Source organism: Galleria mellonella, unplaced genomic scaffold (genome assembly GCF_026898425.1).
Source record: "Galleria mellonella isolate WM207_F2 unplaced genomic scaffold, CSIRO_AGI_GalMel_v1 utg424, whole genome shotgun sequence".
In the NCBI taxonomy this organism is placed as follows: domain Eukaryota; kingdom Metazoa; phylum Arthropoda; class Insecta; order Lepidoptera; family Pyralidae; genus Galleria; species Galleria mellonella.
Window position 1 is genome coordinate 2,023,250 of NW_026442097.1, and position 216,566 is coordinate 2,239,815.

Consider the following 216,566-nt stretch of genomic DNA (forward strand, 5'->3'; position numbering starts at 1 on the left):
CGTGGAGGTCGACCTTATAGTGTATATTGCTAGCAATGAGACTGTTACGCCCATTTACTAACAATTCCTTTTCCCCCATGGAATGGTAGTTTTTTCAATGGTAGTCACCTGATGGAAAGTGGTAACCGTCGTCTATAGACATGAGCAGTACCATGGACATAACAGAGTACACTGTTTCGCCCATGATACCCCCTATGCGTTGCCATTTCTGAGGACTCAGATGTTATTCCTCTGTACCCAGTAAATTCACGCCATATCTCACCCTTCAAACCGAAACACAGCCATGTAAACACAACTGCTTCATGGAATGGGACAGAGGTATCCAAGCAATCGACTTTTGTACAAAGTCTCCCTCTGGTTAATAATAGAATGGTGACCTACCTGCGCCATTGGTATATGCTGACGGGGCACCAGTGAGGGATGATAGGTGAGGATGAAAGCAGGTCAGTTGGCCCAACGTGATAAATTCCAAAAGAGTTAACTACAATGATTTGCAGAGGAATCCGCATAGAGGTCGACCTGACAGGGTATTTTGCTAGCAATGAACTTCGTCTCCATTACTAATAATCCCTTCTCTCTCGCCCCATGAAAAAGCATATGAAGTAACAAATTATATTATACATTATTATTTTACTTTCTACTTGAAAGAAAGAAAGAAAAAAGAAAGAAATATTTTTATTCAAGTAAACTACAATTTGCTGTGTGCACCTGCAATGCCGTTAGTGTTGCGAGTGATCATGGGCGGCGGTAGTCACTTACCACCAGGTGAGCCGCATGCTCGTTTGCCCCCTGTGTTGTAAAAAAAAAAAACTTTTCATTATTCTACCGTCTATTCGGAATATAATTTCAGCCAGGAAAAACAAGCACGGAACTCAGTCGTTGATTTAATTAAAAAGTTGGATTATTTACGTTATGAACTTTGTTGTGCGTGGAATTTGGAAGTGGGTAAAACCGTATGAAATAAATATACCCTCATCAAAATAATATACATAAAATTTGAATGGGCGACCAGATGGGATCAGATCAGAAACAGGGATGGGAGATGGGAGATCAGAAAGTAAGCAAAATGTATACGGGAAATGTAAGCCTGTTTCATTTAAACTTACCTATATTGTATACAGGAAATGGGCTGGTCACATAGCTCGAAGAACCGACAACCGATAGGGAAGAAAGGTTCTTGAATGGTGACCATATTCGGGCGAACGTAGTGTAGAACGACTCCCCACTAGATGGAGTGACGACCTGAAATGCATTGCAGGGAGTTACTGGATGCAGGTGGCTCAGAACAGTTCTTCATGGCAGTCTATGTGGGAGGCTTATGCCCAGCAATGGACGGATAATGGCTGGAATGATGACGACGATGATATTTGGAAAATCTCATACGTTTTGTTTACAATAGCTTTTTACATGATTTCAAAAGAAAAACACATAATTTTAAAATTATGTATTTTTTTAGCTAGTTTTACTCATAAGAGCGACAGAACATTTGATACGTGGGGTCTTATAATAATATTAAAATATAATAGAAAATATCTCGATCTGGCTCACGAGGTGACCGAAATGTGGGGGGGGGGGGGTGACGTCCACCGAAATCATTCCAATCGTTTTGTCGGTGAACGGTCTTATCCCAACCAGTCTGGAACAACATCTCAGACGGTTGGGATTCCGAGGCGGCTCACTCCCGGGAAAGATGCAGAAAGCTGTGCTTTTAGATTCTGCCCGCATTGTACGCCGGTTTCTCTCCCTGGGGCCCTGAACCCAGGCCGACTGTGCTTCTGCCGGGGGTTAGTTGCCATCTCCTCTCCTTAAGAGGGGAGATGAGAATTTTGTAAAAATTTAATAAATAATAATAAATTTATTGCCATTTTTTACAAATATGGTACACAAATTAAAATGTACATATATAATAAATGAATAAATACATTGTGCAGTATTCTTATTTTTTTTTTATACCACTGAGGTGGCAAATAAGCATACGGCCCATCTGATGGTAAGTGGTTACCGTAGCCTATGAATACCTGCAATACCAGAGGTATTATGCGCGCGTTGCCGACCCTGAAGAAACCTCTCTAGTTAATTATCATTGTTAATTTTTCTCCCATCATTATTATTTTGACTGTTACCTGTCCACTGTAACATAACATAAGCCTTACCTAAGGGGAGTTTTGCAAGTAGTTGTGACCCTTGGCGGGCGGGTTGGTAACCTCTTTTTTTTAAGGAATAGTTTTTTTTTTGTAACGAGTGATTATGATATGGTAACCCCGTCAGCGCTATCTGTATACACTGGCGGGGCACCAGTGATAGATGACTGATGAAGATGAAAGTAGGTCATTTAGCCCATCCTGACGAATTAAACTAGAATTAGTCACGATGGTTTCCAGGGGGAACCACGTGGAGGTCGACCTGACAGGGTATACTGCTATTAATATGGCTATTTAGGGGGGGGGGAAGGGATTGTTAGTAATGGAGATTGAGAATCCTATTGCTAGCAATATACGCAACCAGGTCGACCTTCTCGCGGTTCCCTCTGGAAACTATCATGATTAATTCCTGATGAGTTCATCATGATGGGCTAACTGGCCTGTTTTCATTCTCATCTATCACCCTTCACATGTGCTCCGCCAGCGTATCCCGTTAGCGCAGGCGGGGTTACCATTCCATTTTCATCCAATAAAAAAAAAATAGGGCTATTTGACCCCGTTACTAACAATCCCTTTCCCCCCTTAAGGAATAGTATTTAGATTATTATTATACAGATTTTCATACATATTTTTATTATAATTTGACTATATTCATCAAATAATATGAAGAGTTGCTTAACCTAATTAAAGGAAGCCTACATATCGCCGCAATAGATTGCTTACTAATTACATACATTAATTGTTTAATCTGTGACATAATATTTTAACAGATTAAAAATAGATAATAATATTTACCCAGTAACAAATGTAATATAAATGATGTAAAAATATCATTACATTGTGTACAAAATATTGATAAAATATGTATAAATAATGTATGTTTTCACACATTCTGTCATTAACCTATTTGGATTTAGGTTTAGTTAAAAGTTTGAATTTGTTTAATTTAGTTAAAAAAAAAAAACAAGAAAAAATGCGCTCGCATATCGTGCTTGTTGCTTTGTCTATTGTTTTATTGGTTAGTACAAATTTATATTATTATTTACTAGCTGTAATTCGCGGTTTCGTTTACTTGAGTACCTATGTGCTATTTCACAGTTATTATATTAATAAGATAGGATTTAATCATCTATTTTTGGCCTTCTGAATATTTTTGTGATCAATTTTCCTTGTGTCTACTCTGGGATTAAAAAAAAAATAGAACGGAATAATCTGTGACATTTGACAAGACTCGAATTTTTGGCGGGAAATAAAAAATGTTATTTGAATTTATTCCTAATCAATCTTGTTTAGATTCTTTGATTATTTATCATTCAGATAGAGCAATGATTAATAAAAAACGTTCTAGAAAAACGATGAACTATTGACTGACGCGTCATTTTTAAATTGTACTAGATGTTCCCAATTCATTTGTATTTTTTGTGGTTACCTTGCGTAATTATGTTGGTGATTTTGAACCTACTTTTATTATTACTTTTGCAATCGATTCATTTCTTGATGCGGGATAAAAACTATGTTACGAAGTATAATCTATTTAACTAGATAACATTTGTCTAAAATGTTTTCGCGTTCTAAATCAAAACTATTGTCAATCTAATGTGTCTACAAAACTTCTCGTAGGTTATTGTGTGTTTTATCACGATTAAAGTTGCGATTATTTTTAAGAAGCGAAACGCACTTGTTTTTACTGGTTATGCTAGCTCAATCTTTTGACAGAATTAAAGTATCATAAAGTTTATATAAATAAATAAAATGACCGTTTTTGTGATTAAAGTTACAGTTTTAAAGATACTAAATTGCGAACGTAGCATTTTTTTATTTGGGCTATTTCAGTCGAAGCAGTTTTAAGATAGACACTCCATCTAGATACAATTTGCTCCATGATTATCGACAGTATCCATTATAATTATCAAGGGTATTAGGATTGAAAAACAAGATGGCTGCCCATCTAAATAAAAACGGTAGTTCTTTCGAAAAGTATTTAAACGTTATATATTTTTTTATTTAAACAAATAGATTTAAAAGCTTAATCATAATTATTCTCTTACGTTACTATTTTCCTGTGGCTTCAGCATATAGTGAAACTCTAAGTATACTACTAAATATATAAAGATAAAAAAACCCTGCTTTTTTAACCGACTTCAAAAAAAGGAGGCTTTAAATTCGGTTGTATTTTTTTATGTTTGTCACGTCATAAGTCCGTCGGTTGTAAACCGATTTGGATTTTTTTATCTGAAAGGATGTACTTACAGATTAGTTCTAAAGAAATTTTTATCAAAATCGGTTCAGTAATATAATTTTAAGACCAAAATAACTGGATTTGTCACGATTTAAATCGGTTTTTTTTTGTGGAACACAATCGCGTCGCGATTCGCGTCAATTTTCCGTGATTATATCATACGATGACGTCACCAATTATGAACCGATTATAGTGTTTCATTCTGAAATTATTTCCAAAATTTTACTCCTGTATCGGTCTCATATTAATTTTGTAACAATTGAAACTGCACGTTTTTCTATAAGGAGCAAAAACTGCTTTTTGCAATAGCTCATTGTCATTGTAAAAAAAATCTGGCTTTGCACGGGTAGATAGTTATTGTCATTAGTAGATAGTTATTATTTATTTATGTATGTGTATATTTATGTATGTGTATATGACTATGCTGTCACAGATATTATTTTTTACAAATCTATCTTTTTTAACGCGCCACCTACCTACTTATGCTTTAATACCTTCTACCCAAAGGTTGTCTGGAAGAGATTGCTTAGCAACAAGACCGCCTTTTGTACTACACTATACGTATTGTAAATTGTTTTAACAAATCATGTTATGTTGGTGCAATAAAGTGTTAAATAAATAAACAAATAGATAGATATTTCGAAAATAATATAAAATATATGTTAATTATTGATAATGTAGCTTTCTATAGGTGAAAGAATTTTTAAAATCCGTTTGAGCTCTTTTTAATTTTTTTTATTAATTTTTTTTTTTTATTATTATTATGAATTCTTTATTGCACTACAAACATAAAAATGTACAATGTAAAATAGATATTTCAAGTAAGAAACAGTTGCATTTTACCAAAGGGAGACTTTGTACAAAAGTCGATTGCTTGGGTATGTCTGTCGCATTCGTGTTTCAACCGTGAAGCAGTTGTGTTTGCATGGCTGTGTTTCGGTTTGAAGGATGGGATATGGCGTGAATTTACTGGGTACAGAGGAATAACATCTAAGTCCTCAGGAATGGCAACGCATGGGGGGTATCACGGGCGAAACAGTATACTCTGTTATGTTCATGTCTCATGTCTATAGGCGACGGTTACAATTTTTCATCAGGTGGGCCGTCAGCTTGTCTGCCATTCTAAGTTGTATAAAAAAAAGTACAATTTACAATTTTTACAATTCATATTGAAAGAGGAAAAGTCTGCATTACCGTCAGTTCCCAAACTAGGCCAGACCTGTATCTTGGGGATTGCGAGTGCGGTCACCTAATGCTTAGTACACTGGGGGGAAAGGGATTGTTAGCAATGGAGTTTGACAGCCCCATTGTTAGCAATGTGCCCTATTAAGTCGACCTCCACGTGGTTTCCCCTGGAAACCATCGTGAACAATTCGTGTTGAATTCGTCACGATGGGTTAACTAACCTGCTTCATCGTCACTTATCATCCTTCACTGGTGTCTCGCCGGTGTATTCGGTATACATCCTCACCTATCATCTCTCACTGGTGCCCCGCCAGTGTATACCGATAGCGCGGGTGGAGTTACCATTCCATTACCACCCATTAAAAAAATACTTAGTACACTTTATGTAAAAAAAAAAAAAATTATCCATTGCAAACAATTTTGCTTCATATAAGGCATAAACTGTCCACTGCTTAATACAGGCCGTTTCCATAAGAAAGATTTTACCAGTAGTTGCTACGCTTGGTAGCATTTTATTGCCACTGTCCAAAAGAAATAAAATTACAGGGTACAGGATGATGATACATAAAAAGTATCATGGGCGGCACAGTGTATTCTGTGCGGGGTAAAGGATTGTTTGTAATGGGTTCTAACAGCCCCATTGCTAACAGGTCGAGGTTAGAAACCGCAGTTAGACGTTGACGATGTTTTAAGACGGACGCTGCTGCCCATTCATCGACTAAGTGTGGAAATTACTGACTAAATTTTCCTTATGGAGAAGGCCTAAGTTACTATTAAGTTAACTATAATAAATAAAATATTTCGTTTCAGGCAAAAAACAGTGAAGCAATGATCCCGGCGTACTCTGTATCGGCACTTCGATTGGCCTTTGACGAAATCTCCACGGTGTTGCCAATTGCGAACCAGCTAGCTTGCCTCCTGTTGCCATTCCTAATCAATCTGATCAACAATCTGAACAATTTGTCCAACATTGTTCAGAACCTGACTCCGGCCCTGTTGCCTTACTTCGGTTGCACTTTACCCCTTCTATACGCTACCCTGACGGATTTGGCGTCAGTTTTGTTCTTATACATTAGTGTACTGATTTCTTTATTCAGATCTAACGTGCTAGCGGCTCCAGGGCTGCTAATGGGTTTGGTCTCGCAGGTTCTAAACCTTGTACTTGGATTGCTAACAGGGTTATCAGATGGTACTGGCCTGCTCAGCGGTCTGATCAAGCTGATCACTAGTGTATTGGTAGAATTAGAGAAATTATTGCTTTAAGTGTTATTTTTTTTTTTATTGTAAATAAAGTATTTTAATAGGTTTATCTGTTTGGTTTTATTGGATATTGTAATGCGCGTTAGGAGCCCATTCAACGCCTTATATGGTCAAATTGGAATCGGTCTATCATAGTGAAACGCAAACGTACAACGGATTGTGCTCAGAGGAATCATTCAATATGATGCCCACTTTCTATTATCGTACGGCTCGCCATCGACAGGGAGTTCACCCTCATACCTTACAGCCTAAATGGTCGCGTACAATGCGGTTTCAGAGATGTTTTCTCCCACGAACACTCAGGTTATAGAATGAGTTCCCTGTCGAGCTTTCCCAAAAGACTACAGCATGGGGTTCTTCAAAAGGGGGGTAAAGAGTTTTCTTCAGGGTCGGCAACGCGCGCGTAATACCTCTGGTATTGCAGGCGTTCATATGCTACGGGAACCGCTTACCATCAGGTGGGCCGTATGCTTGTTTGCCACCTCAGTGGTATAAAAAAAAGAGACTCTCGTGCCCTAAACCGCAGCGGAGGTGTTTTTTTTAAGGAATTTGGGATTGACAATTGGTTAACGACACGCATAAACCAACTAAAAGCCGGATCAGGGGGATGTTAGAAGTTAAATAGAACACATCCAAGTTTTTATCAATTTTTTTGTTTCTCTGTGTGTTTGTACGGGCTAATCTCCGAAACTGTTGGACCGATTTAAATGAAATTACGCATGGTGGTACCTTATATCCCTGGGGAATATTTTAAAAACTTTTAATCATAATAATTAAACGGCAAATTAAATAGTTCCCGTGGGATAGTTGAAAAACTATAGGAACTTATGCAGCTTAGTACACAACCTGCACTTTGACCTAAGGCAAGGACTGAGAACGACACGTCGTTTGTTAATTTTGGTCCAGGATTCCCGGACATAATAAATAGCTAGGTACATACATTGATACTTACTAAACAGGAATAACAAATACCACACGGATAAAGTCGCGGGCAACAGCTAGTTTATATTAAATATATATGTACAATAGGCGAGCTTAAATCTGTAAGAGATTTCGCAAACCTTTTAACCAGCAAGTCGTTTGGTTGGGCACCTCTGTTCCATTCATGTTTCTACCGTGAAGCAGTTGTCTTTGCACGGCTGTCTTTCTGTTTGAAGGGTGGGATATGGCGTGTATTTACGAGGTTTGTCCGGAAAGTACGTATAAAAGTTTTTTAAAAAATTTATTTACAATTATTCAGGTAAATCAATTTTATCCCCTTCAAAGTACAGAGGAATAACAAATGCCGCCCCCGAGTGCTCGGGAATGGCAAATTTTTTTCAACGCATGGTGGTATCATGGGCATAACAGTATACTCTGTTACGTCCATGGTACTGCTCATGTCTATAGGCGACGGTTACCACAGTCCATCAGGTGGGTCGTCAGCTTGTTTGCCATTCTAACTCCTCTTTCTCGTTGCATACAGGGTACAGAGGAATAACACCCGAGTGCTCAGGAATGGCAACGCATGGTGGTATCATGGGCAAAAAATCCGTTGAATAGAAATTACGTACTGTTTACTTATAAAAGTAGGTAATAACGTGGCCGTGAACTTTGCGAGTTCTTTGTAATACAAAAACTGCATCTTGATGCATTATTTTTAATTACGTACCTGAGTCACGTCATTTCATTTAGTTGCAGTTATATGCACGTATATATATTATGCATTTCTTACACTATCTTCTCGCCTTTTACTTCGTTCACTTAAATTTTAAAAGTAGAGAAACTAATGAATAGGTCACTTCTAGAGGGCGTGTCGAGAGGAAACATTCGCCAGATTTGAAGTTAGCCCTTCAGGAATACAATTGCGAAAAATGTTGCATGATGTGAGATTAGACATATAGATGGAAAGATAAAAATTCTAAAAAATATTGTTTTGGTCTCATTAAGATACAAGATGATGATGATGACTATGATCATCATCATCATCTCATCAGCTGTTAACTGTCCACTGCTGAACATAAGCCTCTCCCTTGGGGGTTTTGCCAGTAGTTGCCACGCTTAGCAGGTGAGTTAGCAACCGCAGTCAGGCTTTAGAGATGTTTTAAGAGGGACGCTGCTGTCTATCCCTCGCCCTCCTTTACGCCTCTTACGACACCCACGGGAAAGGAAGGGCTGGTCTATTCTATGCCGGGATCACACGCCCATTTGCACTTTATACCCCTTCTATTTCACTTGAATTTTTATTTGTCATTGTATATTTTTATGTTTCTAGTGCAATAAAGTGTTAAATAAATAAATCTTTGTAAAATTCCGTGTTGATATTGTAGTAAGATTTACTTTATGCATAATCAAGTAAAATGTATGCCTTACAGTAACATACTAAGGTCAGCAAATACCGCTGTGAAATAAACAAACCTTGAACTTGTTTCCTATAGTCCTATAGTTATACCAGAGGGAGACTTTGTACAAAAGTCGATTGCTTGGGTACCTCTGTCGCATTCGTGTTTCAACCGTGAAGCAGATGTGTTTGCATGGCTGTGTTTCGGTTTGGAGGGTGGGATATGGCGTTAATTTACTGGATACAGAGGAATAACACCTGAGTCCTCAGAAATGGCAACGCATGAGGGGTATCATGGGCGAAACAGTATACTCTGTTATGTCCATGGTACTGCTCATGTCTATAGGCGACGGTTACCACTTTCCATCAGGTGGGCCGTCAGCTTGTTTGCCATTCTAATTTGTATAAAAAAATGTTTTATTTATAACTAGCAATCCGGCCCGGCATCGCACGGATAGATAGAATTTTCGAAAATGCAATTACTAGCCTATGTTCTAATCTTTATTACTTCAATCAATGTTATATCAAAATAATAAAAAATAGAAGAGGCAAATTGCTGGGCCACCTTATACGACATGACGATTTTTTTAAGAGCACAATAGAAGGAAAGATAGAGGGCAAAAGAGGAAGAGGAAGACCGAGGATTAACTACATGGGTCAGATAAAGGAAACACTAGGTGTCATGTCGTATAGGGAGATAAAGGATATGGCCTGGGATAGAGCTGGCTGGAGGAAGATGCATGAATTGGTTGCACCGACAAGAGGGAACTCTTAAATGAAAAGAAAAGAAGCCTATGTTACTGACTGATCTGGATCTGGCTTTCTAAAAGGGAAAAAGGGTGTATACAGGCGTCCATAGTCAACTGGAAGTCTGGCCGTGTGAACTGTATCTTTCTTTTTAAGTGAACAAACGTCCATATATTAGCCGTGTGGTTCCGGCGAAGGCTACTTCTTCTTTTCCCTTTTAAAACATCTCTAAAGCCTAGCTGCGGTTGCCAATCCGCCTGCCAAGCGTGGCACCTACTGGCAACCCCCCCCCCCGTCCTCCCCCCAAGAAGAAGCTTATGTTCAGCAGTGGACAGTTAAAGGCGGATATTTTTCAATTTAATTAGGTCAAGGTCAACAGTAAGACAATTTATTTTGATAGGACACAACCTACCGGAGTTCATATCCTAACTTAGTATATAGGGGGGAAGGGATTGTTAGCAATGGCAGTTTGACAGCCCCATTGCTAGCAATAGACCCTATCAGGTCAACCTCCGCGTGGTTCCCCCTGGAAACTATCGTGAACAATTCTCGTTGAATTCGTCACGATGGGCTAACTGACCTACTTCATCCTCACCTATCATCCTTCACTGGTGCCCCGCCAGTGTATACCGATAGCGCGGGTGGGGTTACTATTTCATTATCACTTATAAATAAAAACTTAGTACATAGGACACTATATGTACTGATATAAACAGAGTCACGGGATATATCAAGTAATTTTTTTGATTCCCTTTTCACTATACAAGAGGAAAGCAAAGGGAGTATATCTTATATATAAAATTCTCGTGTCGCGGTGTTTGTTACCAAACTCTGAAACGGCTTTACCAATTTTCATGAAATTTTGTGTGCGTATCGGGCAGGTCTAAAAATCGGCCAATATCTATTTTTCATATCCCTTAATAATAAGGGTGACCCACACCTAAATATTTTTTTTTACTTTTTGACAAATTTTTACAATTTTTTTTTTTTTTTTTTTTTTTTTTTTTTACAACACAGGGGGCAAACGAGCATGCGGCTCACCTGATGGTAAGTGACTACCGCCGCCCATGGTCACCCACAACACCTACGGCATTGCAGGTGTGCTGCCGGCCTTTTAAAAAGGAATATGCTCTTTTCTTGAAGGTTATGTTGTCGTATCGGTTCGGAAATACTGCTGCTGGAAGTTGATTCCTTTTGTATTTTTGATTACATTTGTATTTTATTATGATTTAGCATTGAAAAATACATACAAATTCAAATTTTCACGTTTTTATGGTCAACCCCTGTTTTTTAATCGCGATTTTTATAAGGTAAGGTTTATAGGTTGCAAGATGGCAATCCAATATAATAATTGTAGTACGATATATTTTCATGTATAGTTCGCGAAATAATGTATATGTTAAAACAACGTTTGCCGAGTCAGCTAGTACTATACGAGTATATAATATTGCCATACTACCATAGCTATACAGCCATTATCTTCAGTTAAAATCGGGCAATGTTTTTTTTTTTTAATTCCGTTTAGTTATTTCAAAGTTCTTCAAATATTGAGATAACATATTTATAATATGGAATTCTTAGATTAAATAGATAAAGTGTCTTCATACAAAAGCTTCGAGAGAAGCGAGTCAACTTTTTCATACAATTTTGCGTGATAAATAATTATGAGTGATTCCTTTGTAACTTCTATATTTATTTTGTTTTATAGTCTTTGATTCTTTTTAAAATATAAGAACTCATTTTATTTATTAAATAATATAAATATAGACACGACAAGATACATTGTCTGCGTAAGTATATAGAACACTGTATAGTAAGAGAATTGTGAAAAAAAAAGTTACTCGCCATTTTGTGGCGGCGGTCATCTTGGACCAATTTCCATCAAGCACAGCTAAAGACATTCCTGATTAATTCACTCCTTTTCTAATTTCATCAAAATCGGTACATCCCTTCAGGAACTACGTTGCCAAAGACAGACACACACACATACATACACACACACACACACACACATACATACATACACACACAAACACATAAAGAGAGAGAGAGAGACGTCAAACTCAAAACAACCCTTCGTTTTTGTGTCGGGGTTTTTCATGCATGATAATGGAATGGTAACCCCGCCTGCGCTATCAGGCACACTGGCAGGGCACCAGCAAAGGATGATAGGTGAAGATGAAAGCAGCCAGGTAGCCCATCGTGGCAAATCTCACAAGAATTAACCATGATGGTTTCCAGGGGGAACCGCGTGGAGGTCGATCTGATAGGGGTATATTGCTAGCAATAGGCTGTTAGATCTCATTACTAACAATCCCTTTCCCCCCTGTGTCAACGACAGTGAAACTCATATCAAAATCTGTTGCGTGTTTTAAATATCAAATACACAATTTGCACCATCATTAACACGTAATGCCAACTGATAATTCTTTCCCAAGATCGTGTTTAATCTCGAAGTTTTTGAGATAAAAATGAGATAATATTAAAAAATATATATGCAATTAACTGATTTATCTGTAAAATGATTAATATATAACAATCACGTGTATGTAAAGAGAGGTTTGTTTGAATTTGTGTACAAAAGTGGATAATGGACGAAAGATGATAGCTTTATTTATTGTTTTATTCTCATGCGTTGTGTTGGTAAGCAGTTTTATTTATACGTTTTTATTTTATTTTATTTTATTTATTTATTTACACTATCTACATCTACATTTACACTAATATTTTAAAGAGGAAAGATTTGTATTTTTGTGTGTATGTATGTTTGTAAGGAATAAACACAAAAAACTACATTGCCGATTTCAAAAATTCTTTCACCATTAGAAAGCTACATTCACCCTGAGTAATATAGGCTATATATATTGCTAGAGAAGATTAGGGATCCTTACTAAAACTTTAGTAACGTAACTCAAGGTATAAAAAAGAAATGCTATAAAATATCTTTGGTCGCGTGCGCTTCGGAAACTGTTGATGATAGAACAAAAGTATGTTCTACAATATTGAAGAAAATATCAATAACTACAAAAAACTTCGCAATACTATATGTCTGAATATTATCGTTATGTCACAATAACCAATTTTTTAAATGTTGTAAAAATGTCCACCCGTGCGAAGCCGGCACGGGAAGCTAGTTACACACATAAAACGGATCATAACCATAAAAAAAACATAAGTAGTAATTACATTTGTGATTCAGTTAGGTTACAATCCAATTACATTATGTGCACAGCTTGAGTAATTCATGTAAAGCAAACACATATGAAAAAGAAAATACATATAATGCTTTATTTTTTTTCTCTATTCAAAAATGCACCGCCTACGTAATTCTCTGTTCGCCCAATGGTTGATTGGTAGAGACCATCGTCCGGTGTTAAGTCCGCCAAATGTACATAGAATTTTACTGTGCATTAAAGTTTAAATAAATAAATAAATAAAAATGCTATATAAATATATAAAAGATGAAACTAACATATATAAAAAAAATATATGTTCAATCATATTTTTTTTTATGTCCAATGTGTAGTGGCACACAGGTATACAGCCCGACTGATGCTAAATAGTTACTGTAATTTATGAACGCCTGGAACACTAGTTTATAAAGAAGCAGCTATTGTGTTGTTTGTTAATAAAAATACATTTTTATTCTCTAATCGTTAATATCATCATCATCATCATTACCATATCAGCCTGTCCACTGCTGAACATAAGCCTCCCCTTAGGGGATGCCAGTAGTTGCCACGATTGGCAGGCAGATTGGCAATCGCAGTCAGGCTTTAGAGATATTTTAATGACCAGTAAATTCAATTAGTCGCCTCTCACGATACCCACGGGAAAGGAAAGGTTGGTTTATTTTATGTCAGTACTACACGACTAAATACAATATATTAATGATTTGTTATCGTTAATTTGACAATCGATTGAATGGATTTTATTGATTAATTAAAAAAAAAATCATTGTAAATATCTTTTCAGGTAATCGGGAATCCTCTAACACAACTGCTGCCACTTTTGTCATCTCAGAATTACAATCAAAATAACTTCAGACAACCTCCAAGCGTGCCCTACCCACCACAGATATCAAGCTACAACACTCCTTATTCACAACAGCCAGCAAGCAATAACAATCTTTATCTTCAACAACTTTTAAATCAAAATCAAATACCAGCTAATAAATGCCCTTGCAACCAATTGCAACAAAATACGGTAACAGCAAGTCCAAAAGAAAATGTAATAAATCAACTATATCTTAATAAATTAACAACAAATCCAGTAATGCAAAGAATTTTAGGCGCAAATGGAAAATATATACCAAATGGCATAGAAATTCCTACACAGCCAACTAATGTGCCTAATACTGGTGTAGCACCAAATATTGTGAATAATTATTATATCTTATCGCCAGAATATTTGGATGCAATTGAACAAGACATAAATGAACACTTTAAACCATCAAGACATTTTCAAAGGGAAGAACATGTAAATTATAATGGTAAAATGCATAGACCTCCACACAGTAGCAGTAGACAGTCTGAAAGCGTTAGACCGAGGAAAAAATCTAATACACGTATACATGAAAATTCAGAAAAAAATCATGACCATAATTCTAGATCTAGAAACAGAGATATAAATCATAGAGGAGAAACCGGTAAACGTAAAGCTGGAAAAAATGACAAAACTAAACATGTTGGTAGTAAAAAAAATGCAACAGAAAGAAATAGGCCATCCAAAACACGTAATATGGACAATAACGAAAATATTCGCAACAGTAGTAAAGATAACGAACAACAAGATTTCTTAGGAAATGAACCATCAGCAAGTCCTGATGTCAATGAATCTCCTGATATTATTTCAAAGCCTGATAATTTGCCTTCAAATATGAATGATGAGAAAGATCAATTGTCTGTTGAAAAAACTACAGTTTCATCATATGAAGGTGACAAACCGAAAAATAATAAAAAAAATAACAAGATTGACAATAACTCGAGAAAAAGTAGAGATGATATTGTAATTAGAGATATACACAGAAAATTTCCCGGTATTCCAGAAGAAGTAATTAGAAAGTTACTAACATACTTACGGCGTCAGTGCACAAATCAACAGTTGGGTAAATCTCGTTCTTCAAAGAATGCTCAGTCACTTAAAACTGAAAGTAGAAAAAGTCATGGAGGCGAAATTAGAAACAAGTCAGGTAATTCTAATAGAAGAAAACGTAAGAAACAAAAAGAAAATACAAAAACTACTTTTTCATACAACGATGAAATATTTGATACAAGTTACACTACTACAGACATAAACTTATCACCATCATCAACAACTGACAAAATCATAGATTACGATGAAACTACTGATCAAAAATTGACAAAAAATGTTACAGAAGTATCATCAACTATAGAATCTGTGGATTTATTAACAACTACACAAGATCCAAATATTTATGACATTATGAAAACAGTTCCAATAGAAACTACTACTGAAACTTATAATTTAGATACTAAAATACCTAAATTGGGCGAAGAAGATGCCATTGATGAAGTAGAAAACTTTGTGGTTGATTATTATCCTAATTTTACCATGGACAATACAAATACAGAGAGTGACGACGATTATATAAGAAATCACAGAGATAACAGACATTTTTATGGATCTGATAGAAATGATCGAAAACGAATAAATAGAGAAAAGTTACAAGGTGCTAATGAACTGTTTAATGATGTTAAAGTAACAAACAATAATAATTATTACCATAAACATTATGATCAAAAATATAATTCTGAATCAACTACGAACACAATTGAGAATGAAGAAAAAACTTCAACTGAAATGAACAACGACTTAAATGATGCAACTGTGACGGAATATATAGTTTTTCAAACACCACCTGTTTTAGAGAATCCCAACTTTCAAACCAGGCAAGTGGATATAAAATCAATTAATAATGACTATAAAAATTATTACCACCATGAATTTCCACGGGATAGCCATGAAATTATTAATATTTATTTAGGTAATTCAAATGATAAGCTATCTTCTTATTCTGATACAAAAGCCATGCAATTTATTGATTCTAAGCACAATAAAGTTACACCTAAAGAGGACATAAACGTTGATATAGAAACGGTATTTGCCAAATCTAAAGTTGTCAAATATGGCCATAATCAGGATCCGTTGAAAGAAGTTACAACGACAGAGAAAATTAATATTATACAAAATAACAAACCAGTCTTAGTGTTTGCAAAATCGATGACATCTGAAGATCCTTGGTAATACAAGGAATGAGAAATAATAATATGAATTAATTATTTGTAGAATAAATAGAAAATTGTGCTTAAAATTTGACTTTTTATTTATTTATTTAATACTCTATTGTATACATTCATTATATATAAAAATATGACAGAGGTAATTAAATGTACAAAGGCGAGTCTGAAAGAGTTCTCTTCCAGCAACACCCAAAGTGGAAAGAAGCATCAATGTCAAGGGGTAGAGCGGTGTACAACATTGTGACAATTTTCAAACAAGAATTAGACAAATTTAAGTTTATACATAACTAATTATATAATGTTTTATTTATTACTTTATTAGAATGTACTTGTTAGGTATTCTTATTTAAATAATCTTTCCCATAGTATTTTATTGTTAAGTTAATGTACAATAAATCTTTATTTATCTAAAAATTTTGTGTTTTCATTTTGGAGAGGGGAAATGCTGTTAATACGAATGACGGCGGTAGGCTCGCCTCCTGTAGCAGTGGATTCAAAATATGCTCGGTGGAATGTGGGCCTGTCTAGTGTTAAGTTCACCACAAAGGTTGTAAAATGCTTCTTACCAGAGATATTATACAAAAGTCGTTTGTTTGGGTACCTCTTTCCCATTCGTATTTCTACCATAAAGCAATTGTTTTTGCATGGCTGTGTTTCAGTTTGAAGGAGGGGATATGGTAGTGAATTTACAGGGTACAGAGCAATAACACTTGAGTCCTTATAAATACACATATATTATTTTTTTTTTTTTTTTTACAACACAGGGGGCAAACGAGCATGCGGCTCACCTGATGGTAAGTGACTACCGCCGCCCATGATCACCTACAACACCAGCGGCATTGCAGGTGTGCTGCCGGCCTTTTAAAAAGGAATATACTCTTTTCTTGAAGGTTATGTTGTCGTATCGGTTCGGAAATACTGCTGCTGGAAGTTGATTCCAAAGAATGGTTGTATGGAAATACACATAATATTACAATCGGCACCGCCGGTTCGCACCTGTACTGCTCAGTTTGCTCCCACTTATCAGGCTATTTCTCTGCTCAATTCTCTGATTGCTCAGCAGCCAGATATTGATATATTTAATGACAAAATAGATAAATATTTAAAATGTTGTTTAAAATTTCTACGTTTGTAAAATAAACCTATGGCTCACTACATGTTTTGGGATATTGTAAGTGTGGTGAGTAATTTATAAATAAATAAATAATGTTAACAGACATTTAAAAGAGTAACTGTTGAGTTTCTTGCTGACTCTTCTCAACAGATAACTTTCCGAACATTGCATTCATAAATAAAATGGCGGTTTAAAAGGGCTTGTAAATAAGTCTATTTAAGTAAAAAAAATATTTGAACTTGATGTCTATTTGTGTAGATTCCTGTTAAAAAAGAATCTACACAGAGAGCTAATTTTTTTACCGTCTGTATGTGTAACATGTTACCTTTGAGAGTAAATAATTCGACGTACGTGTACAACTCGTGTATTTATTGTGTTTACAAGGATCCTTTGTAAATAGTGAAAATAAAATGTACCCACGTATTGTAAACAGGATTGATTTATTACTTTTTTTTTTATACAACATAGAATGGCAAACAAGCTGACGGCCCATCTGATGGAAAGTGGTAACCGTCGCCTATAGACATGAGCAGTACCATGGACATAACAGAGTATACTGTTTCGCCCATGATACCCCCCATGCGTTGCCATTCCTGAAGACTCAGGTGTTATTCCTCTGTACCCTGTAAATTCACGCCATATCCCACCCTTCCGGTATTGTGGAATGAGCTCCCTGCCGAGGTTTTCCCAAGAGACTACAGCATGGGGTTTTTCAAAAGGGGGGTAAAGAGGTTTCTTCAGGCGCGCGTAATGCCTCTGGTATTGCAGGCGTTCATAGGCTACGGTAACCACTTACCATCAGGTGGGCTGTATGCTTGTTTGCCACCTCAGTGGTATAAAATTATATATATATATATATATATATATATATATATATATATATATATATATATATATATGGCCTATTAAATTATAACTTCTTTAGTAACAAAATTTTAAGTCTATTAATAACTAAATTAATCTTGTTATCTCATATTAAGTACATTTGAATTTGAATTGTAAAAAAAAACTAATTAAATAAAATAAAATAAAAGTAATTCGATTTAATAAAACTAACAAATATATATAAAATTAGATTATTTATTATTAACATAAATATATAAATTATTATATTTATTAACAATAGTTACTTATACTGTACTTAGTGTTACTTAAAAATATATATTGTTGTTGTCTCTCAAAATATTTATTTTATTGACAATTTCTTTTTAAATCTATGCACCGCCATTGACTCTCTCTGTTTATCGTAACGGTTGACTGGTAGAGAATGTCATCAGGCATTAAGTCCGCCCTGTAGACATATTCTATTGTGTGCAAATGTATAAATAGATAAATAAATATCACGTGTCACGATGTTTGTTTATGCTTAATACTTTTTTGTACAATTTTGTTATTTGAATGTAGTAGGTAGTAAAACAAAGGATGGGTTTTTTGTTGGGTGAAAATGGTAATGGTAACCCCGCCTGCGCTAACGGGATACGCTGGCGGAGCACCAGTGAAGGGTGATAGATGAGAATGAAAACAGGCCAGTTATCCCATCGTGATGAATTCTGAGGAATTAACCATGATAGTTTCCAGGGAGAATCGCGAGGAGGTCGACCTGGTTGAGTATATTGCTAGCAATGGGATTCTCAGTCTCTATTACTAACAATCCCTTTCCCCCCTACAAAGGGTGGGTTGAGACAAGGATGGAATAATATTAGAAGAAGTTGTTGATTTTTTTCTTGTTCACTTTGTGGTATATGGCAAAACCTTATAGATTATATAGATAAAGCCTCAAGCCTTAAAAACTGGCCAACTTTTTGTTTGTTTTTTTTTATCTATATACTTTCGCATACAATGTACAAGTATCTTAACGTATTATTTAATAAATTAAATTAGTATTTACGCATTGAAAAGATGCAGAAATTATAAGACAAAATAAATATAGACATTATAAGGGAATCAGACATAACTATTTATCAAGCAAAATTGCAAAGCAAAATAAAAAAAGTTGATCCCCTTTTTTCCAAACATTTGTATGGAGATACTATCTATCTATATAATCTAAAAGCAAAATGAAGTAAAAAGTTTGTGATTAGGTAAATGTCCTGGAAATCGCATCAGTTTAGGGAATAAATATTATATCTACCAACGTAAGGCCGTGTGGGATTGATTTATAGGTACGTTATGTTTTCATTAAGTCCTATTTAAACAGGCTTTGAGCCTGTTTCAATTTCCCTCTATTTACAAGTAAAAGGCATAAAGAAACTACTACAATTGGTGATTTAAGCCTAAGAACTGTATTCTTGCTATGTGGCCCCGGCCTAGAAAAGTTCACCCCTTCCTTTCACGTGGGTGTCGTAAGAGCCGACTAAGGGAGCGCGAGAGATGGGCAGCAGCGTCTCTCTTAAAACATCTTACTACTAGCAAAACTCCCAAAGAAAAGGCTTGCAGTAGTGAACAGGTAAAGGCTGAGATGATGATGATGATGATGTTGATGATAATACTTTTCAATTCAAAAAAATGGAAAAAGACAAATATAAATTAGCGTACATTTCTCCATAAACTCAATCTGCTTATCATGCAGTGCACATTAAAGCTAAAATTGCATCCCGTGCCTTCAATGCATTACATTTATTATCACGTAATATTCCATTTAAAACTATTAGTTCGAATACTTTTTTTAGATTTAACGAATCTTTATTGTCTATTTTAAAAACTGGAGTCTCTATCACTGGCGGCACTGGGGGATAAAATGGCGCATTAATGTTAGGGATTGGAAGATATGACGGTGAGTACATAACAGAAGGGCAGTATGTCGGTACAGCAAATTCTGGAGACGAATTCTCAGGTACAAGATTAACAGTTAATGATGCTAAATAAGGTATGTACGAGTAATTTGCGACCTTAGTGCTTTCTAATAAAGTAGAAGTAGGATTGGTAGATTCTGGTGTTATATTAATTGAAGATACTGACTGTGGAGATACTGTGGGAAGTGACGTTACTGTATTACATTTGGTATAATGCACAGGATCGCTTATTCCTAATATAGTGGGAGGAGCTGTTTTTTCTTTAAAACTTTTTTCTGTTAGAGACGATAGTAATATTTGCTTTGTAATATCATTGGCTAATTCAGTCAGTGAAGGAGGAATGAGTGAATTCATTGGAGATACATTTTGGTACGATAAAATGGAATACGGATACGATATGTGAATCGGAGCATTAACTTTAGGTAAATAAGAAACTTCTGTAAATTTGTTTGCTTCTTGTTTATAGTTTTCGACTCCATGATCTGATAACATAGTATTGGTTAATCCAATTAAATTATTTGCTTCATTATTTAGATTTAAATTAGTACTAACTATTCCTGCTTTATTTATAGGTTCATACCTATGATCTGAATTTGTTACTGTTAGTGAAGAAGAAATTATATCTTGAGCATTATTTGCCTCCTTATTTATCATAGAAGTTCCTAAATAAATGTCTTCGTTAAAAATTTTATTTTTATCTGTTGATATTTGTGGAAAATTTATAGGTTGTGGTTGTAAGTTATGTAAAGAATTTAGGACTGTAAAATCTGTTACACAAGGCTGCTTTTGTAGTGGTGGCATTTGACTAGAAATAATATGAGGATTTATTGATGGTTTAAGTTTATTCTTGAGAGTCTTAGGAGAAGTATTTGCATATAATTCTAAATTATTAGGTTCAAAATTGTTGGATAGTGGCATATCCTGTCTTAGAATTTGTAAAGATGGCACACCTGCACTTGAATATTGTATATCAGGTTTTACTATATTTGAATCTTCTAGAGAAATTACTGAGTTTCTATTTATTATATTATTATTTAAATTGAGTTTATTGCAACGAGGAGGCAGTGATGATAAAGAAGTGAATTTATTTCTATCGAAAATATTTTGTGTGGAACATAGATTATTGATATTATTTTGTAATGATAAATCTACTGAGTTTTGAGCAGCATTAAGTGATTGTAAATTATCATCTTGTATTGTTATATGATTTCTAGCTATATTACTATTGTTAGGTATTTGCTGTCTTGGATTAGTATAAATGGTATTATCAATATTACCATTAGTATTTACGAAAAGATTATTATTATTATTCTTATTACAAAAACTAACATCAGATTTTCCAAAATTTAATACAGGATTTATAGAAGGATAGTTGACATTAGATAAATCGTTAACAACGTCTGTATCACTTGATATATCATTAAAGGGACTTCTTTTAAGTGGCACAACATTGTTACCAAAAACACTCAAGTTGTCAAGGAATATTTCATTTTTTGGAACATCTGCCTTTGTTGGAGTTGCAGATATAAAATTTGTTTGCGATAATAATTCATAAGAGGGCACTGAAGTTAATTTGTTACTATAACTATTTGGAGATAATGAAGTATCTAATTTAAATGGATTTACTGCATTTGGTGTTTGAGCGGGAGAAGTTGCAATTGATGAAGGTGTTGATATAGCGCTTTTTGGTGTTTGCAATGCGTTCAAAAATACAGAGGTATGTGGAATGGATGTGGATTCTGGCATATTGGATGCAAAATTACTGATTGGCGAACCAATCATTGGAATATGTGGTGGTGATTCCAATGTATTTCTAGAAATTTCTGAAGGAATACTTGATGAAAGCCCCAGAACTGTTGTTACTGGAGAATTTGATAGCGGCGGTAAAGGTTTGTCATTCAAAAGAAGTCTCTGAGCAATATTATTATATGACATCAATGGTTTAACTTCTCCGGTGAGGTTTGAAATACGAAGTTGGAGTCCACTAGTGGGAATGGTGATCTGAAAAAGACAATAGCAATATGATGTTTTTACTTTTCACAAGTTAAAGATAAAAATAATGTAATTTCATGAAATAAAAAGAAAATAGTAAAGAACTTATTTATTAGTTATATTTTTTTTTAGTTCTGTAAAACAAAAAGAAAATATATATCAATCAATTTTATTTAAAATAATTGTATTGTATTGTAAAATCTTTATTGTACATAATTTATATTGGACACATTAAAAGATTTATTTATTATTTATTTATAATTATTTATATTTTATAAATACCGACTTCAATTGTAACAAAAGTAGCAATTTTGGTCTAAAAATTTAGCTACAAAACCGATTTTGATAAAATTTCTGATACTAACCTGTAAGTATATTATTTCAGGTAAAAAATAATTTTCCAAATCAATTTAGAACCGACGGAGTTATGAGGTAACAAACATAAATAAAGAAAAAAATACAATCGAATTTTGAGAACCTATTCTTTTTGAAGTCGGATAAAAATCATTTGTCCTGACTGATTGTCAACACATAGCCAAACTACTAAATATAGAAAACTGAAATTTGATTAAATGATTGAATAAAATGATTCTTATAGATAAATACATAGATAACATTGGCATTCGCTAAGAAAGTGCTTTTTAAAATTTCAACCTATAAGAGAAACACGACACCGTACCGTGCAAAGTCGCAGGTAACAGCTAGTGTAATATAATTTTTGTAATATAAATTTCCCACATACGCACACAAAAACTGTTATAAATTATTATATATTTATTTATTTATAGCAAGCCAACAGATCGCAAATTAATAAATTAATAAAATAAATATTATTTAAAACAGCATTAAATTTGCACTCCAACGACTGCTCTGCATTACATTCGATATTATATACGAATACATTAAAAGAATGACGGCTATAAATTTAAAGTAACAAATTTGGTAGCCTATATTATATATATATATATATATATATATATATATATATATATATATAAATAATAACTATCCAGTCACTGTAACGGGAATATCAAATTTATAAAAGTGTATTGAATTTAATAGATTCCAAAGATACAGGTTCGATAGGCATAGTAAAGCAATTCTGTAACTTACTATTTTGAATAGAGATTATTATTATTGTAATAAACAATAATACTATAGTCTGCTTTATCTACTTTAGAGGTTTGCAGTAAATACATTTAATTTTTTAAACTATTTCCCATGGTAAATCTTTCTGCTCCTATTAAACGAGCCACCAATTTTTTGCTATTTCTTTTTTAAGTATAAACTAGGTCTAATTATAAAATTAAGAGAAAAAAGAATACTATACCTGCAAGAACAGATAAATTGTAAAAATGAAATTATAGGGCACCGGCATTTTAATACATATATTCACAATTTCCAGCCAGTATTGTCACAGATACTTCATAGATTAATAAAAAAAAGTCAAATTTAATTTCAGCCAGTTACAATTTTTATTTTTTTTCTATAAATTTAAATACTGGCCAGTCACAATAGTTACTAAAACTTCACATGTATTTTTTTATTACAAAAAAAGAAAAAAAAAACAAAAAGATTCTTTCATTGCCCGTTTCAATAATTGAATGATCAAATTCGAATCAAATCGATACATTTAATTTTATCTTATCACGAGAACTTATTGCGGGTTAAATTACTAAATTAATTATCGAATTAGTGAAACTATTGATATTTTAATTGTGATACTGAATACATATCATAACAATATTCGATTGGACAGCCATAACGTTGGGCAAATGAAAAATCATCGATATCAAAACATTGTGTATTTCATTAGCGTTTCTTAAACTTTTTATAGTTACATATCACTTTCGCAATTTAAACAAATCCCTGTCAACAAACAGGGATTTGTTTAATTAATCCCTCCAACCAAATATACATTAAAATATCATTTTTTAACATAAAAGAAAAAAATATGAAAAATGGTTAGTTATGAGCAAAGTTTTATATGTTGGGCCTCGAACGTACTGTATTTTTTATAAATTAAATTAACAGAAAATTTCATGCTCGACTAGTAGAGAACATCATTAGGTGTTAAGTCCGCCATATGTACACTTACTTATAGAATTGTGTATTGAAGTTTAAATAAATAAAATTCTAAAAATCCTGTACACAAATAATAAAAAAAAAAAACTACAGATAGATAGATAGATACTCTTTATTGTTTCCTCTAAAATTACAATCAACATCATCATCATCATTTCAGCTACATTTTGGTTAGGTCCTAAAAATTAGGCGGGGCGGCGGTGCTTTTTTTTTTTAATGGATGTTAATGAAATGGCAACCCCGCCCGCGCTAACAGGACAACACATGACTGGTGAGAATGAAAAGGCATATCATTTAGCTCTTCGTGATGAATAAATACACTTGGGATTCAGCAAGATGATTTCCAGGAGTGATCACGTGGAAGTTGACTATCTAGTCAACTTCCACGTGGTCTATCTAGAGTTTATAGCTAGTGCTGGGTCTGGTAGCCCGCATTACTAACAATATATAGGAGACCTACGTTGCAGCAGTAGTTGTCGGCTGATATGCTGATGAATGCTGAACTCTAAATACTCATTAGAGTACTTAATTAATTTTTTACTACTATACTAAAACATAAACTAAACTTGGAGCCTTTGAAATGTGGTGCTGGAGAAGGATGGAGAAAATTAGCTGGAGGGATCGAATTAGCAATGAGGTCCTGCTTAGGGTTAAGGAAAAAAGACAAATTATTAGAACTATTGAGGATAGAAGGGGAAAAATGTTGGGACACTTGATACGACACGACGAACTTATGAACATTATAATAGAAGGTAAGATAGAAGGAAGGAGGGGGAGAGGGAGACCGAGACATAGTTACATCAGACAGATCAAGGAAGGAGTTGGTGTCGTGTCGTGTCAAGAGGTGAAGAGACTCGCTGAAAATCATAGTGAGTGGCAAGAGCTCCACCGACAAGAGCGCAGCTCTTAAATAGGATAGATAGATAGATACTAAAGCATATATAGTGTATAGAGAATGCATATGTTCAACAGTGGACAGATAATGCCTGAAATGATGATACTATCATCACCGTCATATCATATCAGCGTTTATCTGTCCACTATTAAACATAGGCAGTTGTGTTTGCATGGTTGTGTTTCGGTTTGAAAGGTGGGATATGGCGTGAATTTACAGGGTACAGAGGAATAACACCTGAGTCCTCAGGAATGGCAACGCATGGGGGTATCATGGGCGAAACAGTATACTCTGTTATGTCCATGGTACTGCTCATGTCTATAGGCGACGGTTACCACTTTCCATCGGGTAGGCCGTCAGCTTGTTTGCCATTCTAAGTTGTATAGATTATTAGAGGAGTTTTGTCAGTAGATACCACACTTGGCTGGCGGGTTGACAACCGCAGTTAGGCTTTGGTTATGTTTTAAGAGAGACTCTGCTATCGATCCCTCGACCATTGAGTTCCTTTAGTCGCTTCATACGACACCTAGGGGAAAGAGTGGTGGCCCATTCTGTTCCAGGACTACACGACATATATAATTTTTTTTATATTTCTCTAATTTATCAAATGTCATGCAATTCAAATACCGGTTTGATATTAAACCGGTTTGATAAAACATATTACCTACTGCATAACAATATTTGTAATTATGTAGCTTATCATTTTTCGTAATTAACTTTCTATTAATTTACTTCGCAATTGCAATGCAGTTTTTGTAATATTTCCATGTAAATTGTCGGTATATATAGGACATTCGACTCTTCAATACCATCAGTCAATTCAGCGAAGTGACATTCAAAATGGCGTCCCGCATTGTAGCTGCTTTTCTCGTGCAAGCGGTTGTTTTCCAGGTGGGTAAATCGATATTGAGCCATAAAAATGCAAATTGTTGAAATGCAATTAAAAAACAATTAATGTAGTTGTTATTTTTCAATAATAACGGGACGGATATAATTATAACGCACTTATACAAAAGTAAAAAAAAGAAAGGAAATAATTCATAATTTAATGGCTTTTTTCAACTTTAAATTAGGATTCCATATTTAAACATATCGTTTTCTAAGTTCGAAATGTTTTGTTTTGGATGTTTTTCGAATTCCATATTTAAAAATTTTACTTTATTAAAAATATATGTACTCAGTCTACGACTGTAATCCCTAATAGTTATTTTTATAATTTTACAAAAAAAAAAATTAAATATATTTTTTACATTTAACTATTTCTTTTCAGGCAATATTCGCTCAAAGCTTGAATATCGTGCCACTGGACGCTTTGCTTTCGAACCAACTTCTGCTTAACCAGATCGCTCCTAACATCGTTCCAATCGCCCCTAGCGTGGTCCCCATCGCCCCTAGCGTCGTTAACTGCGATGTGCCGCTAGTAGAAACGATTGTTTCAACGCCTGTGACCGTTCCTACGACTACCATCATCCAGGACAGCACCGTAGCTAACAATTTGGCTAACGCATTGCAATTGTTGATCGTTAGTAACCTACTGAGCAATACTTTGCCAAATAAACCTGATATATTGGTCCCGGCTTGCGGTGGCGCGGTCGATTTGATATCGCCCGTTGCGGTTGGTGGTGTCAATTACGTGTACTAAGAGGAATGATTCAATAAATTTTCTTTTTTTTTTTCGTTTAAGCTGGATTTTTTATTTTCGAATTAATTTATCTTTAATACTAGATGTCGCCGTGAACTTCGTGTCACTAACAACGCCATCTATTAAAAGTAAACCGAAGTAGCGATTCCCATACAAAATTATCTATTTTAATTTTTCAATTTTCAAATATACTTTAGGGTTTCTTACACATTTTTTAACTTTTAAACCACCCCTATGTTATAACGAATAAAATAAAAAAGAAATGTTCAAATCGGTCAAGCCGTTTTTGAGTTTTAGCGAGACTAACGAACAGAAATTTGTTTATTATTTAAATAGATTAGCTGGCCGCCACAGTTTGACGTCAATTTTCCCTTTAAAAAACTGTAAAACCGAACGTCTATCTGTCAATTCTGTCAATATCCTACTGTCATTTGACTCTGTTACTTTTTTATACGGAGATTCATATCAGCTGGTAACTGTCCACTGCTGAACATAAGCCTTCCTAATAAGGCCTAATAAAACAATGAAAACAAGACAAAACACGACAATGTAAGGCGTGTTGATTTCCAGACATCATCATCTTCATCTTCCTACCCTTATCCCAATTATTATTTGGGGTCGGCGTAATATGTTTTTATCCATATTACAAATGTTGATATGTTGATTTCCAGACATATTAGATTGAAATATTAGAGTGCATGGCAATGCTTTCGCCAAGACGAGTACAGCCGTACCATACTTTTTCGTAGCGACTTACGGAACTTTGTTTTTATACAACTTAGAATGACAAATAAGCTGACGGCCCACCTGATGGAAGGTGGTAACCGTCGCACATCGTCGACATGAGCAGTACCATGGACATAACAGAGTACACTGTACACATGATATCCCCCATGCGTTGCCATTCCTAAGGACTCAGGTGTTATTCCTCTGCACCCTGTAAATTCACCCAACCTTCAAACCCAAACACAGCCATGCAAACACAACTGCTTCACGGTAGAAACACAGAATGGGACAGAGGTACCCTGCTTGGGCACCTCTGTCCAGCACCTCTTCGACTTTTGTACAAAGTCTCCCTCTGGCTTCCTTTTGACCCCTTGTGACTTTATCGTGGTCTATCTATCCTATTTAAGAGATGCGCTCTTTTCGATAAAGCTCTTGCCACTCACTACAATTTTCAGCGAGTCTCTTCACCTCTTGATACGACACGACACCAACTCCTTCCTTGATCTGCCTGATGTAACTATGTCTCGGTCTCCCTCTACCCCTCCTTCCTTCTATCTTACCTTCTATTATAATGTTCGTAAGTTCGTCGTGTCGTATCAAGTGTCCCAATATTTCTTCCCTTATTTATTATATTTATTGTGGTAAAAGAAATTTAAACTTTTGGTAACCAAAAGGACATACTATAATTAGTTATTTTCCAATATCTATACTTATAATAAATCTGTAGCGAGGTCAATTCTGTACATGAAATATATTTCCAAAATAACTATCAGCGGGTGATAAGTGATCGATACTGATGCCAAAAATGCGATCAGTAAAATTTTTGTCTGTCTGTCTGTATGTTCGTTATAGAAACAAAAACTACTCGACGTACTTTAATGAAACTTGGTACAATTATTCTTCATACTCCTGGGCAGGTTATAGTATACTTTTCATCGCGTTACGATCAATAGGAGCAGAGCAGTGAAGGGAAATGTTGGGAAAACGGGAGAAGTTACTTAATTTTTAAGCTTCCGTCGCGTGTGCAGCCTTAATGGCCACTTTTTAAAATATAAAAATGTCCACCCGTGCGACGCCGGGACGGGCCGCTAGTAAATAATAATTATACTTTATAGTTTACGAAATATCGCTACTTAGTTAGTTTACTTAGCTAAGTTCTATATTTTTATTTTATTTTTTTATTTATTTATTTAAGGAACACCAACAGCATATTGCATTATAACATATAGGTATAACAACATTAAATACAATACAATATTAATGCACATGCCTATTATAGGTATTCACAGCATTCACTTTAACGTAATTATACAGTGTAAGAAATTTAAGTAAATAACAGAAATAAACATGTAATCTAAGTTGTGAGCAAAATCAGAAAATAAGATTATGAGTAAATTAAATTAAAAAAAATATTAAAAAAATATATATATTATGACAATTAGAGTTAATGTTCATAAGATTGTTGTACAAAGTGCTTCAGCAATTTATTCCTGTAGGAATTCGAATTATCGTACACTATATCAATTTCTGGTAATTTGGCATTAATTTCATTGTATGACGCACTAATATATTTTTACCACTAACACATTTACCGTTAACTAAAATTTTAAGGTACTTCTACCTTAAACTTAAACTTTAAATTTGGAATTGTAGTTAACGTTTAGTCTATAAAGGAAGAAAAAATGTAAACCCCCGAAATTCCATTATTAATTGTTATTAAATGAAAAATAATGATTATTAAAAATTGCGTTCATTCATTCAAATTTTTTTTCTTATACAACTTAGAATGACAAATAAGCTGACGGCCCACCTGATGGAAAGTGGTAACCGTCGCCTATAGACATGAGCAGTACCGTGGACATAACAGAGTACACTGTTTCGTCCACGATACCCCCCATGCGTTGCCATTCCTGAGGACTCAGGTGTTATTCTATAGACGCATCGTGCTTGTAGTAGATATACAAAATATATTTATCATCATTATCATAGCAGCCTTTAACTGTCCATTACTGGACATAAACCTCCCCCTTGAGGGGTTTTGCTAGTAATTGTCACGCTTAGCAAGGGGTTTGGCAACCGCAGTCAAGCTTTAGAGATCTTTTAAGAGGGACGCTGCTGTCCATCCCTTACCCTCCCTTAGTTGGCTCTTACGACATCCACGGGAAAGGAAGGGGTGGCCTATTCTATGCCGGGACCACACGGCCAACAATATATATATATATACATATGAGATAAAAAAAAATGAGAATGGGACATACAAAAAGAAATAAGATCCCATTAAAAACATCGAATGTAAAAAAAACGCCAAGTCTAGCAATGCTGTTCTTCCGCTATAAAAAGTTGTAAGGTCTCATGTAAAAGCAAGTCAGTTATCGTATAGTTTATATATATATATATAGTTAGGTTTTTGATTTTTAATAAGGAACTTGGCCACAGCAGAATATCAGTGTTTTGCTCTTTTAAGGGCAAAGCAATTAACTTGTGACCATTTTGTGTTCATGTTATAAGAGGGACGTTGCTGTCCATTCCTCGACCATTAAATTTCCTTGGTTGCCTCTTTCGACACACGCGGGAATGAAAGAAAAATGAAATAAAAAAATATAATCTACCCACTTACATATGTGTATTTTTTATACAACTTAGAATGGCAAACAAGCTGACGGTCCACCTGATGGAAAGTGGTAACCGTCGCCTATAGACATGAGCAGTACTGTGGACATAACAGAGTATACTGTTTTGCCCATAATACCCCTCATGCGTTGCCATTCCTGAGGACTCAGGTGTTATTCCTCTGTACACTGTAAATTCACTGTGTTATGAACCTCTTCAAACCGAAACACAGCCATGCAAATACAACTGCTTCACGGTAGAAACACGCATGAAACTTTTGGTTATCAAGCAATCGACTTTTGTACAAAGTCTCCCTCAGGTAAATGTATAAAATATTCCAAGTTTTAAAATGAAGTAAATATTATAAAAGTAAAAAAAAATTGTGTCCTGAGCTAAAGGGAAACAAAAACGTATTTATAAACATTATTTTTTATTGTTAAAATAAATAAGAAAACAAAATATTATATAAATAGTAAACGAAATAATTTAAAACACGTAATTGTAACCGGGTAACCCGTTAACGGCAACCGGTGATACCATTTCAACCGGCGCCGCGTAATTCGGGACAACCACATCGCCCATAGTCGGTAGCGTGTTACTCAACAGGTTGCTTACGACCAGTAATTGTAAAGCGTTGGCCAAATTGTTTGCAACCGTGCTATCTTGGATTATAGTGGTCGTTGGCACGGTCACAGGGCTGGATAGAATCGTGTCGACGCAACCGGGTACTTCATAATTGACCAGGTTGGGGGCAACCGCCGGTATTACGTTCGGAGCTAGATGATTTAGTAGAATTTGATTGGGAACCACCGCTTCGCCTAGAGGTAGGAGGTTGCCATAATTTGGTATCACCCGGTTCAGTACTTGGGTAAGAGCAATCTGTAAATAAAAAAAAATAGTAAAATACTAGCTAAATGTCTGTGTGTTTGTTTATCAAGATATATTTTTTGTAGCTATTTAAAAACTACACTAAATTTCTAACGTAACAATAAACACGAAAAATTGGTACTTTATTAAGCTATATCTACGCCAATTTTGAATCGATTTTCATGATTCTTTTTTTAAACAAAAGAATTGACTTCCATATTAATTCCACAATACAATTAAGTTTGAAGTAGTTTTTATTGCAAAATAGGATATTAAAAATTTACGTATTCATACAATATCGTTATTAGAGCATCAGAACGATTTAAGTGATTCCTTTTTTCAATTAAAAGGCTAAGGCTGGTTTGTGAAAAAATATATTTGTATAAAAACAAAAATCAATTATTACTTACATTAAAAATTGCGAACTGTAGAAAGAAGAATGCAAAAGTTTTAGAAGTCATCATAGAGGTGTTGAACTAAATATCAGATGGGTAACTAATGAACGTACATACGAGGCTTTTATACTATATTTTTATCTAGTTCTCTAATGATAATCTGTTGTAGATATTAAAAATTTCAATAATAGATAAGAACATTTCCCGTGAAGAGAAGAAACACGTGATTATTACAAAATTTTTATATATTATTTTTATATTTTGAAAGAATTATACTTAACCGATTGCGTGTTCAATACAAGGCAAAAGAGGAAAGGGTTTTTTTTAATGAATGATAATGGAATGGTAATCCTGTCTGCGTTAACGTTATACGCTGGCGGGGCACCAGTGAGGGATGATAGGTGAGCATGAAAAGGCAAGTCAGTTAGTCCATCGTGATGAATATACCAGGAGTTTAGCATGGTGGTGTCTAGGGGGCACCACGTGGAGGTCGACCCGACAGGGTATATTGCTAACAATGGGACTGGTAGTCTGAATTACTAATAATCCCTTATCCCCCAAGAGGAAGGTGAAAACCGAGGAATAACTACAATACTACAAATGGCCAGACCTAATTGCCGTTGCCAATCTGCTTGCCAAGCGTGGCAACTACTGGCAAACCTCCCTTATGGGGAGGCTATATTCAGCAGTAGACAGTTCAAGGCTGGTAGAACAATCACGCTGCCTTCGGTCTAGATCTTGTAGTGAGCATGACTAGCTTCAAGTTATTTGAAAGTACTTAAGGATACTTTATTTATTTGTATTGAAGGAAGCTTACAGCTATAATAATTTAATAATTACATATATTTTCTCAAACATGCTTGGAAATGTGAGCATTATTTTAACAATCTTCTTCGAGATAAATCAAAGTTGCCGTACTGGCCTGATACATGCGGGCAGCGGCCGGCAAAAGTTGTATGAAAATCCATATCTGTCGTGTTTTGCGGCCAGATAAATTACTATATAAACTCATATCTGTCCTGTAATTTAAAAATGGAATGACCTTTTACTTCGAAACATGGCTACCAAGGAGGTAACTAATAAAAGGTTTTATTTAAATTTCGAACTGGCTTGCAAATAAAAAGCTGTTTATTGAAAAAAAAAAACAAAGGAACATTATGGCGCGTGATAAATTATTATTTTTCGTTATTCGTCATTGAACTTAAAAAGTAAAATTGTGTTTTTGATTTCCGCGCATTGTTTGAGAAATGTACTATTTCTCAAACATGCTTGGAAATGTGAGCATTATTTTGACAATCTTCTTTAAGATAAATCAAAATTGCCGTACTGGCTAGATACATGCGGACAGCGGTCGGCAAAAGTTGTATGAAAATCTATATCTGTCGTGTTTTGCGGCCAGATAAATTACTATGTAAACTCATATCTGTCCTGTAATTTAAAATGGAATGACCTTTTACCTTGAAATATGGCTACTTAGGAGATAACTAATAAAAGGTTTTATTTAAATTTCGAACTCGCTTGCAAATAGAAAAGCTGTTTATTGAAAAAAAAACAAAGGAACATTATGGCGCGTGAAAAATTATTATTGTTCGTTATTCGTCATTGAACTTAAAAAGTAAAATTATGTTTTTGATTTCCGCGCATTGTTTGAGAAAAGTACTATACAAGCCTTGGCCACAACTAGGCATTCATGGACTCACGTATGTGTGGCTTGTACAGTACATTACTGCAGCGGCCAGCAACTGAGGCATTGATGGACGAACGTGCAAATGTGGGCCGAGGCGTAGCCGAGGCACACATACGTGAGTAGAGGCCAGTACTGTACAAGCCTTGGCCACAACTAGGCATTGATGGACTCACGTATGTGTGCATCGGCTACGCCTCGGCCTACATTTGCACGTTCGTCCTTCAATGCCTCAGTTGCTGGCCGCTGCAGCAATGTATTAATAACAAAGGTAAGCCGATTGAAACTAAAAGAAATCCTACTACCTCTCCCTTTAGTACTATTTTCCTGTGTTCTCTTTTCATTTTCCTTCGTTATTCTCTCCTGTTGTATGTGTGTTATTAAATATGTGTATGTTAATGTATACATGTTTTGTATACATTAGTATCTATATAATAGTTTGCCAACTATCCTTTGTCTTTTCCTCAATGTCTTCTACCCATTTGTCTGGTTGTCTGGAAGAGACTGCTTAGCGATAAGGCCGCCTTTTGTATCACTTCTCATTAATATTTACTGTATTTGTTATTTTTTTTTTACTTAGTGCAAAAAAGTGTACTCGTACAATAAATAAATAAATTGCTGTATGGTGTCAACATAGAATGGTTGGCCTCTTCCTTTCCCCCGTGGATGTCGTAAGTGGAGACTTAGAGAATTTAACAGTCGAGGGATGGGCAGCAGCGTCCTTTTTAAAACATCACTAAAAGCATAACTGCAGTTGCTGACTCGCCTGCCAAGCGTGACAAATACCTGGGGAGGCCTGTGATCAACAATGGATAATTAACAGCTGACTGAATGATGAATAAAAGGTACTGGCAAACGCAGTGTAGGACGAACCCCCACTAGAGGGGGGAGAAGGGATTGTTAGTAATGGGGATTAGCAGCCCCATTGCTAGCAATACACCCGGTCAGGTCGACCTCCTCGTGGTTCCCCCTGGAAACCATCTTGATTAATTTATTGTTAGATTCGTCACGGTGGGCTAACGGACCTGCTTCATCTTCACCTATCACCTCTCACTGGTTCCCCGCCAGTGTATACCGATAGCGCAGGCGGGGTTACTATTCCATTATCATTTATTTAAAAAAAAAGACCCCCCACTAGATGAAGTAACGACCTGAAATGCATTGTAGGGAGTCAGTGGATGCAGGTGGCTCAGAACCGTTCTTTATGGCAGTCTATGGGGGAGGCTTATGCCCAGCAGTGGACGGATAAAGGCGGTAATGATGACGATGGTGAATGTTGAATAAATTAAAAACATTATTAGTAAGGAGGTATAAAGTGGATGAAGCAAGAAATGTATGCAATTCTTGCAACGTCATCACTTCGCATTTCTTTCTCTGTCTACCTCGTAAAGAACATGGCGTAATAAATAGATAATATGTATGTTTAAATGTTGCAACAACAGATATGAAACTGTCTTTTAATTAAACGGTGAATTAAGCAATGTAAAGGCACGTTTTTAAGATATCGTTACATGGAAATTATTTGATCACCATAACGGTGTAGTGGTTTTTTTTTATTGACGGGTGAAAATGGTATGGTAACCCCGCCTGCGCTAACGGGATACGTTGGCGGAGCACCAGTGAAGGGTGATAGATGAGAATGAAAACAGGCCAGTTGGCCCATCATGATGAATTCATCAGGAATTAACCATGATAGTTTTCAGGAAGAACCGCGAGGAGGTCGACGTGGTTGGGTATATTGCTAGCAATGGGATTCTCAGTCTCCATTACTAACAATCCCTTTCCCCCCCGGTGTAGTGGTTATACATACTGTCTTATATTCCAATGGCCATGGATTGAATTCTTGCACAATATAGATATTGCGCAGGAAGAGTATACATGGGTATTTAGTCAGCGGCGGCCTTACCCATTGCGAGGCTTTGGGCGGTAGGTGTTTGTGAGGCCCTGTGTCCTTCGTGAAAAGTAATGATGCAAAAGTAATGATGTCATGTAATATAATAATGACAAATTATATATATATATATTATAATTTATATATTTTTCCGCTGACTCAAAAAAACGATGTCTTGTTTTAACTTTTTTTTACATTTGTTTTTTTTATTTGTACATTTTAGTTGTGGTAATTTTGTTCATTGGCGATTAAAATGCCTAATTCAGCAAGTTTTTGCGACTTGCCACTAGACAAAATGCCACTCACTGGTTGTGTAAAATTTGGTTGGGTTGTTACGCGAGCCCCCTATAAGAGCGAGGCCTTGGGCGATTGCCATGTTCGCCATCCCTTAAATCCGCCGCTGATTTTAGTAATAGTTTATGTATATTATGCATTATTATTATTTATTTGACAAAAAAACACAAAGTTACAAACACAAGATACAATGGGCCCCACACTAGACGAACCTGTATCGTGGGCACCCGACAAAGATTAACAAATCACAATGTGTTATAATAAAAAGTACATAGGAGTACATGTGTTATAATAAAAAGTACATAGAAGTACATGTGTTATAATAAAAAGTACATAGGAGTACATGTGTTATAATAAAAAGTACATAGAAGTACATGTGTTATAATAAAAAGTACATAGTAACACATGTGTTATAATAAAAAGTACATGTAATTTCTGTGTGTTATCATCCTCATTATATTAGCCTTTAACTGCCCACTGCTGAACATAAGTGTCTTCCTTGGGGAGTTTTGCTAGTAGTTGCCAAGCTTCAGATATATTTAAAGAGGGACTTTGCTGCTGATCCCTCGTCCTTCCTTAGTTGTCTCTTACGACACTCACGGGATAGAAAGGGGTGGCCTATTCTATGCCAAGGCCATACGGCTAATGTTACGATGTGTTATATTTATGTATTTTTACACCGTTCGCCATTAACAGGGAATCCATCCTTACACGCTTGAACCTACATTACAATTTTACCAGAGGGAGACTTTGTACAAAAGTCGATTGCTTGGATAACTCTGCCCCATTCATGTTTCTACCGTGAAGCAGTTGTGTTTACATGGCTGTGTTTCGGTTTGAAGGGTGAGATATGACGTGAATTTACAGGGTACAGAGGAATCCTCAGGAATGGCAATGCATGGGGGGTATCATGGGCGAAACAGTATACTCTGTTATGTCCATGGTACTGCTCATGTCTATAGGCGACGGTTACCACTTTCCATCAGGTGGGCCGTCAGCTTGTTTGCCATTCTAAGTTGTATAAAAAAAAGTCTACGGACGCCTGTAACACGGTTTATAAAAGACATAATTCTAAACTAACAAACATAAAAGAAAATCCAACGATTTAGATGTCAGTCAAAAATGTGAAAAAGGAATTAAAGAAAAATGAATTAATTAAATACATAATTTTATTCATTGGGTTTATTATAAATTAGTATATAATAAATAATTTATATAGAGAACAAATCCATGCCATTATCCGATTGTAAAATAGACGTGTATGGGGATTGAAAATCTTTCTTGGATGATATCGAAGAATATGTTGGCGAGAAAGGGTCCGAGAATGGATTTGGTGATAACGCTTCATATGGGGACATTAGTGTTAAACCTGTTCTACCATTCAATGAACCCAATCCACCACCAGGCTTTATAGAAGTCATTATAGGATTAACATCTGCAAATCCTGATGAACCTACAAAGTTCGAGTTTGGCATTGAAAACGTTTGATGATTTTCGAACGTGTTTTGTTGGTGGTAAGGTTGATTCTGGACTGGTGGTGCTGGCGTTGTAGTGGGAGGGGGAGGGACGTATGTGTTTTTAATTGGAGCGTAAGAGATGGATATAGGTGTCACCGGTTCTCTTGTCTCGTACATCGGAATTCCCGGTACAACGACAGGTTCTGGACCTGCAGGTTCTTCGGGTGGGGAATTCAATATGTTATTTAATATCATTAATTGCAGCGCAATTGCCATATTGTTTAGTAGTTCCATATCGACGCTATTAGATGCTTTTGGTTCGGGCTGTGTATCTTTCAACGTTCCCAATATTGGATACGAATATTCTAATGTTGGTGTCCCTGTTGAGAGAAGATTAGCCAGAGCTGAAAGCGATATCATGTTGGGAGTAGTAGATATTGCATTTTGAGGTTTTGTCAACGTCGGAGATGTGGTTTCTAATGTTGATGAGCCTGTAAGAAGGTTGAGTAAGGCAGACAGCGATGCAACGTTGGGTGCTGTGACAGCATTTTGATTTCCCAAGTTAATAGCTGGAGATTTTGTTATCCCTTGTATACTGGGGGATACGCCTGTTATTATGTACTGTTTCACAGGCTGCGTTTGATCAGATAGCTGGAAAAAATAGAATTTATTATTAATAAATCTTTAAAAACAATGAAAGATTGTGTCTCACAGATCAAACCAATGGTGACGAAACAAAACCAGTTGTTTTGATCTAAAAACTAAATGACTGAACCGATTTCGATAAACACTCTATAAGACCAATCTGTAAGTATATCTTTTCAGATAAAAAAAAAATCCAAATCAAGCTGGGTTACCATTCTATTGTCATCAATTAAAAACACTACCCACGTAGCTAATTTTATTAAAATTCGTTCAGTTGTTTTAGCATCATTAAGTAACAATCGTTGAATCATCTTAGAAGATTTTACATATATGATATTAATAATATTAACGATACATATATATCAAATATATTTACCTGAAATAATATACTGTTTATTATTAATATATATAATATACGCTTTATGATCACAGCCATATTCTTTTAAACTTCACCAAAATCAATATGAGCATATTTATTTATGTACATACTGATATAGTTTTAATATTATCGAGATTTCAATAGAATAATTGTTAAATACAATTAATTACCTATTGGTTAATCCATTCTGTTGTAATACAATTGTTAATTATATATTTTTCTTTTATCATTTATATTTATCGATAAATGACAGTAACGTTGTATGGAAATGATTGCTTTAACGATAAGACCGTCTCTTGCGTATAATTGATAAACGTAATATTAATATGTGAAGCAAAAACTTTGTACCCCTTTTTAAGAAAATTGCGTGGATGAAGAGTATGAAATTTGGCACACTTATAGTTTATATAGAGAAGGAGTGCAGAATGATTAATTATTTTTAAAGTTACGCTGAAAAAATACATTAAGACTTTCATGTATTTTTTTTTATACACCTTAGAATGGCAAACAAGCTGACCGCCCACCTGATGGAAAGTGGTAACCGTCGCGTATTGACATGAGCGGTACAGTATTTGACACATACTATATAATTATATTATTTAAGTGGTGCAACAAATAATAAATAAAGAGTGGTGCAATAAAGAGTTAAATAAATAAATAAATAAATAAATAAATAATGTATATCTACCCATTACTGTAATTATTGTGATTAATTTAAAATTAACTATTACAGAATAATATTTGATAAACATTTATTTACACTAGTCACTCGCCCCGGATTTGTATGAGTGTACTAATGGAAAAAAATTACATTCACAGTATGGCCGTGTAACGGGTTTCATACTTTTTACACGGAGATTTTTAATTAATTTTTTTTTTATGTCTTGCGTGAATTTTCTTTTCTATACAAATCTTGTTCTGACAATTATTTCAGCCGTTAACTGTCCACTGTTGGACGTAAGCCTTCCCCGTAAGGGGAGTTTTGTCAGTAGTTGCCACGCTTGACAATAGGATTGGCAACCGTAGCTAGGTTTTTAGAAATGTTTTAGGAGGGACGCTGCTGTCTAAATAAAATAAAAATACGTAGATAGTGCTTAGCCTTACCTTACCATACACTTATAGTAGTTTTTTTTTAATGGGTGAAGATGGAATAGTAACCCCGTCTGCGCTATCGGTATACACTGGCTGGGCACCAGTGAAGGGTAACAGGTGAGTATGAAAGCAGGCCAGTTAGCCTATAGTGATCAATTGAACATGAATTAACTACTATGGTTTCCAGGGGGAACCGCGTGGAGGTCGACCTGATGGGGTATATTGCTAGCAATAAGCAATAAGGCTGTTCAATCTCATTACTAACAATCCCTTTCCCCTCTATACTTAGTAGTAAGTAATACTTGGATAAAGTATAAAAATAGTTTTTTTTTTAATGTTTTTGTAATAAACTATAAATAATAATAAAGTATTTATTAGAACCATAAAAAAAAATTACAAATTACAATTGTAGGGTAGTGCACGATAACAGCCACATTGGTTAAAAATAACTGGTGGTCGTGGCTGTCAACGCGCACCTCCTCAAGGCAGAGGCGCTAGCGTCCCAGTAGAATAAATAAACCTGTTAATTAAACAAAGAAAAAGCATGTACATGTAGCACATATATATGTGCCCAACATACATAAAAACATTCAGAAATTTAGTTTTACATTATATTATTTTATTATTTTATAATTGTTCAATGTATCAAACGTTAGAGCTTTTATCGAAAACGTTGTCTAATCCGTTTGAGATAAAACAAAATAATGTATGGTGTGACTTATCATCATCATCATCATCATCAGCTGTTAACTGTCCACTGCTGAACATAGGCCTCTCCCATAAGGGGAGTTTTGCCAGTAGTTGCCACGCTTGGTAGGCGGGTTGGTACCCGCAGTTAGGCTTTAGTGATGTTTTAAAAGGGACGCTGCTTGTCATTCTTCGAACATTAAATTCACTTAGTTACCTCTTACGACATCCACGGGAAAGGAAGGGCTGGCACATTCTATGCCGGGACCACACGGCAAAAGAACATGCAAAATTATACTCAAATAAGTTAAGTCTTTTTTTGCATATTTGCTTCTCTTCTATTCGTTACTCAGCTGTAAAACTATGATTGCATGACTGTATTTCAGTTTGTAGCGTGAGATGCCATTGAAATTACTGGGTATGGTGTAATAATACCTCTTTCTTGAGAAATGGTAAAATATAAGTGACACAGTATAAGACATCGGTCTCATACTGTGACGTCCCTAATATTGATCATGACTATCACAGGGCTGAGTAATATATAGCAGTATTTATATTGTTCACCGTGTAGGTCCCGGCATAGAATGGACCACCCCTGCCTTTCCCGTGGGTGTCGTAAAAGACGACTAAGGGAACTTATGGTGGAGGGATGGGCAGCAGCGTCCCTTTTAAAACATCTGTAAAAGCCTAACTGCGGTTGCCAACCCGCCTGCCAAGCGTGGCAACTACTGGCAAAACTCCCCTTATGGGGAAGGCTTATGTCCAACAGTGGAGAGTTAACGGCTTAAATAATCAAAATAATAATATATTGTAGTTTAACGTATCTGGATGTAGTCGCTGATCCATCTTCATGATGCGATGTCAGAAAGGGGAAGATGGAATAAGGGAGTGAAGTTCTTCTGAGAACTGTTCATGGAATAGGCGATAGAAGACACTGAGGGAGGTTATATTTCTGCGTAATTGTAGAGGTTCCAGAGTTTTGTTCACCTCAGCATCTCCCACGTTACGGAAAGCTCGTCTCTGCAGAACATCGAGAGCGAGTTGAAGGTACTGAGCGAGGTCATCCCCCTGATGTTAGCAAACCATCACACAGGGAAGAGGAAGGGATTGTTAATAATGCCGAGTACCAGTCCCATTGCTGGCAATGTACCCTTTCAGGTTAACCTCCACGTGGCCCCCCTGGAAACCATCGTGCTGAATTCTAAGTGTATTCATCACGATGGGCTAACTGACCTGCCCTTTCATTTTCATTTATCATCCCTTACTGGTGCTCCGCCAGTATATACCGATAACACAGGCGGAGTTACCATTCCATTATCATCCATTAAAAAATCCTTTATACATGACCTTACTTGTGCTTTATATAGCAGAAGAATTTTGCTCCAGTGTAAAGTACCGTAGTGTTGGCCGTGTGGTCCCGGCATAGAGCAGGCTACCCCTTCCTATACCATGGGTGTCGTAAGAGCCGACTAAGGGACTAAACCCTGACTGCATTGGGAGGAAAGGGATTGTTAGTAATGAAGACTGAGAATCCCATTGCTAGCAATATACTCAACCAGGTCGACCTCCTCGCGGTTCTCCTTGGAAACTATCATGGTTAATTCCTGATGAATTCATCATGATGGGTTAACTGGCCTGTTTTCATTTTCATCTATCACCCTTTACTGGTGCTCCGCCAGCGTATCCCGTTAGCGCAGACGGGGTTACTATACCATTTTCACCCATCAAAAAAAACCCTGACTGCGGTTGGCAATCCACCTTCCAAGCGTGGCAACTACTAGCAAAATCTCCCAATTGGGGAGACTTTTGTTCAGAAGTGGACAGTTAAGGACTGGCATGATGATGATGATGAAAGTACCGTAGTACTCTGCACATTTACCATCACATTTCTAGCTTTTTACTTTAAAAATTTCTAATCATAGAAAAAAAAAACTATATAATCACAGTGTTAAATTATTTTTATTTCAATAAATAACTTATGTTTAATTATAAATAAACTATAATACAAAACAAATTATATAACGACCTGGTTATTGCAACCGCATTGTCCATTCATTCTAGTTAATCCAGACAATAGTGATATTAAATCACCATAATTAATAGAATTAGCATTCACAACGTTGGGTTTAGCAGCTAAGGATCTCGTTATAACAGTGTTAGAAACGGTGTTAGCTAAACCGTTTGCGTTATTGATAATCCCAGAAACTGCGTTTGGTGATATGTAGTTTTTGGAATAAGAATTTGGGGTTATATTAACGGCAGAGCAGACTGGACATGTGCATATGGTAGTAGCTATGTCATTAACTAGCGGCTGTGCTATTTTGTTGAAAACCGGTTTTTTGTAACAGTTTTGCGCGAAGTTGTCCAAGATAACGCTTTGGATAGCGGATGCGAAGTTTTTACACAGTACATCACTTTCGGCTGCGGATAATATTGGAATTTGCTGTGATCTTATAACATCTGTGATGGGTACTGAAGGTTGATAATTGTTTGCCACGATTCGCTGTGCCGTTATTGCCTGCAAAAAATATATAATTATAAAAAAAAAATTAAACTACAGGATAAGCAAAACATGAAAAATATCATGGGTGACACATTATACTTTGTGATGCCAATGGCACTATTTAAATCGAACGGTGACAGTTACCATCACCCATTTTCACTAGGTGAAACGCTCCACCTGGTAACACTACCACATACTAGTAACACTGGCAATTTACAATTTTTTTTTATTGGTATTTATCCACTTTCCAATTTTATTTGTATAAATTTTCTAGATCAAACAGCTTTATTTTTTTAATACGATCTATATTTAAAACGGATAAGCGAATTTTTTTAACACAGTTTATAATTTTTTATTTACCTTCAAAATTAACGCTGCTAAGAACAAAACTTTGAATGCCATATTCGATTACAATATCACCAAACCAAATACGTGATCTGTGGTAACAACGGAGATGTTCAGTTCTTATATATAAAAATCTTATTATTAATTAGGTAACGGTTATCGATTAGCGTGTGATATCGATAATATCATCTAATTATTGTGAAATTATATTATCTTGTTTTATCCAATAACGTTAGAAGAGATGCCGTAATATTATTCACTTGGTTAACACGTCCGGCTCGGAGACTATGAAGAATTAGGGACCGTGAGGCAAAAATCTGCTACCGACTTTTTTTTTATACAACTTAGAATGGCAAACAAGCTGACGCCCCACCTGCCGGAAAGTGGTAACCGTCGCCTATAGACATGAGCAGTACCATGGACATAACAGAGTATACTGTTTCGCCCATGATACCCCCCATGCGTTGCCATACTTGAAGACTCAGGTGTTAGTCCTCTGTACCCTGTAAATTCACGCCATATCCCACCCTTCAAACCGAAACACAGCCATGCAAACACAACTGCTTCACGGTTGTAACACGAATGGGACAGAGGTACCCAAGCAATCGACTTTTGTACAAAGTCTCCCTCTGGTGAATGGACGCAGTGGGAACCGATGGTGTTGAATGAAACAACGACACTTCAGTAGGAACGATAGGAAACTTTAACAAATTCTCTCTAAGGGCAGGTCATCGAACCACAAGAAAACCTTAACAGTGAATTGTGCATTGTTAACAACGCCATCTAGTATCTGTCTTCAAATTAAATCTTCGATATAAAAATATATTTCTTAAAGAGTTAAATAATATTAAAGTCATGGTGGTTCTGAGTAGCGGTGGAGAGAAAATCAGAGGGAGATTCTGTAGAAAAGTCGTTGGTCTGGGCATTTATGTTCCTATAATAAATTCTGTATTGACATTTTACAATGCGAATAAAAAAAAACACAACTGTCCTATTAGAACTATTAAATTCTCTTTTACATAACTTAGAATGGCAAATAAGCTGATGGCCCACCTGGTGGAAAGTGGTAACCGTCGCCTATAGACTAAATTAAAGCTAGTGTCTTTTGCTAGGATAATGTTAGGATTCCAACGGTACTCCATATATCTAAATAGTTCATGTGTCTTGAAGGACCGCGTCGCAATGGGTACTAACAACCCCACAACTAATAGTCCTTCCTTTCCCGGATTACAAGTTGAGCAACATATTTATGTTTATTTAGGAGAAATCTCGACAAGGAGCTCATTCTATAACCCACGAACGCTCAGGTTATGGAATGAGCTCCCTTCTCGAATTGTCGAGGTTTTTCCAAGAGATTACAGCATGGAATTCTTCAAAAAAGGGATAAAGAGGTACCTATGTATCACTATAATTGTTAGTAATGTGGGCTACCAATCCTATTGCTAGCAAGATACGCTATCAGGTCGAACTCCACGTGGTTCCCTCTAGAAGCTATCGTGCTAAATTCCTGATGTATTCATTGATCAGTCTTTTCATCGTCACCTATCATCCCTCACTGGTGCCCTACCAGCGTATACCGTTAGCGCAGGCGGGGTTACCGTTTCATTATCATCCATTAAAATAACCTCTCGCTTACTCTTGTTTCTGTCATCAAGCAGTTCGTTCGCATAGCTGTGTGTTCGGTTTGAAAGATGGGACATGACAGAGAAATTACAACGTATAGAGGCATAACATTTTTTAGTACTCAAGAATGCATAAGAATAATACATTAACAAAGTCACTATAAATTTTATAATACCCTCCAATCGCGTAATATTCTACCGATTCCCCTGACTTAAGACGAACAGACAAATGGTCGGCCCCAGTTCAACGTCTACCGCGTAACACTCTGCCACGGGTTGCTGTTGTGTGCCTACTTACTGTGTGGAGAACTCGTGAACCCCCTGGACATTAATATCGTTCCCAAGTGTCGAGAGTGATTGGACTGATGAGACCAAAATAGATCAGCGCCATTGTGGCATTCACGTGGCGTGGCTTCCTGAATTCTGGTGCATCCTGAGCGTGTACCGCTTACGCTAAATCTGCAGTCAAGGTGAGTCCGTACCATTTGGACATACAAATCTTCTTTTATGGGATCTAGAACCCGGGCCCAGATTAGGTCTCATATTATTACTTTCGCTTCCACTTGTGCTAAGATATATTACAATTTTCATCGGCCACTTTCCTTAACAACAGGTATTACAGAGTACTCACATTCTGTGACGTCCTGTTATGCTCTTTCTCATTGGCGACGGTTCTTTAATGGATGATAATGGAATGGTAACTCCGACTGTGCTATTAGTATTCCAGGTATGGTATGGCAGGGTATCAGCGAGGCATGATAGGTGAGGACGTAAGCTAGTCAGTTGCTAAGCTATCCATCGTGACGAATTCATTAATTACGATAGTTTCTGGAGGGAACCGCGTCTCAGTGGACTTGATAGAGTACATTGCTAGCAATGGGACGTTATCATCATGGCGTGAATTTACAGGGTACAGAGGAATAATATCTGAGTACTCAGGAATAGCAACGCATGGGGGGTATCATGGGCGAAACAGTATACTCTGTTATGTCCATGGTACTGCTCATGTCTATAGGCGATGGTTACCACTTTCCGTCAGCTTGTTTGCCATTCTAAGTTGTATAAAAAAAATCATGATGATTTTTTTTCAGCTATTCACTATTCATTGCTAAACAGAAGCATTCCCCATACGGGAAGTTTTGCCTAGCAGTTGCCACGCTTGGCAGGCGGGTTGACAACCGCAGTTAGGTTTTTAAAGATGTTTTAAAAGGGACGTTGCTGCTTATACCTCGACCGTTAAGTTCCCTTAGTCGCCTCCTACGACACCCACGGGAAAGGAAGGGATGGCCTATTCTATGCCAAGACAACACGGTAGACACACGAAGCAAACTTCGTATCCCATCATTCGCCAAACAGATCAATATGTCCAGAGTGAAACTCAATCATGTGAAAGTCTTACGAAAACCATGTTACCTATTTCAATTAATCGTAATTATGTGAAATTATAATTGTGTCATAATTGCATATATAGGTAATTATTGGTATATAAAGTAAGGCGGTGTATCAAACAGTATGTCGAAGGATTAATAGGTCACCATGACGATCACATATGTGTTATTGGCTGTAACTGCTCTTTTAAATCAGGTAAATTTCTTTTTTTTTTTTGTTTATTATTTTTAATTAATTACCTTTGTGTATGATGAAAATTCCCAACAGCAACCTTCATAGAAAGCCATGTGGTCCCGGTATAGAACAGGCCACTTCTTCCTTTCCCGTGGGTGTTTCTTTTAATGAGCGATAATGGTATGATAACCCCGCCTGCGCTATCGGTATGACGGGGCACCAGTGAGAAATAACAGATGAGAATGAAAGCAGGCCAGTTAATCCATTCTGATAAATTCAATTAGAATCCACTACGATAGTTTCCAGGGGCGACCACGTGGAGGTCAATATGACAGAGTATACTGCTAGTAGTATTTGACCCCATTACTAACTTTCCCCCTTCCGTGGGTGTTGTAAGGGGCGACTAGTCACTTAGTTGCTTTAGTTTAAGGAACTTAATCACGGGGAAAGAGAAGGCAATTTAATGGTCGAGGGATGGGCAACAGCATCTCAAACATCACTAAAGTCTAATTGTGGTTGCCAATTCGTCTACTGAGCATAGGAACTACTGGCAAAACCCTACTTTTTGGAAAGGCCTATTTTCAGCAGCCAATTAGTGTATTTTATTGTGCTATGAACATTACAAAATAGAGTTTTATGTGTTGGTATTCCTGAGGACATATCCTTATCCAATCCTCTGCCAGTGATCACACTAACGCCTCATTCTCCAGATCAGAACATAATACAGATTGTTCCCTCTTGCCAGAAATTGCTAAGGTGGTGTTATTCATCCAAGTGTATTTTTTTAATGCACGAAAATGGAATGATAATCGCGCTATCGGTATATGCTGGTAGGGTACTAGTAAGAGATGATAATGTAAGGAAGAAATGTAGGTCAATTAGCCCATCGTAAAGAATTCCACAAAAATGAACCGCGATGGTTTCTTGGGGAAATCTGGAGAAGATCGACTCAATAAAGTATGTGACTAGCATGGAGCTAACCAGATATATTAGGAGACATCAGGATAAACATATAGTATAGTAGATAATATAGAGAAAGACTGTAACAAATATCATACTTTTTTATTTCAGGCTCAGTCCCAAATTTGCAATGGACCGAATTTGGCGATACAACCTGTGCATCGTACCATCGCATCGCCATCTATAAATCCAGTGCCGTTAATATCCACCACACTCGTAGACAACAGCGTGGCTAACTCTCTGGCGAACACTCTCCAACTTCTTATTGTTAGTGAACTAATAGAGAGTTCCTTGTATCCTTCATCAGTCGTTGTACCGCCTATAGTCAATAACATCAGACCTATTTATGATGCTATTGGCACTATTGGAAAGACTGTAATTGATGTTGCCCCAATTGTGGAAGTAATCGATATTGAACCAATTTACCCAGCTATTGATGTAATATATCCAACAGTTGAAATAACACCGGCTCCGGTAGTGGAGATTACAAGTAATGTAGTCAGCACTATTACTGAGGTAACGCCTGTTATTGGAGGCGTCACTGAAATCATAAAACCATTCCCTAATCATTATGGTTATACTGAAATAGTTGCACCTGTTAATGAGATAGATATATACACTACTGTCACAGAAGTCGTAAATCCGTTGCCTCTGACTCCTAAAATCTATGGTGGTTTCAATGAAATAACTACTTTCACTCCAGGTTACCTGACTGAGGTAACTGAGGTGATCGCTCCTGTGGTTGAAGTAATTACTCCATTAGTGCATGAAGTTATCGCCCCAGCTGTACCGTTGCCTTTAATTCCCGAACCCTGCGGTGTAATCCCAGATCATGTTCCTCCACCAGGTCCTGTAACATATCCAGCTGAAATTATGTTTCCTACCTCGGCTCCAGCCCATCTAAGATATAAATTCCCATGCCATTGTCCAATGCCGCATCCATTTTATTGAGGTTCATAAGTAATCATTTTCAAGTTACAAATGAATGTTTTAATTCTTTATAAAAATTATATATATATATATATAAAAAAAATTAAGGCAGTATACGAATGTACACAATGTGCATTGTGTAAGTATGAAAAAGAATATAAAATATTGGCTGTACACATGAGATTTGGAGATATTAAAGTTTTTGATGTTTTATTATATATATGTATTATTATGTATTAACTTTTCCATATTGTATGTTGTTTTGTTTCAAACATAATAAAAAATATTATTAACAATGAAATGTTTTATTATTTATTCAAAATGAAATATGATTATATTCATTTAGCGTGAGCATATATGTACCTAAACCCAGGTTCTTCTATTTCTTTCATTTCAGATAATTAAAAAAATAAAACTCTTATATTATTATTATTAAAACAATTATTTTAATTTCTTATTAAATAATTATAATTAAATATGTTCAATAAATTAATAAGACATAGTACAATTTCATTTAATTTCAATTAGACCCTGTAACAAACCGCTTGAAAGTAATAAAGGTGATATGGATGAAATGGCGTTAGTAAGGCCAGAAATAACGTTAGAAGAATCAATAACATTAGGAGAAATAACTGTAGAAGGGACGGCGGTAGGAGAAGCGACTGTAGGAGAAACGACGCCAGTTGCAAACGGATTTGCACAACCACAAGATAAAATAGGCGATGTAAATAATTCATTTATAATGGGAGAAGCTAACTGCAGCGCCAAATCGGAGCCGTCTTTGGTGTTTTGCAGCAAATTGCATACAATCATTAACTGCAAGGTGTTCGCTAAGTTTTTACATGCTGTCGGCGAACAGTCCGTAATTATGGTGGTGGAAGATGGTGGCAGTGGTAATGGTAACTGGACATTGCACGGTGATTCAGTTAAAACTGGTACAGGTTGACAAACGCAATTATTAGCTGCTTCAATCATTTCTGGCAATGGTAGAGCCAAAAGACCGTATTGGACGGGCGACTGTGCTAGAATAATCTGGAAGACAAAAAGGTTTAATTATTAAAACAATACATTATAAAATTCAAGCAACTTCAACAAAAGCTAGCGGATTTAATTGTGAGTTAATAGAATTCCCTACATTACTCTAAACGACGTAAACTAGAACACTAATAAACGAAGATTTATTCGACCGAAGCGAAAATGGCCGAAATATTTAAACACCGAAAGCTTATAAACCCAAACGTCATTTGGTCTTTTGTCATTCAAAATTTTTATGGGACCAATTTATAAGTATATATTTTCAAATAAAAAAAAATCCATTTATATATGACGGAGTGAAATACAACTGAATTCAACCTTTTTCTAAGTCGGTTGAAAACAAAAATCTGATGACTTTTCTAGAAATTATTACTGTGGTAATTGTTTCTTAAAAAAAAAAATATCATAGTAGTAATATCGATTTATCTACAAAGAGAAAGGCAAAGGAACTAAGCCATACATACTGATCTTCAGAATACTATACTATTCTAGTAAATAGATACCGCTACTCTCTTGACATTCATAAATTTTATATAATAAAAAAATAATATTAGATTTTATTTATATTGAATCGTATATAAAAATTCAATCTATAAAAACCTTCTCGAAAATATGTAATTAAGAATAGAATCCTAGTATCATCGGCGTTAAGTTCAATTTATTTTTAGCTCAAATACAACTAAAGGAAATAAAAAAAAAACGTAGTCCCTAGACAATTGATGGATTGATTGATTGAATGATTGTGATTGATAGTAACACATGTAACTAACCTGAAAGTGTAAAACCAGTAAGCAGGATATAACTAGAGGAGTTCGCGCCATTTTCAATTCAATTTAAAACTATACTTTAAATATAGAACTCAGCACAGATTATAAATAGAGATTCAACAAATAAATAAGTAAATTCCCGCCTACCAAAAACTGAACGTGATTTTTTTTTCTTTTATATTTTTCACCAGCACTTCTGGTTTTATAAATGGTGTAAATGATATTTATAGTTAATAAGCATTTTAAGTTGATATATATCCTGAAATTATCAGCTTATCAATTTGTTATTATTTGTTAAATTGATAAATTTGTTATAATTTGCTAACGAAACAATATTATACAATGCACATAACGATAATTCGATGTTAAGAAACGATCGTCTTATCCATTATTTATTTATATTTGTAATTTCTAACTTTGCTGTGCTAAAATATTTTACGTATTCGTCCAAGATACGATACGTTTACAGATAAAGGAAACAATAGGTGTCATGTCATATAGGCAAGTCAAAGATATGGCCTGGAATAGAGCTGGCTGGAAGAGATAGGATAGGAAAAAATTAAAGATCCATAGATATTTTTATGTAATCTGTGATCCTAAAATCTGACAGATTTATAGATAAAAAATTAAATTAAATTGTAAGTTGCATACTACAGTCACGTATTAATTAGAAAATTATTGAAAATATAAACAAACGACTAATTGGCCTCATCACGTATTCCTCATGTGTGTCACAGTGACAAAATTAGGTCACAGCGCGAGCAGTGCGAAACAATTAACAGTGATTTTCAGCTACAGCCTAAAATTACACGGACGGCATACCAACATCGAAACCATACTACAGGATCTACCATGAAATGCAATTCTGCATTTGCCGACTCAATATCTTAGTTTTCGTTCATACCAAAACTGGCCCAGTAAATGGAGCTTAAAATTTTGTTCGTCATAAATCCTACCATAAAATCCAATGATTTATAAACGGTATGTATTATGTAATTTTTAACATCAATTTCTGTTTCGTTCGGCCCCGAAATTTCGGAAAATTCATGGTAGACCCAGAAATTTTAAGATATAACTTAAAATCTGATTTTATTTGATCAAAAATACAACTGTGAACAGCTCATTCAAAAATCGTGCAGTAATTTTTGCGTAACCATTTTTTCGTAAACCATTATTTTAGCTTCCATTGCGTACATGTTTATGATAATTTGTAATATCTTGGGTTGACTGGAAGAGATCTCTGTCAGAAATAAGTCCACCCTTGCTCACAACATTTATAAATACATTATTTTATATGTAACTTACAAGTGCAATAAAGAATATATATCTATGGTGCTATTAATGTAATTCATGGTGTTTTGTCATTGGTGAAAATGGAACAGTAAAATTGATCATCCCGTCTGCATTATTAGTATACAATGTGGGGCACCAGAGACGGGTGATAAGTGAGAATGAAAGCAGGACAATTGGCACGTAGTGACAAGTTGAAGATGGTTTCCAGGGGGAATCCCATGGAGGACCTGTTAGAGTATACTGATAGCAATGGAGTTATTTAAATCTGTTGAAGTAGGTTTTATGTGTTATGTTAGTCTGTGGAGCTCACGCGTTGCTAGGTTACCTTTTACTGTTACTCTCAATCTAAAGTTAAATAAAATATAATATACTATATAGATTTCCCCCTTTATTTTAATTTCATCAGGTTATGGGCCAGCAAACCTAAAATAGTAAAATAATGCAGGCTCCAACTATAAGTAAGTTAATCGGCCAATCCAATTATGGATCGTGGGCATTCGCAATGCAAATGTTTTTGATTGACTTAGATTTGTGGGAGTGCGTTAATAATGAAGATTTTATACCGGATAACGCAGAGAAAAGCAAGATGGATGGTAAAGCAAGGTCAAAAAATTTGTTTAATGATAGCTGAATATCTATATCCACTTGTGAAAAATGCTAAAACGGCAAGGGAGACCTGGCTTACTTTGAAGAAGGCATACGCTGATAGTGGTTTATTACGACGTCTCACGCTATTAAAGAAACTTTTCAATATGAAGTTGAATGACTTTTCGGGAATAGAGGCATACGTCAACGAAGTGCAAGCAACCCAACAGGCGCTACAATCTATAAACCAGAAACTTGATGATGAATTCGTCGCTATAATTATGCTAGCAGGGTTACCAGAATCATACAATGGACTGGTGATGGCACTAGAACATTCTGCTAGTTCTATAACTACGGAAGCGGTTATTTCTGCTCTTTTTAAAGAAGGACAGCGGCAGCAGTCGAAGTCATCGGGCGACAATTTGGAGAACTCAGTGCTAGTGTCTAATAATAGTGCAAGTTCTAATAATCATAGTAGTAATCAACCTCGTAAAAAACAAATTATCTGTCATTTTTGTAAGAAAAAAGGTCATTTTAAATGGCAATGTAAAAAATTTATCAACAAATGTAACGTAGATAGTAACAAAGTAGGTTTAGTTACTGATATTGTTATGGGTAATAATGAGATATCCTTATTTTCAGCTAACAAATCTAGTAATATGTGGGTTGTCGATTCTGGTGCTACATCTCACATGACCTCAATTAAATCTCTCCTTGACCAACCGAAACATATTTCGAAGGTTATAACAACTGCTGATGATCATAAAATAATTTCCGAAAGTCAAGGAAAGATCAAGGTAAAATTGAATCATGAAAATCGTAACACTAAGGTAGATTTTGAAAACGTTTTATGTGTACCCAATCTCGTTACTAATATATTGTCGGTAAGCAAAATGACAGAGAATAATTATACGGTAGTATTTGACAAAAATTACTGCACGTTTTATGATAATAATAATGTTTCCATATCAGGAGTTCCTTTAATTCAAGCGAGTTTAAAGAAGGGGTTATATATTCTAGGACCTGAGCAAATAAAGACACGTAAGGATTGTGATGTTTCAACATCATTTACGGCTGCAGCTAGCAATTTTGTTAGTTTTGGTGAAGCTGATATAAATGATAATAATTTAGTATTGTGGCATAGGAGGTTAGGCCACCTGTCATATCCTCAAATGAAGATGCAACAAAAGATGGTAACAGGCTTATCTCTAAAGGGAAAACCATCAAAGCATTTTTGTGTAGCTTGTTGTCAAGGAAAGGGACAGAGAAAGAAGTTTAATAAAAGGAAACATAAGCGTGCACGTGATATTTTAGAATTAGTACATACTGATTTAATCGGTCCTCTTGATCCATCCTGGGGAGGAGCGAAATATTGTCTAGTTCTAGTAGATGATTTTAGTAGAAAGGTATTCGGGTATCTGTTATCGTCTAAGACTGAAGTATTTTCTAAATTTTGTTCATTTGTTGCTTTTGTCGAGAATCAGACTGGTAAGAAAATAAAGCGACTTCGTAGCGACAATGGTACAGAATATACAAATAAAGAATTTCAAAATTATTTAGAACGTCGCGGTATTAAACACGAGAGAACTGTACCTCACACACCAGAACAAAACGGTGTAGCGGAACGAACCAATAGGACGATAGTTGAAAAGGCTAGGTGCATGTTACATGATAATAATCTTGATCAGAGATTTTGGGGTGAAGCTTTGAATTGTGCTATATATTTAAAGAACAGATCACCCACTATGGCTCTTTCAAATAAAGTTCCTGAAGAAGTTTGGACAGGTAAGAAAGTAGATCTCTCTCATCTAAGAGTATTTGGATCATCTGCACAAGTCCTTATAAAAGATGGTAGTAGAAAGAAGATGGATTCAAAGACAGTAGAGATGACAATGATTGGATATAGTGATATGGGTTATAAATTCGTAAACTTGGCCAACCCAAAGCGATTTATAGTTGCTCGTGATGCGATTTTTAATGAAAAGATAACAGAGAGATATATAGGTCGAGAAAATAATAATCCTTTTAAATTTGGTCCAATAACATCAGATGTAGTGGCGGTTCCATGTGAAAGTAAAAGACTTCGAAATCTTGAGAATATAAATGTGCCTATTGATATTACGAAGATCACACAACAACTACACACAGAACCTGTTCGCCAAGATGTTTCAAGCACGACAGACGTGGATGAGGTATTCCATGATTCTATTTGTACTGAACCAGGTGAAATTATGGTTGACTCTACAGAATCAGCTGAAAGAGGTATAAATGATCGAAATGGTATACAAGAGCTAGTGACTCAAGAAAGAAGGTATCCATTAAGAGATAGACGTTTGATTAGAGATCCAGATATGGTCTATAACTTTTATATGTCTGATGGTGCTGACCCTGTGTCTGTACAAGATGCTGAACAACGTTCAGATAGAGAGCTGTGGCAAAAAGCCATGGAAGACGAATACAGTTCTTTGATAGCAAATCATACATGGGAACTAGTTGATCGACCTAGAGATGCAAATGTTGTTAAATGTAAATGGGTTTTTAAACTTAAGACAAATACTGATGCTTCGATTCAACGTTACAAAGCGAGGCTAGTCGCAAAAGGTTTTTCGCAAAAGTGGGGTAAAGATTATTTCGAGACTTTTGCTCCAGTAGTGAAATTATCTTCTATGAGACTATTGATAGCCTTGGCAGCTGAAATGGATCTAAAAATTCATCATATAGACGTAACAACGGCTTTTCTTCATGGAGATCTTAGTGAAGATATATATATGGAACAGCCAGAATCATTCGTTCAAAACCCTATTAAAGTATGTAAGTTAAAAAAGGCTATTTATGGATTAAAACAGGCTGCGCGATGTTGGAATGAGAAGATTCATTCTTGCATTGTTGATATCGGTTTTGAAAGGTCTAAATATGATCCTTGCGTATATTTGAAGCGATCAAGCAAATATTTTATAGCGATAGGTCTTTATGTAGATGATTTCTATATTTTTGGAACTGATTTAAAACAAATACAATCAGTTAAAGACAAAATTGGAAAAGCTTTTAAGATTAAAGATTTAGGAGAGGCCAAAGACTGTCTTGGAATGCGAATTACGCGAAATCTGGATAAAGGTGAAATTAGTTTAGATCAAAGCCATTACACACAAAAGATTTTGAGTAAATTTGGAATGCAGGATTGCAAGTCTCTGAAGACTCCTATGGAGTGCGGCTTGAAGTTGGAAAAAGGGGAAACCAACGAGATTGCCAACTATCAAGAAATCATAGGTTCCTTAATGTATCTGTCATGTGCTTCAAGACCAGATATTAGTTTTGCGGTGAGCTACTTAAGTCAATTTTGTTCTTGTGCTGGATCATCACACATGTCTGCCGTAAAAAGACTATTAAGGTATCTTAAGGGTACCATAGATGCGAGGCTCACTTTCAAGAAAAGCAAAAGCGAGTTAGTTGCCTATGCAGATGCTGACTGGGGTGCTAATGCTGATGGACATTCGTTTACTGGCTACACGTTAATTTATGCAGGTGGGACAATTTCATGGCAGGCTTGTAAACAACGGTGTGTAGCACTAAGTACTGCAGAGGCTGAATACATTGCGATCTGTGAAGCAGCTAAAGACGTTATGTTTATTAAAGGTCTATATGGAGAGTTAACTGGTCATGTAGGATGTGTAACTATTTTTAGTGACAGTCAAAGTGCCAGATCATTGACATATTCCCCGGTAATTGGTAAACGGTCTAAACACATAAATATTAAGTTTCATTATGTTAGAGAGTTAGCCAAAGGTAAGGACATTAAAGTTGAATATTGCGATACAGGCTCTATGCCTGCTGATGTTCTGACTAAATCCCTTGGTGCTATTAAACACAGTTTTTGTGTGCAACGCATGGGACTCCAGTGGGGGTGTTGAAGTAGGTTTTATGTGTTATGTTAGTCTGTGGAGCTCACGCGTTGCTAGGTTACCTTTTACTGTTACTCTCAATCTAAAGTTAAATAAAATATAATATACTATATAGATTTCCCCCTTTATTTTAATTTCATCAAAATCCATTACTAAGAATCTTCCTTCCTTCCTATGGTTACAACTATTACTAACCATCAGGTGGGCCGTAAGTGTTTTTTTTTTTTTGATGGGTGAAAATGGTATGGTAACCCCGCCTGCGCTAACGGGATACGCTGGCGGAGCACCAGTGAAGGGTGATAGATGAGAATGAAAACAGGCCGGTTAGCCCATTATGATGAATTCACCAGGAATTAACCATGATAGTTTCCAGGGGGAACCGCGAGGAGGTCGACCCGGTTAGGTATATTGCTAGCAATGGGATTCTTAGTCTCCATTACTAACAATCCCTTTCCCCCCGGTGGACCGTAAGTTCTTTTCAAACGACTTTAAAGACTTTAAAGGAGGTTATCAATTCGTTTGAATTTTTTTTTATGTTTGTTATCTCAGTCAGTGAAAGGATATACTTACAGATTTGTCTTATACAAGTTTTATCAAAATCGGTTCGGCAATTCAATTTTATGTGTGCTACCTCATAATTCCGTCAGTTGTAAACCGATTTCGAAATTTTATCTAAAAGGATATATTAGCTTATAGCTTAGTTTTATAGAAATTTTATCACAATAGGTTTAGCAATTTAATTTTAAAATCAAAATTTGGTTTACAACTGCCGGAGTTATGGGGTGATAAAAGAAAAAAACAATACAACCAAATTGAGAACGTCCTTGTTTCTGAAGTTGGTTGATAACTGAATTTGCCACGTAAGTTGTTTTTTTTTTTTGTGAAACAATCTTATTTATTGAGTAATTTATTTAGCGACCTTGAGGGCTAATGTAGACTAAGTCACGACCAAAAGTAGTAAATGAAAACTTATTTCCTAATTTTTCATTTTTAGATAGGCTAGAATAATCATGTCAGCGTATACTAATCCATTACGCAAAGTAGGCCAAACATTACTCGAATTGCCCCGTTTGTCACGAACTAATTACGCAAACATATTTGTCGAAAACCATATATTTATGCGTAAAACGGAAAATAGGTCAGTGTTGACATTAATTTGAATAATTAAACATGCAGTCCAAAATATTGCTTCCTTTGCTCGCTTTATTGCAGGTAAGTTTTTTTTTTCTTTTTAAATAAACAATCCTAAGTATTATTCTTAATCTATGAGTCCTAATGGAAAAAGTTTGAATACATTTTAAATTTGAAATAAGAATCACGTCTTTGCATTGCAAGATTGTCTATTTCAAAATAGCGGTTTGATAAAATAAATATTTCACACAATTCAAGTAAATTCTTTGAATTTGATTATCTATTTGTTCTTTTGTAACAGATAATATATAATCATTAATTTTAATATTAAGACTAAGTAATAAGCTTATTGTAACCTTATATTACACGAATTATGTAATAAAAATATGTAAGTACGTTGCAATAGTATTATTGTTATCTATTATTATTATTAATATATTAGATATTTATAAAAGATTTTTAATACATTTTTATTAATTGTTTATTACAAAAAAATGTTTGGAACTAAAGGCGAACTTAATGTTACATTAGTGGTATTATCTCCCAGTCAACCTTTGGAAAAACAAATGTAATTATGTGGCGAAAAATATTGAAAATTGAAATATACCTAAATTAATAAGATCTATACCATAATTTTCCGTATCGAATATTATGTTTATTAAATGTCCCACAAGGGGATTTTCAAATTTATTTGAAATTGATTCTGAAGATTATTTTACAACCGATGGGGGGTTTTCATGTAACTGTGTAAATGGAATGATAACCCCGCTTACGTTATCGGTAAACGCTACCGGGGTACAAGTAAGGGATGATAGATGAGTTTGAAAGCAGGTCAGTTGATCCATCGTGAGGAATTCCACAAGAATTGGTAATTACGGTTTCTAGGGGGAACTGCGTGGAGGTTTTTTTTTATGGGTGAAAATGGATTGGTTACCCCGCCCGCGTTATTGGTATACACCGACGAGGCACCAGTGGAAGATGATAGGTGAGAATGAATGCAGGTTAGTTGGCCCACTATGATGAATTCGACAAGAATTGATGATTTCCATGATGAGAACATGATGGTTTCCAGGGGCCATATTGCCAGTAATGGGGCTATTAGACCCCATTACTAACAATCCCTTTCCCCCCACTGCGTGCAGGCTGATCTGCTAAGGGTACATTGATAGCAGTGTGGATGTTAACAATCGATTTCAAAAGAGTTTAATCCTGTGTTAGCCCCATATATGACACGTAACACTTTAGAAGCTAGCACTTTGAGTCAACGATGGTCTTTTAAATGGGACTAAAATAGAATGGAAATCCCGTTTAAGCTATTGTTATGAGAAAGGGATTGTTAGTAATGGGTACTAGTAGCCTCATTGCTATATCCTGACAGGTCAATCTCCTCACGGTTCTCTTTGGAAACCGTTATATTTTTACCCGGTTTTGTTAATTTCAAATTAGGAATTTAGCACAAAAAAAAGGAACAAAGAGTTCAATAGCTAAAACGGATTTATAAGAGGTTTGATGCTTTATAATAAGACGGTAAAGATATACACATACACAGTAAGGGATGATTTTTGAGGACGGACGCAGTCTAGTCCGTTGTCCCATTGTGAGTACTTCACTAATAAATAATCATGATCATGGTTTCTAATGACGGCTGCGTGGAGATCTACGAGATAGGCTACCTATATTGCCTAGCAATAGGACTATTAATCTACATTTAAGAAATTTTCTCACTTTACGTCAATCGTTAAGAAAACTCAAAGTAGAATCATAGAAAGAGAATGTCAGATATATATACTATTCTTAATCTATGCAACGTACTAATACAATTTTTTTTCAGCTATCATCCTCTCTATACATTTCGAAGCCAGCACTTCCGGCTTACCTACCTTGCGATGTGATATTGCCACCCGTGGTACCAGAATTACCATGGGGTTTAGGCTATGAGGTAGCAGCAGCGCCGTTGGTCGCATCAACTTACAACTGCGGCTGTGGGGGCGCCTATGTACCACTTACCTCGCCGTGCAGCTGTACGAAACTGGCAGCACCGTTGTGCCCAGAAATTCTTCCTTTTTCTCGACCAGTTCTTTTGTAAATGATCTGTGTATGTATCCAATAAATAATATTTCTGCTCATCGGTAAATCTGTTGTTTGTATTACTTTTGTACCTAACCTATATTAATCTAATATAACAGACACATATTTTTTGCGTCATTAATAGTTGCTAGCAATCTTTTTAGAATTATTTGATATAAACATAATTTTTTTTTTATTTTTTTTATAAAAAAATACTAGAATATTATTATATTCATGAAATATCTACATAGATATGAATAATTCTATTTATGAATAGAATAACTCTAAATATTATTATAAAAAATATATTTGAAACATGTTCATGGTTTACTTATCCATCATTATTAGATTAATGCAGAAAAATAAACTCATCTGAACCTTGTCCTTTGCATTTACCCTCTAAGCACAAAGCAAGAAATCACATTAAGGAAAAGAAAATTTAAAATAATAGTTAATCAAGCCCCGTATAGTTTAATTCCTTTGCCTTTCCCAAATTTATAATACTACTACTATACCCGTTATCAAAAATGTCAATGTCGAAAAAAAAGCGCGGGAAACGTTTAAAAAAGCGGGAGTGTTTTTTGATCTTCTTTAAATTAATTTTATTTTTAATTATATAAGGATTAGTCTTATTTATATATTGTGTATTAGATTGTATATATAATTGTATATTTTGTAGTAATAGTGTTTGTTGCTGTAAATATTGGTAAGTAAATTACCTATATTAATTAGACATTATGGATCCACCTATAGACCCTGGGGGGACAACCCCCCAGGTGTCTGCAAATATAACTATCCCATTTAATAATAGTTTTGATATATTGGGTGAATCTAGTATGGACACAAATGGTTCTAGCGTTGCAAGTTCTAAACGTAAGCGAGTACGTGGCGAACGTCGCATTTGCAAACATTGCAATAAAAAACGAAGGAGGCACACCAAAGGTCTCGAATCTAAAATTAAAGATAGTGATTGTCAATGTATTGAGGATGAGAATCAAACTCAAGTATCAATACCAGTTGTAAATAATACCGAGTCTGTTAAACCTGCTTCTCCACCCAGTACTTTAAGCAGAACTTTGTACAATGCCGAGGATGTAGCTCCTTATGTCGTTCATGTACAAAAAAATGAAACACATCCTAATGATAACACTACATTACATCCTATTGCATTTGGTCGCTTTTTACACACTAATAAGATAAATAATATAGTGAATGGTAGCCTCAAAAGAATAGGAAGAAACCGTTTATCGCTTTCTTTCTCAAATTTTGAAAATGCAAATGCATTTTTAAATAATAGTCACTTAGAAACACATAATTTTAAGGCATTTATACCTTCTTTCCATGTAACCCGTATGGGAATTGTGAGGGGTATTCCTAAAGATTGGACAGAAGAGGAAGTAATCCAAAATATATCAGTACCTATAGGTTGTGGGAGAATTCTAAAAACCAGAAGAATTAAGAAAAAGACCATTAATGAAGGACAACCAAGTTTTATTAATACTGAAACCATTGTTATTACTTTTGATGGACAAATATTACCAAAAAGAGTATTTATGTTTTACACATCATTAACTGTAGATTTGTACATTTACCCCACTATCCAATGCTATAACTGCTGTAGGTTCGGACATGTCAAGATGCAGTGTCGTTCAAATCCTCGGTGTTATAAATGCAGGCTAAATCATACAGGTGATAAATGTGAAGTAGATGAGGAAAATGTTTCTTGTATCTTGTGTAATGGTTCTCATTCAGCAATTAGTAAGAAATGTCCTGAATATGCACGTCAGAAAGCCATTAAAGAAACAATGGCCCACAGTTGTGTTTCTTATGCTGAAGCATCAAAATTTCATCCTCCCACTTCTAAACTATATTCAGATGTATTAACATCATCATCTCCGTCCAATAAATCTCATTTTCAATCTTCTTTCCTCAAAGAGAAATCATCATTACCACATATTCAATCATCATATAAAAAAACAGTTACACTTAAACCACGCTCTCCTCAAAAAGCACAACAAGGATATGATCGTTCTGCCCATGAAGCCATAGTTAAGGAATATAATATTCCTGCTCCCTCTAATGGTTGTGCATTATCATCAAATAATATTGACAATAATCGATCCATCTTTGATATTATTCTCATGCTTATTAAAGTGTTATCGCAATCGAAAATGATACAAACAACTTTACCACCGTCCAACGATGCCATTTACAATGTATTTTCTCAATTATTAACTTCTCACAATGGATTACAAAGTCCTAATAATTCAGTGGAACTGTCGTAGCATAACAAACAAGAAATCAGACTTATTTTATTTGATTAATAAATATAATCCTTTTATAATAGCTCTCCAAGAGACTTGGTTAAAGCCAGGATATCCTTTTAGGATTTCAGGCTTTACAAGTCTCCGTGATGATAGAGCTGACGGATATGGCGGTGTTGCCATATTGGTCAAAAACTCCCTTCCTTTTTCTTCTTTTTCGCTTCCTGTATATAGCGGCATTAATGCAGCTGCTATAATTATAAATGGTATCTGTTTTGTTACTTTATATATTCCTGATCCTACATGCCAAATATATTCACAACTAGAACAATTATTTTCAATTTTACCTAAACCTTTTCTCGTAATGGGCGATTTTAATGCTCAACACCAATCGTGGGGCAGTTCTACTTCTAATTTTTATGGTGGAAAACTCCTGACGATAATTGACACTTACAACTTATGTATTATTAACTCAGATGTACCAACACGTAGAACTGCACCGAATGAAGGGTTTAGTGCTCCTGACATTTCAATATGTTCTTCTGATTTAGCTTCTTCACTGTCGTGGTATCCTCATTCCTCTACTTTCGGAAGCGATCACTTTCCCCTCATTCTTTCTTTTCCAATTTCCATTCCCTCAAGTCGAAAGAGTGGTCCTCGGCTTAAATATAATTTATCAAATGTAGACTGGAATATTTACAAACAATATTTAGATAATAAAATATCGGAGTTACCTATTGTTTACCATGGAAATGAACATCAATGTTGTAATGACTTGATGATAAATATGAAGGAGGTTGCTGATTTATTATTTCCTGTTAAAAATAGTGCTTCAGGGAAAATTCCCTCGCCACCTTGGTGGGACAAAGATTGTACGGAAGCAATTAAAAATCGTAAAGAGGCTGAAAAAAATTATGATAATTACATGACACCAGAAAATTTTGAAATTTACACCGCAGTTTCACGTTCTACTCGAAAACTACTGAAAAAAAAGAAATTAGAAGGCTGGAGAAGATTTTGTTCTTCTATCTGTCCAGAAGTTAATTCATCAGTCGTTTGGAATAATATTAAAAGATTCAGATCTGCCTTTAGTGATCATACATCACGTTCTGCACTCGATTTAACTTTAGCGAATAGATTTTTAGATCGCCTTGCTCCTAGTTATGTGCCGGAATGCCTTTACAATATTTTTCTATCCGTCTCTGACGAATTATTCGAACTTGACTCTCCTTTTACTCTAGTAGAACTTAAAGGTGTTCTAGCTTCTATTAAAGACTCTGCACCGGGAGAAGACGGTATACCGTATTCCTTTTTTAAAAATGCTAGCGATGCGACATTAATTTACTTTTTAAATATAATTAATTCCATAATTATTTCGGGAAATATACCTACTTCATGGAAGTCTCAGATTATTATACCATTTCTAAAGCCTCATAAACCACCTTCTGAACCATCATCATACCGTCCTGTTGCACTTTCCTCTGTCTTACTAAAGCTAGCTGAACATTTAGTGAAAAACCGTCTAGAATGGTTTTTAGAAAGTAATAACTTACTATCCCCGAACCAGTTTGGTTTTAGGAAAGGTAAGAGCACCTTAGATAATGTGAGCATTCTTATTTCAGATATTCATATAGCTTTCTCACAAAATTTGTCAATCCTCTCAGCCTTTTTAGATATAAATTCTGCCTATGATAATGTAATAATTTCTATTTTAAAAACTAAATTACAAGCTCTAAATGTACCGGTAATGCTTTCTAATTTCATTATTAATATTTTATCAGAAAGAACAATATATATAAATTTAGATGAAGATACCAAATTATCTAGAACAGTATGGAAAGGCCTTCCACAAGGATCTGTTCTCAGTCCAATCTTATTTAACATATACACATACGATCTAGAATTATTCCTTGATAAATCCGTCAAAATTTTACAATATGCTGATGATCTTTTATTATATTTTATTGCGAAGTCCATAGAATCTGCTTCTGCCAAATTATCTGATTCATTAGATTTGTTAAAAACGTGGTTAGATGCAAATGGTCTTAATCTTTCTGTAACCAAGAGTAGTGTAGTTTTGTTTTCAAGAATGAGATCACCGCAACAAATTAAGGTGCTTTATGATAACTCATACATTCCTATAAAGACTGAAATTAAATTTTTAGGTATCGTGCTAGATAATAAATTAACAGGTCTGTCCCACTGTAATTATATTTCTACGAAATGTGAGCGTAACCTCAACATTCTTAGGTGCCTTGCTGGAGTTTGGTGGGGAGCACATCCCGTTTCATTAAAACTTGCTTATAATGGTCTTATAAGGAGTGTCATTGATTATGGAACTTTTTTGTTAGCTCCAGGAAGTTCATTTGCTTTTAAGAAATTGAATTTAATTCAATCAAAGGCCTTGAGGATTATCTCTGGAGCAATGAAATCAAGTCCAATCAATGTTTCATGTTTACCCACACGAAACAGTACAAAAGTAAATAAATGCAGCACTGTACATGAAACCATCAGGAGAACAATTGTTTATTCAGATGAATTTGGCAAGGATTTAGGTAGTTTATTATCGAACTGCCTCTCGCAACAAGTAATAAATAATTGTTTTCCGGGATCAGGTATATATAAGATTATAAAAAATATAGTAAATGAAAAATATGATATTCACACGACCCTAGTAATAGCGTTAGGGAATTGTTTGCATATGCGTAAATCTGATATAGTTAATTTAATAAAATCATTATATAATATAGTGGAGCTTGGTATAGGTAAAATATTATTATGCGCATTTCCCTACTCTCAATCCCTGACTAATGAACAGAATAAGTTCATTTATAGTATAAATAATTTAATTTATTCGATGACATATCATTGTAATGATATATTTTATTTTGAAAGTAACAAATTTGTTACAAATTATTATATGACGGGAGGTAATTTTTATCTTCCTAAAAAACAAAAAAAGACTATTGCTAGTTTACTAGCGTATAACATTTATGATCCCATTATAAGTAGTATAACGGGTTTAATTAGTAATATTAGTAATTATACTAATAATGTGACATGTGTTAATTTAAACTAACATCTACGACATTGGTTAAGCCACAGGATATGGTCATTATTCATCAAAATATTCGTGGCTTCTCCAGCAAAGAATTAGAATTAAGTCTTTTCTTAGAATCTAACAATGTACGGGTGTTATGTCTGACAGAACATTGGCTTAAACAATATGAAATAATTTGTCCTTTTGAACATTATAATATAGCTAGTTTTTTTGCTAGGAACAATGCCATTCATGGCGGGTCAATTATTATTTTAAAAAATGATGTAGAATATAAAAACCGTCAAGACATTGTAAATATTTCTATTGAGCAAACAATTGAACTGTCTTGCGTAGAATTAGTTACTTGTATAATAATTTGCGTTTATCGTCCGCCATCGGCTTGTTTTGATTCTTTTGAACTGGCTATGGAGGAAGCATTGAGACGAGTCGCACGGAGGAATAAAACATTATTTGTATGTGGCGATTTTAATGTTGATTTATTATCGGAATGCTCAATAAGCTTAAGATTGATTAACTTATTTAAATCATTTAATTTGCACAATCTTTTTTTAGAACCCACTAGGGTCGCAGGAAATTCTGCCACTTGTATAGATAATGTTTTTTGTAATTGTGAAGTAAAGGTGAAAATGAATTTCGACTGTATTGGATCTGATCATTACGGACAAAAAGCTATAATTGAAACTAAGGGATCCAAAGGGACTCAAACAATTACATGCAGACAAATAACACAAAAGAATTTGGCACGTTTTAAAAATAAAATTGAACATAAAATATCTAGTGTCATAGTACCTCAATATAACCCGGACATTGTATGTGAACATATTTTTAATTTAATTGAACATGAAGCTAGCAGTGAATTTAAAACAAAAACATTTTCAACTAGTGTAAAATCAAAGTTTTGTGACTGGGCCACGTTTGGTATTTATAAGTCTAGGGCTAATCTTTACGAACTTTACGAAAAACGAAGCTATATATCCGATCCCTTATTTCATGAACATGTAAAATCTTATTCGAAAATATTTAAAAAGGTTTGTCATACAGCTAAGTCTCTCTATTTAGGTAAAATAATAACTAAATCTAAAGATAAAATAAAAGCCACTTGGAAAGTAATAAATAGCGAAACTGGAAAAGTTAATTTTCAAAATAGCAAAATAGCTTTAAATATTAATAACAAATTGGTAAATTCCGACACAGAGGTCGCGCATACATTCGAATCTTATTTTACTAATATTCCATTAATTACGACACAGGCTCTAAAATCTTCCCCGTCTGCTGCTGAAACTTTACTAACAGACAATGTTAGCAAGTCATCAGCTGTATTTAACTTTAGACATACATCATCAGTAGAAATAATGAAAATATTCAAACAGCTTAATAATAAAAAAACAGAGGATCTATGGGGTATATCTGTTAAAATACTGGATAGTATAATGGAAATTATTGCGCCCTCTCTTGCTTTTATTTTCAATAAATGTATAGATGAAGGTAAATTTCCTAATATAATGAAAATTAGTAAAATCATACCGCTTTTTAAATCTGGAGATAGGAGTGACCCAATAAATTATAGACCTATATCCATACTCCCAGCACTCAGTAAAATTTTTGAAAAAATAATCCTTATGCAACTTGTCAGTTATTTCAATTTAAATAATTTAATCCACTATAGTCAATTCGGTTTTTCCAAAGGTCGTTCAACTACAGACGCAGGTGCAGAGTTGCTTAGACACGTATTTGCTGCATGGGAAACTAAAATGGATGTGATAGGTGTTTTTTGTGACCTTTCTAAGGCTTTTGATTGCGTTGATCATAATACATTGCTAAAAAAACTTGCTTTTTATGGCGTCAAAGACAATGCTTTAAATTTAATAAAATCTTATCTATCTGATAGAATACAGAAAGTGAAGATTAGCAACGCTACGTCTGACGGGTCACTTGTGCAAATGGGTGTACCTCAAGGATCTATTCTCGGTCCATTTTTATTTCTAGTTTACATTAATGATCTCCCATATGCCATGCAGGATAGATGCGGCATAGTATTATTTGCAGACGATACTTCATTGATTTTTAAAGTTAATAGAATGACTAATAATTATGACGATGTAAATAGTGCTTTGCGGCGTCTCCTGCACTGGTTTACAACTAACAATCTTATGTTAAACGCTAAAAAAACAAAATGTGTTAATTTCTCTCTGTCTAAAAGTTTTAATACTAATTGCAATATTAAATTAAATGACGAATCTCTCGAATTTATAGAATCTACTGTCTTTCTAGGAATCACACTAGATAATAAAACACAATGGGGTGCACAAATTCAAAGCCTTGCAGCGAAACTAAATTCAGCAGCTTTTGCCGTGCGTAAAGTTAGACAGTACACTGATACTGATACTGCTAGATTAGTCTATTTTAGTTATTTTCATAGTTTACTCTCTTATGGAATATTACTATGGGGAAAAGCGGCAGATATTAAGAATATATTCATATTACAAAAACGTGCCGTTCGAGCGATCTACTGTATGAAGAGTCGTGACTCATTAAGAGAGAAATTCAAAGAGGCAAATATTCTCACCGTTGCTTCTCAATTTATATATTCAAATATCCTATATGTTCATAAAAATCTTGACTTATTTCCAAAAAACAGCAATATTCATAATATTAATACTAGATTTAAAGACAAACTTGCTGTCCCCAAGTATCGTTTAGAAAAAGTTAATAGGTCTTTTATGGGAATAGGTATAAAAATTTACAATAAGATATCAAAGGATATGTTGGAATTACCCTTAAATAAATTCAAAACATCTGTTAAATCATATTTACTGAGCAAAGCCTATTACTCACTAAACGATTACTTGAATGACGTGTGTGCATGGCAATAGTTGTTCATGCACTGAATTTTCATTTAATGTTAGACATAGACACCTATATAAATATACATTGTAAATAAACTGGCTTTTAAAAAAAAAAGTAATTCAATTGAGTTTCTTGCCAGTTCTTCTCAGTTGGATCTATATACCGAACTGGACGGTAGGGAAAAAAATAAAATTATAATGTAAAAATTTGACGTTCATAAGCGGCTAAAATGTCCTACATGAATAAATGATTTTTGAATTTGAATTTGAATTTGAATGCTTTACAGCTCGAAGTCGGTGATCCACCTTTGGTTTTAAGAAGGCAATATCTATCTGATCGCTTCTTTTTTCGTTGTTTACAATTATCTGATCATCCGCTTATTCAAAAGTTATCTCAACTACATATCTTTATTTCGTCTTCATCTTATTGGAAACATAAAAAACCTCCATGTTTAATACAAAGTTATGAAAAATATAAATCCATAGAATCTCCCACTTTTACATCGTCCTGTTTTTCCATTTATAAATGCTCATATCAATCTTTAGTTTTATCTCCTAATATTAAATATGATTTTGGGTTATCAAAAAATGATTCAGAATTGAATGCCAAATTTATGTTTATAACTGACATTGAATGGAATGAATGGCACTACATCTTTACTGATGCATCAAAACCAGACAATAGCGGTTGTGTAGGTGTGGGTGTGTTTCATTCACAATTTAATATCGTTCAAAAAATTAAACTTCCACCGGAATCTTCAGTTTTTACCGGGGAATGCTATGGTATTTTAAAAGCTGTAGAATATATACTTTTAATGAAATTACATAAGGCAATAGTTTTCACTGACTCTATGAGCTCTTTGCAAGCTCTAGCCAAATATCCGTTTAAATCAAAACCAGTTTATCCCATTATTTGTGACATAAGACAAAGTCTTTATCTTTGCATGTTGAGAGGGTATTCCGTTTCTTTTGCCTGGTTACCAGGACACAGTGGTATTAGCGGCAATGACAAAGCTGACCTTATTGCAAGAGAGGCTGTAACTTGTGGTGATATGTATCCGTATCATAATTACTGTAGTGACCTAGCTTGTCTCCCAAAAATATATTTAAGGTATGCCTGGAAGGAATATTGGGAAAAAACAAGTACAATAAAAGGAAGATTTTATCGCCTTATACAACCCGATATTCCTTTCAAACCATGGTTTTGTAAATTAAAGCTTGGAAAGACCGCAACAACTATTATAACTCGTATGCGTCTAGGTCATGTATGCACACCTTCTCATTTATACAAGCTTGGTATTGTACAAAGTTCGTCGTGTAATTGCGGTGCTGAAGTGGCGGACTTGAATCATATATTCTTCTCATGTTCTAAATTTGACCACACCTCCCTTTTTAATCATCTCCGATCCATCCGTGTTCCATTCCCAACTTCTATTCTTATTCTACTTTCTTCCAATGATCCTATTATCTATAAAATACTATCTTCATATATATATGATAACAATATTAAGATTTAGTTATATTACATGAATACATTTATAGTTGCATCAATTGCTTTTCCTATATATTTATAAGTATATTCTCATATGTACAAGTATATCCTTCATATCCTATAAATATCCTAGACCTAATCCTTATCCTTTCTAAATTCGTTTGTGTTAGGTATTTTTATTACTATTATCGTTTCCCCGTTTTGTTCTTGGCAAAATACCCTAATATCGGGGTGAACGCCAAAAAAAAAAAAAAAAAAAAAAAAAAAATGTCAATGTCACATTAATCAAATTTTTTTGTCAAAATTGCCGATTGTCTAAAATACTGGTGGCACGGTATTTTGTGAATCGTTTTCTCATTCTTGTTTATGTTTTTATTAATATTCTAAATTACACCCACCAAAATGGTTGAAGCACAAAAATATAGGATAGAACAGGAGATGACCAATCTGGTCAATGAGTTAGACAGAAGTTATCTCAGGAAAATGCAAGTAAGTGAGGTTATGTTGATCACACTTTAATTGTGTTATGCAATAATTGGAAATATATCACGAATAAAAAAAACAATAATAAAAAAAAATTGTCTCTGTAATGTACGCGCAATTTGTTTAATATTTATATGTATTTGTTATAAATATTTTTTTGATTATTATTTGATCAGTGACTAACTTAGTGGCGGTTGTAATAATTACTTGGTGATTTTGTCCTAATTACCCTTAACATTAAAACAATCTATTTTTTAATAAATAAAAATTGTATAGAAACCTCGCCTGCGCTGTCAGTATACCCTGGCGGGGCACTAGAGACAGATAGGCAAGCTATAACTCAGTTATGGCATAAACCACCACAAACTTATCACATTGTGAAGAGAAGGGATTGTTAGTAATGGGGATTAGCAACCCCATTGCTAGCAATAAACCTTATCAAATCAACCTCCTCGTGGTTCCCCCTGGAAACTATTATCATTGATTTATTTATGAATTTGTCACAATGGGCTAACTGACCTGCTTCATCCTCACCTATCATCTTTCACTGGTGTCCCACCTGTGTATACCGATAGCGCAGGCGGGGTTACCATTCCATTATCATCCAATAAAAAAAAAATACTAATCACATTAGTTTTCAGACCTGATTTACTTGTGACCTGTATGTTTTTGGCAGTATTTAATGGATAATAATGGAATGATAACCTTGCCTGCACTAACAGTATATACTGGCAGGACATCAGTGAGGGATGATAGGTGAGAATGATAAGGTAGGACAGTTAGCCAATTGTGATGAATACACCTGAAATTTAACATAATGGTTTCCAGAGGGCCACATGGAGGTTGATCTGATGGGGTATATTGCTAGCGTTGGGACTGGTACACATTACTAACAATCCCTCACTTCCCCCTGTTGTTGGTAGTGGAGCCACTAGTTCCTGTAACAAACTGTTTCCCAAAAGACAATGAAGTGAAACCAATATTTCATTCTGGGTGGAAAGGGATTGTTAGTAATGGAGACTGAGAATCTCATTGCTAGCAATATACCCAACCAGGTTAACCTTGCGGTTTCTCCTGGAAACTATCATAGTTAATTCCTGATGAATTCATCATGATGGGCTAACTGTCCTGTTTTCATTCTCATCTATCACCCTTCACTGGTGCTCCGTCAGAGTATCCCGTTAGTGCAGGTGGGGTTACCTTTTTTTATATTTTCACCCATTAAAAAAGAATTTCATTCTATTTTTTAGGGTGATATGCATCGCTGTGCAGCCAAATGCTGCGATGACCAGCAGTCTTCACTAGAGAGAGTGCATAGTTGCATAGAAAATTGCACTACACCTTTGAACCATGCCAATAACTATGTTCAGGTAATTTATTAAAATAATATTTTTTTATACAACTTAGAGTGGCAAACAAGCTGACGGCCCACCTGATGGAAAGAGGTAACCGTCGTCTATAGACATGAGCAGTACTATGGACATAACAGAGTATACTGTTTTGCCTATGATACCCCCCATGCGTTGCCATTCCTGAGGACTCAGGTGTTATTCCTCTGTACCCAGTAAATTTACACCATATCCCACCCTTCAAACTGAAACACAGCCGTGCAAACACAAGTGCTTTATGGTTAAAACACGAATGAGACAGAGGTACCCAAGCAATCGACTTTTGTACAAAGTCTCCCTCTGGTACATATACATACATTAGGCTCTAGATAGTCATGTACAGTGTGGTTTTATAATGTAATTTAGAAATATTGATTCAGTAATTTGATTTTTAAATTGAAACAACTGGATTTGTCATAATTGAAATATGGTTTGTTGGACACAATTTAATTTTTTTTTGGATTAAAAGTCTAAAAAAAATGTTTATTATCTGCTATATATTATAATAGTATACAGCAATAGAGCACCAGTATTGTTAGTAATGGGGACTAGTGTTCCCATTATAAATAATCCCTTCCCCTCTATAATAATAATAATATTTATTTAATTAGACTGCATAAGGCCCATTTTGTTAGTTATAAATTAACCTATGTTAGTAAATGAGCGGTCATAACGCTCTTACATTGATAACCTGTCCCACCCAATATTTTAGGATAGGACAGTGCATTTTATCAGCAATTGTCTTCAGGGCACTGTTTGAGCTAACACGCACCCTACCCAACAGCGAAACAATTTGTTTGCGACCGTATTGTGTAAAAAAAAAAAAAAAAAACTATAACTTTATATTTTTTACAGGGAGAAATCAACAATCTTCAAAACAGACTGCAAAGGTGCGTCATGGATTGTAATGATGCAGCAAGAGACAGGCTAGGGCCGGACCCGAGCCAAGAGACTGTGAGTATTTATAGCTATAAAAATATCGCAAATACGGTTTTATACGGTTTTTTTTTTATTATAAAATAATAAAAAATTATAAATATCTACAAACTTTGGAAATAATATCTTAAAGTTTAAAAAATTCGTCAAATATTTACGAACACATACAGAGTTAGATTTTTTTTTATACAGCTCAGAATGGCAAACAAGCTGATGGCCCACCTGATGGAAAGTGGTAACCATTGCCTATAGACATGAGCAGTACCATGCACATAACAGAGTATACTGTTTCGCCCATGATACCTTTCATTTATTGCCATTCCTGAGGACTCAGGTGTTACTCCTTTGTACCCAGTAAATTCACGTCATATCCCACCCTTCAAACCGAAACACAGCCATGCAAACACAACTGCTTCACGGTTGAAACACGAATGGGACAGAGGTCCCAAGCAATCGACTTTTGTACAAAGTCTCCCTCTGGTGATAGAGTTTTGGGAGGAATATTAGGCGTTTTGGGATCAGACCAGCTTTCCGATACACTGGCTTACTGTGTAAAAATGGATCACCCGATCAATTTAGATACATTAATATCAGCGTTAACTCTCCAATGTTGAACATAAGCCATCCTCATTAAGGATAGTTTTGCCAGTAGTTGCCAAGCGTTGCAACAGCTGGCTTGGGTTGGGGAAAGGGATTTTTAGTAATGGAGACTAAGAATCCCATTGCTAGCAATATACCTAACCAGGTCGACCTCCTCGCGGTTCTCCCTGGAAACTATCATGGTTAATTCCTGATGAATTCATCATGATGGGCTAACTGGCCTGTTTTCATTCTCACTTATCACCCTTCACTGGTGCTCCGCCAGCGTATCCTGTTAGTAAAAAAATGGTTTTAATTGATAGTGTATTTTAAATACTATAATATTCGTAAACAATGTGAAAATTTGAAATTAACTGGTTGTTTTTATTCATGAATCTTTGACGTTGACCAGAGGGAGACTTTGTACAAAAGTCGTTTGCTTTCTTACCTCTGTTTCATTTGTGTTTCAACCGTAAAGCAGTTGTGTTTGCATGGCTGTGTTTCGGTTTGAAGGGTGGAATATGGTGTGAATTTACAGGTTACAGAGGAATGGTAACGCATGGGGGGTATCATGGGCGTAACAGTATACTCTGTTATGTCCATGGTACTGCTCATGTCTATAGGCGACGGTTACTACTTTCCATCAGGTGGGCCGTCAGATTGTTTGCCATTCTAAGTTGTATAAAAAAAATAGTGACATAATATTCTGTAAGTAACGAAACCTTTGGTTTATTTCAGATTGATAAATGTACGATAGACTTCGAGAAATGCGCAGTGAAGTGTGTGGACAAGCATATAGGACTGATCCCCACCATGATGAAGACAATGAAGAAGGTCCTCGCCAGCGGGAAGCCACCACCACCGAGGAATGAATAATGTATTTTTTCACATGTGCAATTTTACGGATGTTCCTGTGTAATGTACCTCGAATTCTTCATAACATGAATGGTTGCAATACATGAGTGGTGCCTCTAGTGTTCGGTTGCGGTGGTCATGGATGTTCATAAGAGTCAGCAAACTTATTGGATAAATAACAATCAATGTCTCTCAAAAATAGTCTTGTTGTATCAGCCATTAATTGCCCACTGCTGAACATAGTTTCCCTCATAAAGGGTTTTGCCAGTTGCAGGCGGGTTGGCAACCACAATTTGGCTTTTAGTGATGTTTTAAGAAGAACGTTGCTGCCCATCCCTTCACCATAAGCTCCCTTAGTCACCTCTTACGACTCCCAGGAGAAAGGAAGGGGTGGCCTATGCGGGATCTACACGGATTAGAATAGGCCATACACAAAAACAGTGTTATTACACCAAAATTGTTATTAGCTAGATTGCTTATACCACGTTTCTTTAACGAACAACGCCACTAGCGATCATATGGCAATAAGTGGAAATATTTTATAATGGTAATTTTAGTTCCTGAATATCTCTGTAGAGGCAGCACCATCGTTTATTGCTGTTTGCTCGCTAATCGTTTTCAGTTAATACAAAACATGTTAAATTATTTTGTATTATAGGATTCTTCAAAAAGGGTATATTAAGGTATAAATAACTATTTATATTAAAAAAAAAAAAAACTATCTTAACATATTAGTGTATGCTGGGTTAGTACCAGACCCAACAAACAGATTTGCCCTCTGCTCATTTCTCCTATTGGCATAAAAACTAAGCTAAGTCTCAAATTGGACAATACACATTCGTGAAAGTTTCATTAAAGTCAGTCGAGCAGTTTCGGAGATTAGCCTGGAGGAAGCACCGTGACATGTTTTTATATATTAAAATATGTAATATAATATTAAAGGTCATTACCATATCTATGTTATTATTATGTAAATAGAGTAGAATAAAGAGTTGTTAATTATTTATTTGTTTTTTTATTTTTAAATAAAATACATATGTATTTCACCTACCTATTTTGCTTTTGTATTCGACAAGAATGAATGAAAACTATTGTTCCCTTCAAAGAACGATACAGATTATAAAGATTAAAAATATACATAAACAAAATAATTATATAAAAGCAAGGTAAAGAGGCAACAATGGGCGGCCTTGTCGCTAAATAGCGATCTCTTTCAGCCAACCTGAGAATAGAGAGGATTAAGAAGATAAAATTGTTTTTCTTATTGCTTTAATATAACATGAAAATTAAATATAATATTAAAATCTTATAAATATATTAAAATTGCAACTAGACAATGTCCGTACATAGGAGATATTTAAGGAAAAGGAACTAGCTGATCAGGCAAACGTTCTGGCCATCTACACAAGTGGCAAGCGAATGCGTCGACGGAATCGATATAGCTAGCGAGTCCGTGCGATAGAATGAGATAGCAACGCCGGATGTCTCTTTCTAACTCTTGGACTCGCTAGCGATGTCGATTCCATCGACGAATTCGCTTGCTATTTGTCTAGAGATCCTGTATATAAATAGAAACAGGTCGACCTCCTCGTGGTCCCACCTGGAAACCATCGTGATTGATTTATTGTTAATTTCGTTACGGTGGGCTAACGATGGGAGAAAGGGATTGTTAGTAATGGAGACTGAGAATCCCGTTTCTAACAATATACCCAATCAGGTCGACCTCCTCGCGGTTCTCCCTGGTAACTATCATGGTTAATTCCTGATGAATTCATCATGATGGGCTAACTGGCCTGTTTTCATTCTCACCTATCACCCTTTACTGGTGCTCCGCCAGCGTATCCTGTTACCGCAGACGGGGTTACCATACCATTTTCACCCATCAAAAAAAAAACTGACTTGCGTCATTCTCACCTATCATACCTTACTGGTGCCCTGCGAGTGTATACCGATAGTGCAGGCGGGGTAACCATTCCATTATCATCCATAAAAAAAATACTTTAAGACAACGGCTCAACAACTCAGGTACAAGTATATGTTGGAGCAGCGCATGAAAGGCTGTAGAATAGAGCCTTCCCAATGGGAGCTGCAAGTTACAATCGGCTAAAATGGATAGCTCTATGTAAATGCTATACAGTATTAAGTCCGCCTTTTGTACCAGACATTTTTTTATAATATGCTCAATTAAGAAAAAAAAATCAAAAATTATTCATTTTGAAATGTCACGTCTTTCCCAACTGAACACAAAGGGAGACGAAATAGAAGCTCGACTAGTATCAGCGATATATTACTATTACATCAGCGACAGTGTGCTTGTATGCCTGTTACATGCAAGAACCAGAGATTACCAGAGGGAGAGTTTGTACAAAAGTTGATTGCTTGGGTACCTCTGTCCCATTCGTGTTTCAACCGTGAAGCAGTTGTGTTTGCATAGCTGTGTTTCGGTTTGAAGGGTAGGATATGGCGTGAATTTACTGGGTACAGAGGAATAACACCTGAGTCCTCAGGAATGGCAACGCATGGGGAGTCTCATGGGCGAAACAGTATACTCTGTTGTGTCCATGGTATTGCTCATGTCTATAGGCGACGGTTACCACTTTTTTTATCAGGTGAGCCGTCAGCTTGTTTGTCAATCTAAGTTTCATAAAAATGTTATTTGTATATTTTATCACAGCTATGACTGGTTTTTAGAAAATTGAGAGGAAATACAATTTTTTTGTAAATAATTAAAGACACATAAAAACACCTACTTCAATTGTGAGTAATTTTTTATTTTAATTAAAGAACTAAACTTTTTTTTTATGCAACGGCCCACCTGATGGAAAGTGGTAACCGTCGCCTAAAACTGTTAAAATGATTTTGATATTTCTACAGGATTAATCTGTAAGTCGCCGTGTGGTCCCGGCATAGAACGGGCCACCCCTTCCTTTGCCGTGGGTGTCGTAAGAGGCAGCGTCCCTTTTAAAACATCACTAAAAGCCTAACTGCGGTTGCCATCCCGCCTGCCAAGGATGGCAACTACTGGCAAAACTCTTATGGGAAAGGCTTATGTTCAGCAGTGGACAGTTAACGGCTGAAATGACAAAAATCTGTAAGTATACTTTTAGATAATAAATATAACATAAGTATCCTGTTATGTCCATGTTACTGCTCATGTCTATAGGCGATAGTTACTGAGTTGTGACCATTTTGTGTTACTATGGCACACGCATGAAGGAAAGGAAAGAAAGGAAATTGTTAGTTTATATATTTTGTTTTTTTTTTTTGTTTTGTTGTTTTTTTATTTTCATTCTTTTATCTCTTTTACTGTGTATTATGTGTATGTTTTTTTTTATTGTAATTTGTGTACTGTAAGTAATGTAAACAAATTATCTATCTATCTATCTACTTTCCATCAGGTGGGCCGTCAGCTTGTTCGCCATTCAATGTTGCATAAAATAAATTGCATTCCATAGTGGATTTCTGGGTAATAATTCTAATCTTATATTGACAATACATTACTTAAGCCCTAGATATTTTTTAAGCAATATTTTTTTGTAATCTATCAGATAGTCACCTATATAAAGCTACTGAATTGACAATTAGGTCTATAGTTGATAAAAAATATACATAATGGAGTCACATTTTTATATATTCTTCTTCGCTTGTTTATATGTAAGTAAATCATTGTTATTTTTTTATACAACTTTGAATGGCAAACAAGCTGACGGCCCACCTGATGGAAAGTGGTAACCGTCGCCTATAGACATGAGCAGTACCATGGACATAACAGAGTATACTGTTTCGCCCATGATACTCCCCATGCGTTGCCATTCCTGAGGACTTAGGTGTTATTCCTCTGTACCGTGTAAATTCATACCATATCCCACCCTTCAAACCGAAACACAGCCACGCAAACACAACTGCTTTACGGTTAAAACACGAATAGGACAGAGGTGTCCAAGCAAACGAGTTTTATACAAAGTCTCCCTCTGGTGAGATATTGTAACTAAAATATATGTATATATATATTACTATAAACTATATATTACACATCCCTACTAGATAGTGTTTCGTGCTGATCCGTGAACTAGTTTATCTTTCTATCTTAAAAAAAAAAGTTTTTTTTATGTAACTTTAAATGGCAAACAAGCTGACGGCCCACCTGATGGAAAGTGGTAACCGTCGCCTATAGACATGAGCAGTACCATGGACATAACAGAGTTTTATTATTTTACTTTTTAGCTCCAAACAAACGCCGCCATCTTGACTACACCTCATACCATCAGACCCATACCCTTCCTAGATGGAGTTGCTGCACCTAGCTGCGGTTATATTCCAGATATACCTTTATTACCACTAGAACCTGCGTGCGGATGTAAGATACCTAACTGCGGATGTTCCCCGCCTATTGTCGAAGTACCCACCTACTTCTCATCAGCTGTCGAGGTACCTTCCTGCGGATGCGGCAACGGATATTTCCCGGCCGGAGTTGAGCTAGCTTCTTGCGGATGTGGTATACCTAGTTGCGGATTTAGCGTACCTAAATGTGGGTGCAGTTTACCTAACTGCGGCTGTGCTGCGGATCCTACGTTTTACTATGCCCCACCATCATGCGGTTGTGGGGTGTCGAATTGCGACTGTGGCGTGTACTTCTCTCCGCTAACACCAGCGCCACCTTGCGGATGTGGGGTGTCAACTTGCGGGTGCACTTTGCCGCCGCTCCCTCCAGTTTTGGGTTGCGCCAAATATTTAAGACAGGTGGTGGTACAGCCGCCATTTTTGTAATATATATTTTGTAATATTTTAACTCATTGTCATTAATTATATTGTTTATTAATTATTTATATATCTATGTATCTATATAATACAATTCTATTTTTATTTATTAATTTAGACATACAGGGACACCTGGGTTCGTTGCACGCGTCCGTGTAGCCTAACTTCAGGCTGTAGCTGAAAATCAGCGCTTTGCTTTTAAGCAAAACTATCACTGAGCTGTAGCCTATTTGGGGCACTGCGACTCACATGGCGGAAACATATTTTCATATTTTATTTTTTGTTTTATATTAAAAAGGTGTAATTAATTTGATTGTATGAACTCATTTGCCAATTAACGTGTGTCATAAATGGCTCAAAAAAAGTGTTTATCTATCTATCTATCTAACTCAATATTGTTAAAATAATTTTATATATTTATATAATATAAAAAAATATTTATATACGTGTCAGTCATTTGAATATATAAGATACAGGGTGTTTTAATGTAATAAGTACCGGTTTAATTTACGTAAGTAATTAATTAATTCGTCACAGCCGCTTATGATTAAGGGTCACGATTTGGTCCCGAAACTAGTCGAGCTTTTTCCATCTTTTCAAAGTTAAACTGGTAGTTATTACATTTCAATTAATGTGTGCTCACGAAACATTTAACAATACAAGGTATTACATATAAACAGGACAAGTACATATTTAGCTATACATTTTTTTTCTTTTTCTAGTCTGCTAATTGGCAATCTGTTCCTTATAGAACAATAATCCAATCTGCTGTTTGGATGTCAGGTTCAAATCTTGTTAATATATATTATGAGGCCAATCCATTAACCAGCTCTCAGTCTTTGACTGTAAATATTTCTACCAGTCCTTGGATACTGTGTCTTTTTTATCGAGAGAAACTAATGCTTCCCGATCCTTGTAATTGAGCGGCCATTACATATATATATACATAAGTATGTAAATTTTTAGTCCTTAATACTAAGTTTATTTACATTATTTTATTATGTTATTTCAGTATGTCAGTGTTAATTTAATAATTTATTCGCTCCATTATATTTATTTTTATTCATCATACATTTCATATATATGTATTGTATATTACCTTAAATTGGTTACATTTATATTAGGTATGTTAATTATTGAATAAATTGTTATATATAAAGGAAAAATAAAGTTTTTTTTTTTTAATAAATCGCTTATATTGATAAAGAACTTGATCTAATGGAAAATGTACAAAAAATACACTGACTATTTCGTGAGTTCGTCATGATCATCACATTAGCCGTTAACTATCCACTGCTGAACATAGGCCTCACCCATAAGGGGAGTTTTGCCAGTAGTTGTCACGCTTGGCAGGCGAATTGGCAACCGCAGTTAGACTTTGGTGATGTTTTAAGAGGGACGCTGCTGCCCATCCCTTGCCTTCTCCAATAGTTACAACATACTTTTTTTTTATGCAACTTAGAATGGCGAACAAGCTGACGGCCCACCTGATGGAAAGTGGTAACCGTCGCCTATAGACATGAGCAGTACCATGGACATAACAGGGTATACTGTTTCGTCCATGATACCCCCCATGCGTTACCATTCCTGAAAACTCAGGTAACTTTCTATACGTGAAAAAGTTTTTTCAATCGGTTGAGTATATTCTGAGATTATCCATTACAAACAGAAAGTAAAATCTTTCCTCTTTATAATATTAGTTTAGACTAGACACACAGGTCACCACGTGGAGGTCGACCTGACAAAGCAGGGGGGGAGAGGGATTGTTAGAATTGCGGATTATCCGGTCTCTCCTGGAAATTATGGTGCCGAATTCCAAAAATAAAACCTGATAAAGTATATTGCTAACAATGGGGCTGTTAGATCCCATTACTAACAATCCCTGTCCTCTTTTTCGCTGGTGTCAGCTTCATTATCTTCATCATACCAAATCGGGCAAAACCTCCCCCATAGGCCTCCTACTATGGGGGGGTTTTGCCCACCTGATAAGCATGGCAACCACGCTTGGCAATTAGGCTTTGGTGGTGTTTTAAGAGGGACGCTACTGCCTATCTTTCGATCATTAAGTTCCCTTAATCTCCTCTTACGACATTAATATCTGTCTAATAAGTGTTAAATTAGTAAGAGATTGGGGTATTAGATCAAGAGCTGACAAATGTACTAATGGCATGAAGCTCATGTGCCTACAATACGAAGGATTTTGTTTGCTGACTGAAGAAAGCTTTTATAAGAAGAGGTAAGGATTTCAGATCATCCCGATTGGGAATTGTTACCTCGCCTGCTTTACTAGAATATGCTGGCAGGGTACCAGTGAGAAATGTGTGTGAGGATGTGGTCAGGTCAGGTAAGGATTCACCACGAATTAAACACCATGGTTTTCAGGAGGGATGAGCGGGTGCATGTAGAAAGGCCTTACGAGCTATATTGCTGCCATCGGAGCCGTTTAACTAAAACTTTTCTTTTTAATGCTGACGGCACGTTGGATGAAATGTGGCAACTTTCGCCTATAGACATGAATAGTGTAATAGACATCACACTGCAATGCCTTTTGTATTCTTCTTGCGTTGCCATTTCTGAGGACTACGATGTTATGCGTTCGTACCGTACCAGAGGGAGACTTTGTACAAAAGTCGTTTGCTTGGGCGTCTGAGTCCTCAGGAATGGCAACGCATGGAAGGTATCAATGAAAAAATACTGCCAAATTTCAACTTTCAAATCGAAACATCCATGCAAATACAGATGCTTCATAACAGAAACACTGATGAGTTAGAGATATCCATGCAGACGACATTTATACAAAATTGCTTTCTGGTATTAAAGACATCCCTCTGATAGTTTCTTTTCTAAGCTGTAGTCTCGAAGAACCTAAACAAAGAGTTGTTTCTATATTTTAAACGTCCGAAGACGCAAGTTCCTTTAAAACTGCGTACACGATTATTCAGGTTGAGATAGCAAAGGATTCCTGTCGATAGCAGATTACGAGTGTATTACATAATTGAGAAGTCGAGAATGAACGCGGAAATGATACAAAATCTTAAACTTTAACTACCGATTTTACCATAAGCTCCCTTAGTCGGCTCTTAATACCCACGGGAAAGGAAGGTGTGGCCAATAAGCCTATTCCTAGTTCAGTAAGTCCCAGCCTAGAATACTAGGGTGGGACTTATACGGCTAAAAGGTTCTTAGAATTACTTTGTGTAATTGTAATGTCGCGAACACTCAGGTTGTAGATTGACCTTCCTGCCGAGGCTTTCCCTAGAGACTACAGCATGGGGTTCTTCAAAAAGTTTCTTAAGGATTGGTAAATCGCGCATGACATCTCTGGTATTATAGGCATCCATAGGCTACGGTAACTCCATTTACCAACGGGCTGTATGCTTGTTTGCCATCATAGTAGTATAAAACAATCTTTAGGGATATTATTACGGGCTGCTCGGAGCCCAGTGTTAACCATTTGACACCCAAACTTATAACATAGTATAATATGCTTTTTTGAGCAACAGAATTGTTACTAATAGGGCTTAGTACGTTTATCCTAGCACCTCCACGCTGTAGGAGGAGAGGAGATTGTCAGGTAGACTTGCACGCAGTCCTTTTGACAGTCATGTGGTTAATTCACAGAGAATTCACCATAATTTCTCTACTTTAATCCTCACCTATTGACGCTTCGTCAGCGTATATCAATAGCGCAGTTGGGGTTACCATTCCATTTTAATATATCGTTTAGAATCCCAGGAATAACATGAAACAGTATACTCTGTTATGTCCACGGTACTGCTCATGTCTATAGGCGACGGTTACCACTTTCCATCAGGTGGACCGTCAGCTTGTTCGCCGCTCTAAGTTGCATAAAACAAAAAGAGCATTCTTAATCAGTCGACCCAAGAAATTTCTAATCTTTTATCATTTCTTTAGCGAACTGCAGATACGCAGAACTTAAAATTATGCAATTTTCAGATAAAATGGTGAAATAACTGATGTTATCGATTAATTAGTTATATTATTTAGATATTGCGATATGTTCTTTTATAAAAAGAGCTATTTATCTGTGACCGTATCTAATACTTCGTAGAGTGTATATGTGTAATATGTGAGTATTTATTTATCAATTTATTTATTATTAATAATAGCAACACCGTTTATATAGAACTCCGTTGTTATACTATGAAAAATCATTACCAGAGGGAGACTTTGTACAAAAGTCGTTTGCTTGCGCACCTCTGTCCCATTCGTGTTTCTACCGTGAAGCAGTTGTGTTTGCATGGCTATGTTTCGGTTTGAAGGGTGGGATATGGCAGTAAACTTACAGGGTACAGAGGAATAACACCTGAGTCCTCAGGAATGGCAACTCATGGGGGGTATCATGGGAGAAACAGTATACTCTGTTATGTCCATGGCGCTGCTCATGTCTATAGGCGACGGTTACCACTTTCCATCAGGTGGACCGTCAGTTTGTTTGCTATTCTAAGTTGCATAAAAAAAATTAGTAATATTTCTTTTATTTAATTTATTTTCTTTTATTTATTTATTATTCAATAAACATAATGTATGTTTATTGTAACTCAAAAAACATACATATCATGAGTGTAGTTCTAATAGTACATAAGTTATTCTACAGTTTTCATTTTTTTATTTAATTCAACAATAGTTCAGTTCGCCTGAACTAATAAAAAATCTCGTTTTTAAACAATTATTTTATATATATCATCATCATCATCATGTCAGCCCCCAACTGTCCACTGCTGAACATAATCCTGCCCCTAAGAGAGTTTTGCAAGTAGTTGCCATGCTTGGCAGGCGGATTGGCAACTGCAGTTAGGCTTTGGATACGTTTTAAGAGGGACACTGCTGTCCATCCCTCGCTCTTCCCTAGTCGCCTCTTACGACACCTACGGGAAAGGAAGGGGTGGCCTATTCTATACCGGGTATATGCGGGAATATTTTATATTGAAACTTATTATTTAAAAAAAAAAACCATTACAAAAAAAAACGTAAGATTTTTTCAGTTTTTCTTTGTTCTACCCTAATGTGTTAAATACAGACTTACATATTGTTACAATTTCATTGATGACGTGTTAAGCTGTATGCTTAAACATGGCTGTGTTACATAAATATAACTTGGCTAAATTATATTAATATATTAATTATGTTGAGTCATAAATACTTGTAGTTGTAAATAAGTAACATTATTTAGCTATTAAGTAAATTTGGTTCTACAAAAAAAATCATCAAATTTAAACGTGGTAAAACCGGTTATATTGATTTTAAACCAAACCACTAAATCGATTTTGATAACATTCCTATGGGACTAATCTGAAAGTACCCTTTCAGTTTAAAAAAAAACAAATCTGTTTATAAATGACATAGATCTGTGGTAGCAAACATAAATATAATCGAATCGACGACCTCATCCTTTTTCAGAAGTCGGTTAATGAATAGATAGATAGATACTCTTTATTGTTTCCTCCAAAAGATTACAAAAGTAAACTTATTATAAATATAAATAATTACAAGAAATAATCACAATGAGAAAACAATGGATTTTATATTTAAACGTATTTTTCTTCCAGTTTAATATGGCAAAGAATAGAATGATATATTTACTATTAACAATTGCATCAATAACGCAATTGGGACTGACAGCTGTGAGAAAAGGGAAACCGAATCAGATAGCATCCCTACTCCGAAGTATATTGTCCCCGACAAGCAGCAGCAATGCGATGGATATATTACAAATGGCGGCAATTGGAACGCCAGAAGTGGTCATGCCAAAAGCAGCCCGCCAGTTGCCAGTTAGGTCGTTGACCGAAGCAAAGAGAGTACACGTCCCCCAACAAGTTATTGGCCAACCGATTATACAAGAAGTAGCCATGCCAATGCCAGTCGCGCCATGTTTGTCGCCAATGCAAGAAGTTTATTCCATGCCAGCTGTACCTTATCCGGTGCAAATGGTACAAAATAAGGTATACCCTTACGCATTCCCGTCGCCGTGTTCGTGCCCCTCCCCTGCGCCGCTGGTGAATCCTTTCTTGCCGGCAGCAAGTCCTGTGTCGGCGTTAGCGCCGCCAACGTCAAACATGTTACCACCAATTAATCCAACCCAAGTGCGAAGTCACTTCTTAAGAAAAATACCTATTCCACCTCCCTCCTTGTAGTTTATTATTATTTGTATAACAAATATTGTAATAAAGTAATATTTATATTTAATTACTTTTTTTTTATTTAAGAATTTTATAGAACTTTTTAGAAAAAAAACATTTATGTTTATTTTTATGCTTTATTCGAGCAGTAAATGCTATATATTATTCTCATTTTCGTATATAATATAGTATATATCTTATTTATGTATGTTTATATATGTAAATTTACAGGTAAGTAACGGGTGACCCCTTACTTTCCCGTGGGTGTCGTAAAGGCGAGTAAGGGAGAGCGTGGGATAGGCAGCAGCGCCCCTCTTAAAACATCTCCAAAACCTAACTGCGGTTGCCAAACCGCCTTCTAAGCGGGGCAATTACTGGCAAAATCCCCTCAAGGGGAAGGCTTATGTTCAGCAGTGTACAGATAAAGACCGATATGTGCATATGAATTATTACTAGTACCGCATTCGAGTATTCTGACACTTCCCTATGGTTAACTGGGAGGGAATGCTTTTAGCATTAAGTCTGCCTTGTACACATAAATTTATCATGGGGAGTGTTCCGAGGATTAGTTGCTGATGCTGATACCTGCTGCTGATTTTCACCACCGTACAACCCGCCATAAACTAAAGTTTCATCCCAACTATCTGGACGAGTGGCGGTCCTCCACCGTGTGTTTTTCAAGGCACTTTCTTCCATGCACAACCACTCTTTGGAACCAACTTGCCAGCAACAGTATTTCTGAACCGATACGACATCATAACGTTCAAGAAAAGAGCTTATTTCTTTCTAAAAGGCCAGCAGCACACTTGCAATGCCGTTGGTGTTGTGGGTGATTTTGGGCGGCGGTACTCACTAACCATCAGGTGAGCCGCATGCTTGTTTGCCCTCTGTGTTGTAAATAATGAATAAATAACTAAAATAATCTTATCTCAGTAATATAAATCCTTAAAATAAAAGATTAAATTTACCAGAGGGAGACTTTGTTCGAAAGTCGATTGCTTGGGCACCTCTGTCCTATTCGTGTTTCAACCGTGAAGCAGTTGTTTGCATGACTGTGTTTCGGTTTGAAGGGTGGGATATGGCGTGAATTTACTAGGTACAGAGGAATAACACCTGAGTCCTCAGGAATGGCAACGCATGGGGGGTATCATGGGCGAAACAGTATACTCTGTTATGTCCATGGTACTGCTCATGTCTATAGGCGACGGTTACCACTTTTCATCAGGTGGGCTGTCAACTTGTTTGCCATTTTAAGTTGTATAAAAAAAAGATCATCAAAGGTTGAGTAGTCTTATTTTTAATAGGTGAACGGAATGGCACCCTCGCCTGCGCTAACGGTATACGCTAAATGAAATATAAATAAATAACAACGGTATATGCTGCTGAAGTACTGTCAAGGGCGTTCTTCTCTAGATTTTCTGTACGATTCTAGAATAAGGGCATACGGGTATGCAACCCCGGCCTCCCGAGCAGCTGCAATCCCTTGCATTTGCCCTTTCTTTTTCCGCATAAGTCCCTTATTCCTTTCATTTACCAACTTCCTTTATGCATTTCCAACGTTCCCTCCCTTTTTTCCTCAATCCTTTCCTTCATACCGTAGGTGGCGGGTACCACCAATAAATGCATTCCCAAAGAGGGTTGATATCAGGCAGACAGCCGGTTATAAAACTATGAGTCCAATCTTTTTGTAATATGGATAAAAACAGATTACACCGACCCCAAATAATAAGTGGGACAAGGGTAGGAAGATGATGATGATATGCTGCTGAAGTACCAGTTAGGGGTGATAGATGAGAATGAAAGCAGGTTAACTACTAATCATGACGAATCCGACAAGAATTAAATATTTCGGTTTCCGGAGGGATCTGCATAGTGGTAGCTAACTGCCAAGGGGATACATATATCTGCCACGCCTGTATCCCATTAGGGTAGGCAGAAACAATGGAACGCCAAGTACTTCGATTCAAACAGATCCTCGCTTCCTCTACATTCATCAATCTTTTCATACACTCTCACCAGTATATTTCTAGCAATGGAACTGTTAAACGGACTATTCTGTTTCCCCCATGTTGACTAGGAAGAATTTGGTTGATAACATAGACACCAAATTCTTTAAAAGCGTAATTTTTGGATTAAGCTATCAGATTTCGGATCATTAATGATTGAAATTGGATGAAGCAATGGATGTATGCAAGAATGCTTATTGCCCATATGCCTTGGGTACTTGATTATCTTTGCTATATTTGGTAATGGAGCTGAACTGAAGATGAGAATATTGGGGCTTATGTTTTAAAGATGTTTTAAGAGGGATGCTAAGAGGGATCGGTATACACCGGAGGGGCACCAGTGAAGGATGATAGATGAGGATGAAACAGGTCAGTTAGCCAATCGTGACGAATTCAACGAGAATTGTTCACTATGGTTTCCAGAGGGAACCACGTGGAAGTCGACCTGATAGGGTATATTGCTAATAATGGGGCTATTTGACCACATTACTAACAATCCCCCTGTTATGAGGCTTTTTTTTAATGGGTAAAAATGGCATGGTAACCCCGCCTGCGCTAACGGTATACAGTGACGGGGCACCAGTGAGAGGTGATAGGTAAGGATGAAAAAGCAAGTCAATTAGCCCATCGTGACGAATTCAACGATAAATCAGTCACGATAGTTTCCAGGAGGAAACCTGATAGGGCATATTACTAGCAATGGGACTGTCAAACTCCATTGCTAACAATCCCTTTCCCCATTGTTATAAGCCTTATGTTAGGAGTGGTTAATGTATAAATTATTAGCTTTTACTTGCGACTTTGTCCGCGTGACCGGGATATGTTCACTCACCGGGATAAAACATATGTCCTTCTCCATCCCATATAGAACGTGCATATCAAATTTTTTTAGTGGTAGGTCAAGCTGTTAAGGCTCTAAGAAGTAATAAACAAATACAATTTCGTATTTGTAATATTAATAAGGACTCATCATCATCATCATATTAGCTGGTAACTGTCCACTGCTGAACATAGGCCTTCCCCATAAGGGGGGTTTGCCAGTAGTTGCCACGCTTAACAGGCGGGTTGGCAACCGTAGTCAGGCTTACCGCAGTTAGTCTTTTGGTGATGTTTGAAGCAAGGGAAGCTGTTGCCCATACCTTGATCATTAAGTTCTTTAGTCGTCTTTTACGACACCCATGGGAAAGGAAGAAATTAATAAGAATGAATAAAAATAGCTGTACGTTCCCACCATAGAATAGTCCACCACTTCTTTTCCCCTTGGTGTTTGTGACACGCGACTAAGGGAACTTAATAGTGGAGGCATTGGCAGCACGTCCCTGATAAATCATCACCAAAATCTCACTTCGATTGATTGCCAATCGTGGCAACTACTGGCAAAACTCCCCTTATGGAAGGCCTATGTTCTACAGTGGACTTTTGATATCATCATCATCATCATCATCAATTACAAATAATATAAACTAGTTATAAAGTTGACGTACAAAACAGTTCCCTGTTTGTAATACATAATCGACATAGCGCATGCAATTTCCTAAAAAATTACAAAATATATTTACGGTTGCAATTTCATATTGCAACTGTAAATATATATTTTTTACTTGTAGCAATAAGTTATTCAACATAATGATAATACAAAGAAATAAAGTACATAAAGTCAATGGCATATAATGACCGTGCCAATCTATTGGAATCCAATTGCAGACATGTTGGCGCGACTGATTCTCGTATTTACTCTGTATAACAGTGTAAGTTTCTTTTTTAACATTAATCTAGAACTTTTTTTATGCAATTTAGAATGGCAAACAAGCTGACGGCCCACCTGATGGAAAATAGTAACCGTCGCCTATAGACATGAGCAGTACCTTGGACATAACAGAGTATACTGTTTCACCCATGATACTCCCCATGTGTTGCCTTTCCCGGGGATTCAGATGTTATTCCTCTGTACCCTGTAAATTCACTATCATATCTCACTCTTCAAAACTAAACACAACCATGCAATCACAACTGCTTCACGGTAGAAACATGAATGAGACAGAAGTACCCAAGCAAACGACTTTTGTACAAAGTCTTCCTCTGGTGTTTATTTTGTTTTGGTTTAAAGAGTGGGATACAGCAGTTAAAATACAGGGTACAGAGGTATAACGATATAGTCCTCAGGAATGGCAATATTTAAGCGATATCATGGTGCTTTTCATGTCTTTAGGCGACTGTTAATACTTTCCGTCGGGTTTAGTAGATTAACTTCTTTACCATTGTAAGTTATATAGAAAAACTACTGCTACTATGTATGTGTGTGTATAAAAAGATTGATGAATGTGGAAGAAGCGAAGGAGGTTTGTTTGAATTTGCATTTGGCGTTCCATTGTTTCTGCCTACCCATTAGGGAGACAGGCGTCACAGATATGTATGTATGTATGTATGTACTATTGCTACTACTAGAAGTTTCAGAGGATAAATAAATAAAATATCCTACAATTAGATTAGTTTATATACATCTATATTTATGGTTATTTAATTAGAATTATTTTGTTTAATTCCGCTACCATCAGTATGTGTGCGACTGCCAACACTCGAAGATTGACCACCACTATTACTAGCAGAAGTTCCACAACCTTCCATATTAGCCATCAATCTCCGACTCTCATGAGAGGGATTTTGCCAGCAATTGTCATGCTTGGCAAGCGGGTGGTCAACCGTAATTAGGTTCTAATAATGTTTTAAGAGAGACTCTACTGCCCATCCCTGGACTATTAAGCTCCCTTAGTCGTCTCTTACTACATCCACGAGAAAGAAAAGGGTGGAATATTCTATGTCGGTACCTCATGGCCAAACAAATAATATTAGTATATAATTAAATATATATATAATTGATTTCAGGTTATATGCCAATTTGGTATACCAATGTCATCGTGTGACCAACTCTTTCTCCCACCACTGCCAGTCATGCAGCCACCGTTATGCGATTTGGCATATACAGAATTAGCCATGCCAGTCGGTCTGGCGAGCCCGTTTTTGCCAGCGGCGTCGCCTGTTTCCGCTTTGGCACCGACGTTATCTCCGTTATTGCCAGCAGCGTGCCCTTGTAACTGCAGAAGTCACTATTTGAAGAAAATTCCAATACTACCTCCTTGTATTTAAGTGAATAAAATAGTTGTTTTTTTTTTGTATATTTTGTTTTTTATTGTTTTTGTTTTCTGATATGTTGATTGATTGATTATTAATCAATCAATCTTTTTGTGATTTCAACGTTTTATTTTGCATGGATACATATAATGTTTGTTTATTTATTTATTTAAATTGTGATACAATATATAATAGGTAACAATAGATGGTAAAACAAGATAAGTCCTCTGTGATCAACCCCTAAATCGAGGTATACAAATTCGCAATTATATAAGAAAAAACAAATTATATAAAAAAATCAACAAGGTCACATTTATACATAGTAAAAAAATTATAATATTATGGAAATTTATTACATTTATCTTCAAGGAAATCGTCAATTGAATAGTATGTTCTGTTTATTAGGTATTCATATAGTTTAGTTTTAAATTTTTTTATGTCATCTATATCTGTGAGGGATTTAGGTAAGTTATTATATATTCTAGGTGCCATCCCTGAGACACTTTTAGTGAATAATGTCGTTCTATGTGGTTTTGAAATGATTTTGTGGTGCTATTATTTTTTAAATTGTTATATTTATTTAAATTATTTTTAAAAAATAAAACCAGCTCAAAAATATATAATTGTACTGCTATTGTGGGCGATATTATGGACTGTATATTGATGTATATGATGTAATTAAACAATGGGTTTAAAAGGAAAATAACTATAATACAGAAAACTATGAAAAATAGACTACGACAGTAAAGAGCAAAAGTGACAATTGTAAAAATAAAAGTATAAAAATACAATAAAAATAAAAACCTTTAAAAATAACTAAGGAGTTCGCAACAACTATATTGTTGTTACTCTAAGTTTAATTTAGTTGATTGCAATTATTAGCGATGTCGTATGCATTTAGTTAAATCTTGTATTTATTTTTGAAAACATGTAATTGTCTTTTTATGTTTGCTGTTTTTTTATTATGAACTTTTTTGAGCTGTTGGTTTTTCTTTAAAAAAGTAATAAAATAAAACAATGTAATAAATTTCTCAATCCTAGTTGTAATTGTATTCCGTATTGGTTAGTACAAACATTTATAAATATTTATACGCTCGCATCACAGTCGCTCATGACTAAGGGTCCCGGATGGTCTCGAACCTAGTTGTATTTCGACTAAAATACACGTAAGTAAAACCGGTTGTTCTTATGAAACTTTTAACAATAAAAATTATAATTAAGTCTAATTGAATAAAAACTCTGTTTTGAAATAACATTTTGTTTAAGTAAACATAATTTTTAATGTAATTTCAATTGAGAAAAATGGACAAGAAAACTCAGCTGTAATTCTTTTAGCAAACAAGTTCAATTAAAAAGTAATGAAATTGTTTGAATACCTACAAATAATCAAACAATATCGGTTATAACTCGCGGCTTGGCTTCGTTTAATAATATAAAACATCGTTATGTTAATATTGATATCTTTATTTATTATATTTATTTATAATTAAATTTTAATGCACAATAAAATTTTATCTACAATTTGGCGGACTTAACACCGGACGGTGTTCTCTACCAGTCAACCATTGGACAAACCGAGAAATACGTAGGCGGTGCATTATTGAATAGAGGAAATATAAAGCAACACTTGATATATTTATATATTATAAACATATAACGGGACTAATATAAACATATACATAATAAAAAAAAAATATTCACTATTGCACTTTCAAAAAAAATACAGCGATTAGTTTAACAACTTGTGAGCAAGGGTGGGCTTATCTCTGAAAGAGATCTCTTACAGCCAAATCAGTGTAATAAGAAAATGATTAGCGGGTAATTTAGTGTAAGAAAGGTACAGGAAAAAAGATACACAAGGTAAATAGAATACAAATAAAATAAATATATCCAAATTATATATATATATATATATATATATATATATATATATATATGTGTGTGTGTGTGTGTGTGTGTGTGTGTGTGTGTGTGTGTGTGTGTGTGTGTGTGTGTATTAACCTATTTTATTTTTTTACTAAATAGACACCTAATATTTGTTATATGTACTACTAGAATTTATATTGTAAAACGAATCCTGCTTCCTACAGGACAGACTCAGCCTAGTCTAGGAAACAATGATAAACTTTATACTTATACACATACTTTAAGAATAAATACATTTTCATTTTTTATTATTGATATAATATTTTATTTTGGGCCATAATTGTGGTAAAAATTTCACTGTACCTTTGTTTTTGGAGAATTCTGAGAGCTTTTTCAACTGCGGTTGCCAAATCACCGCGCCTCCCAGGTGTGGTAAATACTGGCAAAACACTCTAACGTCTATGGGCGAGGCCTATGTTCAATAGTGGACAGTTAATGGCTAAAATATTTATGTTGTACCTGACTTTGTACAAAAGTCGTTTGCTTGGGTACTTCTGTACCATTCGTGTTTTAACCGTGAAGCAGTTGTGTTTGCATGGCTGTGTTTCGATTTGAAGGGTGGGATATGGCAGTGAATTTACTGGGTACAGAGGAATAACACTTTAGTCCTCAGGAAAGACAACGCATGAAGGGTATCATGGGCGAAGCAGCATACTTTTATATGTCCATGGTACTATTCATGTCTATAGGCGACAGTTACTATTTGTCATCAGGTGAGCCGTCAGCTTCTTTATCATTTATAGTTGCATAAAGTGTGTGTGTATGTATGTATATATATATATGTATGTGTGTGTGTGTGTATATATGTATTTTGCATATATAAAAACCGTTCAATTGTGTCATCACGCAAATGTTAATACGATTCATGGCTTAACATAGATATAAATTTGATTATGTATTGACTGTAATTCAGCTGTACATTTTCCAAAAAAATAAATAGATAAATAAATAAAAAACTATGATATTATTATAATTCCTAGTTCGATTACTTAATAACAATTTCGCTCCGATTTCGCACGGTTTTTTGAAAATAAAATACCGCTAATATTACTTGGTGACAATGTTGCTTTCTCTAAATGAATGAAATTCATAAACACAAATAACGTTTAACCGATTTTAAAAGTTCTTTCACGTATAGAAAGCTACTTTATCAGCGAGTAACATGGGCTATATTGTATTAAAAAGAAGACTGCGCGAAGCCGGGATAAGTTTGGTAGTTATATTACAATGTATTATGTTACAATATATACTGTGTGGGACCGGCATGGAATGGGCCACTCCTTGCTATCTCGTGGGTGTCGTAAGAGGCAGCTAAGTAAACTTAATAGTCGAGGGATAGGCAGCAGCGTCCCTCTTCAAACATCACCAAAGCCTAACTACGGTTGTCAACTAGTCTGCCAGCGTGGAAACTTCTTGAAAATCTCCCCTTATGGGCCTGGCCTATATTTAGGCAGGGCACCAGTGAAGGATGATAGGTGAGGATGAAGCAGGTCAGTTAGCCCATCGTGATGAAATCAACAATAGTTCACAATGGTTTCCAGGGGGAACCACGCGGAGGTCGACCTGATAGGGCATATTGCTAGCAATGGGACTGTCAAACTCCATTGCTAACAATTCCTTCCCTCCCCCCTTCCCCGTGGCCTATATTCAGCAGTGGACAGTCCGTGGACAGACAGTGGATATGAATTTTTTATACTACCTTAATGGCAAACCAGTATACGATCCGTCTGATGGTAAAGGGGGTTACCATAGCATATGGACGCCTGTAATACCAGGAATGTCATGCGCGCATTGTCGACCCTAAAGACACTTTAATACGCTCTGTTTGAAGAACCCTATACTGTAGACTGTAGGGGAAGCCTCTGTAGGAAGATCATTCCACAATCTGATTGTTCGTGGGAGGAAGTTCCTCTGAAACTACTTCTGTGCGTGGGCATTTTGGTTCTAAGATGTGAGAACAGATTCCCTGCTGATAGTGAGCGGTGCAATGGTGAATCATAATGATGATGATGATATTTAGTTATAAATATCGACAAGGAGTTCACCCTCATACCCTAGAGCCAAGATGATTACGTACAACACTATTTCAGAGATGTTTCCTCTCACAAACGTTCAGGTTATGCAAAAAACTCGCTGCCGAGGTTTTTCCAAGAGACTACAGCATGGAGTTCTTCAAAAGGGGAGTAAAGAGGTTTCTTCAGGGTCGGTAACGCGCGCGTAATACCCCTGGTATTGTTGGCGTTTATGAGTTCTGGTAACCGCTTACTATACTGGGTACAGCGGAATAACACCTGAGTCCTCAGGAATGGCAACGCATGGGGGGTATCATGGGCGAAACAGTATACTCTGTTATGTCCATGTCTGCTCATGTCTATAGGCGACGGTTACCACTTTCCATCAGGTGGGCCGTCAACTTGTTTGCCATTCTAAGTTGTATAAAAAAAGGTTGGCTGTATGCTTGATTGCCACTTCAGTGGTATATAAAAAAAAAAATATAACCTTAATTCGACAAAATAAAACTACCATTTTCTCAGTACACTTTATTATAATTGTACGTTCGTTTAGCACGTTCGTTTCTAGGAATAGCAAAAAATTTAAATCACCACTCTGTTAAGTTAAAGCGAAAGATGTTAAGAGAGAATGATATTTGTAGAATGTATAATGTAAACGTTTATTAATACAGTAATAATAGTAATATAATAGTAAAGAAGGAGAACAATAGAAAATATAAAAAAGGTATAATATTAAGACGATATGTGTGCCGTGGCGCCAACAACAACATTCCTTTTGATATACGCATGCGCGGCCTGCGCGCGCAACCCGTAGTCGCCGAGCGCCTGCGCGTCCTGCGCGCGCATAGTAACATAAAAAAAGTTGCGTGCGCGACCGACCGTATTACATATATATATAAAATATTTACGCTTGTCTGCGTGTTTTTACAAAATAAATAAAATATATAATTTTATAAGTATGCTACATCACCCCCCTCTAGAGACCGTCTCACGGGCGATAATATTTAGGGAAGTGAACAGTACGACCTGATCTCGTCTTGCGGATATCATTTCTTCCAGTTTTGTTTGTCGTAGTGTGTTGTGGCGAATTTGTGGAAGAAGTGTTTGTATTGTGTGTTGTGTTATGATTGTTTTGTGTGTGATTGCTTGATGATTGATTACTAGATGTGTGTGTATCTGGTGTGGTTGTACTCTTGTATGTGTTAATGTTCAGTAGCAGCTGTAGTTCTGGATCGGATTGTTGTGCTTTCGCTAACAGCTCTAAGTCCACTGGTTGAACTATTTCTTCTACGCGTGAAAGGGTATCAGCTACTACGTTATTCTTACCTGAGATGTGCCTGATATCTGTTGAAAACTGCGAAATGAAGTCTAAGTGTCTGAACTGTCTTGGAGAGCAATTTTCCTTTCTTGAGTGAAAAGCGAAACATAAGGGTTTATGGTCTGTATAAATAATAAAGTTTCGTGCTTCTACCATGTGCCTGAAATATTTGATTGTTTCGTATATCGCCAACAACTCCCGATCATATGGAGAATATTTTCGTTGGGTTGAATTTAATTTTTTAGAAAAGAATGCCAGAGGTTGCCATCCTTCATTTTCTTTGTACTGCTGTAGCACTGCACCTATTGCTGTGTCAGATGCGTCTGTAACGATTTCTAGTCTGGGTGTGCTAACAGAGCTGCTTCACAGAGTCCCTTCTTACAGGCCGTGAATGCTTCGAGTTCCTTTGGAGAGAATGTGACAGGATGAGAGCCTTTTACCGAGCCTACTAATAAAGAATTTAAGGGGTCTTGGTGTTGGGCAGCATCAGGAATGAATCTCCTATAAAAATTAAGCATACCCAAGAATCTCCTTAGTTCCCGTATTGTTTTTGGCACCGGAAAGTTCTGTATAGCTTCGACCTTGGAGGAAAGCGGCTTAGTACCATCAGCAGATATGAGGTATCCTAAAAACTTTACCTCGGTAGCACCAAATACACATTTCGAGGTGTTAATTACCATACCGTATTCGCGTAGTCTAGTAAACAGCTGTCTTAGATGGTGCTTGTGCTCCTCTTCATCTTTCGAGAAGACTAGGAAGTCATCCAAATAAAGGAATGTAAAATCAAGTCCTCTCAGCATCTCGTCCACAAAACGTTGAAACGTCTGTCCGGCATTACGAAGTCCGAACGTCATGAACGGAAATTCATAAAGACCGAACGGCGTCGTGATCGCGGTTTTCTTGATATCCCCGGCGTTTACAGGGATTTGATGGTAAGCTTTCACCAAATCAATGGTAGAGAACACTTTGCAGCCTGAGAGATTATGGGCAAAGTCCTGGATATGACGTATAGGATATTTGTCAGGTATTGTTCGTGCGTTTAACATTCTATAGTCGCCACATGGACGCCAGCCATTATCTTTTTTAGGTACAAGATGGAGTGGTGAGGACCAGGACGACTCGGAAGGTGTACATATACCATTCATAAGCATTTCAGCAAATTCCTGTTTAGCTATTTTTAATTTGTCAGGAGCTAACCTGCGTGGTGTTGATGTAACTGGCGGGCCAGGAGTTGTACGTATGTGGTGTACAGTGTTGTGACTGGGGATGCGGTGTGTACCATGTGGACGAGTAATATCAGTATATTCCCTAAGTATACTGTGATATATAGACTCACCCATGATACTTTTTACCGAAGAAATGATATCACAAGACTGAGCAGGCGAAGCCGGGGTCGCGAGGGTTGTATTGTTATCGATCAAGCGTTGGTTCCTGCAATCAACAACAATATTAAAATATGACAAAAAATCGACACCGATTATCGCCCTTGTTACGTCCGCAACAACAAATCCCCAAGCGAAGTCACGACGCAAGCCTAGGTTTAATACTAAATGTACATAACCATATGTTGCAATTGTAGTGCCGTTTGCTGCACATAATTGATAATCCGATTTTGGTCGACGTTCTTTTAGATAAGTACGAGGGAAAACACAGAGGTCACTACCCGTGTCTACTAGAAATTGCGTCTTCGTTTTCTTATCTGTTACAAATAGGCGACCATTTGTAGTGCAATCGTTGGCCGCCATTACCGAATGTTGCGTTTCGCCAAAAAATCGCAGGGTTGAATGCATTTTCTAGCTTGATCACCGAATTTGGCATGGTACCAGCAATTGGGGTACTTCTTATTGTTTGAAGCTGATCTTGATCGAGATTGTGATCTTTTTCGCAATCGGTTAAATGGTTGACGTTCGCTATTACGAGATATTTTGTCTAACCTTGTAGTGAGAGCGGAGACTTGTTTTGTGAGCTCTTCTATTTGCTGGTTTAGGTGATTAATACACATACCAGAAGATGTTGCTACCGATGTGGATGCTACTTGCAGAATTGGAGGTACAACGTCATGTATTCTGTCTGCCAACTCGGCTAGTTCTTCTAGTGAGGCTTTCGGTTGTGATGCAATAATTGTCTGTGTACTTGCTGGTAGACGACTGGTCCATATAGTACGTAAAACCCTTCCGGCACCCCAGGCCCAGCAAGATTCTGGAGATGTCTGACGAACTGAGAAGGTTTGCGATCACCAGCTCTTCATGAATGAGGAGTTGTTTAACCTTCTTCTCTCTCGATGCTGACAATCGTTTAATAAGTTCAGTTTTAAGTCTGTCGTATTTGTTAGCCATCGGTGGGTTTGTGATGACATCTTCTACTTCCGCTGCATATTGTGGTTCCAATTGGCTTATAGCGTAGTAAAACTTCGTGGAGTCTGCAGTAATGGTGGCTAGTTGAAATTGCCCCTCTAATTGTGCGAACCACAAAGCAGGTTTTTCAGGGTAGAATGGAGGTACCCTGACTCCCACACGGCAGGATTCCATGTTCTGTGCGCCTGGCTCCACGGTCATCTTGATAATCGTGAACAGTTTGAGGTCACCAGTAAAGCGAAATGATATTAAGAGAGAATGATATTTGTAGAATGTATAATGTAAACGTTTATTAATACAGTAATAATAGTAATATAATAGTAAAGAAGGAGAACAATAGAAAATATAAAAAAGGTATAATATTAAGACGATATGTGTGCCGTGGCGCCAACAACAACATTCCTTTTGATATACGCATGCGCGGTGCGCGCGCAACCCGTAGTCGCCGAGCGCCTGCGCGTCCTGCGCGCGCATAGGTACATCAAACCAGCTGCGTGCGCGACCGACCGTATTACATATATATATAAAATATTTACGCTTGTCTGCGTGTTTTTACAAAATAAATAAAATATATAATTTTATAAGTATGCTACAAAGTATTACAATAATTTTGACCTTACAAAACTTATTGTTATGTAAAACGCTTTACTTTTGTGATAAAAAAATTACATTATTTTTTCCATAACAGTACACAACCGGCCCAATGTGTAACTTAAACGAGTCGACAACACAATAAATTATGCAAACGCGATATCGAAAATCTTCAAATAGACCACGCCACGTACTTCGACACACTGTGGTCTAGTTTCTACAAAATGAAGTCCAAAATTTATGTATTAATAATAATACATTTTATTTCCGCTCAGGTGAGTTTTTATTTTCATTCACGAATAGCTGTTACTCGCGGGATGTTGTTTTTTTATGCAACTTAGAATGGCGAACAATCTGACGGCCCACTTGATGGAAAGTGGTAACCGTCGCCTATAGACATGAGCAGTACCATGGACATAACAGAGTATACTGTTACGCCCATGATACCCCTATACGTTTCCATTCCTGAGGACACGGGTGTTATTCCTCTGTACTCTGTAAATTCGCTGCCATATCCCACCCTTTAAACCGAAACACAGCCGTCCAAACACAACTGCTTCACGGTAGAAACACATGAGATAGAAGTGCCCAAGCAAAAATATTATTGTTTGCCAGCAAACAAGCATACAGCCGGTCTGATGGTAAACGATCACTGTAGTCTATGGAAGCCTGCAATATCAGGAGTGTCACGTGCGCGTTGCCCACCATGAAACTCATAGAAAAACTCAATTTTTAATTTATAATGTTAGCAAAAGATTATCTTCTCCCTAATTTCTTTGTAGTATAGGCAGTGCGTATGAGTATAGGCGGCCCACTTGATGGAAAGTGGTAACTGTCGCCTATAGACATGAGCAGTACCATGGACATAACAGAGTGTACTGTTTCGCCCATGATACCTTCCATGCGTTGCCATTCCTGAAGACTCAGATATTATTCCTCTGTACCCTGTAAATTCACGCCATATCCCACCCTACAAACCGAAACACAGCCAGCAGCCACACACATAACTTAGTTATAACTTGTTCTACCTAAAACAAAATATAATATAAAATTGTTTATTTAAGCAAAAATACTCTGTCAAGTTCAAGATCAAATGAAACGTGACGATTGCATTAAAAATTATGCATTAGAAGCAAAGTAATTACTTAATTATATTGATTTTTAACTTATTACGATGTAATGTTATGAAATATTGAAATTTCCAATTGAATATGTTATTATATTCTATGTTAGGCATGGACATGGCATCTAGCGTGGCAACTACTGGCAAAATTCCTCTTATGGGGAAAGCTTATGTCCAGCAGTGGACAGTTAACGGCTGAAATAATAATAATAGGCATGGGCAATATTGAATATCGATCCGATATCTATATATTGGGTTCCTGTGGATAAACCCCATATCGATAACATCTAGATCGGTCGGGTATCTATTTTCGAATATATTAAAAGTATCCCATATAATTTATTTGTTATTGAACCAGTATATAGTTGCAATATCTATTGCAACTAAAATATATAGATATTGCTATATATTGCCCAGCTCTAGTATATACACCTTTTTATTTCCTTTACAGACAGTAACGTCCCAGGTACCCCCGTACGAGTGCAACATACCAGGCGTCAAATGTTATTACTCCACTCCGTTTGAAACTGCGGCTCTTAAAGCTACACCGATAATGTCTCCACTACCGCCATTGGCAAGCCCGTTACCGCCGCCGGCGACCCCATTACCAGTATTACCAAGTCCGGCACCGATAGTGGCAACTCCATTGCCACTCCCGGTAACTCCGTTACCAGCGTTTCCAAGTCCGGTACCAGTAATGCCAAGCCCTTTACCGCCACCATTGGCCCCATTACCAGTATTACCAAGTCCGGCACCGATAGTGGCAACTCCATTGCCACTCCCGGTAACTCCGTTACCAGCGTTACCAAGTCCGGTACCAGTAATGCCAAGCCCTTTACCACCACCAATGGCCCCTTTACCAGTATTTTTAAGTCCGGCACCGATAGTGACATCTCCAATGCCACTCTCGGTAACTCCATTACCAGCATTGCCAAGTCCGGTAGCTGTTATGCCAAGCCCTTTACCGCCACCAATGGCCCCATTACCAGTATTACCAAGTCCGGCACCGATAATGGCAACACCATTGCCGCTTCCGGTAACTCCCTTACCAGCGTTACCAAGTCCAGTACCGGTAATTCCAAGTCCGTTACCGCCACCGATGACCCCATTACCAATATTACCAAGCCCGGCACCGATAGCGGCAACTCCATTGCCACTTCCGGTAACTCCGTTACCAGTATTACCATGTCCGGCACCGATAATGGAAACTCCATTGCCACTCCCGGTAACTCCGTTACCAGTATTACCATGTCCGGCACCGGCAGTGACAGCTCCGTTGCCTCCACTAGAAAATCCGTTACCGCTAGTAGCAGACCTGTTACCGCCATTGGCAAGTCCGTTGCCGCCACTGGAAAATCCGTTATTGCCACTGGCAAGTAAATTACGGGATTTAGAAAATCCGTTGTTGCTATTGGAAAATTCGTTATCGTTGCCTGAGTCACTTCGTCGTAACTTAGGTATTGCTTACAACAAATCAATACCACCACCTTTTATATAATAAAGTTATTACTTATTTAATTGTAGTTTTATTGGAAGTTTTTTTTTTATACAACTTAGAATGGCAAACAAGCTGACGGTCCACCTGATGGAAAGTGGTAACCGTCGCCTATAGACATGAGCAGTACCATGGCCATAACAGAGTATACTGTTTCGCCCATGATACCCCCCATGCGTTGCCAATTCTCAGAACTCAATTGTATTCCTCTGTACCCAATAAATTCACGCCATATCCCACCCTTCAAACCGAAACACAGCCATGCAAACACAGCTGCTTCACGGTTGAAACACGAATGGGACAGAGATACCTAAGCAAGCAACTTTTGTACAAAGTCTCCCTCTGGTAAAGTGTTTAATTTATTTATTTTAATTTAATTTATTTAGTTGTAATGTAGTGTAATATAAATTGGACTCTCTTTTCCGCGTTTAGCCTCTCATTTGGGCCGCTGTGCGTATGAGTTGTGGCTAGTACAGCCAACCCAGTTCCGCTCAGAAGCACAGAACCTTCCTGGGATCTTCACAGACCTTACGGAGCGATCTTACGGCTCTGAGGCTAAACGTTGAGGGGCCACAGCTTCATTTTCCAGCATTACATGAGCAGCCGTTTCTTCAGCATCAAAACAGCCTCGAAATAGAGGGCTGTCTGTGGCTCCTATGTGAATTAGAAGAAAACTTGTGTAGCAATGTGTGTTTGTGTATGTATGTGCGTGTGGGTGTGGATGCGTGAGTGCGTGCGTGCGTGCGTGCGTTCGTGGGTGCGTGAATGCGTGCATGCGTGCTTACGTATTGAAGATTTTTTGCGTTTTGTAAATATCTCAAGAATGCAATCGAATTTCTACTACGTATTTTTACCGTGAAGCAGTTGTGTTTGTATGGCTGTGTTTCGGTTTGAAGGGTGGGATATGGCAGTGAATTTACTGGGTACAGAGGAATAACATTTGAGTCCTCAGGAATGGCAACGCATGGGGGGTATCATGGGTGAAACAGTATACTCTGTTATGTCCATGGTACTACTCATATCTATAGGCGACGGTTACCATTTTACATCAGGTGGGCCATCAGCTTGTTTGCCATTGTAAGTATCATAAAAAAATGCACATATGAAAAGTGCAATAAACATAACGGAACACGCTGTGACGTCCATTACCACTCCACTAATGCGTTTTATTTTTTGAGGACTAAGATATCTTATTAGGCTGTATACTTTTATGTCGTGGTTAAAAAAAAACAATTTGATTGCACCATTTATAAAATAATAAATACAGTTAATTTTAATGAGAAGTGATACAAAATGCGGCCTTATCACTTCTAATATTAATAATTACTTATCTAAGATAATAAGAAATATAGTTTCAAAAGATTTGATTATGTAATTACTGATATGACATCTTGATAGTGAATTACAGATAAGAAATTGATATTTAAATAAGTGAATTGTCGAAGAAAATATTATTTGAACATATTAATTAAACCAACAAAATGTTTCGACCATTGTCTTTTACAATACAACTCTTGTTAATTCATGTAAGTATATCTTTAAATATATTTTTTATTTAAAGTATTATAAACTATTAATTCTAAATTTAAACCCTAAATTAAAAAAAATAATATATTTTTTTACGACAGTGTTACTGCCATAGTTCAACCATAGATTAAAAATACATTCTTTATCTGTGGTTGAATTAAAACATTTCGAATTTAAAGAATTGACTGTATGGCTTAATTACCTTTACCTGCCTATATGGTAAACTGAAAAAAAAAACAACAAATAACATCTTTCTAATTTCATAAATAACTTCCAAAAATGAAACTTTGAGTGTAAATACTATTTAGATAAATATGTATTTCCTTCTTTCATATGGCTGTCATAAAAGGCGACTAAGGGAATTTAATGGTCAAGTGATTAGTAGCAGCGTCCCTCTTAAAACATCACTAAAATCTAACTGCAATTGTTAACTTGCTTGCCAAGCGTGGCAACTACTAGCAAAACCCTCCTTATGTCACCTATGTTCAGCAGTGGACAGTCAAGAGTTGATATAATATGTATAATAATAAAAAATATTTCTTTTTTTAAATTTTTAATTTGTTTTTTTTTAGGCAATCCTAGCACAGGTATTACTGCCAAGATCTGAATATGCGCCGAGAAACACAGAAATTAGTATATCTTCGTTCAAACATACGCCATTATCGTCAGAAAAAATTAACTCCATTGTCTCTGCGCTCCGCAAAACGCCTACCAACACGGCAGTGATGAACGATAAAAAAATGTACCTGGCAGAAATATTGAAACAGTCGGCCATACAGAGATTAATGCTGGCAGCTGACGCCAATAATAATATGCTAAAAAGAATACCCAATTCTGGCAACGATAAAAAAATAAAGGAAAACAATAAATATGTTATAAATACTGCAAATTTAGCGGCCATTATAAACAGTAATTTACGCAAGAGACTGGCTGAATCTAAACAATGATCTTCGCTTCATAATTTTCTAAAAAAAAAAAGATTGTTCTATTTTTAAAGTTGTTGCATACTGCGAATTTTATCACGTATTACGTATGTAAAAATTGAATTGAAGTTATAAACAATCCAGAAAAAAAAAACAGAATTGAAATTAAGTATTGATTCATTAATAAGTAAAAAAAAGGCGCGAAAAAAATGATAGTATGGGGAAAAATTCGCAGTGCACAATAACTCTTAGTAATTTATTTAATTTATTTTATCCCGCCTGCCAAACGTGGCAACTACTGGCAAAAACCATCAATAGAGGAATGTGTTCAGCAGTGGATATATTATTTGTACAGAAATATTGTAATTATTTAAAGAAGAGATGTCTAAAATATTATTTTACATTTTATTTTATATGAAATATTATTTACAACTGTACCCATCCCACCTATCATAGCATTATGGATCCTCTATAATGCTTACCATAATAATATTAAGTCAGCCTTAGATTATATAGTTAAAGCATCGAGTCTCAAAAACGGATCAAATTTTCGTCAGCTAATTGTCAAATTAGCTGACTTGTTTTTTTGTGTTCTTTATATTGTACTCACGCACACAATGTATCTTGACGTATATATATTTAATTATTTAATAAATAAATTGAGTTTTTACGTATTAAAAAGATAACAAAAATATTAAATAAATATAGAAGTTAAAAGGTAACACTCTGAACTATTTATCATGCAAAATTGTTATGAAAAAGTTGACCCGATTTTTTGGAAACATTTGTATGGAGACGCTCTATCTATATAATTTAACATGTCAGTAAACATCCATTGTAACATTATGGAAATATGAAAAATTAAATAAATATGAAATATGATATCTAAATAGCAACCAGCCACGCTTTCGCACGGTTTAAAATAATAAAATGTTATCTATGTTAGTTACTGATAATGTAGCTTTCTATAGGTGAAACAATTTTGAAAATCTATTGTTTTTTTTTATAATTTATCCTTAATATATATATATATATATATATATATATATATACACTGACACTTCCCTATGGTTGACTGGGAGTGAATGCTTTTAGCATTAAGTCCGCCATGTACACATATTTGTACTAATAAATAAATAAATACACAATACATAAATAAGGCATATAGTTCTTCTTCGTTCAATTTAAATGGCTGCCACCAATTTTGATTGATGACTCCGCCAACGTCATTGTTAGAGGCATATAGTTGAAACGAAATAAAATGAATTTATTTTGCTAGAATGCAAGTAGTTTTAGACGAAAGAGATTTACATTTCCCGTACACATTCTGCCTCTATATCGAATAAACCAACAGCATATTGCATTATAACACATAAAACAAACATTAAAAATAATACAATATTAATGCAAACGCCTTTTACAGGTTTATATCTATAATAAGTTTACTATTGTAATCTTTTGGAGGAAACAATAAAGTGTATCTATTAATTTATCTATCTATTTATCTTATTTTGAATTCCCATTTTTATTTATTTTAGAATAAACTGTATTAATTTATTTAAAAATAAACTTAGGTATATGATTGAAACATGGTTTAATTTTTAATGCAGTTAACTGCAAAATTAATGTTGTATTTATTTTATTGTTGAACATACTGTCCTGCGTGGTCCCGGTATAGAATAGGCCATCCCATCCCTTCCCGTGGGTGTCGTAAGAGGCGACTAAGAGACGCCGAGGAATTCTAAGAAACTTAATTTAATGATCTTCAAATATATATACACATGCTTGCTGTATGTAGACATATCTACATGCGTACCTCGCTTTACCTTAAGAATGAATGAATGAATGAATGAACGGTTTATTTTCTCTTCACAAAAGGTGGAATAAAGTAACAACATGAGGTACAATTTGAAATGAAGACCAGTTTTGTGAGAGACTGGTGCTTGCGGTAGGTTTAGAAGAACCTGTGTTACAAGTCACCAGTGCCCCATCTCCATGGACTACACAAATACAAGGCAACCAATTAGTGTTATAATACACAGATAACAATAATGAAAGGAATGGGCAGCAGCGTCCCTCTTAAAACATCTCTAAAGCATTTTTTTTTTATACTACTTAGAATGGCAAACAAGCTGACGGCCCACCTGATGGAAAGTGGTAACCGTCGCCTATAGACGTGAGCAGTAGCATGGACATAACAGAGTATACTGTTTCGCCCATGATACCCCCCATGCGTTGCCATTCCTGAGGACTCGGGTGTTATTCCTCTGTACCCAGTAAATATATATCCCACTCTTCAAACCGAAACACAGCCATGCAAACACAACTGCTTCACGGTTGAAACACGAATGGGACAGAGCAAACGACTTTTGTACAAAGTCTCCCTCTGGTAAGCCTAACTGCGGTTGCCAATAAGACCGCCTTTTGTACTTCATAAGTATAATATATTATTTTTATATTAGTTTTTAAACGGTACAGTAAATAATTAAAAAAATAAATATTTTCTGGTAAATTATACTTACCAACTTATTGTATTATTATTACTCAAGTAAACTTAATAAATATTTTTTAATAGTGTTTTTTATGCATCTACCACTAAGTTCGGAATGCAATTTTAGCTGAGAAGAACGGCCAAGAAACACAGCTGCTTGCTTCTTGCAGTTGCTTTCTTCAAATAATAATTAAGTGTACAACAAAAAAAAATTAAAAAATATGACTCGATAAAATGACTATCACAAATTTCGTGTTGGTAAAAGAAATAAAAAAGCTACAACGCTACAATCAATCACAGTATTCCTGAACAGACCGGTCCCTACTAGACTCACGCGTTCACGAGTATGACGGATGAGCCAGCCATCGTTGCGTTCAACTATATTATAGGGAGCCAAACAACCCGGCTTACCACGCTGCCACCTATGTGGAGATTAAAGTGACAATGAATTTTTTTTTTAATGGGTGACAATAGGATGGTAACCCCACCCGCGCTATCGATATACGCCGGCGGGGCACCAGTGAAGGATGATAGGTGAGAATGAAGCAGATCAGTTAGTCCATCGTGACTAATAAAATAAGAATTGTTCATGATAGTTTCCAGGGGGAACCACGTGGAGGTCGATCTAATAGGGTATATTGCTAGCAATGGGGCTGTCAAACTCCATTGCTAACAATCCCTTTCCCCCCGAGCATGACGTTTCGAGATACGTAATTACGTCAAAAATATCGATACTAAAATATATAATAAATCAATATACTAGAGGGACAATCAGTATACTAGAGGAAGACTTTGTACAAAAGTCGATTGCTTGGGTACCTCTGTCCTATTCGTGTTTCTACCGTGAAGCAGTTGTGTTTGCATGGCTGTGTTTCGGTTTGAAGGGTGAGATATGGCATTGAATTTACAGGGTACAGAGGGATAACACCTGAGTCCTCAGAATGGCAACGCATGGGGAGTATCATGGGTGAAACAGTATACTCTGTTATGTCCATGCTACTGCTTATGTGTATAGGCGACGGTTACCACTTTCCATCAGGTGGGCCGTCAGCTTGTTTGCCATTCTGAATTGCATAAAAAAAAATATTACAAAATCCTTCTTTATTGAAATCACTTGAAAATGATTTCAGTGCGAAATATTTCGAGGTGAGTGACCTCATAAATGCAATTTATAAAACTGCAAGTGCATGCTAATCAAAACATTGAATTTTCTTGTTAATGCATTCTTAATCAAGGTCTTGGCCAATTACGTGAGTATAATAATTTATGATAATACTATCTCTTACCCGCGGATTTGTCGTTTTTTTTTTCTTTATTTTTTTTTACACCGCTTAGAATGACAAACAAGCTGACGGCCCACCTGATAGAAAGTGGTAACCATCGCCTATAGACATGAGCAGTACCGTGGACATAACAGAGTATACTGTTTCGCCCATGATACCCCTCATGCATTGCCATTCCTGAGGACTCAGATGTTATTCCTCTAGGTACCCTAGGTTTCCTCGAGGTACCCAAGCAATCGACTTTTGTACAAAGTCGTGACCTGGATAAGTTCACTGACCGGGATAAAAATAACCTGTGACCTTTTCAATTAATATAGAAAATTTCATGTCCATTGGTCAAACCGTTGAGGCACCTACTTTTACATTTATAAAACGGAGATCCGGCCTGGCTTCTCACAGATACATAGGTGACTATTAAAAAATGCTCAAATCTAAGATTACTTGAAAAAAAAATATATCTTTATCCTTCAAAGGTGATTAAAAAAAAAAAGTTTGGTCAACTCTAAAGTTCCTCTGAAAAAACCGATAAATTCAAAAATAGGCAATACAGAATTAGCTACTTTTGTATTTCCGGGAACCAATACTTCGGATTAATTTCAATAAATTGCTTCGTAGATGACACCAAGTTTACTGGGTTATTCTAGTAAATAATTAAAAAAAAAACCACGTTAGTAGGTTTTTTTTTATACAACTTAGAATGGCAAACAGGCTGACGGCCCACCTGATGGAAAGTGGTAACCGTCGCCTATAGATATGAGCAGTACCATGAACAATAACAGAGTATACTGTTTCGCCCAGGACTCGGGTGTTATTCCTCTGTACCCAGTAAATTCACGCCACATGATTACTTAATTCTACTTAATTCTAGTAAATATGTTTTTTTTTTTTTAATTACGATACTTTTTTTTAAGAGAACCTCTCCCTCCTTGATACTGGTTGATAAAATATATTTTTACATTTGAATTATTTCCAAATACCTTATCGAGATGAGCGTGACTTTTAATAAAAACTTTCACATAAAGATAATTTATTTAATTTTCGTTCACAGAACAATAATTATATTTTTTTTTTTCTCAATCTGAGATAGTGAGCGTATTCGTAGATAATACATCTATAAAACTACATCGATGTTGCCATATTACGCATTACTGCAATAAAATTATTTCTAAATGGTAACTGTTACGAGATAAAAAAAAAAGATATGAAGTGGCCGCTGATTTTTTTAATTAAATTATTATATATACAGGTAAGTCTTTGGTCATATTATAAGTATGTTTTATTCATAAATAATTTTAAATTTTTTTCGTGCAACGTATAGGAGCAAGCAAGCTGACGGCCCAACTAATGGAAAGTGGTAACCGTCGTTTTTAGACATGAGCAGTACCATGGACATAACACCTTGGTCACAGGACTGTTGCCATTGCTGAGGACTAAGGTGTTATACCTCTGTACCTTGTAAATTTTCTGCCAGAGAGAGAAAGAGAGATATCCTTTCAAAAAAAAAATTCAAATCGGTTTATAAATAACGGAATTATATGTTAACAATTATAAAAAAAAAAACACAATAGAACTGATAAACCCCTCTTTTTTAAATTCGGTTGAAAAGCGTCTAAAAACAAAGGACTTAGTCATCTACTGATAAGCAGCAAAGTAAAAAAAAAAAAAACAAAGTTTTGTCTTTGAACATGTATTTTTCAGCACGTACATATAAATAGATATAGCTAAATGTCATGGCCATTAATAGACTGATATTTAATAATTTCGCAACCAATATTAATTTTAATACCTTACTAATATTATAAATTTGAAAGTGAGTTTGTATGTTTGCTACTTTATAGCGTTTTAACGCTGCCAAGTGTAGCAACTAGTGGCAAGAACCTCTAATAGGGGTACGCTTATGTTTAGCAGTAAACAGTTAATGGTTAATATAATAAATATAATAAAACCAAAGATTTTGTTTGTATGCCCTATCCCCGGAATTACCAGTCAGTCGAATTTGGAAAACCTTATTGTATTTGATACCTCATTTTTTGAGGACAGCTATAGGCTATAATAACATCTAGATATGATCGAGGACGATACCGCGGTATATAGATAGTAATTATCCCGCATGTTAACGGGGTATCATCTATTTGTGAACAAAATTTCATTCAAATCTGTCCTAGCATTATTGAACAAACATCTAATATATATTTTTCATTTTTTTTCAGATTGTACTCGGCCAGTACAATGCACCGTTGGCAAATATAGGATATGGAGCACGCCAGAACGATTTGTCTGCCAACAATTTGCCAATCACATATCCGTTCAAGAGTGTTCCAATTTCAAATAATATGCCAATCAATATGTTGCCAAATTCCAAAACATTACCATTAAATAATCTGCCAGTCACACAAAATATACCATTAAGTCCATTAACAAATAATGGACTGCCAACATATCGTTTACCAAATAACATGCCAATATCGAATCTACCTATTGCTAAAGAATTGCATAATGGTGCAATGAATAGATTCCCATATTCCACCAATTATCCGATTCCAAATGGTTATCGAGTTAACAATATACCCCAGATAAATAACTTAGGTGTGGCAAATAATTTGCCACCTAATAAAAAATATGGTATGTCTAATCATAATTTACCAAATGCCAATAATTACAAAATGATCAATAATGCACCTGTTGTAAACAATTTTCCGTTTGGAAATGGGTTGCCAATTTCTAATAATGTGCCAAGAACTGTAGGCAATAATCTGCCAATAGTCAGTAATAATTTATTAAACAATAATTTGCCAATGAGTTACAATTATCCAGTACCCTCCAACCTACCGATGGTTAATAATATAGCAATTCCTAGTAACCTACCAATAGTCAATAATTACCCTTCAATACCCAATAATTTTCAAGTCCATAATCTACCAATACCAAATCCAATGGCCAATAGTCTGCCAACAGTTAATCATTTTCCAATGGCCAATAATCTACCAATTGCTAATAACTATCAAATTATTAATGATTTGCCAATACCTAATAACAACAAATTCAACAATATACCGTCTCCTCGTAATGTGTTTATACCAAATGATAATTTACCACGATTCAATAATATGCCAAATTATAATAATGCCATACTTTTACCAACCGGTTTGCCAAATTTCAATTATATGCCAATTAATGCCAATGGTATTCCTCCTGCCAATCAATTGCCAATTAATTTTCCACAAAGTAATCAACATTTAAATGTTTTATCCTTTCCCAATGGCGTGCCAAATAATCCAATCGCCACTACTTTCACAGTTGGTAATCACCAAATCTCCAATTTAACGCCAGTAAACGGTGTTTCCTTTGAGAATTTCATATCCTACGACCAATTGGCAAATTTGCCAAATATATCAAAATATGGCAACAATAATTTACAACTGCCAAACTTATCAATTGGCAATGATTGTGACTGTAACGAACCGGGGGCTGTGTTTTTATTGAAGGATGGATTTGCGAATTCTTTATCGAGCACATCGAGTGATTCGCCTTTCGTTTCCTTAAGTGGACTACAGTTGAGTGGCATTGGCAATCTGCCACTGTTCAATGGCATGCCAGTGATTGGCGTGAAAGAAAAAGTTATAAATTTATCATCATTGTAATTTAATAAGAGTTTAGAATAAATTTTGTTATGTTTGTTACATTATTTATTTTTGATTAAATTAATCAACATGTGTTTGTTTTTATTTATTTATTTATATGCTTTTGTACATTTACGTATGTATGTATGGGTATTATTATCATTATTATTTTATTGACTTATATCAATGTATGAGGGAGGGGACAAACAAACATGCGGTTCACCTGATGGTAAGTGACTACCGCCGCCCATAAGCACTCACAACACCAGAGGAATTGCAGACATATTACGGAGAGTTAACAATGTTACATTCATTTATACGGTACAATAACGTTTTATTCAAGCTAATCCTCCAAAATTATGCGTACACAGCATGATCTTATTATAAAGCGCTACAGTGTCCCTGACACTACAGCAGCATGCTGAGCACGGACCTTGTTTCGACAAATATTGCCACTCACGCACACATACTAATTCTTGCTGAGACTGCTGTAATATGCATTTAGATAGATAGATACTCTTTATTGTATCCTCCGAAAGATTACAATAGCAAATTTATTATAAATACAAACAATTATTAGAAAATATTACTCTAAGAAAACAATGGGCGATTATCGCTAAGAGCGATCTCTTGCAGGCAACCTTTTGGCATGAATTTACTGGGTATAGAGGAATAACACCTGAGTCCTCAGGAATGGCAACGCATGGGGGGTATCATGGGCGAAACAGTATACTCTGTTATGTCCATGGTACTGCTCATGTCATATAGGCGACGGTTACCACTTTCCATCAGGTGGGCCGTCAGCTTGTTTGCCATTCTAAGTTGTATAAAAAAAATAATAAAAAAAAAACCTTTGGATGGAGAAGAGTAATTTAAACAGTTTGACTGGAGGCCTGAAACTCTGTTTGTTTTTTAAATACATATAGTATTTAAAAAGAGTTTCGTATAATATATATATATATATATATATATATATATATATATATATATATATATATATATATATATATATATATATATATATATATATATATATATATATATATATATATATATATATATATATATACAAAATTAAGCAAAAAAAAGAATAAATTAATTAATTTCATTACGTAATATTTTTTTTTTTGTACAAGAATAGAGCATATTTGCAGCATATTTGCAATTGCTTTAATCTTGCGGGTGCTCATGTATGCTGGTAGGTACTTACCATAATCTATCATCACCATTATACTACAGAGGGCAAAATACCACGAACCGCATGTTCGTTTGCTCCCTGTGTTGTAAAAAAAAATAAAAACATGAAATAAAATTGCTGTTCTTTTATCTCACGAGTTAATAATGAATCATAGACCGTGATTCATATAAAACTAGATAAATTCGTAGTATAAAGGGTTGAAAACAAGCTATGGACACGTGTTATTTTAGATAAATACCAAAATGAACAGTCGCTATGTGTTATTAATGTGTTTATTCTCTCTTTATGTAAGTATTTAATTACTATTTTGTACTTAGAACTTAGAATATAAGAGAAAAAGAGGGAGATTTTGCATAAAAGTCATTTGTTTAAATCTCTGTTTTCTGTGGATTATTTTGATTATCATACCCAGGGTTATTCATTTTTTTTATTTTTATTTCTTACGAGAAATTGAGAAATTTAATTTTTCAGGACTCAGGTGTTATTCCTCTGTACCCTGTAAATTCACGCCATATCCTATTCCTTCAAACCGAAACAGCCATGCAAACACAACTGCTTCACGGTTGAAACACGAATGGGACAGAGGCACCCAAGCAATCGACTTTGTACAAAGTCTCCCTCTAGTAATAACTTTGGATTTGTCCTTTTTATTACAACTTGCAAGAAGTTAATTAAATGTTTCAATGAATTCAATTAAATACTTTATTTAATAGATATTGGCAACAGCGGAGTCGGCGAGAAAAAATAAGAAAGTATATAGGAAACAAGCTCATGAGAAAAAAGGAAGATTTTATAAAAAAGTTCCACGTCTTAGGACAGCTAAGAGTTTGGCATTCTCACCCACACACACAGAAGCAGAAATATTGCCAAACGCACACAATTTGAAAGGTCGACATGCAGAGTCATCGCCTATGGTAGATTTGTCTATGGCCAAAACAGCTCCGTTACAAAGCGAAACCAATTTGGCTGTTGAAGATCAGACTCCATACACTCAATCCGTTTTACCAATAGAAAAATACGATTTGCCAGTAATGCAATCATTACCGGTGTTATCTGGCTTGCCAGTCGTAACGACCTTGCCAGAAGTGAATGTAATATGGCCAATTAAAAATCCAGTAGAAGGACAAATGCCATTTCAGCTATTGGCAAACAATATCTCACCGAATGTGGATTTGAATCTAAGTGAGGTGAGGATACAAGCTACTAGTTTCTTTTATTATAAATTTCATTGCCATTTTATCTATGCTTGTACAGAATACTCTAGGTAGATTGCTGGTAAAGAATTGTTGGGAGGAGGTGGCCTTTTTAGCTGATAAAGCTGCGGAAGTGGTTCAGCTGCAGCACCAGAGTTGGATAAGGGAATATTAGAAACGGGGATTTTTTTAATGTGTGATAATGGAATGGTAACCCCACCCGATGGATGATAGGTGAAGATGAAGTAGATCAGTTAGCTTATCGTGACGAATTCAACAAGAATTGTTCACGATAGTTTCCAGGGGGAACCACGTGAAGATCGACCTAATAGGGCATATTGCTAGCAATGGGACTGTCAAACTCCATTGCTGACGATCCCTTTCCCCCTAGAAATGGGGATTAGCAACCTCACTGCTAGCAATATTCCTTATTAGGTTAATCTCATCACAATTTCTCCTGAAACACATAATGGGCACACAAGTGATTGATTTACTGCTGAATTCGTCACGATGGGCTAACTGACTTGCTTCATCCTCACCTATGACCCTTAATTGGTGCCTCGCCGGCGTATACTGATAGCACTGAAGTAATTATCACTCCATTATTATTCAATAACATCATCTTGCTATTGAGAACAGCAGCAAGAAATACATTTGGCCTTATATTATCCAATCTCCAATAGCATTAAAACCTCTTTACTAGAGGGAGACTTTGTACAAAAGTCGTTTGCTTGGGCACTTCAGTGAAACACGAATGTGTTTCTACCGCGAACCAGTTGTGTTTTCATGGCTTTGTTTCGATTGTAGGGTGGAATATGGCAGTGAATTTACAGGGTACAGAGGAATAACACCTGACTTCTCAGGAATGGCAACGTATGGAGGGTATTATGGGCGAAATAGTATACTCTGTTATGTCCATGGTACTGCTCATGTCTATAGGCGACAGTTACCACTTTACATCAGATGGGAATTCAGCTTGTTTTGCCTTTCTAGGTTGCATAAAAAAAAACTCAAAGACGAAAACGAATTATAATTAAATAGAATAGAATATTTTTTTTATTGATTCTTATAATAAATAGTTAAATGTATTTTTTTTTCAGATAAAATACGAAATTATCGATGTAATACCACAGAAGAACAATCCCATATTACACAAATGGTTTAGATTCGAAGAAATGAAGAGGAAACTGTTTCATAGACCTTAAGGAAATAGATAAGCCTAAATATTCTGTCCTTAATATACACAATTAAAATTGTGTAGGTCACTTTCTTCCAACTGGAACGATGATCACAAAGGGAAGAACTTTACGGGGAGTCCACGGACGCTGAAGGCCAAGAGTTACTCTTTAAAGCTGTAGGTTTGGACTTTGACTTTTAGACTTTGCCTCGAAAATAACGAATGGAATAATAATATGTATTAATTATATGAGAAACATAAAAAGAAAAAAAGTAATAAAAAGGTTAAATAAACAAATTTTTTACTATTATTGAGTTTTATCTTTAAGTGCACGGTTTTTACCTTTGAACATTCTATAGTTTTCTTCCAGCTTCTCAAAGGTTGATTGTAAGAGATCCCTCTATGGGATAAGTCCGCCATTATATATTAAATCTTTTCAATGTGTCCAATGTAAATTATGTATAATAAAGGTTTTACAATACAATATAATATATTCTTTCTTTTGCAATTAAGAATTACAAACCAGCTGCAAGAGTCTTTATTTAAAAGTGGACAGTAAAATTTTTCAAATCACAGCAAATACAGAATTATTTTTATAATCATTATAAGGGCAAAAAAGCTGCTGGCCCATCTATGGAAATCTTTAACCTTTGTTTAAGTAAACATAAACATTACGGAGCGGGGGGGGGGGGGGAGTAATGCGAACTACCAATCCCATTGCTAACAATATACCCTGCCATATTGGGGGCCGGTAGACAGCAGAGGTCGCCAGTTCGGGGGCCGACCACATACTCATTTGTTGCAGTATCCGGCCGTAGTACCTTCCTAATGCTCCTCAAATATTGCGTCTAAACTGCGCCCACAATGTACCCTCTTCAATGTACCCTCTTCAACCCGTATCCAATAGCGAAGACGGGATGCCTTAAATAGTATACCGTAAACCATACCCTGTCATATTGACTTCTACGTGGCCCCTTAGAGAACGTGCTGAACTTCAGGTGTATTCATCACGATGGGCTAACTGATCTGCCTTTTCATTCTCACCTATTATCCCTCACTGGTGCCCCCCCAGCGTATAACGTTAGCTCAGACGGGGTTACCATTCCATTATCAATTAAAAACAATATAAACTGTACTATACCAGACTGTATATAACAGAATACATTCTAAAATAATGGTTGACTTTATGCCACTTCATTCCTAAGGATAAATTAGATGCAATCTCAGTTGTGTTCCTAACGATGGGACTTAAAATCATACAATATCAATCGATACATTTTGTCTTGATACATCATCTAGAAGTAGTCTATTTCATTCATCATCATCATCATCATCATCATCATATCAGCTTTTACTCGTAACTGTCCACTGCTGAACATAAGCCTCCCCTTGAGGGGTTTTGCCAGTAGTTGCCACGCTTGACTGGCGAAATGGCATCCGCAGTTAGGCTTTGGAGATGTTTTAAGAGGGACGCTGCTATCCATCCCTCGCCTTCCCTTAGTTGTCTCTTACGACACCCACGAGAAAGAAAGGGATGGCCTATTCTATGCCGAAACAACAACGGAAAGTCTATTTCATTACTTCTGCTCCATTCTAAGATCCGCACATACGAAGTCGCGGGAAAAAAACTAGTTATTAAATATAAATACTTCATAGACAGCGCATAGACAATACAGATTAATGCATATCCCGCCAAAAGTAGCATAGACAAAGGAAAAATATTAAATTTTTGTTTTTATATAATAAGACACGCAAAAATGCTGATTACACGCTTATTGTGAAATTAATATCTAAAAGCTGTTATTTTTTTTATTATTTAAGTTGTTATCATGTCCTTTTTTTAAACTAGTTATTTCCCGCGTCTCCACTTACTTGAATACAAAATTAATTCATATTGTATAGTTATAAATTGAGCATTCAATATTATCATGCTATTTCACCCTAAAGATGTCAGTACGGGGGTTGTTGGTAACAGGGGTACCAGCCTTATTGCTAGCTATTGCTAGCAATCTAACTGACTGACCACTATCATTCCTGACTGGTGCCCTATCACTGTTTTATTTACACCCATTAACAATAAAGATTAGGACCCACAAAAATGGCATGAATTTACTGGGTACGGAGGAATAACACCTGAGTCCTCAGGTATGGCAACGTATGGGGGGTATCATGGGCGAAACAGTATACTCTGTTATGTCCACGGTGTTGCTCATGTCTATAGGCGACGGTTACCACTTTCTATCAGGTGGGCCGTCAGCTTGTTTGCCATTCTAAGTTATATAAAAAAAAAATCTACTTCAATTGTGAGAAACGCAATTATTTGGATTTAAAACTAAAGTACTGATTCAATTTTGATAAAATTTATTCAGTTAAATAATAAATTTTATGAGACCAATACGTAAATATATCTTTTGAGATGAAAAAAAAATCCAAATCGGTTTAGAACTGACGGAGTTATGAGGTAATAAATATAAGGTTAAGTCAATTTATAATTAACAAAATAGGCCTAATGTTGTCTGATTAAATTATAGTTATATTTATAATTTAATCAGACAACAAAAGCACAACAACAAATATTACAAGAAAAATATGGTCAAACTGAGAATCTTTTTGGAGGAACATACAATATTTTTTTTACATTTACACACAGACAAAAATACATCATCTGCTTTTTATTAGTGGCCGCATGTGGAACACCTGTTTTTAATATAGATAAGTGAATATAATAAAAATATAAGTATTAAAACAGGGTCATGTTGTGTTTATTTCGTGTATAAAAGCCAAAATTTATAGTATTGTAATATTACATTTGAAATTGTACTATCATTTACAATGAATTTTTGTAATATTTTCATAATATTGTTCCAGCATTTTGTGATAACTAAAGTAAGTTGTTGTTTTTGTTTAAAGTGATCACCGTCATCATCTTTTCAGCCATTATCCGTCCACTGCTGGATATAAACCTCCCCCATAGACTGCCATAAAGAACTGTCCTGAGCCACCTGCATCCGCTGACTCCCTGCAATGCATTTTAGGTCGTCACTCCATCTAGTGTGGGGTCGTCGTACATTACGTTTACCCGTATGCGATTGCCACTCAAGAACCTTTCTTCCCCATCGGTTGTCGGTTAGTCGGTTTCTTTAATGGGTGATAATGGAATAGTAACCCCGTCAGCGCTATCGGTATACGCTGGTGGGCACCAGTGAAGGATGATAGGTGAGGATGAAAGCAAGCCAGTTAGCCCATCGTGATGAATTCCATAAGAATCAACCCAGATGGTTTCCAGAAGGAATCACATGGAGGACGACCTGATAGAGTATATTGCTAGCAATGGAGCTATTAGCTGCTCATTACTAATAATCCCTTCCAACCTGAAATTATAGGGTTAGGAAACATAACGCCTTAGCTTGTAAGAATGGTAATACATGGGATACCATGGGTGTATTCATTTATTTCAATACTTATTTATTTATTTACTAGCGGCCCGTCCCGGCGTCGCACTGGTGGATATTTTTAACATTTCCCTTCACTGCTCTGCTCCTATTGATCGTAGCGTGATGAAAAGTATACTATAACCTGCCCGGGAGTATGAAGAATAATTGTACTAAGTTTCTTTAAAATCCGTTGAGTAGTTTTTGTTTCTATAACGAACATACAGGCAGACAGACAAAAATTTTACTGGTTGCATTTTTGGCATCAGTATCGATCACTAATCACCCCCTGATAGTTGTTTTGGAAATATATTTCATGTACAGAATTGACCTCTCTACAGATTTATTATAAGTATAGATTAATATGCATTTGTTTCGTATGGTTCCAGCATAGAATAGGTCATTTTTCTGTGGGTGTCGTATGAGGCGACTAAGGGAAGGCGAGGGATGGGCAGCAGCGTCCCTCTTAAAACATCTTCAAAGCTTAACTACAGTTGCCAATCCGACTGCCAAGCGTGGCAGCTACTGGCAAAGGCCCCAAGGAAGCTTATATTCAGCAGTTAATGCCTAAAATTATGACGACGTTGACATATCGTCATAGTCGTAGAATACTGACGGATCTTTATATGTAGTATTCGGCAGATCCGTCAGTATTCTACGACTATGACGATTTCAGATCCAAAAAAAAATAGTTTAATATCATACATAAATCACCACCTTTCTTTCAGTACGCCGCAGGCATCAAAATTGAATGCGAGTCGCCACTGGTTTTCAATATTCAGTATGAATTACCGCCAATAGAAGCTCCGCACGCTACTATTACGTTACCGGTATGTATCCACCAGAGGGAGCTTTGCAATGAAGTAGTCTACACAGGTACTTCAACGCGTGTTGCTGACGTGAAGTTTTTTTTTTATACCACTACAGTAGCAAACAAGCAAACGCCCCGTCTGATGCGGGTTTTTTTAATGGATGATAATGGAATGGTAACCCCACCCGTGCTATCGGTGTACACCGGCGGGACACCAGTGAAGGATGATAGGTGAGGATGAAGCAGGTCAGTTAGTCCATCGTGACGAATTCAACAAGAATTGTCCACGATGGTTTCCAGGGGGAACTACGTGGTGGTCGACGTAATAAGGCATATTGCTAGCAATGGGGCTGTCAAACTCCATTACTAACAATCCCTTTCCCCCCACCTGATGGGTTACCGTAAACGAGGTTACCATAGCTTACGAATGTCACACCAGGTATATCACGCGCGCGTTGGCAACCCTAAAGAAACCTTAATACGCCCTTTTTGAAGAACCTTACAGTCGTTTGCTTGGATACCTCTGTTCTATCCGTGTTTCTACCGTGAAGCAGTTGTGTTTGCATGGCTGTATTTCGGTTTGAAGGATGGGATATGGCAGTGAATTTACAAGGTACAGAGGAATAACACCTGAGTCCTCAGGAATGGCAACGCATGGTGGGTATCATGGACGAAAGAGTATACTCTGTTATGTCCATTGTACTGTTCATGTCTTCATGTCATGTTCATGTCATGTAACTAGTTAGGGGATTAGAATTGTTTAATTCCGCTACTATTAGTATGTGTGTATACCAACACTCTTAGATTGACCACCACTATTACTACCAGACGTTCTAAAATCTGCCATATTAGCCATTAATCTCCGTCTGTCATTTTGCTCACGCACGTTTTGTGACACGTGTTTCATCTCTAAACATCTTCGGGCAAATCATAAATTGCTACTTAGAGCCTAATTTTAACCGTATATTTAAACCTCATAACTCCGTCAGTTGTAAACTGATTCGAATAATTCTTTTTTTTGTCTGACAGGATATACTTAAATATTGGTCCTATAGAAATTTTATAAAAATCGGTTCAGTAATTTAGCTTTTAGACCAAAAAAACCGGTTTTGTCACATTAGAAGTTTTTTTCTTTTGTGTGGGACACAATCTTTTAATTATTTAATATCTGATGTTATTTTACAGGCTCCTACCTCAGGAACCAGTCCAATAATACATAAGCTTTCATACAAGGGTATGAATGGACCGGAATATTATGAGCATCCTACCACTTCGCTCCTGCCTGAATCAGAGACCAGTTCGAACATCTACAAAGCTCTTCTCCAATACAATGAGATTAATAAAAGATATTACAACTTTCTGAAGAGGTAAGTTTTTAAAGAACATCCAAAATAAAGCACGGGTCATATGTTTAAATTTACTAGCGCCTCGCCCCGGCTTTGCACGGATAGATAGAAAATAATATATTATAAAACTTTTGTTATTCGATGTTGTTAACTTAAATACTATGAAAGAATGTAACAATTTTTAAATAGTACTAGCTATAATTTATGAAGAGGGAGACTTTGCATAAAAGTCGTTTGCTTGGGCACCTCTGTCCCATTCGTGTTTCTACTGTGAAGCAGTTGTGTTTGCATGGCTGTGTTTCGGTTTGAAGGATGGCATATGGCAATGAATTTACAGGGTACAGAGTAATAACACTTGAGTCCTCTGGATTGGCAACACATTGGGGGTATCATGGGCGAAACAGTATACTCTGTTATGTCCATGGTACTGTTCATGTCTATAGGCGACGGTTACCACTTTCCATCAGGTGGGTCGTCAACTTGTTTGCCATTCTAAGTTGCATAAAAAAAAAACTGTTCAGACGTTTCGGCGATTGATTAAAATTTCTAATTTAATTCATTTCTTTTTCATTATTCATAATTATAGATTTAAAAAAAGTATTTTATTGTTTTTTTTTTCTAGTAAATCAACGGACTCGAATCCAATCACGTCGTTTCAAACCAGACATTTACCAAGTCAGGACGTGTCTCAGAATCCAAGTGTCTACAATATGATACTTCAGTACAATGAACGAATAAAATCATATTATAATTATTTAAAAAGGCAAGTATTTTACAAGTGTACTATGATACCATTTATTGGCAGTAGTTTTTTTTTGGCACTCCTACTCATCCGTCTTTTCTCACATATACATACACTTATACATAACCTATTCATATGTCATATATACACACGCACACACCCACACACACACACACCCACACACACACACACACATTCACACACGCACACACACACACACACACACACACACGCATACATTTTTATCACAACTTCCCTGAACCCATAAATTATTGTTTCTCTAAAATTATGGGCTCCATTGTAATTTTTGTTTTTTGTATTTGTTACTTCTCTGTTTCATATTGTTTCACTAAAAATGTTAAACAAAAACATATGGAAGAGGGCACTAACTCCTGAAACACAGGTTTTTTCATACCTACCTCGGCAGTTAGGGACTTCAAATTATATTGTAACAAAGAGTGAAATAAAGATTATTTATTATTATTATTATTAGTTGCCACGTTTAGCGGACAGGTATTGCAGGCGTCTATAGTCTGTAGTGACCGTTTACCATCAGACAGGTTACATGCTCGTTTGCCACTTTTGTAATATAAAAAAATGTACTCGTACATATGTATTTGAAAGTATTATCGAATTGCAAAATAATCGACACGATTGTTTAGTTTAGTCGATTTAATTTTCAACAAACCACAAAGAGAAGAAGTTTCGAAATTGCATCGTGCTTTTTTTGTTTGTTACCTCATAACTTCTTCAGTTTTATACAGATTTGAAAAAATTCTATTTTTTTATCTGAAAGAATACACTTAGAGATTGAAGAGATAGTTAATATAGATAAATAATGTAACATTATATAATAAAATATATAATATAATAAAAAAACATTATTTAAAGATAAAAAATATTTCTTCTATTTAGATATTTATAGTTTATGCTTACTAAGATGTATATATATAATTTGATTTATTTATTTATTTATTTAAGGAACACCAACAGCATATTGCATTATAACATATAGGTATAACAACATTAAATACAATACAATATTAATGCACACGCCTATTATAGGTATTCACAGCATTCACTTTAACATAATTATACAGTGTTAGAAAATTAAGTAAATAACAAAAATAAACATGTAATCTAAGTTGTGAACAATATCAGAAAATAAGATTATGAGTGAATTAAATTAAAAAAAAATATTAAAAAAATATATATTATGACAATTAGAGTTAATTTTCATAAGATTGCTGTACAAAGTGTGAATTACACTACTTAGAGATTGGTCTTACAGAGATTTTTCAAAATTGGTGCAGTAATTTATTTTTTAAATCAATATAACTGGTTTTTTCACACAATTGGTTTTTTTTGTAGGACGCAATATTTAATTGTATTTTCTTGTGGCATAATTTTTTTTTAATTTACAGCAGGAACAATAAGGGCGCAGACTTATTCGTACCAAAGATGGGACCTTCGGACAAAATCGATGTTAATATTAAAAATGAGGTATCATACAAAGGAACGGTACCGGCTCTTGGAAAAGTAACAATAGTGGGCAAGTTCGAGTGTCAATAATTATTAATATAATAAGGTAATTAATAATAATTATTAATTATTATAGTCTCGTGATTGCATGTCTGCATTGTACTTTTCCTTTTTTGCGCAAACCAATTTTGTACTTTTATAATAATAAGAAACCTATTATTAGCCTTAATATTTTAAATACTAGTATGTAAATCTTAACTGTAACGCCGTTGGTTTCCAATAAATAAGTAAATATCTAATAATAAGCTGTCATTGTGAGTTGCGATAATTTGTTCAGAGATTGTTCTTTTCAGTTTTGGTTGTAATGTTTTGTGTATTTTTTGTAATGTTTTGTGTATTTGTTGTAATGTTTTGTGTATTTGTTGTAATGTTTTATGTATTTGTTGTAATGTTTTATGTATTTGTTGTAATGTTTTATGTATTTGTTGTTGAGCGTGTTGAGTCTCCCATCCGGGAAATAGGTATTGGCGACCCGCACGCATTTATTGCAAACCTCAAAAGAGCAAAACACTGATATTCTGTTGTGGCCAAGAGTCTGTCAATAGATATCAACTTATAAGGAATCAATAATTAATATTTTCTTCAGTGATTTTTGTTATCTACTTCCTACAAAATTTAATGTATGTATATATGTATGTATACAAAATATGTATGTGTATATATATGTATATGATTATCCATGTGTTTGTATATTTACCTTTATAATTGTCAATGTATAAGACAGAGGGAGACTTTGTACAAAAGTCGATTGCTTGAGTACCTCTGTCCCATTCATGTTTCAACCGTGAAGCAGTTGTGTTTGCATGGCTGTGTTTCGGTTTGAAGGGTGGGATATAGCGTGAATTTACTGGGTACAGAGGAATAACACCTGAGTCCTCAAGAATGGCAACGCATGGGGGGTATCATAAGCGAAACAGTATACTCTGTTATGTCCATGGCACTGCTCATGTCTATAGGCGACGGTTACCACTTTCCATCAGGTGGGCCGTCAGCTTGTTTACCATTCTAAGTTGTATAAAAAAAAAGTTAAATAATTTTTTGTTGTATAAATTATATTATGTTTACAGACTTGTTTAGCTGTGTGTTTATGTTTTGATCATGCTGTGTACGCATATTTTTGGAGGGTTAGCTTGAACAATACATTATTGTACTGTATAAATTAATGTGACCATGTTAATTCTCTGTAGTGTGTACCTATTTGTACCTTCGACCTTTTTGTATTGCTGCAGATCACACATAATAACACAATTTTATAAATCTTACGTTGTATTATGTATTATCTATTCTTATGAACATGTTGTGTGTGATTAGTAGCAAACAAATAAACGATATATCTATCTATCTATCTATCTATTGAAATAAAATAAAATAAAAATAAAAGACTATTTATAATAGTCATATTTATCTTGATAAGTTTCCAATATAGATATTAGGTTTCTAAGAATCAATCTTTCAACAGTTGTCGAACAAATCACGTAGATTTATTACCAAATACCTTATCAGTTTGATAAATCATTATAAAAGACAATCAATTGATCTTAGAGCAATTATTCGTATTAATTATTTGTAATTATGAAGACATTAATTTGTTTGTGTTTGGCTGTAACGATACGGGTGAGTTCAATATATAATATATAGCAATATCTTTATATTTTAGTTGCAATATCTATATTGGTCCATCAACGAATATGTTAAAAGTCTGTTATCTAAAAAATAATATTGCATAACTGACTTTTCACTGATATTTGAAAATAGATATCCGATATGGGCGATATCGAAATGGGCGATGACCTTTTTCTAATCAGTCATAAGTCGATTGCTTGGGTACCTCTGTCCCATTCGTGTTTCAACCGTGAAGCAGTTGTATTTGTATGGCTGTGTTTCGGTTTGAAGGGTGGGATATGGCGTGAATTTACTGGGTACAGAGGAATAACACCTGAGTCCTCAGGAATGGCAACGCATGGGAGTATCATGGGCGAAACAGTATACTCTGTTATGTCCACGGTACTGCTCATGTCTACAGGCGACGATTATCACTTTCCATCAGATGGGCCGTCAGCTTATTTGCCATTGTAAGTTGTATAAAAAATCGTTTCTAGATTATAAATGTGTACATAGAATGAGATTTACTTTTTAATTTCAGTTGACATCTGCCCAAATGCTATCGTACAGTGGCTCACAACCAATCTCTGCATCTGCTCTTCAGAACTTCAACAGGAATTATGAAAATTTCAACAGTCTTTCAAACGCCAACAACATTGGGTTGCCAACACATAACAGATTGCCATTGGCCAGTATGAACGCTGCAAACATACCAATTACCAACCAATTAAGAAACATGCCAATAGCAAACAACATTGCCAGTGCAAATTCAAATATTTTCTTGAACAATTTATCTGGTAACAACAACTTGCCAGCTAGAAATTTAATTAGTAACAACTTGGCAAATTCTAATTTATTAAATGGCAACACTGTACATACTTTTGCCAATAATATGAACGTGGCCAATTCAAATCTAGCTAACCAGTATTTATACAACACTAACTTAGCCAATCTTAATTCGGTCAATCAAAATTTGGCTCATACAAAATTGCAAAACAATTTCTACGACTATAATTCGAATATTTGTAATTCTGTTTCTAATCCGAATTCAATAAATATGAATGTTGCCAGTGTTAATTTGGCGAATGGCTACAACATTAACACTGGCAAATTCGAGCCAATTAATAATCAGTTACTGGCAGAAGCGTTATCGGCTTATAATTCTGGCATTGAAATAATAGCGGACGGTTTGGAAGTAGGAGGATCGCTCTCTATCCGTGGTCAGTATCCCATACAAGGCACTGTCGGTTTAAATGGAAATTTGCCATCCAATGGCATGGCAACTACATTATAACATAGATTATCAATACGATTATTTATTTAACTTAACAATGCTATTAATTTATTATTATTTAAGTAAGTTATTTATTGATTTAAATTTAATTATTATTTTTTTATTAAATCCTTCAAAATGAAGACGGTTTTTTTTTATTCCTTCATAGACTATTTTGCTTCTTACGACATTCGAGGAACAAACAAAGTGTGTAATGTAGAGATGGATGATATACGATTCTTCTGAACTTTGATGATCATCCATTGTGATATCGTTCATACCAATCGGATATCTAACATATATACGTTAAAGCGAATTCTTCTTTTATTATTTTATTTATTTATTTACCTCTTTATTGCATCAAAAACATAAAAATAAACAATGACATATAAACAATTCAACTGAAATACAATAGCATGGAGTACAGATTAAAATATACATATAAAGGTACAAAAGGCGGTCTTATCGCTAGGGCGATCTCTTACAGACAACCTTTGGTTAAAGGAGAGCATATAGAAGTGGATAGATAGCGCAAGAGTGAATTAATATTTTTTTACGTATAATGCACAAAAATATCAAATACATATCGTTAATAATAATCTTTTCGAATTCAAATCATCTTTATTTAAATAGTCTTGTTTAAAAGTACAATTAAATCGTCAATATATGATAAAAAAAAATTTATTCAACTTAGAATGACAAACAAACTGACGACCGTCCACCTGATGGAAAGTGGTAACCGTATACTCGTATAGACATGAGCAGTACCATGGACATAACAGAGTATACTGTTTTGCCCATGATACCCCCCATGCGTTGCCATTCCTGAGGAGTCGGGTGTTATTCCTCCGTACCCAGTAAATTCATGCCATATCCCACCCTTCAAACCGAAACACAGCCATGCAAACACAACTGCTTCACGGTTGAAACACGAATGGGACAGAGGTACCCAAGCAATCGACTTTTGTACAAAGTCTCCCTCTGGTGTAACAAGACAATGTCTGTACATGGGAGATAATTACAAGTAACCAAAAATTGATATAATGGATCTTATATAATGGATAAGGCCAGCAGTTATGCATAAACAATATTTTTTTTATTTTATTTTCGTCTGTCTGTCTGTCTAGCTATCTGTCTGTCTATACATTTCTACCGACATCGCGCAAAAACTACTGCACAAAATTGGATGCGGTTTTCAAAAGACGTGTTAGTAATGAGGATTAATAGTCATGTCAATCCCGCAAATCAATGTCGCATATCCCTCTGGAAACCATCATGTTTAATTTCAAATAAATTCATTACTTAAACGCAGTGTAGGGCGACCCCCCACTAGATGGAGTGACGATCTGGAATGCATTGCAGGGAGTCAGTGGATACAGGTGGCTCGGGACCGTTCCTTATGGCAGTCTATGGGGGAGTCTTATGTCCAGTGGACGGATAATGCCTGAAATGATGATGACGATGATGAAATTCATTATTACTACTGTCCTGCTTTCATCCTCACTTATCATCCCTCACTGATGCCTCACCAGTGTATATCGATAACGCAGGCGGGGTACCATTCCATTTAGATAAAAAAAAAATACCACCATTTTTCAATGCTGGCAAACCCCTATAAATATTAAAAATTAAAATTAATATTTGTTACCAATTGGTACTGTAATATATAAGGCGTAATATATTTTATATATATATTATATATATATATATATATATATATATATATATATATATATATATATATATATATATATATATATTTATTCGTTTATATATGTAATTTTAGTATGTATGTATATCAATAAACTCATCCGATTCGAGTATTCTGACACTTCCCTATGGTTGACTGGGAGAAATTTTGTTTTAGCATTAAGTCCGCCATGTACATATATTTGTAGTAATGAATAAATAAATAAATAAATAAATAAAATCTTATATATAAAATTTCGTGTGTTGTTATTAACTTTTTTGAAATTTACCGATTTTTTGAATTTTTGTGTGATATTAGCATTGAGAATACATCTATTTTTCATATCCCTCAATGATAGGGGTGACACATCCGTAAATTTTTATTTATTAATTTTTTGACAATTTTATTTATTTTTATTATATATATATATATATATATATATATATATATATATATATATATATACTGACGATCCAACCATGCTTCACACGAGTAGACAGAATTTTCAAAAATCAATACATATAATGAAAAATATTTCAGCCACTTCAATTGATCGGTCATTGCTAATGCTATAACGTTTTATATGTGATCTTTAGATTGATATGAGCTTTTTATTTATGAACTGATTGAAATATTTAATTAATATTTTATTGTAATTATTGATTGATATTAATATATATTTATAGAGAGCGATTGTACAAAAGTGTACATTTGTGTTTCTACGATACGGTGGGATATGGCAGTGAATTTACAGGGTACAGAGGAATAACATCTTAGTCCTCAAGAAAGGCAAGGTATTTATTTATTCATTGGTACATATATGTGTACACGGCGGACTTGTAAAAAAAAAAGATACATTGATTAGTTTAACAACTTGTTAGCAAGGGTGAACTTATTATATTTTAAATATTTTAAAAAATCATTTTGACCAAAAATTCTTAAGGATCAAGGCCTGTTGCATTAAATTAAACTCGAAATTAACAATTTTAAAATATTTATTTCAACAATTACTTAATTAAATTAATAAAATAATACATAATATTAAATGCAGAATTTTTTTATTAAGGTTGACCAGGCGTGCTGAGGCAGTCACAGTTATTGGCAACTGTAACAGAACCGCCGACTGGCACATATCCTTCAAACGTCACGTATCCGATAACTGGCATGTTGCCAGTGACGCCAGTCGTCCCGCCAACAGGCATCTCACCGCTCACTATAATTTCTCCAACAGCACTTTGACTTATGCCAGATGTGATTCCGTTTACACCAATCACGTCATTGGCCAAATTGTTTATTCCAACATTATTAATCAAATTATTGGTTGTAGCCAAATTGTTAAAACCAATATTTCCTGCTAGATTGTTTGCTAACAAACTATTTGCAGCCAAATTATTCGTCGCCAAATTGTTTCCTAAGTTATTAAACGCAATGTCAGATGCTAAATTGTTGACACCAAAATTGTTGGTACCAAAGTTATTTGCTAAATTGTTCATGGCGAGATTGTTACCGGCTAAATTGTTAGCAATTATATTATTAGCTGCAAGATTTCCACCGAAGTTGTTAGCTGCGAAATTAGTATTAGCTAAACTATTTGCTGCCAAATTATTATTCAAGAAATTATTCACAGCTAAACTGTTATGTCCTGCAGCATTAGCTGCTAAAACATTTGCATCAATATTATTTCCCAGAAGATTATTTGAAAGAAGACTGTTACTAGCTAAATTATTAGCTAGATTATTACCAAAAATAGAGTTTCCAGCTAGATTGTTCGCAGCTATATTGCTAGCGACTAGATTGTTGTTTGCAGCAAGATTATTTGCAGCTAAGGTATTAGCAGCTAAATTGTTTCCAAGTCCCAAATTGTTTCCGAAAGAATTTCCAAATCCAGATAATTGTCCAAACGCATTCTGTAATAGAAGGCATTATGTATTATTAATAAAATAGTTTTTACCCTCATCTTCGGCTTCATGACCTAAATATTTCCTCTAAACTCGATAAAAAGTAACCTATGTAAAGGCATATCTATGTATCTATCTATGGGATGGAGAAATATCTAACTTACATTGTATGTACGTGTATGTTAAATTTCATAGTGATTAGTTAAACTGTTAAGGAGTTAAGAGGTAACAAACAAATATATACTCATTATATATATATAACTAACTATATATACTCACTATCACATTTATAATATTAATAAGGATAAAGCAATAAAGATACTCATTTGTTTGTTTTTAGTTCATCGTTATAAACCATAGATAAGTAAATTAATGTAACTGAAGATTTTGACCAAAGATCCAAAGATGAACCGACGTGATTTAAAAATGCTAAACTCTGATCATCATCATATCACCTTACTTCTATCCACTGCTAGATATAGAATTTCTCTAATGCCTTTCCACATGTCCGAGTTTTCGCTTTTCGTATTGGGTGTCACACGTTATTGGTGCTTTTTATTGGGGAGTTAATACTTAATTAAACTTCATAATTTAAAGCTAAACTCGCGGTTCGCGTAATTCGGGGTGACATCGAATATCATACTGTACTGTATACTTTCTCAAAATAAAAGAAAATAACTCGACTAGCTTTTACCCGTATCTTCGTCCGCATGACTAGGATATATTTACTCTGAGCCTATATCCTTCTCCATCCGATACAGGACTTGTATACCAAATTTCACAGCTTTTTTTTAAGCCGTTAAAACGCTATAAAGCAACGAACAAACAAACGCACTATTAGTAAGAATTACAAAACATACCTGAGTTAAACAAGCGATAAAGAGGACAGCAAAGGAAATCATGTTTCTTTATGGAATTGTATATACAGTGTGATATAAGAAATTAAAACACCAATATTTATATACTAAAAATATCATTAATTACATAACATATTAATGATAATTATAGTAATCGTATTTAGTAAAATTCATAGAAATAATTGCTTTATAAATTTCTATTCTGATAACGATAAAAAAATATTGCATCAGTGTCACGGCGGATGAATGATTTCTATTAATTAGTTAGATAGGTTTTTTTTTTTAAAACGAACACTATTTAAGTTCACAATGTCGTTTAATATAATTTAACGCAAAGTCTTTATTTAAATATAAATAGCATACAACGTTATAATTTTATTTTCTCATTGCTTTCTTGATTTAATTGATTGATTTTAGAAATATGAAAGCGTAGCGGTTTTTGTATTAATTGCCGCATGCATTCTTATGTAAAATGTGAATACTATAACTATCAGATGGCAATTGTGAGTAGCTTTGACGTGGTCTAGTGTTTTGAGTAGTCATGCTCACTAAAATGTCCAGACTTGTGGCGGCGTGGTGGGCCGGGTCATTGGGCGCCCTAAAATATGGTCGAGCGCAGTGATGGCTGGCTCATCCGTCATACTCGTGAACGGGTGCTGCTTGTAGGGACTGGTCTGCTCTAATCACTATGACTGATTTCCTCTTATTAATTGTTTAACCAGTTGGTTATGTATTCAATATTTTTTCTTTTTGAGTATTTAATTGAATTAGTGCTAATTGGTGGTTTGTATTCACACAATTAAACTTAAAAATGTAAAGTAATAATAAAATTATTTAAAAGAGCAACACGCAAGTTTCTTGCTCGTTCTTCTTGTGATGAGACAGCTTTCCGAACGAGCGGTAGATTAAAAAAAAATGTAATGACTATTCAAAGGTGCTTCAATGTAAGTTTATTTGAATAAATGATTTTCTATTCTAAAATTAGTAATTATATAATAATAGTTACATCTATGAATCGTGATTGATTTCTAAAATGTACACCGTACGTCCTCGACTTAAAACATATATATATTCTTTATTGCACTTGTAAGTTACATATAAAATAATCTATTTATAAATGTTGTGAGCAAGGGTGGACTTATCTCTGATAGAGATCTCTTCCAGTCGACCCAGTACAGTGAGAAAGCATTTCGTTAGCGGGCAGCTGAAGTGCTACAACTATTAATACATAAACAAATATACAGTTAAATAAAATATTACATAAATACATACACTATAAATACATATAATACCTACCTACATACATACTGGCTTCTCACTGCCCTGTGGTATTTCCTTTTATCAAATTTCTTTTCTAAAGTGTATCTTTATTCTTTCTGGGATATTGTGTGTGGGAACAGCTATTGTGCAATATGTATTGGTATTTTGTAGTATGGTTTCGAAGGAGTTTGCACCCGTAACAAATACTTGATTTATAAAAATATTAAAAAGTTTGATCTATCTAAACTATAGAGAGATTTTGTACAAAAGTCGTTTGCTTAGGCACCTTCTCTTTTTTTTCTTAGGCACCTTTTTTTTTAAAACATTACAACACAGGGGGCAATCGAGTATGCGGCTCACCTGATGATAAGTGACGCCCATGATCACCCACAACACCAACGGCATTGCTGATGTGCTGCCGGCCTTTTAAAAAGGAATATGCTCTTTTCTTGAAGGTTATGTTGTCGTATCTGTTCGGAAATACTGCTGTTGGAATTTGATTCCAAAGAGTGGTTGTGCGTGGAAGAAAGTGTCTTGAAAAACGCACGGTGATGTCTTAAGAAGGACGCTGCTGTACATCCCTCAACCATTAAGTTCTTTTAGCCACTTCTTACGACACCCACGGGAAAGGAAAGAGAGTTCAGTAGAATATTTTTCTATACTTTGTACCTCATATATTTGTAGTTACAGTTTTAATGGATGAAATGATGCGCTATCGATATACGCCGGCGGGGCACCAGTGAAGGATGATAGGTGAGTATGAAGCAGGTCAGTTAGCCGATCGTGATGAATTCAACAAGAATTGTTCATGATGGTTTCCAGGGGGAACAACGTGGAGGTCGACCTAATAGGGCATATTGCTAGCAATGGGGCTGTCAAACTCCAATGCTAACAATCCCTTTCCCTCCTGTAGTTACAGTTTACAAGTACTAAAACTATTATCTAAAAGTAAAAAAAAAATTAGCCCCAAGTTTATTTCACTTTTCTAAAAACAATTCTCCAAGAATTTCATTGCTTCAAAATATTGCGAACAGAAAAACGTTTATTCAAAATTACGGAAAAAACACCCAATCTCTCCAACGTTGTCACGCTCTCCAGCGTGCGAACGAGAGAGGCCCGTCCGTATCTAGCAGCGAGATGTTGAAGATATGGCACTCTAACTTGATGATTGACTATGATTTTGTACGGAACCCCTGTTGCGCATCTCCGACTAGCACTTGACTGGTTTTTTCTGTAGTTCCGGGTTGCGTAACTAACAGAATCATCCGTCTTCTCTATTGTATACTGGTGAGGGATCAGCTCGAAATATGGGGGATGGTCTTAAAAATGAATGTACACATTAGGTTTTTTTTCTAATGTATAGAAGTGGAATGGTAACCCCGCCAGCGTATGGCGGAGCACCAGTGAGGGATGATAGGTGAGAATGAAAAGGCAGGTCTATTAGCCCACCGTAATGAACACACCTAGAATTCAGCGCAATGGTTTCCAGGGGAGTCTATGTGAAGGTCCACCTGACAAGGTTTATTGCTAGCAATGAGACTGCTAGTCCGCATTTTTTTTATACAACTTAGAATGGCAAACAAGCTGACGGCCCACCTGATGGAAAGTGGTAACCGTCGCCTATAGACATGAGCAGTACCATGGACATAACAGAGTATACTGTTTCGCCCATGATACCCTCTATGCGTTGTTTATATTCCTAAGGATGATGCTTTAATAATGTCCCACTGCTGGGAACTGCATCGCAATATTATCTTGTGATTGTATAACTAATCTATTACATAATGGACTTCCAATAGTTTTCTAATTAGTATTGTGCTCCGCCTATTATTGGTTTGTGAAACTCACTTCCTCGGGGGAAAGGGATTGTTAGTAATGGAGACTGAGAATCCCATTGCTAGCAATATACCCGACCAGGTAGACCTCCTCGCGGTTCTCCCTGGAAACTATCATGGTTAATTCCTGATGAATTCATCATGATAGGCTAACTGGCCTGTTTTCATTCTCATCTATCACCCTTCACCGGTGTTCCGGCAGCGTATCCCGTTAGCGCAGGCGGCGTTGCCATGCCATTTTCACCCATAAAAAAAAAACTCACTTCCCCGCCAAACTCCTGCGCCCGAAAAACCTACTGATAACGTCGCATGCGTCGCGCCGGCCAATCAGAGACCGCGCCGCGTCTCTCGCGCGACGAAACGCTATCTCCATGGTTAGGTTTACAGAGAGACTTTTTTCAACATGGCTTCCGTTGTTATTGGAATTTTGTAATAAAAAAACAAATCAAAGCAGTGTGTATTTTTTTCCTAGAACCCCACGAACCTAGCCGAGTTAAAGTATGCATTTTTTTTTGTGGCTTTATTACATGATTACGTTACTAATATATATTTTTCACTGTTGAAATATCCCTGGATTAATCACAATCTCACCTGGTAAGGGGTGATTAATATATAGCAATGTATATATTAGGTGCAATATCAATATATTGATCCAATAACGAACATGTTAAAAAGACTGGTATCCAAATAATATTGTGAAAAATATATCACTCTGAAGAAACCTCTTTACACTTCTTTTGAAAGAAAAGAAGATTTAATTAAATTCAATGAAGACAGGCTATTTACTAAATCCATGCTCTGTTTTGCAAAGGAACTACGATTGTAGGAAGTAACGAAAATTAATAAGAAATTTTACGTGGTAAAAAAGTCAAATGTATTTATTAATCTATACTTATAATAAATCTGTAGAGAGGTCAATTCTGTACATGAAATATATCTCCAAAATAACTATCAGCGGGTGATTAGTGATCGATACTGATGCCAAAAATGCAATCAGTAAAATTTTTGTCTGTCTGTCTGTATATTCGATATAGAAACAAAAACTACTCGACGGATTTTAACGAAACTTGGTACATTCATTCTTCATACTCCTGGGCAGGTTATAGTATACTTTGCATCACGCTACGATCAATAGGAGCAGAGCAGTGAAGGGAAATGTTGGGAAAACGGGAGAAGTTACGTCCATTTTTAAGCTTCCGTAGCGTGTGCAGCCTTAATGGCCACTGTTTTAAATGTTAAAAATGTCCACCCGTGCGACGCCGGGACGGGCCGCTAGTTATATAAATAAAAATCTGTATTGTTGTGTGGTCTCAGCATAGATTAGGGCACTCCTTTATTTCCTGTAGGTGTTTATTGCCACCTACTTCCTACGAATCTAATAAAGTAAACCATATCTTTCCCTCCCGTCTTCCTTCTTCCTTTCTTCTTATTCCTTTCCCGTAATTGTCGTAAGAGCCGACTAAGGGAGGGCGAGGGATGGGCAGCAGCGTCCCTCTTGAAACATCTCCAATGAATACTTGCGATTGCCAATTAGCTTGCCAAGCGTGGAAACTACCGACATAACCCCTCATGGGCCTCCCCCTTATGTTCATCAGTAGACAGTTAAAGGCTGATATGATGATGATGATGATGAATTAAATAGACTACTTTTACATGATGTATCAAGACAAAATGTATCGATTGATATTGTATGATTTAAAGTCCCATATTCAGGAACACAACTGAGATTGCATCCAATTTATCCTTAGGAATGAAGTGGCATGAAGTCAACCATTTATTTTATGATGATGATGGTTACTGTCATCTATTTAAGTCAGTTTTAATTTTTTTTAATTATTTGTAATTAGGTGTAATTCATGACATTTTCGGATTACCAATAGTGTAAATAACAACTTCATATTTTAAATAATAAATATTTATTTAATTAATTAATTTATTATTACAACATTTATTATAATAATAATATTTATATAATTAAAACTTAATCATAAATTCTAAGGCTGAAATATATAATTCGATATATATTCAGTAGACTAGACCAATACTACCGTCCCCAAACCGAGGCCACCTAGCCTGGAACCAACTCCACCCAGTCCATTCACACCCACACTGAGTCCATTTAGACCCGCACCGAGTCCATAATTTTCACTTATTATACCAATATTACCAATGCTTCCACAGCCACAAGCGGTTGGACCGTTTACTAGCAAAGCGCCTTCAACTGGATTATCAGATAAAACAGCAAAACCTTTAGGAACCAGTGAGTTGCAACTAGATATAGGTAGAACACCACCGTTAGTTAAAGATGCCAAATTTATATACGAACTCGCGGGGACCACAGCGTTACTGACCGTGCCCAAATTCGCGCCGTTGCTGACTAAGATGCCCACATTACCCAAACCGAGTCCAGCTAAATCGAGTCCACCGTTCACCACGTTAAGTCCAGATCCGATTACACCAAGACCACAATTGGCAACGCTACGGCTAGGTCTCTTCAGGGCAAGATTTTTTCCGGCTGAGGCAATTGCTTTTCCGACTCCACCTGGACCGCCAACTCCGCCAACCCCGCCAACTCCGCCAACTCCGCCAACTCCGCCAAGGCTGGTTAGTGCGCCGAGTGTGCCAACTGTACTTAGTACATTAAGTCCGTCAAGTACGGCAGTTGGTCCACTATTAATAGCAACAGCATTGTCGACAACAGACCCACTACCACCTAAGCCACCCAGAAGGCCGAGTTGTCCAAATGCAACCTGCAAAATTTTTAATATCAAATATCGTACTTAGTACTATAGATATAATATCAACCATGATATATATATATATATATATATATATATATATATATATATATATATATATATATATATATATATATATTATTTCAGCTATTAACTATCCACTGCTGAACACAAGCCTTCCCCATAAGGGGAGTTTTGCCAGTAGCTGCCCAGCTTGGAAGACTGGTTGGCAACCGCAGTTAGGCTTTTAGAGATGTTTTAAGAGAGACGCTGCTTCCCATTCCTCTGCCTCCTCTGCCTCCTTAGTCGATTCTTACAACACCCATGGGAAAGGAAGGAGTGGCCTGTACTATGCCACTATGGGAGTATACGGCAATATATATCACGGTTAATTTTTGTTAACCTTGTTACTATTCAACCTTATTTATTTTTCCACACTGGTACTCCGTCAGCACATGTTAGCATTCTATTATGATCCCATAAAAGAAAGCTAAAGACATGAGTAGCTATGTAATCCGGGCTTAAAATGGAACACTCCTTCTTTTCCCGTAGGTGTCGTCAGAGGCGACTAAAGGAACTTAATGATCGATGGATATACAGTAGCATACCTACCTCTTAAAACATCACCAAATTCTAACTGTATTTGCCAAGCGTGGTAACTACTGGAACTAAATTCCTCCCTATGGGGGAGGCCTATGTTTCGCAGTTGTCAATTAACAACTGATTTAATGATAGACATGAACAGTACCATGTAGACGTACAAATCAGAGTATGGTATCAAAACCAAACCAAAAACCATACATTACCTGAACCAACAGCGACTGAGCACAGAAAACTATTGTAAACTTAGCAACCATTTTGACAGTATTTCTTAGGATGACACTTAGACACAATAGTTGGTTAAGTCAAATACTATTTTTATATAGTAATTGTGAATATATTATCAATACTATTGCTAAAGAAACGATTAAATTTAACACGTATTGTAATTTATTGATAATTACATCAAGATAATATGTAATAATCGATTGCTTAAGTTTATTTTATTGTAATTATTTATAGTATATGTATTTATGTATATATTTTAATGTTTTATTTAACTGTATTTTTTTTAAATATTATTTTAAGGGCTTTTACCTTCTTCAGGTATATCAGTCCTATTGTACCCTGAACTGATTTCTCAAACAAAACTTTATCTACTTTCCCTAGACGCGGAAAGAAAAGAATTAATGAGCATCAATAATTTACAGAGATGTTCAAACATTTCTGGTTTAAGTTCAGCTAACACAGATTGAATAAGGCCAACGTTAAATTTATTTAAGTTAAAGCGGCGCATGAATTCTTCTCTTTCCTTCGTGTTAATACGACACTCTAATAGAATATGATGCACATCATCGATGGTATTACAAGTTTGATAATTGGGTGACAAGGACTTTCCCATCATATGTGCAAATTTTTTTGATGGATAATGACCAGATCGTAGACAACTGTATATTTGTTTATGTATTCTAAATATTAATAGTTTTTTTTTTTTTGGAAACTTACTCACATTTCGTGCTGCGCAACTATGGAACAGGCTACCTGCTGACATACGGGATAGTCCTTCCATTACTTCCTTCAAGAGAAGACTGAGATCACATCTTTTAACCAATAGTACATGATAATAGTATCTATTTACGTATTTATTTATTCACAATTTGTGTTTGTTTGTTGTATTAACGTTATTTTTACTGGTACCTTCCCTGCACTGGATTACCCAAATTATTTTCTCTCTAACTACACTGGGTTGGCTGGAAGAGATCTCTTTCAGACATAAATCCTCCCTTGCTAACAAGTTGTTAAACTAATCGCTATATGTATTGTTTAAGTGCAATAAAGAATATATATATATATATATATATATATATATATATATATATATATATATATATATATATATATATATATATATATATATATATATATATATATATATATAAGTTGTAGTACTTCAGTTGCTTGCTAACGACATGCTTTTTTTACTGTATTGGGTTGACTGGAAGAGATCTCTGTCAGAGACAAGTCCATCCTTATAGTTGCTACGCTTGGCAGGCGGATTGGCAACCGCAGTTAGGCTTTAGAGATGTTTTAACAGGGCCACTGGTTTTCATCCCTCGCCCGCCCTTAGTTGCTTTTTATGACACCCACGGGAAACGGAGAAGAAGAAGGAAGAAAGGAAGAAGGGAGGAAAAGATGTGATCTACGTTATTAGATTCGTAGGAAGTACCTGGCAATAAACTAGTCTCTGATAGTTTTAAACATATAACCAAACTATATATAAGGAAACAATAATATTAAATTGTTCAATGTTCATTTGTATAAAGGGAATACCAATGAATGTCATTCACTCATTAATTGCATTTTATTCATTAACTAGCTGCTCGTCCCGGCTCCGCACGGGTGGAACATTTTTACAACATTTTAAAAAGTGTTTATTGTGACATAACGTTAATAGTTGGACATATAGTATCGCGAAGTTTTTTGTAGTTATTGATATTTTCTTCAATATCGTAGAACATACTTTTGTTCTATCACGAATAGTTTCCGCAGCGCACGCGGCGAAAGATATTTTATAGCATTTTTTACAGCTTGAGTTACGTTACTAAAGTTTAAGTAAGGATCCCTTATCTTTTCTAGCAATAAATATAGCCTAGGTTACTCAGGGTGAATGTAGCTTTCTAATGGTGAAAGAATTTTTGAAATCGTCAAAGTAAACAAACATACCATACATACACACAAAAATACAAATCTTGCCTCTTTATAATATTAGTGTAAATGTAGATTAACTTAATTGAATATAAAATTGTAGTATGTCAACTTCGTTCTCTCATATTCATTGAGAACTCATTGGGACATCAATTACCTTCTGATCTCTATAGATACAGGAGACAACAGTATTAAAAGAATTAATTTATCAAGTAAATAAGTAATCTACATGATTAGAAACACTAAATTAGATGTTTTAGTACTTAAATCTATTTTTTTTATGTATCATAGAATGGCAAGCAAGCTGACGGCCCACCTGATGGAAAGTGGTAACTGTCACCTATAAACATAAGCAGTACCATACTAACATAACAGAGTATACTGTTTCGCCCATGATACGTTGCGTTTCCTAAGGACTAGGGTGTTTTTTTTGGAATATTAACTTTAATGGAATAGTAACCCCACCTGTGCTATCGGTATACACCGGCGGGGCACCAGTGAAGAATGATAGATGAGGATGAAGTAGGTCAGTTGGCCCAATTCTTGTTGAATTCTTCACGATGGTTTCCAGGGGGAATCACGTGGAGGTCGACCTAATAAGGTATATTGCTAGCAATGGGGCTGTCAAACTCCATTGCTAACAATCCTTTTCCCCCCTTGGACTAGGATGTTATACCTCTGTACCCTGTAAATTCACTGCCATATCACACGCATCAAATTGAAACATAGCAAACACAACTGCTTCACGGTAGAAACCCGAGTGAGACAGAGGTACCCCAAACGACTTTTGTACAAAGTCTCCCTCTGGAAAAATATTATAATTTTATATTTTACAATTCGGGAACTTTCACATCTTTTCATCCAAAATACGTGAGAATTTGAAGACGAAGGTCTTTAACCAATGCGATTTGCCAGTGATGACTTATGGAACCGAAACATGGTCCTACACGATTGCCCGTATGCAAAAGCTATTTTTTTTTTATACAACATAGAATGGCAAACAAGCTGACGGCCCACCCGATGGAAAGTGGTAACCGTCGCCTATAGACATGAACAGTACCTTGGACATAACAGAGTATACTGTTTCGCCCATGATACCCCCCATGTGTTGCCATTCCTGAGGACTCAGATGTTATTCATCTGTACCCAATGGGCTATGGCTATGCTCAGAGTCTCTTTGCGTGATAGAATCCGAAACGAGGATATCAGCAAAAGAACCAAAATAACCGTCACAGCCCGAAGGATAAGCAAGCTGAAGTGGCAATGGACTGGTCACGGAGCTCGAAGAACCGACAACCGATGGGGAAGAAAGGTTCTTGAGTGACGACTGAGTACAGGTAAATGCAGTGTAGGACGACCCCGCAGTAGATGGAGTGACGACTTGAAATGTATTGTAGGGAGTTACTGGATGCAGGTGGCTCAAGGCCATTCTTTATAGCAGTCTATGGGAGAGGCTTATGTCCAGCAGTGGACGGATAATGGCTGAAATGATGACGATAATGATTCCACAATTACTAGGCCGTTCGACTCATGGTTCACTCTAAGCCAATGATGATGTCATTGAACGGGAGCAGAGGGCGCTGGCGGTGACGGTGAATATAATAGCATGCAAACATATGTGCGTGTACTGTTATGTCCATGGTACTGCTCATGTCTATAGGCGACAGTTAGCACTTTCCATCAGGTGGGCCGTCAGCTTGTTTGCCATTCTAAATCGTATACAAAAAAAAATTGTTCAGCAATCTTTACCACTACATAGGTGTGTAAAGTTTACAATTAATAAAATAATGCAGTGATAACAACATTAACAAATTTAATTACAATTATGATAGGCGACGTGCTTTTTTTTTTTTTTTTTTTTTTTTTCTGAATGTGTTTGCTGTTGGCCGTGTGTGGACTTTACAGCTTCACCGGACGCGAATGCAGGGGCGAGTGCTGATGGCACTCCAAGCACGCGAGAGGGGAGCGACAGAGGTGTCGACTCTTTCTTATGGACTGCGGTGTGTGTGTGCGCCTAAGGGCGCCGAGTGGCTCGGCCTCGGCTTATGACCCCCGTCGAGGGACGGCGAAACGTCTGGGTGGGTGAGATTGCGACGCGGTTGTTATGCGCTCGGGCGCAAACCTGATCGCGCGCGGACCGTGTGTCGCGAGGGTTCTTCGCCCCCGCCGGCGGGGGCGGTGTGTGCGATGTGTGGGTGTGTTTGTAGGGGCTCTTGTCGAGGGTTCCGCGGTAGGTAGGGAGGGAGACGCGTTTGCCGTCGTAGTTGGATCATCGGGGTCCAAGAGTGCGTGCCTCGGGCGACGACGTTTTGGAGCGACGTTCTCTATGGGGGGTTTGTATTTGACCGCTCTTACTATGAGCGGATTTGAATGGGACTCGGCTGAGGCGAAGTAGCGTCGAGACGCTTGCTTCATGAATTGCCTTATAGTGGGTATTTTGAGGTCGCGGTGTAGATCCACGTTGCGCACGTACCACGGGGCGCCCGTGGCCCGTCGCAGAAATTTATTTTGCACCACCTGAAGGGGGTGAAGTAATGAAGGAAGGGCGTGGGCGAAGACGACACTAGCGTACGTCATCACCGGTCTTATACATGCTTTATAGAGCGTCAGCTTTTTGAGCGACAATTGGCTGCGCTTGTTAATAAAGGGATGGAGGCGTCCCAGTATTCGGACGCGCTTAAGATGAGATGCGAAACTCAACTTGGAATTATTAATTATATCCAGGGGAGTCAAACAGCTGAATAGAGGCGGGAAGGGATGGTTTTCTTTTGGCCGTGAAAAGTACGGCGGCGCTTTTATTGGGTTGACTTCGATGCGCCATTTTCTGAACCAGTAGGCCAGCTCGTCCACCGCCCGTTGAAGCCTGTTGGCTGCACAGGCGGCCGACGTTGTCCACATTTTTCATCAGCAAAGAGGGCGATTTACTCGGGGCTGACGCGGGATGTCGTTGGTGTACAACGAGAAGAGGGTGGGGGAGAGGACAGCGCCTTGAGGGACGCCGGCTCTAATCGGTCGTGCGCTGGAACGCACTCCATTGACGCGATAGCGATATGACCTATTGGACAAGAAGGCTCGTATGATGTGCACGAGCCTGTCTGGCACTCCCATCTTGTGCAGTTTGAAAATCAAGCCGCTGTGCCAGACTTTGTCAAAGGCCTTCGCTACGTCGAGAAACAGGGCACATGTGACCCCGTTTGATTTCAGGTGTCGGGCGTTGAGGACGTGTTCTACTACACGATGTACTTGATGAACAGCTGATCGAACTGCTCATCGATCAGGATGCCTTTGGACTGTAGCCAGTCTTTCAGGCGTGCGTATAGCTTCTCATACAGCTTCCCCAGCGAGCTGAGGAGACTGATGGGGCGAAAACTGGTGGGAAGGGACTTATCTTTCCCAGGTTTGGGAAAGCCTACGACATCTTCATCCAAGCATCTGGAAAGATGGCATTGGTAATTGCCGCATTGAAGATCGCTACTAGGAGTAGCAGAATGGTTTCTGGCAGACTCTTAAGGAGTCTGTTAAACCACAGTCGGCACCGGGTGCCTTTCGGTTGGGAGTTCCTTTGATGAGTGTTCGCACCTCATCCAGTGTAACGGGGGGAGTGACTCTACTGGAGGGATCGACAGGATTCGCTCCACCTCGGATTCTACCTTCTCTAGATGATCATCGGGCTGTTATGCATTGGGCCTCTAGGCTGTCTGCTAGGCATTCAGCCTTTTCTTCATCAAATATGGCCGGACTGTTGTTTGTTCGGACTTCGGAGTAACACTGGTCTGTTTTGAGGGTTTTGGCTACTCGCCAGTTATAAATACTTATATTGTAACTCTTTACTTCGCGCTGTAAGCTCGCAGGCGGGTTCGGTCTCTTCTGAGGGATAGCGGTCATACGCTCGTGTGGCTCACATAGAGCCCTTACATCATCAGGCAGGTTCCATCTAGTCGCCCGTAGAACCTCCCTGGAGCAGTCCTTGTTATTTTTAACAGTGAATTCGACTACGTCCGGGATGTCCAGTACCGGAGAGTTTCGACTCGAGGACTTTCTCGATATCGTTTTAAAGGCGCCCCGTCTGCAGGTTAGCGAGAATTTGACGGGGCGGTGGTTTTTGGACCTCCAATTAAGTTCTTTAAGGGCCATGTCGAGGATGGAGGGCTGATGAGCAATATATATATTCGAAACCCATAGGCGTTATATTATAATGCTTGCAATTTAGCGAATCTGAGAGATAGTAGCTTTTTGGAGGGAGAGAGATAGGCCGATGCTATATAGATTCGATGGTCTGTCATCGCGAGGAGGCATATAGGCTTCCATGTTTATATAATTGACTTCGGTAATTTAACGTACCGCCGCCGCGACTGATGCGGTCATTGCGTACGATATTGTAGTTTGCGATTCTTGGACCGCGTGTTGAAGGCTTGAGGAAGGTCTCCTGTAGTAGGAGAACACCTGAGTGAGAAACTCACGGACTTCGTCTCTTTCTTGTAGTCCGTTAGCGTTCTGAGTTGCATCTTTTCGCCCTTAGATCCATAATTAGTTGTTAAAATTGAGGATGGCGACTAGTACGCCGATGTGCTCGCAGAAGTCTTTCTTGTGGGTCGTTGACTGACCTTAATGGCCAGGGCCGTAATCTCGCCAGCGTCGATGGAGCTGTAATACCAGTGCGAAAAAGTTCGTTCCAGTTTGTAAAAATGCCACAATCTTGGCAAGCGTGGGAGCGGTTGCAGATGGCATGGTGGGTGAGGGGGTCGCCTTGACGACCGGATAAAATTTTTTGCGGGGGAGGTGTTGCGGGATAGTAGGGGGCGCGGGGCGTGCTGCGCGGGGTGCCTGAGCCTTTTGTGGCTTTTCTTGTTTTGGCCGGGACGGGGAGCGCGGGGACATCGGTAGTTTTTGTGTGGCCCTGTGTGCCACAGAGTACACAGCTAGGTGGGGTCGGGGTGCCACTCACGCGAGTGCATTGCTTGGTGCCGTGGTCTCCCAGGCACTTGACGCAACGTTCGCGCGCGTAGCAGTTTGATAATTTTGGCAGCGGTGGCACTGGTAGGTCCGCTTATTTGGCGGTTCTACTGATGGTGAGATCAGGCAGACACTTCGGATGTTGAAGATAGATTTCCCCTCTGGGGAGAGATCTAGTACCACTAGTACCATGTCTAGTGGCGTTTTGGCCCTGCTGCGGTACATCCTGTGTACCTCGTGGACGGGGTAGTTTTGAGAGCGGATGTCTGCGAGGATGTCCTGGCAGTCCAGCTCCTTAGGGATGCCGCGTATTACTACGCGCAGACGTTCTCCTCCTCGAGGGCAAGTGTGGTAGCCCACACTGTTTGTCCTGAGGAAGGAAGTTAACTGGCGATGATCCGCCGATGTGGGAACCACTACTCTGAGTCCTAGTGAGGTTACCCTTGCATGGGTAAAGGATATGCGCTTTTCCTTCAGCGCAGCTGACACCCTGTTCCAGGCTGTCTTGTCCTGGATGATTATAGGCGGAGGAATTCCCCGCGTGATCGCGGTCGGTTTTATCGGCGTTAGCCGGAACGGGTGCGCCATCGTTGGCACGTTGGGTTTTAGGCGGGGGAAGATCGCGCGCCCGCTTCGCGCGTTTGGTGCGCTTGGCACCCACAATTTGAAATTCCTCTTCCGAGGAGGAGGCAGTGTCGGAGGAGTCGCCTGTTTCGGCGACGGCGTTGGGAGCGTCTAGCTCCATTTCCGTTTCAGAGGAGGGGCGGTTGGGAGCAACCTCCTGAGGGGACATCGGCTCCGGGGTACTCACTAGGTGGTCCCCGGGAGAAGGTGGGTTAGAGGACAGCTCGTCGATGGCCGAAAGGCAGGGGCGTCGTCATGTATCAATGTGCGCCCCTGCGCTCATCGAAAAATTTGAGGACATTTGGCCTTTAAAAAGGCCACGAATTGTGGAATGTCATCCTACGTAATAAATAACGTTTAAAAAAATAAATTTATAATACGGAAATGCGCTACTATTAAAAATAGTTCGCGTATATAAGGGCCTGCTGGGACCTGTGAACTTTTATAGTAGAACCGCCCCGCCGAGTACGGCGGGGGGGTGTGTATTGAATGTAACAATGGAATGTTAAACTTGTGTACCGTTCGATACTTGGCCGGGGTTCGAAGGCGGCGCGGGTATGGTCTCTGGCACCGGCTCCGGAGCTGGTGCGCTGCGCTTATAACACCAAACACTTGTTAGTCCGATGCACTAGAGTTCACAACACTACACGATTGTCACTTGTAACTGTTCACATGCACTTGCACTCGCGACGCGAAATGCCGTGTACGCGAACGGACGGCCGTTTCATTCTGCAAGTTGTTCTCTACTTTTCTTCGTGTCCGATTGCGTATCCGGTGCAACCGGCGACGTGCTGAAGAACAAAGTCGTAACGAGCGTGTATGACAAAATTGATGAATGTGGAAGAAGCGAAAGAGGTTTGTTTGAATCGAAGCATTTGGCGTTCCATTGTTTCTGCCTACCCTAATGGGAGACAGGCGTGACAGATATGTATGTATGTATGTATGATAATAAATTATGCTATTTTTTTTTACAATTTTTAAAAAATCTTTTACAGAATAGAAACAATTATTAATTATATAGTCAAATAGTCTTCTTTTAAATTGTATGTCGGTCAAACTTTGTACATTTTTAGACAATTTATTTTGTGAAATTTGTTACGATGAGCTGACTGACTTACTTTCATCGTCACTTGTCATCTATCACTGGTGCCCCACCAGCGTATACCACTAGCAGAGACAGGGTACCATTCTTTAGTCATCCATAAAAAATAACCCTAAAAGCAGTACACTCCTTTTCTTGTACAGTCGAGTAATTAAACCACAGAATACGTATTCAATGGTTCAACTACTGCCTGTTATCATGACTTCATTGAGTCCATGATTCTATAAATAGTACAGTTATAAATATTTATTGTAAAGTAAACGTTCCTGCAGTGTTCACATAAGTGTAGTTAGCTGGGTGTTATTTTTAACAGTGAATTTTATGAGTTATTTTTTTCATAACTGGTATCGTTAAATAGTTTTATTTTTTCAATTTAGTAACGAGGTAAATATATATATTTACTTATATTATAATCTAGCCATCTGATAGTAGCTTAGTAGTTTGTATTCACACGAATTCGTTATTTATATAATTGATTTTTTTGAAAAAAGCAAGAAAACTCAAACAAGAAACTCAGCTATCTGAGTTTCTTGTTGAGGTTCTTCTTGGCTGAAATTGCGTACCGAATGGGCGGTAATGAAAAAGTTTCTATTTAAAAATGCTTTAATCTAAGTTTACTTGAATAAAAATGTTCCTTTTGTCTTCTTTCTTTCTATCTTTTTTTTATGCAACTTAGAATGGCAAACAAGCTGACGGCCCGGCTAATGGAAAGTGGTAACCGTCCCCTATAGACATGAGCAGTAGCATGGACATAACAGAGTATACTGTTTCGCCCGTAATACTCCCCATGCGTTGCCATTCCTGAGGACTCAGGTATTATTCCTCTGTACCCAGTAAATTCACTGTCATATCGCACCTATGTTTGCCACCACATTAGTTTCCCGAAATTTCGGGGCCGAAAGAAACACAAATTTGAGGTTATAATTACGTAATAAATAACGTATAAAAATAATAAAAATGTTAAAAATAGTTCCTTTGAACTTTTATAGTAGAATTTATGAAGAATAAAATGTTAAATTCCGTTCATTGGGTTTATTTCGGTGTCAACAAAAACACGAAATTGAGTTCGAAAATTCCGAATTTCATTCTGCGAACATTGCGGTCACGCAGACAAAGTCACGGGTAAAAGAAAGAAAGAAAGAATTCATGTTTCTAACGTGAAGCAGTTGTGTTTGCATGGCTGTGTTTCGGTTTGAAGGGTGGGATATGGCGTGAATTTACTGGGTACAGAGGAATAACACCTGAGTCCTCAGGAATGGCAACGCATGGGGGGTATCATGAGCGAAACAGTATACTCTGTTATGTCCATGGTACTGCTCATGTCTATAGGCGACGGCTACCACTTTCCATCAGGTGGGCCGTCAGCTTGTTTGCCATTATAAGTTGCATAAAAAAAAAAAAACGAGGGGTTTGGCCTTTTTACCCTCACCTATCACCCCTCACTGGTGCCCCGCCAGTGTATACTGATAGCGCAGGCGGGGTTACCATTCCATTATCATTCATTAAAAAAAAAACTCACTGTTACATCAATACATATAATAAAATCGTAACTGGACGCTGTCTGTACACGGAAGATATATAAGAAAAACTATTAGAGAGTGGCTTTATGAACGCAATAGAACGCAAAACAATAATTTTTAGAGATTTTGTCTGTTTGTCTGTACATTTGTGCATGCTAATCTCACAATCGGCTCAACCGATTTGGATGCGACTTTTACTATCATATTGCGGTTTGCGTCAATTAACATTTAGTGTTTGTGTTGTTTCAATTGGAACATAAATTTAAAAAAAAGTTATATTAATCTAAAGTATCGCTTATTAAACGCTATAAAATAACCGATCAGTTAAATTGGCTGAAATTTTTTTTATTACAGGTATTGATTTTTAAAAAAATTGTATACTCATGCAAAGCCGGATCGGATCGCTAGTTTTTTTTTTTTACAATTTAATAAAAATAGAGATCTCTAAGTAAAATAACCATAACATAATCCAAAAATAAAAAAAATTTGATAAATTTGGCTATTAAAATAACAATAAAGAAAAATACTCATTTATCTCTCTATGTATCCATACTCATGTGAACCCAGGGCGGATCGCTAGTGTTAATAACATTTTTCTTTTCAGGAACAATATGAAATTTACCGTCGTCTTTACCACCATCTGCATCATTCTTCAAGCTAAGTTTTTGACCGCAGACGCAGTTGCTCCCTCCGAACTGGGCGTGCTTGAATCTGTTATGTTCATATTTGACATTGCGCTAGCGCCGTACTATTTACATGAGACTGATCCATATGGATGTGTCATTAACTGTGTTACAAAATGCACATCGGATCAACTAAACTATAATGGTATTTGCTTACCAAAAATGCCAGATGATGCGTTTAATGATTGATTACTTTAAAAAAACAACAATATCTCAATACACAATTTATTACTGTCTATACAAATCATTGACTTACAGTTTACCAATATTTGGTTACATGAATAAATGATTTAGTAAAATAAAAAAAAAATTGGTTCAGTAAAATGAGATTTTATAAATTTAGAGTAACGCTCACAGTTTCCACCAAAATTCGAATCGCAATACATCTGTAATATATATATATATATATATATATATATATATATATATATATATATATATATATATATATATATATATATATATATATATATATATACGAGCAACTTCATTATACTTTCATTGAATAGAACAATAAATATGAATTACTGGTGTCATATGTGATAATTCTGTTTCCATATAAATGTATAAATTTTATTTTATTTTGAAGTTATTCCTCTATAACCTGTAAATTCACTGACATACCTGCCTACCCTTCGAACCGAAACACAGCCATGCAAACACAACTGTTTCACGGTAGACACACGAATGGGAAAGAGATGCCCAAGAATACGACTTTTGTAAAACGTCTTGTTGCTCCTCTCCATCCGAAGGTTGCCTGGAAGAGATCGCTCTTAGCGATAAGGCCGCCCATTGTTTTCTCACTGTGATTATTTCTTGTAATTGTTTATATTTATAATAAGTTTACTGTTGTAATCTTTTGGAGAAAACAATAAAGTATATATATATATATATATATATATATATATATATATATATATATATATATATGTTGTGTGTGTGTGTGTGTGTGTGTGTGTGTATATATATATATATATATATATATATATATATATATATATATATATATATATATATATATATATATATATATATAATTAAAACAAATCAATAAATCAGTCGCAGTGAGTAATAATAAAATTATAATTACTGTGATGTTTATCAAGGGGTAGTAATTTAGAAATACACGTCTTATATTACAGAATAATATTTAATATATATATTTTATTAACATCGCTACAACATTCATTAAATACAGACATTATTATATATTAACATTCAAGTATAGTGAACACTCTATATAAACAACCTATCTAAAAGCAACATTTTTTATATTTTATTTATTCTACTCAGCTTAGTTAGTAAAAGAAATAAGTAAAAATATTTTCCACACGGTAAGTATTTTTATACTCCTTTTTCCCCTATAAGCAACTTTTTCCAATAAGAAACTTTTTTATTAAAATTGGTTCAAATGAGTTGCTTATATAGAGCGTTCACTGCATATTCATACAATGACCAATATCAAGATCAGAAGATTTAAATTTATATAAAAAACACGTTAGAGAGGAATTTCTGGCAAACTACGTTTGATTAGAGAGTAAAGAATCATGTTTAAATTGTTATTGATATATTTGTTTTCTTTATATTACACTATAAAATGGGTAATCTTAGTACCGACACCAGTCTCTCACGAAGATTGTTTATATTGTAACCTACGTAGCTGTAAATTTTATTATGTTGTTATTTTGTGAGAGAAATAAATATATATTTACATTTTACGTATTATAGGAATCACCCATAATTATTTATCACGAAAAATTATATGAAAAAGTTGACCTGTTTTTCCCCGACGCATTTGTAAGAAGACAGTCCATCTATGTACATACTCGTATATAATCAAAGTTTGTGTGTTACCATTCTTTGGAATTAAAATGTTAAATTAGTTAATAGGTTGATTGACAAAAATACTGAAATGAAATGCCAACAAAGTAATTTGTTAAATGAAATATATTTATAAAGCCATCACTGTTAGAAATTGACAGAGCAGAGACAATAGAAATGTTATGTCACAGACAGTCAGTCAAATTTTAATTTCTGACGAGTAACGTCAGAAATTAAAATTTTCAAAGCGCTCATACAGATCACATTATGTGTTTTTCATAAATATATAAAATTACAATATTTCTAAATGTTCATCTTCAAGCAAGCACTATTTCACTTGTGATGAAAAATTTTAAATCTTTACATTCAAGTTTCCAAACATTTTATAATAATTGAAATACTATTCATACTTATAATGTGTGAACCTAATTATTATTAAGCATATGATGAAATAAATCATCATCATCATCTTAGATAATGACTGAAATGATGATGATGATACGATATAAGATGTTGAAAAAATTGGCAGGCAATTTAGGTATAAAACTACTTAATAGAATGGACCATAACCAATAGCACCACAACCGCAGTTGCCAGTAATAGAGACGGAGCCACTAGCGGGCAGGACGCCTGAGAATTGCACAGCGCCAATCGCTGGCACTTGACCGGTCACGAGGGTGGAGCCAACGACTGGTACCTCGGCAAACACTTCCATCTTACCGTTGCCCACACCGCCGTAGCCAGTGTTGACCACAGGCACAGGAGGTGCAGGTAGACCGATAGCGCCAACGTTGGCCCCCGCGATACCAAGGCCTGCGCCAATACCGGCGCCTAATCCAGCCACGTTGTAACCAGCTTCCCATCCGTAAGGAGAGAGTCCACCTGCGCCGAGTCCAACTGCGCCGAGACCAACTCGTTCAACACCGATAGCCCCAACATTGGCACCGGCGAGTCCTAGACCGGTGGCTCCAAGACCAGCTGGGCCGTATCCGTATCCAGGGCCCCAGCCGGCGCCCTTTGCAAGTCCAAAGCCACGATCGGCACGTCCGACTTCCACAGAGTCAACTACAGTTGTTTTCTCGACAGCAACCTCGCGAGCTCCTGCATTGCCAACGTACTGGCTGTATACATTCTGAAAAAAATATACATATACCATTTATTTCTCTCTAGTTTTCCTATTGAAACCCTTGAAATAATTAAAACTTGATTCATTAGTGGCATGACATAGGTAATAGAATTTTATCATTCCCAATAAACTCTACTGATTTTGGTCTAAAAGTAGGTTGTTGATATTTTCTGGATTTAATCCCAGATGTGAACAGCTTACTATACTCCCCTATTCTTGTATCTGGTCGAGAGATTGGGTGGGTATTGTGCCATTTATATTGAATCACCATCAAACAGTATTTTTTTTACTTTACACTTTATTGCACCAAGTAAAAAAAATAAATACAGTAAATATTAATGGGAAGTGATACAAAAGGCGGCCTTATCGCTAAGCAATCTCTTCCAGACGACCATTGGGTAGAGGACATTGTAAAAAAGACAAATGGTAGCTGGCACACTATTATATAGATCGTATATAAACGTAGATATATATAATCAAATACATTTTAAGATAGGGCATTGCCCCTCATTCCTCCCCCCCCCCCCCAGCTACGACCATGAGTATTGCTATATATTGCTCACTCTTAATCATAAGGTACTTTGTGGTACCTGTGGCGCTGTTTATATCTATTGATGACGGTTATCATCAGGCATGATCATTACTCCATTAAGTATAGATTCGTAATTTTACTGTCATGCATGCATGATGCATATGCTGAGTCAATTTTTTGTATGCAACTTGTAATAGCAAACAAGTTGACAACCCACCTGATTGAAACCGTCGTCTATAGACATGAGCAGTACCATGAACATAAGGGAGTATACTGTTTCGTCCATAAAACCCCCCATTTGTTGCCATTCCTGAGGACTCAGGTGTTATTCCTCTGTACACAGTAAATTCACTACCATATCCCACCCTTCAAACCGAAACACAGCCATGCAAACACGACTGCTTTACGGTAGAAATATGAATGGGACAGAGGTGTCCAAGCAAACGACTTTTGTACAAAGTCTCCCTCTGGTAAGATTATTGTTCGACTTTAATATAATAATAACTGTGAACACAAATTATTTTCCTCTCTTATACTCATTTTATTATATGTTAACTACATTAAATAAAGTTAATTTATACCAAGAATTATAATTATATGTAAATGAAATATAACTGTATTCCTTATTCCTTTTTAACTTTAATTACATTCCTTAATATTTTAATTGATTTATTATTATTATTATATAATTTTGTAATGTTTTTCTTAAATTTCTTAACTTTTTAATGATACAAAAAATTTGAAATTAATTTATTGTAATTTTTGTTTTCAATATTCGCACGCTTGACCTAAGTAGATTTTGTAAGGTACTTTTAATTTATAACATATAATGTTTTATATGTTATAAATTAAATAATTATTATTATTCATTTACCCAAATTAGTCATAGAAAATAGGTATGTATATTTTTTTTTGAATTGAGAATAGCAAACAAGCTGAGTGCGCTGTGTACAGCTGCACAGTGCTGGTTTTCAGCCAGTCCCTCTTTTAACAAACATACAATAAAAATACAAATGGGTACAACTGCTATTTTATGTTAAAAGAATGTGCTTTTTATTTTATTTTTAATGCATAGAGGAACATATTATATAGGTAAATTATTTTAATTTAACTGAAATGGCAAACAAGCAGATGGCCCACCTGATGGAAAGTAGTAACCGTCGTTTATAGACTTGAACAGTACCATGAACCTCACAAAGTACACTGTATAGTACTGTACTGTACTGTATAGTCCATGATACACTTCAATCGTTGCCAATCCTAAGGACAAAGATTTTATGCCCTTGTACCTTGTAATTTTACCACCATATCCCACCCTTTAAACCGAAAATACAACTTCTTTAGAGCAGTAACATAAGTAAGACAGAGATGTCTATTTAGATAACTTTTGTGTAAAGTCTTCTTCTGGTAAATTATAATAAAAAAAAGTATTTAAAAACTTACTAACAAGAATGGATCCCAGTTATCTAAAAATAAATAAATAAATAAAATAAATAAATAAATAAAAAAAATATTACCTGGATCAGGCAAGCCTGGACGCAGAGCAAGAAGAAAGCGAAGGTAGACATATTTGTTTGTATTCAATGGAAAACTGACTCGAGAATGATATGCCATTATCAATTTGGCATTTATATACTATATGCAATTTAATCAAAATTACATAGATTAGACATTTACTAAATAGATTTTATCAAAGCATTGTACAATACCAAACAAAATGTACGTAACAAATGTACGCAACTTTTAAAACGGCAAGAATTTGTACGTGAGTATACTGCGTGTTGATAACAAACACTGTCGCTACGCTACGCTGTTGTCACTGATGTCTCGCAACATGATTACATGTTCGTATAAAAACTAAAGGGTTGCTGTTAAAATCATCATTGAGTGAATAGCACATCAATAACTACGAAACATGTCAGTCAAGACTATTGTCCTCTGCGCTCAAATCTTCGTGATTCAGGTAACTACCCAAAGTTTTCTTTCAAAAGTTTTTAATTGATGATAAAGGAATGGTTACCCCGCCTGCGCTGACAGTATACATTGGCGAGGCACCAGTGAGGGATGATAGATGAGAATGAAAAGGTAAATCAGTTAGTCCGTCGTGATGAATACACCAGGAATTCAGCACGATGACTTCCAGGCAGACCACGTGGAAGTCGACCTTACGGGGCGTATTGCTAGCAATGGGACTGATAGTCCGCATTACTAACAATCTCTTCTCCTCTCTTTCAAAAGTTATGCAAGAGGAACGGAAACCTCTGGTGACCAGAAGGCTGGCCTATACTTTGGTCAACGCATTTCCATTGCAAGGCACCCTACCAGCTGGCAGTGATCTCTAAGAATTTTTTTATTTTTAAATATTGTTTTTTTATTTTTTAATTACTTATCTCTAATTATAATATCATATTATATTATATAAAATTGTAATAGAAAGTTACAATATTAATTTAAGAAAATCATTAAAATATATTCAGCAAGAGGAGAGATTTCATGATTCAATCATCAGGAGTACTAAGTAATTTACAAAACTCTGGGAATTATGAACCATATGTCACAAACTGGCCGTGTGATCTTGGCATTAAATAGGCCATCCCTTTCTTTCCCGTACGTGTTGTAAGAGACGACTAAGGCAACTTAATGGTAGAGGGATGAGTAACAATGTCCCTCATAGCACATTTTTTTTCTTTTTTATTCAACTAGGATGGCAAACAAGTAAATAACTAAACTTGTGAAAAGTGGTATCATCCCAACAGTATCATTGACATAACAGAATATGCTCTTTCGCCTATAATACCCTCCATGCGTTGCCATTCCTGAGGACTAAGGTGTTACCTTGTAAGTCACTACCATACCCCACCCTTCAAACCAAAACACAACCATGCGAACGCAGCTCCTTCATGACTTTGGTACAAAGTCTCTCTCTGATAAAAGTCTACCTGAGTTAAACTGTACAAAACTCATTTACTTGGATACGTCTTTCTCATTCGTGTTTCTACCATGAAGCAATTACATTCGCATGGCTGTATTTCGGTTTGTAGTCCAAGCGTGGTAACTACCGGCGAAACTCCCCTTATGAGGAAGGCTTATGTTCAACAGTGGGCATTTAACAGCTGGAAAGATGATGATATCACAAATTACGACTCAGGTATATTGCATCATAACAGTAATAGAAAAAGATGATTCCTGTCTTATGGAATGTCTATGAAACATCTAGTCTCAAATTGGTGTGATCTGTCAGGTTTGAAATTTCAGAGCAAAGTGTACCTGTTTATAATTTTTGGACTTAATTATCTTGTCTTTCCAGTCGGTGCTTGGAAATCCAATTCTCAACAGAAATCTGCCATCAGCCATCTCTGGTGCTTCGGTAGTCGAAAGCACTGTCGCTGTTAGTAACAATGCAATTGGCGGTATAGGCTTGGCCAACACTGGTCTAATTGGTACCGGACTCGGCTTGACCAACGCTGGATTGATCGGCTCTGGAATCGGTTTGCCCAACGCTGGATTGATCGGCACTGGAGTTGGTTTGGCCAACACTGGAATTGTAGGCACGGGTTTGGCTGGCGTTGGATTGGCCAACCCCGCCTTAATCGGTAACGCCATACTGCCTGCTCCTGCCACTGGATTCCTCGACTTTGCCACAATTACCAAAAGAGACAATCTCCCCATCTTCAGCTACTCTCCAATCGCTCCAACTGGTCTTACTGTTGTGTCGGAGAACATTATCGAAGGACCTATGGTAATCGCTGGACAGCTGCCGTTCCTGAGCGCAGTGGCGTTCGAAGGTGCTCTGCCATCTGAAGGTGCAGGCGCTGCTGGCTGCGGCTGTGGTATCAGTGGCAACATTGGCATCCTCCACGAGAACTACGGACCTCTTGCACCCCCCGCTCTGGGAGGACTAGGCTATGCACCTGGAGCCGCCGTATTGTATTAAAAGGATTAATATTTTTCTGAGCTTTCCCTCAATAAATTTAATTTTGGTATCATCATAACTATTTTGTTTAATTTCAAGAAAATATTTAGAGAAACACATATTGGAGACAGCCCTACTAATAATAAAAACTGGGGGAAATAGATTGTTAGTAATGGAAACTGACAGGTTGGCCTCGTTACGGTCCCCCACAGAAACCATCGTTCTTAATTCCAGGTTAATTTCTCTCTATGGGCTAACTGACTTGCCTTTTCATCCTCACCTATTATCCCTCACTGGTGCCACGCCAGTGCAGTACATACCATTAACGCAGGCGAGGTAACCATTCCATTATTAGCCATTAAAAAAATGATGAACTAGCTAATTCTACTGTACCACGTCTTTGCAAGCTGATGATTAATTGCAAGCAACACTTGGATATTCACTTGGATATGGAAGGGGATTTCTATAGGAAAGAACTGCAGTTAATTAAATAGCAAAAGTTTATGTAAAATAATTATTTAATGAAATTAAAATCCTATGTTTTGTTTTTATGGTTGATAATGGAATGGGGTTACCCCCACCCGCGCTAACGGTACACATCGGCGGGGCACTAGTGAAAAATAATAGATGAGGACGAAGCAGGTCAATTAGCCCATCGTGACGAATTCAACAAGAATTATTCACGATGGTTTCCAAGGGGAACCACGTAAAGGTCGACCTGATCGGGTGTATTACTAGCAATGGGGCTGTCAAACTCCATTGCTAACAATAGCTTTCCCCCCACGATACCTGTGTTAAATACCTCGAGTGTAAGTACATTATTGTTGTGTGTATGGGCCGTGTGGTCCCGGCATAGAATTTTTTTAATGTGTATGGTATTGCTAACAATCCCTTCCCCCCCAAAGGCATAGAATAGGCCACCCACTCCTTTCCCATGGGTGTCGTAAGAATCGACTGAATTTCTCAGATCCGAGATAATAATGATATTATTCGTTATATTGTCATAATTTTCTTCATATAAGCATTGTACGCTGCCCCCATAAGCAGGGTTTTGCCAGTAGTTGCCACGCTTGGCAGATGGGTTGCAACTTCAGTTAGACCAACATCACCAAGATGTTTTAAGAGAGATGCTTTTTATTTTATATCACTGAGGTGGCAAACAAGCATACGGCCCACTTGATGGTAAGCAGTTACCATATAGCCTATGAACCCCTGCAATACCAGGGGTATTACGCGCGCGTTGCCGACCCTGAAGAAACCTCTTTACTCCCCTTTTTAAGGGAACCCCATGCTGTAGTCTCCTAAAAACCTCGGCAGAGAGCTCATTCCATAACCTGAGTGTTCGATGGAGAAAACATCTAAAAATGCTGCTGCTGGTGTCGACCATTCTTTGCCGGGAATACATGACTAAAATATACATAGGTATGATTATAAATTAATATACACAATAGGAGCCACAGACAGCCCTCTATGTCGAGGCTGTTTCGACGCTGAAGAAACGGCTGCTCACGTAATCCTGGAATGTGAGGCTGTGGCCCATCAACGTTTAGAAATCCTCGAAACGGTGAGGTCGCTCCGTGAGGCCTGTGAAGAACCCAGGAAGCTTCTGCGTTTTTGGGCGGAGCTAAGTTGGCTGTACTAGCCACGACTCACACGCACAACGGCCCAAATGAGAGGCTAAGCGCAGAAAACAGAGTCTTTCTCACATTCACACATTCACATTAATATACATATTCATATATTAGTATGTAAATCAAAAACTTCGTACCTCTTTTTTATCTTTTTTATTTAGAGGCTTTTATCCTATAAGGATATGTCAGTCTCATCATACCCAAATTTAAAAAAATACCTCGCATACTTAAAACATTGATACATAAATAAATAATACATAATATCTTAGTAGTCTATTTGATAAAGGGAATTATTGATACAAAAATATAGTAATTAAAGATTTTGCCATTCCGGAATGTGGTTCTGCGAGTATATTTGAAAATAAACCAATCTCCTGTCTATTGAGACTATATTTCTGTATCAATACTTCCCTTTGTGTTTTGTATTTCGTACATTCGGATATCATATGGTGAACATCATCCAATGTGTTACAAACATCACAGTTCGGATTATTAACTTTTTTCATAAGAAAAGCGAATTTTGCATTTGGATAATGTCCTGAGCGTAATCTGTAAGTTGTAACAACCTGTACCTCTTTTTACGAAATTTGCGTGAACGGAGGAGTATGAATTTTAGCATACTTATAATTTATATAGAAAAGGAGTGTAGAAAGCTAATTATTTTTTAAATTATGTATTAAAAAATACATTAAATCAGTAAAAAAAAAACATTATACACACTACCATGTATCTGACACTCACACACATATATACACTTTTGTTTATTGTTAAAGTCTATGGTCATATTGAGAATAGATTAATATTGCTTGTCTGTTAATATTATTTGTCTATACTCTTACTGAATGTCAAACGTAACCATAATAAATTCATTTATTAAAACATATGTTATGGTCGAATTTCGACCACGAAGCGACCACTAGTAATTATTAAAAAAACCCTCGTCAATCATTAAAAAATTTAAACATTTGTTTACACTTATTTTTTTATATACAACTTAGAATGGCAAACAAGCTGACGCCCCACCTGATGGAAAGTGGTGACCGTCGCCTATAGACATGAGCAGTACCATGGACATAACAGATATACTGTTTCGTCCATGATGCCTCCCATGCGTTGCCATTCCTGAGGACTCAGGTATTATTACTCTGTACCCTGTAAATTTACTGGCATATACCATCCTTCAAACCGAAACACAGCCATGCAAACACAACTGCTTCCCGGTTGAAACACGAATGGGAGAGAGGTACCCAAGCAAACGACTTTTGTACAAAGTCTCCCTCGAAGTTTCACTCCGATGTAAATTAAAGTATTTAATAAAAATAAAATGGTAACCGTCGCCTATAGATATGAACAGTACCATGGACATAACAGAGTATACTGTCTCGCCCATAATACCTCCCCCCCTACGTTGCCATTCCTGAGAGGACTCAAGTTATATCTTTGTACCCTGTGAATTCACTGCCATATACATACGTCCACCATTCAAACCGAAACACAGCCATGCAAACACAACTGCTTCACGGCAGAAACACGAATGGGACAGTATACATACAAATTGACATAATTTATAATAGAATAAGTACAAACTCAAATAAAAAGTTGTTTATATTTTGCATATGACCGTTATTTATTTTAGAAATTTATCGTTTTGATAAATTAGTACAGTTTGTTAGCATAACCGAGACCGCACCCACAGTTTCCAGAGATGGACACGGCGCCAGCAGCGGGCAGGATACCAGCGAATTCCACAGCGCCGAGGACTGGCACTTGGCCACCCAAGAAGGCGGTGCCCAAGACTGGGAGATCAGCAAAAGCTTCAACTACACCGTTTCCTACGCCACCGTAGCCAGTGTTGACCACAGGCACAGGAGGTGTAGGTAGACCGATGGCACCAATTTTGCCCCCCGCGATACCGTGACCGGCTGTACCAATAACGGCGCCGCCTAAGCCGTACCCAGCTTCCCATCCGTATGGAGGGAGTCCAGCTGCGCCGAGTCCAACTGCGCCGAGACCAACTCGTTCAACACCGATAGCCCCAACATTGGCACCGGCGAGTCCCAGGCCAGCTGGGCCGTATCCGTATCCAGGGCCCCAGCCGGCGCCCTTTGCAAGTCCATAGCCACGATCAACTTCCACAGAGTCAACTACAGTTGTTTTCTCGACAGCAACCTCGCGTGCTCCTCCCTTAGCCAGGTACTGACTGTATACATTCTGAAAAACATTATCAAATGATCCGTTAATTGTCCACTGCTGAAGATGCCTTCCCGGTAAAGGGCATTATGTTAGTAGTTACCACGCTTGGCAGGCGGGTTCACTACCGCAGTTAGGCTTTTAGTGATGTTTTAAGAGAGACGCTGCTGCCCATTCCTCGGCAATTAAGTTCCCTTAAGTACCTCTTACGACACCCACGGGATAGTAAGGGGAAAAATACATACTCCTTACGTTTTACGTAATTGAGAATGTCAAGCAAGCTTAAGGCACACCTGATGGAAATTAGTAACCCTTGAAGTAATTCATTAGGCAAAACTGTACCATTATGTAATAGCAAGAAATACACAGTTGAGGAGTATAAATGTTTAACTGTTTATCCCACGACAGCACGTCACCGTTTTTCAATGATTATGGCATTTCCGTTGTTTCATTTTAATGGATGTCAGATCCGACTGTCGGATATGTTTAGAATAGTTTTAAATGTTAACCTTATTAAGTTTCGGGAATACAATGACTTTATATTGCAATACATTGCATTGGTATGATCTAGAATCTGACCAATGAGATGTATTTCAATATTTTTATTAAAGACAAAATATACGAGTGACTTGAGATATCTTTCCTTTTCAAAGGCACTAAAAAAAAATATTGTAATAAAAATTGTACCTGGATCAGGCAAGCCTGGATGCAGAGCAGCAAGAAAGCGAAGGTGGACATATTTGTTTGTATTCAATGGAAGATTGACTCCGGAATGATTTTCAATTATCAATTTGACATTTATATACCATTCGTTTGGAAAGCATCGCGTTGCGTACATTTGCAGACATTTAATAAAATCAACTTTATCAAAACATTGGGCAATAACGAACAAAATATTTGTAACACCTTTGAAAACTGTAACGTTTTGTACGTGAGTATATGTATGATGATAAAAAAATATATGTTAGTAATATGTCGAAACTTGATTACAGTTTTGTATAAAAAGTAATGGTTTGGTGTTAAAATCATCATTGAGTGAATTGCACATCAATAACTTAAAAAAATGGCAGTCAAGACTATTGTTCTTTGCGCTCAGTTTTTCGTAATCCAGGTAAAAACATTTTTTTTTAAAGTTTAACAATTAATATAGAAGTAGAATATTCAAAACAAGCAAACTGCAGTAGCAGTGACCAACTATGTACTATTATGAAACTCGTAACTCATGGGGTATGTACATAAGTTCTATGTAGAGCGAAGACCACAAATGTACTTCTGGGAGTCAATTTATGCAGGTGACCTAGTACCTTTTAGGAGTCTAGTGATGATCAACCAGGTGTGATCTGTCAAGTCTGAAATTCCAGAGCAAAATGTACCTGTTTATAATTTTTGGACTTAATCAAAACTTTGTCTTTTCAGTCGGTGCTTGGAAACCCAATCCTTAACAGAAACCTGCCATCAGCCATCTCTGGTATAAGCGGTACTACGGTGGTCGAAAACACCGTCGCTGTTAATAACAATGCTATTGGCGGTAAAGGTTTGATCAACAATGGTCTAATTGGTTCTGGACTCGGATTGGCTAACACTGGATTAATCGGCTCTGGAGTCGGTTTAGCCAACGCTGGATTGATCGGTTCTGGAATCGGTTTGGCCAACACTGGAATTGTAGGCACTGGTTTGGCTGGCGTCGGATTAGCTAACCCTGCCTTAATCGGTAGCACCATACTGCCTGCCCCTGCCCCTGGATTCCTCGACTTTGCCACAATCACCGCCAGAGACAATCTCCCCATCTTCAGCTTCTCTCCCCTCGCTCCAACTGGTCTCACTGTTGTGTCGGAGAACATCATCGAAGGACCTATGGCAATCGCTGGACAGTTGCCGTTCCTGAGCGCTGTAGCGTTCGAAGGTGCTCTGCCGTCTGAAGGTGCGGGCGCTGCTGGCTGCGGCTGTGGCACCAGTGCTAACATTGGTATCATCAAGGAGAGCTATGAACCCCTCGTGCCCCCTGCTCTGGGTGGATTCAACTATGGAGCTGGATATCCTCTGGTCTATTAAAAGATTTCGTCTCAATCTTCTCAACTTTCTCAATAAATTTAATTCCTAATATCAGCATTATAATTTTGTTTTATTTCTCTAATAATGTGTATGGAAAAAAATGGTAGAAGGAATTTGATATTTAATGTAGTAAATTTAAACGGATCACTTTCGACTGACCCGTTCAAGTGATGCAGAGTAGGAGATGGATCGGACTGGAGAGATTAAAATGAAACGCTTACTTTTTTCTTTCTTGTTATCTTGAAGTTGGTTGCGGACTGAATGCTTGCCTCGTTTTTTTTTTTCATACTATTTATTGCTATTAGCCTCAGATTCAGCTTTCAGCTTCATAGTATGAAAATAGGATGAATGCAGATGGCACTCTGAACCCGCAGAAGGAATTACGGACCAGTCTTTTGCCGTCTCCTGCCGACCGATTACGTCTTAATTATCATCTGAGGGCATATAATTAGCATCTCTGGCCGTCGTCTCTCGATCCCAACTTAAAGGAACCGGGTGTTCATTTAGAGTCGGCTAATGTACCAGAACTGAGCGCCCGGGAACTGAAACGTATAGTTGGGGTCTTCGCTTTCGCCGGCGAGGACGATGTCATCATACGTGTGTGTGATAACGTAATTGGAGCAGGACGAAGGAGGGATAAGGGTATTTGCGGTAGTGATGGAGTCATCGAATTCGTCGAAAACATGCCCCGGGCGGCATTATTGTGGCAATACATCTCTCCTCGGTACGTAGTCTACTATGCTGACTATGAGTGGGTTGGGGTTCGATTGGGAGGAGTTAAAGTAGCGTTTTGATGTTTCTTTTATGAAATGGTAGGAAGTTTGAGATTCAATGGAGGTCTGCACTGCGAACGAACTATAACGGCTCGTCGCAAGAATTTATTTTGCGATATTTGGAATTTTTTGAGAAGGGCGAGTGTCGCATGAGCGAATAAAGGACTGACGTATGTGAGTATGGGCCTCACGCAAGTTTTATATAATGTCAATTTATTATTAAGCGACATTCTAATGTGCATGTTAACGAAGGGATATAGCCGTCCGAGAACGTAGACGGCTCTGTCGCGGATGCGTTTTATGTGAGGTCGAAACGTTAGTTGACTGTCTAAACTGACACCTAGATATTTGACAATGCACCACCGACAAAACCATTCGCCCAATACGTTTACAGCTTTTCGTAGCCGAGTGGCGACGATGTCTTTTTTTTAATGGGTGATAATGGAGTAGTCGCCCTACTCGTGCTATTAGTATACACCGGCAGGGCACCAGTAAAGGATGATAGGTGAGAATGAAGCAGGTCAGTTAGTCCATCGTGACGAATTCAACAATAATTGTTCACGATGGTTTCCAGGGGGAAGCACGTGGAGGTCCAATGTACTCACATTGTAAATTTCTTGTGTGTTAAATAAATAAATAAAATAAAATATATACACAAAAACAAATAAAATAGGGCAGAAGAATACCTACGACTGAAGCAAAAAGTACAAGAAATAAAAATATATATTAAAAATTAAAAATATATATTAAAAAGCAAAAGAAAAGAATAAAGAGAAAAAAAGAAAGTTATTAAAAAAAATGTGTTGCAAGTATTTTAGGAAATCAACCCATAATTTATATTTAAAGGTGGATTTATTTTTAATAGATCTAATGTCGATAGGCAATGAATTTCAGTGTTTAATGGCCAGAGTGGCAAAGGAATAAGAAATAAACCTAGTGTGAAGACTCTAATCCCTTCGTATGTTATTTTTATAACCAATTCTTTCACTTTACATTCTTCACAATTCTGGGCCGCGCTCCTTGACTACAGTACTTAAAGAGACTTCCATCTAAACTGCAATACTAGAAAAGGTGCTTGCTTCTACAGTTTACCTGTGCACGTTGTCTTATACGTAAAAAATTAGTACTCAATAAAGTTTTTTTATGTCGTGTAAAGGCAATAGGCAATAGGCTTTCCTTTCCTTTTCTGTGGGCGTCGTAAGAGGCGACTTATGGTCGAGGAATGGGCAGTAGAGTATCTCTTAAAATATCACTAAAGCCTAACTGCGGTTGCCAATTCACCTGCCAAGCGTGGCAACTACTGGCAAAACTCCCCGTGAGGGGAAGGCTTATGTTCAGCAGTGGACAGTTAACGACTGAAATAATAATAAAAATAAACTTTTTTTTATACCACGATTTTGACATTTATCCATTTTTTTTTTTTTTTACAACACAGGGGGCAAACGAGCATGCGGCTCACTTGATGATAAGTGACTACCGCCGCCCATGATCACCCACAACACCAGCGACATTGCAGGTGTGCTGCCGGCCTTTTAAAAAGAATATGCTCTTTTCTTGAAAGTTATGTTGTCGTATCGGTTCGGAAATACTGCTGCTGGAAGTTTATTCCAAAGAGTGGTTGTGCGTGGAAGAAAGTGCCTTGAAAACGCATGATGTCCAGATGGTTGGGATGAAATTTTTATGTTTTAGTTTATGGCGGGTAGTACGGTGGTGAAAATCAGCAGCAGGTATCAATCCGAACTCCCCATGGTAAATTCGGTAGAAGATGCACAGAGATGCAACATCTCTACGCAGTTTCAGTGGGTCGAGTCGGACAGTTATCCATTTTAAAATACTAGAGGTTTTCATGTTCAGTATTAAATGGATTCTCTTTCTACCTTCGGAGTCGTCAGTCCCATCTACCGTCGTCTTCGAAATCAAAACAAGTAATAGTGTAGGCAATAGTTCATATCAATATATATGTATATATGTATGTATATATATGTGTATATAGGCATGTATGTATATGTAAATGTTTGTAAAAAAATCTACAATATATATGTGAAGCAAAAACTCTGCACACGAAAATTGCGCGGACTGAGTAGTATGAAATTTGGCACACTTATAGTTTATACAGAGAAGGAGTGCAGAATGATAATTTTTTTATAAAACCAAATTATGCGTAAAAGAAAAAATTAAATCAATAATAAACATTACACACACTTCCATGTATTTGACACATACACGCATATATACTCTTTTGTTTATTGTTAAAGTCTGCGGTCAAATCGAGAATAGATTAATATTGCTTGTCTGTTAATATTATTTGTCCATACTCTTACTGAATGTCAAACGTGACCATAATGAATCATTTATTACAATATATGTTATGGTCGAATTTCGATCACGGGGCGACCACTAGTGCTATAATTATATATTTATTTTATAAATGTATGCATATTATGCATTAATTCATTATATTTGTATATATGTGTAATTTACAATATTACACATGTACAAAATATTACAATTATATTAACAATTACACAAAAATATAAATTATTTAATTATTTAAACTGCCATCCATTATCTTTGCAAATCCTTTAAGGTTGATTTATAAAGAATGCTTGCAGCATTACGAGTAAGTCAGCATATTGTACCACATCTTATTGGTTAATAATTTTTTTTATACCACTGAGGTGGCAAACAAGCATACGGCCCACCTGATGGTAAGCGGTTACCGTAGCCTATGAACGCCTGCAATACCAGAGGAATTACGCGCGCGTTGCCGACCCTGAAGAAACCTCTTTACCCCCCTTTTGAAGAACCCCATGCTGTAGTCTCTTGGGAAAACCTCGGCAGGGAGCTCATTCCATAACCTGAGTGTTCGTGGGAGAAAGCATCTCTGAAACCGCGTTGTACGCGACCATTTAGGCTGTAAGGTATGGTAAGGTAATAAAATTTAAATCAATAAGTGAATATGTTACGAAATTAAACAAAAAGTTGCTTTTAAAATGCATATGATAGTCATTTATTTATTAAATTGTTCGTTTCGATAAATTAGTACAGTTTGTTAGTGTAACCGAGACCGCACCCACAGTTTCCAGAGATGGACACGGCGCCAGTAGCGGGCAGGATACCAGCGAATTCCACAGCGCCGAGCACTGGCACTTGGCCTCCCAGGAGAGCGGTGCCAAAGACTGGGAGATCAGCAAAAGCTTCAACCACACCGTTTCCCACGCCACCGTAGCCAGTGTTGACCACAGGCACAGGAGGTGCAGGTAGACCGATGGCGCCAATTTTGGCGGGGCCTAAACCAGCAACGCCATAAGCAGCTTCCCACCCATATCCACCGAGCCCAGTTGCGCCGAGACCAACTCGTTCAACACCGATAGCTTCAATATTGGCACCGGCGAGTCCCAGGCCAGCTGGACCGTATCCGTATCCAGGGCCCCAGCCGTATCCAGGAGCCAAACCAGCCTTTGCAATTCCATAGCCACGATCGGCACGTTCAACTTCCACGGTGTCAACTACAGTTGTTTTTTCGACAGCGACCTCGCGAGCTCCTGTATTCGCTAAGTAATTACTGCATACATTCTAAAAAAAAAAAAAAACAAATATACAAACTCTTCTATACAATTGTAAATGGGATTATAATAGTCAGATACACCTTAACCGACCGAAGAAACAATAGTGAGGCAAGTGGATGACGTTCCACGTTTAAGTTCGGGTTTGGTGGGTGATCTTGATTTTCACAAGAAATTAGGATTATAGGAAGAATAAATAACCTGTTTCTAGGGAAGTATGGAGGCTTGTGGATAACCGATATAGCCATCAAAAAAGGCACGCTAAAAAGGCTTGTATGTTAGTAGGTCCTGCTAACATTATTATGTAAGTATGCATTGCCTCTTAAATTTCTTAAATCGCTCTTAGCTTTTAGACCGTCCATTGTTTTCTTGTAATTGTTTGTATTTATAAGTTCACTATTATAATCTTATAGAGGAAACAATAAAGATATCTATTATTCTCCCGTATAAAAAAGATTTTGCTAGTAGTCGCCATGCTTGGCAAGCGAGTTGACAACCGCAGTTAGACTTTAGTGATATTTTAAGAGAGATTTTGCTGCCTATCTCTCCACCAATTAGTTCCCTTAATAGCCTCTTACCAACTTAACACTTAAGTAGTCCTAACCGATTCCACACGGCACCCACACGGCAGTAGGTCTTGCTATAGAAAGAAGTTTAATCAAGTATCCAATACACGGTGGAAAAGATGTTAGAAACTAACCTTTTTTGTTTTTTTTTTTTACATTACACTAGCTCTTGCTCGCCTTCATCTGTGGTATGATCATTGACCGATATAAAAAGTAGCCTATATTCTTTTCCATCCAATATAGAATGTAAAATACCAAATTTCTTGTTTATTTGCGAAGTCATTAAGATATCAAGAGGTCATAAAGAAACTAATTTTCACATTTGTATAAGTAAGGATTATTCTGTCTATTATTCCAGTGGTCAGGTTTTGAGTTTACATTCTCAAATAAAAGCAAATATTTAATCTAGTAATTTTTTATGCAACTTAGAATGGCAAACAAGCTGACGGCCAACCTGATGGAAAGTGGTAACCGTCACCTATAGACATGAGCAGTACCATGGACATAACAGACTATACTGTTTTGCCCATGATATCCCCCAAGCGTTGCCATTCCTGAGGACTCAGGTGTTATTCCTCTGTACCCTGTAAAATCACTGCCTTATATAACCCTTCAAACCGGAACAAAGCATAACACAATACAAATATATACAAGAAACTTAAAGAGTAAATTATAATAAAAGCAGTACCTGAATCAGGCAAGCCTGGATGCAAAGCAGTAAGAAAGCGAAGGTAGACATATTTGTTTGTATTCAATGGAAAACTGACTCCAGAATGATTTGAAACCATCAGGACGTTCTTTATATACTAGTTGAAATAAGTTATCTACATATGTATTTGCTAAGTCACTTTATCAAATATTGTGAAACGGACTAAAAGTAATGTAACAATTATCACAGAGTTTTAAAATTATAACACAATACGTGTTCAAAGGTTTATTGATAAGTAATATATGTTAGTAATGCCTTGCAAATTGATTATAAATTGCTATAAATACACAGAAGTCTATCGCAGTATCATTATATTGAGTGGATACATCAATAATATAGAAAAATGGCAGTCAAAACTATTGTCCTCTGCGCTCAGGTCCTTCTCGTTCAGGTAATTTAATAATCTTTTACTAAACAATTTTTACAAGTCTTCATCTTGCATTAACACGAAGGAAAGAGAAGAGCTCATGCGCCACTTTAACTTAAATAAATTTAACGTTGGTCTTATTCAATCTCTGTTAGCTGAACTTAAACCAGAAATTTTTGAACATCTCTGTAAGTTATTGATGCCATTTAATTCTTCTTTTTCCGCGTCTAGTGAAAGTAGATACAGTTTTGTTTGAGAAATCAGTTCAGGGTACAATAGGACTGATATAGCTGAAGAAGATAAAAGCCCTTAAAATAATAATATAAAAAAAAATAAAAAAAATTGTTCATTTAGTGTTGCTCCTAATTTTTTACTAGAATTTCGCAAACTTTAAATTCTGGTGAAAATATAAGAATCAATACTCGATATTGTAATATTTTCAGAGCAGTCATGGCCATGAGATAATAAGTATTTATATACTTTGTTAAGAGTATTAATAGGATTTAATATTCTTTTAATTATTAATAATAGTAAAATATAAAAAATATTACAAGCTTTCACTTCAACTTGCAATGTTCAGAATATATATTGAAAGCTAAATTACATCAAGTATCTCTTAACAAACTTTGCTAATATACTGCATAAACCTTTAGTTGCAGTGGAATTATAGAATACAATTTTTAGTATGGTATTTATTTTCTAATTTGAAGCCACAAGATAACAGACCACATTGTCAAAGCATATTTTGAAAACTGTTTTTAAACAGTCTTGACAAAGATTATTCCAAATTTTGTTTTTTCAGTCGGTGTTTGGAAAAACGATCTACAATGGAAACCTACCGTTACCCTTCTCTAGTGCAAGCGGTGCTACGGTGGTCGAAAACACCGTCACTGTTAGTAACAATGCAATTGGCGGTATAGGCTTGGCCAACAATGGTCTATTGGGTACTGGACTCGGCTTGACCAACGCTGGATTAATCGGCTCTGGAGTCGGCTTGGCCAACACTGGATTGATCGGCTCTGGAATTGGTTTGGCCAATACTGGATTAATTGGCTCTGGAGTCGGTTTGGCCAACACTGGAATTGTAGGCACTGGAGTCGGTTTGGCCAACACTGGATTGATCGGTAACGCCATACTGCCTACTCCCGCCCCTGGATTCCTCGACTTTGCCACAATCACCGCTAGAGACAATCTCCCCGTCTTCAGCTTCTCTCCCATTGCACCAACTGGTATCACTGTTGTGTCGGAGAACATCATCGAAGGACCAATAACAGTCGCTGGACAGTTACCGTTCCTGAGCGCTGTAGCGTTCGAAGGTGCTCTGCCGTCTGAAGGCGCGGGCGCTGCTGGTTGCGGTTGCGGCAATGGTAACATTGGCATCATCAGCGAGAGCTATGAGCCTATTCCCCCTGCTCTGGGTGGACTCGGTTATGGTAAAGGACTTGGGCTTGGAGCCGGTTACGGTCCTGTAGCTGGACGCCTGGCTTATTAAATTAATTCACCACGATCTGAGCATTACAATAATAAATAAATTTGATTCTGCAATCAATGACTCTTTATTTTATTTTCTTATAATTGATAATGTAAATAATTTGGATACTCAGGGACCCATCTAGAAACTAACCTCTTTATTCTTAAAAACTAAAACATTCTACTATTTCAAATTAGGAATATAAAGTAAGAGATAAAACCAACAATAAATAAAATAAAACAATAGATAAAATAGATTTATGAGAAGTTTAACGTTTTTGTGAACAAGGGGGTAAGGTAAGTAATTCTTTTCATTTATGATCTTAAAAAATTAAAAGAGGTTCAAAAAATAAATTTTACATCAAACAGATCGTTACATGTATAAAAGGGTATTTACTGATTTATGTCTCACTACAGATTGCTTGATACTCGTAAATTCTAAGGTATAGTCAGGGCAGCTGCCAATGATTCTTTTTAATGGAGAGCTTCCTGAACCCCAATGATGATAGGCGAGGGTGTTCAATCCCTAATCTAATTTAATGGGTGTTTAAAATGTGCACTAAGTAGTTCTATAAGTATTTATTATTATGGCTAATACAAAAGTATTATATTTTAAAATAAGACTTTAAGCAAATTCTGCACGAGGTTTCCCTGGAAATTATCATGGTTAATTCTTGAATTAATCACTATGGGCTAACTGGCTTGCCTTCATCCTTACCTATCTTCCGTCACTGGCCCCCGCCAGTGTATACCGATAGTGCAGGCGGGGCTCCCATTCCATCGTCACTCATTAAAAAAAATCGTCCGTCTGCAGTCAAATATAGTTAACTGCGTTTGCAAGGCTATTTTTCAGCCTAAAGGTTGGACAGTACTTTGGATATAACATCAAATTGGGAACAGTGTATAACATCTTTGTTTTTTTTTACTGTTGATGGGTCACGCGATTGATCACGATCTCAAATCAAATCAAATCAAATCATATTTATTCGCTTGCTACATGGTACAATAAGAAGTTACATACATATACAGGCACATAACATGCAGCACCCCGCAGAATCAAATGTTAAAATGGTTTTGTCTACATTATATTCAATTATAAAGTCCAAACATTTTCCAAATTGTAGTTTAGTTTTTAGATCAAAATTAATGCTTTTGTCACGATTGAAGTTGATATTTTTGTGGAAGACAATCTTGAATTATATAATATGTAATAATGTATTATATTATGTCTCCATATTTAGAAATAATAGAATTTTCATCGTGCCTCCGATCAAACTGTTTATAATTACTCCTCTCCATCCTAAGGTTTTCTGGAAGAGATCACTTTTAGCGATAAGGTCGCCCTTTGTTTTCTCATTCTGATTATTTCTTGTAATTGTTTATATTTATAAATAAGTTTACTATTGTAATCTTTTGGAGGAAACAATAAACAATATCTATCTATCTATCTATATTATGCACGAAAATTATAATATTAGACAACGATCAATGTTTGGATAAAGTGCAGAAGCGGTCATAAACCTTTTTTTAAATGAATGTTTCTTGATGTGGACAGAGTGCGCTTTCCAAAGTCGTGTTTCTAATATTCGTCTTACCGATGCTAAAAAATGATTTTTTTAAGCAGAATGCTTGCATCGTATTCTCGATCATTACAACAAAACTACTGTAGACGACAAAGGAAACCAGGAATGGACATGGGAAATATATGTATATTGGCGAAAGGAACTTAGAAGACTAGGACCGTGAAGGGAAGCCAAAAGGGAACAATAGAGACGCGTGTCAATTTCGAATTTGGTAAATAATAATATAAAAACTATAAATACTAAATGTGGCCTTATACTCCACAACTGCTATCACCCCGGTGGAAATATTTTGTAATTCTGTTTTACCATTAGGTCCATTTTGTCTCAATTGGGTTTTTGAAGGGCATATAGTATTATATGTAATTTCCACAATTTTACATTTTTTATTATTGACACAGGCAGCACTATCTATTTATCTGACAATTTTATTTAGAAACATCTGACCTTAATTGCCGTTCTAATAAGAAACGAACGAGCAATATTCGTTTCCCGACAGAAGTTATAGATGCCGCCATTTTTTTTAATATAAAACATATAACTAAAACCTTCTCGTACTGTTTACGGGAACGAGATTAGGGGTCAAAACTTCCCATCAACAAAGCTAAAGACCTTAAACTATCGAAATAGTGTGTATAGTAATAAAAGTGAGTATACTCATTGGCTGTGTAGTCCCGGCATATAATTGGCCACCCCTTCCTTTTCCATAGATGTCGTAAAAGCCGACTAAGGGAGGAGGAGGAATGGGCAGCAGCGTCCCGTTTAAAACATCTCTAAAGCATGACTGTGGTTGCCAATCCGCACACCAAGCATGGCAACTGCTGTCAAAACCCTCCATGGGGGAGGCTTATGTTCAGCTGTGAACAGTTAAAAACTGATATGATGATACTAATCAGCAAGATTAGAGTTAAAAATCTTTGCCCACACTAGTTGGGGTCTAGCAAGAAGAATCACCGGTGATTACCCTAATCGTATCTTAGAACTTACAAATACAAATCGACCTGCACTGTAATCGTTAAACTTCATTACCCAGCAAGTCGGCAACCTCTCTAATTACTTCTTTTAGCAGACCATGGCAATTCCATTCAGTGCCAATGATAGCCAAATTCCCTTTTAAACACTACAAAAAAAAAGTTTTTTTACTACTAAAAACTTTCTTTACTATTAATTAATAATTTAGGTAGAACTATTCACAGTGTTAGTTCTAGGGTGGTTTTTTGAATAGTCAAATTATTTATAGAACGAGTTAATTAATGAAATATAAAACAAAGTGTTATTGCTTGCAGAATAGATTTTATTTAGGCAACGTTCAAATTGCAGTGAAAAAGTTTACAGAGCTAGGCGTCCGGGTCCATAACCATAGCCGGCTCCAAGCCCAAGTCCTGGACCGTAACCGAGTCCACCCAGAGCAGGGGGAATGAGAGGTTCATAGCTCTCGCTGATGATGCCAATGTTACCATTGCCGCAGCCGCAGCCAGCAGCGCCCGCGCCTTCAGTCGGCAGAGCACCTTCGAACGCTACAGCGCTTAGGAAAGGCAGCTGTCCAGCGACTGCCATAGGTCCTTCGATGATGTTCTCCGACACAACAGTGAGACCAGTTGGAGCGAGAGGAGAGAAGCTGAAGATGGGTAGATTGTCTCTGGCGGTGATTGTGGCAAAGTCGAGGAATCCAGGGGCGGGAGCAGGCAGTATGGCATTACCGATTAAGGCAGGGTTGGCCAATCCGACGCCAGCCAAACCAGTGCCTACAATTCCAGTGTTGGCCAAACCGACTCCAGAGCCGATCAACCCAGCGTTAGTCAAGCCGAGTCCAGTACCAATTAGACCATTACTGGCCAAGCCTCTACCGCCAATTGCATTGTTACTAACAGCGACGGTGCTTTCGACCACCTTAGTACCGCTTACGCCAGAAATGGCTGACGGCAGTTTTCTGTTGAGAGTTGGGTTTCCAAGCACCGACTGAAAAAACAAAATTTAAATCAGCATTTTTTATACTCATTTAGATGTATGAATACAATAACAAAATCTCAAGTTATTTTTTTAAAAACGAGCTAATAAGGATGTGATCTACCATTTTGAAGCAGAGGCGATTATTATCAGAATTAAAGGTTTGAGCATTTAAGCAAAATTTAGAAGCGACTTGTTTCATTCAGTTTTCAAGATTTGTTCTAAACGATAGTTGCTAACGCACCTTTTATATTTTATTTATTTATATATTATTTATATTTTATAAATTTATTTTATTCATTTATTTACACTTTATTGCATAATTTAGAAAATAATAAATATAATTAATTTTAATAAGAAGTTATACAAAAGGCAGCCTTATCGCTAAGTAGATTTCTTCCAGACAATTTTGAGTAGAGAACATTGACAAAAAAGACAAAGGGCAGTTGGCGCACTATTATATACTAATATGTACACACGTATAAACAAATATAAACATACATAAACATACACATACTTAATACCACACATACAACAGGAGAGAATGAAATTGGAAGATTAAGAGAGAACACGAGAAAATAGTACTTAAAGGGAGAGATAATAGATCCAGAAGTTTTGAAGCTAGCGAAAGATTTGGCGCAACGAATAAAGCAGGTTTACTGTTTATCTTAAAAGTTGATTGGTAAAGAATGCTACTAGCATTAAGTCTGCCAGTTGTGTCATAATTTTTTTGTTAACAAACTTATTTTAATTATTAAAAAAAAATGAACAAACCTCACAAGCTAAAGTAAAGGCTTGTAAAAGTTCCTATATTTTCTAATTTTACAATTAAAAGAATAAAAAATTACCTGAACGAGAAGGACCTGAGCGCAGAGGACAATGGTTTTGACCGCCATTTTACTTTATTGATGTATCCACACAATAATGTGTATATGAAAACGACCACTGCGTATTTATAGCAATTCGTAATCAATTTACAAGACGTTACTAATATATATTCTTTATCAATACAACTTTGAACAGGTACTATGTGTTATAGTTTTAAAACTCTATGATAAATTATTGTTACATTGTCTTTGGTCCTTTTCACAATATTGATAAGGTCGCTTAGCAAATACATATGTGGATAACGTATTTCAACTAGTATATATAGGACGAACTCATTCTTTTATTACCATTCCGGAGTCAGTGTTCCATCGAATACAAACAAAGATGTCTACCTTCGCTTTCTTGCTGCTTTGCATCCAGGCTTGCCTGATCCAGGTAATACTTTTTATAGTAGTTTACTTTTTAAATGCCTTCCTAAAGGAGAAGTGTCTAAGAGGGAATGTTATAATAATTAAAATGTAATGAGATCTTGGGATCAATTAAATATTCATACTTTTCAACAGTTTTTTTTTTTATACAACTTTGAATGGCAAACAAGCTGACGGCCCACCTGATAGAAAGTGGTAACCGTCGCCTATAGACATGAGCAGTACCATGGACATAACAGAGTATGCTGTTTCGCCCATGACACCTCCCATGCGTTGCCATTCCTGAGGACTCAAGTGTTATTCCTCTGTACCCAGTAAATTCACGCTATATCCTACATTTCAAACCGAAACACAGCCATGCAAACACAACTGTTTCACGGTTGAAACACCAATGGAACAGAGGTGCCCAAGCAATTGACTTTTGTACAAAGTCTCCCTCTGGTTTAGATTTGCTTAATGAAACAGTGATCAGGTGTGCCTTAAGCTTACTTAGGATTCTTAGTTGCATAAAAATAATCATCGTCATTATAGCAGCTATTAAATATCCACTGCTGAACATTAGCCTCCCCCATAAAGGAAGGTTTTCCCAGTAGTTGCTACGAGAAATGGGCAGGCAAGTCTGCAATCGTAGTTAAGCTTTGATAATATTTTAGGAGACTGCTGCTACCCAATTCTCGATCATTAAGTAATAATATAAATAAAAATAATCGATATGTGTTTTTCAGAATGTATACAGTCAGTACCTGGGTAAGGGAGGAGCACGCGAGGTTGCTGTCGAGAAAACAACTGTAGTTGACTCTGTGGAAGTTGATCGTGGCTATGGACTTGCAAAGGGCGCCGGCTGGGGCCCTGGATACGGATACGGCCCAGCTGGCCTGGGACTCGCCGGTGCCAATATTGGGGCTATCGGTGTTGAACGAGTTGGTCTCGGCCCAGTTGGACTCGGCGCAGTTGGACTCCCTCCATACGGATGGGAAGCTGAGTACGGCTTAGGCGGCGCCGTTATTGGCACAGCCGGTCACGGTATCGCAGGGGCCAAAATTGGCGCCATCGGTCTACCTGCACCTCCTGTGCCTGTGGTCAACACTGGCTACGGCGGTGTGGGCAATGGTGTATTCGAAGTGTTTGCTGAGATGCCAGCCTTCGGCACTTCCTTCGTGGGCGGCCAAGTGCCAGTCCTCGGTGCTGTGGAATTCGCTGGTATCCTGCCCGCTTCTGGCGCCGTTACCATCACCGGAAACTGTGGATGCGGTGGAATCGCTAACAAACTTTATTAATATTATTAAAACAATTTTTTTTTTAAATAAAGGATGATCACATGAAATTATAACCAACTTATTGTTTGATTCCATAAAATACATTTTCAATCTATACATATATTATCAATTAGCTGACCCCGCGAATTTCGTACCGCCTAACAGTCAATTTTTTAATTTTTAGTTTTTTTAATACTTATTCTGCTATTCGGAACGCCGAGTCAGCTAGTAATATAAAAAAAGTAACTTAATATGTCAACGATTACATTATGTCAAAAAATAAAAATTATAAAACACGCCGTGCCACGTCACTCAATTGTTTTGATCCCTGGAACATCTCCACTAATACTTGAACTTTATAGTATGGTATTAAAGTTTAAATTGACTTTTAAATATTATTAAATCCAATCGTTTGTATGGATTGTTATGGATGAAGAATGATGGGAGTATAGAAAAGTGTTGTTTTAAGACTTTTTCAGGTATTTTTTTAAAATTTTCTCTCCGTAAGAACCATTCTCGTACTTCAAGGAATTAGCAAAAAAAAAAGTATTAGGGAAATCGATTTATTTGTTCTCAGTGAAGATTTGCGCTTAGCAACACATTCAGCAATTCATTTTTATAATAATATAAGTTTTTTCTGTAATGTATAAAAATTACGTAGAATTTGTACAAAATTCATGTAATGTAGATAGGTTAAAGGCGTCTATTACATAGACGCCTTTACTCCTTTACTTTTAGGTACTCGTTTATTTGCTGTCAAATGTAGTTAGCTGAGCTGGTACGGCTGATTTACAGTCTCAAGGTTGGATTGGATATGGCAGTGATTTTTATTTATTTATTTCTTATCGCATTCCGTAATTTAATTAGTACATAACATTCCAATTATGGACCCTGTTGGGCACAACAAGTAGGAGAGAGGAGGACAACACTTTTTTCACTTTCGAAATAGTCTAAGGTTTTACAGGAATATTCTATGATACCCGTGAAACTGGTTATATCTATAGGTGATAGTTACCACTAAACATTTTATCACGCATAAAAATTTTTTGAAGGATAGTTTAACCGGAAGTCTCTTGATGTTATCAGGGAGCACGTTTCAGAGTCGTAAAGTATATAAAGCGAAAGAATTATATATGAAAATAATACAGTGGGATCGGGATAGAAAGTTGGAGAGTTGATTATGTATTTATTAATTCATTAATACATTTATGTGTATGTAAAAGGAGGGCTTAATGCTAAAAGCGTTCCCTTGCAGTCAACCTTAGGGAACTGTTAGAATACTCGAATGCGGTACTAGTAACAATTGATATATAATAGATACATTCTTAACTTTACATATATAAACAAATAAATATGTATAAATAACAAATATACTTATACATTACATTATTATTATTACATTATCAGAGGGAGACTTTGTACCAAAGTCGTTTGCTTGGACATCTCTGTCCCATTTGTGTTTCTACCGTGAAGCAGTTGCGTTTGCATGGCTGTGTTTCGGTTTGAAGGGTGCGATATGGTAGTGAATTTACAGGGAACAGAAGAATAACACCTAAGTCCTCAGGAATGGCAACACATGGAATATCATGGGCGAAACAGTATACTCTGTTATGTTTATGGTACTGCTCATATCTATAGGCGACGATTGCCACTTTCCATCAGATGGGCCGTCAGCTTGTTTGCCATTCTAAGTTTCATAAAAAACAAATTATTTGCCGGCATCGTATAGGCATCTAGCGTGGATTCATCCGTCTATCTATCCATCCACCATTTATATGTCGCAGTTCTTCCATTACGAAAGGTTGTGAGATCTCTTATTCAATAATGTATGCATACATTTATAAAATAAACATATGTATAATTATAGCACTAGTGGTCGGCCCGTGGTCGAAATTCCTAACATAAGTAATAAATGAATTTATTATGGTTATATTTGACATTCAGTAAGACTATAGACAAATAATATTAACAGACAAACAATATTAATCTATTCTCAATTTGACCACTGACTTTGACAATAAACAAAAGAGTATAGCGTGTATGTGTCAATTACGTAGGTGGTGTGTGTAATTTTCTTTTTTTTTTTTTATTGATTTAATGTATTTTAAATTGTAAAAATATTATTATTCCGCACTCCTTCTCTATATAAACTAGTTCTCATCTCCTTAATATGTTTATATGTCTGGTTAGCATACTTATTTCTTGCATACTTTTTGTGAACAATATTTATGTATTTTTATGTTTTTGTGTAGGCGTTTATATCTCCTATATTTAGAACTAACAAAATCTTTCATTGTGCCTCCCACCAAATTGTTTATAATTACTCCTCTCTATCCAAAGGTTGCCTGGAAGAGATCGCTCTTAGCGATAAGGTCGCCCATCGTTTTCTCATTGGGATTATTTCTTGTAATTGTTTATATTTATAATAAGTTTACTATTGTAATATTTTGGAGAAAACAATAAAGAGTATCTATCTATCTATAAGTGTGTCAAATTTCATCCTTCTCCGTCCGCGCAATTTTCGTAAAAAGGGGTACAAAGTTTTTGCTTCACGTAGTAATATATATATGTAAGTATTTTTTTTTATTTTTAATTAAGATATAGATATACTAGTATCGCTGTGACATTTTCTATCCTTCTTTTGAGATTGACTGAGAGAAAACGCCGTTAGCTTTTGAAGATTTTTAAAGGCTATATTACAAAAATCCATAATCAATAGAGTTGTTTTAATAATAAATGTAACGTTGCAACTTGAAATGACAACAAAAACTCATAGCCCAATCGGTGACAATCATCACAGTTATAATCATCACCTGCAGATTTGATCAACTTCATGGACATTACTGAATACATTACAACACTCAGGGTACCTCTTAAGTATTTTTATTCTTGAAAACTGAGATGTCAGACTTTTTTTAGGACTAGTATTAGTTATTTTTAGACATGAGCAGTACCATGGACATAACAGAGTATAATGTCTCGCCCATGATACCCCCCATGCGTTGCCATTCCTGAGAGGACTCAGGTGTTATATCTCTGTATCCTGTAAATTCACTGCCATATATGTCCACCATTAAAACCGAAACACAGCCATGCAAACACAACTGCTTCACGGCAGAAACACGAATGGGACAGTATACATACAAATTGACATAATTTATAATACAATAAGAACTCAAATAAAAAGTTGTTTACATTTTGCATATGACCGTTATTTATTTCAAAAATTTATCGTTTTGATAAATTAGTACAGTTTGTTAGCATAACCGAGACCGCACCCACAGTTTCCAGAGATGGACACGGCGCCAGTAGCGGGCAGGATACCAGCGAATTCCACAGCGCCGAGCACTGGCACTTGGCCGCCCAGGAGGGCGGTGCCGAAGACTGGGAGATCAGCAAAAGCTTCAACCACGCCGTTTCCCACGCCACCGTAGCCAGTGTTGACCACAGGCACAGGAGGTGCAGGTAGACCGATGGCGCCAATTTTGGCCCCCGCGATACCGTGACCGGCTGCGCCAATAACGGCGCCGCCTAAGCCGTACTCAGCTTCCCATCCGTATGGAGGGAGTCCAACTGCGCCGAGTCCAACTGGGCCGAGACCAACTCGTTCAACACCGATAGCCCCAACATTGGCACCGGCGAGTCCCAGGCCAGCTGGGCCGTATCCGTATCCAGGGCCCCAGCCGGCGCCCTTTGCAAGTCCATAGCCACGATCAACTTCCACAGAGTCAACTACAGTTGTTTTCTCGACAGCAACCTCGCGTGCTCCTCCTTTAGCCAGGTACTGACTGTATACATTCTGAAAAACATTATCAAATGATCCGTTAATTATCCACTGCTGAACAAAGATCTCCCTCATAAAGGGGGTATTGCCATTAATTGCCACGCTTGGCAGGCGGGTTGGCAACTTTTGGTAATGTTTTAAAAGGGATGCTGCTGCCCTATCCCTCGACCATTAAGTTCCCTCTATTACCTCTTATGACACCCATAGGAAAGAGGAAGAAAAAACACATACACATTATGTTTTGTGCAACTGGTAATACTTGGCAAGCTTAAGTTGCACCTGAAACGTTGTAGTTCAAGCTGAAAACAGTGCTCTATAAAACGCGCAATGTATAGAATATTATGTGCGCGCAATGTTCTATACACTGCGCATACACATGAATATACATTTGCACAAACGAATATCCATTTGCACAAACAAATATACATTTGCATACACAAATATACATTTGCATACACAAATATACATTTGCACACACAAATATACATTTGCACACACGAATATACATTTGCACAAACAAATATACATTTGCACACACAAATATACATTTGCACAAGCGAATATACATTTGCACACACAAATATACATTTGCACAAGCGAATATACATTTGCACACACGAATATACATTTGCACAAACAAATATACATTTGCACAAACTAATATACATTTGCACACACGAATATACATTTGCACACACCTGTATATTTTTAAATTCAGAAATGGAACACACTTTTTTTTAATACTATTGTTTTTATTTGTTTTGTTTTTATTTTGTATGCTGCTGTGCTAGTCGCATGATTCTTTGAATAAATTATTTCTTTCTTTTTTTTTTGATGGAAATTTGAAGTAATATAATATGAAAAAGGTGGGATATGCCAGTGAATTTACAGGAATAACACCTGAGTCCTCAGGAATGGCAACACATGGGAGGTATCATGGGCGAAACAGTATAGTCTGTTATCTCTATGGTACTGCTCATGTCTATAAGCGACGGTTACAACTTTCCATCAGGTGGGCCGTCAGCTTGTTCGCCATTATAAGTTGCATAAAAACTCGCCATTTTTCAATAATTGTGACATATCCGTTCATTCATTTTAAAGTAGAGATCAGAATATGGGATATGTCTAGAATAGTTTTAAATGTTAGCCTTATTAATTATTCGGGAATTCAATGCTTTATATTGCAATACATTGCATTGATATAAGATCTAGAATTTGAACAATAAGATGAATTTAATAACTTTATTATTAAACTAAACACAAAATATACGAATGAATTGAAACATCTCTCCTTTTTGAAGGTACTTAAAAAATTTATAAAAAATATTACCTGGATCAGGCAAGCCTGGATGCAAAGCAGCAAGAAAGCGAAAGTAGACATATTTGTTTATATCCAATGGAACACTGACTCCAGAATGATTTGAAACCATCAGTTGATCCTTTATATACTGTTTGAAATACGTTATCCACATATGTATTTGCTAAGTCACCTTATCAAATATTGTGAAACGGACCAAAAGAAATGTAACAATTATCACAGAGTTTTAAAACTATAACACAATACGTGTTCAAAAGTATATTGATAAGTAATATATGTTAGTAATGCCTTGTAAATTGATTACAAATTGGTATAAATACCCTGAAGTCTGTCTCAGTACCATCATATTGATTGGATACATCAATAACTTAGAAAAATGGCAGTCAAAACCATTGTCCTCTGCGCTCAGGTCCTTCTCATTCAGGTAATTTTGTATTATTTTTCAAATATTTTTTTACATGTCTTTACTTGCAATGTTTGTTCATTTGTTGTTGCTCTTATTTTTTTTTTATTTTGCAAACCTTCATATTTGGTGAAAATATAATAATCAATACTCGATATTGTAATATTTTCAAAACAGTCATCGCCATACTATAAAAGATATTAATATACTTTGTTAATGATTTAAAGTATAGATAACGATAAAATAAATGACAAGAAATATTACAAAATGCCAAAAGCTCCCTTAGTCGCCTCTTACGACACTCACGGGAAAGGAAAGGGTGGCCCATTCTATGTCAAGACCTAGCGACCTAGCTTATGGTGGAGGGATGGAAACACGTCCCTCCAAAATGTGTAAAAGCCTATCTATAGTTGCCAACCGTGCCAAACGTGACAACTACTGGCAAAACTCCCTTTATGGGGAAGGCTTATCTTCAAAAGTGGACAGTTAACGGCCGAAATAATAATAATAAAATATAATAATAATTACAAAATGGTCTCAGCTAAATATGTATTTGGTAGAGCAACAGCTTTTTCAACAATAACAGTAAATATAAATTATATTAAGAAATAGACAGTCAAAATTGATTGCAATATACATTGATTTTTAAAAAATATAGTAACAGACAGATTTGGTACAGATAGAATATAGATTAACCTAAACTTTGTCTTTTGTAGTCGGTGCTTGGAAACCCAACCCTCAACAGAAAACTGCCGTCAGCCATTTCTGGCGTAAGCGGTACAAAGGTGGTCGAAAGCACCGTCGCTGTTAGTAACAATGCAATTGGCGGTAAAGGTTTGATCAACAATGGGCTAATCGGTACCGGACTCGGCTTGACCAACGCTGGATTGATCGGCTCTGGTGTCGGTTTGGCCAACACTGGATTAATCGGCTCTGGCGTTGGATTGGCCAACCCTGCCTTAATCGGTAACGCCTTACTGCCTGCTCCCGCCCCTGGATTCCTCGACTTTGCCACAATCACCGCCAGAGACAATCTCCCCATCTTCAGCTTCTCTCCCATTGCTCCAACTGGTCTCACTGTTTTGTCGGAGAACATCATCGAAGGACCAATAACAGTCGCTGGACAGCTGCCATTCCTGAGCGCTGTAGCGTTCGAAGGTGCTCTGCCGTCTGAAGGTGCGGGCGCTGCTGGCTGCGGCTGCGGCAATGGTAACATTGGCATCATCAGCGAGAACTATGAGCTCATTCCCCCTGCTCTGGGTGGACTCGGCTATGGTAAAGGGCTTGGTCTTGGAGCCGGTTACGGTCCTGTAGCTGGACACCTAGCTTTTTAAACTAATTCACCACAACCTGAGAGTTGCCTGAATAAATTCATTTTTGCAATCAATTGTATATTATTTCTGAGTGTCTGTATGCCCTTCGAACATCTGATTGAGATCGGCTCTTTTCGGTGAAATAAATAAAACACTGCGCAAGGTTTTCACTTGGTACGATATCAGTCCTGTAATTGTTTATGCCTATTTTACTTAGGTTTTAAATTTAGAATTTTCCTACTATATTCGAACTCAGTAGGAGACCTTATTCATGAGGGCTGTTTACGACTATATCTCGAAAGGCACAAAAACGTATTTATATAAATTTAAATAATTACAATACAGTATAAGTTATGATAATCATTTTTCATACCAGTCTTCCCATATTTAACGTCAACAAGACATGTATAATATATTCTCGATAGTAAATCCTTGTTAAGGAAAGTGGCCAATTTAAATAGTAGTTATTTTAACATACGTGGAAACTAAAGTAGAAATATGAGACCTAGGCTGGGCCCAGGTTCTAGGTTCCATCGAACCGGAATTTACTGATCAGTTCAACAGTTCACAAAAATACTGTTACTGTTATTTTTTTTATGCAACTCAGAATGGCAAACAAGCTGATGGCTCACCTGATAGAAAATGGTAATCGTCGCCTATAGACATGAGCAGTACCATGGACATAATAGAGTATACTTTTTCACCCATGATAACTCCCATGCATTGCCATTCCTGAGGACTCAGGTGTTATTCCTCTGTAGCCAGTAAATTCACGCCATATCTCACCCTTCAAACCGAAACAGCCATGCAAACACAACTGCTTCATGGTAGAAATACGAATGGAACATCTGAGTCCTCAGGAATGGCGGGTAATGAACGCATGTGGGGTATCATGGGCGAAACAGTATACTCTGTTAAGTCTATGGTACTGCTCATGTCTATAGGCGACGGTTACCACTTTTCATCAGGTGGGCCGTCAGTTTGTTTGCCATTCTAAGTTGTATAAAAAAAAAAAGAAAAGATGCCTAAGTAAACGCCTTTTGTACAAAGTCTCCCTCTGTTACTGTTAATCACTTTTGCTCAGCTTTTAGTTCAATTGACGATCTTAATAGCATTTAACATTGAAGTTTAACCCAAAAATAACCTAATAACCATCTTCCGAAAGTTGTACTTTCATTCCCCGCACAATACAAACATTTATTTGTGAAAACGACTGTTTGTAAAGTTTGAGTATTTGGGCGACTAAGAGAACTTAATGATCAAGGGATAGCCAGCAGAGACCCTTTTAAAATATCACCAAAACTTAACTGCGATAGCCAACCAACCTGCCAAACGTGGCAACTACTGCCAAAACCCCCATTATGAGTAAGACGTGTGTTCATCAGTGAACATGAATAGTTAACGTCTGATATGATGATGATGAAATAGTCGGCAAGTGATGACATAATACTGTTACTGTTAATCACTTATCGTTCAGCTATAATACCAAGATCGTTAAACATGTTAGTACATGTTTAACGATCTTGGTATTCTAGTGGTTTGACATTAGAGTATTAAACCTAAAATGAGGAGGGCTTCGCCGTCTGATAATCATTGGTTCATTCACCGTGTACAAACATATATGTTTGTGAGTATATCTGCTTGTAAAGGTCTGGATATTTTTTACATATAATGCGTTTAACTTAAAATTTGGTGTTTTTTAACATGATCTGTCCTTAGATTGTATAGATGGAGTGTCTTCATACAATTGCTTCGAGAAAAGCTAGTCAATTTTCTCATACAGTTTTGCATGATAAATAATTATGAGTGATTACTTTTTAACTTCTCTATTTATTTTGTCCTGTAATTTTTAAATGATATGTATAATGTTTTAATACGCGAAAACTCATTTTATTTATTAAATATAACTGCGTCGAGGTACGTCGCGTGCATAAGTATATAAATGGGTGTATTAAATAACTAAACTACAAGGTCATCGATGACGATGGGTAACATAATCATCATCATCTGATGATTCATGATTTCAGCCATTATCCATCCACTGCTGGATATAGGCCTCCCCCATAGACTGTCATAAGGAACGGTCCTGTGCCACCTGCATCACTGCACACTGACTCTCTACAATGCATATGAGGTCGTCACTCCATCTAGTGGGGGTCGTTCTACACTGCGTTTGTACGGGGTCGTAGTCAAGAGTACTACGTACTCAAGAACCTTTCTTCCCCAATGGTTGTCGGTTCTTCGAGCTATGTGGCCAACCCATAACAACAACAACATAACATCTAATAACATATTATCTTAAAAAAATTATAATGACCTATTTTAGAGAAAAAAGGTTTAACATAGGTACATTTTAGTGTAAAAAGGTCCATTTAACTCTCCCTAAGTACTGAATTAATAATTCTATATTGATACCAACGGGTCTCATTCAAACGGCATCTAAAATCAGTAGACTCTCTATATCACGTAAATCCAAGCTTATTGTTTGTGTATGTTTCTCCATCTAAAACCTTTAAAATTATTCAAAATTATAAAAAATTGTCGAAATTGCTATTAAGTAAAAAAAATCCAGATCATTAAAATGAAACCATAAAATGTAATTTAAAATAATTTATTTGTTTAAATTTATTATATATATAATGTTAAAATTTAAGTAATATATCAGTACCAAACACCACCTTTAGGGCCTAAACCAGCGCCAACACCAATTCCAGATCCTACGCCAAGTCCACCCAGAGCTGGGGGAGCGATTGGTCCGTAACTCTCGCTGATAATGCCAACGTTGCCACTGCTACCACAGCCGCAGGCAGCAGTGCCCGCACCTTCAGTCGGCAGTGTACCTTCGAACGCCACAGCGCTCAAGAACGGCAGCTGTCCAGCAATGGCTACTGGTCCTTCAATGACGTTTTCCGAGACAACAGTAAGACCAGTTGGGATCATAGCAGAGTAGCTAGTGACGGGAAAAACATCTCCTATAGAGAATGAAGCTAGAGTGAGGTAATTAGTGTTGACCGGAGGTACAATAGCATTGCCAATAAGTCCAGTGGTGGCCAAGCCAATGTCAGATCCAATTATGCCAGCAGTAGTCAAACCAGTGTTGGCCAAGCCAATGCCAGATCCAACTATGCCAGTATTAGCTAAGCCGAGGCCAGAGTTTATCAAGCCATCGTTAATCCAACCTGCACCAATACCTGCGTTGTTATTAACAATAACGGTATTGTCGACTACCGAAGTACCACTAACAGCTGCTGTGGTAGATGGACGAATCCCTCCAAATGCCAACTGACTGAATGCACACTGTAAAAGAAAAACTTATCATGTTGCAATCGGATAGGAATATCTATATTATAATAGTAAAACCTACATAAAAAAGTACATTTTTCATCGCAAAAACATCGACTTCAATCGTGGTGAAACACGCAAATGAGCTACGAGACGTATCATAGATACATTAGATTAAATATTTATACATTAGATTAAATATTTCTATTATAAATATATTATAAATATTCTGTAAGAATCGCATATTTTCAAATATAAATTTAGATTTTACTTGGCATCAATCTGTTTTTTGGTCTGTTCTTAATTCACCTGTAGATATTATCTGCGGTTACATAATAACAAGATTATTTAAATAGATGATAATATAATTGTCAATGCCGCTTGTACAATTGATATATGTTGGGGTACCAATGATGTAGATAACTGGGAATCGGAGCCAGGTCAATTTACCCGTCGTGACGGAATCATCAGGAATTAACCAAGATGTTTTCCAGGGAGAGTCGGATGGAAGTTAACCTAACAGGAGATATGTATTAGTAGCATTAAGTTATGTAGTATCTTAATGATCAATCCCTTCTCCCAAAATAGATTAAATATATCTTTATAGCTTTTAACTGCCTCTTAGATTAAACTTTTTGAACAATAAAATCTATTAAAAATAAGATTTTATAGCGTTATCCGCCATATTGTAGCTCCGACCATTTTATAATGACATCGTATACTTTATCATTACATACTTTTCAAATTCTTTCATTTGATACCTATAGGATTAACAAAATATATACCATCCGCCATCTTGTAATGGCGGCCATTTCAAAAACATGACCATTATTAACTTATTATATTGTCCCTGCAACTAAAATCAATAAGGTGGAATCAGTTTTATTTCATCTCACAAGTTTTAATCTAAACCGACTAATAAATTTGGTAATTTGTAAAAATATTTTACCTGGGCCAAGAGAATTTGTGCAGAAATGAATACGATCAGCTTAGCGGCCATTTTGTTTTCTCTTTGAGGTTTAGCTATTGAATGGTTTTATCGTATCTCAAATTAGCTTTTATACTTCATTTTTCTTTCAAAATGTATCGTAATGACATAATTTAAACAAATGATTACAATTTGATAAATATTACGTAGAAAACAAAAGCAGTACGTGATTTTTTTTTGTATTTGTTATCAAATTATCATGTTGATTGATAACCCAATTCTTGTTACGGGTAACACTATTGACTCATATTTTTATCACGAATTTCATCATCATCATATCCATCGTTATCTATCCATTACTGATCACAGGTTTCCCCTATAGATTACCATAAGGAACAGCACTAAGCTACCTACATCCACAGAATTCCTGCAATGCATTTCCATTTAGTGTGAGATTTTTCTAGACTTTATTTGGCAGTACAGAGTGCCCACTTAAGAGCCTTTCTTGCCCATCGGTTGTCGGTTTTTTGAGCTATCTACACTGCTGAACATAAGCCTCCCCCTTGGGGGATTCTACCAGTAGTCATCACGCTCGGCAGGTGGATTGGAAACTGCAATTAGGCATTGGAGATGTTTTAAAAGGGATGCTGCTGCTCTCCTCCGACCCTCCTCCTCTGTTTCTTACGACACCCACGGGAAAGGAAGGAATGTTTCTCGTAAACCAGTTGTTTGTATGGCTGTATTTCGGTTTGAAAGATGGGATATGGCAGTAAATTTACAGGGTACAGAGGAATAACATCTAAGTCCTCAGGAATGGCAACGTATGGGGGTATCATGGGCGAAACAGTATACTCTGTTATGAACATGGTACTGCTCATGTTTGTTGTCGGTTATCACTTTCCATTAGGTGGACCATCAGCTTGTTTGTCATTTTCATAAAAAACAAGAATCGATTAACTTACATCAATGACAGGTAACAATACTTTTTCAACTTGATAATTATTATGCGTAATATTATTTGTACAAGCTCAAATCAAATTACATTGTAAATAAAACTACAGTGATGTAATTATGTTATAAATATTTCGATAAATCACACAATGTGTTACATAACGTCAATTTTGTTTAACTATAAAAATGGTTCGTTTTAACACATCGTATCAGTTTTTGTATTTCTAACGAAGCATAAAATGTCGTGTTTTACGGTACTCCTGGTTCTTTTCCAAGCTTGTTTTATCCAGGTATCTGTTTTATAAATTTTTTTACGTATAACGAGGTAATGTTAAATATACGGCCCGCCTGATAATCGGACTTGTATGAATATATTATTGTTAAGTATTATTGAAGACGCCATTTCTCGTCATCATCATCATCATCTCAGCCGTTAACTGCCGAACATAGGCCCTTGGGGGGTTTTGCCAATAATTGTCACGCTTGGCAAACGAGTTGACAACCGCAGTTACGCCTCGGTAATATTTTAAGATGATGACCTTCCACCGACCATTGTATTTCCTTAGTCGCTTCTTACGATACCCACTGGAAAGGAAATGACCGCTCATCCTATGCCGAGATCACACGGTCTTTTCTTGTAATTTTCTTTAAATATTCTTTTTCATTCTTTCTTGCATTAACAGGCATTACTGATAGGTCCCATAGTTATGTCTTGTTGATATTAATAAAAATTTCACTATTTCAGAATGCATTTAGTCAGTGTAATACAATTGGCGGATGTCCTAATATAGGAAGCAAAGATGTAAACCCTTTCGGACTAGGCTTGACAGGCCTGGGAGATTTTGGTGCTATAAGACACGGATTTGGTAATACACTTGGACTCGAAGTAAATACAGCTGGACTCGGAAATCTCGGTCTTGGATTTGATTCTAAAATAAATACTGCTAATCTACTCGGCACTACCGGCTTAGGAGAGCTCAATACAGTAGCACTAGGCGGAATAGATGTAGCTAAGTTTGGCTTTGGTAATACTGGAATTGGATCTTTTGGAGCTGCTGAGATCACTACTGCACCAGTAGCTGCCGTTAATGCCGGTCTTGGTTTTGACAACATTGGAATTGGTATCACTGAAGTTGGTTTTGCCAGCCATGGGATAGTACCTCCTGGTGCAGCATATGGTGGTACTGGAAACGGAGCTATAGGTGTCGGAGGTAATTTCCCAGTTACTGGCGTAACGTCCGTCAACGGCCAGGTACCGGTAATTGGTTTTGTAGAATTCAGCGGTGATATACCAGCCAGTGGTCTGATATTCGCGTCCGGAAACTGCGATTGCAATAATTATTACAAACTATATTAAATCCATTACTTTTGTTGACTTATAAATTTACTTTCAATAAATTGTTATAAAAATACAGATCATATTTTTATTTCTCATATCCACTCTTCTATTTATTTTAAGCAATATTATCCTTGATAACAGAAATATATCAAACCAAAATTTTTACAAGCTTTTATTTTACATAAATATTTATTAATTCTAGTAACAATTTAATATGCAGTACTCGATACTGTAATATTTTTTCACCATCACACCACTTGCTATCGACAGAGAATCCAACCTCACACCTTAGAACCAGAATAATCACGGACAATGCAGTTTCAGAGGAGCTTTCTCCAGCAATATGGTTGTAAAATGATCTTCTTGCCTAGGCTTTCCTTAGAGACAGTATGGGGTTCTTCAAAAAGGGCGTATTAAGTTTTCTTAAGGGTCTTGGCGACCGTACGCGTGATTTTCCTGGTGTTACAGGCGTCCATAGGCTACGGTAACCTCGTTTACCACGAGACGGGCCGTATGGTTGTTAGCCAACTTACTAGTATAAAAAATTCATAATGACCATCGCCACAAGATGGCGCACGAAGTAGTTTATCAGTCTTTTTAATATGCGTTTAAAATAAAAGAGCTCGAACAATAAAATAAATTAAATGACTTTATGTGCCTTAAATTATTCAAAATACTTTAAAACGAACTTGTCGTGAGTAGCTTAATAATCTATTAAAATCAATGTTTTACTGACAATATTACTGAATGGGGGAAAGGGATTGTTAGTAATGGAGACTGAGAATCCCATTGTTAGCAATATACCCAACCAGGTCGACCTCCTCGCGGTTCCGCCTGGAAATTATCATGGTTAATTCCTGATGAATTCATCATGATAGGCTAACTGGCCTATTTTCATTCTCATCTATCATCCTTCACTTGTGCTCCGCCAGCGTATCCCGTTAGCGTAGGCGAGGTTACTATTCCATTTTATTTTATTTATTTATTTAAATAAATAAAATAAAATAAAATAAATTTAAAAATAAAAAAAATCCATTTTTACCCATCAAAAAAATTACTAAATGCGTAAATAAGCAATGGCAGCGATGAAACATTAAAATGATACGACGACTGATCATCTAAACCCTAGGAGGATGAGGTTGGGGCCTCAGGGTGGACCCCTTTACTTCAGCATCAATTCTGGGGGCAACTACTCCTTGGTTACTGGAACTATGTCTAACGCTGAGAGTGCGGCGTAGTCTTAGGTGGTTGGTCACTAAACATAATTAGACAAGAAATACTAGATGGCGCTAGAATCGAGACTTTTGATTTCTATTGAATATTTTGTAATTAGTTACTTTGAAGTAAAATTTCTAAATTGGCAGGTAGTTTTTATTATTATATATAAATGTGAAGTGACAAATAATACGCGACTCTTTCCCGAATGAATTATAACCCACACAATCGCAATATTTTTATTATGTGTTTTTTTTTTCAAAGTTTTGTATTGTACCATACAAGAGAATAAAATCAAAAATTATGATAAATTATTAGTACGTTGGTAAAACATAAATAAAACCATTCGCCAACTTAAAAAAAATTGCCTTAAATTATCTGTAATTACAAACTAATCAGGGAAAACCACAAACCTCGAGTCTAGCGCCATCTAGTAAATCGTATCAAATTTTGTTTAATGATCAACCACCTTAATTGGTTTATTTTAATATTTTTTTTTTATTTTTTCTAATGTACGATAATAAACTATCTGATGGCTCACCAGATGAAAGTAGTAAATATCGCCTTTAAAACAAAATAGCACTGTGATCATCACAGAGTACTCTCTGATGCTCCTGATATCTTTCCAGCTACTATGAATTTCACATGAGAGGTTAATACAACGTAAAAGAAATCATGTGTTGCCATTCCTGAGGATAAAGGTGTTTCCGTGCCTGTAAATTCAAGTTAATTCCCAAACTAAAACATTGCCAATTTAGCACAAGGAACTACCTTCTGTGCTAAAAAAGGGATTTTATTAATGGGGCTTCATAACTTTATTGCTAGCAATATATTTTATCAGGTCGGCCAGTTTTGCTTATCCCTACCAACGTTTCCCAGCTGGGGGTAAGAGTGGAATTTTATTCCACTTATCTCTACTGGTAGAGATGAATGGAAATTTAAATTTACCAAAGGGAGACTTTGTACAAAAGTCTTTACTTGGGCACCTCAGTCCCATTCGTGTTTCTACCGTGAAGCAGTTGTGTTTGTATAACTGTGTTTCAGTTTGAAGGGTGGGATATGGCAGTGAATTTACTGGGTACAGAGGAATAACACCTGAGCCCTCAGGAATGGCAACACATGGGGGGTATCATGGGCGAAACAGTATACTCTGTTATGTCCATAGTACTATTCATGTCTATAGGCGACGGTTACCACTTTCCATCAGGTGGGCCGTCAGCTTGTTTGCTATTCTAAGTTGCATAAGAAAAATACTTGTTAATATAAAGCTGCCAGAATTCGTTCAGTGAATTATCAAGCATATACCAATAAGAGAAAGACGTTTATATTTTTGTCGAAATGAAATAAAATGAAACATTTATTTGCTTTAAACAAACATTTAACATAAAAAAGATCACGTAACAGAACTTTTTGGCATCTGTTTAATTGACTTAAAATTGTAGGCATGCGAAGTTAATGTATTAATTAAATAAATATATTATAGCACTAATGTTTGTGATTATTAAGATTAAAGAAACAATTTTTTTTTTGGGATTTTATTTGGAATTTGGAATTTGGGATTTTTGTTTTTTAACATGTCAATCCCATAAAATCTAAGCAAGTTATCTACTATTATAATTATAACTAAACAATACTACTTACTAATTCACTTAAGCACAAAGAAGTACCTAGGTCAGTTGTAAACCGAATTGGAAAGTTCTTTTTTTATTTGAAAGGATATATTTACAAATTGATCCTTAATTTTTTTTTCAAAATCGGTTGCGTGGTTTACTTTTTAAATTGGCCAGTTCCATTTGTTTGAAGTAAGTAGTTTTGCCATAATTGAAGTATTTTTTTTTTTATTTTTATGAAAGATATAGTTACGAATTGATCCATAATTTTTTTTTTCAAAATCGGTTGCGTGGTTTGGTTTTTAAATCGGCCAGTTCCAGCCATAACAATTCTTTTTAGAATTGATAGGGTTTACCTATTCCTGTTTTGTTTAAAAGTAATATTATGGTGATTAAAGCCTTAAAACGTCGGTCTTCTTTGTGGAGCAAAATTTTGGGTATTGCGAAGCACAACGTACAGTAATGTTTTTTTTATACAACTTAGAATGGCAAACAAGTTGACGACTAATGTGATGGAAAGTGATAACTTTCCCCTATAGACTTGAGCAGTGCCATGGACATAACAGAGTATACTGTTTCACCCACGATACCCCCCATGCGTTGCCATTCCTGAGGACTCAGGTGTTATTCCTCAGAACCCTGTAAATTAACGCCATATCTTCACGCGCTTCAAACCGAAATACAGCCATACAAACACAACTGCTTTACGGTTGAAACACGAATAGGACAGAGGTACCCAAGCAAACGACTTTTGTACAAAGTCTCCCTCTGGTAAGTACGTAAGGTATGTGTCAAGAAAGTGAAAAATAATGTTTATCCATTATGTTTTGCTTAATTGTACTATAATAGGTTACAATAAAAACGGGGGGGGGGGAAGAAGGGTTTGTTAGGAATGGAAATTAGTAATCTCATTGCTAGCAAATTACCCTGTTAAGTCGACCTCCGCCCTATTCTCCCAAGATACTATCGTGATTAATTTATTGTTGAATTCGTTACGATAGATTAACTGACATGCTTCATCATCATCTATCACCCTTCACTGTATCACATCGCCAGTGTATACCGATAGCGCAGGTGTGGCTACCATTCCATTATCATCCATTAAAAAAAAATAAAGACAATGAAAACTCAAAATACGATGCCAATTAATTTATTTATATTTAACATTTATTTAGTTGTGAAATCCATCTGTGGAATCAAAATTAGTAAACTTTTTTAGCGATTACTTTGTTATCGTAACCGAGACCGCACCCACAGTTTCCACTGATGGACACGGCGCCAGCAGCGGGCAGGATACCAGCGAATTCCACAGCGCCGAGCACTGGCACTTGGCCGCCCACGAGGGCGGTACCGGTGGCTGGCATCTCAGCAAACACTTCGATCACACCGTTGCCCATACCGCCGTAGCCAGTTTTGGCCACAGGTACATGAGGTGCAGGTAGGCCGATTGCGCCGAGACCAACTCGTTCAACACCGATGGCTCCAATATTGGCACCCGCGAGTCCTAGACCGGTGGCTCCCAAACCGTACCCGGCTTCCCATTCGTATCCACTGAGTCCAACTCGGTCAATTCCATATGGGCCAAGTCCAACTGGGCCGAGTCCAATCGGGCCAGGTCCAACTGGGCCAAGTCCAACTGGGCCGAGTCCAATCGGGCCATGTCCAACTGGGCCAAGTCCAACTGGGCCGAGTCCAACTGGGCCGAGTCCAACTGGGCCAAGTCCGCCATAACCACCAATTCCGTAAGAGTCCACGCTTACAGACTCAACTTCAACGGCAGCCACTTCACCGACTGCACCATATCCTGCTCCATAACCGAATCCGGGGCCATAGCCGAGTCCAGGGCCATATCCCAAACCAGGAGGAAGGCCTAGAGGGTTACTGTAAGCATTCTGAAAAGAATTTATAATAATAATAAAAATAGGTTCTTAAAATTTGCATAGTAATTATATTTATAATTTCATCATCGACTTTACAAGGAATTTTCTTCATTTGACCTAAAATCACCTTTCATTCTGTTTATATTTGATATCAGCCTTTACATCGTCATATTAGCCTTTAAGAGTTCGCTGCTGAACATAAGCCTCCTTGGGGGTTTTGCCAGTAGTTGCCATACTTAGCAGGCGAATTGGCAACCGCAGATAGACTGTGGTGATGTTTTAAGAAGAAAGATTTAATTGATCAAATGAATGTAAATTAAAAACTGCTCAACTGATTTTAAAAATTCTTTCACCTATAGAAAGCTACATTAGCAGCGAGTAAAACAGGCTTTATATTATTTTCGAAAACTCTATCTACCCGTATGAAGGCGAGCAAAAAAAATACAATTTACTTACTTGGATCAGGCAAGCCTGGATGCAAAGTAACAAGAAAGCGAAGGTGGACATAATTGTTGATATTCGAAGAAACAATTCCAGAATGAGTTTCCAAATTTCAAATACGGGTTTTTATAATGGAAATATTTTGTAATATTCCTTATCAATGCGTGCTGTACAATTTATTTCTTAGTTGAAACAATGTATAGTATGTCAAAATGTTCTAATAATTATTGATAAAGCATTAGGTCACTAGGGTTTTGGTTTTGTAAAAGATAACGAGTGTAAGCTATATATAGGAGGAGATATTTTAGAAGCACATTCAATTGTTCGTGGAAACTAGAGAAACAATGGCATCCAACACCATCTTCGTCCTGTGCACACAAGCGCTCATGATCCAGGTAAAATTTAAGACTATACGAGTATTTCACAAAAAAATGTGTTTCAATCGTGTCGAAATTCGTTATTTTGATTTAGAAACTCAACTACTGAACCGATTTAGATAAAATTTCTACGAGACCAATCTGAAAGTATGTCTTTTCGGATAGAAAAAGAATTTTCCAAATCGGTTTGTAACTGACGAAGTTATGAGGTAATAAAGATAAAAAACCGAATTGATAACATAATCTTTTTTTGAAGTCTTTCGAAAATAAAACATATGTTGTAAACGATAATCATATTGTACTATAAAATAATTTCCAACAATTTACATAATCTTTACTGTTGATTTTATGAAATTATTTTAGACTTTTACATGCTATTTTATACGCGTGACCGAGATATATTCATTGACCAGGACAGAAGTAGCCTTTAAGAATATCTACCATTAATTTTATCTTTAGCGATAGGGTTTCTGTCTTCCCGTTTTCTATCCTTTCTTCATTTTATATTATTATTTATTTCTATTATGCTACGATCACTACGATCCCATACTCAGAATAGAATAAGCCACCCTTTAATTGTCCGTGGGTATCGTAAGAAGCGACTAAGGGATAGCGGGAGATGGGTAGCAGCGTCCTTCTTTAAACATATCCAAAGTCTAACTGCAGTTGCCAATCCACCTGCCCAGCATGGTAACTACGGGTAAACTCTCCCTAGGGAGAGGCTTATGTTCACAGTGTATCATTATGACTGTGCTTATTAAAAATATTCAATGAATATAGTTACAACAGAAGTAAATCTGCCTGAGTTAAAATGCTATTGTTCCTGTTTAAATACAAAGAGATGAAAATTTTAATTTCATTTAGATAATATATTACTTTTTCAGTGCCTGTTTGGTCAACTAAACTACGCTGGAGCCAATCCTGCAGCTTATTCGTCGGGTGTCAGCAGTAATGTAGTGACTGAGAGCACAGTCACGGTCAGCAGTACTGCCGCAGGTGTGGGCAAAGCTGGGCCTGGTTTAACTGGTGTCGGATGGAACCACGCAGCCCCACTCAGCACTGGAGTGGCTGGCATTGGTCTGAACAATGTTGTCCCACTCAGAACTGGACTGGCCGGTGTTGGATTGAACAACGCTGGGTTACTTAACTCTGGTGTTGCTTTAGGAAACACTGCTTTGATTGGCAATACTATAGCCCCAGTCATCAGCCCCGAATACATTACTCTCGCTTCATTCTCTACCGGTGGCCTTTTCCCGGTCACCAGCTTCTCTTCCATCGTTCCAACTGGAATCACCGTTGTATCTGATAATATTATTGATGGATCGATAACAGTGTTTGGTCAACTACCTTTCTTAAGCGCTGTGGCTTTCGAAGGAGCATTACCGTCTGATGGTGCGTCAGCGGCTGGTTGCGGTTGTGGCATTACTGGTAACATTGGCATTATCAGTGAGAGTTATTCACCTATCGCTGGTCCCGGCGTCGCTGCGCCTGTTCCTGCTGGACTCGGTGTGGGAGCAGGTATCGGACTCGCTACAGGTGTTGCAACACCAAGACTCGGTTTAGGACCTAGCCACGGATTAGGTTTAAATAACGGTCTAGGCGCTCGTCTTTATTAAAAACAAATTAAGATCTGTCAATAAAATTTTTATATCAGTGATTGTATTTATTCTATTATCCAAATCTTTAACTGTATTTTGACGTTTTTCTACAATACCTTGAATAAATGAATGAATCTGTTTTAAACATTCCAACTACAGTGACTCTCTGACTTCAATGACTTTCTCTATATATGTGAAATCTTATATGACTGTATAGTTCATCTTGCATACATGCCACTAAGCATGTTTTTTAACCTTCCAATATAATAAACTAACTATAATTGTAGACGTAACACATTTAAATAAATATATGTGAAGTTATAATATGTTTATTTAAACTTTAATACACAACAAAATTCTATATAAATTTGGCGGACTTAACACCGGATGGTGTTCTCTACCAGTCGACCAGTGGGCGAACAGAGTAATAAGTAGGCGGTGCATTATTGAATAGAGGAAATATAAAGCAATACTTGATATATTCATATAATTAAACTAATATAAACATTCACATAATTTATTAAATAAATAAATATATACATATACTAAATACATACATAAATAAATACATAAAATATTACTATATAAAACAAATATCTGTAATAGAAGAGCAAATGGCAATCTATGACTCAAACAGAGCAAGTTTAAAAAAAAGGTGATTTTTAAGTAGATAATAGGCGCGCAATTTACGTTTAAAAGTCTTATGTTTTAATTAATTTATGTTTTTAATTAATTTATTTATGTATATATGTGTCAATAGAAATTTAAAAGACTAACTGTTGAGTTTCTTGCGAGTTCTTTTCAGCAGAGAACAACCTTCGAACCCTGTAGTAGTTTAAAAAAAATTACGCTCCCCTTTTCCGTGGGTATCGCAAGAGGCGATTAGGGAACATAATGGTCGAGGGATGGGCAGCAGCGTCCCTCTTAAAACCAAATCCTAGGGTGAGTTTTTTTACAACACAGGGAGCAAACGAACATTCGGCTCACCTGATGGTATATGACTACCACCGCCCATGATCACCCACAACACCAAAGGCATTGCAGATATGCTGTCGGCTGTAGGCTTGTCTCTTAAACTTTCTGTTTTGAGTGAGGCGAGATGCCGTGACGCAAGGCGTTTCGACTTCATCCGGTAGTCTTCTTCAAGAGACGCCCCTTGAAGAAGACTACCTGATGAAGTCGAAACAATCGTCATAAATAGCGAAAACACAATGAGTTCATTAATTTCCCATCATATATGTATAGAGACATCGGTTAAAATATAAACATAAATTTTAAAAATAATAATGACCTAGTTACCCATAAAAAGAGGTGGGCCACTGTCCACTGCTGAACATAAGCCTCCTCCTTGGGGGGGGGGGGGGGGCCCGGTTGGCAGGTGGATTGGTAACCGTGGTCTTTAGAGATGTTTTAAAAGGGACGCTGTTGTCCATCCGTCACCTTCCTTAATCGATTCTTACGACTCCCACGGGCATTGAAGGGGTGGCCTATTTTATGCCGGGACCAGATGGCCACGTTACTCAATCACAATCACGCTAAAATGAGTATGAATTTACTCACATGAATACTGATTTATCCTTACTAATATATCTAAATGTGAATGTGTGTTTGTTTGTTACCTTATATAGCTTTAATAGCTTAACCAATCACTGTAAAATTTGGTATACAAGTAAAACTATATTTTTTATGCAACTTAAAATAAAAAACAAGCTGAAGGCCCACCTGATGGAAAGTGGTAACTGTCACCTATAGACATGAGCAGTACCATGGACATAACAGAGTATACTGTTTCGCTCATGACCGACCTCCCATGTGTTGCCATTCCTGAGGACTCGAGTGTTGTGCTTCTATATGAGATGGAGAAAGGCATAAGCTACATTTTATCCCGACCAGTAAACATATCCCGGTCACACAAAGTCGCGGGTAAAAGCTAGTACTAACATATATCAATATGAGGGAAATAGTTACTGTACTAGTTTGTAATTTGCCACTATAAACCAACTTGCATACAACGCGGTTTTAGAGATGTTTTTTTCATACATACATACATACATATCCGTCACGCCTGTCTCCCATTAGGGTAGGCAGAAACAATGGAACGTCAAATGTTTCGATTCAAACAAACCTCTTTTGCTTCTTCCACATTCATCAATCTTTTCATACATTCTCGCCGGTTACGGGTACTTTTAATTTGGCCCTTCTTAAGCACGTCGCCTATTTGGTCAACATACGTCCGTCTAGGACGGCCCCTACCGACATTCATTCTTGCTCGATAAATCTCTTTTGTAATTCTTCTTTCATCCATCCTCTCCAAATGACCAAACCAACGCAACATTCCTTTTTCGATTTTTGTCACTACATCATTTCGTACATGTTTTCTTCCTGCTGAGGTTTTGCCAAAAGACTACAGCATGGGGTTCTTCAAAAGGTGGGTAAAGAGCTTTCGTCAGGGTCGGCAACGCGCGGGTAATACCCCTGAAATTGCAGGCGTTCAAAGGCTACGGTAGCCACATACCATCAGGTGGGCCGTATAATTGATTGCCACCTCAGTGGTATAAAAAAAACTCTTTGTTCTTCCTCAGTCACCACATTAGTACCCTACTATACAAACTCTAAAGAAAGGTGTTGGAAATATTTACATTAGTATTACTCATGTTTTTAATTCGGAGTTATCCAACTTTTTTGGGACTTGATAGGAGCCCTTGTTCCTACAAGGGCTCCTATTATTCAAAAGTCACCTGCTTGGGTAAATTGAGTAGTTTGGGTAGCCTATAGGACAGGATATGGCAGCGAAATTATAAAGTCTACAGGCGTAACTCTTTAAGGATATCGATACAGTATACTCTGTCGTATTTATGATGCTGTCCATGTGTTATGGCAACGATTACCACTTTCCATCAAACGCGCCGTCAGCTGTTAAATTATAATTCCTTAGTTTCATAAAAAAGTCCTTACTCATGAACACAGTTCATGGCTATGTCATAAGCAGAATAACAAACCATGAAGTTTTAAATTCACAATAGTTGCTAAAGTTCAAGCTGTGAAATGAACTTCCTGGCGAGGGTTTCCCTAGAGACTACAGTATGGGGTTTTCCAAAAGGAGTATAATAAGGTTCCTTCAGGGTTGGCATCGTGCATGTAACACCCCTGGTGTTGCAGGCGTCCATTGACTACAATAACCGTTTACCATCAGTTGGGCTACAGCCCATTTGCTTGCCAATTTTGTGGTATAAAAATATGGTATTTTTTTTATAAATATATACCTTTGGTAACCTGTTAAGGATTACAGGCGTCAGCATATTCATTGTTAGTATTAATTTATGCAACTTGATTACGGATGAGAAAATCTGATAACCATCGCTTACATACAAGATTAACATCGCGGAGATCATGCGATTAGAATGGCAAAGAAGCTGACGACCCACCCGATAGACATAAGCATTACCATGGATATAACAGAGTATACTGTTTCGCTCATGATACCTCCCAAGCGTTGCCATTCCTGAGGACTCAGCTGTTATTCCTCTGTACCCTGTAAATTCACTGCCATATCCCACACATCAAACCAAAACACAGCCATGCAAACACAACTGTTTCACGGTAAAAACACGAATGGGACAGAGGTCCCCAAGCAAACGACTTTTGTACAAAATCTCCCTCTGGTAAACAGTGGTTCGCTGGCAAAGATTATTATTATTATCATTTTCCTACCTTTATCCCAATTATTATTTAGGGTTAATATGTTTTGGTATGGTATATAGGAAAGGATTGAGGAAAAAAATAAAGGAACGTTGGAAATGCGTAAAGGAAATTGCTGAATAAGAGGAATAAAGGATTTATGTGGGAACGGGGAGAAAGATTGGAACACTACAGTTCATTTAAAGGCCGGAAAGCAATGCCGCTGGTGTTGTGGGTGAAGTCACTTACCATCAGGTGAGTTCTTGTGTTGTAAAAAAAAAAAAAAAAAAAGGCTGGGATCAAATACCCGTATGCTCTAATTCTAGAATCGGACAGATTTCTAGAGAAGGACACCCCTTCCGCTGGCAAAGATATAAGTATTATATTTCATTATAGGTTTAGCAACAAAAACACAAGAGAGCCAATCTCTCCATAATAATATACTAAGTCTACTACATAATACCATGCAAACCAGGCGGATTGGCATTGTTTTATTTCAAATTATTAATATATCAAAACAGGTTCATGAATATAAAAAAGAATTGTAACTGAATAAATATTTATTTATGTTTCTTATTTAATAGATTGTTTGAAGAATACGTCCAGCTCCTAAGCCTAATCCGCGACCGACTCCTAATCCGAGTCCAGTTTCTGTACGAAGTCCAGCTCCTGGAATGAGGCTAGCTCCCACGCCAAGTCCAGTAGCAGCCGGAGCGACGACAGCAGGTCCAGTGGCAGGCGTATAGCTCTCACTAATGATGCCAATATTACCAGCGCTGCCACAACCGCAGGCAGCCGTTGATGCACCTTCAGATGGCAACGTTCCTTCGAAAGCCACAGCGCTCAAGAAGGGCAGTTGACCAAATACTGCTATAGGTCCTTCAATAGTGTTTTCAGATACAATGGTAATTCCATTTGGAACGATTGAAGAGAAGCTGGTAACCGGGAAGGTGCCACCGGTAGAGAACGAAGCTAGAGAAAGGTAATCGGGGCCAATGACTGGGGCTACAGTGTTGCCAATCAAGGGAGCGTTTCCCAAAGCAATACCAGAGTTGAGTAATCCAGCGTTGTTCAATCCAATGCCGGCCAGTCCAGAGCCCAGTAATTCAGCATTGTTCAATCCAGTGCTGAGTGGTACTGCGTTGTTCCATCCAACACCAGCTAGACCAGGCCCAGCTTTGCCCACACTAGTAGCGGTGTTACTGCTGACCGTAACTGTGCTCTCAGTCACTACATTACTGCTGGCACCCGATGAATAAGCTGCAGGATTGGCTTCCGCGTAGTTTAGTTGGCCAAACATGGACTGAAAAATAATAAATTACTTTTAAATTTTATAATAATAAAGAGAAATTTTTTAAATTTAAAATTAGATATGACTTGTCACTTTATCTTAAATAAAGGTAGGTATTCTATTTATTTATAGTATATGTATCTATGTAACATTCCAATATATATTAATATGTCATTTAACTGTTTATTTGTATATTTGATTATATTTTAATTATTTATTCGTATTCGAAGTATTAATAGTTGTTTATATTAATAGTTGTTGCACTTTAGCTACCCGCTTCCGATATGCTTCCAACTGTATTAGGTTGACTGAAAAAGATCTCTGTCAGAGATAATTCCACCCTTGCTCACAATATTTATAAATAAATTAAAATTATAATTTAAGTGCAATAAAGAATATATAAATCAATTTCTTTTTACTTTACCTGGAGTAAAAGTGCGTGTGCGCACAGAACAAAGATGGTTTTGGCTGCCATTGTACAATTAGACAGTTTGATCGATGAATGTGCTGATACGAAACATTTCTTTCCTTTTATATTAAATTGTCAAGACTTATCGCTTTCATAATAAAAACCTAGTAACCAGTTTATTTCTTCTTTATCAGCAATTATTCAATAATGTTATAATAGGCCTATGATTTTTTAAGAATAATTATTGTAAAATAGTTACACTTAATTGTTGTATAATACAATGATAAAAAAATATATGTTTCCAATCATTTTAATTATAAAATAATTTGTTTTCTGTAGCAAACTTTGTTTTCGACATCCTTATATACTTGAAAAAGGTAATAACCCCTTAAAATTAAAAAAATAGAAAAGAAATTAGAAATATTTTTATTTTAAATACTATTTGACATGTTTCCTTTCGCCTTCTTGTTACTTTGTATCCGAGATTGGATGATCCAGGTTATTTTAACGTTATTGCACCTATATGTTATAAATTTAAAGTAAACTTCTGTTTTGTGCGCCAAATAAATTTAAATTAATAAACAAATAAATTTACTTCTGTGTATATTTTTTTAATAAATACCCGATAAGTTATTTTAGAAACTGTACTGGAGTGTTTCAATTCGAAACATGCTATATTCCTTTGCATTAATATTGTAGAAAAAATATTAAAAAACATTACAACAAAAAAAAAGAAAAATATTTCGATAAAGAAGAAATCGGATAATATGTATTTTTATTATATAAAAATTCGTGAAATAACATTATCTATCTAAATACTTGCGGACATAAATTAACTTTCTTCTTGAACTATCCAGTAGATTATGGTCCTTAATGCCAGGAGTGCATTCCTTCTGATAGAATAGAAATGAAGGACAGTATTTAATGTTCATTTTTGTTTGTTTAAAGCCACCTGATAGAAAGACCTTAGCAAAGGGAGACTATGTACAAAAGTCGATTGCTTGGCTACCTCTGTCCCATTCGTGTTTCCACCGTGAAGCAGCTGTGTTTGCATGGCTGTGTTTCGGTTTGAAGGGTGGGATATGGCGTGAATTTACTGGGTACGGAGGAATAACACCTGAGTCCTCAGGAATGGCAACGCATGGTGGCTATCATGGGTGAAACAGTAAACTCTGTTATGTCCATGGTACTGCTCATGTCTATAGGCGACGATTACTACTTTCCATCAGGTGGGCCGTCAGCTTGTTTGCCATTCTAAGTTGTATAAAAAAAAGAACAAGCGAATAGAGACTTTAACGCAGTGTAATATAATTGCCGTATAGTCCTGGCATAGAATAGGCCACCCCTTTCTTTCCTGTGGGTGTCGTAAGCGTCGACTAAGGGAGGGCGGGAGATAGACAGCAGCGTCCATCTTAAAACATATCTAAAGCCAGATTGCGGTTGCCAATCCACCTGCCAAGCGTGGCAACTAGTGGTAAAACCCCCCAAGCGGAGACTTATGTTCAGCAGTGGACAGTTAAAGGCTGGTATGATGATAAATATAGTCACTATTTGCTAGCTCTGTACGGCCTAGTCGGCCATCTTTTTTTCATGCAACTTAGAATAGCAAACAAAGTGACGGCTCACCTGATGGATTTGGCCAGTCTGCTGTGATTTCACACTTATCACTTCACTACTAACAGACGCAGCTGCTAATTTACAATTAAATCTGATCTCAGTGATTATTGACGATTTCATTTCGTGTGATTTATAGCAGTTTATACAAAGCAATGTAACAGTAGTGATTCATGATTTTACGTTGCGTATGATATTTCACTTATTACACGTGATTATGTTCCAAGCCCAAAATTCACAGTGAACATGGAAGAATACATTTTGACCCTCATATATGTGTTGCTATTCCTGAGGACTGTGTTGTTATACCATGCTAGTCAGTAATTTCACACATACACACAGACTTCCGTAATCTTATTCTCCAAGCAAACTCATTTCTCCCGTCTCTTTTAGTCATGTGAGCACAATTGCCTGCTTTCTATACAAACTGTCCCTCCCGTGTGGTCCCGGTATAGAATAGGCTCCCCTTTCCTTTCACGTGGATGTTGTAAGAAGCGACTAAAAGAGGGCGTGGGATGAGCTCATTACAATCCACAGCTTGGTAGTAATAAATAGTGACAATATGAGGGTGGCCGAAGAAATTCTCGGGATGCCAGAAGACATTGCTCAATTTATTATTTTACTATTTATCTGCAATTAGCTATGTGGTCCCGAGATGAAATAGGCTACTCCTTCCATTCCCGTGGATGTCGTAGGAGGAGACTAAAAGAGGGCGAGGAATGAGCAGCAGCGTCTTATAACATCTCCAGAGCCTAACTGCAGTTGCCAATCCGCCTGCCAAGCGTAGCAACTACTGGCAAAGCCCCCAAAAGCTACTTATGTTCAGTAGAGGACAGTTAAAGTCTGATATGATGATGATCATTCTAATAAACTGTTTATATACTATACACTTTACAGGTTATTAATTATAATTGATATTAATCCATTTTCCAATTATCCATCCTTCAGACTCAATGCGAACCTATATCTCTTATTAGTATAGTTTTCACCGTCATACAATCTTACCCTATAGATTTGTATAAATACAATAATTTTATTTTAATTACCTGAATCAAGCAAGCCATATCTAATATCGTCATAGTCGTAGAATACTGACGGATCTTTATACGTAATCTTTGTCAGATCCGTCAGTATTCTACGACTATGACGATATTATGGTGTTTCAATTCTAAAACTTTCAAATGTGAACTCACATTTTATAATCCAAAAAGGTGTATTTTATAATGTACAAAAGGTAGTCTTGTCGTTAAAGCTATCTCTTCCAGACAACCTTTGTGTAAAGGAGAACAGAGAAAGACGGTAGCTATTTGGTGCTAGAAGTGTATCTAATAAATACAGGCTCGTGTTAATAAAATATATACAAATAATAATAATATGCGTACATTTATATACATCTAAGTACTTAGTATATAGAATAATATATAAATAAATATATAAAATACATAACACATTTAGGTATGTTATATAATTTATGGCTAGGCTATTCCTAGAGACTACAATATTCTTACAGGGTTCTTTAAAAGGGGAGTAAAGTGGTTACTTCAGAGTCGGCAACGCGCGCGTATTGCAGGCGTTTATAGACTACGGTACCGTCAGGTGGGTCGTATGCTTGTTTGCCCCCGTTGTACTATAGTATATATATATATATATATATATATATATATATATATGTATACAATTATTTCAATACAATAATGAGACATGTCGGTATTATAGAGCAAAACGAGAAAAAAAGATAAAAAAATCAATTTATAATGACAAGTAGTGGGATTTAGTTAGGTTCTTGAATGTTACTTATGATTAATTTAATAGTTTATCACTATATTCTATAATAGTGATATGAATTTAGTAATAATAATTCTTAACAATTCATAGGTTTGTTATTAATTACATTAATTACTTTATTGTATAATTGCTGATAAATAACACTTAAGCTGGTTACTAGATTTTTATTATGAAAGCGATAAGTCCTGTCAATTATGGTAAGTATATAAGGGAAGTAATACTTCATATCATCACATTCAACAATCGAACTGTCTAATTGTACAATGGCAGCCAAAACCATCTTTGTTATGTGCGCACACGCACTTTTGCTCCAGGTAAAATAAATTCGTTTCCAATTTTAAATTTTCAAATTTTCCGCCTTTTATTATATTTTTTTTCTTAATATTTTTTTTTATTTTCCAGTCTGTGTTAGGTCAAATAAACTACGGTGGAGTTAACAGTAATGTAGTGACCGAAAGCACAGTGGCAGTCAGCAGCAGTACTGCCGCTGGTGTAGGCAACGCTGGAGCTGGTCTGGCTGGTATTGGATGGAACAACGCAGCCCCACTCGGCTCTGGATTGGCCGGTATTGGATTGAATAATGCTGAATTACTGGGCTCTGGACTGGCCGGCATTGGATTGAACAACGCTGGATTACTCAACTCTGGTGTTGCTTTGGGAAACGCTGCCTTGATTGGCAACACTGTAGCCCCAGTTATTGGCCCCGATTACCTTTCTCCAGCTTCGTTCTCTACCGGTGGCACCTTCCCGATTACCAGCTTCTCTTCGATCGTTCCAAATGGTATCACCGTCGTATCTGAAAACACTATTGAAGGACCTATAGCAGTATTTGGTCAATTGCCCTTCTTGAGCGCTGTGGCTTTCGAAGGAACGTTGCCATCTGAAGGTGCATCAACGGCTGCCTGCGGTTGCGGCAGCGCTGGTAATATTGGCATCATTAGTGAGAGCTATACACCTGCCACTGGACCTGCTGTCGTCGCTCCGGCTGCTACTGGACTTGGCGTGGGAGCTGGCCTCATTCCAGGAGCTGGACTTCGTGCAGAAACTGGACTCGGATTAGGAGTCGGACGTGGATTAGGCGTGGGTGCTGGTCGCATCCTTTAAATGACCAATAAATTAAGAACTGATGAATAAATTTTAATTAAGTTATTAATACATTCTTTCTATCTTCATAAACCCATTTACATAAGACAAGTGTCTAACAAAATGAGTCCATTCCCTTCATCCAAGTCCCTGTACCAGAGGGATACTTTTTACGAAAGTCATTTGCTTGAGCACCTCTGTCCCATTTGTGTTTCTACTGTGAACCAGTTGTGTTTGCATGGCTGTGTTTCGATTTGAAGGGTGGGATATGGCAGTGAATTTACAGAGTACGGAGTAATAACACCTGAGTCCTCAGGAATAACAACGCATAAGGGGTATCATAGACGAAACAGTATACTCTGTTATGTCCATGGTACTACTTATGCTTATAGGCGACGATTACCACTTTCCATTAGGTAGACCGTCAGCTTGTTTGCCATTCTAAGTTGCATAAAAAATTACTATTAAAAGTCTACGAATCTCTTTTGAAGAAGTTTTAAAAGCAGTTCATCTTCATCTTCATTATTATCACCTTTGGTCTCTATTGTTGCTTTATTATTGTATTGTATTGTAAAGTCTTTGTTATACATAATTCATACTCAATACATTAGAAGATTTAATATACAATGGCGGACTTATCCCATAAAGGGATCTCTTACAGTCAACCTTTGAGAAGCTAAAAGAAAACTGTAGAATGTACAAGGGTAATATTATTAAAGGGTATTAATATTACTATATATTATCGTATATTTATGTATATATATATATATATATATATATATATATATCATAATATGCAGTTCTCTATATAATTTGTAAGTCAATATGGATACGTCTGTAACTATTTATTTAAGTCTCGAGACTTTTTACTTCACTTTATGATTTTTTCATGGATCGCGACATAAAAATGGTTGAAGACAATGGCGTCGACGCATCGCATACCCTAATCACGCATTCACGTCTACGTCTGATGTATTCGTATAATAAAGTTCTGATGTGTCATAAAATAAAGTTTACAACATTATTATAAAGGAAAGAAAAATGTTATCATCATCATATCGGCTTTTAACTGTCCACTGCTGGACATAAGCCACACCTTTGAAGGTTCTGCCAGTAGCTGCCACGCTGGACAGGTGGGTTGACAACCGCAGTTAGACTTTGGAGACGTTTTAAAAATACTCTACTGTCCATCCCTCGCCCTCCCTTAGTTGCATTACGACATCCATAGAAAATAAGGAGTGGCCTATACTATCCCGGGACCAGACGGATAGCTCATATAACTCGCTATTAATGTAATTATCTATAGGTGAAAGAATTTTTAAAATCGGATGAAAAGCTTACTGGAAGAGAACTCTTACAGAGTTAAGCTCGCCTGTACTACATCTTTATTTAATACTAGCAACCCGTCCCGGCGTCGCACGGGTGGACATTTTTACATTTAAAAAAGTGGCCATTAAGGCTGCACACGTGACGGAAGCTTAAAAATGGAGTAACTTCTCCCGTTTTCCCAACATTTCCCTTCACTGCTCTACTCCTATTGATCGTAGCGTGATGAAAAGTATACTACAACCTGCCCAGGAGTATAAAGAATAATTGTACTGAGTTTCGTTAAAATCCGTCGAGTAGTTTTAGTTTCTATAACGAACATACAGACAGACAGACAAAAATTTTACTGATTGCATTTTTTGGCATCAGTATCGATCACTAATCACCCTTGCTAGTTATTTTGTAAATATATTTCATGTACAGAATTGACCTCTCTACAGATTTATTATAAGTATAGATATAGATAAATAAAATGTATATATTTTTTTGTGTACAACAAAGTATAAATAAATAAAATCTTTCCTTTCTATGTAGATATACTAAATTTAACACACGACTTTGTTCACTTGACCAGGATATGTTTATTAATCTGAATAAAAGGTATCCTACATCCTTCTCCATTTCATAAAGTATGTACGTGTATACACTAAATTTTCTAGTGATTGTTTAAACCGTTAAGGTGCTATAAGGTAGCAAACAAACAAACAAACTCACTTTCACATTTACGAGTATCAATAAGGACAAATAAATCATGTACATTATATGACATGAACAAACTAAGAGAAAATTGCATGAAAAGCCGGGAAAAAATTAATCGTTTAACCAAAGGTCATCTGAACGCCTTTTGTACCTTTATGTATATATTTCAATCTGTACTTTATACTAATGTATTTCTCTTGAATTGATCAATTGGCATTGTATATTTTTATGTTTCTGGTGCAGTAAAGAGTTAAATAAATAAATATATGTTTTAAATAAATAGATAGATAGACACTCATTATTGTTTCCTCCAAAAGTAAATTTATTATAAATATAAACAATTACAAGATATGTTATGTAGGTGAAGTCAATAATTCATAGACAATTCTTAGCAGTAAGTGAATTTATTATGAAAAATAGAGGCACATGTAGTAATTAAGAATTACCACATAAATTTATGATAAGTAGTAACTTGGACACAGTTATAGGTATCCGATGTTTACAGTAATGGCGCAACACCATAGCCTAATCCTGGGCCATAGCCGAGTCCACCCAGAGCGGGAGGCGCAAGGGGTCCATAATTCTCGTTGATGATGCCAATGTAACCATTGTTGCCGCAGCCGCAGCCAGCAGCGCCCGCACCTGCAGTCGGCAAAGCACCTTCGAACGCTACAGCGCTCAGGAACGGCAGCTGTCCAGCGACTGCCATAGGTCCTTCGATGATGTTCTCCGACACAACAGTGAGACCAGTCGGAGCGAGGGGAGAGAAGCTGAAGATGGGGAGGTTGTCTCTTTTGGCAATTGTGGCAAAGTCGAGGAATCCAGTGGCAGGAGCAGGCAGTATGGCATTACCGATTAAGGCAGGGTTGGCCAATCCAACGCCAGCCAAACCGACTCCAGTCCCGATCAATCCAGTGTTAGCCAAGCCAATTCCAGAGCCGATCAAACCAGTGTTGGCCAAGCCGAGTCCGGTACCAATTAGACCATTGTTGGCCAAGCCTATACCGCCAATTGCATTGTTACTAACAGCGACGGTGTTTTCGACCACCGTAGCACCGCTTATACCAGAGATGGCTGACGGCAGTCTTCTGTTGAGGGTTGGGTTTCCAAGCAACGACTGGAAAGACAAAGTATTCATTAAGCGCAAAAATTATAAACAGCTACATTTTTCTTTGGAATTTCAAATTTGACAGATCACACTAATTTCAGATTCAATTTCATAATCATGTATAGTATAATTATCAGATTTCGTAGACATATTCAATAAGACAAGAATCATCTTTTTCTATTACTGTTATGATGCATGATCATGATTCTTTCTTAGCTAAATCCAGATTTCACCACAGAAAAATAAATATTAGCCTACTGTTACGACACTAGCTAGCTTGTTATGAACGGCAATTGTAGTTTTCCTTATTCTGGTGTATTGTGCTTTCTTCCCTTATTTGCCTCTTACGACACACTAGGAATGAAAAACAATGATGACATTTCGTATTATTTCTTCCTCACTATACATATTTTTGTATGCCACAATAGTGCCACTAACCAACCAAAGGTGGTACTAGGCTCATCCATCTGATGGTAAACAGACACTGTAAATTATGGACGTTTGTAATACCAGGAATGTAAAATACGCATTGCTTAAACTTAAGAAACCTTAATACGCTCTTTATGAAGAATCCCATACTGTGGTTTCTAAAGGAAACCTCACCAAGCAGCTCATTTTACAGCCTGAGCAGAAGAAACCGAGACGAAACCCCTCTGAAACTGCACATTTAGCATTTAAGATTCCTTAATAAAATCTATAAATAAAAGGATTCTTGGATACTTCGGCCATGTTGCTCGACGACAGTCCGACAATCTGGACAAACTAATGGTTGTAGGCAAGATAGAGGGAAAAAGACCACGCGGACGATCGCCTAGTCGATGGTCGGACCAAATAACCGCCGTTACGAGACTGTCAATTGCAGCTGCCCTGCGTGAAGCTGAAGACCGTGCACAATGAAATAACATCATAAGAGAGGCAAAGGACACCTTTCAAAGACACGACCTTCAGTAATGAAGAGGACGAAGAGAGAGAATAAAATCTAACCTTCTCTCTCTTTTCATTTTTTCATTTCAGAGTTTTCTTTGTTCAGGCTTCAGGTTGACAACCGCTGTTAGCTTTTGGTGATATTTTTAAAAGGGGAACTGCTGTTGCTTCTTCGATTATTAAGTTCCCTTAGTCGCCTCTTACGACACCAATAGGAAAAGAAGGGGTGGCCCATTCTCTGCCGAGATCACACGGCTAACAGTTTAATAAGTTAATTAATAGAAAATATAAGTTTTTCTTTTCAATTTGGACCAAAAAAATTATTGTTTTTACCAGTGTAAATAATGTATGTTACCTGAATGAAGAGTGCCTGGAGGCACAACACAATTACGGTCTTAGCGGCCATTGTTGAGGACGAATGTTTGTTGAATATGCTTCGAGAACAGTTCATACGCCTTATATACTTACTGATCCCATACTACGACCTAATTAGTTATTGTGCAGTCTCTCTTATCAATAATTGGAAGTGCTGTATCAATTTCGCATTTTACAAAGCATTACGTTTTTATAACACGTGATAGATTATATTATTAAGCATTTCAAAATAACATTCGGCAGTATTGTATATAAGACTGGACTTCATTGGAAAATATCATTCTGTGTTCATTATACATCGATAAACATGTCCACCTTCAGTTTCTTGTTGCTTTGCATCCAGGCTTGCCTGATCCAGGTATTGAATTATGTATTTTTTTTAATATTTCTAATTAATTGTATATTGTGTTGCACTAGTAAAACCTTTAAATCAATACTTCTGAACTTAGTAGTAAAATGACTGATATCCCAAAGGCTAAGAAGATTGAAATGAAAATGGGCTGGTTTTGTGAAACCAGCCCAAATTGAAACCAGCTCGAATTGGCTGGAGGTAGCTCAGAACTATTACTTATGACAGTCTATGAGCATACTTATGTTCAATAGTGAACAATGATTATTGTTACATTCCCGACACCCGATGGAACATCAGTCCATATTCCAAAGGGTAAGAACAATGATTATTGTTACACTCACGATACCTGATGTTCATCTAATCCTGGATATCATTCTATTCACTAGATTCGTTTCAGAAACATTAATATATTTTCAGAACGTCTATAGTAACCCTATAGGCCCCTGGGGTCCCGGTTATGGAAATATCGGTTACGGAGCGGTGACTGAAGTGGAAACAACAGCCATCGAAGTGGACAGCGTGAACCGCGGCGGGTGGGGCTACGGCGGCCTGGCCCCTGGCTATGGATTCCCCGGCGGGTACGGTCTGGGCGGCGGAGTTGCGGTCGGCGCAGTCACTGAGATCGACAAATTCGCTGGCATCGGCAACTTGGGATACGGCCTGCCAGGAGCCGGCCTCGCGCCTGGACTTGGTAAATATGGGTGGGAAGCTGAGTATGGGCTGGCTGGTTTAGGTGCCAATATCGGAGCTATCGGTGTTGAACGAGTTGGTCTCGGCGCAATCGGCCTACCTGCACCTCCTGTGCCTGTGGTCAAAACTGGCTACGGCGGTGTGGGCAATGGTGTGTTCGAAGTGTTTGCTGAGATGCCAGCCGCCGGCACCGCCCTTCTGGGTGGCCAAGTGCCAGTGCTCGGCGCTGTGGAATTCTCTGGTATCCTGCCCGCTGCTGGTGCCGTGACCATCACCGGAAACTGCGGATGTGGTCTTGGTTACGGGCTTTACTAAATATTGATTTGAATTTATGATTGTTTAATGTAAAATAGAATTTCTTACTTAAACTGTATTTATATATACATATATATACATAATAAAAACGTGAACAAATCATGTGTGTGTTAATTTTTTTTTAAGTTTTGTCAAAGCTAATAAATAGTTTTTACAATTTGAATATTTTCTATTGAACTGTGCACAAATATAAGACATAGTTCAACTGATTTGAACGCAGTTTCCACTGATATGTTAATCAATACTTTCTTTATTTGTTTTTTTTTTTTCAATCTATTAACAAATAACAAAGTTAACGACTACGCGGACAAACTCACGGGCACAGCTAGTTATGAATAAATGTAATTACATTATCATACGCTGTGTGGTCCTGGTATAGTGTAGGCCAGCTCTTCCTTTCTCGTGGGTGTCGTTAAAGCCGACTAAAAGAGGGCGAGAGATAGGTAGAAGCATTTCTGTTAAAACATCTTCAAAGCCCAACTGCGGTTACTAATCCACCTGCCAAGAATGGCAACTACTGGCAAAACCCTCCAAGGCTTATGTTCAGCAGTAGATGGTTAAGGGCTGATATGATGATGATATGAGATGGTGTATCAAGAGAAAGCATACACCTGTGAGGTTACTCTTGAAATATATTCCAATAGATCGATATTGGAATTGAGACGTTTCGCACTCTCGAATTGCAACACTAGCAACATAATAGTTTCATACTGTTCTGATAGATTTATGTATGACGATGCGAGGTGCGTATTGATGGTATGGCTGCGTTGATAAGCCACGTTTTGATGATGTTGAACAAGCAGTAAAAATTCACACAATACAATCAAAGACACAATAGAAAGAAGGAGTGAGAGAAGAATGATATAATGAAAGCAGAGTTGATATCTAAATAAACGCAAGGTTAAAATTTATAAGGCAGGTAGAAATTCCTAGACTATCAACTAAATCGTCTTTCAAAAAACACGTTCACGCTCACTTTTTTTACTTTATTCGAGCAGTAAGTGTTTTATATTATTCTCAATTTCGTGTATAATATAGTATATATCATATATGTGTAAGTGTATTTGTTATTTATATATATTTATTCATTTATATATGTAATTTTAGTATGTATGTATATCAATAATTACTAGTACCGTATTCGAGTATTCTGACACTTCCCTATGGTTGCCTGGGAGAGAATGCTTTTAGCATTAAGTCCGCCATGTACACATATTTGTACTAATGAATAAATAAATAAATTCGACTGTCCGCGGTGACGGGGGAAGCGCTCACGCAGTTGCCCCGTCATGGCGGCTGAGAACTAGTTTTGTACAGGGCTCCAATGCACAATCCGAACACCACACACTCACAAGTAACTTTTTCTGAGTCAATTTTCGTTTAGGGCAAGATTTGGCTGGGTCTGCAGGGCTCAGCTAATGCGACGAGCGCTTCCGATTATCGTACACTATTCACTTTTCATCATAAGAAATCATTCGATTTAAAATCCCTTCATTATTGTGTATGTAAAGTTGAGCAAAGTAACACAGCAGTCGACGCGTGATTGCAACTTCAAGTGGATTAATACAGTTTTATCACTTACCCCGAAGCCTGCAACTATCTCTGAAGTGCTTTGATGGATTCGCTTCCACAATAGCCTTTAGTTCTTACTATTCCACTTTGGTCTCCGGCCGTCCACGAGGTTGGTACTGAAGGTCGAAATTTCCAGACCGAAAACGTTTAAACTAAAAACGTACCCTGCTTTCTTTTGCAACACCAGCGCCGTAGACATCATTAATTCTTCGAGCTGTTTCTGGGACACTGGTACCACGGTAGAACTCGTACTGGTAAATATACCGATATTTCATGTTTTCCATTGTGCGATAATAAGCGACGCCAAGGAAAAACTAATGAGAAAAAACAAATGAATGACTGTTTTCAAATTGCAAATATACCACCTAAACGAATTTATAAATTTGGAATTCTTAACCAAAGAGGAGATATTTCAGATCAAACGATTTCGGCAGATATCTATTATTAGCAACTGCAAAGCATGAAGTAAGAATTAGTCGCTAAACAAATGAGATTAGTCAATCGCAGTAGGCCACCGCTGCTTCACCACAACGCAAGACCACACACTGCACAACAAACAATCATAAAGTTAGATGAGCTACAATTGGAATGTCTGCGACATCCACCATAACTTTAGTGTGTATTGTATAATATGTAGTTGTAAATTTAAATAGATACATTTAATAGTAATATAAATGCATATATTCATGTGGTATTTATTTATTTATATATGAAGTATAAATTATGTGTGCATGTTTGTTTGTATTTATTATAATTATATAATATAATAATTATGTACGCGTATGTATGACTAGTCTATAGATGTATATTACGAGTAGTATAATTTGCCATAGTGAACTATTGTAAACCGATCCCAATTATAACCTAATTCCTAACTCTCGTTTCATGAATGCAGTATAAAATTGTCATTGGCAATAGATTGAATTGATATTACATTAAAGAGTAGACCTGCTGATTTTAGATTATAATAATAATAATATGAGAATATAATATAATAATAATAAATGAGAATTTTTGTAAAGTTTAAAAAAATAATAATAATAAAGCCTTTATTCTCTGACCACAATTTTACTTTAACTTACATACTACTTATTACTAAGCTAGCTTACTAGCAACCATTATGTTGGTCAGGTTGTCTGTCGACATAGGCCTCCCCCAATTGCTTCCACTTTCCTCTATCCCTGGCTGACTTTCTCCATCCTTTAGGTAAATCGTCCTCCCATCTTTTGAATTGCCCTCCTCGTTGTCTTTTCCCATTTCTAGGATACCATTCTATTATATCCTTCGTCAATTTTTTTTTATTAGTTCTCATTATATGTCCAGTCCAATTCCATTTAAGTTTTCTTATTTTTTGTAACACGTCACTGATCTTTGTTCTTTTTCTTATTTTTGATGTTGTCAATCGATCTCTTAGTCTGATGTTTACCATACTTCGTTCCATGTTGCGCTGACAAACTACAAGTTTTTGGTTACCTTTGTTTTTAGCAGGCCAAGTTTGATATCCATATGTAAGACATGGTAGAATACATGTGTTATATGGTTTGCTTTTTATTGCCATAAGAATTTTAGGTTAGCCTATCAGGAATCAAATCCAATTTGAATTGTTTAATTGTCATTGTATATTTTTCTGTTTCTGGTGCAGTAAAGAGTTAAATAAATAAATACATGTTTTAGATAGATAGATACTTTTTATTGTTTCCTTCAAAAGATTACAATAGTAAACTTATTGTAAATATAAACAATTACAAGATATAAATATATGTTATGTAGGTGAAGCCAATAATCCATAGACGATTCTCAGTAGTAAGTGAATTTATTATGCAAAATAGAGGCACATGTAGTAATTAAGAATTACCACATAAATTTATGATAAGTAGTAACTTGGACACAGTTATAGGTATCCGATGTTTACAGTAATGGCGCAACACCATGGCCGAATCCTGGGCCATAGCCGAGTCCACCCAGAGCGGGAGGCGCAAGGGGTCCATAATTCTCATTGATGATGCCAATGTAACCATTGTTGCCGCAGCCGCAGCCAGCAGCGCCCGCACCTGCAGTCGGCAGAGCACCTTCGAACGCTACAGCGCTCAGGAACGGCAGCTGTCCAGCGACTGTCATAGGTCCTTCGATGATGTTCTCCGACACAACAGTGAGACCAGTCGGAGCGAGGGGAGAGAAGCTGAAGATGGGGAGGTTGTCTCTTTTGGTAATTGTGGCAAAGTCGAGGAATCCTGTGGCAGGAGCAGGCAGTATGGCGTTACCGATTAAGGCAGGGTTGGCCAATCCAACGCCAGCCAAACCCGTGCCTACAATTCCAGTGTTGGCCAAACCGACTCCAGAGCCGATCAATCCAGCGTTGGCCAAACCGACTCCAGTGCCGATCAATCCAGTGTTGGCCAAGCCAATTCCAGAGCCGATCAAACCAGTGTTGGCCAAGCCGAGTCCGGAACCAATTAGACCATTGTTGGCCAAGCCTATACCGCCAATTGCATTGTTACTAACAGCGACGGTGTTTTCGACCACCGTAGCACCGCTTATACCAGAGATGGCTGACGGCAGTCTTCTGTTGAGGGTTGGGTTTCCAAGCAACGACTGAAAAGACAAAGTATTCATTAAGCTCAAAAATTATAAACAGGTACATTTTTCTTTGGAATTTCAAATTTGACAGATCACACAAATTTCGGATTCAATATTTCGTAGACATATTCAATAAGACAGTTAAAATTCTTTAGTTATTTCTTACGATGGTGTAAATATATGGTATATATAATTATTCTAGATAATAACCAAAAACTTTATGAATAGACTGTATATGTAAAAGATAGATATGAATAAAAGAAGTATGAAACCTAACAATATTACAATTGGTAGACCAAAAATATCAAACGAACTTACAGCCCGTTTGATAGTAAACGGTCACTGAAGATTATGGATGTTCGCAATACCAGAAATATTATGTCTGCATTGCTGAGCCTTAAGAAATCTTAATAAACCCTTTTTTAAAAACTCTGTTCTATGGTCTTTAAGATTAATCTCGGCAAGGAGCTCGTTTCACAACCTGAGTATTCGTAGGAACAAACCTTCATTACAGAGTTTTCTTTTATCGGTACCTATATTCAGACTTCAGTTTGGCAACCGCTGTTAGCCTTTGGTGATATTTTTAAATGGGACACTGCTGTTGATCCTACGATCATTAAGTTTCCTTAGTCGCCTCTTACAACACCAACGGTAAAAGAAGAGGTGGCCCATTCTCTGCTCGGACTACACGGCTAACAGTTTAATAAATTAATTAATAGAAAATATAAGTTTTTTCTTTTCAATTTGGACCAAAAAATTTATTACTTTTACTAGTGTAAATAATATATGTTACCTGAATGAAAAATGCCTGAAGGCACAACACAATTACGGTCTTGGCGGCCATTGTTGAGGACGAATGTTTGTTGAATATGCTTTGAGAACAGTTCGCACGCCTTATATACTTACTGATCCCATACTACGACCTATTTACATATTGTGCAGTCTCTCTTATCAATAGTAGTAATGCTGTATCAATTTCATGTTTTACAAAGCATTACGTTTTTACGACACGTGATAGATTATATTATTAAGCATTTCAAAATAACATTCGGCAGTATTGTATATAAGACTGAACTTCATTGGAAAATATCATTCTGTGTTCATTATACATCGATAAACATGTCCACCTTCAGTTTTTTGCTGCTTTGCATCCAGGCTTGCCTGCTCCAGGTATTGAATTATGTATTTTTGATATACTTCTAATTAATTGTATATTGTGTTGCACTAGTAAAACCTTTAAATCAATACTTCTGAACTTAGTAGTAAAATGACTGATATCCCAAAGGCTAAGAAGATTGAAGTGAAAAGTGAAAATGAAACCAGCCCAAATTAAAACCAGCTAGAATTGGCTGGAGATAGCTCAGAACTATTACTTATGACAGTCTATGAGCATACTTATGTTCAATAGTGAACAATGATTATTGTTACATTCCCGACACCTGATGAACTGATATTGGTCTAATCCTGAATATCATTCTATACGCTAGATTCGTTTCAGAAACATTTATATATTTTCAGAACGTCTATAGTAACCCAATAGGCCCCTGGGGTCCCGGTTATGGAAATATCGGTTACGGAGCGGTGACTGAAGTGGAAACAACTACCATCGAAGTTGACAGCGTGAACCGCGGCGGGTGGGGCTACGGCGGCCTGGCCCCTGGCTATGGGTTCCCCGGCGGGTACGGTCTGGGTGGCGGAGTTGCGGTCGGCGCAGTCGCTGAGATCGACAAATTCGCTGGCATCGGCAATTTGGGATACGGCCTGCCAGGAGCCGGCCTCGCGCCTGGACTCGGTAAATACGGGTGGGAAGCTGAGTATGGGCTGGCTGGTTTAGGTGCCAATATCGGAACTATTGGTGTTGAACGAGTTGGTCTCGGCGCAATCGGTCTACCTGCACCTCCTGTGCCTGTGGCCAAAACTGGCTACGGCGGTGTGGGCAACGGTGTGATCGAAGTGTTTGCTGACATACCAGCCGCCGGCACCGCCCTTCTGGGTGGCCAAGTGCCAGTGCTTGGCGCTGTGGAATTCTCTGGTATCCTGCCCGCTGCTGGTGCCGTGACCATCACCGGAAACTGCGGATGTGGTCTCGGTTACGGGCTTTATTAAACTGTTTTGGATGTAACTATTAAATAAAACAGTGGATTGAATTTTTGAGTTTTAATGTACGTGATCATCCATCATCCATCATGACCACCCATTATTCCGAATTCTTTCTGTAACGTCTCATTTTGCTTTTTCCCCTAATACAATCAATTTTTATTCCTTAAGTCTCCGGCAAAAACTATTCTTATTTTATTCTAGCTGTATCCAGCGGCTCATCCCGCGCAAATCAGTACTACAAGTATCCTATGTACCATCTGTGTGCCAAATTTCATTGGGTTTCGTTTAGTAACTTTGCGAAAGAAAGGGACAAGTGTAGTACTTGTCTCTTCTCATCTTCGTGCACAATATAGTTAATCTGTAACAATTTTAAATTTTTTAAGTGCATAATTTCATTTCTGTTTTGCCAATGGTTGACTGTTAATAATTATTAAGGTAAAATTTGCAATAATAGTCAGTACTCTGTTAAGTATACAATATTATAAGTATTTCATTTTACATTCTAACAGTTTACATACTATATGTATATCTATATAGTATATAAAAATTAATGTCACTTTTCGTTGTAATTTTATAACTCAAGAACGGGCTTACCTATCCAAACCAAATGTTTTGCTTTTGTTCGGACTATTTAGTAGATGGTTTATGTGAAGTTTGCACAAAGTCGGTCGAGTGGTTCTTCATTTATCACATATTTTGTAACAAATGAATTCAATAAATGGCAGATCATTTTGTTAATGGGGATTTTTGAACTAATTTATAAATTTGAATTTGGAAATCTTAACCAAAGAGGAGATATTTCAGATCAAACGATTTCGGCAGATATCTATTATTAGCAACTGCAAACCATGAAGTAAGAATTAGCTGCTAAACAAACGAGATTAGTCAATCGCAGTAGGCCACCGCTGCTTCACGACAGCGCAACACCACAACAAACAATCACTAAATTAGATGAGATACAATTGGAATGTCTGCGACATCCACCATAACTTTAGTGTGTATTGTATAATATGTAGTTGTAAATTTAAATAAATACATTTAATAGTAATATAAATGTATATTTATGTGGTATTTATTTATTTATATGATAAGTATAAATTATGAGTGCATGTTTGTTTGTATTTATTATAATTATATAATATACGAACGAGGGCTACACTAAAAATTTTTAGAACTGGCTACTTGAAAGCAATATAATAAAAAAAATATAAAAATTTGAAAATGGAACTCTTTACGAATAAAATTGAGTATATAATTTATTCCTTAGTCATTTGTTTTACGATTTGGCGGCAAATTGAAAATAGTCTATGTAACGTTATCATGAACTTAACACGAGAAAATTTTTGTGCGATGATTTTTTATGATTTTCGATGTCATCTAAGTCAACAAGAAAGTTATGATAGACTACGATTGACCTCTCACGATGAAACCCCGTCTTATGCCACTGTTTACAACTGGTTTATTGAGTTTAAACGTGGTCGCACTAATCTCACCGATGATGTGCGTGAGGGACGGCCTTCTACGGCGACGACTGAAGACGATAACATCAGTGTTGTGCGGCGTATGATAGAGACTGACAAAAGAGTGACCTATCAGCAGATCCGGGCAAGATTAGGGATTGGTATGAGTCAAGTGTACAAAATCCTGCATGAACATTTGGCGGTCAGGAAGCTTTGGGCCCGGTGGATACCTCATAATTTGACCGAGGCTCAAAAACTCCGTCGTGTTGATTGGTGTCGTGAAATGCATGAAAAATTTAACGGAGGTGACTCAAATAGTTGATACTTGACATAGTTACGGGAGACGAAAGCTGGATTTACTGTTATGATCCCGAAACTAAAAGACAGTCAGCTCAGTGGGTGTTTCCTTCCGAGCCAACTAAAATGAAGAGAGGTAGAAGCGTGGGAAAAATGATGGTGGCCTCGTTTTTTGGAAGGACAGCTCATTACGCCACAATTGTTTAAGAGTATCGAAAAACAGTTACTGCAGAGTGGTACAGTAACAATTGTTTGCAACAGTAACACATGTTTTGGAAAAAGTGCGTGAGAAATGACCTCGCAGTAAGATCCTCCTTCACCACGACAATGCTTCGTCGCACACCGCCAGGCAAACGATCGATTATTTGGCGTCCTCAAACGTAGAACTACTGGGTTATCCGCCTTATAGCCCCGCTTAAAAACTTCGAGGAAAACGTTTTATGGACGCCGAGGAAGCTGTGGCTACGTTTCAGAAGACCGTCGAAGAGATCCCTAAGGACGAGTGGGCAAAGTGCTTTTCTCAGTATTTCTATCGGATACAGAGATGTATTGACGTCAATGGAGACTATTATATATATATATATATATATATATATATATATATATATATATATATATATATATATATATATATATATATATATATATATATATATATGTTGAAAAGATAAAATAAAGGTAAAAACTTGCTAATTTAATCAGTTTTTTTATTTTCTAAGGATGACTCTCGTATGTATTACTAGCCTATAGATGTATATTAGTATAACCTGCCATAGCGAACTATTGTAAACCGAT

General features: G+C 36.6%; 39 protein-coding genes across 41 annotated transcripts; 24 read left to right on the plus strand and 15 right to left on the minus strand.

Annotated features, from left to right (window-relative positions):
* The first annotated feature begins 3,020 nt into the window (after nucleotides 1-3,020).
* Nucleotides 3,021-6,874, plus strand: LOC113513774 (uncharacterized). Its single transcript, XM_026897758.3, has 2 exons — nucleotides 3,021-3,159; nucleotides 6,376-6,874. Exons 1-2 carry the CDS (start codon nucleotides 3,115-3,117, stop codon nucleotides 6,826-6,828), a joined length of 498 nt encoding a protein of 165 aa, XP_026753559.2. The 5' UTR covers nucleotides 3,021-3,114; the 3' UTR covers nucleotides 6,829-6,874.
* A 5,596-nt stretch (nucleotides 6,875-12,470) lies between these two features.
* On the plus strand, nucleotides 12,471-16,511 carry LOC113521008 (probable cyclin-dependent serine/threonine-protein kinase DDB_G0292550). The gene is made up of 2 exons (XM_031914480.2): nucleotides 12,471-12,535; nucleotides 13,868-16,511. Exons 1-2 carry the CDS (start codon nucleotides 12,494-12,496, stop codon nucleotides 16,157-16,159), a joined length of 2,334 nt encoding a protein of 777 aa, XP_031770340.2. The 5' UTR covers nucleotides 12,471-12,493; the 3' UTR covers nucleotides 16,160-16,511.
* Nucleotides 16,512-19,830: 3,319 nt separating this feature from the next.
* Nucleotides 19,831-23,143, minus strand: LOC113521006 (putative uncharacterized protein DDB_G0277255). The gene is made up of 2 exons (XM_052898235.1): nucleotides 23,129-23,143; nucleotides 19,831-22,062 (listed from the first exon to the last, which is right to left on the minus strand). The coding sequence occupies exons 1-2, from the start codon at nucleotides 23,141-23,143 to the stop codon at nucleotides 19,831-19,833; spliced, it is 2,247 nt and encodes a 748-aa protein (XP_052754195.1).
* A 2,673-nt stretch (nucleotides 23,144-25,816) lies between these two features.
* On the plus strand, nucleotides 25,817-26,716 carry LOC116413765 (uncharacterized). The gene is made up of 2 exons (XM_031914509.2): nucleotides 25,817-25,924; nucleotides 26,304-26,716. Exons 1-2 carry the CDS (start codon nucleotides 25,874-25,876, stop codon nucleotides 26,673-26,675), a joined length of 423 nt encoding a protein of 140 aa, XP_031770369.1. The 5' UTR covers nucleotides 25,817-25,873; the 3' UTR covers nucleotides 26,676-26,716.
* A 3,706-nt stretch (nucleotides 26,717-30,422) lies between these two features.
* Nucleotides 30,423-31,387, minus strand: LOC113520476 (uncharacterized). The gene is made up of 2 exons (XM_026905801.3): nucleotides 31,289-31,387; nucleotides 30,423-30,890 (listed from the first exon to the last, which is right to left on the minus strand). The coding sequence occupies exons 1-2, from the start codon at nucleotides 31,340-31,342 to the stop codon at nucleotides 30,498-30,500; spliced, it is 447 nt and encodes a 148-aa protein (XP_026761602.3). The 5' UTR covers nucleotides 31,343-31,387; the 3' UTR covers nucleotides 30,423-30,497.
* Nucleotides 31,388-36,303: 4,916 nt separating this feature from the next.
* On the minus strand, nucleotides 36,304-37,716 carry LOC116413768 (mucin-2-like). Its single transcript, XM_031914528.2, has 2 exons — nucleotides 37,621-37,716; nucleotides 36,304-37,250 (listed from the first exon to the last, which is right to left on the minus strand). The coding sequence occupies exons 1-2, from the start codon at nucleotides 37,678-37,680 to the stop codon at nucleotides 36,354-36,356; spliced, it is 957 nt and encodes a 318-aa protein (XP_031770388.2). The 5' UTR covers nucleotides 37,681-37,716; the 3' UTR covers nucleotides 36,304-36,353.
* Nucleotides 37,717-41,348: 3,632 nt separating this feature from the next.
* LOC116413770 (uncharacterized) lies at nucleotides 41,349-42,353 on the minus strand. The gene is made up of 2 exons (XM_031914530.2): nucleotides 42,266-42,353; nucleotides 41,349-41,920 (listed from the first exon to the last, which is right to left on the minus strand). Exons 1-2 carry the CDS (start codon nucleotides 42,305-42,307, stop codon nucleotides 41,417-41,419), a joined length of 546 nt encoding a protein of 181 aa, XP_031770390.2. The 5' UTR covers nucleotides 42,308-42,353; the 3' UTR covers nucleotides 41,349-41,416.
* A 2,940-nt stretch (nucleotides 42,354-45,293) lies between these two features.
* LOC116413769 (uncharacterized) lies at nucleotides 45,294-47,599 on the plus strand. Its single transcript, XM_031914529.2, has 2 exons — nucleotides 45,294-45,456; nucleotides 46,507-47,599. The coding sequence occupies exons 1-2, from the start codon at nucleotides 45,409-45,411 to the stop codon at nucleotides 47,344-47,346; spliced, it is 888 nt and encodes a 295-aa protein (XP_031770389.2). The 5' UTR covers nucleotides 45,294-45,408; the 3' UTR covers nucleotides 47,347-47,599.
* A 146-nt stretch (nucleotides 47,600-47,745) lies between these two features.
* LOC113515463 (uncharacterized) lies at nucleotides 47,746-49,365 on the minus strand. Its single transcript, XM_026899688.3, has 2 exons — nucleotides 49,131-49,365; nucleotides 47,746-48,357 (listed from the first exon to the last, which is right to left on the minus strand). The coding sequence occupies exons 1-2, from the start codon at nucleotides 49,179-49,181 to the stop codon at nucleotides 47,836-47,838; spliced, it is 573 nt and encodes a 190-aa protein (XP_026755489.1). The 5' UTR covers nucleotides 49,182-49,365; the 3' UTR covers nucleotides 47,746-47,835.
* An 18,685-nt stretch (nucleotides 49,366-68,050) lies between these two features.
* Nucleotides 68,051-73,010, plus strand: LOC113515997 (protein FAM136A). Its single transcript, XM_026900328.3, has 4 exons — nucleotides 68,051-68,254; nucleotides 69,499-69,618; nucleotides 70,492-70,590; nucleotides 71,890-73,010. Exons 1-4 carry the CDS (start codon nucleotides 68,168-68,170, stop codon nucleotides 72,025-72,027), a joined length of 444 nt encoding a protein of 147 aa, XP_026756129.1. The 5' UTR covers nucleotides 68,051-68,167; the 3' UTR covers nucleotides 72,028-73,010.
* Nucleotides 73,011-75,575: 2,565 nt separating this feature from the next.
* Nucleotides 75,576-77,921, plus strand: LOC116413758 (uncharacterized). The gene is made up of 2 exons (XM_031914491.2): nucleotides 75,576-75,660; nucleotides 76,231-77,921. Exons 1-2 carry the CDS (start codon nucleotides 75,619-75,621, stop codon nucleotides 76,771-76,773), a joined length of 585 nt encoding a protein of 194 aa, XP_031770351.2. The 5' UTR covers nucleotides 75,576-75,618; the 3' UTR covers nucleotides 76,774-77,921.
* Nucleotides 77,922-80,808: 2,887 nt separating this feature from the next.
* On the plus strand, nucleotides 80,809-82,969 carry LOC116413757 (BCL-6 corepressor-like protein 1). The gene is made up of 2 exons (XM_031914488.2): nucleotides 80,809-80,854; nucleotides 82,335-82,969. Exon 2 carries the CDS (start codon nucleotides 82,341-82,343, stop codon nucleotides 82,917-82,919), a length of 579 nt encoding a protein of 192 aa, XP_031770348.2. The 5' UTR covers nucleotides 80,809-80,854; nucleotides 82,335-82,340; the 3' UTR covers nucleotides 82,920-82,969.
* Nucleotides 82,970-86,545: 3,576 nt separating this feature from the next.
* LOC116413772 (uncharacterized) lies at nucleotides 86,546-88,079 on the plus strand. The gene is made up of 2 exons (XM_031914544.2): nucleotides 86,546-86,658; nucleotides 87,794-88,079. The coding sequence occupies exons 1-2, from the start codon at nucleotides 86,581-86,583 to the stop codon at nucleotides 88,052-88,054; spliced, it is 339 nt and encodes a 112-aa protein (XP_031770404.2). The 5' UTR covers nucleotides 86,546-86,580; the 3' UTR covers nucleotides 88,055-88,079.
* An 8,313-nt stretch (nucleotides 88,080-96,392) lies between these two features.
* On the plus strand, nucleotides 96,393-98,861 carry LOC116413733 (uncharacterized). Its single transcript, XM_031914392.2, has 2 exons — nucleotides 96,393-96,515; nucleotides 97,815-98,861. The coding sequence occupies exons 1-2, from the start codon at nucleotides 96,465-96,467 to the stop codon at nucleotides 98,859-98,861; spliced, it is 1,098 nt and encodes a 365-aa protein (XP_031770252.2). The 5' UTR covers nucleotides 96,393-96,464.
* A 1,447-nt stretch (nucleotides 98,862-100,308) lies between these two features.
* LOC116413764 (uncharacterized) lies at nucleotides 100,309-101,714 on the plus strand. The gene is made up of 2 exons (XM_031914507.2): nucleotides 100,309-100,384; nucleotides 100,958-101,714. The coding sequence occupies exons 1-2, from the start codon at nucleotides 100,340-100,342 to the stop codon at nucleotides 101,330-101,332; spliced, it is 420 nt and encodes a 139-aa protein (XP_031770367.1). The 5' UTR covers nucleotides 100,309-100,339; the 3' UTR covers nucleotides 101,333-101,714.
* Nucleotides 101,715-106,242: 4,528 nt separating this feature from the next.
* Nucleotides 106,243-108,797, plus strand: LOC116413732 (homeobox protein 4-like). Its single transcript, XM_031914391.2, has 2 exons — nucleotides 106,243-106,328; nucleotides 107,293-108,797. The coding sequence occupies exons 1-2, from the start codon at nucleotides 106,284-106,286 to the stop codon at nucleotides 108,721-108,723; spliced, it is 1,476 nt and encodes a 491-aa protein (XP_031770251.2). The 5' UTR covers nucleotides 106,243-106,283; the 3' UTR covers nucleotides 108,724-108,797.
* Nucleotides 108,798-110,110: 1,313 nt separating this feature from the next.
* On the plus strand, nucleotides 110,111-112,701 carry LOC116413761 (uncharacterized). The gene is made up of 3 exons (XM_031914505.2): nucleotides 110,111-110,187; nucleotides 110,614-111,087; nucleotides 112,194-112,701. Exons 1-3 carry the CDS (start codon nucleotides 110,143-110,145, stop codon nucleotides 112,296-112,298), a joined length of 624 nt encoding a protein of 207 aa, XP_031770365.2. The 5' UTR covers nucleotides 110,111-110,142; the 3' UTR covers nucleotides 112,299-112,701.
* A 2,356-nt stretch (nucleotides 112,702-115,057) lies between these two features.
* On the plus strand, nucleotides 115,058-120,172 carry LOC116413753 (uncharacterized). The gene is made up of 5 exons (XM_031914477.2): nucleotides 115,058-115,156; nucleotides 116,430-116,531; nucleotides 117,698-117,879; nucleotides 118,481-118,621; nucleotides 120,025-120,172. Exons 1-5 carry the CDS (start codon nucleotides 115,103-115,105, stop codon nucleotides 120,170-120,172), a joined length of 627 nt encoding a protein of 208 aa, XP_031770337.2. The 5' UTR covers nucleotides 115,058-115,102.
* Nucleotides 120,090-123,160, plus strand: LOC128199953 (putative uncharacterized protein DDB_G0286901). 2 transcript variants are annotated; one of them, XM_031914476.2, is made up of 2 exons: nucleotides 120,090-120,188; nucleotides 122,286-123,160. In XM_031914476.2, exon 2 carries the CDS (start codon nucleotides 122,301-122,303, stop codon nucleotides 123,036-123,038), a length of 738 nt encoding a protein of 245 aa, XP_031770336.2. In that variant the 5' UTR covers nucleotides 120,090-120,188; nucleotides 122,286-122,300; the 3' UTR covers nucleotides 123,039-123,160. The 2 variants fall into 2 exon arrangements, with proteins under 2 accessions (XP_031770336.2, XP_031770335.2); XM_031914475.2 differs by lacking the exon at nucleotides 120,090-120,188 and adding an exon at nucleotides 121,646-121,756.
* Nucleotides 123,161-125,684: 2,524 nt separating this feature from the next.
* LOC113515480 (uncharacterized PPE family protein PPE12-like) lies at nucleotides 125,685-134,208 on the minus strand. The gene is made up of 3 exons (XM_031914501.2): nucleotides 134,102-134,208; nucleotides 132,597-133,307; nucleotides 125,685-126,614 (listed from the first exon to the last, which is right to left on the minus strand). Exons 1-3 carry the CDS (start codon nucleotides 134,150-134,152, stop codon nucleotides 125,769-125,771), a joined length of 1,608 nt encoding a protein of 535 aa, XP_031770361.2. The 5' UTR covers nucleotides 134,153-134,208; the 3' UTR covers nucleotides 125,685-125,768.
* A 12,643-nt stretch (nucleotides 134,209-146,851) lies between these two features.
* Nucleotides 146,852-150,028, minus strand: LOC113515491 (chorion class A protein L11-like). The gene is made up of 2 exons (XM_026899721.3): nucleotides 149,919-150,028; nucleotides 146,852-147,875 (listed from the first exon to the last, which is right to left on the minus strand). The coding sequence occupies exons 1-2, from the start codon at nucleotides 149,967-149,969 to the stop codon at nucleotides 147,294-147,296; spliced, it is 633 nt and encodes a 210-aa protein (XP_026755522.2). The 5' UTR covers nucleotides 149,970-150,028; the 3' UTR covers nucleotides 146,852-147,293.
* A 207-nt stretch (nucleotides 150,029-150,235) lies between these two features.
* LOC113515501 (chorion class CB protein PC404-like) lies at nucleotides 150,236-152,393 on the plus strand. Its single transcript, XM_026899734.3, has 2 exons — nucleotides 150,236-150,364; nucleotides 151,709-152,393. Exons 1-2 carry the CDS (start codon nucleotides 150,317-150,319, stop codon nucleotides 152,333-152,335), a joined length of 675 nt encoding a protein of 224 aa, XP_026755535.1. The 5' UTR covers nucleotides 150,236-150,316; the 3' UTR covers nucleotides 152,336-152,393.
* Nucleotides 152,394-155,532: 3,139 nt separating this feature from the next.
* Nucleotides 155,533-156,929, minus strand: LOC113515507 (chorion class A proteins Ld9-like). The gene is made up of 2 exons (XM_026899747.3): nucleotides 156,823-156,929; nucleotides 155,533-156,156 (listed from the first exon to the last, which is right to left on the minus strand). The coding sequence occupies exons 1-2, from the start codon at nucleotides 156,871-156,873 to the stop codon at nucleotides 155,602-155,604; spliced, it is 606 nt and encodes a 201-aa protein (XP_026755548.2). The 5' UTR covers nucleotides 156,874-156,929; the 3' UTR covers nucleotides 155,533-155,601.
* Nucleotides 156,930-157,134: 205 nt separating this feature from the next.
* LOC116413743 (chorion class CB protein PC404-like) lies at nucleotides 157,135-158,250 on the plus strand. The gene is made up of 2 exons (XM_031914445.2): nucleotides 157,135-157,246; nucleotides 157,552-158,250. Exons 1-2 carry the CDS (start codon nucleotides 157,199-157,201, stop codon nucleotides 158,185-158,187), a joined length of 684 nt encoding a protein of 227 aa, XP_031770305.2. The 5' UTR covers nucleotides 157,135-157,198; the 3' UTR covers nucleotides 158,188-158,250.
* Nucleotides 158,251-161,942: 3,692 nt separating this feature from the next.
* LOC116413746 (chorion class A protein Ld2/Ld41-like) lies at nucleotides 161,943-163,926 on the minus strand. Its single transcript, XM_031914449.2, has 2 exons — nucleotides 163,781-163,926; nucleotides 161,943-162,536 (listed from the first exon to the last, which is right to left on the minus strand). Exons 1-2 carry the CDS (start codon nucleotides 163,829-163,831, stop codon nucleotides 162,000-162,002), a joined length of 588 nt encoding a protein of 195 aa, XP_031770309.2. The 5' UTR covers nucleotides 163,832-163,926; the 3' UTR covers nucleotides 161,943-161,999.
* Nucleotides 163,927-164,081: 155 nt separating this feature from the next.
* On the plus strand, nucleotides 164,082-165,718 carry LOC113515522 (chorion class B protein B.L1-like). Its single transcript, XM_026899772.3, has 2 exons — nucleotides 164,082-164,192; nucleotides 164,971-165,718. Exons 1-2 carry the CDS (start codon nucleotides 164,145-164,147, stop codon nucleotides 165,658-165,660), a joined length of 738 nt encoding a protein of 245 aa, XP_026755573.2. The 5' UTR covers nucleotides 164,082-164,144; the 3' UTR covers nucleotides 165,661-165,718.
* Nucleotides 165,719-168,491: 2,773 nt separating this feature from the next.
* Nucleotides 168,492-170,140, minus strand: LOC113515533 (chorion class CB protein PC404-like). The gene is made up of 2 exons (XM_026899783.3): nucleotides 170,014-170,140; nucleotides 168,492-169,177 (listed from the first exon to the last, which is right to left on the minus strand). Exons 1-2 carry the CDS (start codon nucleotides 170,059-170,061, stop codon nucleotides 168,548-168,550), a joined length of 678 nt encoding a protein of 225 aa, XP_026755584.2. The 5' UTR covers nucleotides 170,062-170,140; the 3' UTR covers nucleotides 168,492-168,547.
* Nucleotides 170,141-170,321: 181 nt separating this feature from the next.
* On the plus strand, nucleotides 170,322-171,747 carry LOC116413745 (chorion class A protein Ld12-like). Its single transcript, XM_031914448.2, has 2 exons — nucleotides 170,322-170,428; nucleotides 171,147-171,747. Exons 1-2 carry the CDS (start codon nucleotides 170,378-170,380, stop codon nucleotides 171,696-171,698), a joined length of 603 nt encoding a protein of 200 aa, XP_031770308.2. The 5' UTR covers nucleotides 170,322-170,377; the 3' UTR covers nucleotides 171,699-171,747.
* A 3,117-nt stretch (nucleotides 171,748-174,864) lies between these two features.
* Nucleotides 174,865-176,901, minus strand: LOC116413744 (chorion class A protein Ld12-like). Its single transcript, XM_031914447.2, has 2 exons — nucleotides 176,792-176,901; nucleotides 174,865-175,476 (listed from the first exon to the last, which is right to left on the minus strand). The coding sequence occupies exons 1-2, from the start codon at nucleotides 176,840-176,842 to the stop codon at nucleotides 174,922-174,924; spliced, it is 606 nt and encodes a 201-aa protein (XP_031770307.2). The 5' UTR covers nucleotides 176,843-176,901; the 3' UTR covers nucleotides 174,865-174,921.
* A 151-nt stretch (nucleotides 176,902-177,052) lies between these two features.
* On the plus strand, nucleotides 177,053-178,569 carry LOC113515543 (chorion class CB protein PC404-like). The gene is made up of 2 exons (XM_026899794.3): nucleotides 177,053-177,203; nucleotides 177,899-178,569. Exons 1-2 carry the CDS (start codon nucleotides 177,156-177,158, stop codon nucleotides 178,514-178,516), a joined length of 666 nt encoding a protein of 221 aa, XP_026755595.2. The 5' UTR covers nucleotides 177,053-177,155; the 3' UTR covers nucleotides 178,517-178,569.
* Nucleotides 178,570-181,090: 2,521 nt separating this feature from the next.
* On the minus strand, nucleotides 181,091-190,267 carry LOC113515551 (elastin-like). The gene is made up of 4 exons (XM_052898237.1): nucleotides 190,157-190,267; nucleotides 189,032-189,712; nucleotides 184,425-184,979; nucleotides 181,091-181,792 (listed from the first exon to the last, which is right to left on the minus strand). Exons 1-4 carry the CDS (start codon nucleotides 190,205-190,207, stop codon nucleotides 181,157-181,159), a joined length of 1,923 nt encoding a protein of 640 aa, XP_052754197.1. The 5' UTR covers nucleotides 190,208-190,267; the 3' UTR covers nucleotides 181,091-181,156.
* On the plus strand, nucleotides 183,861-185,038 carry LOC113515560 (uncharacterized PPE family protein PPE40-like). The gene is made up of 2 exons (XM_031914446.2): nucleotides 183,861-183,946; nucleotides 184,402-185,038. The coding sequence occupies exons 1-2, from the start codon at nucleotides 183,896-183,898 to the stop codon at nucleotides 185,011-185,013; spliced, it is 663 nt and encodes a 220-aa protein (XP_031770306.2). The 5' UTR covers nucleotides 183,861-183,895; the 3' UTR covers nucleotides 185,014-185,038.
* A 194-nt stretch (nucleotides 190,268-190,461) lies between the features above and the next one.
* On the plus strand, nucleotides 190,462-192,171 carry LOC116413731 (chorion protein ERB.1-like). The gene is made up of 2 exons (XM_052898294.1): nucleotides 190,462-190,536; nucleotides 191,403-192,171. The coding sequence occupies exons 1-2, from the start codon at nucleotides 190,486-190,488 to the stop codon at nucleotides 192,132-192,134; spliced, it is 783 nt and encodes a 260-aa protein (XP_052754254.1). The 5' UTR covers nucleotides 190,462-190,485; the 3' UTR covers nucleotides 192,135-192,171.
* A 3,898-nt stretch (nucleotides 192,172-196,069) lies between these two features.
* Nucleotides 196,070-197,585, minus strand: LOC116413763 (chorion protein ERB.1-like). Its single transcript, XM_031914506.2, has 2 exons — nucleotides 197,510-197,585; nucleotides 196,070-197,097 (listed from the first exon to the last, which is right to left on the minus strand). Exons 1-2 carry the CDS (start codon nucleotides 197,558-197,560, stop codon nucleotides 196,372-196,374), a joined length of 777 nt encoding a protein of 258 aa, XP_031770366.2. The 5' UTR covers nucleotides 197,561-197,585; the 3' UTR covers nucleotides 196,070-196,371.
* Nucleotides 197,586-201,136: 3,551 nt separating this feature from the next.
* On the plus strand, nucleotides 201,137-202,046 carry LOC113515568 (chorion class B protein Ld10-like). Its single transcript, XM_026899831.3, has 2 exons — nucleotides 201,137-201,207; nucleotides 201,296-202,046. Exons 1-2 carry the CDS (start codon nucleotides 201,157-201,159, stop codon nucleotides 201,995-201,997), a joined length of 753 nt encoding a protein of 250 aa, XP_026755632.2. The 5' UTR covers nucleotides 201,137-201,156; the 3' UTR covers nucleotides 201,998-202,046.
* Nucleotides 202,047-204,454: 2,408 nt separating this feature from the next.
* LOC113515599 (chorion class CB protein PC404-like) lies at nucleotides 204,455-212,819 on the minus strand. Of its 2 annotated transcripts, XM_052898296.1 has the most exons (3): nucleotides 212,708-212,819; nucleotides 211,290-211,929; nucleotides 204,455-204,526 (listed from the first exon to the last, which is right to left on the minus strand). In XM_052898296.1, the coding sequence occupies exons 1-3, from the start codon at nucleotides 212,756-212,758 to the stop codon at nucleotides 204,501-204,503; spliced, it is 717 nt and encodes a 238-aa protein (XP_052754256.1). In that variant the 5' UTR covers nucleotides 212,759-212,819; the 3' UTR covers nucleotides 204,455-204,500. The 2 variants fall into 2 exon arrangements, with proteins under 2 accessions (XP_052754256.1, XP_026755664.2); XM_026899863.3 differs by lacking the exon at nucleotides 204,455-204,526 and having other exon boundaries at nucleotides 211,006-211,929.
* Nucleotides 204,501-206,498, minus strand: LOC113515579 (chorion class B protein Ld34-like). Its single transcript, XM_026899842.3, has 2 exons — nucleotides 206,389-206,498; nucleotides 204,501-205,118 (listed from the first exon to the last, which is right to left on the minus strand). The coding sequence occupies exons 1-2, from the start codon at nucleotides 206,482-206,484 to the stop codon at nucleotides 204,501-204,503; spliced, it is 714 nt and encodes a 237-aa protein (XP_026755643.2). The 5' UTR covers nucleotides 206,485-206,498.
* LOC128199975 (chorion class CA protein ERA.1-like) lies at nucleotides 206,658-207,971 on the plus strand. Its single transcript, XM_052898300.1, has 2 exons — nucleotides 206,658-206,766; nucleotides 207,178-207,971. Exons 1-2 carry the CDS (start codon nucleotides 206,716-206,718, stop codon nucleotides 207,763-207,765), a joined length of 639 nt encoding a protein of 212 aa, XP_052754260.1. The 5' UTR covers nucleotides 206,658-206,715; the 3' UTR covers nucleotides 207,766-207,971.
* A 164-nt stretch (nucleotides 212,820-212,983) lies between the features above and the next one.
* Nucleotides 212,984-214,061, plus strand: LOC113515609 (chorion class CA protein ERA.1-like). The gene is made up of 2 exons (XM_026899873.3): nucleotides 212,984-213,084; nucleotides 213,433-214,061. Exons 1-2 carry the CDS (start codon nucleotides 213,034-213,036, stop codon nucleotides 214,018-214,020), a joined length of 639 nt encoding a protein of 212 aa, XP_026755674.2. The 5' UTR covers nucleotides 212,984-213,033; the 3' UTR covers nucleotides 214,021-214,061.
* Nucleotides 214,062-216,566: the final 2,505 nt, after the last annotated feature.

What these genes read in the sequence shown, in the direction of transcription:
- LOC113513774 (XM_026897758.3), top strand. Translation starts at nt 3,115, where the DNA reads ATGCGCTCGCATATCGTGCTTGTTGCTTTGTCTATTGTTTTATTG. An exon ending in CTTTGTCTATTGTTTTATTG is followed by an intron (nt 3,160 to 6,375) that starts GTTAGTACAAAT and finishes ATTTCGTTTCAG; the next exon opens with GCAAAAAACAGTGAAGCAAT.
- LOC113521008 (XM_031914480.2), top strand. Translation starts at nt 12,494, where the DNA reads ATGATAGCTTTATTTATTGTTTTATTCTCATGCGTTGTGTTG. An exon ending in TATTCTCATGCGTTGTGTTG is followed by an intron (nt 12,536 to 13,867) that starts GTAAGCAGTTTT and finishes ATATCTTTTCAG; the next exon opens with GTAATCGGGAATCCTCTAAC.
- LOC116413765 (XM_031914509.2), top strand. Translation starts at nt 25,874, where the DNA reads ATGGCGTCCCGCATTGTAGCTGCTTTTCTCGTGCAAGCGGTTGTTTTC. An exon ending in TGCAAGCGGTTGTTTTCCAG is followed by an intron (nt 25,925 to 26,303) that starts GTGGGTAAATCG and finishes ATTTCTTTTCAG; the next exon opens with GCAATATTCGCTCAAAGCTT.
- LOC113520476 (XM_026905801.3), bottom strand. Translation starts at nt 31,342, where the DNA reads ATGATGACTTCTAAAACTTTTGCATTCTTCTTTCTACAGTTCGCAATT. An exon ending in TACAGTTCGCAATTTTTAAT is followed by an intron (nt 30,891 to 31,288) that starts GTAAGTAATAAT and finishes TTTTATTTACAG; the next exon opens with ATTGCTCTTACCCAAGTACT.
- LOC116413768 (XM_031914528.2), bottom strand. Translation starts at nt 37,680, where the DNA reads ATGGCTGTGATCATAAAGCGTATATTATATATATTAATAATAAACAGT. An exon ending in TAAACAGTATATTATTTCAG is followed by an intron (nt 37,251 to 37,620) that starts GTAAATATATTT and finishes TATTTTTTCCAG; the next exon opens with CTATCTGATCAAACGCAGCC.
- LOC116413770 (XM_031914530.2), bottom strand. Translation starts at nt 42,307, where the DNA reads ATGGCATTCAAAGTTTTGTTCTTAGCAGCGTTAATTTTGAAG. An exon ending in TAGCAGCGTTAATTTTGAAG is followed by an intron (nt 41,921 to 42,265) that starts GTAAATAAAAAA and finishes TATTTTTTGCAG; the next exon opens with GCAATAACGGCACAGCGAAT.
- LOC116413769 (XM_031914529.2), top strand. Translation starts at nt 45,409, where the DNA reads ATGACGATCACATATGTGTTATTGGCTGTAACTGCTCTTTTAAATCAG. An exon ending in TAACTGCTCTTTTAAATCAG is followed by an intron (nt 45,457 to 46,506) that starts GTAAATTTCTTT and finishes TTTTTATTTCAG; the next exon opens with GCTCAGTCCCAAATTTGCAA.
- LOC113515463 (XM_026899688.3), bottom strand. Translation starts at nt 49,181, where the DNA reads ATGGCGCGAACTCCTCTAGTTATATCCTGCTTACTGGTTTTACACTTT. An exon ending in TACTGGTTTTACACTTTCAG is followed by an intron (nt 48,358 to 49,130) that starts GTTAGTTACATG and finishes TTTGTCTTCCAG; the next exon opens with ATTATTCTAGCACAGTCGCC.
- LOC113515997 (XM_026900328.3), top strand. Translation starts at nt 68,168, where the DNA reads ATGGTTGAAGCACAAAAATATAGGATAGAACAGGAGATGACCAATCTG. An exon ending in GTTATCTCAGGAAAATGCAA is followed by an intron (nt 68,255 to 69,498) that starts GTAAGTGAGGTT and finishes TCTATTTTTTAG; the next exon opens with GGTGATATGCATCGCTGTGC. An exon ending in CGGACCCGAGCCAAGAGACT is followed by an intron (nt 70,591 to 71,889) that starts GTGAGTATTTAT and finishes GGTTTATTTCAG; the next exon opens with ATTGATAAATGTACGATAGA.
- LOC116413758 (XM_031914491.2), top strand. Translation starts at nt 75,619, where the DNA reads ATGGAGTCACATTTTTATATATTCTTCTTCGCTTGTTTATAT. An exon ending in TCTTCTTCGCTTGTTTATAT is followed by an intron (nt 75,661 to 76,230) that starts GTAAGTAAATCA and finishes TTTACTTTTTAG; the next exon opens with CTCCAAACAAACGCCGCCAT.
- LOC116413757 (XM_031914488.2), top strand. Translation starts at nt 82,341, where the DNA reads ATGGCAAAGAATAGAATGATATATTTACTATTAACAATTGCATCAATA.
- LOC116413772 (XM_031914544.2), top strand. Translation starts at nt 86,581, where the DNA reads ATGACCGTGCCAATCTATTGGAATCCAATTGCAGACATGTTGGCGCGA. An exon ending in TATTTACTCTGTATAACAGT is followed by an intron (nt 86,659 to 87,793) that starts GTAAGTTTCTTT and finishes AATTGATTTCAG; the next exon opens with GTTATATGCCAATTTGGTAT.
- LOC116413733 (XM_031914392.2), top strand. Translation starts at nt 96,465, where the DNA reads ATGAAGTCCAAAATTTATGTATTAATAATAATACATTTTATTTCCGCT. An exon ending in TACATTTTATTTCCGCTCAG is followed by an intron (nt 96,516 to 97,814) that starts GTGAGTTTTTAT and finishes TTTCCTTTACAG; the next exon opens with ACAGTAACGTCCCAGGTACC.
- LOC116413764 (XM_031914507.2), top strand. Translation starts at nt 100,340, where the DNA reads ATGTTTCGACCATTGTCTTTTACAATACAACTCTTGTTAATTCAT. An exon ending in TACAACTCTTGTTAATTCAT is followed by an intron (nt 100,385 to 100,957) that starts GTAAGTATATCT and finishes GTTTTTTTTTAG; the next exon opens with GCAATCCTAGCACAGGTATT.
- LOC116413732 (XM_031914391.2), top strand. Translation starts at nt 106,284, where the DNA reads ATGAAGTGGCCGCTGATTTTTTTAATTAAATTATTATATATACAG. An exon ending in TTAAATTATTATATATACAG is followed by an intron (nt 106,329 to 107,292) that starts GTAAGTCTTTGG and finishes ATTTTTTTTCAG; the next exon opens with ATTGTACTCGGCCAGTACAA.
- LOC116413761 (XM_031914505.2), top strand. Translation starts at nt 110,143, where the DNA reads ATGAACAGTCGCTATGTGTTATTAATGTGTTTATTCTCTCTTTAT. An exon ending in TGTGTTTATTCTCTCTTTAT is followed by an intron (nt 110,188 to 110,613) that starts GTAAGTATTTAA and finishes TTTATTTAATAG; the next exon opens with ATATTGGCAACAGCGGAGTC. An exon ending in TGGATTTGAATCTAAGTGAG is followed by an intron (nt 111,088 to 112,193) that starts GTGAGGATACAA and finishes TTTTTTTTTCAG; the next exon opens with ATAAAATACGAAATTATCGA.
- LOC116413753 (XM_031914477.2), top strand. Translation starts at nt 115,103, where the DNA reads ATGAATTTTTGTAATATTTTCATAATATTGTTCCAGCATTTTGTGATA. An exon ending in AGCATTTTGTGATAACTAAA is followed by an intron (nt 115,157 to 116,429) that starts GTAAGTTGTTGT and finishes CCTTTCTTTCAG; the next exon opens with TACGCCGCAGGCATCAAAAT. An exon ending in TATTATAATTATTTAAAAAG is followed by an intron (nt 118,622 to 120,024) that starts GCAAGTATTTTA and finishes TTTAATTTACAG; the next exon opens with CAGGAACAATAAGGGCGCAG.
- LOC128199953 (XM_031914475.2), top strand. Translation starts at nt 121,715, where the DNA reads ATGAAGACATTAATTTGTTTGTGTTTGGCTGTAACGATACGG. An exon ending in GTTTGGCTGTAACGATACGG is followed by an intron (nt 121,757 to 122,285) that starts GTGAGTTCAATA and finishes TTTTAATTTCAG; the next exon opens with TTGACATCTGCCCAAATGCT.
- LOC113515480 (XM_031914501.2), bottom strand. Translation starts at nt 134,152, where the DNA reads ATGGTTGCTAAGTTTACAATAGTTTTCTGTGCTCAGTCGCTGTTGGTT. An exon ending in CTCAGTCGCTGTTGGTTCAG is followed by an intron (nt 133,308 to 134,101) that starts GTAATGTATGGT and finishes AAAATTTTGCAG; the next exon opens with GTTGCATTTGGACAACTCGG. An exon ending in GTTTGGGGACGGTAGTATTG is followed by an intron (nt 126,615 to 132,596) that starts GTCTAGTCTACT and finishes CTTCTATTACAG; the next exon opens with AATGCGTTTGGACAATTATC.
- LOC113515491 (XM_026899721.3), bottom strand. Translation starts at nt 149,969, where the DNA reads ATGTCTACCTTCGCTTTCTTCTTGCTCTGCGTCCAGGCTTGCCTGATC. An exon ending in TCCAGGCTTGCCTGATCCAG is followed by an intron (nt 147,876 to 149,918) that starts GTAATATTTTTT and finishes TATTTTTTTCAG; the next exon opens with AATGTATACAGCCAGTACGT.
- LOC113515501 (XM_026899734.3), top strand. Translation starts at nt 150,317, where the DNA reads ATGTCAGTCAAGACTATTGTCCTCTGCGCTCAAATCTTCGTGATTCAG. An exon ending in CTCAAATCTTCGTGATTCAG is followed by an intron (nt 150,365 to 151,708) that starts GTAACTACCCAA and finishes TTGTCTTTCCAG; the next exon opens with TCGGTGCTTGGAAATCCAAT.
- LOC113515507 (XM_026899747.3), bottom strand. Translation starts at nt 156,873, where the DNA reads ATGTCCACCTTCGCTTTCTTGCTGCTCTGCATCCAGGCTTGCCTGATC. An exon ending in TCCAGGCTTGCCTGATCCAG is followed by an intron (nt 156,157 to 156,822) that starts GTACAATTTTTA and finishes AATGTTTTTCAG; the next exon opens with AATGTATACAGTCAGTACCT.
- LOC116413743 (XM_031914445.2), top strand. Translation starts at nt 157,199, where the DNA reads ATGGCAGTCAAGACTATTGTTCTTTGCGCTCAGTTTTTCGTAATCCAG. An exon ending in CTCAGTTTTTCGTAATCCAG is followed by an intron (nt 157,247 to 157,551) that starts GTAAAAACATTT and finishes TTGTCTTTTCAG; the next exon opens with TCGGTGCTTGGAAACCCAAT.
- LOC116413746 (XM_031914449.2), bottom strand. Translation starts at nt 163,831, where the DNA reads ATGTCTACCTTCGCTTTCTTACTGCTTTGCATCCAGGCTTGCCTGATT. An exon ending in TCCAGGCTTGCCTGATTCAG is followed by an intron (nt 162,537 to 163,780) that starts GTACTGCTTTTA and finishes TTTTTTTTTTAG; the next exon opens with AATGTATGCAGTAATTACTT.
- LOC113515522 (XM_026899772.3), top strand. Translation starts at nt 164,145, where the DNA reads ATGGCAGTCAAAACTATTGTCCTCTGCGCTCAGGTCCTTCTCGTTCAG. An exon ending in CTCAGGTCCTTCTCGTTCAG is followed by an intron (nt 164,193 to 164,970) that starts GTAATTTAATAA and finishes TTGTTTTTTCAG; the next exon opens with TCGGTGTTTGGAAAAACGAT.
- LOC113515533 (XM_026899783.3), bottom strand. Translation starts at nt 170,061, where the DNA reads ATGGCGGTCAAAACCATTGTCCTCTGCGCTCAGGTCCTTCTCGTTCAG. An exon ending in CTCAGGTCCTTCTCGTTCAG is followed by an intron (nt 169,178 to 170,013) that starts GTAATTTTTTAT and finishes TTGTTTTTTCAG; the next exon opens with TCGGTGCTTGGAAACCCAAC.
- LOC116413745 (XM_031914448.2), top strand. Translation starts at nt 170,378, where the DNA reads ATGTCTACCTTCGCTTTCTTGCTGCTTTGCATCCAGGCTTGCCTGATC. An exon ending in TCCAGGCTTGCCTGATCCAG is followed by an intron (nt 170,429 to 171,146) that starts GTAATACTTTTT and finishes TGTGTTTTTCAG; the next exon opens with AATGTATACAGTCAGTACCT.
- LOC116413744 (XM_031914447.2), bottom strand. Translation starts at nt 176,842, where the DNA reads ATGTCTACTTTCGCTTTCTTGCTGCTTTGCATCCAGGCTTGCCTGATC. An exon ending in TCCAGGCTTGCCTGATCCAG is followed by an intron (nt 175,477 to 176,791) that starts GTAATATTTTTT and finishes AATGTTTTTCAG; the next exon opens with AATGTATACAGTCAGTACCT.
- LOC113515543 (XM_026899794.3), top strand. Translation starts at nt 177,156, where the DNA reads ATGGCAGTCAAAACCATTGTCCTCTGCGCTCAGGTCCTTCTCATTCAG. An exon ending in CTCAGGTCCTTCTCATTCAG is followed by an intron (nt 177,204 to 177,898) that starts GTAATTTTGTAT and finishes TGTCTTTTGTAG; the next exon opens with TCGGTGCTTGGAAACCCAAC.
- LOC113515560 (XM_031914446.2), top strand. Translation starts at nt 183,896, where the DNA reads ATGTCGTGTTTTACGGTACTCCTGGTTCTTTTCCAAGCTTGTTTTATC. An exon ending in TCCAAGCTTGTTTTATCCAG is followed by an intron (nt 183,947 to 184,401) that starts GTATCTGTTTTA and finishes TCACTATTTCAG; the next exon opens with AATGCATTTAGTCAGTGTAA.
- LOC113515551 (XM_052898237.1), bottom strand. Translation starts at nt 190,207, where the DNA reads ATGTCCACCTTCGCTTTCTTGTTACTTTGCATCCAGGCTTGCCTGATC. An exon ending in TCCAGGCTTGCCTGATCCAA is followed by an intron (nt 189,713 to 190,156) that starts GTAAGTAAATTG and finishes AATTCTTTTCAG; the next exon opens with AATGCTTACAGTAACCCTCT. An exon ending in ACAAAGTAATCGCTAAAAAA is followed by an intron (nt 184,980 to 189,031) that starts GTTTACTAATTT and finishes TTGCAATCGCAG; the next exon opens with TTTCCGGACGCGAATATCAG.
- LOC116413731 (XM_052898294.1), top strand. Translation starts at nt 190,486, where the DNA reads ATGGCATCCAACACCATCTTCGTCCTGTGCACACAAGCGCTCATGATC. An exon ending in CACAAGCGCTCATGATCCAG is followed by an intron (nt 190,537 to 191,402) that starts GTAAAATTTAAG and finishes TTACTTTTTCAG; the next exon opens with TGCCTGTTTGGTCAACTAAA.
- LOC116413763 (XM_031914506.2), bottom strand. Translation starts at nt 197,560, where the DNA reads ATGGCAGCCAAAACCATCTTTGTTCTGTGCGCACACGCACTTTTACTC. An exon ending in CACACGCACTTTTACTCCAG is followed by an intron (nt 197,098 to 197,509) that starts GTAAAGTAAAAA and finishes ATTATTTTTCAG; the next exon opens with TCCATGTTTGGCCAACTAAA.
- LOC113515568 (XM_026899831.3), top strand. Translation starts at nt 201,157, where the DNA reads ATGGCAGCCAAAACCATCTTTGTTATGTGCGCACACGCACTTTTGCTC. An exon ending in CACACGCACTTTTGCTCCAG is followed by an intron (nt 201,208 to 201,295) that starts GTAAAATAAATT and finishes TTTATTTTCCAG; the next exon opens with TCTGTGTTAGGTCAAATAAA.
- LOC113515579 (XM_026899842.3), bottom strand. Translation starts at nt 206,484, where the DNA reads ATGAACTGTTCTCGAAGCATATTCAACAAACATTCGTCCTCAACAATG. An exon ending in TCCAGGCACTCTTCATTCAG is followed by an intron (nt 205,119 to 206,388) that starts GTAACATACATT and finishes TTGTCTTTCCAG; the next exon opens with TCGTTGCTTGGAAACCCAAC.
- LOC128199975 (XM_052898300.1), top strand. Translation starts at nt 206,716, where the DNA reads ATGTCCACCTTCAGTTTCTTGTTGCTTTGCATCCAGGCTTGCCTGATC. An exon ending in TCCAGGCTTGCCTGATCCAG is followed by an intron (nt 206,767 to 207,177) that starts GTATTGAATTAT and finishes ATATATTTTCAG; the next exon opens with AACGTCTATAGTAACCCTAT.
- LOC113515599 (XM_026899863.3), bottom strand. Translation starts at nt 212,758, where the DNA reads ATGGCCGCCAAGACCGTAATTGTGTTGTGCCTTCAGGCATTTTTCATT. An exon ending in TTCAGGCATTTTTCATTCAG is followed by an intron (nt 211,930 to 212,707) that starts GTAACATATATT and finishes TTGTCTTTTCAG; the next exon opens with TCGTTGCTTGGAAACCCAAC.
- LOC113515609 (XM_026899873.3), top strand. Translation starts at nt 213,034, where the DNA reads ATGTCCACCTTCAGTTTTTTGCTGCTTTGCATCCAGGCTTGCCTGCTC. An exon ending in TCCAGGCTTGCCTGCTCCAG is followed by an intron (nt 213,085 to 213,432) that starts GTATTGAATTAT and finishes ATATATTTTCAG; the next exon opens with AACGTCTATAGTAACCCAAT.